The sequence below is a fragment of the Phaethon aethereus genome, assembly GCF_964289735.1.
Source record: "Phaethon aethereus genome assembly, chromosome: Z".
NCBI lineage: Eukaryota > Metazoa > Chordata > Aves > Phaethontiformes > Phaethontidae > Phaethon > Phaethon aethereus.
Genome location: NC_138577.1, coordinates 32,229,627 through 32,517,984, shown reverse-complemented (window position 1 = coordinate 32,517,984; position 288,358 = coordinate 32,229,627). Strand labels below are relative to the sequence as shown.

The window sequence follows — 288,358 nt, the reverse complement described above, 5'->3', positions numbered from 1 at the left end:
GAGAGCTGCGGGCACCTGGTCTCTTCTGCTCTACACATCTTTTCTCCAGAAAGCAAAGGAAGGAGGCACAGCAATAAGGGTATCATGGCTGTTGGACGTCCTTTGGCACTGCTGCAAAGAGCAGTTTGGCATCACCAATCTGCCTCCCTACTCATGCTACTTTCACATACTGAAACACAGGAGGTTCACTCGGAACGTGAGAAAGCACTTTTCTGCTGTGAGGATGACTGAGCTCTCAGTCACTCTATGATTCTAAGTTTATAGCCATGCTCTTGCAGACACTTGAGCAGATGCTTTTCTTCCAAGCAGTTCTGACAGAGACTTCATGGAAAATAATGATTGCACCAATGCCATCCATTTTTCTGCCAACAGAGGACACTGGAAGTGGAGCTGTGGGGAAGCAGCCCACCAACCTCTGCCATCCTGACCTGTGAATTAGCTTGTTTACAATGTTATTGTGCACCTGAACTTGTCTATTCCCACATGACATTCAAAGGCAAATGAGGAAAGCAAGATGGAAGGACAGCAGAGATGCCAAATCTTTCCCCACAAAAATACACCCACAGTGTCAGCTCTGGGGCCATGTGGAATCTGTGTAGCGAGCATCTCAGGAACTCCCTGAACCCCAGAAGTGGGAGGCTGGAAGGGCCTCATGCGTGCTCCAGTGCCCTTCCCTCATCCTGAAGCTTGCACCCCACACCTCCGTGCCTCAGCTGACAGCCGGTGAACACTCACTGAGAGAAGCTAGGCTCATCAAGAAGAGGACAGTGAAGAGCCTCTCCTTTTCCAGCATGACAATCTCTTCCCTGAAAAAGAGGAAGTCCTGGGCTTAGCAGTTCAAGGGTAGAGACCTGCACAGGTGTGATTTTCTCTGACAAATGGAGAAGCAGCAATTTTGGAGGAGCCAGTGTCTCCTTGTGGGGAGCTCCAGCAGCCTTCCCCTGCTCTTCCTGATCCACCCGCATCCCTCATCTCTGTGTCCACATCAGACACGTGTTGTACTCACAGGGTGGAGATGCGGGTGCTGAGGCATGCCTGGAGGGAGAGCACGGCCACTGTCAGGCTGTCAGCAATACTGCAGACCAACCCTGGGCAAAGGGTACTCCATAGTTACTATGGTATCCCACAAAGACATGGACAGGGTAGCAAGCCCCTTCACTGCCACATAGGAAAGGTGGTCCCAGGCCATCCTTGAGGCAGGATGACGCTGCTGGTTCTACAGGGCTGTGGGTCCTGGCTGAGCAAGGGAGGCTTGGTGCAAACATAGGGTGAAAGGCAGCGTGGAACTTACGCTCACTTTCTGCAGCACTGCAGCGTGCACGCCCTTGTCGTCTGGTGCCTTTGGCCTTCTGAGATCTTGCTAGGGTGCTGCTGCCTCCTCTCCCTGGCAGGGCAGCCCCTTGTGCTTGTGGGCGAACCTTCCTTCTCCTCATCCTGGTGAGAAATAAAGCTCTCCTGCAGGATTATGTGACCTCCTTCAGCCGTGGGAGTGTTGCCTGTCTGAGCAGATCTCTTCTGGAGACAGCCAGGAGGAAAACACCTGCCACAGGCACACAGCCACCAGCACACTGCGAGCTCCTTCCACGCCCAGAGAAGAAGGCCAAAAGTAGAAGTGGAGGGCTGTGCATGGGAGTGCATATGGGCATGGGGACCTGAGCCAGGGTCCCCCCTTTCCTGGCAGTCAGGGAGCTCAGGCCTCCTCAGGGGTACCAGGCATGGCTGCACCCCATGTGGGCCCCCATTAGACCCCATCCCCAGAGCCAAGGTGCCCCCTAAATGGAATGGGCCCGTGCTTGGGGGATCACGACCTCCAAATACTGCTAGGCACAACGGCTCCTTCCTGGGCCTAGATGGGGAGCCGGCCCTTGTGCCAAAGGATGCTGTCAAAGATCTCAGGCAAGGAAAGGATATGGGAGCGTCATCTCCTTTTGCTCGGTCAGGAAACAGCCCCATGGTGGAAAGAAACGGGGAAGCCTGAGGAAGGCCTCAGCTTGCGAAAGGCAGAAGTTGGCAGCTTTGAGAAGGCCTCTGAAACGACGTTGCTCTGCACCAGACTAACAGCCACATCCCTCTGGTCTGTTGCTCCATTTTCCTCTTTAATTCTTATCGAGGGAAGGTCTCCACATGTGTCTGGCTGACGGCATTTGTTCCTTTGATCGTCCCATGCACCTGCACTCAATAGATGCAGATAAATAAACTCAGCATTAATGATATTAAGAGTTTTATTTGTTTTACGGGTCACAGTCTGCTGTTTTACTCAACTACGCCCAATCTGTCTTGGTCAAATTCGTGGATACAAATACTATTCTGCTCCAATTTAAAGTGTGCAGGTATGCCAAAACAAAAGGAGGGAACGTGACAGAAGAGAAAAGCGCCAGTGTGAGGATGGCTTTGAAGGTACGTGTGAGAGAACTTGATGGACAGTGACCTCACCTATACAAGGGGTTTTGCTGCTAGAAGAAACCAGAGCAAACCGGCTGAATGCAGCCAAGTTGAAACAAAATCATGCAACCTCAACTAATAAATATGCACTAAGTGTGCTTGCACAGGCGCTTCACGTGTACAGATACTCAGAAGTGAATGGTAACCCATGCAGGTTCCATGGCCAAAGCCAATACGTCATGTAAATTGTAAAAAGGAGCATGTAGATAGTCTTCAGACTGCATGTAAAGAATCAAGAGTTGTAACACGGAGTCCTTCTCGAGAGGCATCTTTATTGCCAGCAATAAAAAAGAGGTTTAGCTAGAGCATACCGTGCTGCCTTTTTTTCCCCAGTACCCACACACAAACTAGAAGAAAAGAAAAATGCAAGCAAATCTCCCTCAGGAGGGATCTGCGTGTACCAAGCATCTCGGGAGCTCCCAGAGCCACAAAGCTGGCAAGTTGGAAGGGGCCAAATTACTGAAGCTCGTCGCACACACCCTGTTGGAGGGATGTGCAGGTGCTGTACCAGCAAATATTTTGGTTAGATTGGATTGGATACTGGAAAAAGATAGAGAATTAACAAATTGTGATGGAAACAGATAGCCTTGGCCAAGAGCAAAACCTAACTGGGATTCTAACAATGCAAATGACTGAGCTGGATGGGAAACAGCCCACCATAATCTGGTCCTGGCAATAAAGGCTGCAGGACAAATTAGTCTTAACTGGGAAGCTGTTCAGGAAACGAGGCAAAGGCCAGATGAACACCCAAGTGGCTTTTGGAATCACTTGTAGTAAGCATTATTGCAATATGAAGGAATTAATGAGGATGCTTTTAAGGACAAATTGGCAGTGAGTGTATTCGTTCCACTGACAGCCCCAGACATTCCTAAGTACTTTGTAAAGCATGCTCCAGGGTGGCAGGGGGAAAATCTGCAGAAGATATTGTCTCTGGTAGTGTATGTGTATGACGGCAGCTCAGAAAAGAAAAGAAGGAAAAGGAAAGAAGAAAGCAAGAGGAAGTGAATATGTTGGCGGTAGCGTTGGGAAGAACTCTCGTAAGGAGAGAAAGAGGAATGAGTATGAGAGGATGGGGCGGGGGGAAAGGGAACAGCAGGAACAATGGGCAGAGGCCAGTTAGACCCAAATTCATTACTGTAAGCAATCAGGCCACTACAAAAGAGAATGTCCAGTTTGGCCACAACCAACCAGAGGATTGGGAATCCCTGTTTGGAAACCAGCAAGCAGAGAAAATGCTGAGGAATTGGCAGAATTCTTTCAATATGACTTTCAGAAATGAGTGGAGGTGGGAGAGCCTGCAACCTTTGTGGCATGCAAACCAATGGGTAGGAGATTGTGCTCTGTGCTGGTTTTGGCTGCGATAGAGTTAATTTTCTTCATAGTAGCTAGTATGAGGCTATGTTATGGATTTGGGATAATACAGGGATGTTTTTGTTACTGCTGAGCACTGCTTACACAGAGTCAAGGCCTTTTCTACTTCTCACTCCACCCCACCCCACCAGCAAGTAGGCTGGGGGTGCACAAGAAGTTGGGAGGGGACACAGTCAGGGCAGCTGACCCCAAGTGACCAAAGGGATATTCCATACCATATATGATGTCATGCTCAGAACATAAAGCTGGGGGAAGAAGAAGGGAAGGAGGGGATGTTCCGAGTGATGGCATTAGTCTTCCCAAGTAACAATTATGTGTGATGGAGATGGCTGAACACCTGCCTGCCGATGGGAAGTGGTGAATGAATTCCTTGCTTTGCTTTGCTTGTGCGTGTGGCTTTTGCTTTACCTATTAAACTGTCTTTATCTCGACCCATGAGTTTTCTCCCTTTTATTCTTCTGATTCTCTCCCCCATCCCACTGGGAGGGGAGTGAGCGAGGAGCTGCGTGTTTAGTTGCTGGCCAGGGTTAAACCATGACATGCTTAAATCTTGATAAAAGTCAATAACCACACTTCAGATTTTCTGACAGACACAGATGTAACCCACTCGATGGTACATCAACACTAGGGTGAACGAAGTCAAGAGAAATCACAAGTACAGGGAATGGAGGGCCCCCTCATGTCATTGGGGATAACAATCTCTTTTAGCTTTATTATCTCTTTATCACAACTCCTGTTTGCCTTCACCTGAAGGGGACAGCAATATACCTAGACAAGAATGCTGCAGGGATTCACTGGTTCTCCCACATTCTTTTCACAAATATTGGAACATCACTTACAGGCAATAATGCTGTTCAAATGATACTGTAGTAATACAAAATGTAGATATTTGTTAATTGCAAGCAAAGACCATAACATTTGTTTATAAGACACTAAGACATTGCTATTCGCTTTAGCAGAAGAGGGTTATGAAGTCTCCCTTGCCAAAAATGTAGCTGTGCCAGCAACAAGTAAATTACATGGGGATGATAATTCAGCCTGGGGAAAGGATATAATCAGAAAGAATACATGTAATACAAGAGATACCTTTGTCTCAACAAAGGGACAGATCAGAGCATTTCGAGGTGTAGGTGGATTTAACAGATATTACGTACCTGTGTTTGGGGAAAATGCAAAACCCCTAAAAAAATTAACCAAAGATGAAGAGGCAGACCAAACTGTCTGTTCTCTGGAAACCCAAAAAGCATTTAAAGATCTAAAACAAGCAGTCATGGAAGCTCCCTCACTAGCCCTGCCAGACTACAACAAACCTTTTCTGTTACATTTACGTGAACAGAAAGGAATAGACAGTGGCGTGTTGGCCCAGAAAACAACCCAACGTCTGTGAGCTGTAGCATATTACTCAGACCCTGTAATTCAAGGCAGGATTTCATGCACTAGGGCTTGTTGCTGCAGCAGCTTTGATGACTGAGAAAGCAAGAAACATTGTCCTGGGACACTCCCTAATGGTAACTGTGCCCCATGCATCAAAAGCTGTGTTAACTCAGAAGGGTCACTCATTTACCCTTCAACACCCTCAGCGTTAGGAATTAATACTACTAACTGAAACAAATATTACCTTAGAACAGTGTGAAGTGTTAAATCCGGCAACCCTACTGCCAGAAATATTACAGCCAGAGCAGGGGTCTTTTCACGACTGCCTAGAAATTGAATTCAAATTTTGGCATTGAAAGAAACAGTGCTGCCAAATGAAAAGGAACAGTCCCTTAGATAGCCAAGACTTGGTGTTTTCTACTACTATGGAAAGGGATGATGAGTTATAGGATACACTGTTGCCATGCAATTTATGGTGCTGGAAGCAACAGCTCTTCTTGGACCCCTTTAGGCACAAGCTCCAGAATTAACAGCATTAGCATGAGCATGGATTTTGTCAGCAAATGAAATCCCTGATACCTACACAGAACTCCAAAGGTGCTCTAGGAGTAGGACTGCTCTGGAAAGAGATCTGGTCAGAGAACTTCACTATCAGACACACGGAGGAGCACCTTATCCAGAAAATCACGTCTCTCAACCATGGGTGGCACCTGGATTGACCCAAGCCATATTGCAGGTCACAAAAGGATGTTAGATGAGTGCAGAATATAAAGTCCAAAATAAAGGCAAAAAGAAAAGGAGGATGTCCTTGAGCCTGGATGCCATTCCAGTAACTATAAATGGACTTCATAGATATGCCTCCAAAATACAGACAAAAGCACCTACTGATTATAATTGATAAATTAACCCATTGGGTAGAGGCATTCCCTGCCCGAAAAGCCACTGCGCAAGCAGTGGTTAAAGCTTTATTGAAAGATATCATACCACTTTTTGGAGTGCCTGAAGAAATAAACTGGGATAAAGGTTCACATTTTACAGCTGAAATATTAGAAAAACTTGCAAAATGCTTTAGGAATTTGACAAAGACTCCATACACCTTACCACCCCCAATCCTCGGTACAGGTAGAGAGAATGAGCCATAATCCAAAGAGTAAACTAGCAAAAATTTGGAGAGAAACTCGATAGAAATGGACAGAAGCTTTGCCATTAGCACTATGGAAATAAAGGGGATGCCCAATCCCAGGTCATAAATTAATTCCTTTTGGGATTCTCTTCAGAAGACCAGACAGAATTCAAGAACCTTTGCTCCAGAACATGCAAGCCTTTTGGCAGTGGACAAAGCACTTCCCCAGTATGTCTTGTATCTACAAGACAGTTTTAAGGAGAAATGGTATGAAGCTGTAATTACACAAACTTTACCTTTAGAAAACTATTTACATCTGTACCAACCTGGCAATTGATCATGAAAAAGGTCTATAAAAATAAAAATGCATTACAACCTAAGTGGGAGGACCCTGCACAAGTATTGTTAAGTGCTTATTCTGCTCTTAAGTTGCAAGTAAAGGCGCTTGGATCCACCACTCTCAGTTCAGCCACACCGAACTCCCAGCCACAATCCTCCTTTTGCTGTTGTTGAACATGATCGGGGGAGTTCCATTGTAACACATAACTCCCAGTTCAAACTGGTGGCTATTATTACCAAAGGCTGCCTTGAATAATTCAGCCAGATTTTGTGTACAGTATGGTCTGGATATCGTGGAAGGTGCAATTACACATTTTGTAGGCATGAGCACACCACTGTCACTAATGTAGACTGATTAAAACTCTATGTTCGGGTTAATGCCTAGGTTATAGTGACGCTGTTTGATTTAGGCCTGATTACTTTGTATAAACTTGCATGCCTTACTAATCACCAACCTCTGGAGGAGGAACTGAAAAGAAGGACTTCAAGGACTGATAAAGGAAAACATGTTGCTACAAGGAAGATAACAAGGATAGAAGAATGTCACTGGTATGAAGTCATCAAAATCCACAGTAACTGGGGTAAAGGTGAAGGTGGTGGGGGGAGATCGCGACCACCGACTCAATTGAGGGAATATGCAAATTCCCCCCTCATACTTTCTAGGTGCATGTGTGCTGATTTAAATACATGTAACCAATAGCAAGTGACATGGTAATCACTAACCAATGAATGTAAACTTGGGTGGGTTTTCCACTGCTTTTACTAATCATGTAGTAAGATAAATACATTGTAGTTCCTTTGTGTGGTATGCTAGCTTTGTGGAATTACCACCTAGCACCCACCATCGTGCAAACATGAAATAAATAAATATCTCATCTCTGTGTGTAAGACTGGCCGGTTGCACACTGGGTACTGGACCATGCTTGTGGGACAACAGTAACAGTTAATGACTCAAGCTTGTCCAGCTTTGAGGTGTACCTAACCTTCAGCTTCCCAATATCGCAAAAGTCTCAACACCGACCACATGAACAAATCAACATGCTATGTGACTCCCAACTTCTCAGTGTTACTCTAGCCAAATCTTGCATGTATTTGCTGAATGCTACTGCATCATTAGTAAACTTGAACAACAATGATTTAATTTGTAACACAACAAAAAAGGTTTCCCATTGTTCCACTGATATCTATTTCCCAAATGTATAGTTTCTATTATCTGGAGTCCAGGTCTGTAATTATGTACCCAAAAATGTAACCAGAGGTCCATGCACACTTGCAAGACTCAGAGTTTCCCTACTAATGATAAATACCTCAATCAAACATAATACAAAAAGAATCAGAAGGAGCCTACCTGAGGCTCTACCATCAGGTTTTGATTGAAATGTAAATCTGTTAAGCAAAGGGGAAGCATTAGCCTTAGGCATACCATTAATGTACATCCCCGCACTAGCGCTACATGCCAACATCCAATTCGCAAAGGTGTCTTGTACCTTAGCAAAAACTCTGAATGACATCTCCACTTTGATTTCATTATTACATTATAACAATGTCAATTCTAAAAATGAGCATGTAAATAGTCTTCAGACTGCATGTAAAGAATCAAGAGTTGTAACACGGGGCCCTTCTCGTCTCCCAGCTGAGAGGCACCTTTACTGCCAGCAATAAAAAGGAGGTTTAGCTAGAGCATACCGTGCTGCCTTTTTTTTTCCGAGTACCCACACACAAACTAGAAGAAAAATGCAAGCAAATCTACCTCAGTAAAGGCCAGGTGGGATCTGCGTGTACCAAGCATCACGGGAGCTCCCAGAGCCACAAAGCTGGCAAGTTGGAAGGGGCCAAAGTGCTGAAGCTTGTCGCACACACCTACAGGCTACTGCTACCAGCTGGCAGTAATTCAGTGAGAGGAGCTAGTGTTGGGAAGAGCCTCTCCTTTTCCACTATGACCATCTCTTTCCTGAAAAGAGGGAGCCCTGGGCTTAAAGTGTTCAAGGGCAGATTCCTGCACAGGTCTCTGTGTCCACATCGGACACGTGTTGTACTCACATGGTGGAGATGCGGGTGCTGAAGCATGTCTGGAGGGAGAGCACGGCCATTGCCAGGCTGTCAGCAATGCTGAAGAACAACCCTGGGCAAAGAAACTGGAGAGAAGCCTGAAGATCCTTCCTGAGGACACCCATCATGGCATGTGCCCAACCCCTGCGGGGAGATGGGCTCTGGTCCTCCACACTCCCTCGCTGTGGAGCAGAGGAAGGGCCGTGGTTATGCCTTGGAGAGGCGGGCAGGTGGGCGCAGCCTGGGAGCAGGGGTCAGAGGGCTGGTCAGGATCCCCTTGAAGGCAGGGCACTGACAGCGTGCCTGGGGAGAGAGAGTGGATGAGGCTTTGGCCTCTTGGCCTCCTCCATATTGGGGTACCCTGTGGTTACTACAGTACCGCACAAAGACATGGACATGGTAGCCAGCTCCACATGGTCAGGAGCCGGGTGGTGGCCCCAGGCCTCCCTCGGGGCAGGATGACACTGCAGGGAGTTCTGCAGGGTGCGGGTCCTGCCTGAGCCAGGCAGGCTTGGTACAACCATGGGGGGGAAGGCAGCACTGAACTCAGGCTCATTTTCTCACGTGGAGCTCAGGCAGACCTCAGGCAGAGCTAAGACTCTTCTGCGCTCATGAGCGCAGGTCTCCATACCTCATGGCTTTGACTTTTGCCTACAGCCCCTGACAACTTCCCTGACGTGAACTCTCAGCTGTGCATTAGGCTTTGGGTAGGAGACTGTCTCCTATGCACCAGCTGACGTCCCCTGGAGGAACAAACCCTTGTACCTGCTCTCTAGGACCTGAGTGGGCCCAGGTGCATGTCCTGCTAGGTTGCTGCTGGCACCTCTCCTTCAGAAGGCTGTTAATTCCCCTTCTGCTCTTGGAGGAATCTTTCTCCTCTTCAACTTGGGAGAAACAACGCTCTCCTCCAAGCTTATGTCCCCCTCTCCCACTGCAGGAATGCTGACTGCCCAGAGGTGGGCACTCAGGCAAGAGCCCCACAACTATTGCCAAGGGAACACCTGCCATGACTAAACAGCCAGCAGGATGCTGTGAGCTTCTTCCAGGTGGGAGACAGTGGCTCCCAGTGCTGTGGGGCTGGGCTGGGCTTGGTGGTCACTCTGATCTGCTCCCGGCACGGCAGCTGCAGCGTGCTGGCCCTTTGCAGCTGGTGCCCTGGTCCTCCTGAGAGGGGGTGCATGTATGGGAGGAAGAAGATGGAGCCCTGTTTTGCACTGCCTCCATGACACACGAGCGAGGCCCTGGCCTGAATACAGCCTTTGGGAAGCCTCCCAGGAGACATGCCCACCGTGGTGAGACAGGGCAGAAGCAGAAGCAGCTGTGGGGCAGCACAAACGTTTCTCACCCTGACCCCTCCTTGGCCCCTAGAGCACCAACCTGCCCCTGGGCAGGCATTTCCAAGCCTGGCCGTCTGTGGCGAGAGGGGAGCAGCTGCCATTCTCCAAAGCCCCTCACCTCTTCCCAGGGCCTCTGCAGCATGATAGCCAGAGTCCTCACCAAAACATACCGCAAGGTTTCTCTTCCCTTGGCAGAGACCCACCAGGACTTGGCAGCTGCAGCAGCACAGGGCTGGGGAGGCCCAGTGAGCGGAGGCCTGAGCTCTCCTGCAGCTCTGACAGAGGCTGCTCAGTACCCTGCACAGGGGTTGCAGCAGGTGCCCAAATCCACCTTGTGCTGGAAAGCAGCAGATACTTCCAAGTCTCCTGCTGGGACCTCAAACAGCAGGATGTTGTGGTTTGGCTCAGGGGGTCAGAGGCACTTTCAGCTGAGCCTATTCCCCACACACGGCACGTTTCCCAAACCCTGGGAGTTTTGTGCTGCCCACAGCGCTTGATGGCTTCTCCATCATGTGCCCCCAGCCACCCATCAGGCTCTATGTGTCCTGCGTGCCAGCTGCTGTCCCCAGGAGAAACGAGCCATTGCCCCTCCTGTTCTCTGGGAGCTGCCTGGGCCCAGCCATTCCTGGGAGGTGTGTGCCTGCCGTGGGCACACAGCTGCCAGGACACAGCGAGCTCCTTCCAGCCCAGAGATGGCGGCTCACGGTGCCCTGGGGTGCCGAAGACCCAGCTGTGCAGCAGGATGTCTGGGGCTGCCCTGAGCCGGTCACAGCCAGTTCCAGGCAGCTTGGCAAGGGATAGAACTGAGCCCGCCCACTCTGTGCAGAACAGAACCAATCAGAGAAGGCTGTTGTGGCTCTGAACCAATCAGAGGGGGTTCCAAAAGGGCAGAGAGAGCAGACAGAGAGGAGCGGGCCTGTCAGGGTGGGAGGAGAGAAGGGAAGAAAATGGTTGCCGTGGAGCAGGTGGTGGGGAGAGGTGTCCGAAGGGAGCAGGGCTGTCTCCCCTAAGGGTTTTTGCATGCGTTTCTTTTCCTTCAATACAAGGAGCAGTAGTTAATAGGTTGCTCATGGGTGAGTCAATTAGAAGGGGAGAAATTCCCCAAATTAATAAATTGGTTTGGGTTTGTGGCAAGACACTGGTGGCCAATATGGCCAAACCCAGCAGACAAGTAACTGCAGGGCCTGTGAAACTCCACCAGGAGCCTCCATGCTGGAGTTTCAGACCCCTCAAGGGCTCCAGACATGGCTGGACCACCGTCCCCAGAGCCAAGGTGCCCCCTAAATGGAATGGGCCCATGCTTTGCGGATCACAACACCCAAACACTGCTAGGCACGACGACTTCTTCCTTGGGCGAGATGGGGGGTGGCCCTCATGCCAAAGGATTTTGTCAAGGACCTTAGGCAAGGACAGGCTACGGCAGCATCGTCTCCTTTTGTTTGGTCACAAAAGAGCCCTGTGGTGGACTGAAAGGAGGAAGCCTGAGGAAGACCTCAGCCTGCGAAAGGCAGAAGTTGGCAGCTTTGAGAGGGCCTCTGAAACGACGTTGCTCTGCACCAGACTAACAGCCACATCTCTCTGGTCTGTTGCTCCATTTTCCTCTTTAATTCTTATTGAGGGAAGGTCTCCACATGTGTCTGGCTGATGGTATTCCTTCCCACGATCTCCCCATGCACCTGCACTCGATAGATGCAGGTGTATCCTGTTTTTCCCCAGTTGCTCTGTATGCCAAGTTTCAAAATCCGAAAGGCTCTGGGGACACCAGTCTGCAAAGAAACCAAAGCATAAAGGAGCATCACTCCTGAGGTACAAAGAGTGAGAGCAGGCTCCACGTGTCTTTCTCTGCCATCCTGGCCCCTGCTCTGGCTCCCGCCCTGGCTGAGGGGGCAGCTTCTCCCTCCTTCCCTTCTCCCACCCACCTGTGCCCCTGCAGAGCAAATCCCACTCTGAGAGCAGGGTGGGCAGCTGCGGACACCCGAGGCTTGCTGGAGCCGGGGAAGCGGGGCCTGGGGAAAGTCCTGCATCCAGGGCAAGGTGCTGGGTGTCCTTCCTGCCGCTGCCTGCCCAGCAAGTGCAGCTGGGGAGCTGCAGGGACCAAGACAGACACAGGGCTGTCCTGGTCTTTGTTCTGCTTTTGCCTCTGCCAGATGCCACTGCCTCCCGATCCCACCAATGTTTCTCTCGACCATGGTCAGGCCCCCGCCCTGGCAGAGACCGTCCAGAGTCCTGCAAGCCACTTGCTGGCAAAGCGGCGTTTCTGCCCACACATGTGTGCTGTACCTGCAGAGGGAAGGTCTGGGTCGGCTCTTTCTGCATGGAGTAGGTGAATGTCCCCAGCAGAGTTTCCTCCTTGCCTTCCTCATCCAGTCCCTTGGAGATAAAGCACAGGGGAGTAGGTCAGCCTCGACCTGCCCATGAGGAAACACTCGTGCCAGATCTGGGCCCGTGATCTACACCCCAATCTTGTGGCTTCGGCATAGTCTGGAGCAGGATGCAGTAGGGCTGAGCCTCCTCCTTGTGTGGTGCTCTGGGGCCCAGAGGTGCTGGGCCAAAACACGCTGAGCAAATTTTAGGAGGAGTGACACCAGCCTGCACACCCCTTGAAATGTCCTCTCTGGAAACAGCAGTGCTTGGGAGCACACAAATCTCAGCAGATGTGCAGAGAAGAGCAAGTCCCTGTTGCAGCTTTTCCCCACAGCCAAGTCCCAGCTCCCAGTGGCTGGCAGACACTTACAGAGACAGCAAAATCTCCAGGGGCACTACTGAGAGTCCCCAGTGGAGAGGCCAGCTTTGAAGTGTGCTGTATGGTGATGGTCATCGGTCGTATTTGGGTAGGCAACCAAATGAGCACCTCGCTCCCAGACCCTTGGAAAGGCCAGCAGTATCCTGGTGAAGCATCCGGCTGAAATCAGAAGGCAAAAGCAATGAAGTCGAGGGTGTGATGGGGCACGCTGCACTCCCATGCAGCCAGGAGCACAGGCAGTGCTGTGCCTGTGGGCTGTGCTTGTGCTCAAAATGAATGGTGTGTGGGGAAGCGGACAGAAGCGCCCGGCTGTCTTCCCGGCCTGAGAAAGAGGAAAACAGCCAGCCAGTGGGAAACATCTGATACCCTGCACTGGAGTCAGACTTTCAAGAAACCCCTCTTTGTGGCCAGCAGCTCTCAGCCTCCCTCCACCCTCCACTGCCCCATCAGGAACGGGACAATCAGAGCTGTGGCAGGGAAATGGGGTCCCGAAGGAGAAGCTCCTTCACCCAGCAGTGACCAGGGGTGGTGATCAGGAAGCTCAGCTCAGCTCAGCCCCCTTCTGAGGGCAAGTGCTGTTTTCTAGGGAGCCAAACCTGTGTGAGACCTCAGGTGTCAGGCACCAGAGCAGTGCCTTCAGCACTACCACTGGCACAAGGGGAGATGCCCCAGGGCTTGCCCCCACCTTGTAAGAGGCAAGAGAAGCAGCCCTGATGGTTTCTGCTACTGTACCTGCACAAAGGTATCAGGAAGGTGTGGAGGGCACAGGAACCAAAACACCTTGCAGAGCCATGCAAAGCTGCTGGATGATTTCTGCAGGCTGATGGCAGCCCCTGAAGGGAGAAGAGAGCTGCTCATTGCAAGAGGCTCCAGGCTCAGAGGACCTGCTGGCTGCAGGCGAGTTCTAAGCACTGCGTGCCCAGGAAAAAGGGGGGATCCCCGTGCCCAGTGACGGCATTTTCCTCCCAGCTGCACAAAGAGGAGGTCTGTGGCTACTGGGAGATGGCAAGCCCCCACGGGAAGGGCTGCAGACCCAAGCTGAGGCACCGCTGTGTGGACAGCAGAGAACAACATGGCTGCTCGCTCTTGTTCCCCAGGGAAGTTCAGTGCAGTGGGAGAGGGCAGAAATGCTGTCAGGGGCATGCCAGGGGCACCAGCATGGGGTCTGCCGGCAGGGCTGGGCTGAGCACAAGGGAGAGGCTCAGCCGTAGCCATGCTCTTGGGCAATATGGTTTTGTCCTGTCTCCCTGTACTTTGGAGAGCAGAGCCTGCAGTGCAGCCTCCTTTTGGGAGCACCGAGCACAAGCCCAGTGCAATGAGAGTCCTGCCTGCCTGCATCCTCTGTACCTGTGCTTTTCAGAGCCCAGTCAGGGGTGGTTGCAGACATGGCCCCTCTCATTTGCTGAACTTCCTGGGAAAGACACAAAGGAAGAGGGGAAGCAACCATGTCAGACCTGGCCCGGAGAAGGGGCTTTACAGCAGAGGAGCTCAACCAGCAGCCCCTGGCACGGGATGGGTGTGTGGGCTGAGCAGGAAAAGCCCACCAGCTGGCCCACGAAGGGCCTTGTGTGGGATCCTGCTCATCCCATCCCTCTTTCCCAAAGTGCAGGATTACCTTCTTCGTAGTGTGGACCTCTGTAACCAGGCGTGCCACCTCATCCTTCAGCTGCTGCAGCATCTCTTGGGATTGCTCCCCACACACAGCGAGCGTGTTCCTGTAGTCACTGGGAAAGCAGATCTTGACAGAGAGCTGCCCAGCCCCTCCTGGAGCCTCCAAACTTGGGAGGAGCAGAGACATAGGTGCTCAAGTCCCCTTTTCTTTCCCCAGTTTGTGAGTGCTTCCCTTCCCCTCCAGGGTTAGCAGAAGGCCCAGGCAGGAGCGAGAGGCACGAGCCCTGGGCTCTCTGCGAGTGAGCGCAAATAGCACAGCTTCATCTGCCACTACCCCACCAAATGTGCTGTAGGTCAGGAGAGAGAGCTCTTACCGCAGGGCCCTCAGGTTGGCTGCAGGCTGTCCCAGCAGCACCTGAAAGGTAAAGGCTCTCTGTTTGAGTCCCAGAGCTGCCGGGGCTTTCCAGAGCTGGTGGCTCTAGGAAGGCACAGCAGAAGCTGCTGCTGAGTCTCTGGGTCACTGCCTGTAACCGGAGGACAGAACAATTGACCCACCCACTGCCAGCAGTGCTCCTCTGTGAGACTTTGCTGTCCCACAACAGCAGTCACTGACCTGTGGCACATCCTTTGTCCACAGCACCCACATCAGCATCAAGGTCCCACAGCAGGCACCAGCTGTAATCCACGTCACAGAGAGCGAGTTACTTGAGTAGCGATTCTAAGTATCCCTGTAGCCACGCGGTCTCCTCCCACACCAGGGTGGCAAGAGGCCAGCTGATGACATGGGGAAAGGGTGCAGAGGGAGGTTGTGGCTCCAAGCAGGGACCCTCTCCCTGGGTCTCGGGTCTCTGCACAGCCCTGGATTCTGGGCATGCTTGGCACCCCACAGCTACGCCCCATTTGCCCTCCCTGCTCTGCCTGTGGGAGAGCATCTTGGGAGCTTCCTGAGCTGCAAATGCAGCAGGTTGAATGGGCCCCACCAGCTCCTGTCCCTCACACTGAAGGTCGCACTCTGCCTCTGCTGACAGCAAGCAAATACTCACTGAGAGCACCTAGGCTCATCAAGATGAGGATCGTGAAGAGCCTCTGCTTTTTCATGGTGACAATCTCTTTCCTGAAAAAGAGGGAATCTTGGGATTAGCAGTGCTGAAGAGCAGAGCCCTGCACATGGAGGATTTTCTCCTACCAGCTGAGGAGCAGCAATTTTGGAGGAGCCAGAGTCTCCTAGTGGAGAGCACTGGCAGCCTCCCCCTGCTCTCCGTGACCCACTGGCACCTCGTCTCCATGTCCAGCCTGGACGCGTGTTGTACTCACAGGATGGAGGTGCCTGTGCCGAGGAGTCTCTGGAGGGAGACAACAGCCACTGCGATCCTGAAGACCAACCCTGGGCAAAGAAATCAGGGAAAAGTTATGAGGACACTGGTTCAGCCCATGTCAGATCCCTGCAGGGATCTGGGTACTGGTCCTGCCTCCCTGGGCCAGGGTCATGGTCATGCCCTGGAGAGGTGGGGCAGCTGGGTGCACCCTTGGAGTGGGGGACAGAGGACCAGGCAGGATCCCCTTGCAGGCAGGGCACTGATGGCGTGGCTAGGGAAGGAGGGTGGATGAGTCCTGGGGTACCCCATAGTTACTACATATCCCACAAAGACATGGACATGGTAGCCAGCTCCTTCTTCATCATGTAGGAGAGGTGGCCCCAGGCCCCTTTGGGGCAGGATGATGCTGCTGGTTCTGCAGGGTTGTGGTTCCCAGCTGAGCAAGGCAGGCTTGGTGCAAACATAGGGTGAAAGGCAGCGTGGAACTTACGCTCACTTTCTGCAGCACTGCAGCGTGCATGCCCTTGCCGTCTGGTGCCCTTGGCCTTCTGAGATCTTGCCAGGGTGCTGCTGCCTCCTCTCCCTGGCAGGGCAGCCCCTTGTGCTTGTGGGCGAACCTTCCTTCTCCTCATCCTGGTGAGAAATAAAGCTCTCCTGCAGGATTATGTGACCTCCTTCAGCCTGTCTGAGCAGATCTCTTCTGGAGATAGCCAGGAGAAAAACACCTGCCACAGGCACACAGCCACCAGCACACTGTGAGCTCCTTCCACGCCCACAGCTTATAGCCCACAGTGCCTGACCTCACAGAGGCCTGGCCCCGCACAGTGTGAGGTCATGGCTGTGACATCATGGACAGAGCTGGGGGGGCGGAGCGCAGAGAGAGACCTCACAGCCCATTTGTCGCTGTGACTAGCCCACTTTGCATTTGTGACTAGGCAGTGTTGAAAACACACCAGCATTGTAACTGGTGCTGAACAGTGCTTGCAGAGCAACAAGGTTTCGTCTGTTTCTCTCTCTGCATCCCCAAGCAAGTAGGCCGAGGCTGGGTGAGAGGCTAGGAGGGGACACAGCAGGGACAACCAACCCGAATTGACCAAAGGGGTACTCTATGCCATGTAACATCATGCTCTGCAAGAAAGCCTGGGCTTTCGGTCTTTCCAAAGCAGCTGCTGCTTGGAGACTGGTTGGACATTGGTCTGCTGGGGTCAACGCACCAAAGCTTGTTTTAGAGAAAGGAGGGTGTTGGCTGTGTGCTATGTTGTGTCCTGGAGGGTCAGGAAGGTTGCTGTGTGGGTGTGCAGGGTGCCCTGAATGCACAGGGCATCTGGCATGGCAGCATGGAGTCACCGGGGGTACTGAGCATTGGCCCCTGCCTTCCCCCTGCCTGGGCAGCAACTACTGGCTGTTGAAGATGCAGAGCCAAACAGGGCAAATCTCCCCGTGACAAAGACAGATGTTTGCGTGTACAGCATTCAGCTGGGAGCTGGCTGTGTGTTGGCGTTTCAGGGTGGGGGCACAGTGGCTCTCCTAAAGAGAAGCAGAAGGCAGAAGCGGAGGTCTGTGCCTGGGAGTGCATACGGGCGTGGGGAGCTGAGCCAGGATCCCCTCTTCCCTGACAGTCAGACTGCTCAGGACTCCTCACGCATCTCAGACATGCCTCACAGGTCCCAGACATGGCTGCAACCTGTGTGGGCCCTCACTAGACCCAGTCCCCAGAGCCAAGGTGCACCCTAAATGGAATGGGCCCATGCTTTGGGCATCACCGTGGACAATATGGCCAAACCCTGGAGCCAACGTGGCCTGGGGCTCATGAAGACCCTCTCCTTTTCCAGCATGACCATCTCTTTCCTGAAAAGAGGGAGCCCTGGGCTTAGAGTGTTCAAGGGCAGATTCCTGCACAGGTGGGATTTTCCCTTACAAGCTGAGGACCAGCAATTTTGGAAAAGCCATGGTCAGGAGCTAGGTGGTGGCCCCAGGTCTCCCTTGGGGCAGGATGACACTGCAGGGAGTTCTGCAGGGTGCGGGTCCTGCCTGAGCCAGGCAGGCTTGGTACAACCATGGGAGGGAAGGCAGCACTGAACTCAGGCTCATTTTCTCACGTGGAGCTCAGGCAGACCTCAGGCAGAGCTAAGACTCTTCTGCGCTCATGAGCGCAGGTCTCCATACCTCATGGCTTTGACTTTTGCCTACAGCCCCTGACAACTTCCCTGACGTGAACTCTCAGCTGTGCATTAGGCTTTGGGTAGGAGACTGTCTCCTATGCACCAGCTGACGTCCCCTGGAGGAACAAACCCTTGTACCTGCTCTCTAGGACCCGAGTGGGCCCAGGTGCATGTCCTGCTAGGTTGCTGCTGGCACCTCTCCTTCAGAAGGCTGTTAATTCCCCTTCTGCTCTTGGAGGAATCTTTCTCCTCTTCAACTTGGGAGAAACAACGCTCTCCTCCAAGCTTATGTCCCCCTCTCCCACTGCAGGAATGCTGACTGCCCAGAGGTGGGCACTCAGGCAAGAGCCCCACAACTATTGCCAAGGGAACACCTGCCATGACTAAACAGCCAGCAGGATGCTGTGAGCTTCTTCCAGGTGGGAGACAGTGGCTCCCAGTGCTGTGGGGCTGGGCTGGGCTTGGTGGTCACTCTGATCTGCTCCCGGCACGGCAGCTGCAGCGTGCTGGCCCTTTGCAGCTGGTGCCCTGGTCCTCCTGAGAGGGGGTGCATGTATGGGAGGAAGAAGATGGAGCCCTGTTTTGCACTGCCTCCATGACACACGAGCGAGGCCCTGGCCTGAATACAGCCTTTGGGAAGCCTCCCAGGAGACATGCCCACCGTGGTGAGACAGGGCAGAAGCAGAAGCAGCTGTGGGGCAGCACAAACGTTTCTCACCCTGACCCCTCCTTGGCCCCTAGAGCACCAACCTGCCCCTGGGCAGGCATTTCCAAGCCTGGCCGTCTGTGGCGAGAGGGGAGCAGCTGCCATTCTCCAAAGCCCCTCACCTCTTCCCAGGGCCTCTGCAGCATGATAGCCAGAGTCCTCACCAAAACATACCGCAAGGTTTCTCTTCCCTTGGCAGAGACCCACCAGGACTTGGCAGCTGCAGCAGCACAGGGCTGGGGAGGCCCAGTGAGCGGAGGCCTGAGCTCTCCTGCAGCTCTGACAGAGGCTGCTCAGTACCCTGCACAGGGGTTGCAGCAGGTGCCCAAATCCACCTTGTGCTGGAAAGCAGCAGATACTTCCAAGTCTCCTGCTGGGACCTCAAACAGCAGGATGTTGTGGTTTGGCTCAGGGGGTCAGAGGCACTTTCAGCTGAGCCTATTCCCCACACACGGCACGTTTCCCAAACCCTGGGAGTTTTGTGCTGCCCACAGCGCTTGATGGCTTCTCCATCATGTGCCCCCAGCCACCCATCAGGCTCTATGTGTCCTGCGTGCCAGCTGCTGTCCCCAGGAGAAACGAGCCATTGCCCCTCCTGTTCTCTGGGAGCTGCCTGGGCCCAGCCATTCCTGGGAGGTGTGTGCCTGCCGTGGGCACACAGCTGCCAGGACACAGCGAGCTCCTTCCAGCCCAGAGATGGCGGCTCACGGTGCCCTGGGGTGCCGAAGACCCAGCTGTGCAGCAGGATGTCTGGGGCTGCCCTGAGCCGGTCACAGCCAGTTCCAGGCAGCTTGGCAAGGGATAGAACTGAGCCCGCCCACTCTGTGCAGAACAGAACCAATCAGAGAAGGCTGTTGTGGCTCTGAACCAATCAGAGGGGGTTCCAAAAGGGCAGAGAGAGCAGACAGAGAGGAGCGGGCCTGTCAGGGTGGGAGGAGAGAAGGGAAGAAAATGGTTGCCGTGGAGCAGGTGGTGGGGAGAGGTGTCCGAAGGGAGCAGGGCTGTCTCCCCTAAGGGTTTTTGCATGCGTTTCTTTTCCTTCAATACAAGGAGCAGTAGTTAATAGGTTGCTCATGGGTGAGTCAATTAGAAGGGGAGAAATTCCCCAAATTAATAAATTGGTTTGGGTTTGTGGCAAGACACTGGTGGCCAATATGGCCAAACCCAGCAGACAAGTAACTGCAGGGCCTGTGAAACTCCACCAGGAGCCTCCATGCTGGAGTTTCAGACCCCTCAAGGGCTCCAGACATGGCTGGACCACCGTCCCCAGAGCCAAGGTGCCCCCTAAATGGAATGGGCCCATGCTTTGCGGATCACAACACCCAAACACTGCTAGGCACGACGACTTCTTCCTTGGGCGAGATGGGGGGTGGCCCTCATGCCAAAGGATTTTGTCAAGGACCTTAGGCAAGGACAGGCTACGGCAGCATCGTCTCCTTTTGTTTGGTCACAAAAGAGCCCTGTGGTGGACTGAAAGGAGGAAGCCTGAGGAAGACCTCAGCCTGCGAAAGGCAGAAGTTGGCAGCTTTGAGAGGGCCTCTGAAACGACGTTGCTCTGCACCAGACTAACAGCCACATCTCTCTGGTCTGTTGCTCCATTTTCCTCTTTAATTCTTATTGAGGGAAGGTCTCCACATGTGTCTGGCTGATGGTATTCCTTCCCACGATCTCCCCATGCACCTGCACTCGATAGATGCAGGTGTATCCTGTTTTTCCCCAGTTGCTCTGTATGCCAAGTTTCAAAATCCGAAAGGCTCTGGGGACACCAGTCTGCAAAGAAACCAAAGCATAAAGGAGCATCACTCCTGAGGTACAAAGAGTGAGAGCAGGCTCCACGTGTCTTTCTCTGCCATCCTGGCCCCTGCTCTGGCTCCCGCCCTGGCTGAGGGGGCAGCTTCTCCCTCCTTCCCTTCTCCCACCCACCTGTGCCCCTGCAGAGCAAATCCCACTCTGAGAGCAGGGTGGGCAGCTGCGGACACCCGAGGCTTGCTGGAGCCGGGGAAGCGGGGCCTGGGGAAAGTCCTGCATCCAGGGCAAGGTGCTGGGTGTCCTTCCTGCCGCTGCCTGCCCAGCGAGTGCAGCTGGGGAGCTGCAGGGACCAAGACAGACACAGGGCTGTCCTGGTCTTTGTTCTGCTTTTGCCTCTGCCAGATGCCACTGCCTCCCGATCCCACCAATGTTTCTCTCGACCATGGTCAGGCCCCCGCCCTGGCAGAGACCGTCCAGAGTCCTGCAAGCCACTTGCTGGCAAAGCGGCGTTTCTGCCCACACATGTGTGCTGTACCTGCAGAGGGAAGGTCTGGGTCGGCTCTTTCTGCATGGAGTAGGTGAATGTCCCAGCAGAGTTTCCTCCTTGCCTTCCTCATCCAGTCCCTTGGAGATAAAGCACAGGGGAGTAGGTCAGCCTCGACCTGCCCATGAGGAAACACTCGTGCCAGATCTGGGCCCGTGATCTACACCCCAATCTTGTGGCTTTCGGCATAGTCTGGAGCAGGATGCAGTAGGGCTGAGCCTCCTCCTTGTGTGGGTGCTCTGGGGCCCAGAGGTGCTGGGCCAAAACACGCTGAGCAAATTTTAGAGGAGTGACACCAGCCTGCACACCCCTTGAAATGTCCTCTCTGGAAACAGCAGTGCTTGGGAGCACACAAATCTCAGCAGATGTGCAGAGAAGAGCAAGTCCCTGTTGCAGCTTTTCCCCACAGCCAAGTCCCAGCTCCCAGTGGCTGGCAGACACTTACAGAGACAGCAAAATCTCCAGGGGCACTACTGAGAGTCCCCAGTGGAGAGGCCAGCTTTGAAGTGTGCTGTATGGTGATGGTCATCGGTCGTATTTGGGTAGGCAACCAAATGAGCACCTCGCTCCCAGACCCTTGGAAAGGCCAGCAGTATCCTGGTGAAGCATCCGGCTGAAATCAGAAGGCAAAAGCAATGAAGTCGAGGGTGTGATGGGGCACGCTGCACTCCCATGCAGCCAGGAGCATAGGCAGTGCTGTGCCTGTGGGCTGTGCTTGTGCTCAAAATGAATGGTGTGTGGGGAAGCGGACAGAAGCGCCCGGCTGTCTTCCCGGCCTGAGAAAGAGGAAAACAGCCAGCCAGTGGGAAACATCTGATACCCTGCACTGGAGTCAGACTTTCAAGAAACCCCTCTTTGTGGCCAGCAGCTCTCAGCCTCCCTCCACCCTCCACTGCCCCATCAGGAACGGGACAATCAGAGCTGTGGCAGGGAAATGGGGTCCCGAAGGAGAAGCTCCTTCACCCAGCAGTGACCAGGGGTGGTGATCAGGAAGCTCAGCTCAGCTCAGCCCCCTTCTGAGGGCAAGTGCTGTTTTCTAGGGAGCCAAACCTGTGTGAGACCTCAGGTGTCAGGCACCAGAGCAGTGCCTTCAGCACTACCACTGGCACAAGGGGAGATGCCCCAGGGCTTGCCCCCACCTTGTAAGAGGCAAGAGAAGCAGCCCTGATGGTTTCTGCTACTGTACCTGCACAAAGGTATCAGGAAGGTGTGGAGGGCACAGGAACCAAAACACCTTGCAGAGCCATGCAAAGCTGCTGGATGATTTCTGCAGGCTGATGGCAGCCCCTGAAGGGAGAAGAGAGCTGCTCATTGCAAGAGGCTCCAGGCTCAGAGGACCTGCTGGCTGCAGGCGAGTTCTAAGCACTGCGTGCCCAGGAAAAAGGGGGGATCCCCGTGCCCAGTGACGGCATTTTCCTCCCAGCTGCACAAAGAGGAGGTCTGTGGCTACTGGGAGATGGCAAGCCCCCACGGGAAGGGCTGCAGACCCAAGCTGAGGCACCGCTGTGTGGACAGCAGAGAACAACATGGCTGCTCGCTCTTGTTCCCCAGGGAAGTTCAGTGCAGTGGGAGAGGGCAGAAATGCTGTCAGGGGCATGCCAGGGGCACCAGCATGGGGTCTGCCGGCAGGGCTGGGCTGAGCACAAGGGAGAGGCTCAGCCGTAGCCATGCTCTTGGGCACTATGTTTTTTTCCCGTCTCCCTGTGCTTTGGAGAGCAGTCTGCTGTGCAGCCTCCTTTTGGGATCGCCAGGCATAAGCCCAGTGCAATGAGAACCCTGCCTGCCTGCATCCTCTGTACCTGTGCTTTTCAGAGTCCAGTCAGTGGTGTTTGGGTACTGGCTGGGCATCAGTCTGCTGATGTCAATGCACCACAGGCTGTTTAGAGATGTGAGGGTGTTTGCTGTGTGCTTTACAGTTTCTTGGAGGATCCGGAAGGTTCCTGTGTGGGGGCACAGGGTGCCCTGAGAGTACAAGGTATCTGGCGTGGCAGCACGGGGGCATGTGTTTCTGGAGGATAACCCTCTGCCTTCCCCCTGCCTGGGTAGGGCCAGCCCTGCCAGATGGGGGGGTTCTATGGCACAAGGAGGGGACGCTGGGACTGGCTGACATGACTTGGGTCTGCATGTGGCTTTGGCCCACTCAGCCCCTCTGGCTCCACATCGTCATGGAAAGCTTCAGCCACTAAAGTGGCCTCAGGCACGTGCCAAGGGGCTGCTGTGTGCCCCAATCCTCAACAAGGTGCATGAGCACCCAGGATACCACAACAGCTCCTTCTGGGATGAGACAGCCTGCAGAGCCTTACCAGGTTGCGATGAGAGTGAGCACCTATAAGGCAATAAAGATGTAGCCCTGCTGTGCACTGTCTCCATGCCATGCAAGCCAAGAGAGGGATGAGCTGCCAATGTGTAGTCCCTGGCCAGAAGACAGGCCTTGGAAAGCCTCTCAGCAGATGTCCCTGCCATGGTTCCTCCGCTGGCCACAGTCACTCGATCTAGTCTGCTTTCCGTCCTTGCCCAGGCACCTGCACCACTCCAGACACCCTCACCCAGACTATGGGTGTTCATGTCCAGGTGTTGGCAGTGGTGGGACTGGGGAGGGAGCCTCCATGAGAAGAGGACATGGCTGCCCCATGGCAGACATGGCCAGTCCCAGCCGTCTCCAACACACCCACTGCAGAGCACAGCTGAGCATATCCACACCAGACACATGTACTCACACAGTGGTGATGCCTGGGCTGAGGTACATCTGGAGGGGGACAAGGTCCATGACCAGACCATAAGCAATGCTGAAGACCAACCATGGGCAAGCCTGAGGACTCGAGTTCTCCAGTTAGCCCCATAGGGCACATGCCAGACACATGCAGGGAGTTGGGCACTGGTCCTGTGCACTCCCTCCCTCCATAGGGTGGGGGCAGGACAGTGGTTATGCCCTGGAGATGGGGGCAGCTGTGCACACCCTGGGAGTGGGGTATGGAGGGCCAGGCAGGATCCACTCACAGGCAGGGCACTGACGGTGTGGCCAGGGAGGGAAGGTGGATGGGACTTTGGCCTCTTGGCTTCTTCCATACTTGGGTACCCCATGGGTAATGCAGGGCATCAAGGCTTTCTCTGTTTCTCTGTGTGTGTCCCTGAGTGAATAGCCAAGAGGCTGGGAGGGAAGACAACTAGGACAGCCAGCCCAAATTGATCAAAAGCCTATTCCATATATTCCTATGCCATATAACATCACACTGTGCAGTAAAGCCTGGGCCTTTGGTCTTTCCAAAGCAGCCATGAGTACGTACCAAGGGGCTGCTCTGCACCCATATCCTTAATGAGACACATGAGCACTCAAGACATACATACACATGTGCCTATATAGAAATGTATGTATATAATGGAGTGTACAAAATATATAAGTATATATTTCATTTATACTTAAAGAGGCTATTTTATATATATATACACCTGTATACATATATGTGTATATATATTTATAAAGGTAAAGAACTTTTATGTGAGTAGAGCTATAAAGCATAGGAATAAAATGGATAAAACATTCTTTAATAATGGCTAATGAAATGAATAATTAAAGTTGAAAAGTGAATGGAAAGTAATTAAGGAAAAGTAAAAGGCATTTTCAGTCCTCTGAACTTTACCAGGCATCATAACAAGTCGTACATGTCTGGGGTGGGGGGACATCAAGAGAGCAGAGGGCCACAAATAGGTGGAGGCACACAAACATGTTAGAACACACTTAAGGACTACAGATCCCTTCCAGGAGGCCACTAAGGGGCCTCTGGTGCAATCCCACTATGTGCAAAGTGAGCTGTACCAAGAGGCCCCCGCATCTGGACCTAGTCAAACAGGCTGGTCATACAGAGTTACTGCAGCAGACTTGGGGCTTTGTATGGTTCTACAAGATGCAATGCTTTCTTGCAATAATGGAAAAGCAGAATAAAATACCAACTTTAGAAGAACATGCATATGGCAACAATAAGGAAAAGCAATAGGACTGTAGCATGCAGTGATCCCATAGAAATGAGGCAGCCACTGAGCTCTGACTAGCACACGACTGCCAAAATACCTCTTCCTAGAGAAGAGCCAGTCTGTGACAGTGATCGCAGTATAGGTGGATTTGCCATCCGTGCATCCACTTCAGCCCAATTCCCAGTGAACTCAGTTCCAAATGAAAACTCCAGGCTTGGGACAGGAAAAATTAGCCTCCATCCCTTGCACAAGGAGCAGATGACCCCATGCTGGAGACATGGCATAACGGCATATAGGATGAAAGACTCAAAAGACTCAAAATCCTTCATAGCCAAGAGCCCTGGTCTCTGGGTCTTGGCTTATGCAAGGCTTTGCCCCATGTCTTACTATGAAATCAGGTATCTGTATTATCTCTTCTTGCCAGTCATGGACTGTGGGATCTTCAGTTAGATGTGAAGATGGCTGGTACTGTAGGCTACTGACTTTTTTCAGATGTAAAATTTCCACTTCTTTCTTCAATGAAGCTTGTCTGGCTTTTGGCCTTTTGATCATCTTCTCTAAGTGGTTCATGTAGCTCTGAAATTAGGACAAATATCTGAAGTCTTAACCATTACATTTGAGGATCAACATAGCCATATGATGACAACTGATTATAACTTGGCATGTCACCCAAATCAGGGGGCAGGAACATCCTCTCCTTGTGGCAGAAATGTGTATGGCTGAACGTCCATTTGAGCTGCAATATTCAAGTGCCTTTTGAGAACAGTCTTCGTGGAAAGAGGTACACAGCCCCATCAAAAGTTGCTTTCAAAAGTACTTTCCAAGGACAATGTTAAGAATCAAAACTCTCCAGAGGGAGAGGTTTGAAAAGACTGAGGCTAGCTGAGATGAATGTGACTGAGTATGGTTAAAGTATGGAAGAAGAAAAGAGTTTAGACTAGATGTAGAACAGCAATATTTGCATTCCTGGCATTCTAACTCTGTTGGTTTTGTCTACTGAAGGTGCAGGTAGGATAAGAACCCTTCCTTTCAAATTATTTGATGGATCAGTGCGGGGGACAAGGTCATGTTTATATCTGTCTGCGATTTCCCCTACTTTTTTTGTGACAGCAAAGATAAATGGAGATGTCTGCCACTAAAATGACTGTGATGATGACTCTTCATATCTAACAACTCTGTAGTTGAAATAAATGGGTACAGTTTTGAGCTAAGGGTTGTTATTTAAACTTAATGCATTTATTTCATGGAATTTGCTCCCGTCTGAGAGCAATATAAGAGGAAGAAGGAAATTGTAGAGAGACTGACTACTACTCCACAACCGTATCTCTTCTTAATTTTACTAACACAACGCAGATGTAAAACATTGTCAGGTTAGATGGATAATGTGTTAAACTCTGCTGATGTAAACTACTTAAAATGCAAGATGCCAAGCAGTGTCTAGTATTTTATGCTATGTTTGGAGACACTGCTTGGCATCTTGCATTTTAAGTAGTTTAGCTAAGAAATTAATTCACTGACAAAGCACACAATGTTCAGGAAGAATATTGACTACTCAAAGAATGGTTACATCAATACTTCATCTTGAGGCCGTATTTTAAAAAGTAGTATAAAGTTAAAAGCAAAACCAAGAAACTGGTTTAGATGCAAGGAACAACCGTAAACTAAATCCTTGTTTAAACCAAGCAAAGAAAATATCATGTGTGGAAAGCAGAATTATCAAATGTTACGAATGATGTCACTGGCTCGTGTGGAAAGCAGAATTATCAACTGTTACGAATGATGTCACTGGCTCACATGAATCTTACATAACAATGAACTAGTTGGAGGGTTGTTTAGAATACATTACATAATGTTTCTCCACTCTGCAGCCTGCTTTCTATAAGCAAATCTGTGTAATTCCTAAACGATGTTTCTCTCAGAAAGGGCTTTAAAAAAAAAAAGAAACCAACCTAGGAAAGTGAACATAATGGCCATAGCAACTCAAGGTTGAACGACTTCTTCAATTCAAATTTGAGAAACCCAATAGGAAAGGAGCTGGTACTCCACCTTCTCTTATATCAGTGAAGGAAGTAATGAACTTCCTAGCAAGCATGCTATGTCACTTTGTCCATGAATTTAGGGACATATAATGACGTTATATGTCAGTCCAATAACAATGTTAGATCTTTCCTCTTGACATAACACCAGCAGGCTGGCAGTAAGAGTTGTTGAGACAATAACCATGCACATTCCAAACCCCTTTGACTTTGAACTAGTATATTAATGATGCTCAGCAAATGAGCTCACAAAGACCTCTTTGTTGGCATTCTCCCATCAAAGTAGTAGTGTTCAGCAAGTATCCTCACAGCTTTGCTAGTTGCGATCAGACCAGTCATCTAGAAATGATGAGTCAATGAATTTACAAGGTCCCATGATTTGACCTTGTTCTAGCTACCTATACTGCTGAGAAATGAACTGCTGTGGATGTCTAGATAAAGAAAAGCAGAACACCAGTTTTGATGAGATCATGCATACATCTCTTCCGTGACACAGATGAGGCAAGTTAGATAAATCCGTTGACTTCAAAATCCTGTAAATCAGCAGTAGTGACTGGTGAGCTCTTAGAACTTTAAAACCAATATCCGGTGATTCTTGGCACTGACTTGGAAATTTTGAATGGCTTCTTCCTCTGCAAGAAGGAGCAAAATCTCTCATTCTGTCCTTTATACAATCTCAACTTTTGAATAGCTGGATTTCACAGTCCTTTACCATCTCTCTTCTTCCCTCAGAAAGATCAGAGATGTCATTGCAGAATTTAATTTCAACAAATAATGGCTGGGAGCTTTCTTTTAGTCAAAACTGATAAGAAATGGCACAGTATCTGCAAGTCCTTCTTTCTTTGAGATTTGTTGTACAGTGTGTGGATGGGATTTTCTTTTTTAAAAATATATGTTAATGTTGCATCCAGTTATTGAATTTCTTGGTACCTTGGCCTCGTATTTCAGTTATTTCCTTCCAGTATTCTTTCCTCTGTGCTCTGTCTCACTGCAGATGATAACGCATTAACATTTTACCTTCTGAGGTCAGAAGCTAGGAGACACACTGAGCACAGAATGAGACTGATGTACCTCTTTTCTGATGAGTATATGCTATTGAGAAGCTGTTTACCTTATCAAATCTCCATCATGAGAATAAGAATGTTGGAACAAGCCTGTGAATTCTCACATTTAACTTCATCCTAAACAAGCAACACAGAACTTTGAATATTAGTAAATCCTGTTGACAGAATAAATTCAGAAACCAGTATAATGCAAATAAAAAGACCTCTCTTGTGTCAATACTATATGTTTATTTAAGTTTTATCTGCAGAAAAGGGAGACTATTTCTCCCTGTGTGTATTCATCCAAGCAGTATGCAGTTTGTTTTAAGAAGATTGGATCTGAGAGTTTTGCAAGTTTTGCATTCTTCTTTGTGTGTAGCACTGATGTCAGCAAAACCTCTCTTTATACTGTTGGTTGACATTCTCCAAAATTACATTATTAGTACTTCATAATGAAACTGGCAGCACTGGTGAGAGGTTTCTGCTTTGTGGTATCATATGTACAACAAGAAGATTAAGCAGGTGGGAAAGTGAGGCTAAGATGGTTTGACTACAGTAGAACACATACTGCTCCGTTGTATATCCACTTTACACTACCCAGGTATTTTGTCATTACTGCCTAGATAAACAGTGCAGAGCTGAATACTTACGCTTAGAAGTTACAACTGGGCTTTCATGTTGCTCATACTTTTACTCCACTATTCATCCAAATGCAATTAGTTCCAGTATTGCTAATATTCATGAAATACTATGGCCTTCTGTGACAATTGCAGTCGGTAAAATTGATGTCTGAATGTAGATGACAAGGAGGGAAACATATAATGCCAGATCCTATGGAAAGAATGATGTTGAAGTAATTAGGACATAAGGGAAGGACGAGAGAATTAGACTTTTCGTTGGGCTGCTACAGGGAAGCAGCAAACAGCCCAACTTGCACTCTGTGCAATTTAGCTGTAACTGGGGCATGTGGAAAAGAGATATTAAAGAAGCCAGGTCATGGGACACAAAAAAGACAAATGTCAAAGAACAGGGGCACCTTTGCAACTCTCCTTGTTCATGACACTTGTATGCCCTGCCTTGCTAGGTTGCACAAAGACCAAGGCTGCCAATTTGAGAAGCAGTATTTGGTTGCTGATGCCTGCCTAGAAAGACGAAGGGTTTGAGACATAGTGACCATGCTGAGCAAATCAGGGCTATGATAGATTTTCCACTGCCTTGCAAGACAGTACTTTCCAAATAAATTTGAGTGATACTGAATGTAGTATTTACCAGCAAACACCTCAGGAGAACAGCATTTAGTTTGTTTTGCATGAGTACTGTAACTAGTCAATGGTTACCTTAATGGGATGTGCCAAAATGCACTACTGGAAAATGTTTCAGACCTTATCCCTAAAATTTGGTTTGTCCTTACAAAATTAATTCTAGCAAAAAAAAAATGTTGTTTCACTTCACAGCATTGTCAAAGTAAATTTTCAAAGACACAAAATGCAGTTAAAAGAACATTTCTACTTAAAGTTGGATGCAGATGGGAATCTGTTTCCCCTCTTAGCTTACAAAGACCTCTCATGTGCCTGAATCTCTTGAACCTCCCTTTCCAGCATTTTTATAGTTATTCTAGTGTTACTCACAGCAACAGTATCATTGACACAATGCGCACATACCCAGCAGGAGGCATAAATAAAAAACACCATGTTTATAATCATTTTGGCCTGGTAAACTAGTAACAGTGATAGATGAGATTTTAGAAAAATTATACCTTGGTGTACCACCAGGCACTTGGATGTATTATAAAAATTCTTGTTTTAACAGGCCCAATATTTAGAACAGTGATGATTTTGACAGGATATGTGTTTTGTAAATCAGCTTTGCAAACAGAGTTTCTGAAGAATAAGCCTGTGAAGTTTTTTTATACTTTCTTATATTTGACACTGGTGACATCTTGTGGTAAGTTAACTCACGGTAAATAGCACCTGTTGCTTTTGCTGTCCTTGCTCTGCAGAGACATGCTTATTGCTGTGTGATGGAGTTCTGCAATTGATAAATGTGTAGTGTGTAACTTCACACTGGCAAGATACTACACGTTTTAACAAAATTAAACTAGACTAAAATTGGTTTAGGTCACTGGCAAGAAAAAGAACCAGCTAACTGTCTCAGTATGATTTTTTGTTACATATATCAAGTTTTAGCTCTTTCTATTGCCTGTGAATCCTCATAGCCAATTTCTGACGTCTGTATTAGCAAGCACCTACAGTCTTCTCCATGGTGTTTGTTTTTCTGTTTTTTGGGTTTTTTTTTATTATTCCAGAGTAAACAGCAGGGAAGTACCTATATTTAGTGGAAAGTGATCAAAACTGGAACCTCAGATTTGTCTCTTCCATAGTTTGGGGTTTATTCAGCCTCCAAGCTGGATTGTCTAAATATAGTATAAAAGCTGTGCAAGAGAAGAGTACTAGTGATGTGAAAACTGCTAAGTTCTTATACTTGTTATTTTCCTGGACAGAAAACCTGTCAGCATTTTGGTATAAACATATTGACATACTAACATGTGTTGGGATCACCCTGCATGGCTCGACCTTAAGGAGAAGGAGCTGTGGCGTTGAGAAGCTGGTAAACAGCTGGACATCTGCACGGCTCGGCCTTGAGGAGAAGGAGCTGTGGTAAACAACTAAGAGGAAGCAAAGGAGCGCAGGAACACCTGCAAGCAGCGAATCCTGACTGTGTGAGAGGTGCGTGGACAGCGCGTGATATTTTGTATATAGCCAATTGCAATAATGTGTGTAACAAGCTGTAACCAATCATGAGTGTGTGCGCAGTGACTAAGCGAAAATTATGATATATATTGGAGTCAGACAAGACAATAAACGGCTTCAGAATATAACTCTCATAGAGTTGTGAAGTCCATCCTTCTCCTGCAACTGGTGGCCCCGACATGATACGATCTGTGGGATCTCATCGTTGAACACCGGTCGAGCTGTGCAGATCAACGCCACAGCTCCTTCTCCTTAAGGTCGAGCCATGCAGGGTGATCCTGACAAACATGGGCCATGTGATTGCTGGTAGACTTGTGTAGATGCCTATGTTTTGGTTAGAAGATAACCAAAATATTATCTTCTTTTGGTTATCAGCTGAACAAATGGCATCACCTCAGGACCACCTTGATTCAGGTCCCATCTAAGTCAACAGGATCTGCATTTGGTTTGGAAGGCAGCTGAGTCTGGCAGCAGTCTGGCAGCTTGTGGCACTTCAATGCTTGTAGACACCTGAAGTTGCTATTGCTGTTCTGCTAGAATTCCTGTTTTTCAGATTGCTAGGAAATGCTAACAAAATAACTTCAAGGGACTGGTCACTTGATGCAGGGGTTGACAAATGAGTTTTGCATCTTTACAGAAGGCCCGGTATGCAGACTGGAACCACTTCTTTGGGAAGTCTGCTGCCTCCCTGGGGCCAAGTTAAAGACGTGATGAGAAGGCTTCCTACCCTCATACAGCCCTCAGATTATTATCCATTTTTGATTTTTCAGGTTAGGCAGCAATGAAGTTGCAACAAGAAGACCAAGGGCAATCAAAAGAGACTTCAGGGCTTTGGGACAACTGGTTAAGGGATCAGACAGCTTTGGCTAGAACTCAGGAAAAAAAGGAGAGTTGATGACCTTTGGAAAAAGGGGCAGGCAACTCAAGAAGATTACAAGGATGTCATGAGGTTATGCAGGCTGAAAATTAGAACAGCCAAAGCCCAGCTAGAATTTAATCTGGCTACTGCAGTAAAAGACAATTAAAAATGTTTCTATAAATATATTCACAACAAAAGGAGGGCTAAGGAGACTCTCCATCCTTTATTGGATGCTGAAGGAAACAGAGTGACAAAGGATGAGGAGAAAACTGAGGTACTTTAATGCCTTCTTTGCCTCAGTCTTTAACAGTAAGACCAATTGTTCTCAGGGTACCCAGCCCCCTGAGCTGGAAGACAGAGACGAGGAGCAGAATGAAGCCCCCATAATCCAAGGGGAAATGGTTTGCGACCTGCTACACCACTTAGACATGCACAAGTCTATGGGGCCATATGGGATCCATCCAAGGGTACTGAGGGAGCTGGCGGGAGTGCTCACCAAACCTCCTTCCGTCACTTATCAGAAGTCCTGGCTAACTGGAGATGCCCCAGTTGCAAATGTGACACCCATCTACAAGAAGGCCCAGAAGGAAGATCCAAGGAACTGCAGGCCTGTCACTCTGACCTCAGTGCCGGGAAAGGTTATGCAGCACATTATCCTGAGTACCATCACACGGAACATACAGGACAACCAAGGGATCAGGCCCAGCCAGCACGTGTTCATGAAAGGCAGGTGCTGCTTGACTAACCTAATCTCCTTCTATGACAAGATGACCCACTTATTGGATTGAGCAAAAGGCTGTGGATGTTGTCTACCTGGACTCTAGTAAAGTCTTTGACACTGTTTCCTAGAGCATTCGCCTGGAGAAACTGGCTGCTCATGGCTTGGATGTGCATACTCTTAGCTGGGTAAAAAAACGGCTGGATGGTTGGGCCCAAAGAGCTGTGGTGGGTGGAGTTAAATCCAGTTGGTAGCCGGTCACAAGTGGTGTTCCCCAGGGCTCAGTACTGGGGCCAGTTCTGTTTAATATCTTTATCAATGATCTGGATGAGGGGATCTAGCGCATCCTCAGTAACTTCACAGGTGACACCAAGTTGGGCAGGAGTGTTGATCTGCTGGAGGGTAGGAAGGCTCTGCAGCAGGATCTGGACAGGCTGGATCGATGGGCTGAGGCCAACTGTATAAGATTCAACGAGGCCAAGTGCCAGGTCCTGCATTTGTGTCACAGCAACCCCATAAAATGCTACAAGCTTGGGGAGGAGTGGCTGGAGAGCTGCCCGGCAGAAAAGGACCTGGGGGTGCTGGTTGACAGCTGGCTGAATATGAGCCGGCAGTGTGCCCAGGTGGCCAAGAAGGCCAGCCGTATCCTGGCTTGTATCAGAAACGGTGTGGCCAGCAGGAGTAGGGAAGTGATTGTGCCCCTGTACTTGGCACTGGTGAGGCTGCATGTTGAATACTGTGTTGAGTTTTGGGCCCCTCACTACAAGAAATACATTGAGGTGCTGGACTGTGTCCGAAGAAGGGTGAAGGGTCTAGAGCACAAGTCTTCTGAGGAGCACCTGAGGGAACTGGGGTTGTTTATCATGGAGAAAAGGAGGCTGAAGGGACACCTTATGGCACTCTACCAACTACCTGAAAGGAGGCTGTAGTGAGGTAGGTGTCAGGTCTGTTCTCCCAAGTAACAAGTGACAGGACAAGAGGAAATGATGGCTTCAAGCTGCACCAGGAGAGGTTTGGATTGGATATTAGGAAAAATGTCTTCACTGAAAGGGCTGTCAAGCACTGGAATAGGCTGCCCAGGAGAGTGGTTGAGTCACCATCCCTGGGGGTATTTAAAAGATGTGTAGATGTGGTGCTTAGGGACGTGGTTTAGCAGTGGACTTGGCAGTGCTAGGTTAACGGTTGGACTGGATGATCTTAAAGGTCTTTTCAAACCTAAATGATTTACATCCTCAGTCTAATTAATTATTAAGTAGACAGCAGTTACTGGCAAAAAGCATATTTTCTTTCCTGTTATGCTGCTAAATTTCCTTTGGCTTGTTACAGCTCTGTGTAAGTGTCAAAAGAAATCTCATACTCTAGACACAAAAAGGAAGGAGGAAAAAAAAATCAAAACAGTTATAATTGTAAATAATATGTACCAGAAAGTTCATGATTCACATCTGGAAAGCTGAACACTTCTTGATTAATTGCTGAAGAGCAATTAATCTTGCTGTTAATAAATTTATGGGATTGATGGAGAAGTATTTATGCAACTGCCAGACCAAGGGGATTGCAAATGTCACAGTCCTAAGCCTCTTCTCTTGTTTGTGATCTGGCTACAATAAAATGACTTGGACATTTTGTCTTCCCCGTAGTTGCAGTGTGAGTCCAATGTTAAACCACTACTACTAGCATTAGTACAATACAAAGAAATCAGCTGATGAAGCCTGTAAAAATCTGACAGCTTTGTTTACCCTTTTAAAACAAAATGCACTATCCTTATAATGAGGATTTATTTAAGGATTATATTCCTATAACAACGAACGAAGTGTCACTATAAGGTGAATAGGCCAAATTGTCAAGTGAAATAACTTTGTGGCTGCCTAGCATGGTCACAGTGACATGGACAGCTCTATCTGGCGCTTGCAGGAAATGTGGTTAAGGTTTTTTGTTGTTCTAGCCAGTTTTCCCTGGCATGTTTTTTTTAGAGAGAGAGGTATGTGGTAGGGCTCGGAATGGAAAGGGGTAGTAAGGTACAGCTCCCAGGGACCAGGAAACCTAACCCTGTGAGTTGCTTAATACAAGGGCAAACAATGTGTTTTTGAGAAGTGTTTTTTAGAGACCCACAGATGCATTATACTTATTAATAAGTGAACTGTAATGCTTGCAACATCAGTGTAGTCTTGGATTTAAGTTAGGCACCGAAATTTTAATAAGGAAGTCTCTGGAGAATCCCCTGCCAGGTCAGAGCCCAAGCACCCAGGGCAGAACCAAGGCAAGTGATCAGTGTTGGTGGGAATAGCAGCTTCTGCTGGTACCAGTAGCGTCGTAACATTAAAGAAAGCATCAGTGCATCTAGGGCTGAAATACTCTAGCCTTATTAGTAAGAGAACATATAATAGACAATATGATGAGCAAGCACATCACTCTATTCTGGGAGCACCAGAAGGATTAAGGTACACATTTGCACAAAAGCTTTTGCATGACCATAAGGAAAAAAATGTTAGAAAAGTCAGGGATTCTGTATTTTAGACTTCGTGCACAGAATAATAAGTGTCTGAACTGCCCATGTTTTGAACAATCTGATCTAGGTCTGATATCAGAAGTAAATTACAAAATAAGCTCTCAGAGTTGCTTATCTAAAATACTAGCCTGGTTGAAAACAATGGCAAAATCATCTGATAAGGATTGCTCACTGGCCTAATCCTGCTCCCTCATATAGCATTTTAAATCAGTTAGAAAGCTATACCCTGGTTACTACTGGTACTTCACCACTCTAGAGACAATTTCAGCAGGAGCACTAGGCTATTTATCACACGTGAGGCCTAAGTTTGAAAAAGAAACGGAAGTTATTTGCCATTTCTGTTATCAAGATACGTAACTGATTAGCCCTATGAATTACACAGAATCAGTGACTGAGGTTGGATAGGACTTCTGTAGGTCATCTGGTTCAACCCCCTGTTCATGCAGGGCTACCTAGAACTGGTTGCACAGGACCATGTCCAGATGGCTTTTGCATTATATCCAGTGTGTAAGACTCTCCAATTTCTCTGGGCAACCTGTGCAAGGGGTCAGTCACCCTCATGGTAAAAAAATGTTTCCTGATCTGCAGAGGGCACCTCCTGTGTTTCAGTCAGTGCACATTGCCTCTGGCCCTGCCACTGGGCACCACTGGAAACAGCCTGGCTCTGTCTTCATTGCACACTCTCTTTGAGTATTTATGTATACGAATGAGGTCCCCCTCTGTGCCTTCTCTTCCCTGGGCTGAACTGCCCCAGCTCTCTCAGCCTTTGCTCATAGGAGAGATGCTCCAGTCCCTTCAACGTCTTACTGGCCCTTCGTTGGGCTCTCTCCAATGTGTCCATGTCTCTTTTGTACTGGGGAGCCCAAACCGGGACATAGCACTCCAGGTGTGGCCTCACCAGTGCTGAGGACAGGGCAAGGATCACCTTGTTCAATCTGCTGGCAGCACTCCTCCTATGACAGTGCAGGATACTATTCACCGCCTTTGCCACAAGGGCACATTGCTGGCTTATGTTCAGCTTGGTGTTGAACGTGAACACGAACACCATCATGTACTAGTACATTGATTTGGACTCAGTTGCAAGCCTCATGAGGCTTCTGTCAGCCCATTTCTCCCACCTGTTGAGGTCCCTCTGAAGGGCAGCATGACCTCTGGTGCATCAGCCACTCCTCCCATTCTCTGTCATCAGCAAGCTTGCTCTGCCCAATCCTCCAGATCATTAATGAAGATGCTAGGAGCAGACCCACTGCTGATCCCTGGAGTACAGCACTAGTTACTGGCCTCCAGCTGGGTTTTGGTCCACTAATAACACCCTCTGACACCAGCCATTCAGCCAGTTTTCAATCCACCCATCCACCCTATACATCAACAGCTTCTCTATGAGGATCTTATGACAGACAGTGTTAAACGCCTTTTCTAAAGTCCAGGTAGACAATATCCGCTGCTCTCTCTTTACCTCCCAGGCCAGTCCTTACATTGTGGAAGTTTATCAAGTTGGTCAAGCATGACTTCCCTTTGGTGAAGCCATGCTGACTACTCCTGATGATTTGCTTGCTCATTCATATGCCTGGAAATGGTTTCCAGGATTAGCTGCTCCATCACCTTCCCAGGGATCAAGGTTAGGCTGAGCAGCCTTTAGTTCCCTGGGTCCTTCTTTTTGCCCTTCTTGAAGACAGGACTAACATTTGCTTTCCTCCAGTCTTTGGGCATTTCTCCCAATCTCTATGATCTATCAAAGATTATTGAGAATGGCCTCACAATGACACAATACCTGCACAGGTATGGGATTTTGTTGGTGTGCGCTGAACAGCAGTGAATTCAAAAATTCACTGTTGAGTTTCGTGGTATGATCTTGTGTAGAAGACATTTCAAAGAACCACAAGTGGCAGAAGCTCGTCAGCACCTCTGGAGATCACCCTGTTCACCCCCTATGGCCAACTACAGCAAGTTACTCACAGCCTTGTACAGAATCACAGAATCATTAATGTTGGAAAAGACCTTCAAGATCATCAAGTTCAGCCATCAACTCAACACCACCATGCCCACTGAACCATATCCTGAAGTGCCACATTCACATGTTTTTTGAATACGTCCAGTGATGGCGACTCCACCACCTCCCTGGGCAGCTTGTTCTAGTGTTTGATCACTCTCTCACACTCACTTGAGGCCATTTCCTCTTAGCCTATCACTAGTTAGTTGGGAGAAGAGACCAACACCCACTGCACCACAACCCCCTTTCGGGTAGTTGTAGAGAGCGACAAGATCTCCCCTCAGCCTTCTCTTCTCCACACTAAACAACCCCAGTTCCATCAGCTGCTCCTCAGAAGACTTGTGCTCCAGACCCCTCACCAGCTTCGTTGCCCTTCTCTGGACACGCTCCAGCACCTCAACATCCTTCTTGTAGTGAGGGGCCCAAAACTGAACACAGGATTTGAGGTGTGGCCTCACCAGTGCTGAGTACATGGGCACAATCACTTCCCTGCTCCTGCTGGCCACACTATTTCTGATACAGGCCAGGACGCTGTTGGCCTTCTTGGCCACCTGGGCTCATGACGGCTCATATTCAGCCGGCTGTCAACCAGCACCCCCAGGTCCTTTTCCGCCGGGCAGCTCTCCAGCCACTCCTCCCCAAACCTGTAGCGTTGCATGGGGTTGTTGTGGCCAAAGTGCAGGACCCGGCACTTGGTCTTATTAAACCTCATACAGTTGGCCTTGGCCCATTGATCCAGCCTGTCCAGATCCCTCTGCAGAGCCCTCCTACCCTCCAGCAGATCAACACTCCCACCCAGCTTGGTGTCGTCTGCAGACTTACTGAGGGAGCACTCGATCCCCTCATCCAGATCATCAGTAAAGATATTGAACAAGACCAGCCCCAGAACCGAGCCCTGGGGAACACCGCTTGTGACCAGCTGCCACCTGGATTTAACTCCGTTCACCACAATCTCTCTGAGCTCGGCCATCCAGCCAGTTCCTCACCCAGTGACGAGTACACCTGTCTAAGCCATCAGCCACTGGTTTCCCTAGCAGAATGCTTTGGGAAATGCTGTCCAAGGCTTTACTAAAGTTCGGGTAGACAACATCCACAGTCTTTCCCTTATCCACTAGGCAGGTCACCTGGTCATAGAAGGAGATCAAGTTGGTCAAGCAGGACCTGCCTTTCATGAACCCATGCTGGCTGGGCCTGATCCCTTGGTTGTCCTGCAGGTGCCCTGTGAGCACTCTCAAGACCAACCACTCCATAATCTTCCCCAGTACCGAGGTCAGACCGACAGGCCTGTAGTCCCTGGGATCCTCCTTCCGGCCCTTCTTGTAGATGGGTGTCACATTGGCAGCCTCCAGTCATCAGGGACCTCCTCTGTTAACCAGGACGGCTGATAAAAGATGGACAGTGGCTTGGCAAGGTCCTCTGCCAGCTCCCTCAGTACTCTTGGGTGGATCCCATCCAGCCCCATAGACTTGTGGGTGTCCAGGTGGCTTAACAGGTCCTTAACTGTTTCCTGCTGGATTATGAGGAGTTTATTGTGCTCTCCATAAGCAGACAGGCAGACAGACTCCACAACCTCTCTGTTTCAGAGTGTTTGTCTACACTCACGGTGAAAAACATTGTACTTCTTTCTAGTCTGAACTTTCCATGCTCCAGCTTGTGTCTCTTGCTTTTCATCTATTAATGTACACTTCTGAAAAGAGTTTGGCTCTGTCTTCTCTGTATCCTCTCATGAAGAACTTGAAGGTCAAAGAAAGCATATCCACTAATGAACATGACTAGCAGACTGGTAACAATGAATGAGAAGGCGGCTGAGGTACTCAAAGACTTCTTTGCCTCAGTCTTCACTGACAATCTCTCTTCCCACACCTCTCGAGAGGATGGAATGCAAGACAGAGGCTGGGGGAGCAAAGTTCCTCCCACTGTAAGAGGAGACCAGGTTCATGACCACCTGAGGAACCTGAACATACGTAAGTCTATGGGACCTGATGAGATGCATCCCAGAGTCCTGAGGGAATTGGCTGATGCAGTTGCCAAGCCACTCCCCATGATATTTGAAAAGTCATGGCAGTCAGGTGAAGACCCTGGTGACTGGAAAAGGAAACATTGCACCCATTTTTAAAAATGGTAGGAAGGAGGACCCTGGGAACTACTGACCTGTCAGCCTCACCTCTGTGCCTGGGAAGATCATGGAACAGATCCTCCTAGAAGCTACACTAAGGCACATGGAGGACAGAGAGGGGATTTGAGACAGCCAGCATGGCTGGCATCCATGCAGCATCCAAGCCAGCATCCCCTTCACCAAGGGCAAGTCCTGCCTGACCAACCTAGTGGCCTTCTTTGATGGAGTAACCACATCAGTGGACAGGGAAGAGCTACTGATGTCATCTATCCGGACTTCTGTGAGGACTTTGACATGGTCTCCCACAACATCCTTCTCTCTAAATTGGAGAGAGATGGATTTGGTGGGTGGCCTGTTGGGATGAGGAGTTGGTTGGATGGTCACATCCAGAGGGTAGTGGTCAATGGCTCAATATGCAGCTGGAGATCAGTGACAAGTGGTGTCCCTCAGGGGTCTGTACTGGGATCAGTATTGTTTAATAGCTTCATCAGTGACGGAGACAGTGGGATCAAGTGCATCCTCAGCAAGTTTGCAGACAACACCAAGCTGAGTGATGCAGTTGACATGCCTGAGGGATGGGATGTCATCTAGAGGGACCTGGATAAGCTTGAGGAACAGGCCCATGTGAACCTCATGAGGTTCAACAAGGCCAAGTGCAGGGTCCTGCACCTGGGTCAGGGCAATGCTTGGTATCAGTACAGGCTGGGGGATGAAGGATTTGAGAGCAGCCTTGCCAAGAAAGACTTGGGGGCACTGGTGGATGAAAAGCTGGACATGAGCTGGCAATGTGTGCTCACAGCCCAGGAGGCCCACCATATCCTGGGCTGCATGCAAAGAATTGTGGCCAGCAGGTTCAGGGAGGTGATTCTGCCCCACTACTCTGCTCTGGTGAGACCCCACCTGGAGTACTGTGTCCAGCTCTGGAGCCCTCGGCACAGGAAGGACATGGACCTGTTGGAGCAGGTCCAGAGGAGGGCTCCAAAAATGATCCAAGGGATGGAACACCTCTCCTATGAGGACAGGTTGAGAGAGTTGGGGTTGTTCAGCCTGGAGAAGAGAAGGCTCTGGGGAGACCTTATTGCAGACTTCCAGTGCTTAAAGGGGCCTTATAAGAAAGATGGGGACAGACTTTTTAGCAGGGCCTGTAGCAATAGGATGAGGGGTAATGGTTTTAAACTAAAAGAGTGTAGATTTATACTAGATATTTTTTAGACTAGAATAAACTTTAGGCTATTATTAGACTAGAAATTTTTCCAGTGAGGGTGGTGAAACGCTGGCACCTTTTGCCCAGAGAGGTTATAAATGCCCCATTCCTTGAAACCTTCAAGGTCAGGTTGGATGGGGCTCTGAGTAACCTGGTCTAGTTGAAGATGTCCTTGCTCACTGCAGGGCGTTTGGACTAGATGAGCTTTAAGGGTCCCTTCCAACCCAAACTATTCTATGGTTCTCTGAAGTTGAAGAAGCAACAGATGTCCCCAAATCTCCCATCCCTTTTCCAGGTTGAGAGAGGGCTGAGGGGCCTCTGATGAACTCGCTCCAGTGTATCCATGTCTTTCCTATATTGTTTGGATACAAAACTGAACCCAGCAATTCAGAGCCACTTCACAAGTGCTGAGTCAATAGCAGGGCGGGATAACTTCCCTGGATCTGCTGTCTGTGCCCTTGCGAGTACTGCCAAGAATCTGGATGGGCTTCTTGGCTGCAATGCTGTTTCCCAGATGATGGGCCCTAAGGCTTGTACTGCTGCATAGGGTAGTCCTGAAAAATAATCACTGACCGCAGCTTGTCTGGATCTGTAAGGAGCACAAATTCTGAACTAGTTAAAGAGATTTTGCCTAAGAACAGACATTGGAATTGATTTTTCTCTTTAGTTTAGCAGCTGGGACTGGGATTGGAAGTCTGTGGAGTCATAACTCAATGTTTTCACTTTTGCTTTCTCCCCACTGACTTTTACATGAAGGAACTGGTAGACACTGTTGCTCTGTTAAAAAGCTCAAGAAGCCAGAGAGCAAAATATTCTTTAACATGCACAAACTGTCCCTGTCTTGCAGCACAGTTACTGAAGAAATAGTCCCAATAGACAGACTGAATTGAATGTTAGTGGTTGTGTCTCCCTGTGATGGCTGAGCCAGAGCCTGGTTACCAGGGGATGTCTGCATGCTGTAAACCCTGAAACCTAGCAAAACAGGTGGTTTTACAGAAATTATTCTTCAGAAACCTTAGTGTAGTCACAAGTGGTACTTACATATCTAAAGGCTCCAGGGACCAGTGGGGAGGTCTCTACCACACTGCCATAGCAGAGTTGTCAGACACGCAGCGTATCATGGGGTGAAGGTCAGACGTTTCTTATCCTGGTATGGGTAGGCAGAAGATCTGCACGGTGATTAGGCTGGAGAATCTGTAGTTGTGTCCAGCATGACTGTGACTTCCCAGAAGTGAGTCTGGAGCATGAACGGACCCTGTCTCAGGTCTGTCCTACAGAGGTCACTGCAAACCCACTTCTGAGACAGCTGCAATGCTGTTTCACTATATCATCACACCAACACTGAAGGCAGGCTGCAGGCTCTTTGTCCATAAACAGTATTTATACATCATGCCTTTTTGCACAGTGACAAATAAAAATGTCATGTGTTCTTCATAGACAGATTCCGTGTAACCATGAGAGCAAGACATTAACAAACATGTTTTGACTTAACTTCTCTGAGCCAGGAGAAAAAAAAAAATTAGGACTCCAGGTCATTCTGCTTTTTAAATATGAACTCTGAACACTAAGTTAGAATAAAACTCGCAAAATCTTGAATTTCTGATTTTATCCTACCTTAAGCTCATCTGCAGTTCCAAAGATGTCTGTGACATTGTTTCTATGATTTTTGGTGAAAGATTTTTATTGTTTGGTAATACTTAAGAGTGGTGAAATAAAGTGTTTCAAATTAAAAAAACACTGAGTACCTTTGAAAAAACTGTTTCAACATTTGGATTGAACCTAAGATTGCATTTTAGCAAAATGTTCTGTCAAATGTTAGCCCTCACTTAACAGCAATGTGATATTTAATAATGGGTTTATTTTTCAGGTGAGTGTTTTAAGTGTTTATCTGCAGTGTTGGAGTGCAAGGGGTGAAGGGAGATATGGCGCTTCTTTTCCCATGATACTGTTTTAGGAATAGTGTTTCTAAACCACAGAAATAAGCTTTAGGAAAAAAGCCCAGTCCATGCTTTTGCCTACATGCTACATTGGTCTTTTTAAAATTTGTACTAAAGGAGCACATACAGGCCCAAAGCCAATTAGGGCCTCATGGTGTTTTATTTAGCACCCTCTTGATTCATGAGCTGATGAAGCCCCAGCAGCTTTGACTCTGGTGGGGCTCTGCAGTCAGTGCTTGGAGAGACTGTGTGAACTCAGTTTTCCCATGCAAAAGTCCTGGGATTAGAGATTCACCACCTCTTGGAGTTAGCCTGGTCAATCTCTCGACATGTGGTAGGATGTATTCTTGCCTTAAAGAGCCTACAGTCTAGACAGACAAACTGAGCCATAGCAATGATTTCCCTGTGGGGAGGTGGGTCACATAAATTTCAGACGCCTGTCAAGAATAGTTAGAAAATGTATAGCTGACCCCTTGCAATTCTGTCTAGATGTGACTTTTTTTGGATTCTGGCCCTCTAAAACGGCCACAGATCTCAGTCTGGGGTGAAGTTCAGGCCTTCTGTAACGTAAAATAAAATGGCATCAAGGACCTGAGTCTTGCAGTTGATCCACTTGCGGGAAGGGATGCCATCTGGAGGAACCTTGGCAGGCTTGGGGAATGGGCCCATGTAAACATCCTGAGGTTCAACAAGGCCAAGTGCAGGGTCCTGCACCAGGGTCAGGGTAATCCCCAATATCAGTACAGAATGGGGGATGAATGAATTGAGAGCAGCCCTGCCGAGAAGGACTTGAGCATAGAGGTGAGTGAAAAATTGGACATGAGCTGTCAATGTGCACTTGCAGCCCAGAGAGCCAACTGTATGCTGGGCTGCATCAAAAGAAGTGTGGCCAGCAGGTCAAGGGAGGTGATTCTACCCTTCTGCTCTGCTCTGGTGAGACCCCACCTGGAGTCCTGTGTCCAGCTCTGGAGCCCTCGGCACAGGAAGGACATGGACCTGTTGGAGCGGGTCCAGAGGAGGGCCACCAAAATGATCAGAGGGGTGGAACACCTCTCCTATGAGAGAGTTGGGGTTGTTCAGCCTGGAGAAGAGAAGGGGGGACTTTATTGTGGCCATTCAATATATGAAGGAGCCTTACAAGAAAAATGGAAAGAGACATTTTACCAAGCCCTGTAGCAACAGGACAAGGAAGCAATGGTTTTAAACTGAAAGAGGGTAGATTTAGACTGCACATAAGGAAGATACTTTTTACAATGAGGGTGGTGAGACACAGCAACTGATTACCCAGAGAAGTTGTGGGTGCCCTGTCATTGGAAGCCTCCAAGGTCAGGTTTCACAACCTGATTGAGTGGAAGATGTCCCTGCCCATGGCAGGGGAGTTGGACTACATGATCTTTAAAGGTCCCTTCCAACCAAAACCATCCTATGATTCTAACTTATAAACCCCCCTGTTGTTGCTTTGCTTTAGAGTACAGGAAAAAAATGACTATGTAGTGAAATGCAGCATCTTGAAAAAAGATACTCAAATACAGACACTTTATAGTAACAAAAGGTGATTCCAGAGTATGTCATGCTTGAATATCAGCCAGAAATAAATCCACTGATTTTAAACCTGTTATATGGGCTATCAGCATCTTTTGTCCATACAGTAAAGGGTGTATAGTAAGAAGCAGATTAATCTCAGCATGAAGCTATGTTATAACAGCTGCTCTATCTTCAGCTGAATAATCACAGAAACCTAAGAAATCACCTAATGATCTTATTATGCCTTATAACAGAAATGATCTTAGGAGTTGTGATTACAATATGACAATTGAAGACAGAGGTGGCTTTTTTTTCATGTGGTTTATATTACTAATTTATTAGTTTAAGCTGTAATATTTAAAAGATTCACCACTGACCTTTAATAATTGGTCAACTTCCAAAATACCTTATCCAAAGCAGAGAGAAAGGAAAGTAAAATTTCATTCTATTAAGCCCTGAGGTGGTGTGGTCTTTGAAGTACAGGTTTTCAGGAGCTCCAGTAAGACCTGAGTAAAAAAATGTGATGCCATGGTCTCAGTAAATAAGACCAAGTGCTTCTTTGGGTACCCTTTGCTTACTTTCTTTCCCTCCCAATAACATCAGGGCCTGTAGGACAGTCCTGACTGGGCAAATATATTCAGTGGAGTGAGCAACCCAAACCAGCACAAATATACTTGGCAAAGGAGAGAGGCTGGCTGAAGAGGCATACAGCAGTTTTCCCTCTCCCAGCCACTATAACATTGAGTCAAGAAGCACCTATGAATGTATTGATGGCACAGCAATGAAAGTTAATGACTTGACAGGTCAGGTTTTGATTGTGCCAACACACAAATGGATATGCTCTGAAAGACCATTAGCTTGAGGAAAGCCCTTCATTTCACCCATGCTTTCTAGCTAGACTGCATTTCATTTTGTGTTTTCCTTCTTTTCTAGTACCTCTACCTTGTGAAGCACAGAAGATCATGGCTGCAATCCAGCTTGTAAAACTTGCTTAATTTAAAATATTTTTAAATTTTTCTATTGAAATCCAAATCAATTCGATTACTTCTTCAGGTCTCGGAAATATTTCCCTGTAATAGTAACATGTAGTGCTGTGAAAATTCCAGAAAAAATACCATATGAGCAATGCAACGCAACAAAAAAATGTATAAGTATTGCCAGTTGTAACTGACATGCAATATTGTTTCCTTTTAATGGGTATAGGCTATAGGCTTGAATTAGACATTGATATGATTACTTTTGATTGGATTCTTGAGTGCATATATGTGTATATCTGTGTACATATATTCTCTCTAGAGATATCGTACCTCTTCTTGAAAAAAATAGCTCATCCAGATCATCAGTAAAGATATTGAACAAGACTGGCCCCAGGACCAAGCTCTGGGGAACACCGCTTGTGACCGGCCGCCACCTGGATTTAACTCCGTTCACCCCAGATCTCATTAAATATCAGAGCACTTCTCTGGAGAGCTTGGAATATTTTTCTCTGAAAGCTAAACTTCACTGGATTTGTTTCTCTAATCCTTATATTGTAGAATTTTTCTGACAATGTCATTTTTCCAGGTCAGCTCCATCTTAAATCTATGAATGCCAGAGGTTTTTGTGGAAATGCAAACCCCTTCAGTTACAGAGCACAGAAAATTAGTAACTTATGCTTTGAATGAAGAGATTTTAAAAGGGAGCTTTTGTCCTTGTAGAATAAGTTAAATATATAAAAATCAGCATATTAGGAGGATAAGAATATGTTTTTAGCAATGTGAAGAAAATGGAGAGAAATGTACCAAAATCACGTATGCTTACAAATTTGTACTGTCAGGCTCACAGAAGTTACAGAAGTGCATAGGCATATCATCAAGTAGCGTTTTGTGTAGTATAAGAAATAATAAGAAAAATGCAGCAGGAAGCATTCAGAAACTGAAGTGACTGAGATAAATTTTCAAGTTCATTGCATGAGCATTTAGTTTCACACTGTTGCCTAGAAGTCTTGGGAAGTACTTTCCACCATGGCCTCTCAGGGTTATAGCCTGAACATAAGTGTAGAAATCTGAAAATAGAAAATAAAACAGTGGGATCTAATCTGCAACATTTGCTGTAATGCAAATGTGCTGAACCACAGTCAAGCTATAAGCCTTTGGGACTGGAAAAAATACAGAATTTCGAGATAATGGATAACGTTTGTTGTACTTTGGAAATTATGAAAGAAGACACTTGTTTAATTTCAATGTTTCTACAGAAATTATGTTTCTGCAATACTGCAGCACAGAATACTAGTGCTGAATTAAAAATACACCAAATTTACTGATGTCACACTAAATAAGCCATAGCTTACTAATAAATTTAAGTGCATTTGTGGATTTTTGGCCACTTATGAAACACATCATAGAACCATAGAGTAGTTTGGGTTGGAAGCGACCTTTAAAGGTCATCTAGTCTAACCCCTCTGCAGTGAGAAGGGACATCTTCAACTGGAGCAGGTTGCTCAGAGCCCCGTCCAACCTGACCTTGAAGGTTTCCAGGGATGGGGCATCTACCACCTCTCTGGGCAACCTGTGATAGTGTTTCACCACCCTCATCGTGAAAAATGTCTTCCTTCTACCTAGTCTGAACCTACCCTCCTTTAGTTTAAAAACATTATTCCTCATCCTATTGCAACAGGCCTTGCTAAAAAGTCTGTCCCTGTCTTTCTTATAAGGCCCCTGTAAGTACTGGAAGGCTGCAGTAAGGTCTTCCTGCAGCCTTCTCTTCTCAGGCTGAACAACCCCAAATCTCTTAGCCAACCCCAACACCTCTCACAGGAGAGGTGTTCCATACCTTGGATCATTTTGGTGGCCCTCCTCTGGACCCGCTCCAACAGGTCCATGTCCTTCCTGTGCCGAGGGCTCCAGAGCTGAACGCAGGACTCCAGGTGGGGTCTCACCAGAGCGGAGTAGAGGGGCAGAATCCCCTCCCTTGACCTGCTGGCCACGCTGCTTTGGATGCAGCCCAGGATATGGTATCCCTAGCAAGAGTGGAGCATGTGACCTGGTATTACTCTTTTCTGTTTAGGGTCCTTTTAACAAGAACAAAGTACCGGGGAAGATCATGGACTGGTTCGTCTTGAGGGTGCTCACAGGGCATATGAAGAACAACCAAGGGATCAGGCCCAGGCAGCATGGGTTCATGAAAGGCAGGTCCTGCTTGACCAACCTGATCTCCTTCTATGACCAGGTGACCCACCGAGTGGATGAGGGAAAGGCTGTGGACGTTGTCTACCTGGACTTTAGTAAAGCCTTTGACAGCATCTCCCACAGCATTCTCCTGGAGAAACTGGCGGCTTGTGGCTTAGACAGGTTTACTCTTCGCTGGGTGAGGAACTGGCTGGATGGCCAAGCCCAGAGGGTTGTGGCGAATGGTGTTAAATCTGGCTGGTGGCCGGTCACAAGCAGTGTTCCCCAGGGCTCGGTCCTGGGGCTGGTCTTGTTCAATATCTTTACTGATGATCTGGATGAGGGGATCGAGTGCTCCCTCAGTAAGTCTGCAGACGACACCAAGTTGGGTGGAAGTGTTGATCTCCTGGAGGGTAGGAGGGCTCTGCAGAGGGACCTGGACAGGCTAGATCAATGGGCCAAGGCCAACTGTATGAGGTTTAATAAGGCCAAGTGCCGGGTCCTGCACTTTGGCCACAACAACGCCATGCAACGCTACAGGCTTGGGGAGGAGTGGCTGGAGAGCTGCCCGGCGGAAAAGGACCTGGGGATGATGGTTGATAGCCGGCTGAATATGAGCCGGCAGTGTGCCCAGGTGGCCAAGAAGGCCGACAGCATCCTGGCCTGCATCAGAAATAGTGTGGCCAGCAGGAGCAGGGAAGTGATTGTGCCCATGTACTCAGCACTGGTGAGGCCGCAGCTTGAATCCTGTGTTCAGTTTTGGGCCCCTCACTACAAGAAGGATGTTGAGGTGCTGGAGCGTGTCCAGAGAAGGGCAATGAATCTGGTGAGGGGTCTGGAGCACAAGTCTTATGGAGAGCGGCTGAGGGAACTGGGATTGTTTAGTGTGGAGAAGAGGTGGCTGAGGGGACACCTTATCGCTCTCTACAAAGTACCTGAAAGGGGGTTGTGGTGAGGTGGGTGTTGGTCTATTCTCCCAAGTAACCAGTGATAGGATGAGAGGAAATGGCCTCAAGTTGCGCCAGGGGAGGTTTAGGTTGGATATTAGGAAAAATTTCTTCACCAAGAGGGTGGTCATGCATTGGAACAGGCTGCCCAGTAAGGTGGTGGAGTCACCATCTCTGGAAGTGTTCAAAAAACGTGTGGATGTGGCGCTTCAGGACATGGTTTAGGGGACACGGTGGTGCTGGATTAATGGTTGGACTTGATGATCTTGAAGGTCCTTTCCAACCTTAGTGATTCTGTGATTCTGTGATTCTGTAACAGGGAATTAGCAACAGCTACATGTTTGTGCCATGCACACTATTGCAGCTTAGAATAAATGGAATTAAGTAAAGACTGTAGTACTAGATCACCATAGCTGGTTTTATATCCATTTTAGAATTGGACAAAAAGAGAGAAATTGTTAGTGTTGCTTTATATAAAATCAAGGCAAGAGTGAGTTTCTAATACACTGTATCCCCATACCTGAAGATTCTTATACTCGCAGAACTAATTAAATGTGAAGATATGTGTGTACACTTTTATGAACAGGGCTGGGAATATGAGTGTGTACTGTTGTGAGACAGTAAAGTCAGTATTTTGACACTTGTCTAACATGTAGACATCTTTCTTATTACTAACATATGTCTAAACAAACTTCTGAGAATACTGTGTGATCAGCCCTATATCTGGACCTTGACGTAACTTCAGTAAAGACTATAGGAGTCTTTATCTGACCCCAAGTAGGAAAATACTCTTTTAGGAAGTATATTCAATTGTGCAGAAGCAGAAGACACGGGAGAAACAAATTCTGACAGTGAAATACATGATCCTAGGAAAAAGCTAGAAATCTAATCTATCAGAATGAATTGCATGTAAAATTGAACAAAAAAAAAGGGTAGCAGCAAATTGTTCACATGTTATTTTTAAATTCCACATCTTCCCATGGTGGACACATGCTAAATAATGAAAATGAGGGAATCGGGGTGATTTTCTTACAGACATGGTTGAAAGTACAAAGTTAAGACAGCTTTTACTTGTTTTAACATTGATTGGACAAACCTGAGAAAGAATAATTTATTTATAATGAGGATAACCTCTCTCTGCCCCTAAGCCACCATAAATTTCAATTTTACAACTTTTAAATTTTTCAACTACCAGAGTGGATAATACAGCATCACTAATGGTAGTGACCTACATGGTGCACACATCTTCCTCTTCTATTGTATTTAAATGCAGGAAAGGTGACCAGTCAGCTCAAAATCAGTTTACTGAAGTGACAGCCCACTCTTGTTCTCCTGTCTATGGCTTAGGACAAAACCCATGCTACATGGGCACAGTCAGACTGGACACGTCTTAGTGTGAAAGGAGCAAAGGAACTTTCTCCTGCTGTCAGCAGGAAAACTTCTGAAGATTTGGGGCTACCTCCAGCAGTCAACATGTCTTTTCCCAAAGATGACATGGAATTTAGAAAAGGGTTTCGGGGAGGCATATCCATGAAGCTATTGCTGTCACATGTATAGTATTGCCATGGGAAGCCCATTACCTGGAAGGAGGCAACTGATCACTCCATGTGTGGCCATGCATGTGGGTGTTGCAGGTTTGGGGTGATTTGTTCAATGTTGGATTGATTAAGGACCTACTTTTTAATGTGTTTTCCACCAGTATTTTCTGAACTACATTAGCTCCCTGGGTGGAAATCCTAAGGTACTATAGTGATGAAAGCAAACTACATACATGTAGGTATCTATTACACAGTATGAAGTATAATTCAACATTAAAAATCAATGTTCAAGTGAGTAGGTACAGAAACAAGAGTAGGATAAAACTGCAGTGGTATGTGCATACCACAGAAGTGATTAATAAAATGCTTACTCTCCCAAACAAGAAAAGTGAGTTTCAACATTGCACTTATCAGCTGTTCAATCTTAAATTGCTGGGGCCTACAAAAGAAATCATTATTAATATCAGAAGATCTTACTGTAGGACAAACAAACAGTAGTTCCACTTTATCACAGCATTTTCTTCTAAGGTTTCTAGGTGGACTGTGGGAAATTTCCTTCTTTGCTTCTTACTTCACCCTCAATTAGTGTCTTACCTATAACGCTATTTCTAGCAGTGTCGGTCATCAGTAGATACTTGGGAATGGAATGGATGTCATGCCAGCTCTTGATACTTGAAATCTCTTATACTGTCTGAATGGAAATTAGGCATGTTTTGTTTACCATAATTTGGCTGACATCAAACTCAGTTTGACTTCAAATTCCGTTCAGGCATAAAGACTGAGGTTCACAGGCAAATGTGGTCCCTCTGTTCTTTTCACCTATTTGTTGGTGTGTGTGATGTTCACACCTCGTGACCTGAACCCCAGTGTATGAAATACCTAGTGAAAAGTATCAGTTAATTATCGATATCTGACTATGTTAGCTAAACTGCACTGCTGCTCTTAAGCCTTCTCCCTGATTAAATTTTTGTGAGAGTTTGAAATTTTATTCCACTCATCAGTCTCAGTTCAAGCTTCTCCAGATGAATTGTTGGTACATAGAACTGCTCTGCAATTAATTTCCATCTAATAATTTTAGTTTCTGACCTTAAACAGTTACATGATGTCACAGCATGCTGTTATACATAGTGACTGCATTCTTCTGAAAGAGTTCCGCACGTATGTTTGTACCATATATAACTGGTCTACGTTTTAGTTACATGACTCCTGTTTACCAGAACCAGTTTCATTTACATAAGAATACTGGAGAATCAAACTCTGTTTCTTTGAGGAGGTAAGTAGAATGCATACATTTTTAAATATTTATCCCACGGACTGCTTTCTCTTTACCTGCCAGCTTACATTTAAAAACATGAACGGAACGGTCTTTATACATCTCTTCACATCACAGTGCATGGTAAGTTGCTGGAGCGGCAATGCGAGGAACGGATTTGTTGCAAGGATCTCCTGATGCCGTTAGGAGCTTTGGAAATCTTAGCAATATGCTCTTCATAGTGTTAAGTGTATTGTGAAGGGGAGGAGAAATATGTTGCCTCGTCACCTGTGTAGCAAGTAAAACCCACTACAAATGCATTGTTTATGAAATATGGATATATAAATGGGAAATAGAATTACATAGAAAACAAAGCTCTGTGGCCCTGCTGTGTCATGATGGTGTCAGACAGCCCTCTTTGGTCTCACATGAGGAGCAAGTAAATGCAACCTGTGACTTGTGATGGGAGAGATGAAGAAAGAGGGCCTGGCCCCAGAACTCATACCCACAATACCCGATTTGTTTCTCCAGACCTCTGATCTCCAGATCCCACCTGCTCTGCTGCACCTTCATACTAAACAGAAAGAGATAACCAGGCCTGAGATGCTGGACCATGGATGATGGGAAACAGAGCACCCTTGCAGAGCTCCTTCTCACCAGGGAGTCAGTCTAAGCTGAGATGGGGGAGATGCAAGACTTGCTTTTGCAGCTAAACCAGGAAAACCCAATGCTATCCTATTAGAATATATTAGTTTCAGTACAAGATGCCTGTTATAGATTATATTATTCAAGATGCAATTCAGTGACTACTTTTTTTGTCATTTCATCTTAACTACCAAAAATATTGTTCTCAGTTACACAGTAACTATGGAAATAGATCAGATATGAAATGGAAGATCTGCAGAAAAACTAAAGAATTAGACCTAAATGGTTAGTTAGTAAGATTTTTTTTTATCAGTTGCCACAAAAACATCTTGAAAAATCTTCTGCATGTCTGTGTCTTGAGAAGTGAACGTTCAAACTTAGCTTCATTCTAATGAGTATGTCTAAGGCATGAGGAGGCAAACCCTTCGAGTTCTGTTAGTTTTCTCTAACCAAGTATCATTGTATTCTAGCTATTCTCTTGGATTCACCTTATTTTCAAACGTGATCTTGTCCTCCAGTTAAACTGACTGCCACTGTTTCCGAGGTATTTGGGTCCAAAACATTTTTTCAGTCTTGCTACAGAAATGCAACAAAACTAATTTGTCTTATAACCTGTCTACCTAGTTTTGTCTCCTAAGAACTCAGTACTGCTGCTGCTGGTATACAAGAGGGAGAGATGAGGAAAACTAAAACCAGCTGTATCCTCAGGTTGTCACACTCCTTGTTCTCTATTCCCTCTGCTACAATGGTGTTCCTCTGGCACCTGAAGGAAATAAACTGACTTTCTATAAATTGTGCTTCACTGCCCAGAGAGTCATTTCCTTACTCAAAAAGCCCTCCAGAAATACTAGTAAACAAAATAAATAATCTCCTCTTCATGCAGTTTCTCTCTCCCCATTGAATGAGCTCTTTTCAAGACGTCTTTAGCCACTCACCATCTCCTTTCAGGGTTCACCCAGAAAGAAGGTCTCTCTAAGACAAAGGAGGCAAGAATTTATATAAGCAGGTGTCTTTTCCAGAAGGCTTGGTAGTAACACTCTTTTGAACAACAAACCCAATGGCACAATGCAACCAGAATCAGGGTGGAGAGAGACTGGAGTGGAATAACACAGTCTCCAACAGTTCCAACAGCCTACCAGGGGCGAGGGGACAGACAAAAGAAGAAAGAGAGCACATCTTTTTGTCAAAGAAAATTTCTTGTCATGTCATCTTAACTACCAAAAATATTGTTCTCAGTTACACAGTGACTATGGAAACAGAACAGGTATGAAGTGGAAGATCTGAGGAAACATTTTTCTCAAAAAAAAGTTTGGAAAAATGCTTCTGTGTTTCACAGTTTGTAGACTGAAAGCTTAATTTAAAGGCTTACTGTATCCTCATATAGTATGTAACTATATATTTCCTCTAGAGGTAACAAAGATTTTACCGAACTGAGAAAATATAACTGGGACTGAAGTGAGAAAAAACTTGTAAAACAATTTTTACCTGCAGGTCTTGTCTGCGTGACAGAGTAAGTTCACAGATGTTGCTGTGGATTCTGACACAGTGAACTTTAATGTATTCTTTTCTGAAACCACTACCTCCATTAGATAAATACATACTTCTAGCTAGAGTGGAGAAACTTTGCAATAGAGAAAAACAAGTTTGATGTAATGAAGAGTAGCAGTTTTCAGAAGGACTAATGCATAGCTTTTTCATCATCAAGATGGATGCTTTATCTGTTGAATAAATACGGGCTCATACTGATGGGTATGAACATGCAATGGTGTATGACAGCTATGAACACGCAATGGTGTTACCCACTAAGAAAACTTTGGATGTACTCACTTCTAATATACTTATTAGTTTCATCTTATTTATTTTTATAAACTTCACTTGGGAGTGCTGTATCCTCAGGTTTAAGGAAAATTAAGGATGATCTTTAGGCGTGAGTTGCACTGTCTAATGTTAGCTTCGGTAATTCAGATATTCATTATCCTGTTTGCTCCCTGCTCAAGATACTTCTCAGCGGGTTTCAACCATGACAGCAAAAACTCTTATCCTGTGTGTAAAGGCTGCCTTTACCTTGTGTTTTAGACCATGCATTTCTCAAGGTGGTACATTGCTAGGATCCATTGCTTTTTTCAGCTGAAGAACTGAGACAATTTGCTTCCCATAGATAAGAATGACTCAGTAAAGAAAACAGATTTTTTTTAACGGCTGTCAGATTTGGTTTCTGACAACATCATCAGTGCTCATTTAAACATATTTATTTAAAGCAAATTCATTGTTTATTTAGTTGCTTTGGTAGATTTGAATTTCAATGTCTGTTTTGACAATTTCCTTTTTTTAATGAGTCTTTTGTTGGTTAAACCTGTATTAGTCATTTGCAATGTGAGTCTATCACTATCATTACAATAGCTACCATGTCAGTCCAGGGATAATCCTTGAAATTTTTAGTGATGTGTTCCAATTAAAATATAATTGCACAGAAAATTCTGGCATATGGTACCAATAAAGAGACAGTAAACAAAATGGATATTTTAATTTATTAGAATTGCAAGTAAATTCTGTGCTTTGACATGGTAAAGACTCCTTCTTCGACAGTAGTTTCAATACACTTTTTAAAGTTAGGCACAGCTTACAAATACTTTTGTTTTAATTATGCTATATATAGTAATTTTATTTAGAAGTGACTCACTGACTAAGCAACCATACACTTAGAAACAAAAAGACTGGAAAGCAATGTAACCTTTCAAGAACGCCTGAAGCTTCAACATCTCCACTATGTTTTCTGGGTGCGTAAAGAACATACAATGTTGTCTTCTTATCAACTTCACGGCAACATTAATTTGATATAATATGAGTGAATGGCGAAGGAGCTTTAGCTCAGAAGAGCTTATTCAGCTAAGGAGATCAAGGCTGGCCTTGAGGAGCCCAGTGATCTGGGCACAGCATGATGCGTCCCGCCTCCTCAATCCTCCACCTAAGGGCTCTTGCAGCACAAGAGGGATACAAGCTCCCCTCCTCTTTGGAAGCAGCAATCAGGACAGCCACGGTGCCACTCTCATTCTTGGAGAACTGGGATTAACATCTTTTCTAAGTGCTGGACTGTTCTTGCTTTGCATGGAGGTCCTGAGCTTGCTGCACTCTTCCAGTGCCCACACATGCTGGTGGGCTCCCCTGCTCGGACACTTCTCTGCTGACAGGATGCCCTGCCAAGAAGTCTGCATGTTCATGCCCGATAGAGTAATAGGGCAATTCGTTGCTCTCTCAGCCTGGCGTTTCAAATGCTTGTTTTCACCTCATTTACCACTCCCAACTCCACAGTTACAGCAGAAGAGGCTAAAACTGACCCAAACTGAAACAACCAAGGTGTTTCAACTGCTGGGCCATGCCCTCCATCTATAGGAGACTCCTCCTGAGCAACAGGTACTTTTTATGGAACAGTACCTCCGGTCTGCAACTGTTTCTGCAAAAGGCTGATCATCAGCCCATGGCCTAATTATCCCTGGGCCTTTCTGGGTGAGGGGATGGAGGCAGCCTACCTGCCTGAGTATTTTCCTTCCAGCTTTTCTTTATCCCATTTCTAGTCCTCTGGCATCTGCAAGCAGGATCCTCACCTTGTAATAGAGAAGAGCTCCTGCCCACACACCACATTTCTAAGATGTGCACAGGAAAGCACCATCAGGCATCAGGCCCTTTCATTGTCCTTCCCACCCCTAAGGTACTCTCTTCCTTGTTTACCTGGAAACCTTTTTTACCGAAACATTGGAACAGGCTGCCCAGTGAGGTGGTGGAGTCACCATCACTGGAAGTGTTCAAAAAATGTGTGAATGTGGCACTGCAGGATGTGGTTTAGTGGGCATGGTGGTGTTGGGTTTATGGTTGGACTTGATGTTCTTAAAGGTCTTTTCCAACCTTAATGATTCTACGATTCTACCTGGTCCTCTGCCCTACCATACAACTTCCTGTACACCCCACATACAGGTTCCATGCAGGCCCCTTACAGCCCTGTACAGTCCCCCATGCAGTCCCTACGAAGCCGGCATGCAGCCCTCCGGCTGCCCTCCAGCTAGCCTGCAGCTCCTAGAGAGCTCCGTAACAGCCCCCCGCCAGCCCCTGCGCAGCCCCGCAGCTCCCCGCCGCCCCTACACGGTCCCCCATGCAACCGCCTCCTGCCCCTGGGCCACCCCTAGACCACCCCCATTCCCTACAGTGCCCCCCCACCCCTCCCCGCAGCCAGGCGGCCCGACGGGGCACGCTGGCGGCGGGACCTCCCCGCTCCCCCCCGCCTGGTGGAGTAAGGGCCGCTCCTCGGGGAGAGGCGGCCGCGCTCCGGTGGGGAGCCCCGCGCAGCTGCGGAGGCCAGCATGCCGCCCCGGCCGGCCGCGGCAAGGGTTAACGGCGGGGCCAGCGGGCACATGACAGCCGCGGGGCACAGGCCGGCCCGGCGCGGCTCTGCGCGGAGCTGCACGCTGCCGCCGGGGGACGCGGGAGGTGAGTGCTGCGACGCTCCGCGCCCCGTCCCGGCTGCCCGTGGGGGTGGGCGTGGGATGGCTCGGCCCCGCCGCTGCTCCGCTCCGGTGAGCTGCCCCGTGCCCCCCGCCGCCGGCCCGGGCGGGGAGAGGGTGAGTCGGCAGCTGCCGGCCTCCGTGTCAGAACGGGGCGGGGGGGGGGGGGGGGAAGGAGGAGAAGAAAAAGCAAAACAAACCCTCTTGCGGTGAAGTTGCTTGGCAGTTACTCACCTCGCCGACAAGGCTGCCGCGGAGATGAGGACGCAACGCCGTCTGGAAGGACGGGACAGACACCCGCCCGGCAGATTTGTCATCCCGCCGATGAACATGCGGAGATAGGTACCCGCAGGAGTAGGCTGCGGAGCGGGGAGCCTGCCCGCCGGCCGCCTCTCCGGCGGCGGGAGCGAGGCGGGCAGCGCGGAGAGCGGGGCGGGCAGCGCGAGCAGCGCGGTGGGCAGCGCGGGCGGGGAGCACGGCGTCGGCCGCGGGTGCCGGGCAGAGCAGTGCGCGCCCCGCGGAGCTGCCCCGCGGAGCTGCCCCGCGGAGCTGCCCCGCGGAGCTGCCCCGCGGAGCTGCCCCGCGGAGCTGCCCCGCGGAGCTGCCCCGCGGAGCTGCCCCGCGGAGGCCCCGATGCCGAGTAGTGGCTTGCCGTCATGAGGCAGCGTCCCCGCGGGCAAAAACCTAGACATGTCGTGCCCCCAGAGGTGACAGCTCTGCCTCATCTGTGTTTTGCGTGTTGCAAATAACTCCTCATCTGTTATTTGCGTGTTGCAAATAACTCCAGCCTCTTAAACTTAATAGGCTTGAAATTCATGGCTTTCAGCTGTGTCCCCCTCTCCCGAGAGGCTGGTTGGCTTTTGGCCCCGGTTGACGCTGCTCATGCTTTAGCTGCGAGGTCTGTGGGACGAGCCATGGGTGTGACAAGCATGGCGGTAGGTATCTCCCAGGCCATCTGCCCGGAAGCACGTGGTGGCTGCCTGCGCTGCCCCACAAGTGATGGTCACAACAAGGGTGCCCGGCCAGGGTAGGTGCCCATGGCCCTCAGCTTCTGCATTGCTACTGGCTCGCATGGGGACACTGTTGGTGGTTTCCCATGTCCTGCTTGTGCTGAAGATCTCACCGTTGCTGACGCTGCAACGTTAGCAGTTGTGGCTGCGCTCCTGGAAAGTCCAAAGTCGTCTTAGGCAACGCTAGAAGGGCAGCAGTGTGAGTAAAAGGTGCACGAGTCAGGGTCTGCAGGAGCCTTTGGTTACTGGGTAAGCATGCCTCTGGCTGTGGTACTTGGTGCTGCCAGATTTGTATCGTGTTTTTGAAGCAGCTTGTCTGAAGTTTGTAGCTAGCCCTAATGAAAATGGTATTGCTCCTGGAAGCTCATGCTGTTCTGTTATAGCAACCACTTGCAGTAGCAGAGCTCTGACACTTAATGGTCCTAATAGAGAAAAAGCTTAAGAGATCTTAATTACCACAGTAAAAACCTGAGAAGGTTTTTCGGGCAGAATGGTAAAAATGCTTGGTCCTAACTACACTAGGATATACATCATCCTGTCCGCTGATAATGACTGCCCTTTTGATGGCAGTTGTAGCGCTATCGGTGACTGTGTTCTGCTCTGTGTTTGTACAGTCCCTCGCACAAAGGCATTCCTTTCTGTGACTAATCTTCCTAGGAATTATAGTGATGCAAGTAATAAGTAATTAGTGTATTTCATTACGCTAGCTCTGAGAAACTCAGTCGTCTTTAGGGTCTGTTGTCTCACAGTGCTGGAGAGGACCTCCTTCAGCTTTCATTTGCCTTGCTTGTTGATGTTGCATCAAGAAGGCATTCTGCCGATCTTTGAGAACTAGAAACTCTCAGGCTGTGCGACCCTTTTGTGGTTTTCCTTGGCTGACCACCTGGGCCTAAGGAAAACATGGTACTATCAGAGTATCAGAGTACAGCCGTTTGGAATGAAGCCCCCTGTGGTAGTCCAAGAGCACAATTGTCAAGAATTGGGTACAAATGACCAAAACAGTGGATGCTAGTGTGAGGTATTTATTATCCTCAGTAGTGCATGACTTCTGAGATGCTGACTGGCATGGAGGGTGGGGAAGGGATTCTCTATAAATTGAGTGGAAAGCTTCTTTTGTAGTTTAAGTTTGAAGCCACATTGTCTTCCTTTGTTGCAGCTGTGATTCTTACTGTATGTATTGTTCCAAGCCTAATTTCAAGCTCTCAGCTATTTTTTTTTCCTAGTTAAATCTCTGTGTGGCTTTCCTTCCCAAGAAGAATTCATCATCATGCTTTTGCCTGTGAGCTATAGCCAGATAACTGTACAAAAGCTGTCATACCAGCACTTCCTATGTGTGTGTGTGTGTTTTTTAGGAAATGAGTTGTTAAGTTGGTGGCTTACACCAATGTCAGGGTGTGTCCTTGTCACAAACATTTGGGAGACATGAAAACCTCAGGAGCTTCCAAGGCCCCATTTCTGTAAACACTGAGTGGTCAGTGAGGCTGAGGTGAGGCATCCCTGTAGCTTTTGGTGGCTGTCCTTTCCCCATCTCCATCCCAGTCCTTCAGTCCACCCAGACTGACTCATCAGGGGTGTGATGTCAGGGGAGGCAGTGACTTCTGAGTATTTCACCGCGGTGCCCCTGACAGGTAATGCTCCAAACGCCACGGCCACGCAAGGAGGAAAGGGCAGGCAGGGGAGAGCAGAGCTTAAAGTGGAGGTAGCCCCTTTGGGTGGCCTTGTGGTGGCTCAGCCCCATAGGAAGTAAGTCTTTTCCTGGATTTGTGCCAAGGAGATCGTGGAGGGGCATGTGGAGAGAGCCTGTCTCTGGTCGTGGTGAGGGAAGGCGCTCACGCCGTCTTGGAGCACACCGTCTGAAGGGAGGGGGTTACAGCTCACGTTTACTTTCTGGGGTGTATGGTAGCTGTTGTAGAGGCGAGCTGTCTCCAGTGGAAGAGTAGGAACGAGCGACTCTTCAGTGCATTAAGTCTTCTCCTTTGGTTTGGGATAGTGCTTGTTGCCTTGTGCACGAGGTGCCAGTGTCTGGTAACTACTTCTGTGAAAGTGTATCCCGAGAGGGATTTATTGCAATTCCTTAAACCGATCTCTGCAGTGAAGTAATTCAGCTTTTATTGAAGTTGAAATGTGTCTTACCTCTTATTTGAGCGGGTGAAGCAGTAAGCCAACTCTGATCATTTTTCAAAACTGCACTGTAAAAGTAGACTATATGGCATACCGTGCTGCAGGCACAGATTTGTGAATTCTTCTTTTGTTTTGCTTTCTGAAGGATTAGCGTTTGGATTTTCTGGGGCTTCAGCTTGAATTTAAACTTTACTACATGGCTTTCTGAAAGTGAATTTATGAATCATTGTTATGGATCTTGAGTAATTATGTTGTCATGCTGTTATTGATAGATGCAGAGTCATAGAGCTTTGAGTAATGTCAGCTTAAAAAAAAAAAGAGGCTTTAGAAGCAGTGGACATAATTGTATTTCCTTTAACATCCGTGGGAGCATGAAAAGGTCACTACAATATCTCACTAATGGACAGAAATATTTCATTAAGAAGTGGCAAGTACTTGTGTTCCTTTAGTAGAACAAAAGAATTTGTCAGCACAGCCATTCAGTCTCGGGATAGTATTCTTTTCTGCGTTTTTGTTTGTTTTGTTTTAACTTAGTACATTAAGCTTCAACCCTATTCAGGATTTCTAAGCTTATTTTTAAATAAGCTGTTGTATTTGGTTCTCTATTCCTACAATTTCTAAGATCACTTCAGTTATAAATTTATCACATCTTTTTAGTATTACAGGTAGCTGTAATCAGGAGCTATTTATGGATCTAATGCAAAATTCAGTTATACTTTTAGAATATAATTCATGTCCAGTTGGCATTTAGTTAGTTATCTATGCTTGAATGCACCTCTAGGTAATCTGTTGTTTCAGTTTGGATCACTTTGGCCACTCTGACTTTAATATGAGAAGGTCCTGACATCATGATGGAAGTTGATGCTAATTAATTAATCTAATTAATGAAAAGCCACTCATGAACAAGTAAATAATATTGAAAATACCAGAAAAGAATAATTTTTTTAAAATTGGAAAAGTTACGCTCTCCAAGGTGCTTTAATATTTTAAAGAAAGAAAACACTGATTTGCATGTTAGTGTAATATTACACATTTTCATTATAGAATCGGGAAGGAGACTAGAGGAAGAAAATGTAGAGAAATTTTTTGTTACTGCTTTCATAAAAAAAAGGTGGTTTTGTTTGTACTTTCAGATCATTTGGTTCAAAATACAATTTACTAGGATGAGGAAAGAAATTATAGGCCCAGAGGCTTTTCTTCAAGTGTAAAAAAAACCAGCAGTAGCCGATGATAAAACTGGTACAACGATAGCATAGAACACTGTTACTCATTATAGGATATAATATTACTGGAGAAGAATAGCAAAGGACACCACTAACAACACAAGTTGTATATTGACCTGGATTTTATGGGGCTGGTAGGTCTGTGTAAGCTGTGTAGAAATACTCTTCTGTTGGTTAAACTGAAGGTGCTTTTGTTGAACAAAGCCAATGCCTTTGCCATGTATAATCTTTTCTTGATTATCTTAGTAATTTTCTAATGTAGTTAGAATTGCAGACAAGAATTACAGGCAAGAATGATTATTTTATTTGTTGCCAATTTATAGTGACATGCTGTATAGCCTTACCAGCAAAACAACTGCCTTTGTTTCTATGTCCTTTTCTAAGGATCTAGTCACCTGTGTTAGGGCAAGGTACATTCTGCTTTTAAAACAAACTCTGAGAATTTAAGAACATTCAGCTCTCCCTGTCTTTGGTTGAATTGCGGAGAGTGATTTATGCTTCAGCCAGGCATGAAAATAAATAATATTGCTTTTAATTGGTGCGCTTTACAATTTTTATTCCCATAATATAAACATGTAACAATGAAAAATAGTATGTAGACTAAATCTTTTATGACCATTTAAGTGTGGCTAGGGCATATCTCTCTTATTAATGTCAGTAGGGATTTTGCTATTGAAGATAACATGCTTAGGCTTTTCATTACTAGTGAGTTTTAACTGGAGAGTGTGTGAATATCCATGCGTATATGCCTATACCCACACTTACGCGGCTTTTACTCTAATCTGAAAGCGTGCTGTGAATGCAGTTTTGTGAAATAAACAGGGATGTTTTGTTGTGGGTTTTTTTGAGAGTTCACAGGTGGAGATAATTGAGACATTGCAGAATCATAGCAAGGGAATGGTTAAGTATGAAGGTTTTACAAGAAATTCAATCATGATACACTGGTTATAATCTTACTGGCTTCAGTGCTGAAAATCTCATGTGCAAGATAATAATACTTAATTAAAACCTTAATGTATACATGAATGAAAACCATAATTGAAGCAGTACTTCAGTTTTATTTCTGCCAACTTAATTTGTTTGTCTGAACAAGTTAATTAGGCACTGACTCCATGATTGAACGAACTACTTAAACATGTGCTTAATGTTAAACATATGAACCGAGTGATGAAAGTTGGGCATGTGCTGTTTGGCTGAGTCAGGGCTGAAGTTACCCCATCTGTGCGATATCTTAGCCCAGTGATTTACACTGAGAAGTGCAGCTTTTACCTACAAATCTTTTTTTATGTCAGGAAACATTTAGATCTAGTTGATGCTGCTTTGGGGGAGGTTGTGACTGAGACGATCTCTCAAACTCCTTACCAGTCTTGTCTTCTAAGATTTAAATAACGGGAAAACATAAGTGACGAAAAGTCAGAGTTCAAAAATTATTGGTATGATTTGAACGATGTCCTGGAAAATTTGCTACTGTATGTTTAAATTTAAATTATGGTATATCTATAGGCTTACAATAAGCATCCACTTTTGAAGTGATTGCAGTTATGTTTATGAATACTTCTGTGCTGTGCTTTCTGGCAATACTTTTCTATTGTGAAGTGTCACAGCGTTTGAAGGACCACAGAGGCATTAATATGGTTTTGCTGTTCCCTCTTCATTTTGCTGTGTGTACATCCTTTAGAATGCGAACTGGTATCTCTTTTCTCTTTTCTCTTTTCTCTATACCTGCATACTGCTGGCCTACTGTTACTGCGTGTGCTTTTCAGCACCCTTTTGATTAATAGACTGAGGAGCTGGCAGAAAAAGGGGCGATATCCGTGTTCATCCTAATGACAACTCCCTATCAAAGAGTCTTTTCACTCCTGGCTGCCTTCTTGCACTTGGTCAGTATTCACATAATTTCATGGCTGGTTTAGCTAATGTGAAGGCAGCTGACCTTACTACAAACTTCAGCTTTTTAAGAGGCAGGTTTTCTCCATGTGAGAGATCTGAAGTCATTGCTCGGCTTTGTTCTTCCTCCCTGACAGACCATATAGTGCTTGTAGTTTGTTTCTTGTAACCAGTAATGTCACAAAGTTAACAGTCACATGCAGTCCTCTTTCATGTATTATTTACTACAATATCAATTATTTTTATTTATGTATTTTTTTAAACAGGCGTAATACACAATGGATTACTTACTGACTTTGGATTGATATCAGTCATAGCGGTGGGTCTGTAAAAACACGCTTTGATTACATTAACTTCTTAAAAATGAATGGGAGGTCATGCAGTATGAGCCATCGGACAACAGGTATTCCTCATGGACCTATGATGATCAGTGGACAGCAGATCCCACCTATCAGAGTTGATGCAGGAACGCCCTGCCCATCTTCAAATAGCAGCACCCCAAGCCCAGCTATTGGAAACTTGTCTGCCAGCCTACACTTAAAGATTCCCCTTGGAGGAAGGGTAGCTCTTCAGAGCAACATCATTGACAGTACTGTTCACCTTCCCGCTCTAAGTCACAGGAAACAAGTGGTTACAAATGTGAAGCCTCTATTGCAAGCCCCACAGCCCCCAGGACTGCCAGCCCCACAGTCTGTAAAGCCAAAACAGCAAGAATTTGGAAATTCTTTCTCCCCAGGCACAGGTGAAGGTAAGACTCCTTTTTCTATTGCTGTTAGTATTAGCATTTCTTCTCCAGTATCACCTACCCAGATGGTGTTGGGTTTAGTAGATGGAATCCAGTCTCTTCTTTACTGCTGTCTTACTACAAAGGAAGAGATACTGAAACAAATGTTTGCTGTTTTCCACAAAAGTAATTAATTGTTTGATTATTCACAGGGGCTTCGTATTACACAGCAGTTGCTCAGAATCCCGGAGTTGTCCCAAGATTCTTTATAAACAGTGTAGTTTGACTTTCCTTTGGTAACCTCTTGACCTAACCCAGCCTCTTGACTCAATAAATCCAGACAGTCATTTTATGTTCTGTGGCACCAGAATTTTATGAGTGCTATCAGAAACACTCCTTCTTGGATGCATGAACACAGCTTTCCACTGGTGACTAACAAGCTGCTTACTGATGAAAGCAGCAATGTAGTCATGATTTTTAGAGTGCTCAGGCTGAACAAGCTGTAAAGCACTTTGGAGCATGTCTCAACCATAGGTTTGCAAGTCATTTTTTGGAACCACAGTTCATGCTGTAGAAAATAATTATGCATAGCCATCACAGAATTTGGAGGCACTCTGTAAGTGCTCGTGCATCAGAGATTTACCTATCTGTGAGAAAGTACTTGACTGTCTGCTCTTGGGTCTGTGAAGTCAAAACAGAACTTTTACATTTTTAGTACTTCTTGACCTAAAGGAGTCATGATGGAGATGGGGATACTCTTTTGGAGGAGGTTTTGTATCATACTTTCAAAACTGAATATATGTAGACATGAGAATTTAATGTATAGAAAAGAATTAAATGGTTTAAAATACCCAGAAGAGCTTGGGTTGACATCTGAGTGAAACTGCGGAAAAGGAGGCAGAGATTTCCCATTTTGTTCCAAGTGTGTTGCTTCTCTCCGTTTTCTGTTTTTCTTCACTACTTCCCTTTGAAAACCTGGGAAGTCCATCCTTCTTCAGCAAGGCTTGCAGGCTTGAAACCAGGATAATTTCGGAACAAGTTGAAAGTTAACTGCGTGCTTGAGTGCTCTGCTGAGTCAGACCAGTGGTAATGCATATACATATTCATTAGGCGACCTCTGAGATCACCCGTCTGCTGCTCCCTTTGGTGGTGGTGGTGGTGGGTGTAAGTCGCAGCAGAAAGCTTTAAGCTTCTGCTACAGTGAATAGAGGTGGACTCCTCACATGAGCTTTGGAGGAACTTTGCTATCTCTCTTTCACTACAGGTAGAGCCTGATTCCTGCTGCCTTCAAAATTATGTGCCTAAAAACAGGGAATCCAAGAGCCCTATGTAACAGCTAATCCACCGTCAGCACAGGGTGAAGAGAGCATCATCTAGTGTAATGTCCTTGGTTTGGGCATTTTGATCTGCTGTGCCTGACCGCTCTGTTCCTAGCTGCTGTCATTTCCACCTTTTCTTCTTGGCCTGATTACCTGTCACAAATGTAGTCTGCTGTTTTGTGGCATAGTGAGTATTCAGCTGAAGGGCTGGCATTATGTATGAACAGTTCTGGTTAGACAAGATACTATGGACTTTCGCTACAGTGGACTTCAGATTCTGTGGTTTTATGGATTGGGATTAGTAATTCCTCATGCTTTAAAGTTCTTGTTACTAGCAGGACCACTTACAGAGTTGAAGATGAAGCATGCTGGCAACACACCCACTGTGGAAGAGCTAAGGCTCATTCACTTGGTTGTGTCCAGATAATTTTCTAAGATTTTGAACCTTGCTATGCTGTATAAAGCATATTATGTATGTAAGTAAATAAAGCTGTAAACCTTATAAAACTATTCATGTAGTTTATGCTTGTGCAGCTCTTTAATATTTTGTCCTTCTCTAGTGGTGGGTACCTGAAGGGAAATGAAACCTTCACCCCAAGAAGACAACAGTTTTCCTTTTACTGTTGTCTCTGTATCAGTTATGGAGGTTTGTACTATTGGAAGCTGGTTTTTGTTGGTTTTTTTTGTTTTTTTACTTTAAAACACATTGGATAGTAAAAGCAGCAAGATACACAACAAAATGACTTGTTGGTGGTTTTGCAATAGTTTCCCTGCATTCTTTCAATAATGAATAAAACAGTTTAAACAAAAACCTCAGAAGCGTCAGCCTGGGATGGAGGAAAGAACAGAATATTTTGGGGCCATCCAGTTGTGTGCCTTGGTTTATACAGAGGCTTTTTTTCTTTTGACAGGAGGTGGTGCTGAGTGCACAAAGAGAACAGTAATAAGCTGCAGTCACCGCAACACGCAGGGAGTTTTTACTTTGCATGAAGACTCTCTTTATCTTGTATAGTGTTACAAAGCTTTGAAAGGAGATGATTTTTAGGAAGGGTGCCACCTAAGTCACGTTAAGAGAAACTGTTAACGCTTGCGTGCATGATGAGAACCTGAAGCACATTGTGCTGTGTTACCATATGCAGGGAAAAAAGCAAGTCTGAACATGCACTGGTGTACATCTCTGACTTCAGTTGCTTTATCTCCTGTGTTGTACTGATGGTATACGAGCTTTCTAGTACTATGTTGTGCATATGAAAAAGAAGATAGTATAGTGGTGGATTTTTTTCAGTACAGAAAAATGTGCTGGTGTAGTGATTTTATTTTTTCGCTGGGAGTGTACACTTTTGTGTACTCATGTTAGATATTCTCACAGAGAAATTAGGTGCAAAATGCAGGTGTAACAGTACATGTATTTACCATTGGACATCTCCGGTCTCTCATTTTGTTTGATATCTGTATTTGACCACTTTTCGTGAATAACCAGTTTCACACCTTTTGGATTTACTCAGGCCTAGAAGGAGATTTTTACTGACAGTATCTGCTGAGGTGATAGTGAGCTAGAGAGACATCAGGCAGGAATGAGCAGAAAGGGGAAAAGGGAGAGAACAGTAAAGGAAGACACAAGACAATAACCTGGTCAGCACTGGCCTTCAACTTCTCTCATCAATGCACATCTTTTGACAGAAGTCATGTAATGAATAATAATATAATTTCAAAAATCCAGCTTTCTACTGAGTGTTCTAGTAAGAAGGTATTTTTTTAATTGTGTAAATTTCAAGTAGTTCAAATGAGAACTGTGATCTAAATGTAGTGATGTCCAAAAGTTATGTATTCATGGAATTGTTACCAGCATATCTGCACTTTATACACATTTGAATAGTATTTTGTTTTCTAGAAAACCTAGTAGCTGTTCTTATTGCTTGTCTTACTTATTCATCTGTGTAGACAATGGACTTGTGAGTGTGAGCTGGACTATGTGCAGGCATATCCTGAATGTTCTCTCATGCAGGAATAAAAATCCCAAATCTTTCTGAAAAGAACACATTTTCTGAAGGGACCGATATGTTCAACACCTACACTGGTTTCTCTTACTCAGTGAATGAAAACATGTTTTTGAAGTCCATCAAGAGGCATTAAAGATAAACATACCCCTGCTGGTGCAGGCAGTTGTGGAAAGTGGCTGTGGGAGTAGTTGTGGAGAACACCTTGTACTTTTCCCTCAGCATTATTTGTAAGCACCACTGGAGGAATAGTCCTGCTGGAGGAGTTGGATCCTTGATCTGAATTTCTGTGATTGTACTTAACATGCTTATCGTAGTTCATTCAAAATTTAGGAGTGGATTTGGCAGTCCTGTAAGACAATATACTGTAGTCTTAAAGCTTCTTGGATTTGGATGATGGAAAAATTTTCAATGATGTGGCTGAAGTTCTGTACTGAGGTGCTGTTGGTGGAGGTGATGCAGCTGCTGCAGCTCCAGCCACCACGCTCATAACATGATGGAGAGGTTCAACATGGACATGGGGAGGGGAGAGGAAGCCCATCAGCCTGGCTTTTGGTCTTCCTTATTGTGATTGTAGTTTGAGCTCGTATGTCTGGCAAGACTTTCTAGAAGTTGTGAGCTGCTCTCAGCCAGGAGATCCGTAGCCATCTCCTTCTGTCCCCTGTTCTCCCTGGCAGCAGGTAAAACAGCACAGGTGGGGAGTTCAAGCCTTGGACACCAATCTGGCCTTTGGTTCCGCCCTGACTGCTCTACTAAAAGCAGTGTAGGCAACATGTAGGTATGTGACTAAAGCTGTGTTACAGTTGTGAAGAGTTGACATGAAAATACTTGAGATGGAACTTGAAGAAGCAAATCTGGACATCTGTTAGTAAGAAATGCAGAAATGTGTGCAGATAGGCATGGACCCCTTTTGTTCTCCTTTTCCAGGGCCATTGAAAAGACTGCTGTTGTCTTCCATTTCTGTGGTCCCTGCAGTGTTAAGTGTTCCTTGACATGAAAAATCAGCTTGTATTTTATTCCCTATTTTCTTGCAAATCTGACTGTAAATTTTTCCTAGCAAAATAAGTAAGTTAGTTCATGTTCATGTGTACGATGAGCACGTTTCCTGTTGGAGATCATTAAGGCTTTTAATTATCCTGGAAGTAGTTGACAGGCGTTAAATCTTGGGATTGGGATTTTTTTTTTTTTTTTTTCCCCCCCTCCCCAGAGGCTCTGGAAGAAGAAGCAGCTCCAACGCTGCTAAGCTGTGTGAGAATTGCGAACTTGGTCAGGGAGGATCGTTTGTCTCCAGTTGCCAAGAGAACCTTGTTTCACTTTTGAACAATAACTGCATGGGTCTGTGAGGAGTGTTATATGCAGAAGTGTTAATCAGTAAGCAGCTTGAGCCACACTTGAAATCTCTTTAACATACTTATTTTGCTCTCCAGTACTGTTGTTTTTACGTGTCAGTTGGCGCAGTCTGAAAAAAAATGTTCATCAGTATTCTGTGCAGTTCCTTAGGCAGAAAGCTTGACTCAAGACTTATTTTCTTTTTCAGTTGTTTTCTATAATCAATTGTCAGTAGTTTTAAAGCCTGGTTATTGATGATGTTTAGGTACAGCAAAGTGATTAAGTGATAATGATCTTAGTTTTATCCAGCATGACACATTTTCCAGCTTTGCATATGCTTCGGTGGCCTTGTTATGCTTCAAAAACAACAAAGGATCCATCAAGGCAAGGAAATCATTGCTTGCAGCTCTGGCAGTTGTTGGGGAAATCTATTCTGAAGACAGTAGGGATGGGTCTTAGTAGATTCTGCTCTTTTTTGTTTGACTAGACCAGATTTGTCTGGTCTAGGACTTTCCAAAAGGGCACAGCTGAGAACATGAGATTCCCCAAGTTTAATTCTGCAAGTAGTTTTAGGAGCTGGATGTCTAGCAATTCTGGTCAGGTTTGGGAAGGTTCACTGCTGTTCTTGGTATGCTTCTCATAGAATCTACAAGAGGTTTACTTCATTTTTATGTAAAAGGTGGTGCACAGATTCCTATTGCAAGATGTTCCCTTGGAGTGCTTATTTCAGGTTAATTTTTTTTTCCCTATCTGTCATGTTTCAGGCATGGTTCAATCCTGAACATAAACGATATTCAGTCAACTCTTGAACACAGATGATGGAAGGTGGTGATTTACATTGACTCTGTACTTTCAGAGTCTTTATCTTAAGCATTCAGAATTTTGTTTAAGAATAAAACGTTTAGGAAAATAAAAATAGCTGGTGATACCAAAATGCATGTTGGACTGTGTGTTACAAAGGCCCCAGGCAACTTACAAAAAAAAAAGTCTTAGGCTTAATGCCAAAAAGGATCTACTTTACACAGGAACTGTAAAATCCCTCAAGAGTATTAGGCATATTGCCAACACTTACCCATTCTGTGTTAAGATCATCATTTAACTTCTCTTATACCCAGCCTTATACCTTTACCCTCTGCTTTGTGGGCCTGGACAGTGAGCTTTAAAATGAATTGCAGCTATCCAAAATACAGTCTAGCGAAGGGATAGGTTTAAGTAAAACTCATATTTTGTAGTTTTCTTAAACCAAATCTTATTCTTTCAGAGTGGGGCAGACCAGTTGAAGGTGATGGGGTGTATTTATCGACAGCTTTATGACACCTCTTTTCACCATGATGACAGCGTGCTGTTGTCAGTAGCATCCAAAGAGTATCTCCAGCTGGAAGGATGCAAAAACACCATGGGCAAGCTGAATGGGGGAGGCTACACCAAGCTCACGACCCCATGGGCAACCTCCGGTGGAGATCTTAGCATGCCTTTGAATGTCCGCCCCAGCAAAATACCCAAAGGATAAAATCAAGGCAGATGTACCTTCTAGAAAGAGTGACTCTTCCAGGAATTTCCATTTCCTTTTTTTCTCCATTGTCACTGATTAAAGGATGCTTATGCATCTGCACTTATGTCATCCTAAAAATGGCTAATGATTTTGTATCTTCCTTCAAGTTTGCAGAGGGGAAAATTTGATGCCTCAGGTCAAGACATCATAAATAAGGAAACCAAAACAGGCCAAACTATTGTATTTTCACTTTACTTTGTTAGAGAATCTTCAGCTTAGTGCACGATTTTTCAGGTTTGTTTTACCACCAGGAGGTGGCACTAACAAAGTCTGTTATCCTACAGAGTGATGCATGTTTCAGCCACCTTTGTATAGGGGAAATTTGGAATAAAAATCCAGTTGAAATATGAAAGTTCTGCAAGTCTTGTACCAGGAAATTCTTGAAAACTGCATTGAGGCCACCTCCCCCTCTGAGTGAAGTAAGATTTGAGATTTTTGGTGTGAATAAGGGTAAGTCACTTAAATTTGCTGTGCCTCTATTCTTTTCATTGCCAGATTTGGGATAAGTTATTTTTACATTTATACAGTGCTTAGAGATCTCTACTTGAAGTGCAATTTATTGATGTCAAACACAAAATTAATTTCAGGGCTGCATGTGCACCTACAGAGAGAGAACAGGTTGTTTGTGCGTTGCTGTGGAGGAGCAGGGGGCCAAAAATCAGCTTGGTGCACAGCTAAGCATAGAGGTGCACAAATACTGAATTTGCAGATTGATTTGGGCTTTTTTTGCATACTACCGTTGTGTTCTTCTTGAACAATATTGCTTTTCCTCGCAGTGCTATAACATGATCTTCACCATGGTAATGTTCATTTGGTCCCTGCTGCTGCAGACCTGTTTGACGATAGTGAAAGGGAAGTTTACCAACTACTTGCTTTGCTTTAGGTGCCCTCTCTTACCCCTCACCCACAGAAAGCAATGACAAGAGAAGCTGTTCTTCTGACATCTATTCTGTACATAAAGTGCAAAAATGGTCTTTCAGTTACTTTCAGGGCTCTCACACAGTGAGAACCTCTATACTTGGAATAGTCCTGCGAGGAGCAGGGAGTTGGACTCTATGATCTTTATGGGTCCCTTCCAACTTGAGATATGCTGTGATTCTATGTTTCTATAATTCCTCTGTGAATAAAAGCGGGAATTGTCTGCACCATTGAGATTTTTGTCTTTTCTATTTTACTTATGGCTAGTCTTTCTGAAGCTGAATTTGACAATTAGTTCTGTCTCCTAGTTCAAGGATGCTAGGGGAATTAGTTCAGTTGTATCTGACCTGCTTCTAACTGGGTTATAAATAGCCCGCACACTGTCCTTTGTCTGTGTTTCTGTACCACTTGTCCCTTCCAGGGTAAATTTCATCTCAGGCCAGTGAGGTGTTCAGGCATTGCATGTTACCTTATACTTGAATTAGTGGAGTGTGTCCTGCCCTGCTGGTTCTAAGAGTGTAGATCATCTTCTCAGCAGACTTGAGATGCCAGCTCAATATGTGTTGGGTGCAGCAGACGGGGCATTGGGCAGGGAATGCAGAGATGTAAGATGTGAAAACATGTCTCAGTTGATGTTCTTGTCAAAACTTGGTATTTGCATCAACGTGGCAGAATCTTACTTTGGTCTCTGCTGTGTTACTTGCTGATGTATCCTCTTGAACTATTGTGTCACATTTTAGCTCTATGTCCCCCTGTTCTCACTCTTCCCATTTGTCTCTCTTTTCAGTTTAGATTCATGATGAAGAGTTTATTTATTTTACATTTGCCCGTTGACAGACACAACCACAACTGCAGCCTCTGGGCACTACTGCAATGCAAGTCACAATGACAATGATGAAAATATAATACATATTAATGGGTGTGATATAAGTGTCTATAGTGAAAAGTAAATGGAGAGATTATTCTCTGTCAAACGAACAAAAAAATTTTAGATATGGTATTAACTGTGAGGTACCAGAACAAATATACTGCCATGAAATGCTTGCTTTAGTCTTTTAAATGGTATTAATATGAACTGCAACAGCCAAGTGTGTTTTTTATCTTTTAGCTTCCATGATTAACTTGTTGGGTAAATGGAATCATGGCAAAATAGTCATTATTGACTGCTGTGACTTTACCAAGGAAACTTGTTTGATGATAAAGTGGTACTACTTCTGTATTTCAGTAGAGAAATGTTTTCAGTTCTGGTGGGTCCATGTGGGATTTTAATCTTTTCATTTATCTTTGATAGTTGATCTTTCAAAACCAATAAACACCTTCTGTTCATTGTTTTAAGTTAAAAATCTAGATTATTCATAGAAGGGGAACATTTTTGAGACTGGGTGAACAGCTAGAGAAGTTTGTTGTCTGCATTTAACCATGATATTTATGGGACTAAGTCAAAAATTGCCATTTTTTACCAATGTTTGTGAAATTCTGCAGGTGGCAAACATGTCCTTCAGCTGTTTTGTGGCCAGTGGTTCTACTGAAATTTAGGAGGCAGAACTAGTAGTGCCTGCGTGTCACAGGGCTACATTTGCTGTGGAAGCTGATCAACTGTTGAATTGTTTTTAGAAGTTGGAAGTCAGCTCTGTAGACTTCCAACTATTGCCCCCGTCCTGCCCAGAATGGGAAGGGGATATAAGGAACACATCTCACATCATGAAAAGCAGGAGGGCCTGGGGCAGGAGCAGGGAATGAGATATTTCCTTCGCTGAGCCCTTTCCCTCAGTCTCTTGATACAAAATACAGTTGATTCGTAAGACTGTGTGAAAAAAAGAAAGAAAAAAATGTATCCAGGCAATATTCTCCAGTTGCAGCTCTAAATGGATGAAATGGAACTTTTCCCTGTGATAAAAATCTCAGTTCATTGGGGTTTTATGTGGTCTGTTCTACAGATACCATGCAGTTGTTTAAGTGGTTTTCCCTGGGCTGTATAGAAAAATATATCCCTATTTAGTCTAACCATTGGACACGTTAATAGTCTGAAACAGAACACGGTTCACTTTTGCTACTGCTGTCTTTTCACCAGAAAAACATATTTTAAAAGCCTTTATGACAAGATGATCAGAAAGAGGACTTCCTTTCTGGAGCAGTTACCCTGCTCTATGGTGGAAGTTGTTCCATTTAACTTCTATCATGAAGTTTATTGTCTGCTCAGGCAGAACCAGTATTTGGACAGTTAGGACAGTAGCAAATGCTTTGCTAATTGAGTATCTTAGACTTTTTTTTTTTTCTGTTGTGGATGCATATAATCCACATTTCAATGAATGCATTAATGATTGAGAGCACTGCAGTACATTTCTTCTGACAGGACATTTTAAATTGCATAAATTGGCAATCATTGCAGTCAGTTATCCCGCTTGCTGTATAACAAGGCTGTACATTTGTACACATGACATTTCTGGAGACTGACCTTCAGGAGAAATGAAGTTAATTAACTAAACAGTTACTAGGATGCTTCTGAAATAATGAAAAATGCTTGCATCTTTGGGTGGTCGCTCTTGCAACTGGGTTCACTGATCTAGTCCTGTGTTTTTGAACATACTGTCTTTCTGCACCTCTACCTAGAAATATCCCTAAACTGTTGCAGTGAAATTATTTGAAGTTGGGAGCTAGATTTCAGATGAAAACTATTCTTATGCAAACCTACAGCTGTTTACTTGGAAACTACATTCACATCAGATGTGTGCCAGCATGTGATTGATTAAAATTTCATATATAGGTGTAACTTCAGTTTGGCATATGTGTATTTTTAGATGCAGGTTTTGTTTCACAATACAAACACACAGTTTGTATACTTGAGCATTTGTTTGTTCTTTTTTTGGAAGCACATGTCTAGAGTTCTGTAAAATTTCACTGTGAAATTGGACGTCTTGTTTAGGCCTGTATATGGGCAACTGAAAGTAGAGGAGGGCTGGTGCATGTGAGAAACGTACCATCAGTCAGTCACTGTAGCTCTGGCTCTCTTGACAGTAGCAAACATTTGTCATGAAAAAGCATATAAGCATGTGTTTAATAATACTGGTTTAAGTGACACACTGCATCTGTCTGGTATAGACCTGCCAACTTTTATCTTCCTGCATAAGAGGTTTCAAACAATAATACGAAGAGAGTCTGTCTACAGTGGATTATTATGCTTTAATGAGCAGAGACCACCATCTCTTCAGGTTTGCCAATTTAACCATGAGTTAAAAAAAAAGACGTTTTGTCTGAGGACAGCACTGAGCTGAGAGGTCGGCAGAGGAGAGGTGCCTTCCCCAGCTTTAGTTATTACAGCAAAGTAAAAGTTCTGGAAATAATTTTGGCATGACAGGTTGCCCTGCAGGTGTTCACATGGCAGGCGGATAGTGTCTAAGGGGATATCTCTCCAGGGCATGAGTCTTCTGTTGGTGCTTGGAGTGGGTGAACCTCAGGCAGTGAGAAGAACTGGTGAGAAGAACTACTGGCTGACCCATGGTAGCTGTGTGCGATGGTGAGGAAACCTCTGTTTTCATCACTACAGTTTCCCCTTGCAAATGCATCCAAAAGCTTCGTGAATTTAGTTCCCTGAAATGACACCAAATCTTGCTCCAGCTAAATTCCTACTGAAATCAGTGGTGTACTCAGAACTTCATATTTGGGCTGTAATAAGGGATTACTTTGCACATTGATGTAACTCTTGTCTGCATAGTCTGAATTATTTTGCAGAGCCTCCCGCTTCTTTGAGGGCAGATCAATAGGGTTCATTCTGGAGGCATTCCTTTGTGTTCAGGAAAGGCTGCTTTGACTGACTTTGCCTTAGTACTATTTATTTTTTAATGAAATGAAGCCTTAAGAAAAGATATTTACTGCAGATGAATATGAAGAAGAAAAGATATTTAAACGATGGTGAGTGGATGCAGTACTTTATAAGTACAGTTTCATTTTCAACTTCCTTGCAGTGTCTGTCTCTTTTTTTTTTTAAAAAAAAGAAAAAGAGAGATGGCATTGGAGGTACTTGAGCATTGCTATCTGGTCTGTCTCTCACCTGCAGGGAAATAAGCTCCATCAGACTAAAATCTGTCTCCCACTAAAGAAGCTATATTTTGGTCTTCAGCAGGTCTTTCCCTGCAGTTTCGTGGAACTAGTATTGTTTCATTTGCGTGAGAATCCAGACTCTTCTGCTTTTATGAAAAACCTTTGAGTGATTTCTACCTTGTATTTGGTAAAAATGCTTTACAGAATCAACATTTGAAGAATTAATTACTAAAATATTCAACAGTAGATTGAAAATAGTATATTAAAAAAACCCCAGTAGATTAAAATTTGCAATATGGCTAAAAAAACCCACTGACCATTATTAAGAGCTTCCAAATTGGAAATGGCAAATGGCAACTGGAAATGGCAAGTTTTAAAGTAACTTTCCCCCCAAAATGTTCTTTGCTTTTCATATTGGTCAAAGATAATACTAAAAATGTAAGTGTTTAAAATTGTCAGCTGTGATTTCTGAGTCTGTGGTCCATAAGTGGTATAGCTCTGCTGAACAGTCCCAAGAAGGTTTCAGGAACGCCACCTCCGTGCAATGTCTGGTTTAGTTCCCCAGCTGTTAGTGGAGATAACAGCAGTTAACATCTGTGGTAGGGCATTCTGTTTGGCCTATCATAGATAGATAGATATCAATAGATACGCCAAGACTTAAGGTAAGTTTTCTAAATAAGCCATTATGAAAAATAAGATAACAGCTAGGACTGACTTCATAAAAAGAGAAATGTGAAAGTCGTAAGAGGAGAAATCAAAATGTTTATTCATAAACCCCACAGGGTCTTATATGGAGTTCTTGCTGGCAATCAGTGCAGGGGTCTGGGTGCTGTGGGAAGCCCTGCCTGGTCCTCTCCAGTCCTTTGCAAAGTCTTTGTGCCTCTCTCCCCTGAGATGTGACTGTCTGTCCACTCACTGCCATCTCCTCAGCTCCAGCCTGGCACCGTGCTGTACCCTGCTGTCTCCAGCCCTCTCTCCCTCCACTAGCCCAGCAGCTCCCAAAAGGAGGCAGGGTCTCTCATCCCCGAAGGGATGACCATGACCCCAGGGCCCTGCCCCTTCTAACAGCAAGCACAGGCAACCAGGAGCACACAGCTCAGGTCAGGCTGCCACAGCTCCATTGCATTTCCAGGAGCTGTGGGATTCAAGAAGATGTGCAAACTGCTCTAGGAGCTTCTAGAAGAAATGTTATGTCATTTCCAAAAAGGGGTTCCATTCAAACGGAGAGTGAATTTATTAGGCAGGATTATGTTTTATGAACATATAACGTATTCAGGTTTTGTTGGTTATGAACACCAAGAGTGATGATCTCATATGAGCAGCAATGAAATTGTAGAGGTTCCTCTGTTTAGGTGGTAGTTGGTATTGACTGGACTGAAGATGGAGATAGAGAGATGAAAAGGTTCTCTCTCTGCTTTTTTTTTGCCCCCTCAGTATCCTCAAATCTTCGGGTTTTGATGAAAAATGTTTCTCTTTATTTCACCTGGAAGTCTCTTTTCTTTATTTCGCCTCTTTTCTTTACTGTTATTTGAGTGAGAAGTCTAAGGCTAAACTGAGTGCTTTTAACTAGTGTTATATCCTGCCTTTTACATTAAAAAAATTAGCTTTACTTTACAGTTTAGGAATACAGTTTGTCTCAGTCTGCCTGTTTCTGAGACTTGGATGAGATTTGACCACTGAAAAGAAGAATTTTATCATGAAGGGTTTGGAAGCATCCTAAATAAGTGTTTTGAGCACAGAAGTTTGCTTTTTAAAAAAATAATCTATCTACAGTTTAATTTTTTTTTCTTAGAAAGGCAAAAAGAAATTAGATACTCATAATAAAAAGGCAATTTCAATATTTGCCTGAATTTATAATTAATGCTTTATTCACATACCAGTGTAGTATGACAGGCAGTCGTCATCATTGCTGACATTATCGACAGGAAGTTTGCTTTGGCAGCTACATATAGTTCTTAATTGCATAACATACACTTTAACATCCTTGTTCTTCCTACTGAAATGTTTTCAATTGCTTTACTTCAGAGGGTAAGTCAGGAGTTCAGCAGTAGCATATTTGATCTAGATTGAACTTGCATTTACTATATACTACTGTTTGAACATCTGTTAATAAATCTGCAGCTGGCTTTCAAGTTCCAGCTAACCGAACTATAATTGGTCTGTCAGCAGCATTCCCAAATAAATGTGCTTCTAAAAAACTACTGACCCAGCATTGGTGTCAATTAATTAGTGAAATGTATCTTCCAACAAAATCCACACTGCTTCCTGTGAATGTTTTGATGATTTTGGCAGTAAGAGAGGACTGCTTGGATATTTACTTGTTTAAACATGTAGCGAGAACGTGAGTTGGCTTTCAAATAAAAGGAAATGTTTAAAAAAATCTTTTGTAATGTAAGAGAAATGCTGTTCATTTTGGAACCCGGAGGCCTGCTGAAAGACCACTTTTGGTATCCTGTGTACCCTTCCTGACCAGCTCCTGAGCCGTGGGATGGTTAATGCTGCTGCCTGACTGTTCTTTGCCCACAGAGGTGCAAGGCTGGTGGGTTTTGCCCACTTAATCTGTGTTCAGATTCTTGCTAGCTTTCCTGCACCACCTAAAGTGATTTTCTATTTTGACTTCTTGGTGCATTGGCATCTTTCCCGCCTTGCATATACTTTCTCAACTACTTTCTTCATTGGTGTGAAATGCGGTTACACATCTTATTTCCATGTGCATTTATTTTTGAGTGCATCCTGTGTGTTCATAAGAGAACAGGGAAATGTCTGCCCTGAGCCATCAGTATTTATCTCTGCAATTACTGGGATTAACATGATGGGAATATTGTTTCTGGCATCTTGATTGGTTGCAGTGGAAGTGATTGTTATTTAACTGCACTTGCTCCTGTGTGAAGGTGGGAGAGGGAGCAGAGGAGCCATAATGGAAGATTTTTGGGTTATTGAATGCATTTTAGAAATGCATGGAGAGGGAAAAGGAATACGGAAATTAATGTTACATAGATTTGTATATTCATATCCATTCATTCATTTGTAATCACACAAAGTCTGGACAATATTCAAAACGCAGTGAAACCATCAATTTTTGGTCAATCTGTTTATTACTGTTAACTGGGATGGGGATGGGAAGCATTTGTTTTGTAAGATGGCTTTATATAGTTAATAGTTGAATTGCTAAACTCTGCCTAGAACCTTGTGTTAACACCATTAATTTTTTACATTTTTTCCTATGGCTGTTTTGAATTTCTTTCTCACAGAAGACAAATCATTTTCTTGCTAAATATGGAAGCTGCTGAAGACATTGAAACTTTTATTGACCCCATGACAAGTCCTGTGCAGAAATTAAGTAGGGTTGATATCTCACTGGGACATTTAATTTACTGGGCATTTGAAAGGTGGAACAGCTTTGAGTGTGCCCTAGGAAATAGTTGGAAAACAAATGAGACAGACCATGTGTGCAGTTAGCTACTGGAAAACTCACCCATGCCTGTTCCACATAGCCCCTGGACTGGTGGTTATCGAAGGCCACTGGTCCCCACCGGCTGGGACTGTGGGTAAGTCCTGGTGTCCCCAGTCACAATTCTGTCTCCTTTCCCTCTACGTCTACTCTGTCAGCAAGCCTTTCCAGAAACCAGCATGCTTGTGCAGGGTGTGCCTTGGAGCTTCGTCCTGTATCTCAGATAACCCTGTCTTCTCCTCCTCTTCTGTATCTCCTTGGCACTCACCTTGCGGCAGCTCAGCCTCTACCAGTCACGTCGAACAGCACTGACGGAAATGGAAAACTTGCTCATGTAAAGAGCAAGTACAGTACATTGTAATTTTGTGAGGTGAAGAAACTGTAACTTGGGGCTTGCAAGAATTCTCTATCTTTCACTTGTGGGGAAAAAAAACAAATCCCCAACTCCAGCGATGAGTCTAATATGAAAAAGAAGCCTAAATGGACCTAGATTTTAAATTTTACCCTTGACAAATGTAATTATTATCTGATATGGAAAACATTGTAGCGACAGATTCTGAACCTCTTATGCCTACTAAATACTAGGCTGTGTAAAGTTAAGGGCTAATGGGAGTAAAGGATCATAATCTGGACCACAGAAGATTAAAATGTCAGTATATGTAGGGCAACTGGGATTGAAATTTGAAAGTGTAATTCAAATACAGGTATTCTGCTATGAGCACCATTCTTGATTCAAGTTTAGCAAGTGCTTGTGCACTTGCATTGATTTTAAGTATGCATTCAGATTGGCTTCATTTCTTGTGTGGGTTCATAAATATTTTCATAGATTTGGGTCTTAACATTCTGTGGATTGAAGGACATATTTAGACTTGTATATTTTCTTATCGTTGTACACTGATGTCTATAAAGAGAAAAATAAAGATTTTTTTTTTTCTTTGGAGGTCAAGTGGCTGAAGTGTTCTCAGCCTTCAAACCTAAAACACAATGCACAAGTCTTCCTCCCAGAAGGAGGAAAATGACCTTCCTTTGTGTGTATTCTGTAGAAAACAGTCATGATCACTGGTAACTATGGTACTAGGAAAGTGCACTGAGGAGAAAACGTGGACCTTCTTGGGCTGGTGACTCTGCATAAGGCCTTCTGAGTGGGAAGATCAGCCCCAGTGCTGTCTGAGAGAGTTTTGAAAATATGAGCTGGGAAGCTCTTTATACATGTCTGTGTCCCTCGCTGGTCACAAAAGCAGGAGTTTGTACATTCTTATTACCAGAAAATATTGCATGAACATTCCCTGACTCCAATATGAGTTTCTTCTTCATTCTGGAGATTTTTTTAATTAACTTCTTCTGTTAAGAGACATGGTAGCATCTGTGCAGCTGGGAAGACACTTCTTTTAGATGGTAACAACTTCGCCCTCTCAAAGGGTGAAGTTGAAACTCAAAATTAAAGGTTGCTGGAGCAGTTTATTTTTCAGCCTTTGTGGACATGTCATAGAAGTTTTATTATAAAAATCTAGACTTTTATAGAATCTAATGGAAAACTATGTCTATAGTGGCTATTTCTGCAGAAGTGTTGAAAGTGTAGGAAAAACTTTGTTAGATTCTAGAGGTTTAGACTGATTTATTGAATTCCAATTAAATTCCATAACATGGTATTATTCGTAGGAGAGATTTGATTGAAATTAATATGGTAAAAATAGTGTTGAAAGAAAGATAATTGAGTTTGGATTACAAACTGTCAAAGATAAGTCACTTATTAAGTAGTAACAGTAGCTTTGAAAGATAAGAGAAAAAGAGCATATATGAATTTTTTCTCTCTAAGTGTCTTCTCCCTCAACTTCTCAAAGGCCCTGGATTATTTTAGAACAGGAAAAACAAACTGCTAAAGACATAATAAGGTGTAGAAGACTGGCAAAGCATCTGATTTTCCAACAGCAAACATTTTTTAAAATACTGTTGAACTATTTAAAGAGAAAACTGAGCACCAGTATTTTTGGTCGTTCATACCTAATACTTGGTTGCAAAGGATGCAATCTGAAGTTCAGATAGCGTCATTAAAATAGGAGAATTGCTGCTCCTAATGAGGTATGATGAGATTTAGGGTTTGATTCTTAGAAACTATTTTCTTCCATTTTTCTGTTTAATATTCTGTTTACAGTATTTCTGCCTATTATCCATTTATGTAGTAATACATGCACAAATCCTAAATTTATATGCTCATGTATCAATACAAATTCAAAAGACATGATGTAGACCTACTTTATTCCTATGTACAAGTGAATCAACTAGTGTAACTGTCTAAAGTGTGACCAGAAAAATAGCACCCACTGATAACTGCTGTGTGTTTGTGATAATACTCTCATCACTGAAGTGAAAAAACATACCAGCTGCTTTTTTGTATTGCAGTAGGACATTATGACAGATTCATAGAATCATAGCATCGTTTGGGTTGGAAGGGACCTTTAAAAATCACCTAGCCCCACCCCCCCTGCCGTGAGCAGGGACACCTTCAACTAGAGGAGGTTGCTCAGAGCCCCATCCAACCTGACCTTGAAGAATGTTTCCAGGGATGGGGCATCTACCACCTCTCTGGGCAACCTGTGCCAGTGTTTCACCACCCTCATTGCGAAAAACGTCTTCATTATATCTAGTCTAAATCTACACTTTTTTGGTTAAAACTGTAACCACTTGTTCTATCGCAACAAGCCCTGTTAAGAAGTCTGTCCTCATCATTCCTATAGGCCCCCTTTAAGTACTGGAAGGCTGCCATAAGGTCTCCCTGGAGCCTTCTCTTCTCCAGGCTGAACAACCCCAACTCTCTCAGCCTGTCCTCACAGGAGAGGTGTTCCAGCCCTTGGATCATTTTGGTGGCCTCCTCTGGACCCGCTCCAACAGGTCCATGTCTTTCCTGTGCTGAGGGCTCCAGAGCTGGACACAAGACTCCAGGTGGGGTCTCACCAGAGCAGACTAGAGGGGCAGAATCCCCTCCCTCGACCTGCTGGCCACGCTGCTTGGATGCAGCCCAGGATACAGTTGGCAATACTATCTTCCCTTTTATACTGAAAGATTAAAAAAACCCCCAAAACCGACACATGAAATGACATCTCTCTATTGTATTTATGTCTGTTAACTTCTGTAGGAAACTATGATTTCTTTCCCTGATCTCCAGTTTTGCTGCTTTCTCACTAGCAATTCCTCTTCTAAGTGCTCCTAGTCATTGCTAATACTGTATCTGCCAAAATCTGCTGCTGTTACTGTACAAAAAATGTACAACTGCACATTACAGAAGTGTGTTAATATCTGCACAGTGCCTGTGGCCATACCTCTCAGTTACCTGTCACATGCCTTCAGTATGTCTCTGTTTGTCTGAAATGTACCTGGTCTATGAATATTAATAAACATTTTCAGGTGCTGCTGAGTCCTATTAAAAATTTCACAGCATCTTTCTTTGCGTTAGGTCTGTAGTTTTATGTGGAGGGTGAATTCTCGGCAAGGATGAGTAGGAGCACCTCTAAAGTAGTGGCCGTGGCAGCCGCGGTGACTCGGTACACGGGTTAGTACTTGTCGTTTCCCCAGAGTGGTAGCACATGTCAGAAGCACCTTTGGGGAAGTGGTCCTTTAACAGATGCAATGAAATCAAGTGAGGTGGAGGGCAGTGGTAAGTGTAACTCCTGCTTTTCATCCCTCAGTGATTGTGTTCTTGCTTCCAGTCTATCTTCTCCCATCCTCATTGTGCTCTGGTTCTTTCCCCAGCATTGCTACCTTTTATTTCTGGACTTTTCAAAGCACTGCTCAAATCCCCCCTTGGTCTCCAGTTTCTTTATAGAGTGATGAAAAGCTACTCTGACAGCAGTCACAATAAGCAACAGTGTTCCAGTGTTAAAAATACATACTTTACATGCAGCTGCAGAAAGGCATCCGTACAGAGCAGCTATAGCTGCAGTGTGAAACAGCTGCCGTGTGAATAATTGAAGTCGTCTTCTCGCACAAGAAGGTAATGTCTTTTTTTAAATGCAGATTTCTTGTATTACTTTGCCTTTTACTTGTGATAAGACTGATACTGACTGCAATTTGCTTGGCTGTCAGAGCTGAAAGTGTGTGAAGGGATACCTGTGGGAGGAAGAGGGAGAACAAAGTGTACGTGCCCCATGTTTACTTAACCACAATACAATTCTTCCAGCTGGACAAAGGGAATATGCTGCTAATTGCCCTGCTACAAGCCAAGGGGAACACCAAGGACCCAATCTGTGTAAATGACACTCGGGTTACTTGAGAAGTTTTGCAAAGCTGTGCTTCTGAGGGAGAGACCTGGGAAGCACTGTGCCTCAAAGTTCACAGGTTTCACCAGGAAGATGCAGTTTAGGTTTACTTTGGTTTGTATACTTTATTTTCTTTACTTTTACTTTACTATTGTCTGCCTTTGTCTAGACCACATACTGTAGGATCAGTCTTATTGGACTTTTTATTGTCCTGTTGTTGGACACTGAGAAAAGCATAGCTGTCTCAGTCTGGTAGTGCTTGCTTCATCTTATCTTTGCTCCTCTGAAATACAAATTGTGATTGTCTTATGGCCTCATACATGAAAGGAGAAGACAGACCACTGAAAACAAAATTTCCAGACCCAGCTTACTGCACTCTGATCCTTCGTAGCCTTCAGAAAAAAGTTGACTATTTCTGTATGGAAGCCAAGAGTAAAGGAAAGACAATGAAACAGGCTAGATGCTCTGCATTACAAGAAAAAACGCTCGCTCAAAACCAAAAAACCTGCACTTGGTTTATTCCTTTTAAGCAGCATAAAGCACAACATACCCTACAGAAAAAAATCAGAGTATTACTACACACTAGACAATTCTTACTCTTACAGTGTATTGGGTGTTAAAGCATCTAGAAAATATTGTGTTTTCACAAAAGCCTGTCAGGAAAATGAAGTCTCAGAACACTGACTACATGATGATGTGCTTGAATTTGCTATAGCTGCTTGCACATTTCATTGGCGGGCTTTTTTTAAACCTTCGGTGATGGTCTCACTTTGACTGATCCTGAGGTTTGAGTGTAGTGGAAGAGAATTAAAAAACTTACTGGCATTTTTTGAAAATCTCGTTTTACATTTATGGAGGTAGAGGTGGACACTGAGCGCAGTGCAGGTGTGAGACAAGTGCTGTTTGGAGTGGCTGTAGGTAGGGAGCTGGACTGACCAAGTTCCCTGCTGTTGCAGACAACACGTGTCTCCAGTGGTCATGTTTAGTTGGGTTCTTGCACTGCAGAGTGCAGCTGAGATGCCCCGATCTTGGTTTTCTTATGTTGACAGCTGAAAAGATGAGCAACTCTAGGAAAAAAATAATTGTATGCATTAAAGCACTGTGCAAACATAAACTAATTATATAATTAGTTTGTATATACAAACAAAATCATCTGTTTAGCTATTGTTGGCATCGTGCAAAACTCTGTAAAGGTACTGCTCAGCCTTTTTGGTTTTTAAATATGTAAATGATCAGTTGATTGTGGCCTACCGTGGAAAGAAGGTTTTATGAATACCAGCTTTTGAGATTTTAGGTAAAGAAATTAGGAACTAACTCATCAAAACAGGGTTTACAGCTGTAGAAGTTTTTTAGCAGGTTTCAGATTTTTCCAGTGTTTTCAGATGGTTTGACATACATGCTTTCTCAGTCTAGACAATATTCTGAAGAACAGTGCTGACAGTTGCCTGCAAGAACTAGAACAAAGAAAAAAGCTCTTTTTCATTTAACTTGACTTAAGGAGCCTATTTTGTCTGCCAGTGGCTTGTCCACAGTGGGCACCTGCAGATGTGCAGTGTGCTCCAGGGCTACATGTCCCCGGTGAGTCTAGACCTGTTCACACAAGTGGCTCACCATGCCAAGACCCCTCGGAGGTTCTCCTTCTGTTTTGCCTCCTGGTGGCAGGTAGGGGAAGAGCACAAGTAGGCTGGCAAATACCACGTGGCAATTCAAAACGTATGGGACAGCATGCCTGATGTTGATGGTGAGGTCTTCTCAGTACCCTCACCAGTCCCTCTTAGCTTGACTGTGAAAAGCAAATATACATGAGTACATTTCTGTGGTTGAAAAATGTTGATAAATGTCAATTCATTAATGCCACTTGAGGCATGCAATGCCTTCTATCACTCCTGTATGTAATGAGTAACTTGGCAGAATCATCAAGAAAAAGGTATGTGTGAAAGTGTGTATGTAATTTTAGGAAAAAGATATGTTTCTTACCTAATGTTTTACTGGAGTGGACAGTATGTTGAGTGTGATCTTTAACTTTTTTTTCTCTCATGTTTATAAAAATTGACTTTTATCGAGAAGTGTTGTTTTATAAATAGATTTGGGAGGGTTTGAGAATACAAGAAAAATATATTCCCATTCCTGACTAATAAAAATGCTCTCTTAAGTGCTACAACAACATCAAATATTAGGACATGGATTCCACACCAAAAAAAAAAAAAAAAAAAAAAAAAAAAATCACTGTTCATCTTTCATTCTGCAGTTCTTTTTATTTCCAGTTTTGGGGATTCTGGTTCAAGAAACATTCTGAATTCCTCAGTCTCTGGGGAGACTTAAGAAACTCTGTAGTATGTATGTTAAACCAGAAGGAATCAATCTGTGTTCGTTGGATTAAAAAAAAAAAAAGTTCTACAAAACAAGAACAAATAGTCATGACCAGATTCTTTCCACATGGTTGCTCTTGTCTTGAATTCCTTCACTGTATACTAACCTATAAGTTCATTAATGGTCAAACCGAATGATTTGAATAGTTCTTTACCCACAGATTACTAACATGAGTATTTTAAATTAGATGCTGGAATCTTTTGCAAGGGGTTTGTTAAAACCAGACTTGAACATAATGATAATAATCTATTTTCTTCCTTTGTGACTACCTAGCATGTTATAGGTAGACTAAGATTTCTTTCATTTGAAAAATTTATGGAGAAAGAAAGAATTTCATAAGAGCTGCAAACAAGCAAACAAGAAACCAGGGGCTAAGTTACAATCCTAACAGTTGTTAAGTTTCTTTTCTGATCCTGAGGACAGTCAGGAAGAACTACCAAAATGAAGGATGCCTAGTTGGTCTATGCACCTAGTGCTTTCATGCATTTATATGGAAGTAAAGCCAGACCTAAAGACAGGATCTATGAGAAATTGCTGGAAGTTTTACATGAAATTCACTTGCTGGCTTTTATTTCCCTGTTAACATCCATATTCCTATGTGATCGTTATTATTCAGGGCTGCTCGCCTCACATCCTAGCTTTTGCCCCTCTTTGTAAATTCTATGAGATAGGCTGTCACCTTACAGCCTGCGCCTGTATCTGTGGTGCAGAGCTGGAGTCCTCCTGGAGCAAATGGAGGGGGGTCCTCCTCTTAGTGCTGGAGGAGGAGCAATTTAGTCATAGCTTTTCAGCCCACCACTGCATTTGGCCCACCGCCCTGATTCTGCGGAGAGGAGCTACTGTCCCTCTGCCAGTCTGTGTCAGAGCATCTTGGGTAAGTAACTCCTCCTACGCATGCAAGGTACATCAGCCTGAGAAGAGTAGGGGAAGGAATTGTGGTGATTTAGTCGATATAATTCCTGGGAAGGGGGTGCATGAGGAAACAGTGTCACCTGTGTGGTGCCTGGAGTACTTAGCTCAGTTTGCAATTTTGGCTGAGCTTCCAGGATTCCTCTTTGCTTGGGTTTGTCAGGCAGAAACATCCTTTTGAAAAAATGCCTGCTGAATAAAAAAGCAACAACTGTTGTGTAACGATGATTTAAAAGCAGAAATTAGCTTTCAAAGAATTATTCAGAGTGAAGAGAGTTAAAGTATTCATATTCAAAACCAATAAGATATCCCTGCTTATGAAACTAGCGACTTTCCTGAAAATGCAAACCTTGTGAAACCCTATAGCTACATTATTTGAACAGAAAACTGGATGTTTAATAGCTATCCAATGTCTAATTTTCCTTTTTCTCACATATTTTAAAATAAAATCACAACGGGAAAGCATTTCTCTTTTCAAAATGGACTCTGATAATGTTTTTAGAAGTAAATTCAAGATCAACCAAGATCAGGTTGGATGAGGCTCTGAGCAATCTGATCTAGTTGAACATGTCCCTGCTCGTTGCAGGGGCACTGGACTACATGACCTTAAATGTCCCTTCCAATGGAAACTATTCTATGAATCTATGAAATTCAAAGTCTGGAGAGATGCCTGAAGTCCAGACATTCACTGGAAATGCTTCCCCTCTCTACCCTGCTGGTCTGGTTCCCCAAACCTTTCCCTCTCCCAGAGCAGTCTTCTGACATTTCTTTGAGTTTCTTCCATATCTAGTATCATGGGTCTGTCTGTCTGGAGTCAACTTTCTCCACAGCAGCCCATATGGTGCTGTGTTTTGCATTTGTGACTTAGACAGTGTTGATAACACACTGATGATAACACACCACCTTTTTGTCTTTTGGTGAGCAGTGCTTGCACAGTATCAAGGCTTTACCTCCACCACCCCACAAAACCAGGCCAGTAGGTTGGGGGTGAGCAAGGGGTTGGGAGGGGACACAGCCCAGACAACTGACCCAACTGGTGGAATATCCAAAGGGATATTCCATATTGTATGATGTCATGCTCAGCAGTAAAAACTGAGGGAAAGGAGGAGGATGCAGGGACATTTCTGGTTATGGCGTTTGTCTTTTTGAGCAACTGCTACATGTACTGAGCATGTCCTATTGCCCAGAAGCAGCTAGACACCTGTCTACTGATGGGAAGTAGTGAATACATTCCTTATTTTGCTTTGCCTCTGCATGCAGCTTTTGCTTTTCTTACTAAACTCTCCTTATCTTGACCCAGGAGCTTTTCCATCTTATTTTCTTCCCCTATGCTATTGAGGAGAGGAGAGTAAGAGAGTGGCTGGGTGAGCATTGTCAGCCAGCCAAGGTCAACCTACCACGTCTAGGCATTGAAAACCCTTCCAAGCCTGGACTGCAAATCCACACACTTTCTTCTTTGCACTTTTTTCGTGCAAACTTGATTCCTGAAAGTTACATGAAGAAGAAGAGCTAGTCATATAGAAGGAAAAATACTATAACCATTATTCTGCTTATTGTCTTTTCTTCAATTATAAGCACTTTAACTCTTCTCTGTTTGCCTGGTTTAGTTTTCTGGAGTCTTCTGGAAGTGGAATGGGCTTTGTTTTGCATCTTTAGCATGCAGTGCACATCTGAAGTACTTCAAAAGCAGACTTTTCTTTTTAACATTAAGTTTTACGAACTGTATGATAGAGTGTGGATTTCAGTAATAATGAAATACAACCACAGCTGACTGTAAAAGATGCTGGTTTAGCTCCTATTCACATTAATTTAAGGGAACTGCAGTCCCTGGATTAGTCCCTGGATTAGTCCCTGCTAATCCCTGCAATTTAATGAAAATCACAACAGAATACTAAAGAAACACACAATAGATTGTATGGAGAAGACTATGTGAAGACCTGAAAATGACAGAAGTTTGAAAAATTACCTAAGCAGCTTATAAGGCCAGGTTCTATTTGTAAAAATGACTATGTACTTGGGAATTCAACTTCACTGAAAGCCAATAGGATGAAGTCCTCCAAAATCATGTAATCAGTTTTGAACATTAATTACTCTTACCTATATAGCACATTCTTTCTGTCAAACTAATGTAAAGATGAGTATCCCTTGATTTTCTTAAGGGTGTAGAGAAGAGATACACAGTTGGGATGACCAGCTTCTTAAAAAGGTTTCAGTCTCCATCAGGACGTTTGTGTGGGCTTCTACTCTTTAACAAAGGTGCTTCAGTTCAGCAGAGCACGCATACATTTGCCTTTTTTATGCCTTTGTCCATGAACACTTCTTTCCGCCCTTCAGACGGCCCTTGCAGACACGCACACACACCATTGCGTTGGTATGCCAGTGTGGTTTCCTGTGTCTTCGCATCAGACCTTACTCAGTAGCCAACTTTGGATGCCAAACCCTGCCAACACATCAGCCTCCTCTTCACAAAGTAATAGCTGTGGTTAAGATGTCATTCTCTGTAAATCAATTTTGGCAAGGATGACGGCTAAGGGCAGGAGCTGGAGTTGTCTTTACGGGGCCTACGCCATTCAAGCGGCCTTAATCCTCCCTCTTATTACCCTGGCTTTGTGAAAGATAGATGGAATCACTTTAAAAAGATGGAATGAGCATTTTTTTGTCTTTTTGTTCTGGTCACAACAATAAAAGACCTGGGAAATTCTGATCTATTAGCATGCCTTGGGCTAATGAAAGAATAAAACTGAAAGCAAAATGTCTAAAGCTTTGATAGGAGTGGAAGCATGTAGTCACAATACAGATGTTAAATACTTGTGGCTGTTTGTATAATTTTCTCAGGGTTTGCCTCTCATTGACTTAAGAGATAAAGAGTGGAAAGACAAGTAGAAGGTTTTGTTTGGCCCATGGTGTAATAACATTTCAGCTTTTAAGGAATCTAAACAGGCCATAGCATGAAGGATGCTGATATGTCCTCCTATAAAAGTCAGTTTAAATAATAAGAACCACTGTCATTTTATTACTGCAATGCAACTTACTGACCATATATTTCATGGAACAAGATTGCATATGAACATAGTCGTAGAAGTTTCCAGAGAAGTTGTGGTAATCATGCAGGTGGACTTTTAAGGAGTAATTTATCAGTCTGGAAAATGTTCTTCGAAACTGCTCTGAGGTAATCTTATAGCCTGAACTGAGAAAATGCATGTTGTCCATAAGTAAGTAAACCTTTATAGTAGAACAAATGATCTCTTAGCCACAGAAGTTTCTTTTTATGAATTGCACTTTGCTGTTGGCCTCAATATCTTTGCAACTATTAGTTTCTTTGATCTTTATGCTTCCTCAAGGACGTGACTTTCTGACTTTCTGAACTTCAGGACTTTTGACAAAACAAGTCACAACTACTGAATCCAAGGTATGTTTGAGCTCATTGTTGTGAAGGTGGAACAACCAGAGATCAGTGTGGGAACTTTTTCATGATGAAAATAACATGTGTCAAAAACATTTTCTTTTTCTTGACAAAGTACTTTCATTTCACGCAAAAAAAATCTTTCCATTGTGTGTGGAGTGAGATTTGCATAAGTCTTTGAGATTCTGCTACTGTCGCAATTCAGACTGATAGTGTCTGATAGACATGCTTGAAATGTATATATCAGTTAACAAGATAATCACTTGAAAAGACAATTATTTTTTTACTGAAGATTTTTTGCAGGTGGTAAAATATACTGATATTTAATGAAGCATGAAACTTTTAAATGAACCATGAAAGCAATAGTTAAACTAATTAACTGAGTATAAAGCCTCTTAGAATACATACATTATACGGGCTGTATGCTTGTTATTTCTGCCTGGTTAAACTGACAACTAGGATAAAGTTCTCATCTTTTAGGAGAAACAACATTAAACAGTATCTTGATTTTAATGCAAGGAAAAAGACAAAATTGTACTGCTCAGAAACTGAGGGACAATGCCATTTTAAAGATTACCCACGGGTATCCTTGAACAATGGACTTTATCTGGGAAACAAAACCTACTGAATGTGACTGCAAGTTAGTTACATTCCTGCTTGCATACTGCAAGAGCCAGTTTCTGCAGTTTTTTCCATGTTAACATTTGCCACCTCTTCTTTATCAGCATCACTATTCAGCAGGTAGGCATTCATTCTTCTTTTTTTTGGTCTCTTAGTGGAGGAAAGATGCTTTTCTGAGAAGCCGTAGTCAAATAATTTGCGTTATCTGTAAAGATTTAGGAAGAGAGCCTCACATGAAATCACAGTTTGACATTGAATACAGCCTTTATTGCATGCTTCTTTGCTGAACAGGTGTCTCCTGCTGGATCATGACATGCAATGCCGCCTGGCACTGATGTGTACGGCGCAAAGACTGAGACCTGGCCCGTGCTGGAGGTAGAAAGCAACCTCCTTGCTCTTCTATCCTCTGCTCAGAACCCCTGCACAGCTGGCGGCAGGTTTTCCTGGGAGGAGGTTGTCAGAGATCATTGGAGTTAAGGCACCCTAAACCTGCTGAGTCTTTCCCCTTAGTCTTGGTGCTCTGCTGGACAGAGCTACCATCCCCGTGTCTAGGTGGGTAAAGGACACAAAAGATCCTCCCTTTGCCTGAGGTCTGGAAGGAAGGAAGGTGTCGTCTTCTTTCTTCCCAACATTACTCACTGCCCATACAACCAGGCTGACAGGAGGAGAAAGTATAAGGTGTGCACAAGGCAGGCTGCCTCCGTGTTAGGTAGTAGTTTAATGAACACAGCAAGAAATCAGAAATTACAGTGTGAACAGGGGGTAAGTTGCTTTCTGCCTTGCTTCAGAACATGGAACGATAAAGTCTTTCCAGTGCTGGGTCTGCATGTGCCCGCGGTTACAGATAGCAAAGCTCCTACATGGTGTTTTCTAAAACACCAAGGATATTCAGATAACAGAAATTATCTGATCTGAGCATCTTTTAATTAAAACTGTGGAAAAAAAAAAGCTTCAGGAATTACTGGAAAAAATTCTAACCGTGTATTTCTAATGCAAAGGAAAGCAGTGGACGTTGAACAGCGCTAGAAGTTGCGGGAGATGAAGTGTTACGGAGTTCGGAGAATTGTTTTTCTAAAGTGTTTTCTTATTGCTCCGCCATAGTTGGCTGTTCTGCATTGCGATCAGGTGGTATCATCAAAGGACTATTCCAACAACACTGCTGGAATCGATACGCTTATTTTGCAGTTGAGTGCCACGCTGTTTAATGGGCAAAGCGTTTCCCTATAGATTTCATTTCAGTCCTACCTTTCATAGCGTATGAGGAAGTTTTAACAGTATTATTTTTTGGTTTGCCCCTCAAGTAATGCCACTTGCAAGTCAGTTGAAATAACAGTCTGTGCACTCACACGTACAGACGTATGCTCTGTGTTCATTTAGGTCAAAGAGTAATTTCCCAGTGGCACTGAAACTGGAAGGTATTATCTCTAATTTTGATACAGTTCTCTTTTGTTCTTTCAAATATCTGTATATTTCCATTTTGATCATGATAATTTTGTCTGTGTCTATATAGTAATGGTATTTTAAGGAGCTGGCCAATACTAAATTTAAAACATGACACTTGTTTTGTTTCACTTGATAATATTTGCCATTAAATGAATACACCAGTAGAGTAATATACTACATTACTAGTGGAGTTTCTCTTGATTCATACCAATTATTTGAGAAGAATATGAGGCTTGCACAATGTATTAGTTTTTCAGTAGTACAAACTAAATGGTCCAGCTAAGTTTTATAGACAGAAGCTTACCAGGAGCTGGCTGGTATGAGTAACTAATACTATAGAGAAGTGGTAGCATAAACCAAAGATGTAAAGCTGTATGTTTCTGCAATAGAAGGGCACATACTGTATTATCCTAACAAGGACAAAAGCAGAAGTCAGCTAATGTCACTGATAACAAATAAGGAGTTACCCATTGCAGCTAAAACATTTATATTTTAGTTCAGTTAAACATTTACTGCTCTGTGCAGTAGTTAACTGATAACTTCGTACTTTTTATGCAAAATAAGAAAACAAAGTAGCTTTCAAAATTGATTTTTAACAAGTGGGAGACCTTCCTGATATAAATAAAACTGATTCAAACTTAATATGGGATATTATAAATGTCTGCAGATCTAATTGAAAATCTTTGTTTTACGTTGTGCATTTTCTCCTGGAAGAAAACCAGGCTGTTTCATAATATATTCTTAGTTTAGTCATTACAAGACCACTGTTTTCATTTGTTTAAATTTAGTGGTTAAAGTGTTCCATAGAAGTAGGTGATCTCATTGCTGTCTGCTTTAAACCAGCTAAGTTAATCACCTGTGAGGTATTGTTTGCACCGGTCAGTTCTGGATAATTTTTTACCCTGGTTCCACTTGAAGGGAGACATTGTTTTTCATTGTGCTTTGTCAGTCTCTTTTGTCTCACAGTAGAGTTGCTGAAAGTACATGCTCAATTACTTCATACAATGAATGGCAAATAGCATTGGAAATTAGTGCAAGCTAATTTACCAAGTGCACTCTGATAGTAAAGAAACTGCCTTTCCAAGATTCAAAGCATGGAGAGATTTTACAGTGCATACATAATATTTTCTCATAATACAATGTGGTCATATAATTCTGTTTAGTGTATTTCCTCCAGATTATTTTTCTTGATTGTAAAGATTAAGTCTCTGCAAACAGTTAAGAACATGGCAATTGCCAATACTAGTCAGATTAATGGTCTGTCTAACTCGCTGTTCAGAGTGGACACTGCTAGAGGCTTTGGAAGAAATCTCTTACTAACAAGGCCCTGCTAATTGTAAGTGTTAAGAAAATTGAGCTAAGATCATAACCATCAGGTTAAAACCAGTGAGGTTTTAGGATCTCAATTTTAGAATTTTCTCTCTAACTACAAAGCCCTGATTTTTTTTAAATATATTTTTTAAGAATATAAAGGTACAAGAATCACTGTTTCACTTACTTGTAGTGTCTGTGTGGCGTAGTGCCATTGAGAAGCTACTATATTTCATAAGACTTGCAATAAAAATCATAATTTTGCAACTTTTTGAGCCATAGTTTACTAGTTTGCTTGTACCCTGAAAAGTTCCAGATTGCATGCCATTCAAAAATTTCTCATACCTGATCTAATTTTGACTGAGTTTTTGTGTAGTTCACCTACAAGCCTCAAGGTCTTCCATAAAGACTTGTGATACCAATGTGAAGAAGCCCGGATTCCCAAATAGGCAAAGATTTTGGCTGATCCTATGCTAATAGAGACAAGTGGCAGTCTTCCCCCTATTCTACCTTTTGTTTCCCCCTTTGAAGCTCCAGTTTAACCCACTTAAAGACGGTTTCAGGGGTCTGATATCCACTTGCCCTGTGGCTGGTGTCTCTGCCTGTGTAGTTAGTGCCTCTTAGCTAGCTGTAGAAACAATAGAAAAGCGCCCAGTATGTTTAAGGACAAAGGTACAACAGATACCTCTCTAGTAGTCATTAATAATGCGACTAAAATTGGTGGAGGGGAAGCCTGAGAGGTTTGGCAGCCCAAAGGAGAGAGGCATTGGGGTATTTCCCATCTGGAAATAAGTCTTCCAAGCAAACCTTTGAGTTTGTTCCATCAGCAGCTACTGCGAAGCCCCTCCAACTCAACTAGGGTGCTACCAACCCCACAGATACGGTGACACACAGCAAAGCTATACGTAGTAGCTGGGAACTGCAACATCCAGAAGAGTCACCGTGTTGTGGAAAAAGACCAAATTTGGTTTGAAAAGGCCTTAGCCACTTATATCTAATCTATGTGAAGAATACATTGACAGAGTCGTACTTATTGCTTTGGTCTCTGTCCTCTTTGTTATTTATTGTCTTACAACATGCTTTTTTGGGTGTGCTCTTTTCTCCTCATTTTGATGAATACAGAATCCACACAAACAAGACTGAAAGCCAATTACAAGGGAAACATTAAAACCGACCGTTTCCAAAGCTCTTAATTACTGTACGTCAACAGACAGAAAATCCCCTAGAGAAATTAACTTTTGCTCCTTTGTTGCAATTTCATTTCTAGCTGTTATTGTAACAGTAACAACAGGACAGATTTTCAGATAATTTTAAAGGCTTTCTTTCACACTGATTAATTCAGTTATTGCAGAATTTATTGATCTAAGAGATGATTGAGTTTCATCTGGTTTTCTGTATTTGGTATGTTGTGTGTTTCAGAACACCAAACAATTAAAACTGGTTGTGCTGTTACACGTTTTTGTTGTGTTATCATTTATACAGGAGAATCATAGTTTACAATTTCAAATGTTTGGGGAGGCAGTTTTCTTTTATAACCTGAGTTACTTGGGATAATTAACAAGTTACTACTCTTGACTTGGAAAAGTAGACAAAGAAATTGGTTGGCTTTCAATCAATATCTGATGAAAGAAAATGTGTTTATAAATGGAAATAATTTCATATTGGACTCTGCCTCCAAAAAGTATGAGAGTGATATAAATTAAGAGAGTATAATCTGAAATTCAGTGTACCTAAATTAAAGTAGTCATAGTTTCCTGTATTCTTTGAATGTTCTTCAGAAGATTGCAGTGAAATATTTTTGCATGTCAAGGATGAGTGAAGCTTAGCTATTAACCAACTACAGAGAATAAAGAGGGAAAATAGGCAAGCTAACGAATGAGGAAGTGAATAGATTAAAATATTTCCATAAAATATTTTTAATGTTTCTACTTGTTAACTATTACTGTTAGTTATTGATAAAGAGGAGTTTCGATTTATGTATAATATGTTTATTTGGAATAAATTATATGCTAATCATATATTACCTCCTGTGAGCTAGTTCAGGACTGATTCCACCTCCTCAACTATTGTTGCCTTTATTGGGCTATCTCCTTATTTATATCTTAATAGGTAAGAAAAGAAGTTGCTTCTCTTGCTCATTTAAAACATTAAGTCCATGTATTTTTCTTAGAATCTACATCCTCATTCAAAACCCACTGATGTCCTCCAAAGAGGTTCTCATTCATTTCAGCTGATGTGGATTCAAGACATTAAGGAATTCCTGGTTGTCCTTTCACTGTCCTGAAATTTTAAGGCCTTGGGTCAGTGATACAAGCAAACCTGGACTGAGGGTTCCTCTTAACACTGTGGGTATATGGTGCCAAACGCTGATGTGGGACATAGTCATTCTGCCAGTTCACATTTATTCGGTGCTTTTGAACATTTTCTGACAGCTTGTATTTTAGCAGCATGCTCAGATGTCCATGTTCCACCCATTTAACTTTATGCTAGATCAGATGTAGTCTGGACTCCTGCAGCTGGCTTAAAGTTAGCGTAAGCTTCTTATCTTGTGCTCTTGACTTAGCTCAACAGACATGTGGTTGTATGCTCACGCCTGATTCAGATCAAATTAATACTGCTCAGTGACCTGCAGGGCACAGAAGAGGTATTGATGATGGTCTTTTGGCACGTTTACACCTGTATGAAAGAGTGGATAAAATGTTATGACTTTGCTTTTCATAGCAGTAGTCTTTAACTTAGCAGTCTCTTTCAACAGTGGGAGCTGATGACATATTCTTTCTTGATAATCTCCCCCTGCACCTTCCCAGGCCTTTCAAGTGGAAGAATTGCCATTTTTCCACATAACAGCAAATGTTAATGAATGATAGAAAGAAAAAAAAAATTTCCTTCCACTTTTGCATCAGAGAAATGCCCAGGCAAATGTTTATCGGGACCAGAGTCTTGCATGACTGTTGTCTGTCATCCCAGTAATACAATCTCTCCAAAGTACTCCTTTGCTAATTTTTTCCTTTCAGTGACCAGTGAGCAGACCATCTTTGTCCTTCATTCTTATCCTTACACAATACATTCTCTTACTTGTTCTCAGCATCACTGAGGTGCTGTTTATGCACAGATAATAAGAGCAGACCCTGTAATTGAAAAGGAAACCAGGATGTATTGAGGATGCAACATTCTGTATTTAACAGTACTGGTTTGACACTACTCCCTTTTCTGGTTTTACATTTCGGGATTTTCTTTTTCTGACATGTAAATTCCAAGAAGCTCAGGTTTAATCATGTATAAATAGCATTTTCACTGTATGGTTGGAGATTGTTATTTGAACTGACATATTACCTGTCCCTAAATTAAAATCTTACAAATGCACAGCCCTTGATTTCCTGGATATGATAAAGTAGATGTTATTGTTACCATTGGAATTTGTTGAAAGTGGTTCATGAGGGAAGGGCATTATGGTGTCATCCGGGGAAGGATCAGTATATGTTTGGTACATTTTTGTGGTAGAGCTGCTCTTCTCCATGCTAAATACTTGGTTTACATCTTATTAAGTAGTCAATATATATAGGCTCTACAAGCATTACAGCTGTGTGTCAGTGTCAAAATCAGTTGGATTTCTTATGTTATTATAGCATGGTTCCCTGTCTCTTATATAGTTTGGTGCAGAAAGCCTTCCGTTCTACATACTAAAAGGCACTTTTCTAAAAAACAGCTGACTGAACATATGTAATATACACACACATATAGGCATGTTTTGTAGTGTAATATATTTTATATGATGTGAATGTGTCATGTAAATTTTTAACTTCACCTCAGCCAGCCTTTTGCTAAAAGGAGTAGCGTTCATATTGTTACCAGGGCAACTTAGCTTTTTTGCCTAATTTTTTCATGCTGATTCCATTTTATCACTCTGTAACATTATAAAAGCAACTGCTGAGTAGCACACTGGTTCAGCTTTAGTGAGTTCAAAATACAGACTACTTCACAGGAAAGAAAATAAAATGCCTTCTCTTATTGTTTTGATTTAATTGGACATCATTGGTGAGAGCAGACAGTAATCCTACAAAGCTTAAAAGTTTTTTTTTCTGGTACCCACAGTGCAGTTGAGTGCAGTACAAGGAATTCTCCTTACATGCTTGTCCTCAGAAATTTCCAGTCCTTCTAGCTAAATTTCAGGATGGGTTATTAAATGTTTTCTTCTTACCTTACACTTGAGTTTTCAGAGTCGGTTGCTATATTCTTTATTTATGTTTCGACGTAGTAGCAATGAGTAAGTTGTTTTTCTTAAAGGGCTGCCGTATTTCATCCCAAGGAGTGCATTTTGGTGGTGGATCATGCAATCAGTTTATAACATCTGTACATGAATTTACAAAGCAGTTAGGATCCCAGTGGACTTAGAATCTATGTGCTACTCATATATTTGTGCGATATTACTAATTAGGCAAAGAGAAGAAGAATAATTTGCAAAGGCGGCACAGACCTGTGACACAGGAATAAGCATATCTATTTGCTATTGTCTCTTTCTAAAAAAAAAAAAAAAAAAAAGAGAAGCTATAATTTGAAATTCCTAGGGTGAATTGCAAACTTTTAAGATAATCGTATTTGATCTGGAGCAGATTGAAGGATTTGGGTGTTCTTCCTATGACTGTGAGGGCCATAATTGCCTTAATGTACTTCTTTGTGAAGTTCACAACCCGCTTGAACATTCTTGAGAAAAACTAGTATGTGAGTATGTGAGTACAACCAAGTCAAAAGTAGATGTAATTTAGAAAACGGTTTAAATTCAAGTACTTTTCACTATTTGTCCTGATACTGCTAACCTGCTTTGGGGAGTAGCCTGAACACGGGGAAGCAGCTAGAAATGTGAATCATCTAATTATTAGTTTCCAACTGTGATGAGAATTTGCTAGATATCCAACAACTTCCAAACCTACATTTTAACTTTTTCACCTTGACGTATGTTAATGCAGGGGATCTTGTAAACCACCATCTGTGGCCTAAATCGGAACACAAAGTGCACAGCATTTTGCAGACTTGTCCCACTTGCCAGCTACCCCTGTAATCACCTCATGCTACTGTGTAATAGCCATCAGTCTGGGTCATGGCGGCAGTGATTAAGAGCAGATTGTGGCCTTTTAGAGGAAGTCCAGAATGCTTCTCTGCTTGATCCAGCTCAAAGTCCTCTCCCCAGACCTCTGAGGGGTGCTGGGTTCCAGCTGTAACCCTCTCCTGCAGGGACGCTGTGCAGCCGGTGCACGTTGCCACACCAGACCTCTTGCAGGGGTCACCATCTGCGTTGCGTGCGTGCCGTCCCTTTGCTTTCTTCAGTGGTGGGAATGACGGAAGGGCTTTCAATGGCTGCGACCTGTGGGGTTTGGTAGGATTCCAGGTATGGTGGTGGTCCTGCAGCCTCCTTGGGTCCTCTCTTCCCTCCTTCCTCAGAGAACAGCATACTTACGACTTGGCTGTCCCTCAGCTGAGGGCTGCTCTTTGACCCGGACTCTTCCAGTGATGTTTTTTCTGATGTTTATCCATGATGCCTGGTCTTTGTTTATGTACTTCAGCACATGTTTTAAACCTGCATAATTTATGAATTCCCCTTTAGAATATTGCTTTTTGTGTTTGGAGAATTCTTGTATTGGTCCCCATCCTCAGCTGGAGATACTCAGTTCCAGTCACTTTTCCGACTTTGCAAAGTGATGTGAGTTCTGTGGCCTCATCACAGGTTCATGGGAGATTAATACTAACCCGCCTTGTTTATTTTTAGGAGGTCTTGGTTATGGACTCCAGTGCAAGTCCATTGGAAAAGGCAGCTGCCACAATGTAATAGTCACCAGCAGTCCCATGACAGTTCAGCAGCTGGGACCTGTTTCACCTCCTGCTAATCAGGTTTCAACAGCATGCAACCAGATCAGCCCTAACTTACAGAGGTCTACGGATGCTACCAGCCTGAGTGCTTCTCCAACAGATACAAGGTCTTGAGTTTTTTTTTTATATTCAGTACTTTAAAAAGAGGGTATGTTAATTCTCCTATAATTTAAATGCAGCCTTTCTGATGATTAAAATGGCCTAAATGATGCTCTGTTATGCCACAGGAAATTTAAGTCAATGCAATTTAATTCACATCAGCTATGATCATGCTGTTTGGATCATTCAAATCATGGCTGAAACTTGACAACACATTTTCTATGTTTGATAGGGCTTTTTTGTTAGATAAAGATTTTTATGGTGTCTTAGCTATATTTTTGTTCTAAAACCAGGAAATGTTGTGGAGGATGAAAGCAGAAATTGTCCACATGTTACATCTTCAGTGACCTGTTTTAAGTTTACCATGTTGCTTATGAGTGTTGTTGGTGCTTGTAACACTAATGTCAGACAAAATAAACTTAAATGCCCTGCTAACGTTCCTCTCTCCTCATCAAATATCTTTGCTTTCAAATTGTTTAATTGTTTACATAATTAAGTTAATCAGATCAATTGTTCCCAGTCTGCACTGAGACAGCAGTTAACTTCATCTGTGTTAGACTCGTGTCCCTGAAAACTTGTCCATTTTCCTAGCTTTGGTGGGTAGTTTAATAAAAATTATGGCCTCTCCCTGTAAATATTGCCCTTTTATATCACCAAACCACAGATAAATATTTGTTAATTAATTTTTAAAATCCTTAAATAACTTTAGAGATTATGGCTATGAGTACTGTTGACAAACAAGAATGAAGGGAAAATAATTATTTGACAACCTCCATACAAACACGTTAATCACATCCCTGGATATTAGTTAAACATACAGTGAGAAAACATTCTGATGTGTTATTTCAGAAGCTTTGTTCCCACTTTTGTAGATGTGACTCATACAACAGTTGCCTACTGAGTTGAAATGTAACTCTTCTTATTTATGAAGGGCCACAAAGTCTTTATTCTCAAAACAGTGTACCTTTTACTATACCACTTCAATTACAACCCAAGGAACATTTATGAAATAATTAAAATTGGTATTATATAACTGGAAGAAAACCTTGCTTTACTATAAAATAGTTTGTGACATTTCTGTCACTTCAGTTGTGAAGACTGGGTCCCCTGGGACACTTTACAAAATTACGCTTTCTATGTAAACGTGTCAGGGAAAACCATTCAGTGCTAAGATGATGACAAATGACAAAAGAGGTATGCCTTTGAGACAGAACAAAACTGATGATATAAAAATATCATTAAGTAATTATTACTTACTCAGTAAGTTTTAGGTCTGCCTGTATGGTTCCAAACACTGTTATTTTTATCTGAATGTGTGGTTGGGTGTACTATGTCAGTACCAAGTTACACATTTTTGTTTTCATTTTAAAGAAACATTTACTAAGGGTGAACTGAAGTTGAAACTCTGGCAGAATCAAGGCTGTAGTGTCCCTGTCTTTTAATGATTTATCAATGAAGATGTTTTAAAATCAGTTTGTCACACAAAGAATGGCCATTTCAGCAACTTTGCCCTCAAATTGGCTATTTTATAGGGCAAAACAAGTTTAAAGTCAGATTTTATTTCACAGGTTGTTGAAAGACTTTTCTTTTTTTTTCTTTTAATTCCTTCAGCAATAAACTGCATTTGCCTAAACTGGTTGCCTAAGCTGACTCCAGAATCCTTCATGGGCTGAGTGCTATTTCTGGCCTGTATCTCTTAGGCGTCATGAATTGTGGTCTGGAAGCTCAATCCAAACCAGATTATTTGCTGAGTTGATCCAAACTGAAACAACCTGTCTTGACTTTTACTGGTGGAATAAAGAAAAAAGTTGGCAAAATGGGAGTTTTACTACAGATAACATCAGATTTTGGTATCTAGACCATGAGGGATAAAACCTTGCCCATCTTTTTTGAGAGTTTCCCAAAAACATTTTCAGAGTATTCAGTTATGCTGCTTGAAACCAGATGTAATACTGCCATTTACTTTGATGCAAGTTGAAAAGGACCTAGGAAAGAGCAAAAGGTTCTTGCCTACTAAAACAGAAGACCATGCAAAAAGATAAGAAAACATAGTTTTTACTCTTCCATGTGTATGTTTAAGATTCTGCGTTACACTTGACACTGTGGCCTCTGTACACAGAGAGAGACTAGAAAGAAATTGCAGGAATCTCTTGTAAATCATAGAATCATAGAATCTTTTGGTTGACAGGGACCTTTAAAGGCCATCTAGTCCAACCCCCCTGCAAAGAGCAGGGACATCTTCAACTACATCAGGTTGCTCAGAGCCCCATCCAACCTGACCTTGAAGAATGTTTCCAGGGATGGGGCATCTACCACCTCTCTGGGCGACCTGTGCCAGTGTTTCACCACTCTCATTGGGAAAAATGTCTTCATTATATCTAGTCTAAATCTACACTTTTTTGGTTAAAACTGTAACCACTTGTTCTATCGCAACAGGCCCTGTTAAGAAGTCTGTCCCCATCTTTCTTATCAGCCCCTTTTAAGGACTGAAAGGCTGCAATAAGGTCTCCCCAGAGCCTTCTCTTCTCCAGGCTGAACAACCACAACTCTCTCTGTACTCAGAAGGGGAGTTCCATCCCCCTGATCATTTTTACGTCCCTCCTCTGGACCCATTCCAACAGGTCCATGTCTTTCCTGTGCTGAGGGCTCCAGAGCTGGATGCAGGACTCCAGGTGGGGTCTCACCTGTTCATAATGTTCATAAAAGATCTGGTCCAGCTCAAGCTGGTTTAGATTACAATAAGCAGACATGCCAATTAATACCATCTGAGAATCTGGCACAGTGGTATAGCTGGCCCTTCATTTTCATATTAGGTATATTTATTTTCCCCCAGAAAATTACTTAGTCATAGTGTGGGCTGCATTTTAAAGAAATTTTCTGTGTTTTGGGAGCTGTTTGTTACTTTTGAATGTAGAGTGTTAAGTAAGAACTAAACTTCGTCAGATTATCTGGCTGTTACTTATTGTACACTTGAAGTTCTGCGACAACTTTTTATTTTTGTCCTGTTAGGAGACTTTTACAGTTTTTCTTCAGCTTCGCTGATGCGTATATCCCTTTGTGTTAGGCATTAGTAGCATTTTGAATGACACTGGTCCTGCTATGCATCTGATTAGAATTCTTGACATTACAAAAATAAACTTGTTATATTGACGCATGGTGGTTTTTTCCCTACTTATAAAAGAGAAAATAAAAACTGAAATAATCAAGCTGGCAAAAAAGCACCCTATTTATATTTTCTGTATATAAACATACATAGCCTAGCATGGAAAAATCAAACCTTACTTACTTTTCTTGCTCTGTTGAAGACTGTGGATCTGTATTTGTGTTCACAGCATGCTAACATGATTTAACTGCCCTATAATGAACTGTGCTTTAACAGTTCATAACAGTGATAACAGAGCCCACAGCCTGAATCACTTTTTTCCCCACAAATAACTATCCCTTTACATCTAAGTTTTATATAAGATTGACCTGATATAGCAATCCCATTTTTCTAATTTTTCTCAATGCAAATTGTAGTCAGCATGTTAATTGTGCTTTTCTTCAGCTCTCTGTTTTGAAAGTGCGATTTAAACCCTGATGGAGTAACGTAACCTCCATAACGGTACCCTATATTGACATTCAATCTGAACAGGATGTTTCTTATTCTGATACAGCAAATCAACCATCCATTGCAAAGCAAGTATGTTGAGCAAAGGCACATTTATCCATTTATCCCATAGATCACCACAGCAAGGCTGGGTGATATTTAAAGCTACATTTTGCTGTTTGTGAGCTATTTCGGTGCACAGACGTAGCACCTGCAAACTGCTTCCTCTCTCATTCAGCCTGTGCCAAGCTTCCCCTCTAGACAAAAACGGACTGAGGGGACAGGCACGGTGCCCTGAGCACCAGTTCCCCTCCTCCAGCTCTTTGGCAATGACTGGGCCGTGTTCTTGCAGAACGATCCAACCAAAGTCACTGCAGACCGACTTTTCTTTCTTCATGTTTGACTTTCACATGATGGAAAATGCTGTAATATTAAGTAGTAGGAAGAAGCCTGTCAGTCATGGAGTGCTGTTATGGTGGGCAGAATAAGATAACAAAGTGTGTTATTTTTCACCTTTAACCTTTGTGGCTAGAACTGAATGTAGTATGTTGAAAGAGTATATGAAAACACTATGTAAAGTTATTCAGGCAACAGAAATGTATATATTGTTTCAACCTTGCTGATCTAATTGAAAGATAATCCACAGGTCTCAGAGGTGAAAAGTTGATTTACCAAGCAAAACCATGGAAGTTTGGTAAATATTGCCATATTCGCTAGGACCATCTCCAGAGCCATTGTTTAGGATCTGTTCTTGCTCTCTTTGATTGACTGATGTTGTTTTAAATGGGATTCAGATCCCCAGTTTTAGCCTACCAGTAATTCTTAAGTTTAGTAGTTTCATGTATCTCCTCTGGAGCTGCCATCACGGCAGTAGGGCTGTGGTGCAGACATATAATGCAACTATGAGCCTTAAGAGATCTCTCCCATGGATCCTTGTTTCCTGAAGCAATGTCTATAAGAACATCTTGTAGAACTCAGAAGCAACTGCAATATTGCTTACCCTGAGTGGACATCAAAACTTGCTTCCCTATTAAAAAAAAAAAAGGGGGGCAAGTAAGATAGAAGTGCCTCCTCAAAGGTGCTTGCTGTAACAGTGTCTGTATTAAGGAAGAGATTATATTTGTTTTTATTAATTTTCTTTACGGTGTATACTTTCTCTTTTATAAATTTGAAGTTTATAGCAATAGAAAACCATGCAGTAAAATAATTATAAATAACTGACTATAGGAACTTACCTTTGTAAATAAGAATACATTATTCATTGCCTACATGGCTGTTCCTTTGGATTATTGCATGGAAATATTTCATATACTGTTTACTTAGAGCTTTAAGAAATATATTTCAACATCTAGTATTTAAAGTACCTATTAGCACTTACTAGCTGCCTTTTTTAAGTTAATTTGACCTCCTGAAGTCTTTGTATGATAGGAGGGGCTACTGTGTATCTCATTTTTCATGTGAGAAGCTGAGAAGCAGTGATTGACTTGTTGAACTTCAAAAATGCATTTTTAGATTTAGAAGAAACCAGATTTCTTATGTACTTGGTCTACCATTGAAATTCTATGCTTTTTCAGAAGTGTACTGTGAAAATAATAAACCCAGGAATTAACACCCAAAACATAAGATGCAGAGGCTTCTGTGAGGTCTCCAGATCTAGATACATACCTACTTCTTCCTGCTTTTAGAGCCCCTTAAAAAAAGAAATTAATATACTGGTAGCACCACAGACTGGTAGGAAATCCAAGTCTGCCAAGATGTGAACTGGAAACTTAAAGACATAAATCCACTTGGCCTCTACCTAGCATTTGCAGCAATGAATTGGGGACCCTGATGTCCTTGTATTTCCTTTTTATACCTTTCTGTGGAAAACAATGTTGTTAAGAGCTTATGAGTTCTTTTATTCAGCTACCTGTAGGACATTTACAGCATAAACAAGTTTCATAATATTTCTGTGAAAAAACAATGATAATAGTAAGATTATGCTTTCGTGAAAAAAATTCATTGCTGACTTGGAGGCAGATACATCATCAAATCAAAACTAAATAAACCCATTCAACCAGTTCTTCTACATTATTCATTTATTTTGTTTGTTTTGTGAAGTTAGATATTATCTGTATTTATAAATGGCTATTTCTGTAGAGAATACTATTTGTATGCATTACAATTGGAAAAGTTATTCAGGTTAAATATTTATTCTTTATTAATAAGTTTTCTTCCTGTTCTTTGCCGACAAAAATAATAGTCAGCTCAAATCAATGTGAGTTTCGTACAAGGCAGGAGCATAATGCTTTGGCTTTAGAAGCCCAAACCTATTTACACCACAGCTCATGAAAAAATGTGCATTGGTTTCTGCAGTGATGTATTTACAGCATTTTACACCTTTACAGCAACTTTTCTTCAAAATTTTGCAGTGTTGAAGTTGGTTTCTTCAGTGACCTTGTCACATATGTATTGCCTGTGTATGCCTGCTGGTACATTAACTGAGAGTTGAGTACCGAAAATTAGGGAGAATTTCTCTCACATGCAGCCTTTCTGTAATTTTATGCGTGTGTGAAGATGGAACCATTGCTGCATTGTCTTACAGCTTACTTACTTTATTGTGCCTCTATTCCAGGTCGCTCTTGTCATGTGAGTCTCTGGCCTCTACGACGTTAAGCTTGTCAGAAAGTCAGTCCACCTTGAGTGTTAAGGAAGGGTGGTCGCATGGGTACAGGACACTTCCTTCTCTTCCTCCTGACCAAGGTTTACAAAACGGCAGTGAGCTGGGGGACTTACTAAATTTTTCACCTGGAACATCCCTATCCAGTAGCTGTGTCTCTAACTCGTTACCGTCCTGCTTACATGGCATGGAAAATAAGCATTCCCCTTACTCTAGTCCTCACCATTCCTCAGCCCGGTCTCAATCAGCCCGCTCCAAAAAGAGAGCACTCTCTCTGTCTCCTCTGTCTGACGGCATTGGGATTGACTTCAATACAATCATCCGTACATCCCCAACCTCTCTGGTGGCCTATATTAACAGCTCCAGAACATCACCAGCAAATGTCTCCCCGCAGCCTGAGGTCTATGGACACTTTCTGGGAGTAAGAGGAAGCTGTATACCACAAAACTGCTCTATTCCAACTGCCCAGAAAGGTCTTCTCATGGCTAATGGCAGTGTCACCTTTCCAGGGTATGTTGAGAATGGGGCTGGTGAGTACCAGCGGATGCAGCAGCTGGAGCAAGCCAGCTTGCAGATGGCTACCACAAGTAACATGGTGATCCAGCAGGGCGTGCCGCTCATGGACAGCCAGGCAGTGAGCATCCTCAAAAATGAACGTCTGGATGACTTCTCGGGCCGTATGGTCAATATGCCTCCTCCACCCCTGCTGCCTCTGCCTTCTCCACAAGGGCCACCCCCACCATACCATGCTCACCAGCACCGGCATCCACACAGCCTCCCCAGCCGCATTCACGCGCTGCCTGTGCCTCCATCTGCCCCAGGCTCCCTTCTTGACGAAGATGGTGAGCTAGATGATTTCAACGGCAAACATGGCTGTCGCTGGGTTGACTGCGGTGCGCTGTATGACCAGCAAGAGGAACTTGTGCGGCACATAGAGAAGATCCATATAGACCAGAGGAAGGGAGAGGACTTCACTTGCTTCTGGGCAGGGTGCCCACGAAGGTACAAGCCATTTAATGCCCGTTATAAACTGCTGATTCACATGAGAGTCCACTCAGGAGAAAAGCCGAACAAATGCACAGTAAGTCTGAATTCTGTCTCTCTTACCAGTGGAAGCCTCTCTATTACTCATGAAAATATAGGGAAGTTGTAATTCTGCCTTTGTTTTTCCTAGTTAGTGGTGTGCTTTTTTAATTAGTCTGTGTGAATGAATGACTGCTCCATCTTTCCACCTAGAGAGAAAGGAGAGGTTTTCTTTACTTTGATGTGTACCAACAGATAGGATGAAACAAAATTTTACTTTCTAAATTTGTAAACTTTTATTGTAGACTGCAAAAGTGACATGGTAGACCTTAATAAAGCTAAACTTAACTACCATCAGTACCTGTATGAAGGACACCTGTGGGAAAAGTGCTGCAGAATAAACTGCATGATTTATCCTGAAATATTCTTGCATCGTGTTACTCCTTTTTGACTTGAGGAATTTTCAGGATCTTGCATAATGTTACCATGAGGAACTGAGAAGAGCTGGGTATTTTTTAAGGCAGTTGCTTGTTTCATTACTAACAGAAAACAGACCCACAGCCTTGTTTCCATGAGTACAGTAGGAATAAAACACGTAACAGTTTCTCTGTTCACAGATTCTAGCAGTGAGCATTCAAACCCGAAAGCCATGTTTTTCTTGCTGTTTTTCTTAGGGTCATTGCAAGTCAGTCTCACACATATGTAATCATGTGGGGTAAAAATCTAGCCAGTAAACCCGAGAATCAGTTTATGTTTAGACTCCAGGGAACCATGTATAATCTCTGTAATTCAGATTCTTGATTGGCCTTACATATAGTCTGTATTTTGGATGATGATTAGCTTACCCTTACTGAGTGCTTATTTAGTGTCAGCAGAAAGCAGCCTCACCAGTGCTGTTTCCAGTCCTCAGCATAACCTAACAAAACGCTGAACATATAATTTCTAGGAATAACTACTGATTATTATTCACTTGCAAAAAACCATATTTATTTATATGTTGTGAAATATAAATTGGTGAAATATAAATACTGCTATTTCAGTATGTGCCTAGTTGAATAATTTTCTTACCATGATGTAGATGTTTGCTTGTACAGTAAATAGAGGAAATTTTTTTTTAACCTCCATAATAATTCTCTTTTCTGCTCTCCAGATATATTGGATCAGAGTTTACCATTAATTTCAGTTCCTTCTCAGTGATTTCTTGTCAGCTGTGTGGTGAGAGAGAGAGAAGGAGAAACAAGAATTATTAGGAGTCAATAAAGCAATTTTTCAAGGGAATAGCACATGGAAAAAAGAGATGGAGACAGACATCGGCAGATGAGTGAGGACAGACAACAGTATGAAGAAAGAGGGCAGGGATCGTGAAAGAGCACTGAAAAAAGAGTAATGCAAGTACCCAGAGTCTTTCTAGTAGGAGAATTGTGACGAGGGATCCAGTAAGACTGGGGAAAACATTGTGTTAGTAGCACTCTCTACTCCCTGCCCTGCCTGTTCAGAAAGGATGCTTATAGTGACCTTGTGATTATGAGGCCTCCTTGAGGAGTCCTTAGCTTTGAAGGAATCATCATTCACTGGTGATAAATACGTTAATGTTTAAGTGGATAAGGTAGTTCATATGTTAATGTTTTTGAGATTACTAAACCCAAACTAAAGTGTGTTCCAAGGCATGCTGTATCACAAAAAAATAGGACGTGTCTGTATTAGCTTCTCAAAAGAGAGATTGCTTTCATGCATGCTAAAAAGTGTGATTCATTTTACTGAACTTTAGCAAGTATTGCTGGATAGTGCCAAGAAGTTTGCATATCAGCAGCAGCAGCCGCATGCTTATCCTGCTTTCATGTTTAGAAGTGTAATGAGATGTAGAAATATTCAGGGTGACATGATAACCCTCAAAATGTGGGTGTAAATCTGGAACACCAAGGCTGGCTTTCTTGGGACAAGCATGCTGAAATGGCATTCTTTAGCAGTGTTTGAGTGAAACAGCTTGCTGTTTTCTTCCTTTACTATTTCATAAATAGTGTGAATTTGGAAAAATGTATTTGGCTTTCTAGTGCCAAGGGGCCATGGTCTGGAAGTCTCTCAATATATTTAGGAAACTGTACTTCAGCCTGGCTTTGTACCTTTCTCACCAAGCAGTGAAATTTACAATGTTATCAATACAATTTAAGGTTTTAAACCGAGATTTTAAGTGAGGTATTAGGGAGAACAATTTGGGCAAGATGATCATGAAGTATGATGTCTGTAATTAACAAAAAATTATGCAAAAGAAATCTGAAACATTTCACCAAACGTGTATGGATTTACACATTTAAGTGATAAACCAAAACATCTGTGAACCTATCAGATTTACTACAGAGAATATAGCAGAAGTAGTAGGTCTTTGGGAGCAACTATCTTAATGTAACATATCAAGGCATTCTTATAATCAAAGGCAGACAGTTACAGTAGTCACCTTCGTGACACCACACAATAGTCACTCTGTCAGCATTGTATGTGTTGACGGTTCCTAACATTTTGCAAGAGACAATATTCTCCTTAAGCATATATTGCAATGGGTCCTAGTCAGTATATTTATCGTGCAGTACGTGTTTCTGTGCAGCTGAGTCTTGACAGTATTTAATAATAATTATACGCTGTGTTGTATATTCCAATGGATTGTTGTGACCATTCAGCAAGTTTTGCAAGGTTTTAGCAACACAAGGTCAGGTTTACTTCTAAGTTGTATTATTGTAACAATAACAGAGATAATACGGAATCAGATGCACAACTGATTATAAGCTGAACTTCATAAAATCATTTTATTCTTCTCTGTTATTGCTCTGTGATGATGAAATCATATATTTGAGAAGAGACTTGAAGAACAGCTAGGACTGCAGTACTTGATGTTCTCACAGTTAAAATCAGAGCCAAGTACAATAATCCTTCGACCTTAGCATTTGTTTTGCCACATCTGAACTAGTTTCTATTTATCTATGTAACAAAAATTTGAAGTGATAAACTATAGCTACAAGCAATACTGTAGTCATTAGTTCCTTCTTGTTCTGGATGAGCAGTTTTCTTCGATTCTGGAAGATAAAAGTGTTGTAGGGTGAGTATCAATCAGATAGGAGCACATAAAAACATGTGACAATCATGATAATCGGATCCCAACTTAAAATAAAGCATTCTTAAGGTCAGAAACTCAGAACATACTTGTCCCCCTGTACAAAGGTAACTAGGGTGGAGTGGAACATAATTGCACACTGGTCCTGATAGATTTGTTTCATATTGTTGTTCTTCTGTGAATCAGGCTCCTTTTTTCCAGCTTTAACTGAATTTTCTGCTGAAGCTGCATGTTCAGATTAGGTCTTGGCAGTTTGATCCAATACACTTTCTCTGTGTACTGAAAACTCATGGTGTATTTTTAATTCCTGAGCATTTTTGGAAGATTGGTTCTTGTTCTAAAATATGCACTTTAGTTTTAAAAAGCATGAATGTCGTGGAGTAATGCATTTTATTTTGCATGGGAAGCCAAAGTAGGTGACTGTGCTTGGACCTGCCTTCTTACATGGGAATTTGTGAAGCTGAAGAGTACCTGCAGGCAAGAGGCCTCACCTGAAGTTGACTTGTTTGGAATAGGAATTCATTAAATAGCTGTTAAAATGTATTGGACTCCTTTACTGTTCATTAAAACATATTCCAGGTTCTATTCCAACTTACTGCATCTGGAATACATTCTTCTTTTCAGTGACCAGGTTTAAAGACTAAAAAAAATTATTAATGACATGGTAATACATATTTGTATTGAGTTGAATGAAAAATTGATGTTGAAATGCAAGCAGTTAATATGCCAGTGTTTGAGATAAAATCTGTAACGTTTGCCAGCAGTTACCACACAGTAATTTCCTTTGGAATTAGAAGAAAAGAGAATTCCTGGTAGCTGTGGAAACTCCACAGTAGCAATTGGCAAATGCTGACCTTTTTCTCTTTGGCTGTACCTGCGAGCTTATTTTCTACTCAGTGTTCCTTCTTTTATAGTGAGTATTTTTGTACGTTTCAAGTTCAGCTGCAATAAGAGGTACTTAATTAGGCTTATTGTCATGCTATGCAAACAGTAAGCTTAATATATTTATTCTGGTGTAAATAGCAACAGCATGTTGTTAGAGATAAATTTCAGACTCTTTACAGTTTCATTCAGGTACAGTAGGAATGCTTCCCCTTTTGAAACTGAATTCAATCTTTTTGCCTTCTGTGAGTTCTGAAGTATGCTTCAGCACAATGCCATTAGTATTTTGAAGTATGGAATACTAATACATATACTGCACTTTTTATCACAGCTGCTTGATGTGATTTAAACCAATAAAATTGCTAGTATTCCTGTCAGGTTTGAAGCAACATTCATTTAACAACTGCTAAGTATCTGAAATTATTCCCCAACATACCACTTTACTAAGCACATAAAACAGAATGTATGGTTAAAAAAAAAGAACGTAAAGCTTGTATATGCTTTTTTGAGACACAAGTAAACATCTTTGAGTGAGCATGAGTATTTAGATAGACGTGTCTGTGTGCTATTTGAAGAACATGTGCTTGGAAGATGGTGTTCAAAATGCAATTTTGATTAAAACCAGAAATGCATTCTGTAAAAATGATTGGGAATTTGGTTCCATCTTCAGGCTTTAGCAGTGTGCCTTCATATAGTATGTTATAGATGACATGTACTATATATTTTATGTACAGCACCTGCCACTGTTTCTTGATGATAAGAAAAGACCGCATCAAATCCTGTATTGCACTGAAGTCTTGAAAGAATAGAAACTATGCAAAAATTTTGATTTTTTTTTGCTTGCATTCTGCAGAAGAATTTTTCACTATGCTAAAGTGGCAGTTGAGCACCTAGTCTTAAACAATGTTAAAAGAACAGTAGTTTAATTGTAGACTTAAGTTGCTGAAAGTTAGAGAACACCAAGTTTATAGTTGCCTGTTGCCCATTTTTTCACTAATTCAGTAAACTAACCGAAACACAAATACCACAGAAAAGGCAGAGATGTATGAGTAATTAGACTATATTGTGGTGTATATACACAGAGAAGCTGAGTTTTAATCTGCACCCATAAAGCGAAGACTTCCTAACTCTCACAAGTTTGTGCACTCTTAGTAACCTATTGGGTTTGCTTACGATATTTTAGCTGTTTAAAGGGAAAACAAATTATGAATTGTGGGTGTGCCTCCACAAACATCTCAAACTCATGTGATCACATCAGATGGCATCTAGCCCGAGCTAATAAAACTTACCTCTCAACAATGGTGCTAATGCTCTTTTAATATTATTCTTTCAGTATGAAATACATAATGCATCCATAGTTCAAAATGTAACAATGAGTGCTTTTCCTGTGGCTGCTTAAAGTGCACAACTTCCACGTGAGTTCAGTGGGCACCTGAAGGCTTATCCAAAGTACTGACCTTTAATATCAAAGCATCTCTCGATGCAGTCAAAAATGCAAAGCGAACTCCTTCCTACATGCACTTGTAGAACTGATGACAGTGGAGAATGATAGCCAGAGAACCATCTTTTATGTTACAGAATAAAATTTATGACACCCTTAATTTTATTCTTGTTCTTCTAATGAATAATTTGATTTTCCTGTTAAGGATTTGAACCAGCTTTTCTTACTTTTTGACTTAGATATTTGGAAAATTTAAGACAGGTTTTTAAATGAACTTTTTCAAACAGGCAACTTTTTAGTTTCACTGTAGTGCAGAACATGACTGTGAAGTATCCAGAAATAACAATGAACATTCCTAATTACACAAACACTAATGTTTCTGTGGAGAGGTTTCTGATTTATTACCTCTTTGTGCTTGTGAAGAGGCACAAAGATTATATTTTATTTATTTTCGTTTTTCTGTAGCATGATTTTAATGGAACATTTAGTGTTTTTTATTGCTGTACCAAACTATACATAAATGGTAAACTAAAAAAACTAAGCACTCTTAAAAATTTCATCTACTTGAAATGTGGAATCCCACGTCAAACTTTGTATCTGCCAAAATTTCAGTTGCAGAAGATTTAGAGGTGGGAGATGGGCTTGTTGTTTGTTTTGTTTTGTTTTTTAAATACTGGGGTTTTAAACCAGTGAATTATTTGAATTCAAAGCTGGGGGGCTAATGCTGAGGTTGTGGTTTTGGAGCGTGTCTGTGTGAAGTATCTGGAAATTGGATTACTCTCCAAGCCATAAAACCTTTTTAGATAACTTCTGCTCTTTTCTGACAATTTTACCTTGCATTTTCAACATCCCTGTTTGGTTGATGGCTCAACCTGTATCAAGAACAATTATGAAAATTTGAATGAAACTTTCCATTTACTGATAGAAACAGCCTAACAATATCTGATGGGAAAACAGAAAATGCAAGCTTATGATACAGCCACAACAGAAATAGACAGAAACCATTCCCAGAAAACATGATTCTGTTTTAAAGAAGTGAAGAAGAAGTAGAGGGAACTAGTTAATAGCTTATACTGTGCATTGCAATGTTACTTCTTCAAAAGGGCCTACAGTTTTAAGAAAGGGTAAACACACTGTTGGCTTCTATTCAGGTGATAGACACTGATTTCCTAAGCATTAGAGAGTTAATTAATACTTCTGTCACTCTGTGGAGAACTTCCCAGACATCAAAGTCTGATGGTTTATCTATGAACATAGGCTTTAAAAACCAATGTTGAGAATTAAGCATCATAGAACAGTCATTGGATTATTTGTACAGAGTAATTAAGAAATGGAGAAATGCCACATACCTGTTTGTGCACGTGTGATTGCACGAGTTAAATATGTTGCAAACCAAATGCAAATATATGCTGAAGCTTTGGACATGCTAAGGTATTCTTTGACGTTTTCAGCACTCAGATTTAGTTTAAGATATTTTTACTGACTTAATGTTTAGAGGAATCAAGAGAAGGGACTGTCCCTGTGAATTTGTAAAGGGTAAGTTGCACAGCAATAGGTTTTTATAAACTTCAGTGAGATTCTTCCAGGCAGAATCCTGGAGTCAGTGACACACAACTCCCTGAACATAAGAAAGACATGGGCTTGTTGGAGCAGGTCCAGAGGAGGGCCACAAAAATGATCAGGGGGATGGAACACCCTTTCTATGAGGACAGGCTGAGAGAGTTGGGGTTGTTCAGCTCTGGGAGAGACCTTACTGCAGCCTTTCAGTACTTAAAGAGGGCTTACAAGAAAGCCCGGGACAGACTTTTTAGCAGGGCCTGTAGCGGTAGGACAAGGGGTAATGGTTTTAAACTAAAAGAGGGCAGATTTTGGCTAGATACAAGGAAGAAATTTTTCCCAGTGAGGGTGATGAGACACTAGAACAGGTTGTTCAAATGGGTGGTAGATGCCCCATCCCTGGAAACCTTCAAGGTCAGGTTGGATGGGGCTGTGAGCAACCTGCTGTAGTTGAAATGTCCCTGCTCACTGCGGGGGGGTTGGACTAGATGACCATTAAAGGTCTCTTCCAACCCAAACTATTCTGTGATTCTACAAACCACATCTCTAAGCACCACATCTAAGCGTCTTCTAAATACTTCCAGGGTTGGTGACTCGACCACTTCTGTGGGTTCCAGTGCTTGACAACCCTTTCAGTGAACTAATTTTTCCTAATATCCAATCAGAACCTGCCTTGGTACAACTTGAGGCCATTTCCTCTTGTCCCATCACTTGTTACTTGGGAGAAGAGACTAACAACCTCACTACAACCTCCTTTCAGGTAGTTGTAGGGAGCGATAAGGTCTCCACTCAGCCTCAGGCACAGTAGCCCAAAAAGAAGAATGAGCTTGATTCACTCTGATCCCTGAAGCAATTCTGTTTTACTGCCATTGTACTCCATGTACATGTACTCCATGTAAATGCTGCTGATGCAGCATTTAGCAGATGCTAAAAGCTTGTGCACATTTACAGATAGGTACTTGCAGGGTATGTTTCCAAAGGAGTTGGACAGTATCAGGTTAAGCACTGTTCAGAACATGATTATAGGTGACTCTCCCGAAGAATGGCTGAAATAAGCTTCTTGCATAAGGATATTGCCAATACAGCCAGTGCAGTGGGGTTTTCTATTGCAAAATCACAATTGCTGTTGATCTTGTGTTAACAGGGCTTGAATAACTGCTGAACAAATAACTTACTGAACCAGGCTGCATGGAAACAGGAAGGTCCTCTAAGAGGTAGTCACTGTGAAGGTGCAGCCTGTGTGTATGCTGAACTACCTGAGAAAAGGCAATTCACAAAGAGGAGCTAGTGAGGGTGCCTTGACTTTTGGCTAGAACTGCTGTGGGACTCTGTTCAATGCATCTGAGTTTGCTAAACATTGGTATAGCCACATGGCGATTATTTCCTGATATCATCTTTATCTACTCAGAGTGCTTGTTTTTCCTGTCTATTAAAGACTTGTTTGTTTTAGGTTTGATACTTTCTTACTATCATTTTTAAGGATATCTAGCAACTTTATTCCATGAGTACTCAGCTCTTGAGAATTAACACACATCATTGCAAGGTTCAAGATCACAAGTGAATCATTTTAGAGGCATGTCACTGTGGTAAGAAATTCTTTTTTAAGAGCTATTTCTGCATGAAACGTTGAAATGTAATGTTCCTCATCTGTCCATGAAGCAGTGTGCTTGATACAAAGAGTTGTTATAAATAATTTCCCTCCCTCTCTTTTCTCCCTCTCTAAATGCTTTCTATTGGTCATCAGCTGGCGCAAGCTCAAGGAAAAGATGACAACGTGCCTTTATGGGTACTCTTGGTACATTTCTATAAATATTCTATAAAATTTCAAACAAAATTAAATTGTTTTGGCTCTTTAATATATTCTTTACTGTTTAACATTTGCAGAATTGCCTCCAAGGTTAATCAGAAATACACATTAAGTGATGACACTGTTGTTCCTCGAGGTCTGTTGTACTGCTGATGGATGTATTTTCCTAGCAACATTCAGATTTCTGTTATAAGAAATTACAGCTATGCAAACAAGCTTATCTGGGCTGACAATAAAAAATCATTGATTCTAATTAGGAGTCATCACATAATAGAAAAAGACAAGGCTTCTTTTGTTCCATGAAAAGCCCTCTTTGCCTGCTTGCAAAAATGCATGGATTTCTTTCCAGTGGCTTTACATAATTGATATGACATAGTATCAATCGTGTGATCTTACAGTTTCCAAGTGATTCAGACACACTTGTCGAACCTTGTTTAAGGTATTTGATGGTAATCTGTTACAGAAGTTGGTAGACAGCATGAACATGAGCTCTGCTTTGCTTGTTTAAAGGAATGTGCTAGATATAAACTGAATTAAGGAATATTTATGTTGAGACTGCTGAGATTACTGAGAGTCCGTTTTAAAAATGAGCCACTGTTGAGAAACAAGGCTGCTCAACTCTGACTAACTCACAAGGACTCTTGCCTTTTGAGTGCCGAGACAAATGTCACCTGAATCCACTGTGTAAATTAACAATGTGGGCTGCTAAGTTATGACACTGATTTTATGTCTGCACCAGTGAAGCAGGTCCGTTATTGCATAACTTGTCAAGGAAAGAGATATACAGATTGAGCAAGTACTGTAGAAATCATTATAATTGATAGCTCTGCAGGCAGAGTGATTGGAAATACACAACATATCACCAGTTAAAACTCAGACTGTTAAACTCAGTTAAATGAGTCTCTGTGAAGCCTGGGTTGGGACCATGGCATTTCAGTGAATGAATGGAGAGTTTGATTCCAAATTAAAAGCAAGCCATCTGCAAGATTGTTGATCTGCTTTAGTTGTGCTGAGGTTCTCAAAAGTCTGTCATGTGTGAGATCTGACATTTCCTCTGAAGGCGGAGGTCTGCTACTTCTACTTCTGCTTCTGGTTGTCAAGAGTTGCTGAAGGGCCACTGAAAGCAACACTAATCCCCAATACGGAGTCTGAATCCTCACACATCTTGAAAAATGGTGATGGCCTCTTTGGAAACTCATCTTCTCCCACCATCCTTCAGCCACTCACAGTGAAAAGCTTTGGAGTTAATTTTTTCACTTCTTTTACACTTACTAGTGCAAGATGCATAGTGGTCATAATGTTGCAGATAGTCTTTGCAAGGCTTAGAAGACAGCGAAAATGAACTCATCGTAGCAGGTTCTGTTTATTAACTGTAGTTCTTATACTTCTTTCATCATACTAGTATCTGGGTACTTTATTTTCTTTCATTATGTAAGAAGAGGTGGGTCACTGAGTCCATCACCATGAGCTTTTGCAGATGAACTAAGGCTAAAATGTTAGTATCTGTCTAGTTTATGCTGTATTTTGCTGGTGTGACAGACCCTCCGTTACCATCAAGCAAAAATGATATCTGGTCAGCAGGGAAACAGTGTACCTGTCTGCTCTCTGAATCTGAGGGAGACGGAGAAGACTGAAGTGAACGGAATAAGGATAATTCTTGATTGCTTATAGGAAGGAGGACCGTGTTCATCTAGCCCCTGGAGATTTCTGTGATTGTGAAGTACTGATGCAATTTTAGCTCAAAGATGTTAGGAGTTTTCTGAAGAGCAATAAAAGATGGGCATGAACTGCTTTGATAAGGTTGGATAACTATGAGAAGCTGTTGCAGTAAAAAGGCAGTCTTTGTAAAGGAAGGAGAGTGAGACAAAACTGTGCTCTATTTATATTCCCAGAAAATGAGAGAAGCTAATAGGTTATCTGTCTCTCAGGCCTTATTTTGAGATACCATTTTTTCCCTTCAATAGTATGTAGTATAACTGAGAAGCATGAGGTCTTTAATGGCTCAGAGCACGCAAAGCAGGGTTGCAGCAGGGTGAGGCAGCTGCATGTTCCCTTTTAGATGTAATGCGGGAATCATGGCTCAAGTGTGGATACAGAGAGCATGACTGGGGATGTATGGATGTAGCACATTTCTGTAACAGACTGTGCTGGTGGCATAGACTGGAAATAGATGCTGTGTTGTGTCGTCTTGGACAACCTACTGCCTGAATGGGGTGTTTCTTGCTGCTACTGTTTGTTTCTCTGGGGGATGGGGAGAAAGGACGTGGGTGTGTAGTTTGATTTTGACATACTGCCACAAGGAAGAGAAGTAGGCTAGTGGGCTTTACATTGTATATGATGAGGACAATACACCAGTTTTGGCTATTCTTGTTTTATGCATACCTGCAATTTGCATTTTTCCCCAATTTTCAACCATTACAGAAAAAGTTAAGTCAATTTTATCTTAGTTGTAAAGGTTTCTCTCCACAGTCCTTGTGAAAGTCTGTGCAGTGGAAGCAGTCCACAACACTGAGCATGGATGTGTGGTATTTGGATCTATTCTGGCATGTATCCAGCAAGCTTAGAGTTTAGGCAGAGTCAGCTCACTCCAGTCTGTATAAGACCATGTAGGTACAATCTTAGTGATCCCAAGAGCCTCCTTCAGTGGACTTGTGGCATACAAACAACAAGGTCATCTTTATTAAGTTCTGAAGAGAATCACAAACTCAGTTACTCTGTTTTGTCTGTAGAGTGACACTGGCAAAGATACCAAAAATGTTCTGGCTGTGTTTTAGAATCTGAATTATTACTATGGGTTTGGTATATATACCTTGTGGTGCTATGTATTCCATGAGTTTTTATTTTTATTGAAAGGCATTTAAAAAAAAACCCAAAAACTACTTTTCTTTTTTAATCCCATTGTATGGTAAGAGTAAGCTGAATTAAATAGCTTGAACTCTTCCCATTTTTGAACGGTATTTGGGGTTCTCTGTATTAACTCATTCAATATTTTGGTTTGCTTGATCAATAGACTTTCCAGAAACTGCATGTTTTTCCTTCTGAAGTTAAAAGTTTAGACAAATGCAATTTCTCCTAATGAACCATGGACCTAATTTATAAACAGGTAGGCTCTTCTTTTTCAGTTGGTTAAAATCTTTACAAAGAAAAATGTTTTGACTTGAGACCCAGAAAAAAAACTTGTCCATTCTATACATTCACAATAATTTAGTTTTTTCAAGGTCATGATCTGATAAAACATTGTGTCATTGTCTCAGTATGGAGAAGAGGAGGCTGAGGGGAGACCTTATCACTCTCTACGACTACCTGAAAGGGGGTTGTGGCGATGAGGGTGTCGGTAACCCAAGTAACCAGTGATAGGACGAGAGGAAATGGCCTCAAGTTGCAACAGGGAAGGTTTAGATTGGATATTAGGAAAAATGTCTTCACTGAGAGGCTGGTCAGGCATTGGAACAGGCTGCCCAGGGAGGTGGTGGAGTCGCCATCTCTGGAAGTGTTCAAAAAACGTGTGGATGTGGCGCTTCGAGACATGGTTTAGTGGGCTTGGTGGTGTTGGGTTGATGGTTGGACTTGATGATCTTAAAGGTCTTTTCCAACCTTAATGATTGTGTGATTCTGTGATTCTGTCATTGCCAAAACACCCTCCTCCCCAAACAGTCACCACTTCAGAAATAAATGCAGATGAAGAAAAAAATTTAAATGTGTTGGTCAAAGTTGCACAGGAATTTGTGAAGTATTCGACCTGTGTAGCAAAGACACATGTTTTGGGAAAGCTAAAACAGTAAATGAAACACACCTGTTCCTGGTAAGGAGCAGGCACAGTGTTGAATTTTATTTATTTTTTTATTTACTTTCAGTATTTTCATCTATATTAGCCAGCAGGATAACATAAAATGCTCTGGTCTGAGGTTGTGGCCATATCAGAGTTGCTAGCAATGTTTGGTCATCTAAGCTTCTTTGAGTTGTTGATACGAAGAGCTGATGAACAACTGCTCAAGTTAGGAAAAAATACTGTAGTTTTTTTCACTTGCTGATATAATTATATACCAGATTTTGTGGTGTCAGAAGATGAGCTCATCTGTGGATGTGAGCGTTCAATTCCAATTTATTATATTACCAGAACTTGGCATGTTACTGGCCACCTATAAATCCATGGAAGATCATAGTTTTGGAACGCTTAGTCCGATACAGCTTTTGAGGTCAGGCATGCATTTTATTTTGCGTTTGGAATAGACTGGTTATATACATATGTTAGATCCATGCCAACTAATAGGTAAAACTCAACTAATAGGTACAACTCAACTAATAGGTAGTAACTTGCAAAGTGTTAGTGTCTTGATGGTTTGCAGTTGTACCTGTTGACTGCATATGAGAAGAAACTGTCAGAATCATAAAAAACATCCTCGGCAGTTTTCAATAAGCGTGATTTTTAAAATGTTTGGGAATTTTTGTAGGTTAGCACCATTTTTTGACAGCAAAATTCTGGAGTATATTGTAATTACTAGAAAAAACTGTTAAAAATTGGAAGTATTTTTTCCTAGTTGATCATGACCCTCCAAAATGTTCTTGAATCTATTAAATTTATACATTGGTTCCCATAGCGCAAAAACTGAACCTCGCTATAAATCAGCTGTTGTTGATCATGGGTAAGAGCTCTGCAGATGACGTGAGAAATGAGATGGAAGGGTAGCAAAGCAGCAAAGAGCCTCGATCGCTGTCCTTAGAACAAAGATACCCAGCGTGTTTCTGTTGTATTTTCTGCAGGGCGTTGAGCACTTCACAGGGAAATACCTGACCATCCTTGAATGCGGCCTCCTGGGGAAAATGTCATTAGCACTTGGAACAACTTATTGGTGGTATTCAGGAGGTCAGGTGGATTTTATCATGCTGTTTCATTATTCAAGAAGAGTTAATGAGATGCATCCTGACAAGCACGCAGGTGTGTAGTACTTGTCCCATCCACCTACCTCACAGAGGATCCGCCCCAGGAAATGTGAAGTTTGGCCTTATTGGCTTTCACACAAGTGCATGTGTCAGAATCTGGAGCCATTTATGAATCACATTCTTCTTTAAAGAAGCTGTTTAAAACCCGTTTTGCTTGGTTTTGCTTCCCAAGATGTATGTAAACAGACATTTTGATTTTTGAGAACCGCAATTTCAGAAAGTTCAATTTTGTTTGTTATAAATATCTCTTCATAAAATACCTCTTGTGTAAAACACTCTGGCTCCATTTGCTGCCTGTTAGAACAGCAAACAAAATATCTCAATCTTGGCTACTCAACAAGTATATGGTCTTCATGCTTTGTGGTGATAAAAGTATGTTAGCCTTAGTGTGGATGCCCTCTGGTTTAATTGGTGATGTTTCATAATACCCACATGTTGGGGAGGACCGCAAGTTTTTCTCTCATCTGTTTGAGGAATTATACCATCTGGAATATGGATGGCAGAACATTAATTAGATTGCTAGAGGTGTATTGAAAAGTAACACAGGTTTAGGCCACTACAGATAGCTAAGTTGCAAGACACTAATTCTTTCACAGAAATAACAGATTTAGTTTGAGAAACTTGGTTGATTAAGAAACATTTGAATAGAAATCAAGTCCGAAGTATCACCATACCCTCTAAGAATAACTAAAGCTGACTGTGCTAGCACTGTAAATAAGACTCTCATCTTGCTAAACTTGCATTGGAATTCCAATTGGCGATTCGATTTGTACATTTTAAGTAGGACTAAAATAACAGAATAGCATATGCTGGCCTGTCATTTGACTTTTCCTAATGATGGCTGTTACTACTTAACAACATAGTTAGTTTTTTATACTAATCTTGGAGTATCTGCTTAACAACTCTTTGTTTTATTAAGATATTAAACACATATTTTCCTTTTTTTTAAAAATATAAAACCTGCCATCAGTGATATAAAAGCATTCTTAAACATGGAAGCTTTTTCAGTGTTGCTGTACAAACCCATCAAATGGTAACCTTGTTTTCAAATGTATTTTTCAGTTAGTTGTAAGTAGAAGAAAATAACTCTTGTGTTTCAAGGGCTGGTAACTCCTGAAATAAAGAACAAAACTGACTTCTCACTGTGGGCAGGAGACCATCAGTGGCAGTGGCAGCAGCATGGATAAGCGGCTTTTCCTCACCTGCCAGCGTACAACGGTAGCCACAAAACTCAGCTGACTCTGGAGTAGTGTTGGTTGCTGACTTTCTCAAAAAAGCATGCCTGCATTGTGTTTTGTGGGTTGAAAGAAGTGCTGTAAAGGCCTTAGTTTGCAGTCAATTAATCTCCTAGAGTAATTTGTTTTCCTGATTCTGTTGCCAGATGTACTATCCAGGTACAAGCCCCTTTTTGTGGTGCATAAAGAGACTTAGCTGATAAAGCAGTTTATTATGTTTCTCTGCTGTAAAGTACATTGATCTTGCTCACGGAAAATGTTAGTACTTTCTCCTTTGTTTGAACCGTACCTCTATTTTTCCAGTAATTGTTGTCTGTGACTTAGATCTCATTAGGATTATGCCAAGGTCACTGAATGGCATGTCAGCTTAATTACAGTGGCTTTCAAGCTGAACAGTTCTGACTCACAAATAGGAATTCTCAGTTAGGTAAATGAACAATCTGAAGTCTCTGAGCTGCATACTGTGCGATGCTTAGCTTTTGCAGTAAGATGCTGAGTGAAGACCGTGTTCCTTGGCTCCAGTGAACTGCAGCTGACGTTCAGGAGCCCTTGACTCGCAACAGGACTGAGCCACCTGAAGGGTGGGCCATAAGTTGCAGTTTTTAGCTGTCAAATTTTAAGCAGTGTAGAAATGAAGAGGCCTCTGTTATTCCAGTTGAAAAGTTGTATAAAGGTGAGAAGTGTGAGATGTCTGATACCCTAAAGGAAAGGCATCTGTTAGCAACAGAGTGACTTGTCCATTGCAAGCAGTGAAGTATTAATAGTTCTAAGCACTCCACAGGAGAGAAAAGAGGGGGGAAAAAAAAAAGATAATGTCCAGCCATCAGGTTAAAAGTCCAGTTCTTAAGGAAAGGCATAAGCAGCTTGCCCTCTTTTGCCCCAGAAATTTCCATGTGTTGAAAACAACCTAATTATAATTATGTCAGGGCATGTGTCATTGCATGTGGTGTTGATCCAAAATCTTAGATCTTTCTACAGCTGGATGATGTGACCCATACAAGAATTCTGTTTGCAGTGAGAGGCAGCTCCCATTTTTAGTAGTCTCTGTTTCTTTTTAAACCCTGTGTTTTCCCGAACTGACATCCACATATCTTATAGATCAGACTGCCATGTGCTTCTTTAATATAATTGGCTTTATTTTTCACTTCAAAAGTCTTTTGCAGTGGTGCTTATCTACACAAACATCAAGTGGATCTAATAAAAAATGTCAGAATACAGAGGAAAGCAGAATACAGCAAGAAACAGAATCTTTTTTCTTGCATTCCTGAGTAGATGCATCAACAACATTTATCATTTATACTAACAGTCTTAGTGTTTATTCAGATTTGAGCAGAATTAACTCAGGTGTTTTTGAGTACAGAGGAGACAAAAAAAAGTACATTTTTCCAGTAAAAAAAAAAACAAGTTTAACTTTCATATTGTCCCTAAAGTTAAAATAACTGAAGTGTCTGGGAAATCTCTGTTGGCAATAGACATAGTCAGTTCTAGTGGTCGGACCTAGGCAATGGTCAAGGGTACAGCTGGGTATCATGATCAGGTTAAATTATGGTCCAGATCAAAGAAGCCAAGAAATGCACTGTTTCAAAAGCCTTGTCAAGAGCATCCAGCATTCAGTGGCTGAAACCAGCAATCTGAGGAGCTTGTGCTGCAGATTTGGATGTGGGCTAGAATGAAAACCTAACCAGACTACGGGCAAATGGTTAAAAAAGCAGTAACTAGAACAGAGCAATAAGGACTGGTGATTCCTATCCAATACAGGATGAAGACTGGTGCAGGGCAAGCAGCGATTAGGACTGAGCAGGGAATGAGAATCTCCGCTGTATCCTAGGGTCGGTATCCTATGAGCTCTGTCCTGGTTGTTCCAGGCTACTCAGCCAACTTCGCAGGCTTGCTCTTCATCTCCTGGAATACTGATTTATGGAAGCCCAGCTGTGGCCAGCTGTATCTTTTTACTTTATTTAGGTTCGACTGTTCCTAATTAAAAAAGAGACATTGCCATGTGCCATTGTGTAATTAATTGCCTGGCTGGGACAGATAAAGAGAAAAAGAACTTTTTGAGAGGCTCTTAAGTTCTGTCTCAAAGCGTAGCTTTCACCTTGGCCTCAGTTTCTCAGGATGTCTGAGAACTGTGCTTTGCTGCAGTGGTTTGCAATCTCTTAAGTGCCTAGTCCAGGGAGAGAGAAGGAACTCTACATGACATGTGCCTTACCCGTTTCTCAGGACTGTTTGCACAGGTTTGTGTATTCTCAGTGTGATGTATACAGTAACATGTTTTAGGTACAAGGCTGAATATAATAAAAATACTGGAGGTATTTTTTAAAAAATACATTTTAATGGAGGGAGAAGGAGAAGATGGGTAGGTTCAGGTTTTTTTGATATTTCCTCTATTTAATTAATTCTCAGTAATGAAACTCATAGGCTGACTATGGAATGGAAAAGGAAGATCACCAAATTCTGTCCTTTAATTTAAAATGTATGTGGCTGTTAACTCAGATTTTTAAAATACAAATTTTTTTCCAGCTAGTTTCAGATGTGAGTTCTGAGCTTCTGTTATGAAACTAGCCACAAAATGAACCACTAACATGCAAGTCATTACAGCCTCTTTTATCAAGTTACTATGGCTTGATTTAATTTGCTATGGAATTATATTGATAGATGAAAAGTCTCACAATTACTTCAATACAAATTAAGTAGCTAAACTCCTAGTTAGCACATCATATATGAATTGTTATCACAGAGTATATTTTGCTATGGTTGACTTGGCAATCAACAACAGCAGTGCTTACATGTAGACTGATGATGGTCGACCCTAATCAACATGTACAGTTCATTGTGACCTGATGCTTCCTGGGACACTGATCAAAGTCCTGTGAATCTTTCTAATGCAAGGAGTTATTCATTATACTCCTCAGCACATTCTTTGAGAGGATTGTCAGAAGATTCGGGATTTCTATAATAAATCTGAAGCATGTAGAATAACCCCCAGTCAGAGGTGGTAACCCGATATTTCTGCATGATGGTTTTCAGGAGACTAGGGGCTAGTGTTCCACAGATACATGGAACATCTTCATTACTGTATATAGCAGTCTGGATTTAAAAAAGTTATTTTCAAAACTTGGTATCTCAGGAGTATCTTTCGGAGGAGTCCACTATGCAAAGGTGTTTAAAAGGCAAGGAGAAGTAGCTGACTTCACTTGCAGGATATTCATTGGTGTTTTCAGTGTTTCTGACTCAGGGTTATGAAATATTAAAACAGGAATGAACATTGCTTAAGACAAAAATCTGAGTTCTCTGAAATATTGTCATTACACCATCCAGTTGAACATGTTTTGTGGCCAGCAGGTCGAGGGAGGGGATTCTGCCCCTCTACTCCGCTCTGGTGAGACCCCACCTGGAGTCCTGCCTCCAGCTCTGGAGCCCTCAGCACAGGAAAGACATGGACCTGTTGGAGTGGGTCCAGGGGAGGGCCACAGAAATGATCAGGGGATGGAACTCCCTTTCTATGAGGACAGGCTGAGAGAGTTGAGTTTGTTCAGCCTGGAGAAGAGAAGGCTCCAGGGAGACCCTATTGCAGCCTTCCAGTACTTAAAGGGGGCTGATAAGAAAGATGAGGACAGACTTTTTAGCAGAGCCTGTTGCGATAGGACAAGGGGTAATGGTTTTAAACTAAAGAAAGGCAGATTTCGACTAGATACAAGGAAGAAATTTTTCACAATGAGGGTGGTGAAACACTGGCACAGGTTGCCCAGAGAGGTGGTAGATGCCCCATCCCTGGAAACCTTCAAGGTCAGGTTGGACGGGGCTCTGAGCAACCTGATCTAGTTGAAGATGTCCCTGCTCGTTGCAGGGCGTTGGATGAGATGACCTTTAAAGGTCCCTTCCAACTCAAACTGTTCTGTGATTCTATGTTTAGCTCTATAATTTTCCATCTGCATAAACAGAATAATTTAAGACTCATTATGCATGTGATGCAAAGAACAGGTTATATAATTTTCAGAATCTCTTCCAAATTTTTCAAGTACCAGAATGGTCTGCACACTGAATGAGAGCACCAGGTTATGCCACTTTAAGGGAAGATTTGCTGTACACCTCACATCACTGCAAAAGTTGGGTAAAATTAGGTGAGTTTCTAGCATACATCTTCTTCTCTGTCACTGTTAGAATTTTATATTCAGAGTGAAAAGAATATGGTCTCTCCTAGGAGATGGGGGAAGGAAGGTCTGTGTGTACTGAATATGGGGTTTTGTACATATGGGCAAAAGCAATGACATTACAGGTGCACTGACATACATGGTAGTTCAACCCTGCAGTCACAGCTGCTCCTTGTCAACAGACCATGCTTCTGAAGGCAGCAGTCTGCCCTGTGGAAAGGCTCAGAAAAGGGATCTGTGGTCCTCAGCAAGCTCAGGGAACTCTTGGAAGCGCAACTTCCTTGAATGGGCTGTAAACAGCATGGGGTTTGCACCCAGGAGTCATAGTCTGTTTCGTTGACACTGCTTAATTCTCTGTGAGGGACTTTTTCCCCCAGGCTGTAACAAGAGTCTACTGTCTGCAGTTACTTCCCTGTACCTCACAACCAAAACACCACAACAAAAAAATAGGTATGCTTTCTTTAAGGCTAAAAACTTGCTCACATGCTTAAAAGAAATTGAAGACTATGTTAATAGTGCCATCTGGTGACATTTTGTGTAACCCTGTGCTATTTCTGAGGCACTGCTATATTTTAACATGATTTTTTTACCTATGTATGTGAGAGTGTTATGTTAATAAACATAATTGCCATGTTAATAAAATAACTAAACGACTAGATCCTCAAACATCTTTTGCTCTTTAGTCTCATGAAGTGCTTTTGAGGCTTTTTTCTCAACTTCGAGGCAGTTCTTTAGACATGATGACAGAACGAAAGGTCTGCAACGTTGCCTTGGCTGGGGGTTCCCCACTGTAGGAGGGGTCTTGGACAGTATTGAATTGGCAGATGTTATTAAGAGGAAAAAAAAGCAAGCTGCTTCTAACTATTGGCTATAGGATTCTTCACTTCTGCCGATACCTGGTTAAGTGATGTGAGGAGGAAGCCACGGTAGAATTTACCCTAATGGGTTACATCAGTAGTGATGCATATGTAATCACACGCTCTCAAGACAACCGTACACAGCGCTGGAAAAATTGCAGTGCAAATTAAGCTGCAACATCAAATTAGAAACACAGAAACTGAGAACCTGGGTGCTTTTAGCACATTTTGGTAACGTTGCTGGATTATGTACCTACCTGCTTCTAAAGGCCTCCCTTTAAGCGGCAGCACCATTAAAATTAATGTCTGCAATTGTACATCAAAGTAGAGAGAAATCAGAAATGCCTGAACTCAGCAAAACAGAAGATGACTGTTGAATTGCATTCCTTAATGGCTAACATTTCTTTTTTTTTTTCCTTTTTTTAAAGGGGAGCAGACGGAGTTACATTTCTGGGATGCTTAATGTGTAGTATACTCCAATGGTCTAAAAAAATACTTTAGTATCTTGAAGGCATAAAAGCATAACAATCTGAAAGTGTGGAGGGGGTGGAAATTAAGCCTGATGTTTATATGTCCCCAATATTTAAAATTATTACTCTCCTCAAGTACATAAGGAAGAGTATAAATCTCTACCATGTCATGAACTGACCCATTCATGTTAATATTCGGTGAAACTTGGAAATGGTCCACAAACAAGGATTTTTGGTGAGATTAAGAGTTCATCTGATGTGTTGGATAAGTTCTGAGTCCATGATACAGTTGTGTTCACAGCGGTGAAGCAATACAGCAGACTCTGAAATGAATGGGTAAATATTTCAGGACCACTGGACAAAAGGGACGTATGTGTCTCTGAGGTGAGAGTGACTTTATTTTAAGAGAGAGTGTTAGTGGGACAGGGGTAGAGTAAAAACAGTCTGTTACATAATCTGGCCCAACCATCTACTGGGAACTTTTATATAGTTAAACTTTGAACCAATAACTTCTGGATAATTGAAATATCCCTTACAGAAAGACATTAAATCTTGAAAACCTCAGGGAGGAGGAATAACTAGTTATGTTGGTAACTTGTTTGCATGGTTAATTAAACTTACGGTTAAAAATGTGCCCTTTTTCTAATTTATACATGTATAGTGTCAGCTTTTTGACATTAGATTAAAGCTTTTCTACTAAATCAATCAAATGAAGTACTAAATTAACTGTACTTTTTAAAGCAAGTAAATATTTCCAAGAATTTAAGACCCAACTGTAAGCATTGTCTTGTGTTACTAGTCCTATATGATGTAGCTGAAGAAAAATATTTTTCAGTCTTACTCAAATAGACATATAAAACAATTTTTCGTGATGAAATTAAAATTTAAGCAGTTAAAAATCTTCAGCCAGATAAAATATATGGGCTACAGTCTGTTATTAAAAAGTGTTTCAATTGTTCAGGAGGGATAACAGTTTTCTGCAATCTGTCACTGCAGATATTCATGTCTGTTTCTCTTTAATTATAGTAGTATTCTTCTAAAAATACTGTAACACCTCTCTAAACATCTTGTTTTTAAGCATGATTTAACAATGTTTTCTCATTACCTAAAAGATGAAGTTGCAATCTGATAATTTTAAAATGCTTTGACCTCTGAAACAATGTTTAAAATAGATTTCAAATGCTCCAGAAAAAGCCAAATGATCCTGAGGTATACTTGTAAATTGTGTCAAAGATACCACAGGCTGTGTTACTAAGGGCTATTGGGGGCTTTTTTCCTTCAGTCATATAATTGACTGTTGAGCTTTTTGACAGCATGGAACCAAACTCTAAATGCTCCCAATCAACCCATTGACTTCTGTTATGGTTACACAGGTTTGAGTGGTGTATGCATATCAGACCTTTTTTGTAGGTGTGATCACTAGGTATATCTCTAACTGAAACCATAGTACATCATCGTGTATTATTCTTCTGTGCAATTTAACTGCTGCTGTTGTTGCGAAGTCCAGGCATACTGAGGAATTATAATTCACTGAAGGACGTGTTGCTTATTTGTTCTGCTTGTTGGCAGTACATGGAAAATCTTGCATTGGTTTTGTATTTGCTGGAAAAAGAGTCTTCTCATAAGAGGGTTATATGGGGTATGTAGCTTAGTGACACTTGTCACTAATTTAGGAATGAATGATTACAAAATCCTTACTTGAGAGGCTAAATGTGTTAATTCTCATGGTCACAACTCTAATATGATGTTCATTGTTCTTGTAGAAGATTGGTGCTGTACCATGAGAGGAGATGGGTTTTATCTGAAGGAAGGAAGGAAGGAAAAGAGTCCTATTCTGCTTTCCCTTAGCATCCTGTAAGTGGTGTTAGTTCAGCTTCTGTAGAGGTTTTGCCTGGGCAGGCTGCCTATAGGATCACTGGATCAGCACAGCCCCTAATTGTCCATACATAGCTCTATGGTTTCTTGAGCACGTTCCCTGTGTCGGTCCTCTTCTGTTTCTAAGGATGTGTGTTGTATGCATTGAGCACCTTCCCTGAAATGTGTTGTAGTGGTCTAGTTGTGTTCTCCTCCACTGCCATTTCACTTGCCAACTAGTTTATCTGCAGCTGCCGTGATATTTGCATCCATCAGTACCACAAATGTATTTGGCCCAGTAATGTGACTGATACTTACGCATTTCAAACTCCTCTTGTACAACTGATATCATGAAGCAGGGTGTAGGTGCGTAGTTCTGTTCCTTTTTATGTCCCTTTGATTGTGAGAGCAGAGCTCAAAGACACCTTCTCTATGTACCATCTGCAAGGCCAGTGACATTTTTCTGTGCCTACTGGCAACGATGGCAAAAGTAACACCAGCAAACCCTGCTGTGGGAAAGTGAGTTCTGACACTTTAACATCTTTGCTGTAAGTCAATATTAGGTAGCAAATAAATAACAAAAAATATACTATGAGGAATTCTACATTTTTTAAAGTAGTATTTATGCTTTTACTTCTAAAGAGAACGAATTTGGAAGTCAAAGGAGGGAAATTATTTATATGATTATTTAGATTAATTTCCCTTTTGATTTCTAACATAAATACTGATACTAGATGTATTTTGGAAACTATTTTCTACTTAAATCGTAAGATAATGGACTACATAATGTGTACTTAGAAAGTGAACATGAATTTCCAATACCCAGGAAATTACTGGTTGTGTGTGTTCAGGGTGCCAGTCTACATGCAGGTGGTGGTCCATCACGCTTTAAAAACTAGGAATTGCTCAACTGGTATTCAAGCAGTGCTGTGAACTTTTTAAACATTAGTCTGTGCTTATGTCTATTCACACATGCATGAAAGAAGTTGGTTGGGTCAGGGAATTAACATTCAAATATTTGAAAGTTTATCTCCATGAGAATTAGGAAAATATCCATATAAAATATATGAACCTCAGCCATATTTTGGATACTTTAAAATGTTTACACTGAACACCAAAGTGTTTCGTAATTGCACATCTTCAATTTGTTTCCTCATATGTGTTGGAAAGTACCGACAGCACAAGGAAATGAGAGTTTTAACATTACTGCATATTAAATTATTCAGTAAGAATAAATAGGAAGACCACTGCCTGACAACATATCAACAATCTGAGGAGCAAAATTACAAATGAATGGACAGTCAGTTTTGCAGAGCAGCTCAAGCTCCCCAACCAGTTATTTAGCCATTGACTCCACAGAGCTGAGATTTCCGCTTGGACCACTGCTCGGTATTTATACCCCGTGCAGCGAGGAGCAGGAAACTGTCACACAGCCAGCCGGTTTTGCCACATCAGTTCAGAAATACGATCATGCTAATACACCCTGGCTCTCAACTTGGAGGGGCTGTGCTGCTTTGCACCTGGGGCGCTGGCCCCGCGTTACTGTTGAACTTGCTTTGCTCTCCTTCGGCTCCGCGCTGGTCTCTGCACCAGACGTGCTGTCCACTTTGGACTGCTGCAGAGAGGCGTGCTGCTCCTGGCCACGGACGTCTTGCGGCTGCAGGTTACTTCTGGTCCTCAGAAGATGGGCGCAGGTGCCCAGAGAAAGCCAAAGACTCGGTCTGGTTGTGTGTAGCACCGCGTAACACCCACAGCTCCCTGAACTCCCAGGCACACTCCCAACATACAGAGACTGGGAAATAGACTCCCAAAGAGCTGTCCTGTTCAAGCATACTCCAAACTCGCATTCTCTTCCCAGCCAGCAAAGACCCTACTTACTATATCCCATCAATGCTCAACCTTTTTTTTTTACTTTCTCTGTTCACCTGAGTTAAGTTGTGCAGTACTGATAAGTAGCTGTTTCTACTCGGTGGACAAAGTGATGTGATTTTTTGACTTCTGAAAAAGTACACGTTCATCTTGTTTTGCAGTTATAATCAGCAGTCAATGACTGTTTGGAAAAGGATAAGGAAGCATCTGGGTTTCCTTCCCCCACATCTCTTTATGTGTTCCGCTGCATCAGATGTGGGTGGGTGTGTTTGTGTGCCTGTGTGTACGTGCATGCTACTGGCCCCCCAGTTCTTAATTTTCAAACTGGCTCCTTCTGTCTCCCAAGATGCTGAAGACACATTACGGTTACTCAGGCGTGCTTCTTCTGCAGGATGTTTAACCAGGTCTGTGTATTGGAAATGCTACCATTGTTCATTTTTCCACATAACTTAAAAAATTTTTGCCTCTGATAGATTTGTCCATCAAATTTGCTTTTACTACTGCTGTTGTTACAGGTAAACTGGGAGACGTTTTAGTTTTTTCCCATTTAGAGAACTTTCCAGACTCTCCTCAACTGAAATTACTATTTTGTTTGTGTAAAAGTATGTTGCTCCTAATAGCGTTGCCTCATTGAATGGGAAAATAATGTTAATAGAACTAATCAATATATGTCCAAGACCTGTTGACATTGCACACAGGTGAACAAATATTAAAAAAAAAAAAAAATTATTTATACTGACATTCCAAAAAAGGCTAACAAGTTTCCAAGACAGTTTGTCCCTGACCCCTGTGGGGTGTGTGCTTTTGTATGGGAAGACCATGAATACCCTGCTCTTTTTTTGTGTGCCTCATTTAAAGGGCCAGCACAGCTGTAATCCCAGAACAACACAGGCCTAGTGAATGCAGAAAGAACATTTAAAAGGATGGAGCAACAGTTGTATTCTCTTTCTGCCTAAGAACTTGGTGAGAGAACACGATGCTCTGAGAGACAGTTCTCCCTTCAAAGTTTTCCAGGCCACATCTGTCTGTTCTTCCTAACGAGAGCCAATTCCTGTTCCCATGCTGCTTCCCAGCTCCTGCTGGCTGATACAGGTGAGCTAATCCAGATACTGTGGGAGAGCAGGATTCAGCTGGAAATTAGGTGTGTTTTATCTAGGTTTGAGGACATTTTTACTTCATTTGTGCAGTTTCTGAACTATAAATGGATATAACCTGTCATTATTCTCTCAGAATGTCACTCTGCTAGAATAAGGACGCAATAATGGCTCATGCTCAAAAATAACTTTTCCTTAGAAAAGTCTTAGTTTACCAGTATTACACACAGGAGTGGTTCCCTGCAAACCATACAAATCACATCTTACCTATACACAATCATAGATATAACTGTTTCTGGGTTGGTTAGTTTCCAGACTTCCCTGACAACACCTTCGGCACTAATTAGAAACATACTTTTACTTCTGTTGTGGGACTCACTGCTTGGCCAAGTTGATGATGTTGCGTAAGTCATTGATATTCTGTTTATGCAGAATATCATATATATTCAATTATAACCTAAAATGTTATTTTCCACAGGGAACATTTGCATTCAAGAAACACACAGAAAACTTTCAGCTTCAGTTGTTTGTTTATGTTCACAACTGCAGATGTGCACTTAGGCTATTGGTAGCACAGAAATGCAGCTGTTGGTGTGAGTTAGTAGAGCAAACAGCCCATTCCTTACTCAGTTCCCCCAGGATCTCTGCTAGGACTTTGTCTACTTCATCTTTCCAAAGTTACCTTTTGTTAAAGGTTGTGCTGAATAAAAATAGGAGCTTTTTTCTTGACCTTTCTCATTTTGCAAAGTAGGAATTAAATTGACTCTTAATGATATGTGAGGTAATTCTTTGCTAAGTATGCATCTCAATCTTTTGCTAATGAGCAAATATTTGACATTTAAGACTTACTTCCTCTGTGCAGTCTGTTAGAAACCAATTCTTGAAGATAATTGAATGCTTTCTGTAAACGCTTACATGTTAGTGTATGTTTGAGAAAGTAGAACAAAAGTATGTTCGTTGCTTGAGAATGTTGGAGAGACATTCTATGAGAAGACAGACATTAAAACTTATTCCATATTTAACCATGGAACAGGAATTTAAAATAAGAAAGGACAAGGCAGCTTGTGTAATTAATCTCTTTAATATTCGATACTGCAAGCAGAGTAGATACTTGCTGGATGGTTACAGCTGACCCCTTTCCCCCACAAAAAAAAAAGGAAAAAAGAATGAAGTGGGTAATACACAAGGGATAAAACAATGTGAATATGGAGAGGGGACAGAATGGAGTTAGACTTTGAAAGAAACACTGCCACCAGCCAATTGCATTTCTCAGAAGATCTTCTTTACTTAGAAATATCAAGATGTTCTTTCTCGGCGCTGGAAATTGTTCATGTCAGGTTGGATGCGACTTTTGAGCAACCTAAACTAGTGGAAGACATCCCTGCCCATGGCAGGGAGGGGTGGACTAGATGATCTTTAAAAATCCATTCTAACCCAAACCATTCTATGATTCTGTGAAAGGACACGATCATTTCCACTGATGTGTCCTATTAGCTGAAGAACTGCAAAGGTTTTATAAAAAAAAAATGATTGTTCTTTTTAGCAGTCTGGTGAGTTGTGTCCTTGTTACTCTTTTTCAACTTCCTATGCAATTAAACATGCCAACATAGGCATATGCACCGTAGATATTCTCTTCTATTCAGATATTCTATTCCTCTGCTGTATTTCCCTTACACATCTTAGCGGGTGTCTTCTTTTTTATCAGTACCAGGGAGACAAAGGATAACCATTGCATATGGGGAGAGGCAGTAAAGGACTGAAGGAATTTCCATGGCACTCTTGGCTTTTTCTGGGCCTCCTGCAGTGAGTCAGAAAGATAGAAATAATTACATGCTTGCTCATGTGCAAATAGATAAGTATTTTTCCATGGTTCAGATTCAGGGATGCAGCCCCATTCAGGAAGGATGCTGAGGCATGTGAGTAAAGCACATGCTTAAGTGTTTGTTGCGTCAGCGTCAGTAAGATCTGAAGGAAAAGTACTTGTTTTCAAGGTATTTGTTTCCACAGCTATTTGCTATGGAATTAAAGAAATTGTTCAGGTTCAAGAAGAGCAAGCCGTTCTAGCCTATTGTCACCATGTCTGTTTAGCAGTTTGGGTCGTTTTCTCTTTACCTTTCCCTTCTACTTTGGAGGTGAGATGATATGAGATTAGCCCTATTCTGCTGAAAACGACAAGTACGGCCGTCTCCCTTGCAGCTCTGTGTGTCCATAACGCACGGTACGATTGTGTTCATCTTCAAAAAAATAGATTTAGTGCAAATAAGTTTTGTTGTAGACATCAGTATCCCTGGTAAATATTCAGCCATTCAACCACATCTTCCCTCTCCTTTCTGGTACCTTATTGCTGCTGCTGCTTGGTACTGGCCATAAATACTCAGATTGATTTGAAAACTACTGTAGGAACTGCTGACTCACATCTCCCTATCTTCAGCTAAGCCTGTGTGTGCAGAAGTACAAACACATTGTGGTGTCAGTCTTTGTTACAATAATTTCTTCTGTCATCCAGTGCCTGTTGTGCTAGCAGCTATGGAAATAAAGAATAATTCTGGCAGAGTTGTTATTATTTTGCTGTTTTAAACTTGTTTTTACCCAGTGCTCACTTCAGAAGAATTTTCTTCTAGTCTTCAGGATCTAAGAGCTCTTTAGGAGGGATGCTGTTCCTGGACTCCCAGTCTCCATTTGGGAGAGTAGGCCTGGGCGACTTTATGAAAAACATGCTGAAAAACATTACAGTCTCAAAGAGGCTTCCAGACTGCCCTCCTACAAAGTCAAATATCATGGTGTTACAGCTGCCAGTCCAAAGTGGGAGGAAGGAAGATACTTCAGTGAGGAATGGAAACTTTCAGCAAAAGCATAGATGAAAATCCTGTTGTCGTTACCAAAAGTTATCATAATCCTGGCGTGCCTTTGTCTGAAAAGATGAGAAATATACACAGTGCGGTCAGAAAGAGAAATCGCCTATGTTACAAACAGTGAATTCAGTCATACCTCTTAAGCAATGACCACAAGTTAGGCTGGGCTGGATAAGGCTACAGGTACTCCTCGTTTTCCAGACAGGCAGTTGTGAGCTCTTCAGCACCTGCGTGGGTGATGCAGTAGATACTGATAGGCATGTTTTTGGTGAGACACATTCTTTAAGAAGTTCCTGAGTGGAAGAAAATACCAACCCATTTTCTCTTGCTAAGTAAATAATAACAGCTAAAGTGGAGGTTTCAAAATGTAGTTAAAACCAAACAAGTATGTTAAAAGTCCTTATCAAACTTGATATACAGCTGTATGGGGTACAACAAATTAATGCACCAAATAAATAGGACTTGGATAGTGGAAAATAACAGGCTTTGAAGATTAACTATTTTTATTATAAACTTAAGAGGTATTCAGAAAGGGCATTCTCAAAAAATATAAAATATTAATGATTCTGAAAACTCTTTCAGTGGCATGAATGCAATAAACTCTTGGGTAGCAACATATCTGGCTGAAAACCTTTTTAGAGTAAATTAATCACCATACAATAGCATGCGGATTTATGAGTTTGACATGTTAATGTCGCTCTCATACCAAGAAACCGTAGTTTGACATTGAGTTTGATGGAGTATCCTATCTGCATCAGCCTGTCCTACCCCAACTCTCCAGCACTTTGATTTCCTGGGAGTTCTGTCTAGGAAGGATCTGGGACTGGGACACATTCTAGTTCCGAACCTAGGAACCTAGATCAGAGACCAGGATGCTACAGCATGCTGGTATGCACTTGGGCACAGCCTGTTCTTGTGTTTTGCTCTTCTGTCAGTGGTTTAGAAAGGACAAGTAATGCCTAACGTCTTGGACTGCCTTGGCTTTTCAGTACCTAACTAGAGCCTCTTTTAAGAAGCCTTTTTTATCATAGGACTGTTCATTTGCCTCCTGGAAATGGTAATAAATTGAGATTACTCAAGCTGGACACCAGAAGTCAACAGTGACTTTGGACAATATTGCATGATTCCCCGCACAGAAATGCCTTTATTCTAGCAGTACTAAGAGCGATTGCTGTTAATGTGGCATCAAGCATATTAGGTAACCTGTCTAAACTTCTGGTTTGTATGCCTCTATCTTACAGTGAAGGGTATCTCAACTGATACTCAGTTTCGCTAGTTCCCGCCTCATTCTTTGCTAGCTGAGGCTAGGTATGACCTCCAGTTGTAGCACATTACCCCTGCTCCCCAGCAGCAAAAAAACCCTAGCTGCGGGTCAGACCAGTCTGTCTTGCACAGCTGTAGATAATACATACCAGCAACGTTCAGCCCTTTAATGTGTTTTTTAATTGAGTACTTTATAACTCTTTAGAATACCTAGAAGAAATTTACTCCGTTTGCTTGCATGAAAATAAAAGCAGGAGAAACTGAAAAGGAGGAATGAATGTGATTTAATCAATAACAGGACAAGGTTTTCTGAAGGTAACTGATCTTCCCTGACTTAAAACCTCTAGGAAACCCGTGTAGTCTTTCGGTTGATCAGATGGAACAGTTTTACAATCAGGGCTGATAGAAATGAATATGCCAGAGAAGAGGTGACCCTCTTGGCCTTTCTTCCTAAATGAAGCTAGTTCAAGCATGAGGAGATAGTAAAATAAGCATGATAAAAATCATCAGTGATCAGAATATACCCAATCTTGTGCAAAATACAGTCTTGTAAAGTGTCAGTTTCTGATTTTCCATAATGGGATTTCTGCTTTCTGTAAGGATTTTTTTAGCATAGAATAAATTATTATTTGGTTCCTTGAGTGAGGAAAAAGATCCTAGTACTTCATAACATAACACCAAATAGTTGTCAGGAAATATTTCTTGAGTTATTTCTGCCATTAAAATAAAAGTTTGTTTTTGAAGCCAAATGCCATATCTGGTCTTCAAGGTGAAGACTAAAGATCTAAAAAAATAGTGGTTCAGCATAACAGTAAAAGTAACAGTCCACAGGGTAGCAAAATACAGATTTCTGTGTACAAAAGGGGGCTTGCTTTCTGATCAGAATATGCCATTCATTTTGTAAAAAATTCAAAGGATGCCTTTTTTTTTAAAACTTTTTTTTTAACGCTGTTCAGTACAATGCTATTACATTGATGGATTTACCCAAACAATTCATTTTACTAGGATCTCATGACTTTTACATTCCATCATTATTTCCTTTGTAAATAGTTGCTTCATGTAAGACATGAGTAAATGGCTGGGCATTACACTTTTCATCAGACGTTATCTCTTCCGTAACCATTTTTTCCAGTTTTCTTAACTGTTTATTCAGTTGTAAACCTCCACTGACTCATGTAATTGGACGTTTCCATGAGTATCAACAAAAGTAATCTTTCTTGCTTGGTAACGAGCTGTGTAACTCTCCTTTGAACTTCAAGAGAAACAATCACTGAAGGAATAATATTTATGGAATGTCAAAACTGGAAGATGACTGCATGTTAATCACCTCAAAAGAAAATACTCTGTCATAATTACATTATGAGAGATCCTTTTAGCTACATGCTTTATGAAGTCTCACTTTCAGATTTGGAAAGCCTAGAGCACTTCTCAACGCTTCTCCTGAGTCCCACAGTCCTATAGCTACCGTGATGCTCCAGCTGCCCTTGCTTTCAGCCGGGGATCTGAGCACCAGGAGTGACAGGCTTCCACTTGCCCAGGCTCCATAAAGCATGGTTAGTGTCACTGGGAAGCAGCCTGGATTTAGCAGGAAACCAGTTAGCTGTCAGGCTCCGTTGGGTGGTAACCAGTCTGAGTGGGTGCTGTGCTTGCCCAGACTCCTGCTACGTTAACATGGCATCTTTCCGTTTGAAGTGAAGCAGAACTTGTTCCATTCTCAAGTGCACGCAGAAATGTACCAGCCTGTCACCAGTAACTGAAACAATAAAGTTGGTAAGATCAACTACCGATACGGGTAGGGATGTAAAAGCCTGAAGGCTTGCTTTCTCTTCAGTTTTCTCAGGAGTGAGGGATATCTGCACTAGATTTAGTTTCTCAGCAGGGCCGCTCAGCTGTTATAAAAGGAAAGCTTGTCTATATACCTTTGTTCTTGCCTAAAAAGTACATTTGAAGCAATGAATAATAGAGAAAACAGGGTTACTTTTTTAAAATTTTAACCAAAGTCTAGATTATCAAAATTATATTGCATTTTAAAGAGTGAAAGGAGGGTTCAGAAGGTACTAAAGATCAGTGGACTGTAGCATTTGTTTCTCAGTGTGATTTGAAATTAATACATGGGTTCATCTATCACATTAGACTTTTCCTATTAGTTTTTTTAAGTTTTAAACACTGTTTTAAAATATATGTTTATAGTGTATCAGGCAAACGTCAAATAAACTTAAAATAATATCTCCCAAAACATGTTCTGAATAGCAGCATCATGTGCAAATAGAAACAATACTGATATTCTTCCTAATCTACAGAAGTAAATGCACTTTGGCCTTTCTCCAAAGCCAAGTAAAAAGCTATGGTGAGTGATTTTTGAACGCCCATTTGCATCACTGTTAGTAGATGAATCTTTCCTAGAAACCACCCCAGTAGGTTAGTGTGCTTTAGAACCTGTTTATCGTTTTTACGTGCCTGTGTAACTTGAACTCTGTAGTTGTTAGCAACCAGAGCTCTTGTGTGACACAGGTGCTGAAGAAAGCCGCCGTGAGGACGTGGACTGTGTCATACAGCTCTTTGCAATTGTTCTTGCCCTGTTGTAATTTCTGCGCTCTGGCGGTGGGGTTCGTCTCTCCTCAGCAAGCTGTCTAGGCTCCCCAAAGGTGGTAGAAGGAGACACTCAGGCAGACACAGACGTTTCCAAAAGGGCGATTCATCTCATCCTAAAACAGGCACTGGTTGGGACATCTTGAGCTTTCTGCAATGTCTCTGCTAACTTTTTCCAGCAAATAGGTGGGTAGAGGAGATGCTGGCTGCCATAAACCGGTAGCTTTTTGAGGTCACCTCAAAAAAGGTCACCTTTTTGCTATAGTTTTGTGTGAGCATGATGCAAAAATAACTATCCTCAGGACACTGCTCCTACATTACCCACAGGACTATTCAGGCTCTTGTGACTACTTAATCTTGCTACTGGTACCTCATTGTTTTAGCAGAGAAACTGAACAACCAAGGGGAAAAGTCCTTAACATGGGCTTTTTTTATCCTGGACCCTTTTTCTAGCAAAGTTCCCATCCAAGCTGGGATAAAAATACCCAGGCACAGATTTTCTCTGCATCGTTTCTTGTTCCTTGTTTACTGATGGTGTGATGCAGCCATTATTAATTTGCTGCTGCTGCCACCGTGTAAAACGTGCTTCATACTAATTAGAACAACAGATTTAAAGTGCTGGAAGGCTCAGGCCAGCATTTACGCTTTTCTGAGGGCTGCCGTCACTTGCAGCAAGGGCTGATCTGGCGAACGCAGCGGCATAATGTGAGTCTTTACAGCCCACCACAAAGCTCAGTCCTTTAATTCCAAATCACTCTGTAGAGGGGGTCAGAAAGGGAACATGCAACCCATACTGACCGGCTGATTTTGTTCTTCTTAGTGATAACTGAACGGGGGCTTGCCTCATTAGGAGGCACGAGCTCCTACAGAAATGCGTAAACATCCAGCTCCTCTAAGTAAGGGCCTGACACTCCTGTGTCCTTTCTAGTGCAGAAAAGGGATCAATAACGGCAATGAGTCACAAAACACTTATTTTGGCTTTGTTTTACAAGAATTTTTCTGACTTAAATTGTATTTCCTGTCTCAGAAATATGGAAAAAGAAAAATGTATCTATAAATACTCATTAAGCTAAAATATGAAATAGGAAGTGAGATTGGATGAAATACTCATTTGAAAAGGGAGATTAACCTGCAGTAATGAAGCTAAAAGTTAAAATGTTGAGATACAAATTTTAAAATAAAGAAAATTAAGTTTTTTACAGCCGAGACAGATCTTTCATAACTAAATAAATGCTGAAACCAAATGGGTCTTTTAGAACATAAATAATTTAGAAAGAAAATCTTTTTTTAATAGTTTCCAAGTGTCAAATCAGTATAAGTAATTTTCTCCTCTTGAAAAATTTCTGAGAAGTGCATTGTAAATTGACATTTTTCATGTTATCTTGTTTAATGTATGTGCCTTTTGCAAGTGTCTGTGTGTGTTTGGGAGGGATTATGGGTTCACAAAGGTTTAGTTCAGTTTTCTTCAGGAGCATTTCTGGTAAGTTAACTGCAACAGAGTTTTTAATCACTGCACTCAGTTCAGAAGTAAAAGGTTTTCTCTACATGAAAACATCAAAACCTGTGTTAAAAACTGTGTGTAAGCTATTTTGTGCAACTGCTGCTTCCCTTCTAAGTTGAGGGATATGATTATTATTTTGAACAGCTTCTGTAGTCTCCCATCTTCATGTACTTTTGGGTGTCCATCAGCATTTTTGATAGCTCAGGTGAAAGGACAGATTGGCATGGAAGGACAAACTTGGAAGAGAATTTCTTGTAGAAGTAGGAATTTTTACTTTAGGTAGAAATAGCTGAGAGTTCTGTAGTTGCTTGTAAGTGGGGAATCAGTGCAGTTATGCACTGCACTGTATCACTGTATCACTTTGTGTAAACATAATTTAGTCTTTTACTGCTTGTCCATGTAAACTAGCCAACACATGAAAATTTTGGGGGTTTCTTTATATGCCTCTCATCCTTTCTTTCTTTGTGTGGAAAATGTTTGCAGTTTTATTTTAACATGACTTCTTCAATTCTAATGCAGTGATAATTAATACCTCCTTCACAGGACTGGGTTTATCTTGTGCCTGGCACCCTGTTGTTAAGTAACTGGACAGTTAACTCCAAAGCCTGACTCCTGAGATGTCAACTTTAAGCACTGGAATGCAGGAAAAGGCAGGAAGGAAGCTGCTTCTCTTTATCCTCCTCTTTCTCAGAAAGGCTGTGTCACCCTTCAGTGCAGCTATGAAGCGTGCACTCAGTGGCACCGAGCGTTTTTAGAGGGCAAGTCTTTATCTGTTGCAAGGGAAGGTCAGACACAAGTGGCCCAGACCCAGAAAGAGAAACACTGTGCCCCTGTTGGGTATCAAGTTTACCTTGCTAAACTACTGCCTGGCTTTGGGCAGGTCCACACACATACAAATTCGTGACCTTGAAGGCCCATGGGCACCTGCAGTTCTGGTTTAGGTTGTGTGCAGATATTTGGTGTTGACAGGTGAGGGACTCAGCCCTGTTTTCATTCTTGACTCCCAGTCAAGCCCAGAAAATAGATGTTCTTCTGTCTATTCCTTGAGGACTCAACCAAACTGGAATATTTGGAGAATACCAATCGTCTCTGTGTATGAGTCTGACAGAAAATGTGATGGTAGCTGCTCTTTTGGCTTCCTTCTTTTCCCTGTGCATTGCATGCAGCACAAGAAGTCCAAAACCTAGCGTTGAAATTGTTTCCCTACTTGGATTTACTCAGTGTCCAATAATATTTTATTTGTAAGGCTGGGATTGATGAGATTTTGACTTTTGACCTGTGGTCTCAATGGTATCTCTGACTAACAGTTCAGATTCAGCTAATGACTGTTTCTGCTAAGGAAAAAAATGCTACAGAAGATCTGATTATTTCTAATGGATTAAATGCACTAGTGTATTGTATTTACAATCTTTATGGTAAATGGTCATATTATTGCAAGTAAAATATATGAAAAATAGTAATCATTCTAAGATAGTATGATTCTTTATTGTGTAGCCTAATGTATTTCTCTCGGGCAGAGAAACTGAAACACTCAAAGAAACACTGTCTGAATGGCACAGTATTTCCTGAAGAGACAGAAAAAGCTCTGGTCTGTATGCCTGTCAGCACTCAAGACTAGATAACTTGACCTCGTGTAAGATCATACCTTACCCTTGTATGACCTCATGTAAGGTCATATGTGAGCAAGCTCATGTATGCTATTTCTTCAACAATAGAAGTGTTGCCTGTTGAGAACTGTAGCTGCACATGATATATCAGAAAATTTCCGGAGCTACATTGTCCACCACAGAGACCTCAATCAATCCTTCCAGTGTTTAAGTGTTTCTGTGTGGTGATGGTATTACGTGATCATCTGCTATCTGGTGATGGGATTGTAATGGCTTTGAACAATGGTGTAGTCATCAAAAACCTCAAGAAACATGACAAATAATGAGTGGCAGTATTCCTCAGTCTTTCACTTAGGAGAGAGTGATTTAGCACAGCCTTGTGTGGGAGTTTTAAAGTATGTGCAGAACCACATAACTCGCAGGGAGGATGGTCCATGCTTAAATTGAGGGCTGAAGTATAATGCTGCAAGCCCACATTGTAATCTTCTGCCTGTATTTTGCTCTCTTTTTGCAGAATACATAAGTACTGATTTCTTTAGGAAAGCTTAATTTGGTCATCCAGCTCCCTTGTCTTTAATTCCTTGAGACAGAAAAAAAAAAAAAAGCAGCACAAGAGATCTTTATTTCATGTATTTTGTATCAAAAGGTAAAATGACAAGCTAATTAGAAAATTGTTTCCCTGACTCTCAGGGTGAATACCTACCCACAGATCTGCAAACAGAGTACCTGCTGTGAAGATTTAACCTATGAACAGCAGCACAGACATGTGCTCCTGTCTTAGTCATGTTCTGGCTTTATTGACTAGGCCAGTGTGAGAGGAGAGAGGCTGAGCTGGACAACAGGTAACAGCAGGCCAGGTGATAGCAACAGAGAAGGAGGAAGGGAGTCCTTCCTAGCAAGACACAAAGAATAAGATGCTAGAGAGATCAGCTCCTGCAGCCTCCTTCTGTGCACAGGGATGCCACAGGGTGGGCTGAGGCCAGTGCCTATTAACACAGTAGTGAGCACAGATGCTGGTACACCCCGGCTAAGCACAACTCTGCAGCTTGATTGCTGGCCACCTGCACCCATTAGGTTAAACAGGGAATTATCTTTGTTCCTTCTGAAGAATTGAGTACGGTCACAGAAATTTTCTCCCAACAGCTCCTTGGGTTTTCCTGTAAGGAAGGAGGGGGTGGCTGAAAGCAAGACCTAGATAGCACATAACTCTTGAGCTGAGGCCTGTATTCAGCTGTTTATGGGGTGGGGTTTTATTTTTGTGTTTGTTAGTTTTACAAACACATATTGTTTGACTTAATTAATGTTGTGTCCTATGTATGCTGAAATGTAAGCCTTAGCAGAAGTACAAATCAGTAATTTAGTAAATTTACATGCATGCATGGAGCTGAACATTAGCTATTTAATAACAGAAATGTTCATTAAAATAAAGATAAATTGGTGAAGACATGTTAAAATGTCTGACTTGCAGGATACTGTTGAAATTTAAATCTAAAACAAAACTTGGCTTCTCCTGCACATGTATATCTTGTGAGGACAGTGCATTAACTTTATCTCTTGCACCCTGTCTAGGATTCTGAAGAATCATAGAATCATGGAACGGTTTAGGTTAGAAGGGACTTTAAAGATCACAGAATCACAGAATCATAGAATCTTTGGGTTAGACGGGACATCTAAAGGTCATCTAGTCCAACCCCCCTGCAGTGAGCAGGGACATCTTCAGCTAGATCAGGTTGCTCAAAGCTCCATCCAACCTGACCTTGAGCACTTCAAGGTATGGGGCATTTACAACTTCACTGGGCAACTGTTCCATTGCCTCACCACCCTCATAGTGAAGAATTTCTTCTTTATATCTAATATAAATTTACCATCTTTCAGTTTAAAGCCATTACCCATTGCCCTATCACTATGTGCCTTTGTAAAAAGTCCCTCTCCAGCTTTCTTGTAGGCCCCCTTCAGGTACTGGAAAGCTGCAGGAAGATCTCCCTGGAGCCTTCTCTGCTGCAGGCTGAACAATCCAAACTCTCTCAGCCTGTTCTCATATTAGAGGTGTTACATCCCTCTGATAATTTCTGTGGCCCTCCTCTGGACCCTCTCCAACAGGCCTATGTCCTTTTTATGTTGGGGGCCCCAGAGCTGGCCGCAGGACTCCAGGTGGGGTCTCACCAGAGCGGAATAGAGGGACACAGTCACCTCCCTCGACCTGCTGGCCACGCTGCTTTGGATGCAGCCCAGGATACAGTTGCCCTTCTGGGCTACGAACACACATTGCTGGGTCATGTTGAGCTTCTCATCAACCAACACCCCCAAGACCTTCTTGTCATGGCTGCTTTCAATCCATTTTCTTGTCCAGACTGTATTTGTGCTTGGGATTGCCCTGACTCAGGTGCAGGACCTTGCACTTTGCCTTATTGAACTTCATAAGGTTCACAAGGGCTCACCTCTCTAGCCTGTCAAGGTTCCTCTGGATGGCACCGTTGCCCTCCAGCATGCTGACCGCACCACACAGCTTGCTGAGTGTGCACTCAATCTCATTGCCCATGTTGCTGACAAAGATGTTAAACAGTGCTGGTCCCAATACTGACCCCTGAGGAGTACCACTCATCAGTGGTCTCCACTTGGACATCGAGCCGTTGACCATCACTCTTTGAGTGTGACCATCCAGCCAATTTCTCATCCACCCAACAATCCATCCATCAAAAGCATGTCTCTGCATTTTGGAGATGAGGATGTCATATGGGAGAGCATCAAATGCTTTGCACAAGTCCCAGGTAGATGATGTCAGTCGCTCTAATACCTAAATAACCCTAAAATAACTCTTAACTTTGTGTTAGAACTGTAGGTTCTAGCGGTTGAGTATTTCCTTATGTCTATCAGGTGCCTAACAAGTCTTTGTGTGTCATGAGCCTGGTAAGTACATCTCTGGCCCATAAAGTAAACAGAGTAATGAAATCTGCAGGTTCAGACTTACTTGCCAGAATTGAAAAGAGCTCTGGTGTAACATGACATGCAGCAGTGCATTCCTTTTTTATGCGGAATTTGTTTCCTCATTGGGATAACACTTTCTTAAGATTTTTCTGAGAGGTTTTTGGCAGTGTTCTTTTCACGTAGGATGAAGCAGCATCATGCAAGCTTAGTGCATACTTAGTTTTTCAGCCTGTGCTTGCGATTTGTATAGGACTCATTATTTAATCTCTTCTGCAGCCCATTAAGTCATCACTATGCTGCCAAGCTAGGGGAGCCTGGCATTTGCTTTTCCATGGCGAAGTTTGCACTGGTGGAAAAAATGTTGCAGGTCTGGGCACAGCGGCGCAGCGCAACCTCTTGGGAGCACTCCTGGAAACTAGATCTGAGCGGAGAGATCTGGCTCAGGCTGTGGTTCTTACGTCCACATCTTTGCCAAATATAGCCAGTGGTTAAGCCAGTGTTTTGGTCCACACCTATGTTGGGGTAAGGGCCTGTACTTAAGCCAGGGATGGGGGCTGGTTGGCTGCTGTTTGATTTCTCCTGTTGACTTTCCAGGCCAGAACTGGCTTCTTAGTCATGCTCTGTGCCAGACATAACCTACGGCAGCACAGTAGCTATGATTAGCTTGCTCACAATTTGTGGCTGAGGTGACAGAGCTTACACAGTTTAGCCAGCATTATGTATGACCCGGAAATGTCATACATAATTAGAAGCCGAAAGTATATATCCTTTACACAAATAATTCAGTACAAAACCCGTTATGGTCTGTATCAGACCCCAGTGGATTATATGATTTTGCTGAACAGCTGCATCTAGAGCTTAGATGGAACATTTAAAATTCAGTAAATTGAAATGTTTTTAAACTTTTAAACATTTCTTCTGGTATTCCTATTTACGTGTATAATAACAGTAAATAGTTTCAGACTGAAAATGGGAAAATGCTGTATGAGGATATGGAAACAGTTGTATATAAAACTGCTAAAAAGAGTTTTCCACGTAAGCATTTAGTTGTACCTGCTTATTCTTCTGAAAAGTTTCTGTTTCAGCTAGTTGTCATTGTCTGATGTCTTTTTTCTATAATGTTCCTGACCAGCCTGGTTGAAGCATGAGGCACAGCAGCAGCAATGTTCAAAACCCTGCAGCCCAGGCTGGGGCCCAGCCACGCAAGGCTGAAAAACAAAAGAGAACACGTCCTTGCTGAAATAGCCTTTTCTACTCTGCCATCACTGGTCGTTTTAACCCAAAATGTAACTGACTGTAGTGAGTCCATATTTTAGTCTGCTACCTGAAGAGGTCATTCATCTGTCCACCCACATCGTAGAAATTTTGCCCAACCTAGACTCGAAGGCTATATTCAGGTTCCTGTCAGGAAGCGTGGTTCAGAGAAGAGGCTGAGAGAGGCAGCAGCTCCGCTGCGTCCCTGCTGCGGCTGGGGCAAGCTGTGCCGATTCCTCAAGTGCCCCCGGGGCTTTTCATCGTTTCAGAGGACTCAGGTATGCTTCTGTCCTTCACAGTCTCATTTGAGATTTCATTAAAAAAAAAAAAAAAAAAGACAAAAACACCCAAACAACAGAAATAGAAGTCAGGTATTTTGAATGTCTGATTCACTTCAGGGAAACCAGTGCTCTTCTGCGTTGCTGGCAGGGTTGCTGGAGAGGGATGGCAAGCCTGTAATCACAGGCTAAGGCAGCGCCCCAGGGACCGCAGAGCCCGGGGCCCCTCCTGCAGCGCCGCCACCACATCCCCACGCCGGGCTGGTAGCCCTGGGGATGGCTGGCCTGGCCTTCGGGCACGACCAGGCTTCCCAGAAGCTGCAGAGGGTCAGTCGCTGTGGCACATGGCACCTGCTTGAAAGCCCCCACCTTGTCGTCTACCTCTGTTGCATTTGTCTATTATGTTAAAACCTGGGGATGCTTAGGGAAAAATGTTGCAGGATTGAGTATGAGGTAACAGGTGCACTACTCTTTGCTGGGTTCACCTAATGTAAGAAACACATACATATATCAAAGTTTCTTAAAATTATCAGGACAAATCCATAGGTGAGAATGAACTACAGTGCAGATTTCAGGGAAGTAAGTAGAAAGTGGCAAACGTTTTTTTTAAGCAGTATGAAGAACTCATGGACTTTAGATAATGCAGTCAGGAAAACACTGAAGATTGCAGAAGCACAGTTAAGCAGCCTGCAGATGTGTAGTACTGTTTCTGAGATTTCAGTCCTTTCCTTGAACTGCTCTTTCCATGCTGAGAGTTTATAGACAATTGTTATGGTAAACAGTCTGTGCATTATGCTGTATCTGATACCTTTGCTAGGTGTTATTGCTCATTCAAGATTTTTAGTTATACTTTTTCCCCTTTAGGTATTCATGTTAATTGTGTTCGGTCTCCCTTCTCCCTAGTGAGGAATTACAGAATCACAGCTCAATGACTGCTTTGGTCATTCTTAAACTTTTTTTTTTTTTTAAATGAACTTCCATCTAGCCTGGTCAGTTTTCTAAACTAACTTTATTAGCATTTGCTATAAGCTCTTTCACTTGTATGCCTTCAGGCCTGGACCAGTCTGATAAGATCGTCTTGAAGATTTGCAGTTCTCTGCAATTGCTATTCCTTTATCTGAGGTCTACCAAGATTCTGATTTCTACCAGCATTTTTCTTTAACCTTTGAGAAATTGGGCTCGCTTCTTACATTGTCATTGGTCCAGAAATCTACAGCCTAACTTCTTGGTTGTCGAATCACCCTTGTAAAATATTTTAAGTGCTACTGTTTAATATATGGGGCCCTTGATCTTTACACACGTAAAGTTTATTTGAACCTCACAGGCAGATATGGATTTCCAGCTCTTATACAGGAGATGAGCTGCTTCCTGAGCTGTGTGTGCCCATGGTTGGCAGAAGATCCTGTTTGGGTCTGTTGAGTATCTGGACCCTTACTTCACTGAATCATGATGTACTGATTTCAGCTGTAAGCTGTTTGCCATAAATGATGGGTGCTGCTCAGCAGTAGTCAACTGCCAGGTTCAATATCTCTTTACTTCTCATGATGTGATTCACAATACATTGTAACTTGTGAAAAGTGCCTGGATCAAGCCTCTAATACCACAGTTTTAGCCACACTCACGAAGTAGTCAGGAATGAGAGATTACTCCATACCAGACCTGCAGTGTACAAAACGGGGATTTTGTCAGTGCTGTGCAGTGCTGGACTTCAGCTGCAGTCAGTCTTTGTATGAGGCAGGGCTTGCTGGTGGCACCTGTGCTTGACCAGTGAGCACCAAAACTAAGAAGATGAAAAACAAGTTTGTTTTTATATTTTCAGCCTATGTGCTTTTGAAGCTTTAGCTAAAATTAAAAAAAACCACACCACCAAAACCAACCAACCAACCAAAAAACCCTATACGTAAGTGAATGCAGGTTTAAAACTATACGTCATCGCATTCACTTATGCTGAAACTTGAATAGGGACATCCATTCCAGTCTCACATACCATTGTAAAGTCCTGTCAGGGACAATAGACATGGATATATTTACCATGGAAATTTTAACTGTCCAATCAAATGACATTTTGATGTCCACAGAAAGTTTTCTTTGACTAAGTGTCCTCACTGCATAGTGTTTGGTATTTCCAGTGGGTGTTAAGCATCTGAGTTTCTTTGTTTTAAAATCTTTCTTAAAAACAAAAAGAAATTTGCTGAAAATGTATGTGCTCCAAAAATAGGCTAGTAATTTGACACTGGATAGATATATCTGACTGGATAGGTATGCTTTGACACCAAGTGAAAATAGGTTTAGAGAACTTGACTCATATACTTGGTCACTCTGTATTTACTCAGGCATTAGATGTTGAGGTAGGAAAAAATCCTGGTGGCATGAATATTGTGGTAGCAGACTAGACAGACAAGGGGGCAGCAGAAGTTATCACTGCAGACATGTAAATACAGTTGAGCTGAGACTTCAGGAAAATACAGTGAGTAGCTCTGTGGATGATGCCGAGTCAGGCTGCATGATTCAAGTGACTCCTCCCTCCACAAATTCCTTTATCCGTGAGTCAGTGTGTGAAAATAAGGACCGCAGTCAGACAACTGAAGAAATAATTTGGATTCTTTCAACTGAGCAAAGACATGTCCATGACATCATCCTTGCTGTCAGATATCTGCACTATTATTAAAGGCACAGCTTCATTCTAAAGAGCAATTGTTTGTTGTGCTTGCGTTGTTTTTTTCCTAAGCCCAGTACCACTTATGAGAGGACATTTACAAGTTCATAGATGCTGTGACTGTTCTTTATGAAAGCTATGGATTCTTGTTTGTGATGCATATTATATGCATTGGAGAAATGTAATCATAGAACTGTTGAAGGGTGAATGCCAAACAGGCTGAGTAATCCTGCCAGAGGTACCCTGTCAGCAAGCCCCAATGATTTGTGTCAGAGAGAGGGATATATCTTGAGTGGGGTTTCACAATGATCTGCATGTCTAGTCAGTCGTTTGCTTAGCAGTCTGCCATGTTTATTCAGTTTGCAGATGGAGCTGGAAGACTGTGTGTATCTTGAAGGATTAGGATCAGAATACAAAGCTATCTTGATTTTTTTTTAATTGGTATTCAGTAAGAATAAATATAAGGGATTGTAATTAGGCAAGAATAATGAGCCTTCTAGGAGCCTGATAACATTTGGCCATGTAACAGATTTTCAGGGGAAAAAAAAAGAATACAATAGTGGTCCCCAAGCTTAATATCATTAAATAATGGTGTTCTGCTGCAAATGAGACTTTTAGGACAGAGGGACTTAGAGGTAGAAGTACTGTCTGTAAGATGTGGGATACCATTCTTAGCTTATTCTTGGCCCAGTGTTAATTTGTCCAGTTTAACTCCACAATTCAAGTAGACATGGATCAGTTGAAAAGCCTTGCCCCTGGATTCCAGGAAGACCAGTGTGAATGACCAGAGTTTTAGGAAACATGACCTTGGATGACCTGCAAGGGCTGCGTTAGCTTTAGCTAAGGAAGGGAGGACTGAAGAAGAGTGGAAAGTAGGTATAAAATCTTTGAGTGCATAAAATGTTACTGAAAAGGATCAATCTGTTCATCTAGTTCTGCCCCTCATGGATATAGAGAGTGGTCAAGCATTGGAACAGGCTGCCCAGAGAGTGGTGGAGTCACCGTCACTGGAGGTGTTCAAAAAACTTGTAGACATGGTAATTCAGGATATGGTTTAGTGGGCATGGTGGTGTTGGGTTGGTGGTTGGACTTTATGATCTTAAATGTCTTTTCCTATCTTAATGATTCTGTGATTCTGTGATTCTTTCTGGGAAGGGACATTATCAGGAAAACCTAGTACCAATAAGAAGAGTATTGCAGTGAACTTCTGGACTAGATTGCCAGCAGAAGCTATGCGATAGTAGATCTGGAGGCCTTTGAGAAAAATTGCTAAATGCCAACCAGCAATACTTTAAGTGGAAGCTGCAAGTTCATGTTTTCTGGTTGGGACATGAACAAAATGCTCTCTGTAGGCACCTTCCATACTTCTGCCACTCTGAAAAGGGTACACTCCTTGAAGTAGCTTTTCCAGGTTACTCATTATAATGATACAGAGCTTGTGAAATGCTGTACAGATTTCTAAAAACATGCCTTACAGTGGAGAGAATGAGGCAGAGCATGTGACTTCTTCACAATGAGAACGGAGACTGAAAGAACACAGCTGGAAAGAATATTAAAATGTTACAAGATCACATCCTGCAGTTATCCGTACAAATAAATACTTGGCATTACTCAGCTAGCAAAATTTAGCTGACGAAGTAAAAACCTCATTTAGGTAAGCTGAACCTATGGAAGCCAATCTTAAATGAGTCATTAATGTGACTGTGAGGATAAAGATGTGATGAAATATTTTACCAATGGGCATTGTAGCTTCCAAGAAATACCAAGATTTGAAACCACAGTTGAGTAGCTCCATAAAAGAAATGCCTGTTTCAGTGCATAATTGTCTGGGCTTGATACACAGGGTGAAGATCTATAAACTGCAGGTAACCAAAATGGTTTTAAGACGTCGGTAGCCTAAATATAGGGGAATGGATATATCTGATACATATACAAAGTGAAGTTTCATGAATCTGAGAGTAGATTGAACTTCTGGTCCTCACTCTCTTTTTTTTTTTTAAATTCTTTTCTTCTTCTCTTCAGTTGAAGAAAAGCTTCTCTATTGCAGTTTCCGTCCATCCAGAGAAGGACCAGGGAGGGCAGGATCTGTCCTGAAGCACATCTGAAATTCCTGTAGCTTGTGTGAAAATTGACGACTGGATACATTAGGAACCCAAATTATTACTTCTGTCAAGGGAAAGGCAGTTACAAGGCATTCATTCAGACTCTGTCCATTCAGTGCACTTTATTCCAACCTTGCTGTGCCACAGGTTGCTATTTGTCCCACCAGCGGCCAGGGGCAGGTCATAGGAGGGAGCTGGAGTTGTAGGAAGAGCTGAAGAGGTGAGGCAGGGTAGACAGGAGGGGAAGGCGTGGTGATCACAGGCACAGGAATTAATACCCGAAGTGCTGAGGGGTGATGAGGAAAAAAAAAAAAAGTGGGTGGAACATCTTGGCGAATGAGGACGCTTATTTACAAAACACTCTACTGATCTGCCTGGGCAATAAATTTTTGTGCTATGCTGTTCACTCCACATCCCATACTCCTCTGCTCAAACTGCACACTTGTTTTAACACTATAGCTATTCTAATGACTCCTGCTTAAATTATAATTCTAGGTTGAGATATGACAGCAGATATTTAGCACTAAGCTAAACTATAGAAATGTGTTCCATCATTCACTTTTTATTACAAATTATGCTCCCAGTTAAAATGCTTTTTACTTTTAAGCACAGCAGTACATATTTATAAATCTTGCAGTTAGAAAACAATTCTCTTGCCAAAGAGACTAGACCTCACACACAATTCCAATGTTAGGAATATTACCTTCAGTTTTTCTCTTTTCTATGCTGAATAAAATACTGATTTCTGCATTTATAGCATGAACAAAATGAAGCTGAAGAATGCAGTTGGTATTTTTTAATTTTATAGACGTTAAAAATAAAACACAAGGGCACCCTCAGCATAAGAGTTAGAAGGAAAAGCCATGCATTTCAGATGATGGCACCAAAGCAGTTTAGTGTTTGGTCTAAAGCATTCTTAGCTATGCTTTGGGTAGCAACTGGAGAGATTCTTGGGATGCCAATGGTATTGAGAATCCAAAGCTGATGCCTACAGTACTTCAAAATTATGCAGATCAGCAAAGTCTCTGCAGAAGAGAAATTCCTCAACTGCTTGAAGCTTTTGTATGATTTATGTTTTTACTAATTCCTGAATCAGTTTTGTACCGTGAGTATAAGGAGAGGCCTACAGAGACAACAGATTGTCTTTATTCTGTAAAGGACACTGAAAAAGAAGAATGCAATAAACCTATTAGTGTTAAAGAACATGTCAGCTTGCAAAGGTTTAAACACTTCACCTCAAGAACAAATGGCAAATTGAGATGCTCCTGGAAGTGGGCTGTAATTCACATGCTAGCCTTTTCTTCCTTTTTTATCCATTCAGATACTGTAGTAAACATTCTTATTTTGTTGTTTCTGCAGTTGTATTGAAATTCAGAGTATTCTTGCCACATGCTCTTAGAGGCAGAACAAATCACGGGAAAGAGTGCATTTTGGAATGTCATGTTCTTCTGTGTCTGTATTAGCAAGTAAATACAATACTTCTGCAACTAAACAAAGGAATTAAAGTGTGCTATTCTGTAAAGGAGTAATTAACTCACAGAGAACAATTCAGGATAACTTTAAAAAAAACCAACAAACAAAATAGTTGTATTGCAGTTGAAATAAAGATTCAGGTTTTTACATGAGCCCAGTGTCACTGATTTAGAACAGCAGGGTACTGGAACAAAACTCCTGAAATGCTTGAAAGCTGATTCTTCGTGGATTCCAAATGGAAGGCTGTTCTCACACATGGTATTTTGAGAATGACTAAATGCGAAGTCTGTTCTTGTAATCGTTCCAGGGCTGATTCTGCTAAATCACAGTGTCCAAATGTAGGATGTTTGTACCAAAGTTAGACCTGCATCACTGACTTTTTCCATCCATGAAGACAGTACTCCATTCATGTGGACTGTTTGCACCCTAAGCTGGGTTTACATTGACCCTCTTTTTCCACGAGTGTTTCATAAATATGCCAAAATTAAAAACACAGTGTTACTCTCTCACTCTGTCTCAGTTATACTCTGAATTCTGTTAAAATGAAGAAGCATCCATGATGTATGAGCTCCTTATGCTATCATACTGATGACACAGGACATTGCAAGCCTGTGAAACTTTTTTTACTGATCATGACTGCAGAAGCTAGATGTATTTAGCCTCTCAAGGAGTCTATATATCCTGACCAAAGAGTAACAAAACTCTTCGCTCTTCCTCAAAGAACTCAGTACTGACATACAATACCGACATATAACAATAACACTTATTTTTATATCAAGTTTATCCAAAACATCCCAAAAAAACAATTTTGGAGAATTTACAGTGAAAACATTACCATGAATTGATAAGATCTGCATGATAAATTGCTTTTGCTAGCAGTTGTATACTTTGGACAGCACAGTGTTAATAAACCTGTTGCTTTTATGTGCAATATGTTAGAAGAAAGAAAAACTGCAACTTAGCAGGTTGGTTTTGAATTACAAGAATCACAGTAAGGAACATGAGTGAGTGTTTCATGGCAGGAGTACCATTAAGAGCACCAGTTTTGTCTGTTCAAGAGCATGGGAGCTTTTTTTAAACAGTAATTGCAAGGGTGATACAGTATCTGCATAACAATGCTCATGAGCAGAGGATGCAAAAAAATTCATCCTGTAACTCCTCAGGTATTTATTTAGAGAAGGTGTTCAAAGTTGTATTTCCACTCCAAGGAACAAATCAGAGGCATGTTCTTTAGTTGTATCGCAAAGAAGAAAAAAGAATTTTAAGGACTAAGATCTCATTTGTTCCACTCCAAAATGACTTGAATCTAGAACTTAGAAGTGTTAAAATTGGAGCCCTGGAAAGGGCAAGGTGTACTTTCTGACTGAGAGGATTCTTGTTTGTGAATTTTAAAGTTGTGCTTATTCTCTACTCACACATATGCCCCGCTAATGGCATACAGAGTATCTAAGTAGTATGCTTTCGTAGTATAATGACATAGATGGGACTTAGCATTGATTCTTTGGAAGACCATAAATCAATTTACTAGAAACTTGAGGATAATTTATCCTTAATTGTAGTAGGGTTTGGTTGGTTGGGTTTTTAAGCTTCATAAATACGCCCAGGAATCTGACCAAGAAATTTGGAATTGGATGTTTTTCTTGTCTTAATTATCTTATCTCCTTGAATTCCTGTTTCCCTGCTGTTTTAAAGATTCACAGAGGTGCTATCAAACAGTACTGTTGAACACAAAGTCAAACCTGAAAACTGCAGGCAGCATGTCTGGTTGGGTGTACTTGTGATGATACTTTATAAAAGGCATCGGATATGAACACCTCCCAGGGTTTGGAGAAATCTGATACCAGAGGGCTCCAGGGTCTCCAGGTAAATCTTCTCTAGGTCTTCCACCTCAGTGTTGACCATTGGGAATAAACCATGTCTCAGACAGGGTTGTCTTTGCCTCAGTTTTGTCATCTAAACCCAACTCCTGCAGTGGACATATATCACCACTTTGGGGACGCAAAGTTGCATAACAGCTTTTCTACAAATCCAGTTTAGAAAACAATTTAAACAACTCTAGATCAGAAAATTCAAATACTCAACCTGATAGAAGCATCTGCTGAAACAACTAAAAGAGAGAATATTTTCACAGATAATTTTCCCCTGGTTTTCTCTGCTGTGCATAAATCATGATGTTAACATCTTTGCAACAGTGGTATTTTTCATTCCATATGCCATACCCTTTCCTTTATTCCTTGCTTTCTTTAGTGCAAGTACTTGCAGACACAATTACCTACCCTGTTTGTACAGCATGCATTATAAAGCCAACCCATCTTTTACTGGGTCAGTAAGCAGTATATACAGAAACACCATGAACTTGCTTCAGCTGAACAGTGCAGAACTTGTCTGTTGGCTGAGATAGGAGGCTGGCGAGAGTCCATGGAGTAATCACATAGTACTCACTGAAATTCACTGTCACCACTGTGGTATTTAATTAGCTGATTTGCTGGAAACCAGTTACAGGGAAGTAAGAATAAAATTCTGAAAGAAGAAAGCAAGAAATAGGAGAACAACAGAGCCAAACGGTCTGTACTGATTCGGACAGAAGATAGGGTCAACAGTACTTTTTCCATAAGCCCATTTTCAACAGACTTGATTACAGAACATGGATTGAGAAATATTCCTTCTTGAACTGACACGCAGACACACCAGTCTTTTATAGAACCCTTCTACTTTCTGATATCAGGTATTAATCATGTTATGATCACGGGTCTGTTCTATCCTGTTAAAACAATCAACACTCATTTTTCAGTGATGGCTGAGGTGAGAGTTAAACTGCTGTTGAATAAGATGTCCCTTTTAATTTCCCTAGGCTTACATGCATAATATATCCTAGAAGTCAAAAACATACTGTGCTGGAAGCTTCTTGTTGTAAACTTCAGACATTTAGCTTACAAGACTGCATGAGGGAGAAGGTTATGTTCTCTTATATAACTGAAACCTTGAACAAAACTTTGCATAGTGATGTTCTTGAGGAATAGGCTAGCCTGACTTCAATTTAGCTCCATGCATTCAAAGATTGCAGAGATTTCTCTCACATACTCATGTATCTATGAAGCTCCTAGAAGGTCCTAGCAAATGAAGGAGGGTCTCTTATCATTCACCGTTATTCCCCAGAGAATTCTGTGACATCTTATGTGTTTCCTAAATATTTCTTTTTCATTTGAATAGAAGAGTGTGCTTCTCAGCACATTTGTATGTTTTACAAATTTCTGAGATATTTCGTTGAGTGAGCTCATGTTCAGTAAAGTTTGCTCTTATTTGTATCTGATCCAAGTTATTTTGCTGGTTGTGACCTTAATTCTGAATTGTCTAGGTTTTTAGTCTATGTTTTGTCATTAACACTGTTTATCATTTTGAGCCTTCAGTTATTGACGTGTATCATTTACATTTAACTAATGATAATTATCTAGAAATTTGCATCTTCAACTCTGTGATTTAGTATGAGTAATTATTGTTCACCTACTGTGCCCAAATATCAAATTCTTCATCAGGAGAGTCATTTTGATAATTTCAAAAATAGCAACCTTTAGTTTGAATTTACCAAGATTTCTGTGTCCTTAGGTTTTAATGGGTTTGAATGAAACAAACAAGTAGGCCATAATTTCTGAGAAGGGATGGGAAATTTCTCTGAACAGTGAAACAGTGAAATAACTGAATATAGTACTCACAGCAAAGAGCAAGGGTATTAGCACCTCCGTTCTGTTTGTGTTAGACTCTCCAGACACTGAGCTGTTTACAAAAGCATCCTTTGCTGCCAGTGCATAGGCAGCAGCATCACAATGTGGAGCCAACAGGTACAGGGTTAGCCATGGGTATCCTGGTGTTGTGCGCCATTTTTCCCTGCCAAAGGTGTGGTGGTGGTGGGAAGCTGTTTCAGCTCCTGATTCCCATAGCTGCAAAAAAGGAGACTTAAGACCTACAGAAAGTTGTGGGCTTGTTTTTTCCTAGGGCTGTATGCTCAATGTATGAAGTTTTCAACAATACCAAGCTTGTACTCACTCATGCCTAAAATACAAAACATCCAGGGCATGAAGCTTTTTATTCCTAAAAAATATTGTTAATGTGGCTATGAGCCCGCTGTCTAGCCTGGGAGGAGGTTTCCTGCCTCATGGTGAACTTCTTCTGCCACAGTTAAGAAAATGGTGATGTTACCAGCCTCCTTCCATTCTGGTCTTCCTCTTTATCAGCTGATGAGTTGTTGTCCCCCTTCATTCTTGGTCATCTGCTCTTTGTCCTTTGAAGGCTCAGAGGGTTCACGTCAATTCTTTCTGTCATGAAAAAGAAGATGTTGCAGTAATTGAAAAAACAAAAATTAAATATAAAATCAAAAGTTTGTAAACTCTTTGTAAGAAGTAAGTTAAAACAATTTAAATAGGTTTTAGTAGCAGAAATACACTTTTGGATCTTTGCTTTCATCATATTCAAGGTTAATAATAACATTTGTTGTGTTTTAGCAAAATATGAAATGCATGTTCATACTTTTCTTCCAATCAGCCAAGGGAATTTTTAAAATTGAGACTAAAATTATAGGGTTTGATCCAGTCTGAACCAGTGGCTGACGTGGCCCTGCAACTAAGCATATCATGTTTGACAGTGTCTTTGTTTTGGCTTTAATTGCAGGAGAAATCTCTTTAGTGTTTGCTTTACCTTTCCCAAAAATACATCAACACTCTTCACAATTAGGCATTGTAGTAGAAATCCATCTCTGCTAGGAAAAAAAAACCTGAACCAAGTTTAACAAACCAAGTGAAATTCTTCCATAGGCTGTGCCAGCATGGAAAAAAATTAAGACAGAAGATGTTGCCTCCAAAGTAGTTTAGAAAGGTGAATAAATTCTGTGTTGATATGAGCTGTATTGACAAATACTACTGTCCACGTTTCACTGGACTTCCAAGAGGAAACTAGAAAGGAGACTTTTTCTGTGTTGTATGTTGCACTTAGTACTACTGCATTAAGTCTGAAAGGATAACAGGATGTTGGAACATCTATCCTACTCTCTGACTGGCTATACCTATCATTTTAAGTACTGACTATAAATTATTGTTCCCATTTTTTATTTCTAAATAACTTTCTGCACACAGGATATTTTGCAGCAACTAACAGGAATACTGTTTGATGTTTCTCCCAGCAATGCCATATAAATTTAATTAGAGATTTCTCAGTTCGCTTTTAAAGAAAAGTGTGCTTTTTTAGAGAGACTGTCCAGCAAAATCAGGCTGAAAATTGAGGCAGATTTTACAAAACTCAGCCATCTGTTAATGAGAAAACTGAGATTAGAGAGACAAGACTACACGTCTTCTGTCATCAGCACAAGTTTGTTGAGATATAGCCCAGTTTTGTCCACAAAGTGCTGTGTTTTTTTCTGTAGATTCATCCTTAAGATAGTGATTTTATTAGCTGAAATATACCTGATCAACAGCACATAAACCTTTCCTGTTAGTGGGAGCCCTGATTCAAGTAAATACTCCATTGTCTTCTCATTAGAGAGAGAAAACAGTGATTTGCAATCCAGCCCTATGGTCTAAATAGCCATAATTAGGAAATTCTGAGTCTTTATTCTCTCATTTCTTACACAATGTAAATGGAGGAAAACAAACTATTTGTAAGTTATTATAACCCTGTTTTTGAAAAGTTAATGTTTCTTGGTTTAGTCTTCATTTTCCAGCTGTCTTTTGACATTGAAAAGATTGGAAAAATACATACAGTATTTTGCAAGTAAAGAGACTGCAATTAATTTACCCTAGGGAAGGTGAAATTGTTTCAGTAAATTACATTCTTTTGTTATTATGTTCTCAGTTTTTTTTACATCAGATATATTAAAATCCTGTAAACTGAGATTCCAAGAACTCGTTCACCTGCTGTCTGCACTCTAGCTTTCCATATAAGAAAAAAATTCTGACTTTTTCTTTTAAGCCGTATAACAATCTTGTTCTAAATTCTCTGTGAACTTTCTGACCTCCCCACTGCTGAAAAAAAAATGTTTTTGAAAACGATGTGAATACTGCTGGTTTTGTGAGAGTAGCATGAGCCAAATTTGTCTGCTAGTCATAAAAGAAATACAATTTTTCACTAAATGCCATCAGCTGCATCAACAGTAGCTACTAAATAGGAGTTTTCACTAGAATACCATTCCTTTGAAATTCACTGTGTCAAAGGCAGCCCTTGTTAATGGTAAAACACAACCTAGCAACTTCTGTTGACTGTAACGGCAACATTTTTTGTTATTTATGTAATGAGGAGGACCGAATTCCTAAATAATGAAGATGATTAAAAAAAAAATAGTATTATTTTAGACTAAATAAGCACTAGTAATCAATTTTTCCAAATCTGTTCTTGACTTGTAGTCAAACTCATAAACTTTTATGCTTTCAAACAAACTGTAGAGAGGATTAGGACATACATTTTCAAAAGAAATACAATTCTAACAAGAGACAATCAGAATTACAACAATGAGGCTTTCAGTTTCATTTAAATTATGTAATCCTTACAGCAACTTTACTAATAAGTATTTCAAGACTGAATGTGGAAAACATCAAGGGTTTTCTTTCTAGTTTTAGAATAGAAATAAGAACTACTTCTGAAATTACAAAGTTCCTGAGAAGTCAGCAATACTTGCATCTTTTCTCTCTTCTCTACTGTTTTGTTATGAGAACACTTGTAGTTGACCATCATCTTCATTTCTAAAGAGTAAGTTGTTTGAAAAAAGTTTTATTACTGGCTTCTATGTACCTAAATATAGCAACCTGCCAAAGCTTTAAAAGATACTAGTCAGGGAGCTTAAGACCTATATTTGCTTGTTGGACCTCAGAATTTTGCATATTTGACTCCAGCATTGCCATCTGGTGTTTGTAAGTTCAACAGGCATGAATGATTTCTTACAAGGAGCCTTCTTTGGGATCTTGTTTACTTATTTATTTCTGTTCTGACCTTTAGCGTGAGAGCAATGGTTGTATTTAACCTCTTCTTGGAAGCCAAAATTGTAAATATTCTCAGGTTAACAGCATTCTCCTTGCATTTAAAGTAGAAGAAAACCAAAATTAAGTTGACTTGCTGGCTGCTAAAGAAAGCAAGAGAGGGAAGGGCTAATCATCAAACACAAAACATACAGTGAAAGGATAGAATTTCAGCAGGTAGTGACAGTCTAATAACTCTTAATCATGTGAATCACTATAATTTTTTTAATTAAAGTGGAAATTCATACAATTAAAGTGCAAAATAATAATGAGATGTGGATACTGTAAAACACAATTGGAAAACCAAGAAAAATAATATTAGTAAATTAATTTCTGTTTCTACAGGTTAAAAGTGTATTAGTCTACCACATGCACTGTTACCTTTGGGAAGTGAGAAGTACTGGAACAGCGGAGATCAGTAGACAATGTAGTTATTGGGCTGAATAGGGAGACTGAGGTTGAATCCTAATACCTACAGAAGTCACAGGCAGTGCTTCTTCATTGTGGCCTGGATAACAAACCTGACACTTCTTCCACTGCTGTGTGGAGAAATTACTTTGAGAAACTAGTATGTCCTGTAAGCAGAAATATTCAAAGAACTCCTAAATTGGAGTACATCACTATTCTAGATCTTAGGAAAAATTTCTTTACTGAGAGAGTGGTCAAGCATTGGAACAGGCTGTCCAGGGAGGTGGTGGAGTTGTCATCACTGGAAGTGTTCAAAAGACGTGGCACTTCAGGATATGGTTTAGTGGGCATGGTGGTGTTGGGTTGGTGGTTGGACTTGACGATCTTAAAAGGTCTTTTCCAATCTTCATGATTCTGCGATTCTGTGATTCTGTTTGTGCTCAACTTTCAATGCAAGAAGACCTGCTTTTCAAAACTCAGGGATGCTTGTGTAAGTATCTCTGAAAAACTGTCTGGGAGGTTTTTCAAGTTGTGTAGTCAAAAATGGTAAATAAGGTCTGATAACTATGCTATGCCATAGCTTATTTTGCTACTTGCAAAATTGGTGACAAAACTCTTGTTGTTTTACAGCTGGCAGGCACCAACTAAGCTGATTTCATACATTGTTTGTATAACTCAATATGGAATTGTTTGCTGTGATAGCAAAGCATAGCACACAACCACGCCAATAATGAGTCAAAAGTTTAACTTAACTTAGCTTTGACACAAAACATTAAGTCAACACACAAACCTAGAACCATTACTGTCTGTCCCTAGCTAGGAGGATTAGAGGAGAGGATCCTTGCAAAGGTTTCACTGCATTGGTGATGCCAAGTTCCAGCTTTGAGTGAGATGAAGTTTCTCTGCTGACTTTTTTTTTTTTAAATTCTAATTTATATTTGGAAGAGTGAAAGTTTAATAACTTGCATCGGAATCTGATGATGAATTTTACAGTTTCCCTGGAAGTGACATTTGCAGATTTCTTATCTTCTCTCCTTTTTGCTCCTTTTCTTTTTTATCATGTGTGGAAAGATACCTGTCAATTTCAGATGCCTGTGGAGGAAGAAGTTGTACATTCACACTCACCAGGAAGCTGATGAATAGCTCTTCTGACCATGTCATTTGCTTGAGACAGCTCCACTGAGGTTGTTATCAGCTGACAAATTATTGAAAAACATGTGACTACAAAATATCAAGGGGGGAATTTGTATTCCTTGGGAATACAATACAAATACTAACAAGTTGAAAAATAAATACCACTGAAAAAAATCCAGGCTGCTCAGACATAATCAGACATACTGTTTTGCAGAGAGTGGAATGGCAGAAAACAAAGCTTTCCCCAGTAGTTGCTTTTTGCTGGCACTTACTCTCCCTACGTTTTGCTGACTTTGAAAGTCATCTAATAGCATAGGTTTTCCCTAATCATGTGCATACGTGTTAAGCCGTCTTGCTTAAATATTGATGATATAAACTGACCTGCCTGACTTTGCCTGTGGATGAGAGAACACTGTAACATCACCACGTCCATCAGCAGTGTTCATGGTGCAATTAGCAAACCATTAGGCAGCACCAAGCAATTGAAGTCATCTTCGGCTGGCACCAGTACACATCAAGCAGGTCTACCTCACCGAATTCATTCCTATGTGTCAATCAAGTGGGAACATTTGAATACTGAAATCACTAGGTTAAATTAACTGGCAAAATATACTTTTGATTCAAAGCTTTAGTTTGCTGGTTTGTGCTTGTATGTTTGAATGCACAAACAGCATCTCTTTAACGACGAATTTTTCACCAAGATCTTTAACTGGTTTTCAGTGCTGGTCAGTACTAGATGATCTGATGATTCTAAAAAATGCAGATTGGGATATAGTTTTTCTTATATAGCTAGAACTAAGTATAGAATAACTTGTAAGAGAATCTGGGTTTTTTGTATTCATAGAAGAGCACATTCCTATAACACATTATAGTCTCAGATGTATTTTGTAATATGGAATATTAGGTAATAGTTCTTACATATCTTTCAGGTTTGATTCTCGGTGTTCCTGCACTTGTATAGCTATTTATATTTAATTAAAATGAATGCAAAATGCCACTTCTTTTACAGGTAGCTTTTTTCTTATTCATATTAATTTCTCCCAGGTGAAATTCGCTGCATAAAAGAGAGCAGCTGTAACTCACAACTCTTAAGTCATGTCTGTATACTGATCTTAAGCATTTTCATTAAGCCCTTTTCTCTAAATCTTGTTTATATGATTCTGACTGGGTACACAAGCTGTGTTTTATTACCTATAGTTATTTATGTTCTTGTGCAGACAGCACGAATATTTAGGGATATCCAGATAAAAGTTTGTTTTCCCTAGGTACTCATGCATGTCACTTTGAAATCAGCTTTTTGTAAATCTTTGTGCTAAAGTATGTTGACTGCCGGAATGTTCAGACTGAATAGAGATGTCATTTAAACATGACTAGAAATAAAACTTTAAAACCTAACTCCCAGTCTTCATGTGTAGCTGTACTGCGCTGTCTTTCAAAATTCTGGTTTGTCCGCTTGTGCCCCTTCTGACATTTATAAAGCATGCATTTCCTATAGTAGCCAGATCCATATACCAAGTAGGGGGATGGATTGGAATTAACCCAGATTTCTGGTTAAAATTGTGACAGTAATCTGAACAGCTCTTGATTCCTTCCTGTTGGATCCTGGAGTACTTATGTGTTCTGAGCACATTAGAGGAGTTATGAGAAGATGACTGAGGATTATTGTCATGTAGGTCGTTTATTGTGCATCTTCTGCAACATGCATCTTTTCCTCTTCTTTCTCTCTGACACCTGTTGTCAGTCCCTGACAATAAGACCAAAAAGAACTAAACTATTGATGACATAAGGTAAATTACACATAGTATGGTAAGAATTTGCATTTAGTGGGTATATTTCTTTATTTTACAGTGAATAAAAACTATACTAGTTTTTTTCTTTTTCTGTTCTTTTCTATGGGGAACCTTAAAAAACAAATCCTCTTTGCAGCTTAAGGAGATGGTTTGCTGACTTGGAACCTTTGCAAAACAGTTCATATGCACTTAGCCATTTTTTTTGCATTGAAATTTGTCTGGTTTTGGCTGCTAGTGGACAATCATAAAAAATTCAGAATTAAGCTTCACTGATGTAAGCTAGGAATATTGAGTTTGGATATTTACTGGGCCCATCCAAACACATTCATTCTGTAAAATTTTTATGTACATCACATGAGAGCAACAGTTTATCTGGCTGCCTGTGGATAACTAACCGTTAAGTAAAAAAAAAGGAAAAAAAATCTTTCCTCTTTCTCTGCGTATACCAACTTTTAATGTCAATGCTGTTCCATGAAATAAAAGCATCAAGAAATAATGCAATTTATTTTAAATTTGTGTCTCCCTCTAGAAGTGATTAGTAGTTAGGGAATATGAAGACTGTCATACCCATTTCTTTCTCTATTCTTACTTCCCCTCTCCCCTATTCTGATTGGGTCAGCCATGCCTGATTTTAACAACAAAAGATGAAAGCCAAAGAATGTGCATGTTTTTAAAAGCTTTTGTTTGTGATGCTTGGCAAGTTGCAATATTTGGCAGCTCCCCAATTATTCATACCACAATAACCATTGCCATTATTTATTTTTCTGCCAATGAATGTAATAGCCTTTTTGTAAGACCCTATCCCAAATATAAATTAAAAACAATCTCAAAATAATTATGTGGCTTTTTAAGCATATTTTTTTAGTTGTGGTTACTCTCTATGTCCAGAGGGAAGGGATAGAGAAGGCTAGGAACAACTTAAGATTCATATCCAATCTTGGCTTCAAATACAGGGCTTTGTTAATGTTGAATTTGCTTTCTTGCTGAAAGGAGGGAAAAAACCATTCTTGTCACCAGAGATTAAATACTGAATGACATCATTAGGACTCAACAAAATCCTGGGATCCTGTGCAGCACTACTTTCCATTTCTTTCTTCTTTCATCTCTTTTCCTGATCCTTCTTTAGTTTTTCTTTCTTAAATGGGAACAGTGGTGTTCAAAGTCATTACCTTGCTGATGAACTGTAAGTCACTCAGTCTTGTTTAAATAAGTGTAATTCACATAGACAAAAAAACCAACAACAGTCACTGTCTCTTAAGACTTGATCCTGTTTGCCGACATATATTGCATCTGCCTGTTTTCATTAAAGAGGTATCTTTCCAAAGGCTTAGAAAAATACTGCTTTACAAAAAGTACAGAGAAAAGATGATGGCATTTGAAGGCTTCTAGGAGGAAAACCAAAAACCTCTTGGTGTCACTGTATTTACAGAACTTTTCTTGTACTGCAGGGTAGCATAAAAGAGTGAAGAACCTGACACTGCAAAGAATTATTCATGGGATGAGCTTATGGCAGTACAAGTCATCTTAATTGAGCCAAGTAGGAGCTCTCAGAGTATTGGAGATAAAGACTTTTCCAGAATTGGTGCCTTGAATGGTTAGGGATGTGCTGAGAGAAAGTGTTTCTCTGAAACTTTTCCCGTATTTTTGCAAGTTTATTTTCCCATCAAATATCCTATGCCAGCTGAGGACATGGTGCTATTTCCAAGTTACCCCATTAAACTGAATATAATCACAACAGTGAAGAAAAGATTAAAATCAGGTTATGAATTACTTGTCACCAAAATAATTTAGTGATACGGATGATTAGAAGGGTTTCATTCCATTATAAGACTCTCATATCCTGTACTTTCAGTGAAGCAAATTCTAGGTGTATGCAGATGTTTCTGGGACAAATTTTACCCCACTGTAATAAGTGTGCACTGATACTAAGTACTTTGCGGTTAGTATTCTGTCAGATGAAGAACCTGCCACTGGCCTGATTCAGATGTCACTCAGGTGATCAAGAATACACCAAGGATTACACAGTAATGATCTACTGGACTGGGCTCAAAGTGCTCCACTGCCAGCTGCTGTGTCTGAGCAGCTTTCCAAAAATGTAGTCTGGGTCAGTTGGTAACTTCTTTCATAGAATTTTGTTTTGGACTAAGTGCCTTTCATCATCTCTTTCTAATTAAAAAGAAAACAGCCCAAAACTTTATCATCATTGCAGGTCACATACCACTTTCGAGTGTTCTTTCACTTCAGCTATTTGAGGTTTTTTTTACTTATTCTACGAAATGATTAGTAGTGTTGTTTGGTGACCCCATGTCATTTAGCTCGTACTGTTTCCACCTCTCATGGGGTCAGAAGGCCAGACTGTGGCATACGGTCAGGACGCTTGGTGGGCTCTGATCAGTCATTTACTTTCTTGTAATGCAAACGCCTGTTTAGTTTGACACTTGTGCTGCTGTCAGAGGCAATGAGGGTCAGCAGTTGTGGTGACAAATTAGTTTTGACAAGCTTAATGACCCCAACGAAGAAGTCTGCAGCCTTGATAGCAACTGCAGAATAATTGGTTAGCTCAGCCAAACAGGGAACATGTTAAAACCCAAAATCCTCTTTCGCAGGCCAATTATGCCATTCAGAAAAAGAGGTGGAAGGTTGCCATCAGCTTCTATAGTGATACAAAAGCATCAACGGGCTATAGTTTAATCAATTCAGTTTTGTTTGGTGGGACATCAGGACACTGAAGGAAACAATTGAGCCTTTCAAGCAGTGTTGGTACTATAAATTGAAGCAGAAATCAAAGAGAAATCTTCGCAAGAGCCTTTTAGACCATTATTGACAATAGTGGCTTGTCAGGTATGTATGTATAGATCTGTATGTTGCATTAGGTAAATGCACAAGACTTACTCAGGTTTTCTCCAGGTTTTCACACTGCAGGACAAAGCAACCAAAGTCAAGTAATAAACTAATGTAAGCAACAGATTAACAGCTGGCATGCGCTTAATGGCGGGTGTTTAATGTTTGATCTATACGTAACTTTTTGTAAAGAGCGTATAATCACTATGGGGTTGTAGCCTTAACATCAGGATCCTATAATGTATGTTGGTTTTGAAATTACACCATATGCTGTTAGTAAGTATCAAAAGGTCACTGCTAGCAGGGCTAGAAAAGGTGATTAGATGTGGGGCCGCCTTATGAGCAAACACGAAAGGAGGGGAAAAAAGTCTGTAGCACTGTCTTCTTACCAGCAATATCATCATTACCATCATCCTTCTTCATTGCTCAGCTCTGATTTCCCCTCTGACTAACTATGAAAATAAATAAATGAAACCCTCACTTTTTCTGCAAGTGGTCAGTTTTCTAGAGGAAATAGAAGTTGCCAGAGCAGTACACCCAGAACTTCCACTGAGCCCTCCCTGAGTCATGTCTGAGGTTTGAAACTCGGGTGATCTTCAAAGATAAACCACTCTAGTTTGAATGCTTTATTGGTCCATAGGATGCAAAGGGAAGAACAGAATACAGATGTCAGAGATGTTTTTCATGGTGCTCTTGTTGTGACTGGAGTCAGTAAGTGCTTAGTCTGGCAGGATCCATCCTGATATCACCCAGTCACTTCAGTTTCCCAGTTCTTCCAGGTCTCTGAAACTATGCCAGTTTTCCCCTCACTCATCATTCCCTCCTTCCCACACACTAACGGAAAAGTTGTTATCTGAAGATAATCAGGACTGTACAAAGCTATCAATAACAAATGCCTATCACGTTTACTAATCTGCCTGAAAATATAACACAGATACCAGATTTGCTCACTCTGCATTTGGACATCTGTCTGAGCCAGATGTTGACCTTTTCAATAGCAGTGTAAACATAAAGTTATTTTTAAACAGAAACTCCAGGTAGGTAAAGTGCAATAGAGCATCATTCTGCTGTGTTTTCAACTGATTTTGTGGTGCACATCAACATGCACTTTTAACATTACACTTGATTAGGAGGTGGGCATAAATCCAGGCTCACAGTTAAGTCTCCTGTTTCCATTAGGACATGTAAGCTTCATCTGCTGTTCATTTTCAATTAGTCTTTGTTTTGTGAACTTATCTGTATTTTTATCATCTGGCTTTGTCTTAATGGTACCATTAAAATAGAAAATAAGGATTTTATTTTTAGTTAAAAAACAAGGACGATGGTTTTGGCCAACAGTGCAAAAATGGCTTTAATATCTGTTGTAGCTTCTCTAAGATATCCTTTCACAGTGGGAAAAGATTCATTTCAAGGACTACTGAATGCTGTAATGATTCAGAGTGAATGAGGTAAATGTTAAGTTGCCAAGGGGAAGTGGACACTGAGAAGAATGCAATGTCCACCAAGGAGAGGAGAAAAAAACCCCTAGCTTCATGCAGTGGTGGTGTCTTCTAAGGATAGGTATTTACTGAGTCATCTTTTTTTTATTTTTCGCTGGCGAAATTCAAAGCTTCTTAACCTTGCCCTCAGAAAGTTGCACAGTTCATCCCCTACTTGTACCTCTGAACCTGCAGGTATTTTAAGTTTTGTTCTTTTTGGCTATACCGATGAGCAATAAAAATTAAGTACAGTCATTAGTCTATTATTATCTAAAATGTCCACTAAGTATTCCACAATCAGTTGTGGGGCCAGACATAATGCATAGATAAAAGTCTTGTAACTCATTGAACAACCATTTTACTTGAGGAGTGGGTGTACTTACCTATCTTTAGTAATATGCCACGCTTACCAATCTTCTTTTTCTTCCTGTCCCTGTTTTATGCATCTCATTCTTCTGCCTGGCCTTGCATGCTCTGGACTGGCTTCTCTCATCCTAGCCTTGGATTTATTCCCAAAGTATCCTGCTTCCGTAGTCTGTAAACCGTTCAAAGCTTCCCTTGAAAATGACATCTGTTGCATGATAGGAACAAAATTATTAGATTCATCGTGGCTTGTGATTATTCCATTAACACCCTACATTTATTACTGAATTCCTCTATTTAGTCTTTCTTGCCCTTGCTCTATAATGATCACTTAAGGTTTATCTTAGCTTAAGCCCCAGTTGCACGGTGCAAACCACTTGTGTGTGAGATGTGTAAGACACTCATCTACTTACACATTCAGGCAAAAGAAATGCATTGCTAGATGCATTGGAGGATCTGTGCTATAGAGCAGTCAGTCTGGTTTATTCCCAAATTACTTAGTAATTCTCTTTCTGCATGACTGCCATGCCACTATTCTCAGGAGCCCCAGGAAAAGAAAAGGGTTCAGGACACCTCTAAGCTATGCTTGACATGAAATAAGTATGTGCTTGCTTTATTAAGCTATATAGATATCTTTGGTATTTTAAAGGTTGGTTGTAGGATGTAAATGTTGTGTGAATGATTCAACTTTGTTAGAAAGATGGAGAATAAAAAGTAATCAACACTACAGGATTTTTACTAGCATATTCCTCAACTTTTCCTGTGTTAAATTTTTCAGAGATGATCTCACCCAAGGGAACACACCCCAAAGCGACTTTTTTTGGCTCACCCCGAGGGAACCCTTTTCCATTAATCCCTCAGGGTCCCTTCACCACAGGCCTTTTGTCACAAGGATATGTGACTTCAATGAGTGCAGCTTTTCAAGGGGATCTACATACGTTTTGCATTACCTTACTTCTGATTTTGGGAACTTGCACCTTTTCCCGCAGTCTGTGTGGCAGGAGGAATAACAACCCTGCACTGAGTCAGAAAAGACCGGCTGTAGCCATTGCCCTGAGGCAGAAGCTGTTGACTGCTGTGCTCTTTAGAAAAAAATTACTGTGCCCAACCACAGTTTTACAACCAGCAAGTATGTGCCAGCAGCTCTGCTGGGTGTGGTGCAGCTCCGTGCCTTGCCTGGTCCTCCAGATCGTGTCCTGTGTGCTCAGCCTTTTCGCCGAGCCCTTAGTCCTTTCCCTGATACCCATACCCAGTTGTTGATGGAGCTGTGGTCCTGCCTGCTTCCAAACCCAAGTCCAGCCCTAATATTTCTACTCCCAGATTCCACATTGCATTGTGATCTCTCAGGCTTTAGCCTTAACTCGCTGGTGACACCCTGTCTGCCGTGACTTCTGCTTGTCCTGGCTGCAGCCATGGCCTAACCCAGGCCCGCAGACCTCCTCTGACTGGGGCTCGCCTGAGATACAGGCCCCTCTGCCCTTGCGGTGCAGTTTCTGCTGGCAGCAAGTGTTTTCTTCTCTCCGCTGTGAGGCGTGTCTGTGAGAGGCTAGGCGTTCTTGCCTGCGTAAATGGAGGTGCAGGTGGCAGGGTATGAGCTCAGCTTGTTGGAAGCGAGAGATGAGGTCTGGTGACACTAAACGGGATGTCGGAAATCTGTAAACCCTAACCGTTACCTGAAGATCGCGCAGCTTCCTTACTATGTCTTTCCTGATGTACGAGGGAGGAGGAAGGGGAGGAACAGCTGCCTTGTTTTCTCTCCTTCTGTATCTATTTGTACACATTGGTTCTTTGCACTTGGGTCCATTGCACCAAAAGGAGGAAAATAACTTCTAGAGTTTTCTCTTGCTGCTGTTTTTACTAGCACAGGATCACAGCAAAAATCTTTCACAATTTGACATGGCACATACAGCCAAGGTATCCTAAAAAGAAGAAGGTGCCTATTTCTGCTTTTAGGATTCTCTTTTGACTTCTGTGTTGGTTTTTTTTCACCAAATTTTTTCGTTTTCATTTTAAATTCAGAGCATAATCACTAGAGTTCAGTTAATTCTGCTGCAAAGAAATAGTGAACGGTAACCAACACTTTACCCTTTCCAACCTCTGGCCTCTTCCATTGGTTTTCTCATCCCTAGCTAATGCATACCCATCAGTCAGATCTGTTGGTCATTTTGAAAATTATTTTCCTTCTGAGGCCATGCTGCACTGAAGAGCTGCATTGCCAGCACTTAAACTCTTGTCACCATCTTCTCGCAGTCGCGGCCTGCTTGCTTCACATCCGTATGGCCTTCTGTCTTGCCCTTTTGAATCTGGAGAGCTTGCTCACCAGGTGGGTTTCTGTAAGCTTTCCCAGCTCTCTTTTTAACTCACAGGCTTGTAACATGTGGGAGTATTGTCTGAGTTGTCATGAATTTTGAGATTTAGTTCCAGATAGTCAAAAGCATGTTTTCAGCTGAACAAATCAAATGAAGCAAAAAAGCTTCTTTCTGCCTTTATTCTCATTACACTTCCCAGCAGGGCAGGAGATTAAAGAATGCATACTCCAGATTCAAAAAGAATTTTTAATTTATGTTCTTTCTCCATAAGATACAGGGCTTAATCCTTTCTTTAGAGCTTTTTTTTTTTTTTTTAACTAACCAAACAGGACCTAATTGGAAAAAGCTGAGGGTGCTAAGCAGCCAAGAATAGAGAACATTTACTGAGCTGGGAAGTGCATTTTGAATGTTGCTGGAAATTTGCATACGGTTTACTTGCGGGGTAAGAAAGGAACAAGCTCTGGCTGTTTGCTATTGTGATGGACTCCCACTGATTACAATGCAAGCACTTTGCCCTTGTTTTCCACAACTGTTCTTTTCTGCAATCCATCTCTCTTAAACTGTGAGGTGAATATTCTCCTGTGCTTTGCCATGAAAGGAGAGCTGTGTAAATAGCTCTGCTCAGAAGGAGGGAAAGCTAGGATTTTAAATACTGAGTGGTATTATTGATTTTTCCTTTAACAAGGGACAAATGGGGAAGAAGCAATAAGGCAACATTGCTAAACAGCTCAAAATATATTTCACTCTCAACTTTTGGTTGTAGTTTAATTTACTTAATACAGGTTTGAGTGCAGAGGCAAGGTTCTGGTATGATTTGTAGACTAAATCAGCAGAATCCTACTATTAATGCCCTCAGAGGTGCTGCAGAACTGTTCAGCCAGCAATATTATGAGTTGAGGCACTATAACCACGGTTTGTGGCCTAAGGATTAAGAAACTAATTCTACATTCTTTGCATATCCCAAATTACCACTGACTTCAGTGGAAGTGGTGCATATTCAAGGAATGCAGAACTGGGCCTGGTTATTATGACAAAACTGTTATAGCATGAGCTGGCAGTAACACAGACGTGTTAAGTTTGTTTAAGAGTTCACATTTGCTCCGTTTTAATTTGCTTACATTATTGGTGAATAGTAACTTTTGGAGACTTTTCTGTTCCATATTTTTTCAGTAGCCATACAGATACTAATCTGAACGTTTTTTAATAAAGCATCAATTAATCTGATCTAAAACTAGTGTGCACAGATTGTGTTTCAAAAAAATTCTACCAGAAGGCAATGCAAGGAATAAAACTTTGGAATAACGCTTTTAAAAGGAGATTTATCTCAAACCCCATAATGTTTTGGTCACCACTGCACGTTTATTATAAAATATTATTGCTGGCAGAGTAAGGCTGCTCAGCTTAATTATATATATTCACTCGCACTGTATGAGCATATCAATTCCACTGTGTGTTTGGCCTCAGGTTTGTGTAGAATATTTTACATCTTTTATCACATAGGCATTGGCAGGATTCACTGAAATAATAACATTCAAAATGTAGTTTAAAGGAAAAACGCTAAGTACATTGAAAAAAGAAACTATACATTTCATTTAATTAGGCATCTGAAGTTCTTATGCTGAAGTTGGTTACATGCCATTCTTAATTTAAAAAGAGTAGTTTTGACAATACAGGTGTAATTTTTTCTGTTTTATGAGTCAGCAATCAATCTTTTTGGGGAAAAAGAAAAATGTGTGCATGAACAGATAATTTTAAAGGGAAGCTCTTTCCTCCAGCACCCTCCCTTTAACTGTGCAAAAGTACTATCTTCAGTGAAATGAAATGTTACAACTGCATAGTAATAGACTTTTCCTTAAAACAGAGTTGTGGTTCTGACATTGCAGCTAAATTCCTTTTTCCATTTCATAGTGAAACACCTGAGTTACTCAATGACAGGAATTAAATCCTCTAACAAAAGCAGAGGACTTGCATCCAATGAAAAGGATGTATGTTTTCAAGTTTCCCTCATCCTTCTGAAGAAACTAGCTGAAGAAGGTTGGGAAACCTGTTCTTTGGACTTAATGCTATGATAATATATTTCCTTTGAATACAGAAGAAAATATATTCTTCTTGTCAAAAAACAGAATCGAAAATGAAAAAAATGCTATTTTTAGCCTTAATATTTTCATAAACTTTTGGCATGATTCTAATTTTCTTATTTTTTCTTCACCAGTTACGTGAGACTGTTTGGTTCACAGATGTGCTTTTGCAAATTGTTAATAATATAGAGAAAAAATAAAAAGAAATATTATCCAAGAGATTTTTCTGTCTTTGAATATTTCTTGGTTCTCCCAGAGTGTTACAGAAACAGTCCTTTCTACATTATGAACTGAGTGGACCATGGATTGAGTGACTTGAACTTCTCATTAATTCAACAAGAGACAATCAAGAAATGTTACTTCCCTGATGGAAAAATGTCAAATAAATTCTATCTATCTCATGAAATTTGAAAAAAAAAACCCTGTCCCCTTATGAGGTAGTTGTTGCATAATGGAGAATCTAAGACTTAGGTTCTTGAAAGCAAACACTATGCTTCTGTATATCCCTATGACACAGCTTATTCAGAAGAAGGTACGCCTCACACAATTACAAGTTGGAACAGAAACATAGTTTAATTCTCTGTTATTTTAACAACAAATATTCTGTTTATATGTGTGAATTAAAATGGTGTTTATGCAAGAAGTTACATATGATTGAGCCAATTTTTCAGAAAAATAAAGAAGTATGACAGGCATGTAAATATTGTATTAAAATTAAGAGAGTTGCCGTTTCCAGTATATTGTTTGGTGCATTTTTCCAATGAACCTTGAACTTCTAAATGTGAGTCAAGGTTTGGCAAAGCATATTTCTTTTTTCCTAATGATAACTCTCTCTGTATGCATTGTGCTTTTCTGTCTCAGATACTTGAAGTTGAACAGCACTTTACAAAACAAGCAACCAATTAAATTATGCCTTATGCTTTTGCTTTAATAAAACCTCTTTTACCAGGCCCTTTAATTAACATCAATGTCAGTTTGTCAAAATTGGAGCCATTCAAACTTCTTCTCCAGGATAACTTCAGTACCTAATTTCTTTGGACACAAAGTTAGTGTTTATGGACATGTTCTGCTGTATTCTAGTTTATTTTCTCTATGCAAATGCTGTGCTCATGAAAGATCAGATGTATCTCTCTCTGCCTGTTTTGCTCTTGGCAGTGATCTATATGTTTTTTTTCAACTGAAGAAAAAAATCTGTAAGAAAAATTAATTTTGGCTCTCTATATAATAAATGGAGTTTACTAAGAGAGCCTATGCCAGATAGCAGCTGGCCATGTGCACATATGCTGGGGTTAGAAAGAAACTCATACCCAGGTCTGTGAAAAGCTGTGCTAAAAGTTTATCTGTGAGCTGTGAGCTATGTGCTATAGATCTGAAAGTTTATCAACACTCTAATCTAGAGGATAGTCTTAGTGCTTTCCTGTCTCTAATATCATTGTATCTGTGAAAAATAGAAATCAAGTTATATGTTTTCAAACAATCGTGAGAAGAAACACTTCAATTTTGTATTTGTAAAACATCTTACATGTTTGTTTGAATTTTTCAGTCCCAGTTTGCATGTTTATAGATTAGATAGGCTAGGATACCGTAGCGTAGCATAGAATAGCATAGCATAGCATAGAACAGAACGGAATATTTCTATTTCTATGTATAGATATTTCTATTCTATTTTTATTTTGAGACAATAGAATGAAACATGAATAATCTGAATTTGGACACAGAGTTTGGTAGGGAAGACCCTCTAGACTCATGTTTCTTTCCCATTTGGGCTACGGTTTCAGAGGTTCCCTGATCTTTTACTCTTTTTCTTTCCCTAGCGTAATAGAGATCAAAATGTAGTCCTTTGTGAAATTCACAAAGAGCAAAATGCTCTAAAACAAGAGAATCTTCCTAGTGAGAATGTGATTTACACTCCCTTATCTCCACGTTTGAAAGCCTGTGGTCTCAATTTATAGCGTATCTCTGGCATGAGATCCTATAGAGGACTGAACTTCAGAAATGTTTGAATTTGTATTGGAGGGGAAGATACTGTTCCTGCATGTATATTTAAAAACACCTGCAAGGAAATAACTGGCTCTTTACTTGAAAAAAGTTTTTTTAGTTCTTGCAAGTTTGCTAGAAGGAAGAAGTATTCAAATTTAGATGATTTCTCTGGGGTTTGCAATAACGGTAGCTGCTTTAACAGTGAATTTTAGAACGGTGTCACCTTTTAGTAGAGAAAGCTGCTTGAATACAGATAGTGACCTCAGTTACAAGAGGATCAAAGACAATCTTTTAGAAAAGCCAAGGAGGAGGAGAAAGGAAGGAGAAAAACCAGAGAAAATCAGGAGTATTGTCTTCCAAAAGGAAGCAATGAAATAATTCCCAAATTGTTCTTTCTTCCTATAATGGTTTCTGTACCATATGGTTTTTGAATCAGTAGCAGCCGATATGTTCAGTAATAGTTTCTTTTGAAGGGACTTGTCATAATATTTACCTTCTCTACAGCAACAGAAATAGCTTCCAAGGCTGAAATGGCCGTGCTTACTAGAACTAATGAAAACAAGAGACATTTCCATGGTGAATTAATCTCTTGACACCATTATTTTGGGGGATAAATAACACTTAATGTACTGTGCTTCATTTCAGCTGAGGTATTTGTGTCTTTAGGCATGATGTTACCTAGAAAGTAAGAGTATATGGTGTGGTGCAGATCTCTAGACTGTGAGAAGTATGAAGATTTTCAGAGTATTGAAATGAAAAGGAGAAATGAGCATGCTACATTTATCAAGAACACATAAATAAAAAGAGCCATCTGTAAAGACAGCTCTCATGATAAAAGAGTATTGTGGGTGGGAACAGTTCCTTACATGTTTTCCACCTTTGCTGTGATTTGGTGGCATCCTTAATCCACTGTTCCTGTTTGTCCTGTCAGAACCAACACCAGAGTGCTCTCTGTGAATACTGATCTCCTTGGAAAGGAGATTAAAATTAAATTTTATCAATAAACTCATGTAATCTGTCTACACATGGAAATATTCAGCCAAGTGTGTACAGTGTGACTGGTAAAGTGACATTTTCTTCAAAAAGAATGCAAGACTAGCCTCTCGTGTGTGCGTGTCTGAAAAAGTAGCCAATTTCCCATATGTTAACCAATGTATAACTTTTTGCTCTGCATTAATATCTCCTTTTCTTCCATTGATTTCTTTGCATTTTTCAGTTACAGCAGCAGTACTTAGTTCTTCTTAACTTAAAATACACCCAAAGAGATGGATATATTGGAAATCTGAAATCAGATTAGGATATAGCTTATTAATCTTGTTCTATTACACACACAAAAGAGCATATGCGCTCCTTAATCTAAAGCTCGTAAAATATGAGCCTTATAGCCATAAGCACTGACTAGTCCTGTAAGTCTTACATCTGACACATAATATGAACTTTCTTTTACATCTATTGGATATAATAAGCCTTTTAGCTCAAAGTAAGAAGTACAAAGAAGATAAGTAACAATTTACTTTAGGCTTTATCATGGTCTGTAATTATCTTTTGTTTGCATTTATATTTCTGCAATGCTGGATCATAAAATTTTAATGGAATCTGCCAGAAGTACGTAAAGTGAGGATATTGCAGTGGAGGGAACCTTATTTTTTGAAGAGGGGAAAAAGGAGAGTAACTACCTATTGACTTCTAGTAAGCTTTGGATCAAATTGTCATTGAATGGTTGGGCAAACAAGCATCTACTATAATTATATGCAACACATATATACAAAGTCTGTCATTATTTACTGGAGCAAAGAATGCCAAGACATTGTATCATTTCATAAGTTTAACTATAAAAGCAGTAAATAAATGGCAGCCTTTGCACAACTTTGAGGAAAATATAGCCTTATATAAGCACTATGCACCCACCAAAGCATGTCACAAAATATATTCTGTTCAGACAGAAATGGTTCCACTATAATGAAGTGCTGCACTGAATGCTACATTTTTCCCCATTTAAACACTTTAAGGGTTAAAAGCACAGCACGCACTTTACATGAAATGAACCTGGGCTTTTAAATATCAGCTGTGTCATGCAGCCTCCTTGTTGGTGAGCACCTGATGTCAGCAGTTTGAATGATGTCTGACACTAATTATGTGTCATTCACAAGACTGCCAGGCAGGAGAGTCTGGGGGAATAAAAAGCTATTTAAAAGGTTTTCATATGAGGTCTTACTCTCAATTTTTTGAAAGCCCTTACATGTCTTGCAAAGCAGCACCCTGCTAATGCTGTTGAAGAAGGGAAACGCTTTTTAAAAGACTATTAATTAATGCTTAAAATGCATCATTCTTGTTTGAAAGCCATATAAAGAAGCTTTTACATCTGTTCATGTGATAAATGCAAAGCTGGGGAAGGATACTTTGTCCTTGTCACACCACCTGCCTTGGTGCTGACACAGAAGAACCTACCTGGTCAGTATATCACAGCATTCAAAATTAATTGACAGTTAGACGTAAAACATTGTTAAATAATTAATTTGCCCTTTGTCTGCTAATAAATCTTTTTAAATGCTACATGACTACTGAACAATTCAAAGATTTGTTTTGGGGCCTTATGTATATGCTGCTCTGGATTTAGTTTTTCCTCTGTAACATTCCCTGCATTTGCATATATGCATTCACATATGATAGCATTCCCTAAAATTCAGAAATGGCTTTTATTTGAGTTCAGGTAATTTTCTCCAAAGTCTACAATTTAGAACTTCTCACATTTGAACCATGTGACATTTTTGAACCTTATGTGGAGGGAGATTTCTACAATTACTTGAAAGGAGGTTGTAGCAAGGTGGATGTCAGCCTCTTCTCCCAGGTAGTAAGCGATAGAAGAAGAGGAAATGGCCTCAAGTTCTGCCAGGGGAGGTTCAGATTGGATATTAGGAAAAATGTCTTCACTGAAAGGGCTGTCAAGCACTGGAACAGGCTGCCCAGGGAAGTGCTTGAGTCACCATCCCTGGAGGTATTTAAAAGATCTGTAGGTACGGTCTTTAGGGGCATGGTTTAGTGGTGGATTTGGCAGTACTCAGTTTACAGTTGGGCTCGATGGTCATAAAGGTCTTTTCCAACCTAAATAACTCTATGATTCTGTGATTCTATGATTTTAATTTTTTTGTATTAAATTCCACTAGTAGGGCACATATTAGATAAGGAGTGCTTCACTTGTTCTCAGAATAGTGGTGCTGAGTAGATAAATGTTGTACATTTAACAGGGACTAGTAGAGCTGGAAATACTTAGGATATCAAGCTGTTACAGATGATCTGATTGACTTTGCTGAAATATTGCATTATAAAAAGGTGCACTGCAAAACAGCCAAATGCAAAGCAATACAAGCAGGAATGAAGAAGTACAGTGAATACTTACAGGATGAGAAATTCTGCCTAGCAAAAAGTGAGTCTGAGTGGTAATTTAATATTACCAACTATAATGAAAACCCTCTGTAAAATGCTATGACTCGTACAAGGCTAACTCGATCCTTGAATGAGTGAAACAGACGGTTTGATTCAGAAAAGTGCTGTTACCTGAATCCCTAGCACTGGTAAGGCTACTACTGAAATATTGATCCTATATTTCATATCCCAGGTGAATGTAGGCGAGGTCAGAAGGGGCCACAGAAATTATAAATGGAAAACCAAACCGTATTGTGTGAAGAGTTTTTAGAGTACACATCTATGTGGTCATGTGCAGTCAGTCATGGATTAATGTGAGTTAGCTATGGGTTAGGTGGCAAAGGAGGAGCTAGGTCTGATCTGAACTGTACGTCTGTGAAACTGGTGGTTTTCCTACCTGTGTAGATGTAGTGGGAAAGGCCCAGCCCTACGCTGTTACGATGCCACATGTCCTTGGGCCAGAAGTAGCATCCATTGTGCTTAATGAAGAAGAGGCATGGTCAGTAGAGATGTTGATTACTTTGACACTTTTTCATTGAAAGCATGTTTGCTAGGGTGATGCTTCTTATCTTGTTAACCTTGCAGAGTCAGGGAGGAATTTCTCCCCTCTGATATGTATCTTAGTTTCTGTGTGCACTTTTTTCTTCTCTTTTTGCATCATCAAAGGTTGACCGTGGCTGAATAGGTTACTAAACCAAACGAACTGGTATTCTGCCACTCTGTAGGAACATATTTGAAGCATCTGGTTAGTACGCACTGGGCATGTAGGTAGGGTTGGGTTGATTTCCTCCAAGTCAGTTTGGTATAGATTTGGACAGTTACTCACCTTTCCATCAAGCATACGTCACAACTAACTTTCTGAGATCATTTGGATGTATCTCATACAATCATTTCCCTATATCACAGCCTTTTGGGGGCCTCTCAGTCTCTTCTGCTTCCTGCCTGAGGCATATATTCTGTTTTATTGAAGAACAACATGTATTCTGTCACTGAAGTATCTAAGTTTGTTATTCAGACTTTGTGTGGACACTGGCTAGCTCTTGATACATAGAAATCCAGCTGTTGCAATTTAGTGGTTATAGGAAAGTTGATGTTTAGCAAGTAAAATTTTAAAAGAAAAACCACTCCTCTCCCTGTAACCTTAGAGACACCAGACTGGGAATGTGTAATGAAATGTATTCATTATAATACTCCATAAATATTTCCCCCTACATGGAAACAGACTAGGGGAATGCTTATCCTTCACACTTAAAAAAATAAAAGATGATCCTCACCCAAATGCAGTGATGCTGAAAAATATTTAAGGATCACTGTGCGTAACCAATTCAAATAAAAAAAAAAAGATAGGACAAGCCTAAAAGTGTGAGTACCAGAATAGGACAGTAACATTACATTGTATATTGGATGAAACATTATTGTAAAATCAAATACTGCTCAGGTGTCAGTATTTCTACGAGTATTTAATTTTATTTGGTTTGGTCTTAGAATCAATTTCAAAGTAGGTCTGAGAAAGCATTGTTTATAGTGAGAAAGCAAATAATTTTTTATATAAATTATTTGGGAGAAAGCTAAGTGAGTTCTTAATGCGAAATACGTAGAATCAGAAGTTATCTTTTAGATTACTTATCATGTTAATATAGCAGAAAAAAACAAAAGAAAATACACTGTTTGGACGTTGAAGCAAAACAAATTCAGACAGAAAAAAGTGAAGATTTTTAATACCAGGTAACATTATAGGATAGTTGGATTAACAGCTGTCTGTCATTGGCTTTTAAAATCAAGACTAGATACTTTTCTGTGAATGGATCAGATCTCAGACAGATGTTGTTTGCCAGAGCAACATCTTCAGTCTTCGTTACACTGGTGATCAACTGAGATAATCAGAGCAGTTCCTTTTACAGTGAAAACTTACTAATTTCCTAAACACTTGGCTACTGAATATCTGCTACTAACACTAAAGTATTCACACAGGTATTACAATGCTGTTCCTACAGGGTAAGGGTCTAAATGTATTTCAAAATGAAGGTTGCTGTCTAATTCCAGACAGGGCTTGGATGTGCATGGTGCATCCAGCAGGGATTTACATGCTGCACAGATTATTTCCTATAAATCTATGTAATTATATTGTAATTTTACAGACGGTTGTGCAGTAAACTGAACACTCTCACTGTGTATACAGACATGAACAGCACACTCATGAGAACACAAATTTTTTAAAGTCATAGCACTGGTTTTGCTTTTATTGGCATACTTTACCTTTCACTGTAAATATATTGTTTCTTGCTTTTGACAATTATCTGTATAAAAAGATAAAATAAACATGGATATGGACACTCCAATTAATATTTTTTAAAAAGAACTCCCAAGTTTATGAAGTACAGAGAGGAGATTTTCTTTATGAGCTACTTAATGGTTTCATTTTCACGCAACAGTAAAAGTAAAAGCTCAGTAACTACAATTTCTGTATTGCAGTTTAGGAAAACATTACACAATTAATTCCACATAATACTTCCAAAAAGTCTGGTTTAATCACGAGTATGTTTAGGAGTGTTAAACAGCTTCAGAATACCAAATGCATGCCAGGTACTTAAGTGACTAATTGTAATAAGGGTGTTACATTCTTCTCTTCTACCACAGTTAGTAACTTAGAAACTACAAAGAGTTCCATTTCAGAATACAACTACCATCTAGCTGACTTTTTTCCCCATAGGTAATCGTGTCTTCTCTGCAATACTTTAACTGAAATCTGGATATCAAGAAGGAATGTATGTTCTGTGCTGTTGGAGAGAGTATCTTTTAATGCCTTTTATCTTAAGGATCAGAGATTCCCAAGGCTTCAAAAAGTCTCGTTTTTAGAGTTTAAATCCATTAACTGTTGTGTAAAGATGGTCTTTCTGATAATACAGGCTTGTAGTTTCTGTGTTTTGCTGGCATGACCTTTTCTGCAATATGCAACTAAATGGTTGCATATTGCAACTTGGGAATATGACACACAGGAATTTAGATCTGTGGAGGGGAGAGAGAACTTCAGACTATCTTCTCCGCTTCCAAGTTATGATCAGCAATACAGAAGTCTTCAGAAAACACGATTTTTAAACTTGTAATATAACATTCCCCAGCTCTGCTCAATTAAACGTTTTTGCCCTGTTAAATTCAATGTGAATTTTACAATCTTATAAACAATTATTTACACATGTTTAATTTTGCTTGCATACTTGAAGATTCAAAGTTTAATAACTTGTGAAATAAACAAAACAGAGGGCCTGGTTTTAGACCTTTTTCACTGGGCTGTGTTTTACCCTATGAAATTGAAGGTTGCTTGAGGTATTACAATTTATTTCATACTTATGTACCGCTTAGTTACTGTCACTAGAATGAATGATTGTTCTTTTATGAATTTAATAAAAAATAACAACTTGTCTAACAAGATGGGCTATTTTATATATAGTGTGTAATTTCTCGTATAGGTCTGTTTTCCTGGGCAACGTTCAGTATATATTTCCTTCTGTTGCTAAAACTAAACAAAAGCTGTTAGGGAATGCTGCACAGAAATTCAGCCTCCCCAGTTTGGTTGTGGAGGCTGAAACTTTTCTCCCTCCAGTTTATTCTTTGAAATTGTAACTCTCTCTTGCATTAATCCCAAAACTTGAAGTGCTTACAATTAAGTGATGAAAATTTTGTGTCCTGTTTTTTCTCTTTTTTGAGAGTCTTACAGATTTCTAAGAAAGGCATGCTAATTATGATCAGAATTATGTCAGTGTTTTCCTATCTGTGCTTTTGTAAACGTACATACACTGAATAATACATTGTAAAATTTATTTGTGTTATTCTAACATTAGTGAAAAATGGCCCATTTTTTTTCAAGTGAGTAAAATGAATAGGACGAGAAATGGTGGAAAATTTTGTGCTAGCATTAGAAATGTTAGACATCTCTCTTAATGTGTTATTATTGCAAGTATATGAGAACTGCAGTCTACCATGTTATACAGCAGATGCTTTAGATGTTGCACAGTGGAATATGCAGCAGCTGAAACTAATGAAATTAACTATCTTGACTGATAGAATTAAAAAAGCCTATACTTCTAACTAACATTCATAAATATTCACATCTAATTGAAATCACATCTACATAAAAATGCTGGTATCAAATAGAACTGATGGGTTTTACTTTCCCTTAGCATAAAGTGTACTATGGGAACATGGTAGATCAAGAACTGGGTTTCTGCTCACATAAGCATAGGTTTCTCTGCAGATGCAGTACTTGATTAGATGTAGAAATACTATGTCACATCATTATTGGTTACCTGTAGGGATTAAACCGTATTTTGATTGGCAACCATTATTTTTAGTACCTTATACATTTGCTCATGGCAGAAAGGTAAAGAAATACTTCAACAATCATTTTACTTTTTACATCACCATCAGCAAGGCAGAGCGGACTGGCAATTCCCTGCACAATTTTGTTGTTGCTGTGGTAGGTTGAGTTGGTGCTGAGAGATACCTGTGTTCAGCTCAGTTGCTAATACCTAAACAAGCCCAGAGCTGAGGTGAGGGTGGCTAGCACAGGGCTGGGGAGCCTCGCAGCGACCATTTTGCTTTCCGTGTGCTGTTGGTAGAATCCGTAGGGATTAAACCGTATTTTGATTGGCAACCATTATTTTTAGTACCTTATACATTTGCTCATGGCAGAAAGGTAAAGAAATACTTCAACAATCATTTTACTTTTTACATCACCATCAGCAAGGCAGAGCGGACTGGCAATTCCCTGCACAATTTTGTTGTTGCTGTGGTAGGTTGAGTTGGTGCTGAGAGATACCTGTGTTCAGCTCAGTTGCTAATACCTAAACAAGCCCAGAGCTGAGGTGAGGGTGGCTAGCACAGGGCTGGGGAGCCTCGCAGCGACCATTTTGCTTTCCGTGTGCTGTTGGTAGAATCAGCCGGGGCTGTGTTTCCCAGGCAGTTTGAGTGGTGCTGCGCTCCGAGCTGACCGGTCTCTTCGGGTCTTAGTGTCCCATCTGTAAAATGGGAGTAGGACATTGTTTCCTAATTCAGCCATGTGCAGGGAGGACAAATACATTCTTACGGTCTAAATGGTTCAAACCCTGCAGCAACACCCGGGCTGAGAAGCCAGGCTTTCTTTAGCTCCAGAGAGGCATCCAGCCATAGCCGGCTGGAGGTCTCTTCTAACCTTTTCACCCTTCTGCTCATTGTTTGCTGTTGCAGTTTGCTATGTGTGCTTTCCTTTCAAGTAACTTCTTTCTCTTTTCTAGTTTGAGGGTTGCAAGAAAGCCTTTTCCAGACTAGAAAATCTCAAGATTCACTTAAGGAGCCATACGGGTGAAAAGCCGTACCTTTGTCAGCACCCTGGCTGCCAGAAAGCTTTCAGCAACTCCAGCGACCGCGCCAAGCACCAGAGGACACACTTGGACACTGTAAGGAAGCAGACGTCCCATTGTAGTCCCCTCTACATTAGATTGTGTGCTCCTTTCCTTCAGCTTGGTGGCAGCAGGTAGCCCATAAGCTTAGAGATAGGATGGAGAAGTGTCTGATGAGGCTGTCTAAGCTGTTTCAGAAGTAATGTAAGCATGGAGGAAGATGGGCCAATTGGTTGATACAAAGACCACAGCTCCATGGGCTTTCCTGCAGGTAGAAATAGTAACTTTCTCCCACTGATCATTAGGGAACCTGAGACACAGAAGCCATCTGCCATAATAACTGCTCTTCTCTGACAAAAACGTATTTAAACTTAAGGCTGGTGCATGTACCAGAGTGTCAAGAGAGGAAGAATTATTTTGGAAATCTAAAAATTTTCATGCTAACAGATTGTTGCTTGAGAATCTGAGTCAGCTAAGATTTGTTGAAAAGCTTTTGTTTCATAACAAAAGATCATGTTTCAGCAGAGACAAGCAGTTTCTAAAGGGCAGAAGTCCAGAAAGAGAAGGAGAACAATGCCATTTGATTTAAATGGCTGTCACAAAACTTAAATTATCCTTTTCGAATAGTCAACAGTATGGCTGGCAAGTTAATCATTTGTACAAGGTGTTTTCGGAAATGCTTTGTGAAATGCAAATGGCTAAATTGCAAAACAACTAATTTCAGCAAACAGACCTAATGTTCATTTAATACTCTGTACTGTGGACCTACAAGTCTTGAGGGAAGACAGACAGGTTAGAACAGGCAGAAGGAAATACTTATAGAGATTTATATTTATTTGGTGAGTTAAATTTATTGGGCTTTATTTTAAGAAGACTATAAAGGTAACGTTATAAAGCTATCTTTCCAAAATGACGTGTTGTTAGAAAATGTGAGCTGAAGGAGTTTGTCTTGTACTTCACATTAAAATGTGTATTTTTGTGTGTAATATTTTTGAAACTTCAGTATTCAATGCTTGCTCTGGTTTTTGCTTGGTCTCTTTGTAATCTAGTTGACTAACACTTTTTCTTGTTCTCTTTTTCTGAAGCAGATTCTTCTGTAATCCTAAACAGTCTATCTGGGCCTTTACTGCAGTTTCTTTACCCGATTCACTAAAGAATGTAATTTCTGATTAAGTCAAAGATTGCTCTGAGGGTGGAAGAATTGTGAGTATAACTAGCAATATTCATTGTACTGATTACCAAAAAAAAAAGGTAACAATGAAAGGTGCCGTAATGAAAACTTTCCTTTGGTTCATCTTCCTTATAAACCTCACTTTCCTCCTTTCCCTTTCTAAAAGTTACTGAGCATTCTACTGGTAGTAATGTACAACATTTGTGTTCTGTAGTAACATGGTTTGCAGCATCCCAAGGCTCAAAAGGGATTCTCTTGAGTTAAAATAATCTGTGATTAACAGCTGCTTTGTCCTTTTTCTTTTTGACTTAGAAACCTTATGCGTGTCAGATTCCAGGATGTACTAAACGATACACAGATCCAAGTTCCCTGAGAAAGCATGTGAAAGCCCATTCTTCCAAAGACCAACAAGTCAGGAAAAAGGTAAATTTTCTACCGTGTTGACTGGTGTAAAGCTTACGTGGAGACATCAGTGTTCTAATATTAGATGTTTCAATGCATCTGTGCTGATGATTAGGAAAAAAGTTAATGGGAAATAATAGATATTGTTCTTACATAGATGGTAATTTCATCTTTAACTTAATGAGGCAGCCTGCTTTAATGCTTTTTATTTTCTGACGTGATGATTAATCACCAAGCATACATAATGAGGCAAATAAAAAATAATTTTCGAAAACAGAAATTTTTGTTTTTAAAATTCTGCCACTTGGTAAATATATAGTAATACAAAATCCAGTTTATATGGCCAGTCTCAGATGGAAGGATGCCCCTTAAAAAGGGCAGATGGACAGTAGGTGAGATTAAGCTCTAAATTATATTTTCATATAGACAACTCCAAATACCAAGATATTTCACAACTCCGGTTCCCTGTGGATGTCAAGTCCATAAGTCAACAGTTGTTTATATGTATAAGCACATCTTTGAAGAGCTGAGTTGCGACCTAAGGGAATGATTATTTTTATTGAGCATTTTTCATCACATCTTCTATTAATCACTGGCACTATTTCATTAGGTTGTAGCAATCATTGGGGATAAAAATCTAAGCTTTCATTTTAAAAGGAAACTGGTCCCAGTAAAAGGGGAACATGCATGAACTGATGTAGGGATAGATAAACCTTTGAGTTGTCAGCTCCGTGTGAAACAAGTTATAGTTAAGAAGTTTTAAAACAAAATGCACAGCCATTCATAGCAAGTAGCAAACAAGTTTCTTTGTGCAGCATTGGAAGCACTAAGTGGCACTCTTTGAAGCTGCGGTGTACAAACTCAAGGATTAAGTTTTGATTCAATGGTTTGTTGAAGCAGGACGTGGCAGCAGGGACCCTCATGTCAGCCTCTGAGGAACTGCCCTGGAGTATTCTTGAGGAATTTCCTTTAAATGTATGAGTGCCCACTCCTGTATGAGAGACAAAGTAACTGAGCATTCATTTGCACCTTAAAAGTAGTGCTTTGGCTCCCTTGCTCCTGCGCACGCTGCTCACAGGCAGGACGGCCGAAGGGTGTCTGAGCCCTGTCCTGCCTGTCCCAGGAGGGCAGCTCAGCCACACACACACTGTCTTTTACAAGCCTGTAAAGTAAAGGCTGATCAAGATGTTGCATTCTAAGAAATTTGTGTGTGATGCCTCAGCTAAAACTGATATAATGGACCTGAATATAGGTATTAAACTGCTCTGTAACATTTTGTCAGATGGCAGTACTATGTGGGATTTTCCTTCCTGCATTTCATTCAGTATTTAATTTTGCTCAATTTCCATTCCTTCTTTGTGCCAAACAGTTTAAACCTGGCCCTTTTTACTCCTCGCTTGACTCTCTGTGGGCACATTCTAGACTTAAAATCGCTTATTTTTTTATCTCTATCTGATAAGGATTTATTTATGCTCATTGGTCAGCTGAGATACATTGGTATATGGAAAGGGAAATAAGCCAAACCTCCACAAAAAAAAGAAAAGAAAAATTGTGGCATCTATCAAGCCAGATACTTAAAGCATGGATAAAGCTTGCAATGTATAATGTTTACAAGGTACAGCATAGTTACAGGACCTTTGAGAATTTATAATTGCTAGCTAACATCATGCTTTGGTATTTGAAATATTTCCTGGTAGTAATAATAATAAAAACTAAGAAACAATAAACCTTTTAATGCAGAATTAAGGTTATTTATGGCTTTAATTAAAAGTGAAAATTGGCTTAGTGTCAAAAAAGTCTTTACAAAAATGTGAATTCATCAAAAATAACCATAAAAATTCCAAGGTGGTAAAGGCACAGTGGAGTAATACTTCCAGCCCTAGGGATCTATTCTGTTGAAAAGAATGAAACCCTTTGCTGTCACACCCCGTTAGTCATGGATTCATTTAATATATCATGCCTGACTGCTTTTAATCCTCCTTTTAACCTCCCCCTACACACCAAGTGACATTATTGTGGTGTCTTAAGTTGCTGGCTCTCCAAGACTGTACCTGCAAATGTGTCTTTGATGTTGCATAGACTTAAAATAACAGGATGAAGTATATTCATAATAGAGGAATCAGCTACTTGCTGTGCTAAACTTCAGCCCAGATTTTCTAGATCTGTCTTGAAAGCATTGACCATTTCCTTGGCCCTCTAAGATGGGGCCAGATTATGCAATGTGATATAGATAAATTTCCATCGCTGGATTATTTTAAGCAACTTTTGTTGGTACATGCTTAAGGCTTACCATGTAAGGCAGAAATGCCTTTTCTGCAAATCTTGCAAGGCAGTCACTTTTTTTTTTTTTGTTTGCCCTTCTCCTCCCAACCCCCAGCCTCTGGCCATTCACCAAATACATTTAACTGGGAATCTCTCCAGGTAATGGGATGAAATCATATAGACCAAGAAGATCCCACCACAAATACATTTAATGTAAGCAGTTTAGTGCATAGTACAGTAACCTTTCATTTCAAAGGAAAGCAGAAAAGTAAAAAGAGCCACACTTGCTTTAATCATTTTTGTGCGATTTGTAAAGTTCTTCATAAACATGAAGGCAAACATGTACACAAATACCATGCAAACACCTGGGAACAGATGCTGAAAATGTCTAGTAAAACATTTTAGGTATAATCTCTATGCATCATAGTATTCAGTCTGTACTTTTAAAATATTTTGGTGGGATAAAAATCTGTGCTTCCTATCTTATTTTAAAAACTTGCTGACTGTGCCTAGATTTCATCTTCCCTTGGGGAAGACGGATGGAGCTCCTTCTAAGCAAGGAAATCAGTGATAGAAAACTAGACAGCACCCAAAATGAGAGCATAAAGTGGTACTAAGAGGAATGCTAATGCACAACATGCCCCTGCACTACAGTTACTTTTACAACCTGTCCTCTTCTTAGTCATCTCCTCCTTTCAACTTCGAAAGGACAACAAACTTAAAAGATTTTTTGGTAAGTTGAACAGTTACCATGTGGTGCTCATTACCACAACTTACAATGAAAGCTAAGAGCCATGTAGGATTCAAAGGAAAGTGGATATTTCTGTGGGTAATGAGACAGGGTTAAAAAATAAATGTGAGATTTACAAGGGATATCAGTGCTTCAAGATCATGCTTCAGGATAGAAGTGGGCATCAAGCTAAATAGATTAGGGGAAAGCAGAGTTATTCTGTACCACTTATTTGCTGTTTCTCACCCTTTCTCCTGAAATGCCAGCTGCTAGTAGACATAGTGTACATAACTTAAAGCAGTCTGGATGGATCTTGGGCCTGATCTGGAGGAAGCATCTGCTTCTAAATGGATACTTTAAAATAACCTTCAGGCTTCCTAGCCTTAATTTATGTATTCTCCTGCTTTTTTCATTCTCTCATTCCATTTTTATAATCCTTTTCTCATTCAGCTTCCTTTCTTATTCTGTATTCCACCTTTGTAGCTTTTGGGTCTTTAGGATATACAATCCAAACTGAATATCTGTTGGTGGCTGAGGTTCATACGCCATGGTAAGACCAGTCCCAGTACTTTCTTCCACCCCAGGTCTTTCTGTGTTCTCTCATCTTGCACCCTGTTTCTTTCCTCCATCTTTTCCATATGCAGAGTTCAACTAAATTGTCACTTTACAAAGCATATTGGTACCTACAGGCAAATGCCATTCAAACATGCTATGTGATTGCTAATCTTTATCTAGCTTGACTTCATATTACTTTAGGATCTCATGAACCATTTGCCTTTTCTTTTTGCCTCAAATCAAAAATTACCTAACAACTTTTCGGCTTTTTCAATTTTCCATGCATTTTCAAGGCAGACCAGGACCTGAAAGAGAAATTAGTGTGTTTTTTTCCTTTTGGGAATCTCTAAAATGGAGAGAAATCCACTTTTTAGCTGAGTCACTTCCTGAACTATACCTTTTATATGAAGAGGGGCTATAGTAGCCTAAACTGATTGTTTCCCAGAATGAATGGTAAACATACAGGATTTTTGAATGGAAAGGACAAGGAGGAAAAATTCATGGAATGAAATTATTATTCTATTTCTTCTTTCAAATACCCAGTACAAAAAAATTTGGTTACTTGGCTTGCTTTGTGGAAGTTCAGAGAATCAGAAGAAAAGGTTAGGTAAACAGAAGAACGAGTGAGGCAGGTATTTGCTTCAGCTAATCTTCATATTATTTATTCTTCTTACAAAACACTAACACTGTTTTCTGACTTCATAAAACCTGAAAACTGTTTATACATTGATACTTTTCATTCTGACTATAGGCTGGCTCTGAAAATTGCCAGCCTATGATATTAGGTTTAGCTGCTAATGGTAGAAATATTATCTACATGAAGTCAGGGTGAATCATTATGCCTGTTAGATCCTATAGTTCTTATTTGTAGAATCGTAGCTTTAACAAGTAAGGCTACAGTTGGGAGCTTTGCTTTGGTATCCTCAACAGAGCTGAGTAATTTTGTTCCTTGAGTCATCCCGTGGAGTCTCTGTGGAGTCAAAAAATAGGGCACTACTTGACACAAGTAAGCTTATTTTCAGTTGGTTATAATTTGTGTTTTCAGTAAACAGCAAATTTCTTTCATCTGTGAACTGATGATATTTGAAAATATGAATCCATACCTCTTTTAGTTTGTAAGTAAGTCTTTTTATTGAAGTTAGTGAAAATGAAATTATGCAACATACCATTAACAAAGTCCAGAGCCTGCACTATTACATATCTAGTGATTTGAAACCAACATAGAGGGTGAATACTACCACTATGCTCTTCATGAAGATCTGTTTGTTGTGTGAGCTAGCAGTCAGCTTTGTAGAAGTACAGGAACACTATTTTTTTCATACAAGTATACCATGAAAAACAATTTTGGTATTTCTGCAAGAGTCTTGCTGAAGAAATCTTTATTTCTAAATTTAAAGAAAATATTTAATTCACTTTGAAGTATTACAGTACAAGTCCAACTGTGAGTGGAATGGACCCTCCACTGGCTTTGTGTAGATCTTTTCAGGAACATCTGCAATGTCTAATGCCTTTTCTAAGGGCTTTCTCTTTCACAATAGTGCATTTCCAAACAGCTAAGAGATAATAAAAAAAAAGACAAAAGATTGCTTTGATTTCTTGCAGCTGTTTGACAAGGACCAGATCAGTTCAGTAACATCTACCTTATCATCTGAACAGTGCAGTGGCTATGCTTTTAGTTAGAGTTTTAATTTCATCCATCCATCCATGATTATGCCAGTAAACAACAGTTGTCATGTATAATAGATCTTTAAGCCAATGTGTCCTGCCAAAAAAAAAAAAAAAGTAAAAGATTGTTTTCATTTAATTAAAGGAAAGTGTAATAGATAAGGATACAACTGCTTATCTCCAACTTTGTGGAAAAAAAAGGAAAAGATAATTTGAGCATTTCAGATAAACAAGACGAGCTAAAGGGAATGTAAAAGTCTTAGTCTGGACCTTGAACTGAAAGACAATTTGTACCAAATAATATCATCTTTCAGCTGATCAGTCTGATTCTCTGGCAGTTTTAACAATGCCCAGACCGTGTCTTTGATCTTATTGTGTAAATTAGTTATGGATCAGATACATTATACAGACAAGCTTTGAGAAATTGAATGCTTACCTGATAATTGCCTCTGAAAGCTGTCTGTCTCCTGGAAACCTGCATCAACTTAGCTGTTCAAATGGGTCTTGAAGAAACCAGGCATAGATTTAGATGACCATAAGCCGATAGCAGATGCATAACACAGTAAGTGATACTCCTAGGTCTCTACTGGATGTTTCGATACTATGCAGAGGAGCACAGATCAGCTAAAGCACACAGTGTTTAGTCTTAACTATATTTTGCTCCTTATTTATTTATTTGGTTTGCAGATAGTCTAACACAGCAATTGGGCTTCTGTCTGTTTTCCTGGCTTTTTCCAGGACAGAATTTTTGTACTGGCTCTGCCAGAAAGCAAATATCACGGAGGCATAACTTTGTGAATGGCGGTCCAAAGGACATTTCTGAAAGTTGTCTGTTGTGGAGACTATTTTGAATTGTAGTGTATATGGTAGATCTACCAAATCAGTAAGCAATGAAGGGGCTGATGAGACCTCAGGAGATAAGGGATATGTGCACAGACTTCCAGATTGGTTCATTTCTGCCTAATAATCTTCCTTTTTGACCAGATTGGCCAGTTGTAAATTGATGGCTGAACAGTGGCTTTTGGGGAGTTGTCAAAACGTTCTCTCAGTGAAGATGGACTCTTCCAAGATTTATTCCTGTGATATCTGGTTGGAAGGAGATCTTTTCAGGTGTTATAGTGGTGAAGAGGAATAAAGGACAGGCAACCAGGGTCTCTCTAATCCTGCTGCTATTTGTGCATGATTTCTTCCATGTTGCATTTATTGCTCTTTCAAAAGCCAATCAGCTAGCAATGGCTGGAAATTTTCAGAATACTTTTCCTGATTACTATAAAGAAAAAAGGTGCTACACTGCAGTGCTGAGATGAAGCAGGTTGTATTACACCTCAGCCATACCCACTCCTACTTTTAACTGTAATAGAGGCTAGTAGAGCAAAAGAGTCCACACTAGGTGTGGAGCATGTTGGAAATAATGAAATAAGGATATGGATCATCTGGCCAAAGCAATTCCTGGAATTGCCTTACAAGTGGCCTGTGCTGACCTTGAGCAGGGTTCCCATATGAACTGAGGGGGCTTTACAGAGGTCACCTTGCACAATTAGTAATGATCCTGCAGATGTTGCTCTTTTGCCACTGTGCAGCTCCTGTATTTGCAAAAAGAGGATATAAAATCTTCACCTTGAGAGGCAGATCTGAATAACTGAATTCCTCTGAAGCCTGGTCATTTTTTATCCCTTTTCTAACAGTTCACTGTTCTCTTTTAGAGCCCTTTTATGTATAATGTATATAAACCTCGCCATCTTACAATGAAAATGTTAAAGATAAATGGGGGAAAAAAAAGTGCATAAAGACATGATATCCCCCTACTGAACAGTATTTCTCTGGCAATAAAGCATTCAAGTCTTCTCGTTACAGGTTAACATGGAGTTTTCTATAAAGTTCTTCTTACAGTACTGCACACTTCTTGATTGTTCATTGTTTACATTGCTTTACAGTAGAAGCAGGCTGGTTTTATTGTGGCTGTATGTTGACTTTACCTCACAATCGATGAAGGTACCAGATTGGTTTAAGATTTTGGGATAAACAAATTTTACACCAGCATTTAGATTTAGTGGAGAACATGAATAGAAAACAATGTCTTGTGATTTTCTTTAACTGGTATCTTTGGTTTATTTAATTTTGCAACACTTATTTCCATTTTTTCCTTTCATTTTCTTTCATTTCTCAATATTTGTACTAATCTTTCTTGTGAATCAAGAGGTACAATGCTTAATGTGTTTCTTACAGGAAAGAAATTTGCTTCTTTTTTATTTTTTCTAACACAAAATGTTTAATTGGTGGGAAAAGAGGGAGCCAAGAAGGGTTAGAGCATTACATCATTGGTATTTCAGCAGATTATTCAGGCACTAAGCTAGTTACCAGTGACATTGTCCATTATGTGACTATATTAACGTGGAGATACTGCTCTGTTTGTGAACATCTGCCTCATGGGGTACAGCCACATCCTGCAGTATTGAACCCAGTTTGCTTCTGCATCTTCCAGGTTTCACTTGTCCTTCTTCAAACTTAGTTCAGATTTCACTGTTGAAACTGCAAAAGGAAGAGAATGGATTGAAAGGGAAGCAAATCTATTTTCTTGCTTTGAGAGCAGCTGAACATAAGGATATTTTCCCTCATTTGTTCTCTATGGGGTCCATTTAAAAGATGTCACTAATGCAAAAAGAAGTGCATTCAGGGGCCAAGGGTCAGTGAGCAGTGCCCATGGCAACTAAGAAACTATTCTGCAGAAAAAACGCAGTAAAGAGTAAGTGTCTTAATCCCCAACTTTAATCCCTTTACTTCCTGTTTTCAAAATGAAATATAAATCAGGCACCATGGCATGCAGAAATTTTTCCTGAAAGGGATGTTGGCAAAAAAGGATTAGGAATGGGCAGCAGTGTTTAAGGAATTTAATCATACAATTTGTTGGAAAACTTTTGAGACTACAAATGACCAGTTCTTTTGAGCGTGGTCAGTGAGAAACAGGAAAACAGGGCCTGAAAGCAACAGAGGACTGGCTGTGGCGGACCACCCCCCCAGCTGCTGCAGTGGCAGCGATGTGCACTGTGGTGGGATGCACAGGGCATGCCTCGCAAGGAAGCTCCATCGTGGCGGATATGCTTCATCAGCAGTGCATTTAGACCTCTGCTCTCCAGGGGGGAGAGAACATTGAAACCCCCCATGCTTTTCATGGTACTCTGGCAGCTATGGCAGTTGTTGTAACAAGGAGTGTCTTGGTTCAGTGTGTTGTTAACACGTGCTGTTTCGCGTTGTGATTCCTCCTTGCACTTGGTTTCTGCCCTGAGCTTGTACTCCTCTGAGCTTTGGCAGCATGATGTGTTGAAAAGTGCACCAGAAAAAAAAAAAGATATATCACCCTTAATACATTTACATACATGCAGAAAAAATCCAGATTGTCTCAAAACTCTGTAAACAGCTGTCAGTACACTCTCATAGCATTTTGTAGCCTTCAGATACATTTTTGATAGCAAACAATTTCCTTTCCTACATTTGTGTGTCTTCACTTCCCTGCATGACATCTGCAGGATCACATGCATGAAGGTGGGCTTCAGAGAGCAGGATTCCTTCTTTCTTTAGGAACCTAGTTGACAGAGTCCCTTTGGAAGCAGTCCTGAAGGACCAAGGAGTCCAGGAAGAATGGAAAGACTTTAAGAATGTAATCTTAAAGGTGCAGGAGCAGGCCATCCCTATGTGCCAAAAGACAAGCCAGTGGGGAAGAAGACCAGCCTGGCTGAACAGAGAGCTTTGGCTGGAACTCAGGAAAAAAAAGGAGAGTTGATGACCTTTGGAAAAAGGGACAGGCAACTCAAGAAGATTACAAAGATGTCATGAGGTTATGCAGGGAGAAAATTAGAAGAGCCAAAGCCCAGATAGAAGTTAATCTGGCTACTGCAGTAAAAGACAATTAAAAGTGTTTCTATAAATACATTCACAACAAAAGGAGGGCTAAGGAGACTCTCCATCCTTTATTGGATGCTGGAGGAAACAGAGTGACAAAGGATGAGGAGAAAGCTGAGGTACTTTAATGCCTTCTTTGCCTCAGTCTTTAACAGTAAGACCAGTTGTTCTCAGGGTACCCAGCCCCCTGAGCTGGAAGACAGAGACAAGGAGCAGAGTGAAGCCCCCATAATCCAAGGGGAAATGGTTTGCAACCTGCTACACCACTTAGACATGCACAAGTCTATGGGGCCATATGGGATCCATCCAATGGTACTGAGGGAGCTGGCGGGAGTGCTCACCAAACCTCCTTCCGTCACTTATCAGAAGTCCTGGCTAACCGGGGATGCCCGAGTTGACTGGACATTACCAAATGTGACACCTATGTACAGAAGGCCCAGAAGGGAGATCCAAGGAACTGCAGGCCTGTCAGTCTGACCTCAGTGCTGGGAAAGGTTATGCAGCACATCATCCTGAGGCACATACAGCACAACCAAGGGATCAGGCCCAGTCAGCGTGGGTTTATGAAAGGCAGATCCTGCTTGACTAATCTAATCTCCTTCTATGACAAGATGACCCACTTATTGGATTGAGCAAAAGGCTGTGGATGTTGTCTACCTGGACTCTAGTAAAGTCTTTGACACTGTTTCCTAGAGCATTCACCTGGAGAAACTGGCTGCTCATGGCTTGGATGGGCATACTCTTAGCTGGGTAAAAAACGGCTGGATGGCTGGGCCCAAAGAGCTGTGGTGGGTGGAGTTAAATCCAGTTGGTAGCTGGTCACAAGGGGTATTCCCAAGGACACACCTCAAATACCATGTTTTTGGCCTCTCACTACAAGGAAGGCATTGAGGTGCTGTAGGGTGTCTGAAGAAGGGTGACAAAGCTGGTGAAGAGTCTAGGGCACAAGTCCTGTGAGTAGCAGCTGACAGAGCTGGGGTTGTTTAGCCTGGAGAACAGGAGGCTCAGGGAAGATCTTATCACCTTCTGCAACTACCTGAAAGGAGGTTGTAGCAAGGTTTGTGTTGGTCTCGTCTCTTAAGCAATAAGCAATAGGATGCAAGGAAATGGCCTCAAGTTGCACCAGGGGATGTTTAGATTGGATATTAGGAAAAATTTCTTCACCAAAAGGGCTGTCAAGCACTGGAACAGGCTGCCCAGGGAAGGGTTGAGTGACCATCCCTGGAGGTATTTAAAAGATGTGTAGATGTGGTGCTTAGGGACATGGTTTAGTGGTGGACATGGCAGTGCTAGGTTAACGGTTGGACTCAATGATCTTCAGGGTCTTTCCCACCTAAATGATTCTCTGATTCAATAGTTCTATGACTCTCGTTACCCAGTTGCATTTCAGTCTGGGCTTTAAATGTGCTATCCTGTCCATGATGCTACTTAAGCATCACCAGTATCTGAGCAAGCAAGATTGTCCTTTTAAAGGACAGCTAATAGGTGTCAGTCAACCACCCTGAGAGCAGCCCAAACACCCTTCAAGTCTTAAGACTGTCCTCACTTTCATGGCAATTTTTGATAACCTGTGACAGGGAGGAAAATATGTTTGTGGTAAAGGAAGCACCAGGTAGATGAGTATTTGTTTATTTTCCACATTTTTCCACTCATGAAGTGAAAATTTGCCTAACAGATGTATTTTCAGAAAGGGAAAGCAAATTATTCTGCAGTACAGTGGTTTCTTTGTCAGGCTGCATTTACTTGGAAAAGTTGATGTTTAGCAAGATCATATACTAGCTATATCTCCAAATCAGTCTGGCACGAGAGAGTGATTTTTTTTTCTCTGCATTTTGAATGGCACAGCTCAGCTCTTAGATAGCTGTTCACACAAAAAACAGCTACAAGCCTCTTAGAATCACAAGAAAAAGAGATGAAATAGGAAGGGTCATAGGTAAAATGTAGGTAGCGTTTTTTATAAGATAGTTGCATGTTTTCAGATTTGATACAATCTGATATGGGGCAGGGAGAAAGGTAATGTGTGTGTGTGCGTGCACGCATGCTTCTGTGTGGGTGCTTTCCAGTTCTATGACTAGCATGAGAAAGAAACAAAAGCAAAATTTATGAAAATGTGGACTTCTTCAATACAGTGGATGTCACAACAAGGAGCATCCTTAGGAACCTTCTATGTTAAAACACATGACTTCCAAGTCTATAGAGCAAAATAATAATCAGTTTTCAACAGAACTATGACTAAACAAGCTTTTTTGTTTATTTGAGAGAATGGCCACTTACAATACAGCTCACTCAAACTGTACTTCCCTTCATTAAAGTAAGATTCTCAGTCTGATTTTTTTATTTCAATGTTTCTTTTTTCAGGAATGTTTCAGATCTCTCCCAGCTGCAATTTTTCTTGTTAAAATGGTGTTCTATATCTTTTTAATGAGATAACCCAAAATATTAGAGTAATACCAATCAAAAGAAAACTCTCTGTTCTGTGTATAATATAGGTAGAATTCATTTCAATGTCATCAATCTTAATGTAACAGTGTTCTTCTCTTGTAGTATTGCTTCAAAATCAAAATTTCTTTTTGACTTGAAAGTTGCCAAAGTTAGCTGATTGTGTATGTTCCAGGTCCTTTTGATTTTTAATGCAAGAGGCTGAAAAACATTTTTGGTATGTTTTACTGATTTACGCTGGGTCACAAAGGTGGAAGCCATTTTTGTATTTGAACTCAAATGTTCATAGTAAAACCTTGAGAGGAGCAAAAGTAACTATTTCTTATATAGAACCTAACATACCTAACTGTGCAGATAGGCTAGTTTAACTTAATTTTTGTTGTGTTTTCCTGCCCGAACATTTAATTGCAACAGAATTGAAGAGCAGATGAAAATAGCACGCACACATATCTGAAAGCTGTGGCGAACAACTAGCAGAATAATGAATGCTATGCCTCTCTAGAAATCCTGCCCAGATGACTCTTTGGAAACAACGGTTATTGAGGAATCCTTTCTGTCTTCATTGCTTCTTTGCCTCAAGATGTCTGTAGCCTCCAGAGGCAAGAATTAGGACACTTAGGAAGCATAAAGTTTTATTGTCTGTTGTTGAAAAGGTTTACTACTGTGCAGGAAAGCACTGGACCTTGAACTTGATCTGAGTGAATAAAGGGATGATCTAGCAAGCAAACCTATAATATGAGTAAACATTGTCACATAGCATGGCTTCCTATTGAACTTGTAATTTTCCAGTGGTCACATCTGCGTACTGTCAATGTCATGATGCTAACAGGATATAATTTTACTCTAAGTGTACAAGCAAATACTAAATTCTGGCTACTCCTTCAGAAAAACTAGTACAATATGTAGCTTTATGAAGGTAGGTCATGCTTCCCTCTCCCAATGCCAACTTGACTTGCAGACAATAAAAATAAGTGGAAGACTACTGGATTATTCTCTACTTGACAAATAGCTCTTAGTAAACTTAATACACAGACTTTGTGAATAACAGAAATTCCTCCAGAGTTTTATAATGAAAACAAAAACCCATTTATAAAGCTATTACAGTTAGTGTAAAGCAATTCCTCTCAATGAAACACAGCAGTATTCAGGTGTTTTTTGCTGGCTTTAGACATGGCAGTCACGGATCTAATCTGCATAAAAATACTGCAGACTATAACCAATGTCTCCCTTACATATGGAAACACTCTACTAGGTGCACAGCATACATAGAGTTCATTAAGCCTGCTTTCATGAAAGCAATATTTAAAATGCTGTGATTTAATGTTGTAACTGGCAAGTTTGAATAACTGGAGGAGTCCAGACTTTGCTGAAGAATTACTAAAATTAATCTGAGTACACATATAGGCAGGTTTTGAAGTTACTGACACCCTATTTTGTGTGGTTTGGAAACAAACTAATACTGTTTGAGAAATCCTAAACTACTTCTCTTCTGACTATGTGTAATCATAAACACAAATTTCTTATGTTTTCCTTGATGGTGTCTGTTTTCTATTTAACAGGAATAATGCTGAAACTAGCCAGGTCATACAAAAACATGCAGCTCTCAGATAAAACTCACATTGTTTAAAGAAATACAAAACAAATTATCTTTTCTTTTAAGGAGACATTTTCTCTGGAATTATGTTACACATCAAATTAACAGCACATCTCTGCTCTTGGACTCAAATATAATGCAATTGAAAATTGAAGAATGTAGAATCTCACTCCCTTCTAATTAATTCTGCTTGTATCATTTAATCTTGGGTAATTATTTAATCATATCTAAAATGTACAGGAGTAGAATTTCCATCCATTGTTCTGAAAGCTGATAAACATTAGTTGATTGTCACAGGAGTAAAACGATTGTAAATCATGACTGACAGTGATTTGTTTTGTATATTAGAAAAAACTGTCACATTGTGATAATGGGAATGTCTCAGATTTCCAAATACAAAACTTCACAAGTCTACCATACAACTGAGCTATTAAAATTGAATAACTATTATTTAGAACAAATATTTCATACAGGGAAGTTATAAGTGAGCTGAGCAGTTGATTGTTGACTTGCATCTTGGTCAGCCATAAATTTAGGCGACATTACAGCACACAGAAAATGTCTGTGCTCAGCATGGCAAAATTGTCAGTTACTGACTTCATCATTCAGCAAGGTAACTCTCTAACCTTACAGTTCTCAAAAATAATTTGGGAAGTTTTCAGTCCCAGTGTGATTATACTGGTGCTCAGCTGAGTGATCATGAGGGAAGCAAGGTGATCATGAGGGAAGCAAGGTATTGCAGCCAGGATGCTGGGAGATTTGTGCTCGGATATGACTTATACATAAGTCAAAAAGAGTGTCAACTGTCTTTTACAGCTGGTTGATAAGCCTTACAGTCTAGGCTGGAAAAGAAATGTGTTCTCTTTAGAGCAAAGCAAAAAACAGACTTCAGCAGTTAGATCTGGTCAGTTATTATTTCTCCTTTATAGCTTTTTTTTTTAACAGAAGATGAAATTTTATGGATGCAATCAATGGCTGGTTTATTTGGATGTTTTTAAGATATCTGTCTTTTCATTGTCTGTTCTGTGTTTCTTCACATACTATAGAAAAATCATAACTCAGATTTTCCTGCTCTTGACAAAATGCAAAACACTGGCTTCAGTAAAAAAATTTTATTAAAAGGTTTCTATAAAATATGCAAAAGTATTTGATAGAGATAGAGCAGTTTTTTACCCTGAATGTCTTCACAGGAAAAAACAATGCCTTGACCAGCCATATTTGAACCAGGGTCTGTTTTTTGCAGTCTGTTTTGTTCCAAAAAGGCCACAGCTTATGCCATCTGTATTAATGGTACAGAGGAAAGATCTGGAAAAACATTGCACAGAGGATGAGCTTTAGATGGCAAAGGAAGGAGGACCCAGCAACCAAAGCATGGTTACTGTCTCTCTCAAGAGTAAACAGTAATTGTGGGGAATGGAGTTTTCCAGCAGCTGTGTCTAGTTTGGGAGGCAGCTGTGATTTAATGGCTGGTTCTGCTAAAGGAAGCTTGCCCATTTCTGGTCCTCCTCTGCTAAGCAGTAGAGAAGGGATGCTCTACCCCTTGCTCCCTACCTACCCTTTCCAATGGTGCAACAGTAATTGCTCTCAAAGAGCAACTCGCATACATACCCTGCAGTAAGGGAGCGTGAAGTTATTCCCAGCATCTATGATAAGGTGAGGGTTTATAGAAGGCCCATGGTAGTATTTTTAGTGGCAATTTGAGTTAGCAGTGTGTGTCTGTAGTTGCACAAATCAGTGTAATACCCACATCTTGCTCAGGATACTTCATTATATGTATGTTAAATACATGTACTGTCATTCTATTATAATATACAATACATCTATGTTCCTGTGTATGTAAGTTTATAAAATCTATATTTCTAGCCCTTGTGGCTGTAAATATGAATCAGTAATAATCAGTGCATGGATTAAGTAAGAACTATCTTCAGAAATCAGATCACAACTGTCTCCCAGTGTTTGTGTTACTGTTTTTAGTTTTCTGTTGTTGATCCCGGGTTTTATTTGTTTTTATAAGCATTGACTAGTGGGCAAGCCAGAAAATTTATGTCAGCACAGGTTGTCATTATAGATTTGTTCTCACTATCAAGGGATTTGCAAATGCAAAGGATTTCCACTCCTGAAGAGTGGCAAATAGAAAAATGTGTAAAATAGGCTGTTGTTGTTATTTAATACTTGCAACTAATGTGTAAATACTTCGCTCTCATTTCATTCTTCTGCTCACAGTTTCATCCATATGAGTGCTCTCTGATCATAGAAAATTGATCAGTTTGTTACTCACAAAAAATTGTGCAAAGAAACAGCTTTACACAGCTGACCTCTGTAAATCTGTACTCTGTGTGATAGAATCCTGATTTGTTTATAGAAGTCATATTTTTTCATATTTATTTTCATATTAGATTCCATAGAAATTTAAAGTCAGATAATACTCATTTGTAATGCAACTGATAAGAATTTGAATCTGGATGTATCTGGCATTTAATTTCACATGCACTTCATTTCATGAAAAAGCCATGTTAACTAGTGATAGCAGTAAAAAGAGTAATTGGTGGATAATAGCAAACCACCGTATGTGCTACACTGGAAGAAGCATTTGGACTTACAACAGAGTGTAAACACAGATAATAAATTAAAAGCATTTGTCAGGGTATTTCTTCCTTTCTCCCTTTCTCCCTTTTCTCCCTCTTTCACTGTCCCCTCCTTCCCTCTCTCTCTGTAGAATTCTAGAATAACAAGTTCTAGAGTAACAAATATACCTCACAAAGGTAGTGTACCTTTGGGCTTAATAACAACGCACTGAATTTTTAAAAGAAGGAATAATCTACAGCATGCACAGTCTGCGTAGGTATCGTAGGCTGCGCAATACCTGTTATTACAGTCACCCTACCTCAGGTGCTTATGATGTGCAAGACCAACTCCTCTCTTTTGCAATGGTTTTATACTAATGCATATCATCAAAAGTCATTTGAATTATTATCAGCATCCTTTCGCACAGTAATGCGTCTTTCTACAGTTGCATTCGGAATTATTCCTTCTTACTCTTTTTTTCTTCATTTCTGAGTATAGGATGGACAGAAATGTCTCCTGTGGTTGCTCTTCCTCCCCGTAGGAGTTTGTTAGAGGTGCTGGGTTATGTTCTAGTTACCGTTACCTGCTCACCTTCCAAGGCACCAAACAGAGATGAGATTTGCTTCTTGGGACTCTGATGCATGAGCGCAGCAAATCCCACTGCACTAGGTCAGGTTTCTGTCCATCATGCTGCATGAACTGTCTCTTCATCAGCATGGGTGACAGGAGGGGATATTATCTGCATCTCAGCCACGGCAGAGGCCCACATGCCTATAAGCACAGACCCTCCATTTTCATGCATTTAAATGAACACACCAGCCTGTGAGCCGAGATGGCCATAAGGAACAGGCAAATTTTTGTTCTGTGTGACAGTAACATCAGGCAAGGTTTGGGACGGGCATCAGTCCCAGCAGCCTGCAGCAGCACCAGAAACGTCAGGGTGCAGTTTTGCATTACAGCTAGGACAATCTGGTGGCAGGATGCTGCAGCAGGCTTCCTCCCTTTTCCTTATTTTGGTTTGGGGAATTTTTTTTTTTTTAATTTTATTTTTTGTGGTATTGTGTTGTAGCCTCAGGGTGAGACTGTTCATCCAGTTTCATCCAAAGCAAAACTCTTCTTATGAATTTGTGTATTAATTGTTTGCAGAGTGAATTTTCTGCTGGATCAGCCAGATAAACAGCCTTGCTGTTGATGGATCAGGTACCAGTGAAGAGGCCATGCATGCAGCTGGGATTAGTGGCAGTGGCAGAGCACTCACTTTCAGATCAGTTCAGCCATAATGTGAAACAAATGCAGTCCTAGTCACTTTAACTGTGTGGTCTTGAGACAACTTTGGTCCACTCCTGCCTCCTTGCTCCCAGTCCCTCATGTCCACGGCCACAAGCACCTCTGCTTTTCTGGTCCTTCAGTGAGACAGTTCAGGGCACTAAACCAGATGGAAAATATTTGTATTTTTTTATAGTATCCCTCTGCTGATATAAGAGATATCAGACATTCAATAAATCTCCAGGACACTCTTCTCTGTTTTGCAGTGTGTGACAAGAGAACGCACGTACGTCCATCTGTCCAAGGTGCTATCTGTACAAGAAGCTCTTGTCCTGAGAACAGTCTTCTTAAGCATCTGGAACAGTTTCCTGCCTCTGATTTGAAAAATGCCTGATATAATGGAAAGATATTAACCAGGACTTAAAGGAGAAGACTTCTGCTTGTTCTCCATTTCTTTCTCTAACCCCTCAGCATTTCTTCATTGTAATTTTTCAGTGTCTTAAGGACTTTTGTGATTTATTTCCTCTCTTTTTGTCCATGTTATAATAATTTCTCCTTTTTTATCTCTTGTGTTTCAGTTGCGATCGAGCTCAGAGCTTGGCCAGGACATCCTGAATGACTGCCTTGCGATTCAGCCCCTCCAGCCAGCCCCGTCACCGCATGATGCTGCAGATAATACCATGGGACATTCCCCAGGGCCCGCTCATGATATTTACCCAGGTATAGAAAAAGGCAGATAAACGGCCTGCTATATTATTGCTCACTTAAGATTAGGGATGATTTTGCAGAGAACGAGGTACTCTAAAATCCATATCTATCTCATGAGGACAGAATCACAAAGTAATATAACAAGATAGATTTTGAACACATTTTTACACCTTTTTTGAAGGGAGGCAGGACAAATTGTATTTTATCCACGAAAAGACCTGCTGCTCTGTAAGCATCTGACTTCTGTTAGCAATTCACTTCTACCATTCCTTGTAGACATCTTGAATTCATTAAGCTTAATTTAAAATCAAAGGAGTATTTTTCCTCTTCCTTATTCATGGATCATATATCAGTTTTCCAACAGATCTACATTAATGAACTTAAATGCTCCATTATGATCTCTCATATTATGACTCTAAACACGCCAATAAACACGTTTATGCTATAAATGTGATAATCCTATTTTACTGTTTCAGTTAAGTATCTGAGATTTTCATACTAAAATACCTAACTCTGTCATACCTGGCTAAATGTACAATTGTTGACATTTCAGCTACATTTGAAACATTTGATAAGTTATGAGTGATAATGCATCTCAAATCTCAAGACAATGATGGGAAGGATGTTAACATTTTTTAATGCAGTACTTCAGTATTTGTATAGACATCTGTTTTTAACTTGCAAGCAGAATTACAGCTTTGAGCAGTTCAACTTTTAATTGAGAAGCACATGTAGGAAGTGAAAGAATTGGCTGAATGTTATGTGCAGTGCTGAAAATTGCATTATATGAAGTGGCCACTTCAGTAAGTGGTTTTATTTTACTGAGAGGCTTGTAAACCGATCAATTCTGTGATATGTTTTTGTCAAGGCTGTTGGAAGCTACACACTAGTTAATGATGTTGTAGGTTTATATGACAAAAATAAGGGAATTTAAAGCTGTGATTGACTGTATGCAAATTCATAAAATAGTTGGTATTACTTGTATGCTATGTTAACTTCTATATGCCTTAGTCTGATTATAGGCTGAATGTGGCATCTGTTATTTGAAAGCTAAAGGACATTTCAGATTTTAAAGATCTGATTTTAGCCAAGGAACCTCTAGTGACGTGGTGTTGGTTACAGTTGCTTATTTTATATTGTACTTTAAGAGAGAGTTGGATAGTGAGAAATGTTGAGATTTAAGAAATTATGTAGTGGCACTACCCACTGTAATGTGCAAAACTGAGAGAGAATAAAAGACTCATCTTTTCCCTTAATTCCCTAAATAGGATGAAAGCTAGGTGGGGACAGTGTGTCAGATGAGCTGAGACCAGGTTTTCAGAAATTGAGGACATTCTCAATTTCTCCAATTCTCCATTCTCCAATGGAGATTTCCACTGGAATCTGTTGAGCACTCAGCTCTTTTACCAGTCCAGCTTCCAGACTTTGATTAAGTGTCAAACTCCGGCTGCTGGGTCAATCCAAACCTAGGCTGACAGCAGCTGGAACAAACTGCTGCCTCATGACGTGTCAGGATCCTAAGCCAAGTAAAGCCGTTGCCTCCAGCCAGCCCTTAGCTGGCAAGTGTCCGCAGTCATGATATACCACAGACAGCTTCTGAGACTGTGGCATTACTTTTTGTAATCCTGTTCATGCCTTGTCTTGCAATACAGCGCTAAAAACTATGAACATTCCTTGATATAATAATTTATTTTGTTTTTTTCTTACTTGGCACTGCTTCCTATTGTGCAGCAATTTTTAAAGTATTAATCAACATACTAATATCAGCATTAATCTGTCTGTAAGTTATAAACTGCTTTTCCTCACATGTGTTCACATCTATCCATAACTTGGAAAATTTCTTGTAGTTTTATGTCAGGCATAGATGAATCTATGTCACTTCATTTTGACAACCACCCAATCCAGTTGAAATGAATTGTTTCATTAACTACTCATCAGGGCTGCTGCATAATGTACAATGTGAATAAGTGAAATCACTCCAATAGGAAGGGAATTACTTTATTGAAATAGCAACATGAAAATTATTCATGCCCCAAGGAGTGAAAAGCAAAACACATGAAAGCTGAAGTGTCCTGCCTTAGAAGAGGTACCCTTCAAACTTCTCTGAAAACATTTTTTCTAAATATAACAAAAAACTTTGAGACATTTCTGAAAAATAAAATATATAACTGTTATCGGGAACTGTGAGAGAGAGCATATTAGCTGAAATGTGTCTGTGCTACTTTTCAAGTAGAAACAGGAACAGATTTCCATTTTTCCAATGCCATTAAATCGAACTTTTCTCACTTGAAGGTGACTTTTCTTATCATTTATGCACATGTAAAGCAAAGGTAGATTTTCTCCTTTCTTAAGAGATCTACAGAACAAATGTTTGAAAGCAAACTATTAGAAATATGTAAGGGATGACAAAAGTAGACATTTGCATGCTAGTCCATTTTCACTTACCAAAGTACTGCAATGCCTGTAATGGTCACCATTTCTCTGTACTGTTAAAGTAGAGAATCTGCAAACACAGATATGTTTAAATGAAATACAAGAATAATCTTTTTGATTACATAACTATTACTTAAAGTTAAGACTGCATAAATGCTTTTTCTTATCTTGTGGCCTTTGTAACTTTATAGAAGAAATCTGAACTGAGTATAATCTTATTAATACAGTGAGGTAACATGACAGATCCTTTGCTTAAAATTAAAACAAAGTATGTTTACAGTTTTAAAGTTAAGCAAGCATACATCCTCTTCCAGGGCTAAGCACAGTGATATTTTGTAAAACAGAAATTCAAAGTTTATTTCTACTGAAGTGCGAAATTTATGGTAGCATCTAAGTTTTAATTTTTTTAAATATATAGGCTTTGGGGATTATTCAATTCATAGAATGAAGATGTGAGCAATTAATTCATAATAAGAACATATGAATGATGTTCTTTCTACTGCAAAATCTTATCAACTTACTTTGTATAGCACAATCTAGAGTCCCTAAGGCTGAAAGAATCATACATAATGCAATACAAATAAATTCTATTTTTACTGTGCTGTTTGGTTAAAACTTGACCATTTCATATTTAAGAATAATCCAGAATGCATCATTCATTTATAAATAGTTTTTGAATATCACATTCTGCTCTGCTCCAGAGCAAACAAACAATATTACTAAAGCTTGTCAAGTGCATGATTTTCTTTGGAAGTTGGCAATTAAAAATTGCATGAGGAAAGTTACAGAAGGTTTTGCAATTCTAAACTGTATTTTAAATAACGTCTTATGCTCCGACACTGTGAAACTTTCATCTAACAACATTTATGCCTGTGACTTAAGATGTGCTTTTCCTAAGTAACACATTTTCTTGTGTGGGTTGTTTTGTTTTTTCTAATGAAATAGTATCACAGAATCATAGAGTTATAGAATCATTTAGGTTGGAAAAAACCCTTAAGATCATCAGGTCCAACTGTTAACGTAGCACTGCCAAGTCCACTACTAAACCGTGTCCCCAAGCACCATATCTACATGTCTTTTAAATACTTCCAGGGATAGTGACTCAACCACTTCACTGGGCAACCTGTTCCAGTGCTTGACAACCTTTTTCGTGAAGAAATTTTTCCTAATATCCATTCTAAACCTCCCCTGGTGCAACTTGAAGCCGTTTCCTCTTGTCCTATTGCTTCTTACTTGGGAGAAGAGACCAACACCCACCTCACCACAACCCCCTGTCAGGTAGTCGCAGAGAGCGATAAGGTCTCCCCTCAGCCTCCTCTTCTCCAGGCTAAACAACCCCAGTTCCCTCAGCCGCTCCTCATAAGACTTGTGCTGTAAACCCTTCGCCAGCTTCTGAGTACTAGTAGTAGAAGTATTGAGCTAGGTGCTCTACACACATGTAAGAAAGAATTCATTGCCAAAGGAGTTTATATCTAAGATAATGTTAGGGCAGTAGGTAGATAAAACAGTTAGGTAGAGGATAGAGGATTCATACAGGAAAAATTAAAGAATTTTATTAAAGCAATTGTCTTAGTGAGTGAGCTCCCTAACCATTAGACACTGTGGGTATTATGGGAGATGTCTGAGGAAAAAGCAGTCTGATTCTTAAAGCTGACAGCCTTGGGAAGTAGTTACTTCCTGGGAAAATCATGGCACAGATCCTCCTAGAATGTATGCGAAGGCGCATGGAGGATGGGTAGGGGATTCGAGACAGCCAGCATGGCTTTACCAAGGGCAAGTCCCGCCTGAACAACCTAGTGGCCTTCTATGGTGGAGTAACCACATCAGTGGACAATGGAAGAGCTACCAATGTCACCTATCTGGACTTCTGTGAGGACTTTGACACAGTCCCCTACAACATCCTTCTCTCAACACTGGAGAGACATGGAATTGATGGTTGGACTGTTGGGTAGATGAGGAACTGGTCGGATGGTCACATCCAGAGGGCAGTGGTCAATGGCTCAATATGCAGATCGAGATCAGTGATGAGTGGTGTCCCTCAGGGGTCTGTATCAGGATCAGTACATTTAATATCTTCAGCAATGACAGAGACAGTGGGATCAAGTGCACCCTCAGCAAGTTTGCAGACGACACCAAGCTGAGTGGTGCAGTTAACACACCTGAGGGATGGGATGCCATCCAGAGGGACCTGGACAAGCTCGAGGCATGGGCCCAGGTGAGCCTCCTGAGCTTCGACAAGGCCAAGTGCAGAGTCCTGCAGCTGGATTCGGGGCAACCCCTGGTATCGATACAGGCTGGAGGATGAAAGGATTGAGAGCAGTTCTGCCAAGAAGGACTTGGGGGCACTGGTGGATGAAAAGCTGGACAGGAGCCAGAAATGTGCACTCTCGGTCCAGAAGGCCAACCCTGTCCTGGGCTGCATCCAAAGCAGCATGGCCAGCAGGTCGAGGGAGGGGATTCTGCCCCTCTACTCTGCTCTGGTGAGACCCCACCTGGAGTCCTCAGCACAGGAAAGACCTGTTGGAGTGGGTCCAGAGGGGGGCCATGAAAATGGTCAGATGGTTGGAATACCTCCCCTGTGAGGACTGTCTGAGAGAGTTGGAGTTGTTCAGCCTGGAGAAGAGAAGGCTCTGGGGGACACCTTATTGCAGCCTTCCAGTTCTTAAAGGGGGCTTTAAGAAAGATGGGGACAAACTTTTTAGCAGGGCCTGTGGTGACAGGGCGCAAGGGATAATGGTTTTAAACTAAAAGAGGGCAGATTCAGACTAGACATAAGGAAGAGATTTTTCACAATCAGGGTGGTGAAACACTGGCACAGGTTGCCCAGAGAGGTGGTAGATGCCCCATCCCTGGAAACATTCTTCAAGGTCAGGTTGGACGGGGCTCTGAGCAACCTGCTCTGGTTGAAGATGTCCCTGGTCATTGCAGGAGGGTTGGACCTTTAAAGGTCCCTTCCAATCCAAACCATTCTATGATTCTTTGATTACTGGAAGAAAAAAAGAACAAGAAAGAACTGAGACATGAATAGCCATTGCAGTGAAAAATGGAGTTGTATTTGATGCATAGGGAATGCATGCAACAGAGGAGGTGATGTAAGGTAACCAACAATTAAGAGGATCTCTGTTGTCACCTTTTTGGCTGAATTTAGGTATGGCATACATATCCAGAACTCCTGCAAAATGTGATGTATTAGCAGATAGGACCATACACATATTACAGAGGGCTGAAAAGTGTTAATAGTATTTTCGTACCTATTTTAAGGAGTATAGTTTATTTCCCTTCAGACTTGTCTTTTTATTCACCAGTTTTACTTCTGAGTTTATGATTTCCACGTTTGAGACAGCTTAATGGCTCTCAAAAAAATGGTGTAATGTTTGGATTCACATTGTGAAGAAGAGAACATTTACTGATTAATTGGTATAAACATTGTAAGCAAGAGGACAACTGCACTATTTATAGTTCCTTTCTCCATGATGAGACAGAACTTCAGAAAGTGCAATCCACTGAAAGAGAAGACTGTGTCTTGAAAGGCAAGGATGCCATGGCAGGAACAAGTTTAAATCCCAAACCAGATCACACTTTGTTGTTTCAGGGATTTAATTTTTTAATCTTGGAAACTACAGGAGTTTCCAGGATGTCCACCTTTCTCAACAAATAATCAGTCCAGATTCCCATCATTGCAAGTATCCAGCAACAAGACTAGAAAATGTTTATCATGTCCAGCTCAGAGAAGAGATCAGAGAATGTTCAAAAATTAGAACCACGCACCTTTTCTTATTGATATTAAGAAGCTGCTTTGGGAATATCTTGGGTAGTAACTGGGAGGCTTTTAGCAAGCACCATTTTACCATTTTTATCAGAGACCTACAATTACCTGTAAACTAACGCTGATATTTTTATTCCGACTCAGCTGCTAATTCTTCAATGACTTTCTTAATTTTCCTCTCCTATTTTCTGAGCTGTGGAGTAGGGGAAAATTGTCTTAGTACATGGTGTGGTGTCTTAGGACGATTTTTACATGTGGAAGATCTTTACCACAAAACCACTTTATATTCTAAGCATTTAGATTTCTAAGTACTTGACATAATTGATCTCACAAGTCTTTTCAATAAATTTGAGATTCATAGAACAGGTCTCCAAATAATAGTACTAACTGGATTACTGTCCAAAGTGCTTTCCTAGACTTGTTTTCTTCTATCCAAATATCTTGAGTGGGTGGACTTTGTAAGCTCTCCAGCTTTCTAGGTTACTCCAGTACTTGGATGCCTCCAGTATCTCTGATCTGCCTGCAGAACATCTGTAGAAAGATACAGAGACCATCAATGCAGATGGTCCACGCAACAGACCCACTTGGGAGGCAGGCTTATTACCTTCATAATGTGATTTTGACTTCTGCTCTACTTTTTAATCATAGAATCATAGAATATTTTGGGTTGGAAGGGACCTTTTAAGGTCATCTAGTCCAACCGCTCTGCAATGAGCGGGGACATCTTCAACTAGAGCAGGTTGCTCAGAGCCCCGTCCAACCTGACCATCATTAATGTGCGACAGCTTCTTAGGTTCCATGCACACTGGAGTCTTCAGATTTACAGATGGGCTGGGCAGGATCAAGGCAACACAGGCAGCATGTTTTACATTTGCTGGGCTTACCACTTATGCCTCAAAACCGCACATGCCCACATATTCCTGGCCATGAAATCCTGCAGGGAAGTATGGGCTCACGAGGGGTGAGAGGGAAGAATATATGCAGGTGATGCCACCGACTGCAAAAAGCATTTCAGACTTTTCCTTCTGTGCACTAGTAAATTGCTTGTTCACAAGGACAACAAAAATATTCCTTGTAGAAATGGGAGGTTAAATATAGTAATTAAAAAAATCACTCTTGCAAACGTATATGTGTAATTTTAATTGACTGAGCTACAAAATTAAACCTCCACGCTGTCTTATTCTATATGGAAAGAGTTCTCAGGCCCATTCCAAATTCATGCTGGCAGTGGTAAGAGGAGAGGTGTTTTGGGGGCAGAAATAGATTGACAGAGTGCTGATTTGACAGTAATAAATCCAAGATAGTAAATTATACCATTGTTGGTAATTTGCAAAGGAGAAGGTGATTCTTCTGCATTTAAAAAATATACTATGAAATTACAGGGTTCTAGCTCTATTACAAAAAAATATTTATTTTTTTTTTAGTCTTGCATTCTATAATTTTTTAAATGATACTTTTCTGTCTTTTTTTTTAGAGGAACTTCATTGAGAATGAGCTTTTTCTCTTCCAGCCACCTAACTTGTTCCTATGCATTTTAAGAATGCATGTGAACTTAGCATGTCATAGAGAAGAAGCCTTTGCAGAGATATTCTCATAGAAAATTCTTATGTGTTGCTAAATTGATTTGTGATGAGATTCCAGAAAAGAAAATGCCAGAGCCAGAAATGGCTCCTCCCTCTCTGTGGCTGAAAGTTTGTGGGTGTAACCTAATCCAAGGTTCACATTTAGGACTAACAGTTTATATCCATCTTGTAAATTGTGTGTAGCTTGGGTTTTTTAAGGGACACAGAGGAATAGCATCCACAATTCTTTGTTTTGGGGTTTTTTTGGTTGGGTTTTTTTTATTGTTGTTTTCAGAATATCTGAATCTTTTAAAACTCTAAGTGTGTTAGTTTATCTGGAACTGATAGAGAGAAAAGCCTTGTTGTAGGAAGCCTTTTTGTTAATTCTGCATCCTTCTGTGTGGACCTACCTGGTGGTGGTATATTGGAGTCAGTGAGCATAGTCGTTGCCATGTACATTCGTTCAGTTTCATACCATTCAAATCAGGTGTTTAATGGCATCAGGCACTGAAAAGACATTCCTTTGTATAGATATTTCCTGCCAGCACTTTGAGCAATTAACTCACATTTAACAGCTAAACGACTACAAAAGCTTGCCACACACACAGTTCCCAAGAAAAAGCAGTCAATTTATCTAGCCATTTCTTAAATAGTGTCCAAAGTTTTCTGCCAGTCTCTTAAGGCTAGCTCTACTAGGAAAATGACCTGTCACTGACAGTGTTTGTTGACTGCCGTAAGTCTCTAGAATGCCGATGGCTGACAGTGTTTCCCTTCAACATTTACAGGATTCAGGTAGTAGCTTGGACCAATGTCATGTCTACACTAGGATCTTTTCAAAGTAGCGTTTCTGCTGGGAAGGACTGGCCAGCATTGCGATTTCACTTCACTGGGTCCCCGTGGAAGTGCTTTTGTCAACAGAGCACCTCTATGCAGCAAGAAGCTGCACTGACAAAAGATGTCTTGTGCTGCCCATGGGCATTATATAGTCTCCCACAGCATCATTTGTGGTGCTGCTCCTCAAGGCACTGTGGGAGCCCAGGTACGCTCTTCTGTCATGATGTGACATGACAGAAACATGCTGTTTAACATACCCTGTGTACAGACAGGAATATGTTTTTGCAGCTAATATGTATGCTTTTTCTTCCTTAAATATCCTACCTGCCCCTCTAGTCCCTGACATAGTTAGCTCTTACTTTACGCTGTGTACTGTCTCTTCATCTATCTGTCATCTTGTGCTGTCATCTGTGCCAGCTGAAAGATGTCCGGGACTGCTCTTTAGTGAGGCTACAGCATTATTAAACTCCTGAGCCTTTCCTTAACTCTGCTTTAGCCTGGTGAATATCTAGTGTGTTACAAGGGCTCGCTTGTGAGGATGAGTAGAGGTTTTCCAGAAATAGCTGAGGACTTGGGAGTTGAGGTGGACTTTTCACCCTTTTGATCTTGGGTAGCAGCATTCAAAACTGTGACCTGTGAAATCATTTTCTTGAATCTATGGTGGGCCTACTCCTAAAGTAGTGTCTGTTCTGCTAGGACTGCAGCATCCATGCAGGTATGTTAGCCTAGAAATATCTTTTATCAGTGACAATGACATCTGGGGAACTGGTTTAAATTCTAGGATTTTATCAATACATTTGAGTCATTAGCTCCAACATATTCACTAATATAACGTAAGTTTTATAGGCAGGGTTCTGTAAACTAGGGCTAAACAATACTTTTTTATAAAGACACTGGAAGATATGACAACCAAACAGTGAGAGATCATTTTCATGTTGTAGACAGCCTATCTAATTCATTCTCAGGGTTCATAAAATTTTTGAGGGCATGTATTTGGATGCCATTCAACATTGACATAAGCTACCTGACACCAATGTCAGTAAAAATGATTGAGTAACTGGATTTTCTGAGAATTTGGTAATCAGTGTCTTACCTTCTGACTGCCTGATTTAAAGAACTTCTGAAAATGAGGTTACAGGATCTGGGTCCACTAGTTAGGACATTTGGAGGGAGTATTCTATTGCTTTTTGTTCAATCATCCAGAACTTTTCCTTATTTGGAATGTATACAAGAGCAGCCTCATAGAAAATTATGGAACTGTTAATGCTAGTTTAAATTTTTTGTATATGTTACTGGGGAGTCTGGGGGCAATAATAGCAATATTTGAGTTTGGGTTGGCCTTTTCAAGAAATCTGGGATTTTTACAGCTGTGGTAGAAAGTATTCAACTGTTTACAAAACTGTGCTTTCTGTTCACTAGCTCTAAAAATATATGTCTTAGCAAGTATTTGCCACCTCTTCTACAACAGGAAGCTATAGAAGATTTGCAGCCTTATTCACATGAAATTCCCAAGACCAGGAGCACAGCTAAGTCATGCCTGGTTTTATGAAAGTGTCACTTGGGAGCAGCAAAGATTATTCAGTTATTTTTTATGTGGTTTTATTTCTTCCCTTTGGACAGTAAACAACACTTGAGTTAGTTGCTAAGAATTGGCACTACAGTTTTAAGGGTGGTGTTACCCATTAGTATTTGGTCAGTTACCAATGCTATTGCCTGCCTGACGAGGGTTATTTCTCTCCTTTTGCTTTCAGCATCCGTGTTCCCCAGCACACAGACAATTCGAAGTGGAACAGCAGCTGGGGCAGTGTCCTTGTCCCACCCCAGCAGCCACCCCTCCCCAGGACGTAATGTACAGGGTAGTCCTCTCCATCCTCCCCCCCAGTTACCTCTTCTCTCAGCTGCGGACTCAGAGAGGTAAGACCAGCCTCTGCTTCTCACATGCTGAGCCTGGGGCAGGACTGCCTTCAGAGCTGCCAGGATGGGTGGAAACTGAATTTTTGGTGTGCAGAAAGTAACTGGTGGCAGCCCCCGGGTAACAATTGGTCTGGATATGGGTTTACCAGGGGAAGGAGAGGTGAAAGGAACTCTTTTATCCCAGCCTGGGCCCAGAGGCTTTCCATCCATCTGCATGTCAGAGACTTCCTCCAATGCCCTCTTGATTTCCACTAGTGGCCTGAGCAAGGAGAGTCGTACTGGCTGGGACACTAAACGTCAGAGGAGCCCAGCTATACCTTACAGAATGGGGGCCCTGAGATTCATGTTTCTGTTTACTTGTGATGGGACCGTCATATTCTGTGTGCTCTCCAACACCAAATGTTTCTGCAGGAACTTGGCTTTTTTTTTCCTTGATGTTTTATTAGGACCAATAGATAATGAAAGAATTTTTAATTCACTGGTTTGAGAGCTTGATTTACAGTCAGAATTTATTTTATGCTGGCTAGGTACAAATGCCTTGACATTTGCTGTTTCCATGATTTTAGATATCTCAGTGATGTGAAAGCAGATTGCTTGGAAGTGTTTTAATCCTCATGTTTAGATATTCCCTAATTTCTTTTTCACAGTCTTTCCAATTATTCATATAGAGTATGGTACTGTAGATTTCCACTTAGTTCATTGAACCAGAAGTCTACCAGATTACAAGACAGAAGAGGCCTAAGCAAATAGCTTTTCAGTGGAAAAGTCAGGAAGATATACCATCACACAAAATACTGAATTCTTACTATATGTATATGGTATTTAAACATTATTTTATTCATTTCCCTATTTTTCAGTGCTCTAAATGAGAAATTGCTGTATTTATTAATGTATTTAAAGTGTTTCATTTCCTTGAGTGACAGAAATGCCAGTAATTTGGAGACCACAGTGTCCAATTATAAATCTGAAAAGAACATTCACTAGATTTCAATTACTGATAAATGAGCATGATTTCTCTGGAGGAAAGCAGTATTCTGCCTTGTATCAGAAAGGTGGAAGAACATGATGGCTCAGGGAACTGACAACAGGTGAAAGTACCTTTTGATTTCAGACTGCACATGTGAATTCAGCCAGTTCTGGAGCCACTGAGAGTTGCTGACCTTTTTGTACACCAGTCTGAGATGAAACTTGCTATTTCATGATCGTTGGAGCTCATGTAGTCGTTCAATCCTTCCTCTCCACTCCTGGCCACACGGTCCTGACCTTTTTCCCTTGCCCTGGATCTGGCCCTGTGTGCAAACTCTGGGGCTGCCTGTGCTCTCTTGCCTGACCCAGAGGCTTTTCCTTCCCAGTACAGTTTTCTCTCCAGTGTGTGAGCTGTCCAACATCCATATCCAACACTTGCTAGAGCACGAGGTGAAGGCAAGGACAGATCAATAGTTATTACGGGTATAAATTTCATGATGAACGACACCGATCTTCTCATTAGCCCATTTCTGAGAAAGCTGTGGGTCTAGGACCATAGCAGATGCATTTAGAGTATGACTTAACTCATTAAGTCCTTGAATGCGTTACAGACCTCAGATACTACAGTACTCTACAGAATAACAGTAATAAAAACCTAGTGTGATTGATACACTCCTTTCTCATATGTCAACTGTATACAATCTCTAAAAAGGCTTTAAGTGCTAATTGCCATACCTGGAGCTACTTTGGATTAAAACAAAAGCTGTCAGTATATTCATTTAGGTAGTGTGACAAATAGCAATTTGAATTCAGAAAAGAAAAGAAGAATTACAGCAGTGTTGGTTTGATTACAGAACATATAATACAAATTAAGGGAAATGTTTAAAAGTCAAAGTAATGCAGAATCTGCATCATGAATCTAATACAGTCCACCCGCCTAGGGGCCCTGTGAGTAGGCTGTGATTTACACCACTTCATGGGTGTGAACTGAACAAACCATCACTTCAGTACACAAAGTGCCAGAGACAGTGTCTTCGGAAGGTGTCAATCACCCTGCTTATCACCATCTCCTCATGGAGAGGACTGCAGGATTTAGAGGTGCGTGCAGGGGATTTGTTCCGCGTATGCTGCACGGTTCCTGACACACCGTGCATGCCTGGGGTCATTTCAGAGCTAGGGCTGGCTGGCGAGCGCTTGCCCCTGCGATAGCCTGCGCCGGGGGGACGGACGGCAGTCCAAGCTGGCCTGGCTGCTTCGGCAAGTCGGGGGGCCAGCCATGTGCCCCTTCCGCTTTGGACAGCAGGCTCAGGTTTTTGAGTGACAGAAGCAGAAGGAAATAAGCACTTTCCCTACATCTAGAGGTACCATGGGGTAGAGAAATAATTGGAGGACTTCTTTTGTGTCTTTCTCCACCTAGGTGGTAAAAGGGAGAGCATGGACTTGATTAAGCCTTGTTAATGTGAGAAACTGAACCAAACATGGGACACACCTTACGCTGCTTTCATTCTGTGTACAGGACTCAATGTACAGAGAGTGCAAGTCAGATAGACAGTTTAGATTCAAGAAGCAAACTTTCATTCATCAAAGGAGAGAGCGTGCATAATAAAAATGCAAATTTACATTTTGTTTGTTCCAGCTCTTTGATACTTAACTTTCAGTGCTCATCTAATATTAAATATTGCAACTGTTCAATGAAGGTACCAAATGATAATGGTACCCAAACCCACATGTATAAAAGGGAATATGTACTTGGCTTCCTTCTCACTCATTTTTTGTAATAAAAGGAGACATGGGCATTCAAGGAAGATGAAAAAATAAATTCATTAAAAACCAGATAAAAAATATTGGTTTTATATGGCATAGTTAACATGTGCAGCTCAGTGCCCAAAATTGATGGTGCCAAATGCTTGAAATTATTTGATTTTTTAAATTATTTTATTATTTATTGAATTACCCAACATATACGTTTTGCTTTTTAAAGCTTGCTTTTCTGAAAGAAGTAGCATGTTAACCAATGTGAGACCAGAACAGAATTTTTCATTCAGACTTGGTATTACAGATGATTTTTCACCTTCTTGTGGAGCAGACCTAGTGGGATGTCCCTGAAGCATGACACATGCTGGCTTGACAGGAATTTCTAGACACTGTGTAAAGCTGGAAAGAAAGACTTAGGGCTGAACTGTTCAGTTTAACATTACTGTAATACTATAATAAGTTCTGCAACAGTGCTTCTTTTTGATTATTTGAGTATGTGGTTACATTCCTTTTATGCTTTTGCTGTAAAATAGTAAGAAGCTCCAAGCCAGACATCCAGAAGCAAAAGCCTCTTAGTAGTTCTAACCAAGGAGTCAAGACATCCAATCTTCACATATTACAAAGCCCTTTGTATGTGGGGCTGCCTCGAAGAAAGTCTTTAGCTAAAGACTTTAACTGTGGTTTTGAAATCAGTACAGTAAATTCTTTCCAGGCATGGGACACTTCAGAGGACTGTCTGCTTAGACATTATCAGGTTTTTTGTTAATGAGCAAATGACACATATAAATGACAGATGCTGAAGGGTGGAGATAGTAGCAAGTCTAACCGTGAACCTGAGCCATAGAATAATAGGATCACAGAATCATTTCAGTTGGAAAGGACCTTTAAGATCACTGAGTCCAACCATTAATCCAACACTGCCAAGTCCACCACTAAACCATGTCCCTGAGCACCACATGTACATGTCTTTTAAATGCCTTCAGGGATGATGACTCAGCTACTTCCCTGGGCAGCCCATTCCAGTGCTTGACAGCCCTTTTGGTGAATACATTTTTCCTAATATCCAATCTGAACCCCGCCTGGCACAACTTGAGGCCATTTCCTCTTGTCCTCTTGCTTGTCACTTGGGAGAAGAGACCAACACCATCCTCACTACAACCTCCATTCAGAGACAGCCTAGCAAAGCTCAGCATTTTTCTCCAGTCTGTTTCCACACTTCTTTTTTCCAAAGGCACTCTTTTCCTCTTCTTTGTATTTGCAAGAACTCATTTCTCCAATACAATACAGCCACAGAAAATGTTGACAGAGATTTTAAAGTTATATATCTCTGTCTTCAGGGTATCTGTATATTGAGGTGGCTGGTTACAGCTTCCTTCCTTAAATTCCACTGTAAATTCCACTTAAATTTTCCTTTCTCCTTCTCACCAAAGAGCATGTTGTGCTGGTCAGAGGGTCTGTTCTTTCTTCCTGTTGTCCCTTCTTTGGGCATGATGGACTGCTGGTTTGATCTGAAATAGCAGTTCCTGTGTTCCTAAAGCTTGAGCACAAAAAGGATTTTTAAGCACTTGTTAATGACTGAAAAGAAGGATATAAAATTAAAGTCTACTGGCATGTGCAATCTACTCCCTCAAGACTCCATAGGGATAGAAACCTGCTGTGGGATCATTGCTGTGCAGGGTGTGAGGCAGAGCTTGACAAGTGCAAATTCAGTGGCTGAACAAAACTAGGAACAAAAATTTTTTTATGGGAGAAGATACTCTTCCTTTAAAAATAAAAATCATTTGCAACAGAAAAATCATTGGAGAGAAACATGTTGTATCAGAGGTAGGTAAAAAACTTAGGGTTTTACTATTTTGGTCAAATGGTTGTGTTCATGGCTTTTGGGGAAAACATTTGATTTTTCAAAACTGTGCTTGGCAAAAGCTATGCTTTCCTTACAAGTGTTTTTAAACTGTATTTATTTGATTGGCATTGACAGCTAGCTGCACTAACTTACAGTGCAATATGTTGGCTTCCAGAATACTGTATTACAACAGAATGTTCCCCCCACTGACAGTGGACTGAGGAGCTGCAAAGTCATTAGCACACAGCATAAAGTGTGGACCCAAACCAAAATGTGAGGTAACAGCAGAATGACAGGGGTGTTTAAAGCAGAGAATGGAGACATCACCCCAGATTTTCTGGATTTGCCAAGAAAGACAAAGGCAATCAAGAGGGAGCAAGCATAGATTGTTCCTCACTTAACATTGTCAGAAAGAACAGCACCGTACGGGACACTGTTGGAGTCAACAGCCTGCTACAGGGAGCTTATGATTCGTCCTCTGTCCAGCCAAAACTTCAACTGTAATAAGATGAAAGCCTGATCTCCTGGCTGTGTCAGCTGCATAACATTTGGATATGTTCCCAAACTGTTGCAGCCCAATAAGAAGGATTAGAACTCAGCCAGTTAACAGAGCAGCAACCCAGTAAATTGTGTTTACTAATTGTTCAAAGAAAACTATGACCTCTGAAGAAAAAAGGAAGACCAAAGTTTTCAGCTTTAATGTTCCATTTCCATTTTGGAAGCATATTGAAAGCAACTATAAGGACTGATGCTGTCTAAATGGTGGCACATGCTTTACTTTTCAGTGCAATGTTGAGAAAAAGCGGAGAATGAAGCCATAGCTACATCCACCATAGGTACATAGTTCCTATCTAAAATAATTACTGCTAGTAGCATTTTGTGCCATAGTGTAGCATGGATTAATGGTAGGTAAACTATGTGTTCTCCTCTTTCCTCATTCATACGCGGGTGCAGCTTCCTTTCTTTTCAATATATTTTTAACAAATATATAGTTGCAATGAAAATATTTTCTTTCCTATTCCCAATCAAACAAAAGAATCCCTTCACTTGCTATTACTACTACTGTAGTAAAATATGCTGTTATCATTACTTTTGTCATGCTTCTAGTCCCCTGCAGAATTTATTTGAAATTTATTAGAATAATTGGAATTAACCTTTTTTCCAAGCAAACTACTGGTTGGGAAAAGTGAAACACAGAATTTGATACAATATGAAAGAATGATCTTTTGCTTTATTAGCAAAAATTTACTTCTCTTCTAGAACTCTGAAACAGTGCAAACAGGAAGAACAGAAACATACTAACCCCCTAGAGATACGGAATTGACAGAACTGCTGTCCTGCAGCCCAAGTGGTTATTTGGTATTTGGGTTTTTAACAGAAAAATTGGTTGTGTCAGACATTTTTGGTGTAATCTGGCTTATTTACAAAAAAGGCCGTAAAAAGTTGAGCAAGATGGGAGACTTGATGAGCAAGACTGGCAGACTGGTAACAACGGATGAGAAGTCTGAGATACTCAGCGATGACTTTGTCTCAGTCTTCACTGGCAACCTCTCTTCCACACCTCTTAAGGGGATGGCCTGCAAGACAATGACTGGAGGAGCAAAGTCCCTCCCACCATAAGAGAAGATCACATTCAAGACCACCTGAGAAACCTGAACATACGTAAGTCTAAGGGACCTGACGAGATGTATCCCAGAGTCCTGAGGGAATTGGCTGATACAGTTGCCAAGCCACTCTCCATCACATTTAAAAAGTCCTGGCAGTCAGATGAAGTCCCCGGTGACTGCAAAAAGGGAAACATTGCAACCATTTTTAAAAAGGGTAACAAGGAGGACCCTGGGAACTACTGACCTGTCAGTCTCACCTCTGTGCCTGGGAAGATCAGGAACAGATCCTCCTAGAAGCTATGCTAAGGCACACTGAGGACAGGAAGGGGATTTGAGACAGCCAGCATGGCTTCAACGAGGGCAAATCCTGCCTGACCAACCTAGTGGCCTTCTATGATGGAGTGACCACATCAGTGGACAAGGGAAGACCTACTTATGTCATCTGTCTGGACTTCTGTAAGGCCTTTGACGCAGTCCCGAACAACATCCTTCTGTCTAGATTGGAGAGACATGGAATTGATGGTTGGACTGTTGGGTGGATGAGGAACTGGTTGGATGGTCACATCCAGAGGGTAGTGGTCAATGGCTCAATATGCAGATGGAGATCAGTGACGAGTGGTGTCCCTCAGGGGTCTGTACTGGGACCAGTACTCTTTAATATCTTCATCAATGACAGAGACAATGGGATTGAGTGCACCCTCAGCAAGTTTGCAGGCGACACCAAGCTGAGGCTCTGGGGACACCTTATTGCAGCCTTTCAGTGCTTAAAGGGGCCTTATAAGAAAGACAGGAACAAACTTTTTAGCAGGGTCTGTTGCAAGAGGACAAGGGATAATGGCTTCAAACTACAAGAGGGTAGATTCAGACTATATATAAGGAAGATATTTTTTATGATGAGGGTGGTGAAACACTGGCACTTGTTGCCCAGAGAGGTGGTAGATGCCCCATCCCTGGAAACATTCTTCCAGGTCAGGCTGGACGAGGCTCTGAGCAACCTGCTCTAGTTGAAGATGTCCCTGCTCATTGCCGGGCGGTTGCACTAGATGACCTTTAAAGGTACCTTCCAACCCAAACAATTCTATGATTCTATGACTCTATGAAAGTCTTAAATAATGCTTCCTGTAATACATTAGTGGCTCTCAAAGATTTGTCAAAGTTCATTCTCTTTGACAATAAAGAGGGTCAGAGTAAGCTTTTATCTTCACCTTTTTTTTTTTAAAGTAAGTCTGCCCTTACCCTTTTCTCTGCCGATTCAAGGTAATCTTTATACCCACATTTGAAATGTGCTTTCTGCCAACCTATGAATATGGCCACACAGGAAGGAGAATTGGAAAGAGAAAGGAAAGGCAGAAGTATGAGGGGGAACTCATGGTACCATTAGTGCTAAAACCAGTAGTTTAGAAATTTTATCTCAGATGCCAAATCTGGCAGCCAATTTATAGGGGTTTTTTTAATGACTTTACACACTTTTTGTCTGCATTTTGAAATTTGAACTCTTGGGGTTACTTCTTCTTTCAATCATAGGTATGCAGATGTTCATGTGTGTGCATATATAGTGATTAGATTAGCCACTTCTTCACAAAAAAAGATACGTAACTCCGCCTTTCCTTTGCTGTAGTGGTTCTTACTTCTAAATCAGTCTTACAGTTAATTATTCCCCAGTTCTGTCCCCAAAATGCCAGTCTCCCCACCTTCCCATCCTTTCTGTGCTTCTCACTTCTGCAGAGTGAGGTTTCAAGCATTGAGGGAGGACAGAAAAGCAGAAAGATTTGGGATGCTGCCTTGTGTTCTTTCTGTTGCACTTTTCCTAATCTCCTGAAAAAAAGGCAAGGAGAACTCAGCCTCCTGTGGCAGCTTGGAATTGCTATTCTCTTTCAGAAGGTGGGTAAGTGAAGCAGGCAGTGAGACAAAGGGGTTGCCTTTTAAGATGGGACTGAAATCCACAAGAGACCTGGACTTTTTCTTGTCATCAGCATGCTGGCTCCTGTCTTGCACCAAATTTTGGGCTCTTCCTTCTCCCCTTAGAAAGGGGAACTGGCTACTTAGCTACAGAGAGCTCTGTGAAGTGGATGCAGGTGACAACTCTTGGAGACATCAAGCAGTGAAGGTGGGAGAAGGCCACTGAGAGATGCCTGTGTAAGCACGATGCCCAATATCATTGGGCCAGTCATGTACTTTCATGAGCTTCCTGAGGCTGGGAGTGTGAAATCAAAGGAAAGACTGCCAGCCTAAAAGAACAGCAGACAGGGTAATTCTGAGGTGATGAATCTTTCAAATTCCCATGGAAAAAGGGGAGCACCATCAAAAAGCCATAGGTCAGGCAGAGCTTTGAGTGGTAATTCTCTTCTTGCTTTCCTTGTTTCCAATCAGCTTGAAGAGTGACTACTTGATATCACAGTTGTAATACATGTATCCTCTCTCTTGGATTGCAATGGCAGTTCTTCTTGTTGGGAAGTTTAACAAAAAAAGGTTTCTGTACCACTAAGTTATCAGTATTTTCTCCACCTACAAAAATAACCCCTTCAGCCCTTTGATGCCTAGACAATTCAGCACAGCCAGTTCTTTAATTAAGAGTCTCAAAGCACTTGAGTTTCTAGGTGAAGAAACCCCTTGTATATATCCTTGTTACAGAGACGTACAACATTGTTTCCCCACCACACCGAAGACTCATTTACAAGTGGCCAACCATGGTAAAATAAACTATATGAATAGTTATAATTACTGTATAGATACACTATTTATATTATATAAATAAAGTGTTACTATTAGCTTTCCTCTTTGCTTCCTTTTCCACACATTGCTTAGACTGTGCATGTAGTTTACATTTGGGCCAGCTCCAGTCAACAAATGCTGGAGTAAAATCTTTTTTCTGTGTAGCTGTGACCAGTAATGGTCATTAATTAAACCCCTATATATATGCCATTTTACCTAATCTCATCATAACAGGTAAACTTTGGTAACTTTGTCATCTATCTTGCTTACTACCAAATCTAGTCATTCCCCAGCACGACATTTTTTCATAGCTACTGTTGGAAAGGGAGAGGCTACTCAATGGCTCCAGAAACATTTCTGCTCTGATTTTGCATCCAGCAAGCACAGGGAAGGGCACCTTTCTGCAAATCTGGCTGGTTCCTGATTGCATCAACTCCAGGGCTTGGCCACAATTCTTGATGGCAGTTTCCAAGTGGTTACGAGCTGGTTCTGATTGTTTCTGGAACGAAATTAAATTTGCAGTTCCCCCAGTAACACACTGTGATTTGTTCAGGGACAAATCTGGACTGAGACAAGTCCAAGTTTCTCTTTTGTTAGGCAAAAGGGAAGTAAAAGTAGATAACTATAGTCACCCGTATGAGTAAGCCAGGAATTCATGAAGTGATTCATAAATCATAATAAAGACCACTAAAGTCTACTAAAAAGGAGTCCTGTCTGTCTGTACAAAGTACTGCATTATTGTTGGGAGGGTTTTTTGGATGTTAAATCAAATGTGAAATCTGTAAAACTGTGCTTTTTACTTTGAGTTTTGAAAAGGATTTTTTCCCTGTTGTTGACTGGTGGTTAAAACCATTTCTCAGAGATTAATTTTCACAAATGAATTTTGAAAACACAGAGGGTGATATCCCATGATTTTTTAAATAATAGTAGTAATAAAAGGCTGTCTATGCATTGCTCTTAATCTCTGTCAGCAAGTAATGGTCTTTCTGTGTGAGCGCTATACAAAAAAATAACTCTAGTCCTTACACAGGAGACAAATAACCAGGTAGTTGTAGCACTTTTTAAAAACCTCTGATATTTTTATGACAATATAGTTATTGATTTCTCTTTTTAAAAAAAATATTCTCTAGTATTATTGTGAAACACATGCATGCTTTATTCTCTTCCTCCCCAGTATGTATTTAAGTCCACAATGCATCAGTTATCTTGAACAATGAAATGTTTGACACATTAAAGTCTCAGTGACTCAGTAGTGGCATTTTTATTTCCTCCATCTATATAGCATATCTGAAGTAATGCATGTGTTTATAAAGTTAATATGAAATCAGCACAAAGGCCATCCAAACCCTATCTAATATGCCTAAAATGCAATTCTTAAAGAAAACTGAGTAGGCAGTAAATCATCCAAAGTTCATCTTGACACTTGCTATACTCCAGATGTGTAAACTACGGACCTATAAGAAATGTGGTAAATAGGTTTCAAATTAAGTAAAAATTACACAGGCAGATACTGATTCTGAGCTGCAGCATAAAAGATCTCGGGTGTCTTTGATTTAAATGCAGTTATAAGCTATATAGTGTCCCTGTCCAGAGGTGTTCAGTAGCGCTCCTACCACAGTCGCACCTTCTGTTGTATTCAGGGTGAGTTTACAGCTTCCTTACATTTCTGCAGGAAAAACATTCTTTATTGCTAGGTTAAAAAAAAAAGTCACCTAGTGTACTGAAGTCCAGCCTCAGGAGAACAGGGACCAGATCCACACTTGAGAATCCCGGCAGATCGCGCTAACTGCAGGCACCACTCCCTCCTAGCAGCAGCTACCGAGCACACCCACCACGGAGAAGGGGAGGTGGGTGCTCTGGCTCGGCACGGACTTGCGTCTTGCTTTAGGACTGGAGAGAGAGGCTGATCTGGGACGGGAATACCACACAACTTTTCACTCACCCTCGTGCAGAAGTATCCTGGCTCTTTCTTGTTGGCCTTCCCAGCTCTCCACTCGTGGGTGAGAAAGTGGCCCTGAGCCATTCTGGAACTCAGGCTGGCTTTTAGTTTACTAATGAGACCCCACTGCTCTAGTGGGTAGTTTGGTCATTGAGGGCATGGACCAGAGCTCTTATAACCTCAACTTTCCATCTGCAAAAATTACTGTAGCACCTATTTGTAATGTACTTTGAGGTATGCAATTTTAAGGAAATGTAGAAAAAAAGTTAAACTGACAAAGTCTGTAAAACCCTTGTGTAAAATCCTCAAAGTAGTGTGTGTCCTTGTAGTGCCAGTAGTGACAGAGCTGTGCAAAACATACTACTGAAGTGATGAACCTCTGTGGCAGCTGCACCACCAGGTTTGGTCTGAATGGTTCTTTTCCTCTGCCAGGATTGCTAAGTTTATGCTTTGAGTACAGAATAACTTTTGATGGCATCAGACTCAACTGGAAGCGATTTAACACTTGCCTTTATGAACATTATATTGACATCAGTTTCTTCATTTTCAAATGCTCTATGTAACACGCAAAGATTTCTAGAACTTGAAACCTGAACCTGAACCTCGTATCTTAACTCCTCAGTGCCCCATTACCAGAACTGACTGCTCACTTCTGCTGAGGAAGGGCAGTGACTTATTGGCAGATACAGTTGATACAAAGCCTTACAAGGAGACAGCTGGCAGTGCCTCAGAAATCAGGTCCCCCATGAGACATCTCCTCCCGTTAAGACTTAAAACTCCCCCACAGAAGTTGAAAGGTGTTTTCCATCATAAGGGTGCAATTCGAACTTCTAATTTCCCAGCTGTCAATCTAATGATATGTCACCATTCAAAAATATATTTTCTCTGTGTCTGGGCAGCACACTATTGTTTTGGAATTCTGTATCTATGCAGACTGCTAAACATAATAGTGACCTAAGTAAAGCAGAAACAATCTTTAGCTCTTATCTTTTGGGGATTTTACAGTTTTGTGTTTCTGAACTCCTAGGTTTGTTGCTCCAGCTGCTTCTCCTCACCACATCAGCCCCCAGAGAATTTCAGTTCCTCATCACATGATGCAGAGACGGACTCCACAACCTACCCACCTTCAACAACCCACAGGAATGCCTCTAAAGACATACCAGCCAGCAGCAAACCCTGCTTTTCAACCAAGTAGCCTCCACATCCAAGGTAAGAAGGAAGAATCTTCATCACTGATGTTAGCTGTTTGTCACTGCTCCTTGGCTTCAAATTAAGTGCTTTGAGGGCTGGTATTTTTAGGGCAACTTTCCTTTTGAAAGACCCTGGAAAGTAGCCTTCAGGACCCTGCCCTCAGAATTCCTTAAAATTCTTAGCTTAGCTAATTGTTATTAATCTTACTATGGAGTTACAGATTTCTCTTCAGACCAATTTTCAGAGCTGTTGTTGAAATAGAACTGCAAATAATTCTGTGATGGCCTCTGCTTTCAATTTTCTGATGTAATGCTTCTAATCCCTCCCAACTTTACATGTAAAGTGTTACTGGGTTTTCAGGAGGTGGAATATGTTTCTCCCTTGCACTTGAAGAGTGATGGCGACCTCTTCTTTTCTTAGCATACATGTCTCTTACAGTTGTTTTACCACTTGCGCTATGTAAACAGCTTCTACAAAACTTCTCTCTCCCTCTTTGTTCAATCAAGTATAAACTTCTGTAGCAAAGAAGAAAATTAACAGCAGCTGAAAACAATGTTAGGTTGTTTTGTTGGGTTTTTTTCTAGCTGGTATGGAGTCTGAATGATAATTACCTTAACATTTTAGAAATGTGTTGACAGCTGTATGCTGTTTCAACTGTTTAAATAGATGGTTTGCCATATTTACATACACAAGGTACATAGCACACTGGAACTTGGGATTCTGCTTTTTGATCAGGCTTCTTGATAATTATCACAGTAGATATCATAGAAAACATCCTGAGAAAACCAAGGCTTCTTTTATTTTCTTCCACTATTAGAAGCAGACTCTCTAGGCAAAGGGATGAGACAGGACACTGAGGCATCTCCCAGAGGTTATGAGTGTGAAGGGGAGAAAGGAAGGTGCCACTCCTGTTTTGTTCTTCTTATCATACTAGACCACATGTGAGCAGGATTTGAGCCAGGTGCTTTTCTGCCAGGAACTGGTAATCCTGTACAGCACTGATGAGTACTAGAAGAACATGAAATTTACTAATGGCTATGAATTGGCTCTCTCTATTCTCTGTTTAAAGTTTCACTAATAGTTTAGGGCCAACAGAGTACAGGATGAAATTTAGTAATATACTGTTCATTGTCATGTGACATATGCAAAGACATGCCAGAGCAGGTCCAATAAATTCCCAGCATATGGGGCATGAAGGGATCAGGTTAGCCTTCCTATTGCCACAGTACAATACATTTCAATCAGTTTCCTTTTATGCTGAGTATTTGGCAAGAACTCATCTTCCACAAAGGCATCCAGACATTAAAGTCTGTCTTCCTGCCTGGAAGAAAAATTGTCTTTGAGTGCATAGATGGCTTTACCACCCTCTTCCTCTCATGGTCATGGGAGCTTCAGTAATTGTAGAAGCCAGAATCACAACCTGCTGCTTCGAAGTTGAGCAGTTTCCAAAGAAACCTGCCTCCCAGAGACTCACAGATCATCTTGGATTAGTTGCAGCTCCACACAAGAATTGCACTGTCTGGTGCAGCTAGCTCCATATCTGCTTGGGCATCTTCTCCTTAGGGCAGGCCAGAGTGATGCTACTGTGTTCCCATCTCCCTCCCTTACAGTCCAAAGAGGATTTTGAAAGGACAAAAGGCATAGGTCATTAAAAACATTATAGGAAGACAGCCCAGTAGAGACCTTCATCTGGGCAAGTGTCACACATGGACTGAAGCCCCATTCATAGAATCATAGAGTCATAGAATCATAGAATAGTTTGGGTTGGAAGAGACCTTTAAAGGTCCTCTAGTGCAACACCCCTGCAGTAAGCAGGGACATCATCAACTAGAGCAGGTTGCTTACAGCCCCATCCAACCTGACCTTGAAGAATGTTTCCAGGGATGGGGCATCTACCACCTCTCTGGGCAACAAGTGCCAGTGTTTCACCACCCTCATCATAAAAAATATCTTCCTTATATATAGTCTGAATCTACCCTCTTGTAGTTTGAAGCCATTATCCCTTGTCCTCTTGCAACAGACCCTGCTAAAAAGTTTGTTCCTGTCTTTCTTATAAGGCCCCTTTAAGCACTGGAAAGCTGCAATAAGGTGTCCCCCAGAGCCTTCTCTTCTCCAGCCTGAACAACCTCAACTCTCTCAGACAGTCCTCACAGGTTCCATCCCTTTGACCATTTTGTTGGTCCTCCTCTGTGACCGCTCCAGCAGGTCCATGTCTTTGCTGTGCTGAGGGCTCCAGAGCTGGAGGCAGGACTCCAGGTGGGGTCTCACCAGAGCAGTGTAGAGGGGCAGAATCCCCTCCCTTGACCTGCTGGCCACGCTGCTTTGGATGCAGCCCAGGATATGGTTGGCTGCCTGGGCCGAGAGTGCACATTTCTGGCTCATGTCCAGCTTTTCATCCACCAAGTCCTTCTTGGCAGGACTGCTCTCAATCCCTTTATCCCCCAGCCTGTACTGATATGGGGAGTTGCCCCAACCCAGGTGCAGGACCCTGCACTTGGCCGTGTTGAACCTCAGGAGGTTCTCACAGGCCCACTTCTCGAGCTTGCCCAGGTGACATTGTCCACATCCAAATTTAAGATAGAGCTTAATACTATCTTTTGTGTGGATCGAAAAATGGATAACCTCAACGGCTTGGACCTTAAATCCGTACCTTTCTCTAGTCCCACGTTAGCATTAGGGCGTTTACATCCCTGTCTTAGGAAAACCTATGTTGAAAATATACATTGCTGACAGGAATTATATACACATAGATAGCAACTCAAAGTTGCAATTGTAAGGATCTCTGCACTTAAAACTGATAGAAGACAAATGTGGGCTGAACTCTAATTTTATTTTTTTTTAGTATTGAAAAATGTAATACATTGCAATATAATAGCCACATTTAGGTATTAAATGTTCTTTCATGGGTTAAGTAACCTCTTGTTGCTCTAAGATGTATTTTGTTAGAATGTACTCCCTCCAACTTAAGCACAGCTGTCTCACTCCCATGTGCTACACTGAAAGCTTTGTTTGTGCTGTGTGCCTGAAAGGCTTGCCTAAACTCTCCATCTCAAAAACAAATGTTTCAAGAGTTCATGGTCACCCTTTCCCACCAGCAATACAAAGATCACCATCTTCCTTGGTCACATCATTATAATGTAGAAAAACACCATGGAGTTATCTCACCAGCCTGGACTATTTGGTATATAAGAAGAGTCTGTGGGAAGCTCTGTTGGTTTCTAGTCTCTTGCAGTTCATAACCTGCCTTTTTACGCTTTATAGCCACTTCAGCTCAGTCTGCTACCAAAAAATGGTTACATTTTTGTCTCAATATGTAGTCTTAAACTTGTCAACTCCATTTAAATAGGCTGTGCTGAGGAAGAAAGAGGTTCATTGCCTGAGAGCTTTTTGAAGAAAACAAGTTCTAAACAGACTCCCTTACTGAAAGTCTGAGCATCTTAAAAGCTCATGGAGATCTCAGAGCACTATCCTTTAGAAAGAAATGATGTAGAAGATCCAAGACTGACAAGCCTTTTATATCTAATAGCTACTTGTGTTGTGAAACTGCTTTTTCTGGGAAGAACATTGTCTACAGTTCAGATTTCATTATTCGTTCTGAGTGATTTTCAGCATTAGATACACAGTAATGACAGAGAGGGCTTTTTATTGCCTTGGTTAATATTTTATAGTGACTAAATGTTCTCTTTCCTTCTCTTGGAAATTCACGATTTCCTTTGCTCCATGGGATGTTTGGAAGCGATGACGTTAGATGACTCACTGAGCTGCGAAAGTGAAGCTCTTCTTTTCCTTTCATCAGTTTGTAGTATCTTTATTGGATTACCATGGACAGTAAATCTGAAATTATCCTGAACCAGAGACTGGCATGACAACTTCCCAGCTTGTCACCATTGTACTATGTGTTTGTAGACAGAGTAGAAGAAAGTACAGGTCATGGAAGTCTGCAACAGTTGACCCAGATTTTCAGACAAGAACTACAGGGATCTCAGCAGAGGTACCTGAAGACACAGGCATCTGCAGCACACAGGCATCTGCAAGAATAAGGTATTGCTCTGAGACAAGTCAGAAGAGATGCATGAGGTAGGAAAGAAAAGAGCAGCAATAGAAACCCCTCCTTCACAGTGAGCAAGTTTCTTGTGCTTACAGTATAGAGTGAGGTAAAGTTCCTCTGGGTATGGACATAGCTGACGATTTTGGATGCTTCTGATACTGTGAACAGTTTTGCACTAGAAATCTGACCATCCTTTGAAATTGTGCCTGTAACTCATGTCATATGTGTTTGTGAGCTGTGAGCTAGTGACGTATGACCAATGCTGGCTGAGTAATGGAAGAAATAAAAAAGTCATGCAAAATGTTCAGTTAAAAGAAAAAGTTGCCATTTCTTTAAAAAAATTGTTAGCTGATATGAGTTAGCTACACTGGTGTATCTGTACAGGCAGCTCTACTAGTCACGGTTATCTTTTAATTACAAATAATCAGAATTAAATAAATACAAACTTTTCTAGTTTTGCACATTTGCAAGTCAGTCTGGCAGTACAATATGTGACTCTTTCTTTTCCTTTTGTTCTTCACACTCAGGTGGTACCAAATGATTACTTGAGGTTTGTTATCTTGTGGACATTGTAGAAATATACTGCAGAGGAACACTATTTTGAAGTAGTTCAAGCTAAAGATAGCTCGAATTTTTACATGCCATAGCAGCAGAGACATCATGTTGTATATTTCTTAAAAGCAGTTATAATGATTTTCTTGAGAAAATATTCTCTCTGTGTGGTGCCAGGCAGAGAGCTGACTGAGGAGGAAATAAATGTCCATCAGAAACTTCCTACCTTATGGAAATGATAACTGTGGTAGTCATTCATTACATATCTGTAATGAAATCTTTGTCTACATCTGTTCAGTGGGATCAGGACTCTGTCACAAACTCATGTGGACTATGATTTCAGCTGTGAATTTGAGACGGGCAGTGTATCTGGGATTTCCAGATGCTCAGCATCTCTCAGGATGAGACTGTATATGTGATAAAGGACAAGAGCTTCTTGCTTTTTTAAGAGATTTTTGCAGTATACAGCTATTTTATCATATTTAAAAGTATTTCACTTTCCTCAGGAAATAATGCTATCATGCCAGAAAAATAACTGTATCTTGACACCATGGATCTTGGCTATAGTGTACTGATTCAAAGAAACAGAATTGACATAACCTTGTGCGTGTGTGTGTTTTAAACAGCTTAATAAGAAAGCAACTGATAGAATCGACAGTTGCAGTCCTGAGAAGAAACTCAGTTTCTGGAACTTCATTAGCCAACCGGTTCGCCTTTTTTATTTTTCCATTGCTGCATGAAAACACAGAAAACTAATGCTACAGGTAGTTCTCTAACAGATAATCTTAAATGAGGGACCAGCTACGGTCAGGGTCTAGGGCCTGAATTACATATGGTTTCATGTTGTCCTACACTGAGCAGTAATGTAGGTTGTCTTGGGCATGGCACCATATGAATAAAGGGAAGAGGTCCTGGTACCAAGTTAGGAGATTTTACTGTATCATGGGCTGTGGTTCAAAGACCTCTATACTGTGACCTGATGCACTGCAGACGTGGATGAAGACATTTAGAATGGTGCTAAATAACTGAGGGGAAGAGAACAATGTATGCTCTGTTCTGCTCTTTCCTGTTTATGGTTCTCCATTTTAAGGGATGGATATTTATGACACTGAATCATGAAAAGAACATGTATCTAGGAAAGTTGAATTACCTTTTTGTGCTCTTTCCATCTTAAAAAATTATTTGGCGGTTTATCAGTTAGTGAAAGTGCTTTGTGCACTTTCCTGGTTCTTTTTGCAATATAGCTGTTAATGTACCAATGGGTCAAAGCTTCTAAGACTTTACTAGACAATATTCTTTTGCTTAAGTAGGGAATGAGCAAACACAGAGGCTATGACTCACAATAGCTCAACCCCAAGGTAAGCAATTCTTCTGCCAGGCTTCAGCTAGCAATAGTCAAAGTTACTGCCAGATTGTTCTGCATCGGGAACAGGATGCTATGAGAAAGGCACAAAAAGAGAATGAGCACAGAGTAATGTGAAAGGACATTTCAGCATGTGTCTTGAAGGCTCTTGCCAGCTGGCTCAGACCACTATAGCTTGAAATGGTTCTTTGTGGTAACTAGTCAGACTCAACAGTAAACTTTCACAGTGTGTCCTATTGCTCGTTGAGAGAAAAATTGATTTTAAATGCATTTTTAAAGGACAAAAAAACTGTCAATACATATGTAGCTTCTAAGTCAAGTTTTGGATGGCTATTTTTTTTTCTCTCATTTTATCTTATTTTACTACAGTTGATTCTTAAATGTCAGGATTGAACATCTAAGATTGACAGGTTATAAATTCCAAACATGCTTTGTAGTCTGGCTCAGTTGTGTTGCAGTTAAACTTAAAAAAAAAAAAATTGAAAGCATCGTCTTAGAGCTAGTGCTCTAAGTGCCTGCAGCCCTTATAAAAGACAAAGGAATCTATGAGTGTTCAGCCTCTCTAGAGTGAGCACACAGTCTGCAAATTATGCCTGCTGTGGAAGAGGAAGTGTGCTTCTACTTTTTATTTTTCCTTCCCTTCCCTTTTCTTTTTCCTTTGCTTTTCCCTTTTCTTTCCCTTCTTCTTTTAAATGAAGTCAAAATATTCTTTTTTTGTGCAGGTTTTCAGACACAACACTGACAATTGTTTCAATGTTCTTTCACATAATTATTTGTCTGATCTAAACTCTTGTTATGTATGTGTAAATTAGGCATTTATCTCATAGTGTGTACACAGAAATGTCTTGCAAGACTACTAAATAAAATGTGAAGACTATGTTTTACTGACCATTGTTACCTAGACCTCCCCATAAGGTCTCTTCTGAGTTCCTGGGTGCAGGTTCAGACTGTCTTCTCCTGTCCATAGTCCTGTCCTATTCTGATGTTTTTAAATATTGAGTTTTCTGTTTCAATTCAAGCACATCTTATGCTTGCCAACATTTGTACTTTTCCTCACAGAGACCTCAGAAATTAGACTCAAAGGAAAAATAATTAGAATCATAAAACCTCTAAATTGTGCATCCTTCCTCCCACTTGGCAGAAAATCAGTTATATCACATAAAGTGATACAGCATGTTTTCCACTGCATCCTTCTCCTTTCTCCATCCCTATTATTTATGAAATGCATGATCTGTACATAAACACTCAGTGCAGCTTTAGCAAACAACAGTCCCATGTGCACACTTCCATAGGAAAGTTAATGGAAATACACCTAGCTCCTAGCTACGATCCAGAAAAAGTTGTCCAAGTGCCTTATGTTCATAATATGTTTCTAAGTATAGACTATCCCTGTAAAGGGATTTGAGGTTGGAAGGTTCGTTTGGGCTGGGGTGTGGAACTGCACCAATATAAAATTTTTATTTTTAAAATACTTTTTATTCATAAATCAAAACTAGATGCCCCTTGTGAGGCATTTCTAATTACTAGTAATGAATGAATAGGCTAGTAGTTATGTTCAGGTGTCACGTAATACCCAAGACATTTAGACGTGTCCTTCTCAAATATCAATAGGCTTTGATTCCATCTTTCATGCTTCTCATAAAAGGATCTTCTCTGTTTATAATCTCCTATCCTCTGGGATATCTCCTTGATCCTTGAACTGTTAAATGGTACCCAAAGGCCTTTTGTCATATGCTGCTCACCCAAACATCCCATTACTTTTAGGGAGGGAGATGAGCTTTTAATCCTGTCGATTAATTTGCTTACTACTCATGGTTTGTTACTGCTCATGCACATCAGTAGATCCCAGGCATGAAAGCTGAATGTCTGGTATAAATATGCTTCCCTAACTAGACAGTATGGATGTTCTGAGACTAATTCCTGAACACGTGGAAGGATTAATTTGTACTGGTTGTCCCCGTAACTATCCAGATTAGGAGTCCTTATTCCCTCCTAGTACTAAACGCTCTTTGAAGTCAAATCTGTGAACATTTATAATCACTGAAAGTAACAAGGTTTCCTCCTTTTTTATAATATCCAAAAGACAATAAACAGATGCCTAAAGAGAGGAGAGTCTTTTAAGTTCTTGAATTGTAAGCCAGTGTCTGCAGTACAGAGTTTATATACAGAAGATGCATTTTAAAATGTTTTTCAATTCCTCTTTTCCCCTTTTTTCCCTTTTTTCTGATGTTGATGTTTTAATGGTTATGGGAAAGTTTTGTTGTTTCTTTTTATTGATCCTTCTACGCTAAAAGGAAATTCAGCTGGAAGGACTTTGTCATATGGATCTTGGTTTACTAGACTGGCTAGAGGAGACAGCCCTGCACATCAGCCTTTTCTGTTGACAGTAATGTCTCTGGAATAAACTTGAGACACAGGAAATTCCTTAAGATGCTTTCTAAGGTAGGGGTCATTTTTCTGACAGTGACTTTTTAGTATGAGTTACCACAATATAATCTTCATCAAGAGAATATCACAGGAGCCCTTAGGCAATAAGCTGTTTGCTAATACAGTCTTCAGAGACTGTGTCACTCCTGGGCCTATTTTTGGACAGTCAAGGCCTACAATTTCTGTGTAACACCTTGGAGGCAATCCACTGTCTTTTTCCTTTTTCTTTTATGCAGAGTAAGAGAGTGGTGAGAGCAAGGAGCCACAGCATCTGGCAGAGAGGAGCTTGATTCACAGTTTTTCTTAAAAGGAAAATACATACAGATTGTAATACTGAATTTATAATGGTTTCACTTCTGACATATACTCTAATAACATATTATAGAAAAAGAAATAAATGCATACCACACTTTTTTACCTATAAAAGCCATCCTTCAGACTCTGAGCAAAATCTCCAAAACTTAGACTTAGCAGCAATTTTTTAAAGAGGAGGAAGGACCTCGTTTCCATGAGAAAAATCTTCAGGCCAATCTACTGCAGAACATCTGTCCGCGCCTCTTAGATTGCATACGTGTCCCCGTTTTACCAAGAAGCATGGTTTTGGTTATATGAGTATATATTTTGGCATGGACTTCAATATGAACTTACTCAGTGCTTATATGCCTATCTCAAATATCACTCAAGGAACAAAAAACAACTTAAAGAACAAAATCCCTGGTAGGGATTTTTATGTCATGCAACACAATGGTCTTGGCTGTCTTCCATGTGGACTCATTGCTACCAATGAGTGGGTTAGACTCTCACCCTGTACATACAAACAGCAGGCCCCATGGATCATCAGCTAGCAGCCTTTCTGAGTCTCATATGCATGTCCCCACTGTCAGCCAGCTGTCCTGGCATCAGTGACAGGCCCTCAGACTTTATTCAGACCTTACTCAAGTAATCTTCTTTTATTTTGAATTAAGCATTTTCTTAGATTTTTCAGGCAGCAGCCCGGTGTGAAATCTGGAGAGTACCAGTTCAGACAGCAGACTGCAGCGTAAAGGGAGAGATTTCCTGAAAAATGTCAGCTTCTATCCACTCAGTGCCTCTCACAAGTCATGCTGGAATCAGGATGTCCATGAAGCAGATTGTGTTCGGAATTAGTAGCAACTGGAGGAAGTCTTAGGGAGTTTCACATCAAAGCTGGTTTATTGGTGCAAAATAATTGAGATCCTGGTGCTACTGCAGTCAAGGTTTTTATCATTCTCACGGCCACGGTTCCATGTGCTATCCCTTGTATCTCTGTCCAGGTCTTTTACTGACCTCTTTCTTCTCCTTGTTGTAGGTTTTTATGGGCAGCTCCAGACTTTCTGCCCTCCACATTATGCTGACACTCAGAAGAATGTACAACATGGTGTTTCTTGCAATATGGTTCCTCCTTTTGAAGACTGCATAGTTCCCACGTCAGCGGGCCAGGCAGGGCTTGGCATTTTCCATCGAACGTTTTCAGCTCCTTCTGGTATTACAGGTGAATGACAGCTGGGGACTTTGTGGGTGCTTGCTTACAGTTTGGGGTCTTTGATGGATACGCTTGAGCTGTGTATGTGACTGGGACCTGTCATGACAGACTCGACTCTTCACAAAGAGGAGATATTTTTCAGACCTTTGTGGAGTGGTTGGCATTGGGACCGTGGGTCACCATGGGTCACAGTAACATCTGGCCCGTGTGCAACTACGCACTGTTGAGAGCTTCTCGAGGTTCAAACCTCTGGGGGTCAGACAGTCACGATCTCATGTATCTGCTTTGAAATACAGCCTACTGAGCCCTGTGTGATATTTGCGCAGACACTCCATTCTGCTGTACATATTGTAGCAGCGACCTGAGATGATTCAAACCACTGATTTTGCTTTGATTTTTCTCAATCTTTAATTTAATTTATTCACATTTCCACGACAAGAACTGCCTGGGTGCACACTTCTCTCTGCGCACTTGGCTTAGTCTCTGCCCAGCTGGAAGGTACGTAAGGGGCTTGCATGCTGCTCTGGAAGGGTGAAAGTTACCCCTGTGCAGAGGATCAGCACAAGACAGTGGGCCTAATCTTAGGGCCTAAGCAAAATTGATGCCCAAGTCTTCTATTATTCTTCCACACAGAATGATTTCACTTAACGTTTGTTGTGCTTTGAAATCTCTTTTACATGTTGGTCCTTCAACAGTGCATTAAAAAGCACCTGTAGCTTCAAAGGGGCATCTCACAGTATGTAACGATGTAATCCAAAAGGTGGGATTTTGTCTGCAAACAGTTGGTCTTGCGTTTACTACTGTTGCTTCTAGAAGTTAGTAATTTCTGTGCCCGGGTCTGCTTCACAGCAAGAGTTCTATACAGCAAGAGTTCTACAATATTTTATTGCCTCTTATCATGTGTTGGATATGATGAAATTCAATAAGCAAGCATGAATTTTATTTTTAAAAGTATCATAATTTTAGCACCCATTAAATGGGCAAGTGTTAGTTGCGATGAGATCTGCTGTACTCCAGACTTGATTCTGACAGAACTGAAGTTCCTCCCTTCATAAGCAGTAAGTTATGTAATTATTAATTTCATACATATGTTGGCTTGTTTGTTTTGCTTGTATATTTGGTTTAAAGCCATTTCCAGTTCTCTGTATAAGTATTGGGGCATTCTCCATGACATAGTTACCCTAGTTAATTAATTATTTTTGTATTTTTTCCAGTTTATGACTTTCCAGCGGGGTCCACAGGTATCTTTGGTGATTCAGCTCGCAGCATGCCAGAGGACAGCAGTTTCCTACAAGTAAATGCAGTGGATCGTTGTTCTAGCCAGCTTTCTTCTGTCTACACTGAAGGCTAAAGTAATATGAATCTAGTTACAAGAACTTGATTCCATTTCATCTTGCCCTTCTGATACTTCTCTACAAAATTTTTCTCTCCCTGAAACTGACATGTATGTATGGGGATATGAGTTGATATACATACATAACGGAGAGGAAAAAAGCAATCACCAAGCATTCATCATATAATCAAGCAGTCAGCTGAGAAGGGGAATGTTTGGAGAAAGCAAGCTTTGCCAAAACCTTAGGAATTGTTTCTTTTCTTTTCATCTGTGGCACAGCAACTGTACTTTTTTTGTTCTTTCTTTTTTTTAATTTCTCAAAGGGAATTCACAGACTGAATAAGAAAACTGCTTCTTAGCTGTAATCCTTTCAAGCTGAATGGGTGGACTTACTGAAGAACACAGCTTTAGAAAATTCCTTTTTTTTAAAAAAAGAAAAAGAAGTAAAAGCAGAGCATACTACAAACATTTCAAAAGCACACAGCTTTTTGCACAACCTGTTTGCATGTGATGCTTCAAAAGCTAAACACACACCAGCATCAAAAAGGGAGAGAAATTAGACATACATCCTGGCACTACCCATTGGAGGCATTGGTGTGGCTTCTTTTTGGAGCCAAATGTTATTGGTACTGGATTTCTTACAGGTCTCAGTTTAGGTTTCTTTTCCTTTCCTCTATATTTTAAGCCATACAATATGGCCATTGCTATTTTTCCAATACTCCTTCTGACCCCGTGCTTTATGCAATGAATATGAAGGGTTAAATGCACTACATGAGAAGGTACATGGACTTTGTATTTAGCACAGCTGCTAGATAAGAATAAGTATGTTCTAACATTCTGTTGATTTTTAATTATATTGTGGAGCTTTATTGCTGCGTGTGCTGTAGTACTCTGTAGGAAGGTTTAAAATACCCTCTAGTAAAGATTCTTCCTTAAATTCCCCGGATCTTTTAAAAGCAATCTGTACTGATTCAATTAAATTTTTGTTGCCCTAACATTTTCATTTCCATAACACATTTTCAGGAAGAAGAGCTACTCTTAAGTTTGCTTTGTTCCCTCTGGTTATTTAGAGTTGTAAACCAGAACTGGTTTGGTTGTTTTGATTTTTCTACTCAATGTCAGGCTCTGCTCCTCGAATTTAGTCCAGGATGCAAGCAAATGAGGTTGCCCTTCATGAAAGCTACAAGCGTATGAGTTAAAAACAGTATTTTGCAGTGGAGATATGTCATCACTGTGATCCTGTATACCTTGGGAGCAAGTCTTACATTATATAAGGCTGAGTTTTTAGGTTATTAATCCCAGTTCATCCATTTTGTGGACTTCTTACTGTGTAGTGTGCATCTTAACATTCTCATGACCTGTCTTAATAAGAAGGACAAAAATCCAAAGTTCATTCTTACAGGCTAGACCATAACTATGCTTCTGAAATCACTTGCCTAGAAAGGTGAATTTTAAAAAATGTTTATACAAACATTTTTTTATCCTGAGAAGCTTTTGACAGTTGTTGAATGCCATTTGGGTCAAATTAATGATTTAATTTGCCATTATGTTGCATGGATGAATTTATTTTCAGATATTGATAAACACTGGCAATCTTTCGAGGTTTACATTCATGAAATATGTTCTTGTATACAGGCATATGTGCTTATATATTTAGTGGAGAGATTTTCATCCAATAAATGCAAAGAATATATGGATATGCAAAGAATATATGGATGCACATAAATTATGTACAATAAGAAGTCATACGGCTTAAATACAGATAATTCTGTACTAGATTCTTCCCCCTTTTATTCTGCTTCTCACATCACAAGTGAATGTGTCCCTCTGCTTCAGTTTGCAATAGTAGACCTAGTGGCTACTGTATGTGGTTTGCATCGGCTTAAATGACATCAGTCTTCCTTACACAGCTACACAGACAGGCAAAAAGACACTCCTTTCGCTTTCATGTATGATCTGGCCCAGTGCATTGACGGTGAGTTTCGCTTTTTAATAGAGCTTTAATTCTGTGCTACCTTAAAACCCATTCTGCGGTCACTGCACATGCATAACTTGGTTCAGCAGGAGTAAGAATTAGGCACGCTGAACATTTCAATTTCAAACGTGTAGGACTGTTTTGACTCACCGAAGTCAGTAAAAGCAAGATTAGGCCCAGTGTGTACATATTCATGTGTGTGCACGCGCATACTTTCGTATATGTAAGTCCTTCAAGGTTCTTTTAACCACATGGTTGTCCAGAATTTGTCAGTTGCTGTGTACAAAACTGAAATATTGCTGCTGACTTCAGATCTGAACCACCTTGACTTTTAAATCTTTTGAAGTGTTTTTTCTGAATGTACGAACTGTCCAGGAGAGAGGGGCCTTATACATATGAAAGGTCCCAACCAAAGGGAAAGTGGGAATACGGAATTCAAAAAGGGTATCCGTAATTTGGGGGTTCATCAGTTACATTTAAAAAAGGAAACTTTTGCAAGTTATTCATTCATTCTTTCACAGACATATATATATAAAGTATATATATTTACAGCTTTCTATGAGCCTTAATCTTCTAAGGAAGGAGCTACAGTACAGTCAAATTAAGCACATGAGAGTGGGCTACCAGTCTGTAAAAAGGTATGCCTTTGTTTACTTCTGTATCAGAGACAAAGAGAATTCTTCATGATTATTTCATTATTCTCTTTGGTGTCAGACTGACTTTGGGGGATCAGCTTATATCACTGAGGGCAATTGTATAAAAAAGAACCATTTTCCCATGTTTTTTGGATATTTAAATAGGGAATCATGTTTGTCACATATTACAATGAAAAATGGTGCTTGTGAAAATACATAGCGTAATGCCAGTTACTGCCTTATATCCAAATTCTTGTGCCTCAGTGATTTTTACATTGTTATTCTACTTGCTGGATTGTTAACTTTCTAAAGGGATTCATATCTAAGAGATGAAGTATTTTAGACAATGGACATTAAACAATATTCTAATGAAATTATTTACAATCATTCTTTTATACAATTCTCCTGTTTTCAGACTCAAATGATCTATTTATATCTGCATTAGAAATGGGTCTACACTGGAGTTTAAAATATACTTTCAAAGTGCACGTGTACATGTGTGAGTGTATGAGAGTGCATGTGAATATTTGGATCTCCCTTTCAATGTATAGATATACATGTATATATACACACATACATATAGGCATTATGGTTTACTAATACCAGATGCTGAAGTATCACAGTGCAAAGGCCACCTGTCACATTGTACTTTGTTTCCAACTTTCTTTGAAGAGGTGTGAATGAGTATAAAAATTACATGTTAAGTGTTTATTCCCTGTTTTCCCTGTGTAATTTTATAGCAGATTTTTTTAAACAGCACTTTTTTGTTGCTTGTGTGAAATTTTGGTGTTGTTTTTAAAAAAAAAAAAATTTCCTAGGAACAGATAAAGTAAAAGAAAAAGACCACAATTTAAAATTAGCTGAGTGGGGTTTTATTTAAGAAAAAAAAAATCCTTTATTCTGTTCAGAAAGCAGCAACTTGTGTAATATTTTTTACACAAAGCACTTTGGTGAGGAGAGAAAGTGGGAGTATGTTTTTCCTAAACCTTACAGAGTATTCTACATATTTATATATGCTTACATATACATGTATGAACTCCATTTGACATACTGTATATCTGGCTGATATTTGCTTTAGACGTATCTGTTGCATACTATGAAAAATAAATTTTCAGAATAATTAGTTACACTTTTTTCTCTACTAGTATGTATAATTTTGTGATTTGCTACAGTTATTTTTCATATAATCGTAAGTTATTTTTGTTCTGTTTCATAAAATTCTTTTTTATGTCAAAGGTAAAATTGAAAGGTGTATGTGCATGGTACAAATTAAAACTGGAGAATTATAACTCAATGATATGACCAGTAGAACACCTTATTGTGAGATGCCTTTAAAGAAGACTGCTCCAGCCATTGTCTGTCACCATAAAACTACTAGTATTTTTATGGATTAGTATAATTAGAAACAGAAATAGAAAAAAAATCTCAGAGATTTCTTCTAAAAAACACTTGGGTCGGAGTTTTAAGTCTGGATTTAATTATTGTTATAGTGAGGCTAGAGATTTGTAGAGATAAATGAATGCCTCAGTGTGTGTTTACACCCTGGGTGGAGACACAAATAAAAGAAGAACATTTAATTACATTTTTGTGCTGTGATAGTTTTTATTGGTTTCTTTGTTCATGTGGTTCTACAGTACAACATGTAAAGGGATTTTGCTTTTCTGTCCGGTTATTGCTTCTTACACACTCAAGCAATTATGAAGTTATTTCAGAGTATTTAATGTAAGGAAAAGAGCATCTATTTTTACTGTGCATTAGGCAAAATACTAACAAAAGATAGAGACAGAAGCTGATGCATGCTACTGTCCACATTGCCCATAACACATCCTAAGAATCCAGCAGGCTTAGGAAATACGAAGTTACCTTTTACCACACCCATAAATTAGACTAGAAATCTAAGGACAAAATACAAACCAATAAATTAATTAAGTGCAAAAAAAAAATCCTGTTATAAGTTTGCAAAGAGACCTTTGAAAATAATGGTCCAAGCTGATTTTACTATGAAATTATTAGCAAAGTTGGCTCTGAGTCAACTGTGAGCAGAACAAAAACTAGTAAGCCCAGTTCCACTGACTGGTATATATGTGAGCTTAGTAGAGCTCTACTAAAAACTAACTTTGCTCAGTGTGTTCTTATTTACACTGCATCTTAATTTTATGTAGGAAACTTGCCCTATGGTTTAGCAGATATTGTTAGTGAATCCTACAAGTTACCATGAAGAACTGAGAGTTGCTGAATTAAAGTGTTTCAGAATTCCATTTTCCTTTTTAATGGAGAGAAAGCCCTTAAAATGAGGATTATACAAGTTTTCTATGCAATGGGGAGTAACATGGCTTGAAATACTCTAAAGCCATGTGCTTTTCTATGGGTGCCTGAGATAGATCAGTTTTTCATGATGTCCTGCAAACCCTCCTATAGCAAAATAGTGTAGTAAATAAATTATGTGACAGCTATATTCCTCCAGAGAACACAATTTCCAAATGGAAGTTGACTGAACTTTTTATTTTATGAAGTGTTGGTGTTTGATTTTTACCTATTTCAGAGCAAAACCCCATTTTGAAACATCAGACTTTCTCACAAGATGGAAATTGGTGAAAGGAGGAGAGGGATGGTTATTATTTCATCACTTGTATGTCGTTATAGTTCTCATGCACCTGTGCCAAAGCCACAGTGTATCCCTGAATGTATACCAACTCTGCCCTAATGGCAAATAGTTCAGTAAAGCTATTTCCTATACAGCTATCCATCTCCTTCAATAAAAGGGAATGAATTTTGAATATTAATTGATTCATATTTTCTGCACCTAATTACAAGAGACCTTGTATTTGAAGTTAGACTGACTATCTCTGTATGAAAACGCAACTGTCCATTTTCCTAGGCCATGATCCTCAGGAAAATGTTTTTTCACATTCAGACTTGCTGTTTCCTACCTTGGGTCACTTTATCACCTCAAATAACATAAAATGCATTTTGAATTATCTGATGTTTAAACTCTGTCTGTACACCATTGTAAATAAGCGTTCTCAAGAAGCAGCTTTAAAAAGCTTCTCCCATAAGGGACAGTCTTAAAGTGGACAACTTCTGCATGACTGTATATGCTCACTCACTGCAATATATAGCTACAGGAAACAGAATGGTAAAAATAATATTACATAACAAAAAATGTTAGTTTTTTAAGGTTGCTTCCTTTAAGGTTGCTGTCCTCTCCAGAGGACAAAATGTTAGTGTTTGTCCTCTGCCTTCCTTGAAACTATAATGTTCTCATTTAAAAGCTAAGTATGAAAAATCATTCTACCACATCTTCCCATGCCATTTATAGATTTACAACCAAAGTAAATTTACCTAGCAGTCGGTATCATTAATGATTCACAAATGAGATGGGCTAGTTCAGTGAACTGTAAGAAAGAATGCCTTTCTATGTGTCTAGTTAAAAGTTCCAACATACCTTTGTTGAAAATGCAAACCTCATGCATGGTTGCAACTAGGTACACAGGATAAAACATTACAAGTACATCCAGGTAGACAGAAGAAAATACAACCATTTCCTCAATATCATGCATTTTTCCCTTTTGACAAAAACTGTACTTGAACCTGCCAATCAGTGGGCCCACTGCAGGCTTGGCTACACATGTAAATCATTTGACTTCAGCTATTCCAGGAATGGACACAGTGAGGTTGATTAAGCTCATGAAAACCAGGGTGACTTGGCCTCCTCATTCCCTAAGAATTCTCTGAAAATTCCAGCATAAATCCGTTGGAAAAACACAGAACAAAGTTGTTGCCAGAACTGTGGCTGACATATTTACAATCACAGTAAGAAGACTGACAGCATTTTGATTTCACTTGTTAACGCACCACTTTGCATACCACACAGTTGTGATTATGCTGTACCAATCTTTGGTTGGACGAAGAGGAAGGATACTTTGCTTTAATGGCATTTAAATTAGTAGTGCCTGAGTGATGGTCCCAGGCAAAAGTTAAAGTTGTAATACTGGACCAGCTTATCCATCAAGGAAATCAGAATAGTGTTAGATGTCACCGTTATTGCACTAAAACTTTATTCATGACACGTTTGACTTGTACCCAGTGAGGAGTCAAAACATTTCTGCAAAACGGATATTTTTTTACCCTGGAAGCTTTAAATCTGTGGCAGCTGCATTCTGTCATACACATTTTTTTTTCATCCTTCTTTAGAAGCCAAAGAATGCTGTGTAAAAGTTGTCTAGTCTCAATGCCATTTTCTCTTTTGTGACTTTGTTAAGACAGTCCACAAGAGTATTAAATATGGTACCAACTTTGTGATCTAGATACTCATTGAATAGAAACTGTATTAAAATTATTAAACTAATTTTAGTTTAAATGCTGAAATAGAATCTGCATTGAGTAGAATTCAGCATTAAATGCTGAAATAAAATCTACTAAATTTTAGTTTAAATGCTGAAATAGCATCTGCACAATACCGGTAATTTCTACCATAATTACTCAAACCAAAACTGAACCAACATTTACTAATCGAATTTAGGTGAGATTACATAACTAGTGGAAATGATACTGAATGGTTGAACTAGAAAGAAAAATGTGGCACTCAAATCCACTGTGGTGCTCTTACTTGTTGCTACACTTTTTCAAGAGTCCTGTTTCACTGTAGAGACTGGCAGGTACAGAATTTTTGCTGGCAATTGGGCTTTTTGGCTTGGTGGACATTCTTCATGGAAACCACATGCTACATACATTGCTGACCAAACCTACTTTGAATAAAGGTGGGGGCTGTTGTTTGTTCTTAGCTAAAAGAGACTTATGTAACAGTGGCTTCATTGCATTTACTTTATACTTTCTTCTTTGATCCTTAACCCTAACATAATGGTCAATGAGGCTATGCTCAACGGCTCGAAGGACAAAAAGTATTAAGCTTGCCAGTCCTGTTGTTCCTCTCTCTACTTTCACGTCACTGTGTGACCTCCAACAGGACATTTAACATACAGGAACAAGCTGAAGCCAAACTCAGCTTGGGGAATTATGACTAGAAGTGATCTTTATGCTGCATTGGATGAAGGAATTGCTGGTGTTGGGACTACTGGTCATGCAAACTGGAGCACTGATGGCAAAAGGTTTGCTGAAGCAACTGGAGACCAGTGTGGCCCAGGGCTGACCTCAGCCTGCACATCTCCCAAACATGCTCTCTGCACAGATCAATGGCTTTGGTGACTATGCCACCTGAGAATCCCACCACAGAAAGGATCCTCAGGAAGCTGGCCAGCTGTGTTTTACACTGGACTTGGGAGGATCATGGCTATTGAGCAAAGCCAAAGCTGCTGGATGTAATTCTGGCCACCTGTACTAGGGAAAATCTGAAGAAGCCTAGTATCTGGGTTTTGCCCAGTGAATGCAACAGATTGCATCAAATGAATTCCCACTGGAGAATGTAATACTTATTACTGCTGTTTCTTTGCATTTAATGGCTCAAGGATACTATTTTATGCTAAAATCAATACCAAGAAAGGAGAGGAAAAAAGCTTTTCATATAGTATCTTTTCTCTTCTGCTGTTCACAAAATCTTCCTGACAAAGCACACTAAATATTTTTCTCATTTTGGGGCTGCAAAAATGTGAATGACGGTAAATTTACTCATCTCTGCTTGCACAAAAAAATAAGTAGGATAACTGATGTTGCCCTAAGTTGTGAGTCCTGCTTGAGAATCATACTCAAGTCCAAATTTGAATTGAAGTTTGGGTTGAAGCTAAAGTCAAAAAGACATCTCTGACATGTTCAGGTGCTTTTTGCCAATTTGCTCAAAATATACGACAACTAAATCACCTGAAAGCAGACGTGGAATTTCTATCCAATTATTTCTTAATATTATAATTTATAATATATTAGTTTAAGCTAATTGTGGAATCAAGCTCAGAGTGCTCTTGGAAAACCCCAAACACGGTAAGTAGTGTTACACTGCTCTTCCTAAGATCCACTGGGAAACAGTGGTCCTGTGAATGGAAAATTACATCTTCTTGCTTGCTTAGTATGTGAAGTGTGGCCTGTTGTGTCATGGTGTGTCATTGCTCTGGTGAGGATGAAGTGTGTGGTAAATACATATCTCTTTAAAGAATCAAAGGGCAAAGGAGATGACATATACATAACCTGGTTCTCCACTTGAAAACAGTAACAAACATTTAGGCTGCAATGGAAGGATCTAAATACCTTGGTTTCAATTGCAAACAGAAGTACATTATAGCAAGATAGCAGTAGCAGGGAACTGATCACAGGCAGCTGAAACTAATTTTAAGTGTTGTTTCAAGAGGCTTATGAGCATTAATTTTTCAGGAAAAAAATGGTGCAGGAAAGAATAAAAACAGTCATAGTACCATATACCTATAAACTTTATATGTACAGAGACACCAGAAGGACATGCAGGAATTAATACAAGCTTTTTCCTTTCAAAGCTCTTAAACTTCTTTCCTAAAACAAAAGGAGAATACATCATTAACCTTAATTTGGAGCTGCCAGTAACATTTATAAGACTATCAATTATATAGTTTCAGTCCATGTCAAGCCATTGCAAACATCATCAAAACCAGAAATTACTATTTATTAATAGAAGGATGTAGGTTGCTTATAATCTGGAAGACCTTCCAGTGGTGGTTTGTTGCCGTGTAAATTCGTCTCACTCACCTTGATTTTATGCTCACAGCACTTGGGAGCCTTGTTCCAATTCTGTGTAAATCCTTGAACAGATTCTCAATGGCACTGTACCATATGTACCTGTTAATAGCAAGTTGCCATGGTCACAGAGTACTACCATTTTGGCACAGCACTGTTGTACATCCACTCTTCCCTGACATAATTGACTGCACAAACTATACTGCAAAGGAGAATTTTGCATTCGTTGGTTCCTATTCTTTTATTCCTCTCTATTCTTCATCTCACTTTTTTTTTGAGAGAACTGATACCAGGTATGCAGTCTTTTTTAGTATTGCCATGGCAGCTACTGAATACCCAGAGATTCCAGTCAAGCTGACTCTACACAGGAAGTAGGGAAAATCTCACCCCAAATTCAGGAAAATGTCTGTCAACCTCTCTCCCATTTTTTTTGCTGGAGTGGGGGATAAGAGAAAAGTCTATTAAAGAGTGACATAGAAATGTTAACTTTAATTCAGGCCCCATTTGCACTGCAGTGAATGAGGAGTGATTCTGCTAAAATCTAGAGAGAGACAACATGTCATGAGCATGAATACCGAATCAGGTCTAGTAAGTGCCACAGTAAAAGCTCATCTAAATTTCATATACTTGGGTTTGGGTGAAAAATAGAGAAAAGGTGAGTAATCTACTTTTTTGTTTCTCAAGGCCGCTCCCTGCCAGACTACATGCGGGTCTGTAAAATGTTGGAGTTAATCCTATAGCCTTACCTCATCCTGCAGGCATTTAACAAAGGCAGTATTCTTGAATGCTAAGTTTCAACTAATTATCAGAAGTGAGTGAGAGAAAAAGGGGACAAAGAGCACCTGACATGATGCCATGTTAATAATTTACCCAAATATCTAGGGTAACATAAGCTTTCTCTGCAACAGCATTTCATGAGCTCCTAAAATAGGCTCTTATGTCTCAGCAAAGGAGATGAAGCACTTAATGAAAAAAGACAGCTAATAAGTTTGTTAGAAGTGTGTCACCTGTTTGTACATCATTTAACCTGCGTAAGTGTGTAAAGTTCTGTCCCTGCAGCGTTGCATTTTACATGCAAGAATCAGGAGGTTCTTCACTTCACTGAGTCTCCTTACAGCCTCCAGTAATTAATCCTGGAAATTGTACCTGGGAATTCCAAACATGCATCTTTGCACAGTGACAAAATGTAATGGGCTGCAAGACCACTCCAGAAACAACAGAGTGAAAAAGGATGCCAGACCACACTTCTCCAAAAGGTCACATTCTTAATAAATTCTTTGCATAGCATAAATGTGATGGTCTCCAAAAATATATGCATGCCATAGCTTGAAAAAAAATTGAAAATCAGAATCAAGTTATGCTCCCATTTGCATTTACTAAGCCAGGATACATTGGAAAGACACATTGCCCAGATTATATTCACAGAATCACAGGATCATTAAGGTTGGAAAAGACCTTTAAGGTCATCGAGTCCAACCATCAACCTAACACAACCATGCCCACTAAATCATGTCCCAAAGTGCCATGTCTACATGTTTTTTGAATATTTCCAGTGATGGTGACTCCATCACTTCCCTGGGCAGCCTGTTCCAATGTTTGATCACTCTCAGTAAAGAAATTTTTCCTAATATCCAGTCTAAACGTCCCCTGGCACAACTTGAGGCCATTTGCTCTATTTCTGTTGCTAGTAACTTGGGAGAAGAGACCAACACCCACCTCACCACAACACCCTTTCGGGTAGCTGTAGAGAGCGATAAAGTCTCCCCTCAGCCTTCTCTCCAGACTAAACAACCCCAGTTCCCTCAGCCGCTCCTCATAAGACTTGTGCTCCAGACCCCTCACCAGCTTCGTTGCCCTTCTCCGGACATGCTCCAGCACCTCAATGTCCTTCTTGTAGTGAGGGGCCCAAAACGGAACACAGGATTCAAGGTGTAGCCTCACCAGTGCCGAGTACAGGGGCACGATCACTGCCCTACTCCTGCTGGCCACACTATTCCTGATACAGGCCAGGACGCTGTTGGCCTTCTTGGCCACCTGGGCACACTGCCAGCTCATGTTCAGCCGGCTGTCAACCAGCACCGCCAGGTCCTTCTCTGCCGGGCAGCTTAAGATACTCTGTCTTTATACAAGGTCATCACCATCAATCAGCTCTAAAAATAACAAAGCCATCTTTTGTGAGCTACTCATGTTACTACAAGGTTAGAAGCTGAGGAGGACTTAGGGATGGTGGTGAGTGTATCAACTACTCTTCAGTGAAGGCAAATCATTTCTGTTATGGAATAACACGTTGAAACAGTAAGACCTGCTGCCTGAAGTGCAGGAGTTGAGTGAAACAACCTTGAGGCTTTATCCCCTCCATCTGGCAGCAGCAAGAGGAGATCGCTGAAGAAAGTAACGGCAGGGACTGCCTAGGTTTTGCATTTGCTGAGGAGGGATCCAGGCCCCATACTGCCTGTTGCCTTGGGGTCATGGGTTTCTAGAATATTCTTGGGAATGTCAGGAAAAGTCTCTTCATGCCTTTTTGAACTCCAGGGACTCTTGCTCTTTGTTCTGTAAAACAACTTAAAAAGCATCCACAACAAAGAGACCAAAATCCTCCTCTGAGGTGATATTGGCCACTGAGTTACTTCTTGCTGAAAAAAACCCACATGAAATTAGCAACAGGCATGTTTCCAGCAGCAGATCAACTGCAAGTATTTGTTTGTTCTACCATTCAAGGGATTTTATTACTTTACATAAAAATAAGAAAAAAGATGTACACACCAACAGAACAGGGGATAAGGCCCCTATTTGTTTCAGAGCAACAGCCCTGGTAACACACGCGGTGGTTGCACAAGGCATGTAAAAATATACAAAGTCTTAAAAAAATCCAATCTTATGCCAACCCAAATAACCTTGCTGGGTTGTAGGATTCCAAGAAACCATGCCATCACTCCTGAAACTGTTGATGTGGTATGTGATCTTTCTAAATTTGCTTGTCTCAGTCCTGAGTATTGCTCGACAATGCTAATTTGTTTGCTGACTTCGTCTCTTTATGTTTGATGGTCCTGGTTTTGAGCTAAGTTACCCTAATTCTGAAGTGGTGTCACTCTAGCTGTTTCCATGGAATTAATTCTATGCTTATGCTGGCAAGACATAGACTGCTTGTGTTCAGCAGAAACATGCTGTGTGCTTTATTGATGTTTGAAAGGTTGCACTGATAAAAAGATTTGGAAAATTCATGTGGTACGTATGTATACTGACAGACTGAAAGATCATTTTCCATTTTCCCCAGAAATGAAAATAGATTGGAGCAGTACAAGGAAAAGTACAGTCAAACTTTAGGAGATATCTTAAAATGAGCTCACAGGATGATATTTTTCTTTCCTGTTAAGCTGGTACTGATCATGTATGTACTTGCTTAATGAGGACAGTTACCATCCCACAGCAGTTTCTCTGAACTCCCTGGAACTTGGTTGACATAAATCTGTATTAGCAGAGTCAGAATCAGGCATTCAGTCTCCGAAGGTGACTGTGCTGGCAAGTGCATGCAGATCCACTCCCTTAGAGTACTGACTCCAGAGACTCAAAAGAACACTTTTTCTACTGTAAAAATTTTTAGATGAATTTTGGTCTTTAAGATGGCTGGTAGCAGTTATAGTTTGCTTCTCCATGATGTTATGAATAACAAGATAGAGAGGGCATACAGAAACTTCAAACTATCTCAAGCAGATGCATAGAAATTCATCACCAGTGTTCTTTACTTTCCAAAAGCAAACCTGCCACAGGAATGCGTGGCAGCGTAAGGTGACCTAAAAGTGAATGAAGTGAGAAATTTATTGTTTAGTAGTCTTAAAAACTGAGATGAAGGGAAGATAAAATGTGCTCATTTCCACAGTGAAACTACAGCGAAGTCTGGATTGACATGATGATGTATTCCTAAATTCAGCTGAGAAAGAGAGCACATAGCAAAACTGTTAGTAATATCTTCTCAGAGACAAAGATCTCTCTTACTGGTCCTTTTTTTATTTTAAATTAGAACCTCAGATAGAGATCCCTTACCTTATATTTCTTCTCATATCTTACACCAATGGAAAACAGCCTCTGAACTAAGAACCAGAAGAAAGCTTCATGACTCATATACTTCATGGCTAATCATTAATCCCATTTTTGTGATTACTGTATGATAATAATGCTATGTCTAAGTAATTCTCTTGGAAATGCTGAGAGAAACTATTTGCACTGGACGTCTTTCATCTTTGTCTACTATCCATTAACTGGATAGTAGACATTTGAAAATGCAGATGTCAAATCTGATGAGTTCTCATTACGCCAAAATCTCTGTAAGAGAGGTTTAGAAAGAGCCATAGATGCCAATTTGAGTCATTCATCTTGGTGCAGAATTGAACACAATTATTTTTTCTAAGAGCTGTTTAGATTTAATTCCAGGCATATTGTTGTACAGTTTGTACTGTAAAGCAGTGCAAACTGGCTGTATGTATTTGCAGGATGGTTGCAACTGGAAGAGAATGCAAAGATAAAAATCTCCAATATGACAAATGATGGGAAATTATAACCTTTTTCCTGAAATTTCTGGCTGTTTTGAGTCATGGTCAGCTGTAGTAAAACTGGGTCCAGATTTCATGGTTCTTTCATTATGCATTCTGACCCCAAAAAATTCCAAGAAATGCTGGATTTTTATTTTATCTTATTATCTCAAAACAATAAAGCCTATTATTTTTCTTCTCTCTTGTAGTTTTCGAACAGTTGTAACTATTCATAAGCACATTTTTGCAAATGTTGACCAAACACACTTAATATATTTTTCTCAACTAGGAAAGATATAATTCAGATTGTAATGAAAGATCTTTATTTTTCACCGTCAAAAGCCTCACAGAAACTTCTGAGGTACTTTACTACCATTGGTCTGTAAGGGTAACTCATGCTGACTAAGCCCCAAGACTAAATCCTACCCTAAACTTGATCTAGTTTAATTGCAATGGCCTTTCCCTAATGTTGCTTTCTGTTCTGTTTCCTACACTATTTACAAATTTTTAATGTTTAGTCATTTAAACCACTTGAATGTAATTACATCAGTTCACTATACTTCTTAACCAATTTTTCTTGGTGCAAAGCCCAATTCTTAATTCCTTCCCATATTTACAGTTTCCAACAGAAGAACAAGTCTATTGAAATCACAGAGATTTTGTGTGATAATGGATCTTTGGATCAAACTTCTATGCTCTGCTTTTTCACTCTTCTCTTAAACCTTTTCACACCTGCTCTTTGTGATCTGTCCTTATTATACTAGACTGCTGAATTTCCATGTGAGAAGAGGACAACATTTTTATTCAGGAAAGAAAAGAAAGAGATTTTAAAAGCAACAAACTCCACCAGTTTTGAGGAAGCATTACAAAGAAAGAAGAAACCAAAATAAAAATAATTGATGCCTGAGATTTAAAATCCCTAATAATTTAGTACTGGAATACATCTAAATATTAAATAAAAATTCTCTCCAGTCTTTGATTTGCAGAATGTTTTACCTCATGCCAGAAGATTACAGTACATCAATGGTTACTCAAGAACCTATTTACTAGTCCACGTACTGGCATTTTTTGGTGATGGTTGATTTTACACAAAGAAGAAAGAAAAACGGGAGAAAGCAGTAAACTTCATCTTCTCATGTAAGCCTTATTTATTGATAGTTTTTTCAAAGTTTTTTTCTGGTGTGATTTTATGCCTTGCAGAGTGGCAATGCCCTGTGGTTTGATGTGCGGTTAAGATGTCAAAACACACTGGTGCAGAACACAGGTAAGCGTGTGAAGAGCTTCATAACGCATGCAAGCTGCCTTAAAGCTGTGTAGGCTGGAGGTGCTTCCACCATTTTCTTGTAAGTGGAAAATACCTAGTTTTTCCTTTAGAAATAAAACAAGCCATCAGCTCACTTGGTATAACTCACCATCATAACTACAATAGGCCCAAACAGCCTTCCAAACATGCTGCTTCCTGCTAATGTGTTCTTCCAGATGCTGTAGAGCACCTCAGAAAGTGGCCCAGGACAACTCCTTCAGAGCAGAGCCCAGGGTGGACCTACTTGCTAGAACTGAAACTTTGTGCTTGGCCCACTTGTCAGCCCCAGGATATCAAGTGACCAGTGGCAGGCAGATACCACACCTCAAGGCCTTCCCTGGACAATCCCTGACATTAACGACCCATGGCAAGTAGGTTTTGTCAGGACCCCCAAGTCAGACCAATATTCAAGCTGCATTAGTATTCAGAATTATTAATTACAATTCTGTATCCTAAAAATATGGTGTTATTAAAATATGGATAAAAGCTTTAATGGATTTGAGAAGTGCCCTGGGCTTCCGGACACTCTGAAAAGGAGGCAGTGTAGATCCAGTGCAACCAGAAACAGATGTCAAAGAAGGGACTTTTCTGGTTGTGTAAACTGGAAGCAGACAGCTGTGACAGAAAACACAAGTACAACTTCTTCTGGATGGAGAAGCAAACAATGTGGCTAGCACACTCTGATGAAGATGCCAAGACCTGTTTTTTCTCCAAATTGTAACTCATCATGCTGTGATGCTCCTTCCCCTTCCATTAAATAAAATTGGATTACAGTTTTCAGGCAAGCAAGCAGCTTCCTCCCACTGAACAACTTTACAAGCTTGACTCCTGGCTGTGAGCTTGAAGTGTTCATCTTTAATCTCATTCTCCTGAAGTTCAAGTTTATCACATTTTTCCTCCATTGTATCGAAGGGGGAAATTTCTTTTAATTTTTGCTTCATTTTAGTTTTCTCTTCAATTTGTTTGCTGAATGGAACATCTCCTAGAGGCATGTTGTGTATCAAAGACCAATGAATTGTATTCCTAGGGTGTTGAAGAGATTACTGAAATTTTTGGCTGTGAAGTTGTAAAATCTTGCTTAGCAAGTTTTTAATGGGCAAGCTTGCTCTATCTACCACAACAGGGAAGTCTGGAAAGACCTTAAACAAGAAAGAAACACATTTTTCAGTAATAGTAAATGTCCAATGTAAAAAAACCCAAAACAACAAAACAAAAAAGCAAACCACACCACCCTAACAGCCTGTGGTACTTCTGTAAAAGAATTTAAACATCAAGATTAGGAAAGCGTTGAGAGCTTTTCACAATAAGAATAACAGGAAAATCACTCATTTCTTCTGATTATAACACCAGGAAAACTATTTAAATCAGAATCAAGGAAGTAGCTGAGGGGCAGAGCAGGCTAGCTGTTTGACCCAGAACATCTTCATCCTAGCCATATTAATAACAGAGAGCACTGAATAGCAAAAATCTCTCACCATAGACATTTGGCTTTGAAGAAAGCACCTGAGAGCCTTTATCAAATTTCTGAACATATATCCCTGGAACAACTTGAAATGTTATTACATGCTAGCAAAACCAATTAACAATGTCAAGGCTTTACCTACAGGTACAGCAAGTACTTTTAAAGTAAACACAATGAGCTTCAGTTTGGGTTTGGTATCAAACTTCCAGTCTCTCACTTGTCACTTTTGCCATTGGATTTATTATGAAAAACTTAGACAGAGTTAACAGAAGCAGTGCTTGGCATAATAACAGCAAATTAGGAAAGACATTTTAAGTTTCCTAATTAACAACATTTTAAAATACAGACTCCATCAGATAGTAAGCAAATAACAAAGGAACCTGCAGTGCTGCAAACAGCAGAACTAATAATTGTTTATGAAAACAAAAGCAAATCTAATGGAAACTCCAGGAGATTCTAACTGAAGCACTACTTAAAAGCAAAGAAATACAATTGCCATACCTTAACAGTAAACTATCAGTCAAAGAGGACATTTGGGAGGGAACCACAGCACAAGTTGGAAAGGTACCAGCTGCACTGACTATCTTAAATTACAACTTAATGAATAAACTACTGATCTTCAATTCTAAATGCATTTCTGCCTTGGAAGTCAACTCAAGAAGCATATAGGTGCCTAAATGCTTTCGAAAGCAAATGCTTTGGAAAATTACTTTTAAACACATTATGAAAACCCAAGATTTGTCAGAGTTCACCACCTTATATTCAAAGTTATCTGGTAAGGAAGGTAAGGATATATGATGCATGTGAAAATGTGCTGTTTCATGTTTGCCAGGAATTAGCACTTAGATGAAGGAATTCCAGTACTGTATAGCACTTGATGAGGGAAATTATTTGTCACTTCAAATGAAAGATAGATGGCAAAATCCAGATTTACAGCACTCAGAATCTTCTCACCCTTCCTCTTTCTTTAAAACTTAAGAAGAAACTTTCAAACCAAAGTTATGGATTCTTAATGCATAAAATGAACAGTTTTCACAAGTACCTCAGAGAACCTTATATATTTTTGTACAAATAGCATAGGAAAACAAAAAACCCCAAACCTAGAGGGCTTTTCTGTAAGAGTCAGGAAAGCTTGTGAATGGGCAGTGGTACTATGACTACTCACTGTGTTGTGCTATCATACTTTCTAGTGCTATTGCTTGCTTCTGACAAGTAATTTTATCTGTTTTGTCCTCCTGTAAACTTCAGAAGGTTTGGCTTTGGTGTATTTACCTGTTCTTCATATAATGCATCCATTTACAGGGATAATAGTCTACTGAGTTAATTGCTTTTAAAAAATAAACTTGCTCTTTTGCTTAATCTGGCTTCCACATTCGTCCAAAAAAAACCCTGCAAATCTTTTTCTACTCTACTTGTTTGTATAGAATTGCAACAATTAATTTAGAGACTGCTTTTAGTCTGATTCCTTGCACGTATGGTTATGTTTTTTCCCTCAGTTAAAAAAAAATCATGTGTATGAAAGTTGGAAGTTGAACAATTTTAGGCCAGCAGTTTTCTGAAGGCAAGCAAGGAAAACAGCAGTCTTAAAATTCATATACTAATTGCTTTCTAAATGGACCTTCAGCTAAGAAAGCTGTTACATCTTTATTAAACAGAAGAAATAAATAAAAGCATCTAAGCAAGTCCTGGTCTCATAGCATTGTTCTTTCTGCAGAACAGTTTGAATTGTAGTATTGCTCTCCTGCAAGGCATGGCAAGGTATTTGCTTAATCAGGGAGAGACATTTTATCTTAGTGGGTATTATTCTGTGTTACTATCATAGTTTTCTTTCCACTTTTTTTTCCTGGGGAATGCACAGAGAATTACATACTAGTATACACATTTGTGAAAGGACGTGACTGTTATTCAACTCTTGTAACAGTCTTGCAAATAGATTGAAGAAATAAATGAATACTGAATCACTTACATTCGTTCCAAAGATGGCAAGGGATGGTAAAGCCCCAGACCGAAGCATCCTCATGCCTCAAATTGTCAACTTCAGTGTTCATTGCACTCCATATTTAACGGATAATTCACAATTTAGGACACATACTTTGCAACATATCCCATTCTTACAATGAAATAGGTAAGTAAACTGATAATACTGATAGTGAATCAGTGTGCTACTTTCAACTTTTTTACATTTTCATAAATGAAAGACAAGTAACAACAAACTGCCTGCCAGACAGGAAACAAAACAAAACAAAACAAAAAACCAAACAATAAAACAACAAAAAAAAACCCCTACCACTGCCCTCCCAACCCAAAACCCAGATTACCTTATGTTTGTAAATTAGGAATGATTCGTAAATGTCTATACACATATTAATGATATGTTGCCTTGAGTCCCTCCTAGATCAGAAATCAAATTTGTTGTTCCAAATTAGCTGTCTCAGAGATGGTTCCAAAGAGTAATATGAAGTTCTCCCTTTGCTAAAAGAAAATTCTTTCAACTAGTTGCCGTTCTTCACTGAATTTGAATATAAAAAGAGGTGAGAAGGAAATATTTTGTTCAAAATTACTGTCAAGAATATTGTGCATCTAGACTCAGAGAAAGAGGGTTTTTTGGTCATTCATTATATTTCTGATATATATATTTCTGAGCAATTTTTTTCCACAACATGTATGTGGAAAAATCCCATTTAAGCTTTGTTAGGTCCAACAGAAGAAGCCAGACAGGATAACCTGTCAAATTTGACAGACATATCTGTTAAATGACGCAATACAGTTTTGGTTTTGCTGGAGACTGACACTGTGGTAAACTTAGTGAGCTGATTCTGCAGCCTGGCATGCATGTGTATTTGTTCCTTGTCTGTAGAAGTTCTTCAGGTATAAAATGAGGCAGGCTAAGATTTGAGCTGAGCACAGATACCCCAACAGCTTGTGGCCTTCTCCCTATCCCCAACTTTTGCAACTCAAAGATGCAAAAAATTAGATTTATGAACAGTGACTTTCCATAGTTGAGTTGAGCAAGGCCTGCTTACAAAGATTAGACTAGTAGAGTCTTCAGATATCTATTTGCTGCTGTTATTCCTCAAGAGGCAAAATTGCTTCACAAGTGTATAAGTAGTATGGACACAGCTGAGCCTTAGTGTTGCCAAGTAACTATTCTGAGATCTGTGAGATAAAACTGCTGGCAAAAGATTTTTTTCCTGGGTGTGGTTTTGGAGTATTCCAGTGGTCTTCTCTCAGGGTTACTGCAGAAAACACTTACCCTTACAAAGATGCCATTGTCTGTCAACAAAAGATGATCACGAACTTTAGGCCCTGAAAAGCATTAAATGTACATTAATTAGCCTTTTTCTGTTTGGGAGCAAGAGACTATATTGCTACCTTTTCTAGATAGGTAGGTAGGTAGGTAGGTAGGTAGGTAGGTAGGTAGGTAGGTAGGTAGGTAGATAGATAGATAGATAGATAGATAGATAGATAGATAGATAGATAGATAGATAGATAGATGCATGAAGCGTGAGAGGAGAATTCCGAGCAGGTAAAGATCAGAGCAGATAGGAAAAACTGATGGAAAACTCTGAGGGTGTGCTTATACATATTCAGTATATTTCATGACAGCTACTCAGTTACAGAGACTGTATTTGCTGAACGCTTTCTTGCTTATATCTGATGACATACTTACTTCATGCTAAGAAAAATGAAATTAGAATCAGGCAAGCTCTAAATTTTTTTTTAAATTATCTTTCAGTATCTTTCCAACAAAGTGGATTACCTTTTGGAAAAGGTATTGAAATTAGTCTCAAAAGAGAGGTGTAACAGTATCAGTGCTGGTATTTCACTCACTGCTGTATTTTGCCTTGGTCCTCTTACTCTTAGTCTAGCCCATTAAATACATGCTTTTTTCTTGAAAACTACTTAATACACTGTTCAGAAACAAGGAGTTAATAATATTCATTAAACAGACCTGCAAATCCTTTATTAAGTTAGGAATGGTTAATCAGCTGGCCTAAATCAATACTGCTCCATTGATCTCAGCCAAAGTATGTAGGTTTTCTGTCTGGTTACCTTGAGCCTGTTGTGATCATCTTGGTAAATCAGGTATAAGAGTATGTCATCTTTCTGAGACTCACCATAAAGCAACTCATGCAATATATGGAACATGTGGAAACTGTGTTCAAAAGGAAGATTTTAGTTGGGTTTCTCTGTGTTTTGAGTATTCCTTTACATATGTCTCTCTTATGTTACTATTTAAATTATTTTTTTGTCCTATCAGGCTTCTCATCATAAAAGCATTTGAATATTTTAGTGATCTATGTAGACAAAAATATACATAAATAGCTAGATAAGGACAGAAGCCTGAAGTAATGGCATGCATTTGTATGGTAATTGTCATGAATGTGTTAAAAATGAGAGCACAAAAGTGCAAAAAAGGTGAGTGTAAAAATTCCCTCTCAGGCCATGGTGTAGCTGTGTTAGATGTCTCTTTCTTGAGGCATCTTTCTGGGAATAACAGCAATACTAAGTTTTACTTTTCTAACTTAGCTATCTGTAAATGTTTCTCAGTCAAGTCTCCCCTGAACATTTTAGAACGCTGTTCATCAATTTCAAACAAATATGACATACCTACCAATGACAAAAGCTCTTGCAGATGCACTTAAATAGGACAAAGAAGAGAAAACACATCAGTGCTACAAGTGACCCACTGATGGGATACAGCATGAACCCAGTTTGCCTTTAGAAACCAAGAATCTGCAAAGGAGAGAAAAACTTGTCCTTATAGGACAAGTTTTAATATGAGTTCATCTCTTTTAAGATACATGATAATGCAAGCACAAAACAGAAACCACAGGAAATAATGATTTACTGTTCGTAGAACTAGATGCTTTAAAAGTGAGGAAACTTTGAAAGTGGCTGATGTCTCAGGAGGAAGGTAGAATATACATTGAATTTAGAGGTCCTGTGAAAAGAGACTAATCCATGTGACAGAAGTGTGGTGTTTAGTCTAATGGAAGTGAGGTGATCAGTAAATACACTTATAATGGGAAGCAGTGACAAAGTTTAGAGTAGCCAGTAGGTTACCGCAGAATTTTAGCCACCACAGAGTAATGTTGGGACATTTATTACCCTTTAAACAATGGTCTGTCAGGGTCATTGAATATGCAACAGGGTTTACCTACCTAACATGCTAATAGGCATCCTTTAATTACACTACCCAACTATCTCAGCCTTTTAGAAATAATTTTCTGTACAATAGACTCTTGGGGTAGGGGGTTGCCATTATTCACTGGCAGAAACAGGAAAAGAAAAGCACCTTAGACTCAGTGGCTGAAGCTGCTGGTTTTGCTCTTGCCACCCAGCACTTTCCTCTCACTGACTCTGTTGTCTGGCTCGGATTAGGAATTAGATCCTGAAGTGCCTGGCAAAGCGAGGAGGAATGTTTTCATTTTATGTCCAAATATCTTTGAAGTTGACGGAGAGCATTCTTGACCTGATATTTCAGCATCGACAAGTTTTGTCCAGGACAATATGAACTTCTCACAGTGTTTTAGTGACCCAGACCTATAGATAACGGGAGTTATACTCACATTATACTGCATCTTTTATCCCCAGCAGTATGCATTTTACCCAATGATGAAAAAATAGTTACTAGAAGTGCTTCATTAGGAAAATTCATATTTCCTGTCTTCATTGTTACTGCCTTTGTGACAGGCTATAATGTAGGCAGGTCTGAAAAGTATGATCTCTCTGCTGCCTAAACAGTCCAGAATTCAGAGCAAAAGCAGATTTTGTACCTAATGCAAGTTTTGCAACTTTATCCCATATTTGCTTTTACAAATATTTGCAAGAAACAAATAGCTGCTATTGCTCCTGCACTTGCTAATAGTTTTGTTTAAATATCACACAAGGAAAATTTAAATTCACTACCAGAAAAATAATAGTGCACAAAAAAGTGACTCTCAGACTAAGTTGTCCACCAAAACAACCACTGTGGTCTTAAATATTAGAAATAAATCTTCAGAGTGCATTGCATAGTTATCACAGACTGAGCAATAGGGCTGTCAGAGGGTACAACGAACGTTTCCAAATGCCAAGTCCTGAAGAAAGCTGTGAAATGGCATCATTCAGTTCATCTCAGTAGACAAAGAAAATCCAGACCTTTGATGACCCCTGGTGAATAAACTAAGCACTGCATTGAAATGATAACTGAATATGTACTTGGAAGAATAGTCCAGTCAATTCTCACTATATTCAAAAAACAAAGAAAAGTTATTCCCATAAAAAGCAGAAAGAAAAAGACAAAGCTCTTTTATGGTGTGCCAAAGAAAACAGCTCTTCTGCAGCTGCACTAGCACCAGAGCTGAGAGATGTACGAGATACTAGACTTAAACAGATCTAAAGCTAATGAACTACATTCCTGCATCCTGAATAAAAAAAAAAAAGGGTCAACTTATCAGATGAAAATTATTTCACTACACAAATACCGTATTTCTTTCATGACCCACAGAACTGGAAGCTCTAAATGGTACAGCAGTCAGAGGGGACTTTGTGAATCCAGGCACTTCCAGCACTGTCAGACACTGCTTAGGGCACTGAGAAGGCTCCCGCTGTCCCTGTCCATCCCGGCACTCTCTGCGTAAGCTCTGTGCTGAGCCTGTGTTAAACTCTCCCTTTTGGAGTAGTGTGCTAGTGATGGGAAGTCCTTCACCAAACAGACACGGTAAATAAGGCATTGCTCTGCAGAATAGTTAAATGAAACGTAGAGTTATGCAACTATTTATCTCTGACTTTTTCCTTAAATGTACCAATTCCTACAACGATTAAAATAACACAGGATATAAGCTTCTCTTAAAAAGGATAGCATCATGTATGTTGTTGCCTCACAAACTACTCTGCATAGGTTGTAGTAAACAAAGGCATACCCATTTGGAATTTTTTACACCATGAATTAAAAGGTAAATTAATTTTTTAAAGAAAGAAGCTGAAATGTGAGAATTAATCAGTTTGATGTACCATACAGACCAGACATAGACATTTCTCAACTGTTCATGGTCTTTTGGCAATGAAATCTAGCACAAGTGTAGAAGACACAAGTTAACTGCTAACTTAAAGCTGAAACGAAGGACTATATTTGCATCAGAATAAAAAGCACTAAAAACACCAGAGTTTAGATATAAGACTTCTTCTATTTACTAGTTGTATAATTTATCATTAACATCCAAAGGAGTAAAGCGACTGAAGAATTTTTTAATGTGCCAATAACATCTTTGAAGGCAATTCTGAGTTTTACACATGGTTTTAAATTCCCCTCTTTCTCTTCTCCATCATCTTAGACTCCAGTCTAGCAAAGCCAGACAAGTTTCTGGCCAGGTCTTTCAGAAATCTTAAAGAAATCTAGGGAACAAGCCATGGATTAATCAATTTGTTTAGTAAGACAAGAACTGGTAAAGGTGAAGGATCACTTGCAACCCCCAGCAGATGTTGCAAAAACCATAGAACATGCTGTTACCCCCTGCCTAGCAGCTCCTTTCAGGAGAAGGTATGCAGGCGGAGCTGGGAAAGAGAGTATGGCAGGGCAAAAGCATATTTCCTTCTAGCTCTACTGCACTGAGGAAAGCAGTGTTGGGGCATGAGTTCCCCACATTTCCTGAGGAAGCTACACTTCTTCTAGGTGCACCTTTCTTCTAGGTGAGCACCAATTCGAGGGCAGCTCTAGGGAGCACAAGAATCTCCTATTTCTAACAAAACTTCATTAAAGTACAACATTTTTGTCTCTATCCTAGACACAAAGGGTTTCAGATTCAGAAAACCTTGACTCCAAAAATTAACACTGAAGTCGGTCTCAAGCATAAAAGAAACCTTTCTCCATCAGGCTGATCTCTCCAACTTTGATTAACCATCGGGTGTCCTTCAGCTGTGAGGTACAATTCCTAGACAGCCTGTGATGCTACATATACATCATTTACCACTATTTTCTTGGACTGTCACTTGACATTTTAGGTTATAGTTACATGTGATCCAACCCTATGTGTAAAAGTGTCACAAGAAAACCCTGCCAATGTTCTGAAAAACAGATCGATAACATAATATGGATGATGAAGAAACCTTTTCTGATTATATTTAAGGATCTTTTTTCAACTTAAATTGGGTACATTATGTGACTTAAAGCACTGACCTACTAGCAGTGGTACAGATATAACTAAAGGGTGAAAATAAGGACCTTGGGAAAGTACTTCTTCAGTCAAAACACTAGAACTGCATTATCATCTGGCCACTATTTAGGATACGGATGCACCACTGAGAATATGTTGTCCGCATAACAAATATATATGGATAGGTATTGGGTCACCTGACGATGACAGCAAAATCAGTGACGATACAGATCTCAGCAGTTTTCTATACCAATAGGAAAAAGGTAAAGGACTTCCAGATACATATGTATGAAAAGGCAGAGGGATCCCAACCAGATCTCATTGCTGGCCTCACCAAAATATATCAACACCTTTAAATTAGGTAAGCATTGCAGCCCAATGCCATGAAATAAGGCCCTAAAGACTGGGTAATCTTCAACAATAAAAACTTACATTTTTTTTTTATTTGTATCTGCCCACACATGAATTTTCTTTCATGCACCAAACACACTGTTATTTTATATCTATACACACTGTATGCTACTTATAAGCACCAAACACTCTTTCCAGCTACTCTGAGAAACAATTTGATGCTTCTAGCAACAGGAATTAATATTATCTGATTACTTGATATGGCAGCCATTACCCTGAATAGCTGCTATGCCTCTCTTGCAGCTAGAAAGAATTTTTCTGTTGTAATTTGACAGTAGGTTTATTGAATTAAGCACATCTAAGACACAACCTGTTTGTATTACTTCCATATGACTTAATGTAGATCAGTTTTAGTTTTTGTCTTTATAGCCCACTGTGAAAAGAACAATAGTGTTCTCTCAATTTCTTTTATAGTGTTCTCTACTTGGTGAAGAAAGTAAAATGCAGTATTTCAATCATATAGACAATTCCTCTCTCTGAAACTTCTGGAGCATCAAAAGTGGAAAAAACATTCTTCTTTGCAAATGGAAATCTACATATCTTACATATGACCATCCTTCAGGGCATCACAATTTGTGCTGATATTTGTAAGGATGTGTAGGTGTAAGAAGTTTTTTTGCCTGATCTCACAAACTGAAAAGGGACACTGTCAGACTAAAACTCGTATTTTTAAAAATCCTCTGTAAAAACTTCCATAATAAAAATACCTTTATTTGTGCCACATTTGCTGGCTCTCTCTTTTTCTTTTTCATTCAATTTTAACAATAAAAGCAGACCAGGCAGCCTCATTTTTGTGTGTATTCATGTTAACATGCTGTCTCACATGTGGTAATACAATATTGTGGCATTTGAGCTGAAATCCCCTGCAGAAATATGTTTATTTTCAACACACTCTACTGTGACAAACTGTTTTTCAATCATTTTAAAACTTTAAATACAAATTGTAATTAATCCCCAAATGTTAATGCATTTTTGTTGCAAGTATCATTGAATATCCTTTAAGCTAGCAAAGTGAAAAGGAGTCTTCTTCACTATTGCGATATATTTTATCCTACTTTATTACCTTGTTTCCCTCATTATTGATTTCAGTTTCCCCTGTTGATTGCATGGAACTTGCACTTGTACAGTATCTGCTTGTAGTATCCAAAAGTACTTCACTGTTTTTCCCTCTTGTTTTCCTCTTTTTAAAGCTAGCTCTCTCTCACGCCCTTCTTAGTGTGTCTGGAATTTTTTTACATACTACCTAAGTGACAAGAAGTTTTTGACAAGACAGACAACCAATGCAACTTAACGAATTTTGAGATACCATGATAAGGTGATGATAAAATTTTTATTTGATTGTCAGCTGCAACATTCTGCTTGCAGCTCCGAGACAAAATGAAAAGCCACCTGCAAGTCACTCCAAAGTGACTGGTACATTTGCATGTGCCAAGCAATATAGTTTCTTATTATGAGGCCATTGCTCATGCAGAAGGCACCTTAATACTCCCCCGCAACATTTTTGGAACACAGATAATAAATGGCCTTGTAGTCTCAAGAACATTGTTATTATATACCTTCAGGAAGAGATCAAGGAATATGTGTTTGCATATGATGTTTGCCAAATTTTAAGTAAGGTCTTCTATACATTATCTAAATTCTTTTCAGAAATAAACTTCAAAATTTGAAGAGGTTTTTTTTCTGATGCAAAAATGTTCAGGAGATGCAGAACACTGTTCCAGATAGATGTTTATTATTTAGAAAAAAGTCTGGGTTCAGTCATAAGCTGCATAAATCTTTCAGGTTGTTTAACAACACTTTAAAAAGGTTTGCTTTTTCCCTGTCAGTTTCTATCATTCAGGTTTGTTTTCATGAAGTTTAAACCTCAAAATATGTGGTAGACTGTAAGCCTAGTTCGAGAATTCACTACATGCCACAGACTGCAGAATGACTCAGGTATAGGTATAATCTGCCACTGTCACTGATGTACATTGTATTTAAGAGTATTAATTTGCATAAATTGCAATGGTAAAAGGATCATGCTGTGATAATACAATGAGAGGACCTTAAGATTGAAGGTAGGTGGGGCTACCTTCACCATCACATCTGATGGGTGGGGCTAAACCTATTACTTGAACTAGTGGGAAACTCTGTCCCCTGTTAAAAATATTTATTAACAAAAAATTAACATATCTTAGCCTTTAGGGAGAAAAAAAAAAGCCAAACACACACACAAAAAACCCAAAACAAACAGAAAACAACCCACCCACCCCCAAACTGCAGATTTTAGTTTTTGTTGAAAAATTTAAATTTCTCTAGCAATAAAAGATCTTTCCTTTTTCCCCCCTCTCCTCCCTTTCCCCTTCCCTCCTTTTCTCCTTCCTTCCCTCCCTTTCCCTTTCCCTTTCCCTTTCCCTTTCCCTTTCCCTTTCCCTTTCCCTTTCCCTTTCCCTTTCCCTTTCCCTTTCCCTTTCCCTTTCCCTTTCCCTTTCCCTTTCCCTTTCCCTTCCCCTTCCCCTTCCCCTTCCCCTTCCCCTTCCCCTTCCCCTTTCCTTTTCCCTTCCCCTTCCCCTTCCCCTTCCCCTCCCCCTCCCCCTCCCCCTCCCCCTCCCCCTTCCCCTCCCCCTCCCCCTCCCCCTCCCCCTCCCCCTCCCCCTCCCCCTCCCCCTTCCCCTCCCCCTCCCCCTCCCCCTCCCCCTCCCCCTCCCCCTCCCCCTCCCCCTCCCCCTTCCCCTCCCCCTCCCCCTTCCCCTCCCCTCCCCTCCCCTTCTTTTTATGAAATCTCTTTTTTCCCGTCAGTTTTTTTTCATAAAGCTTTTATGATTTTTTTAAATCATTCTGATTATTAACTGTCATCAAGCTACTGTTGTGCTGTGTGTTACCTGGAGTTCTATCATCCTTAAGGATGATCACTTTAATTTTAAGTGAGCAAAGACAAATTGCCTGCCTCAATGTAAAGTCCCGCAGGAGATGTAACACAGGCTGCCTTTACCACAGTTTAGGTAGTAGGTTAAAAATGCCTTGTCTCAAGTAGGATTTACATTTAGATTGTCAACTTGTGGTGCTTCTTTTTAACACAAAACACACCCTTTTTCTCAGTGAAGACAGTCTCACTCACTAAAGATTGTACTACTGAACTTGTATATATGTTACATATATTTATATCTAAAATGTATTAGTTTATAATTTACTGTTATGAGAGGTGACAGGCTGTATTTTGAAAGGTGAAATATTTCTGTCTCCATTCTTAACGTCTTTCCTACACACAGGCCTTCCTGTGTGCATCAGCCCTGATTTGGAGGGGGTGATCCTTACTGCAGGACACTGTAACTGTTGTCTGTGTGGACTGCTAGCTCTTAGATATAGCACCTAGAGCAAACCTGGGTTTTGTTTATTGAGAAGATTGGTACTTCTGGATTTAAAACAAACGCTACTCAAACTTGCAGGTGTTAGATTTAGGAGTAGTAGCTAGTATAACACATGCATTGCAACTGACTGAGGTTGCATCCCTGCCTGTTTTTTCTAAACCAGTGTAGAGCTCAGTGACTTTCTGTCATCCCGTAACGAAAGACCCAGTGGCATCTAGGCCATAATCAACTATTCTCCTGTTTCAGGTCAACAGAAGAAAGAAGGAGAGGTCTAAGGAAGACACACAGTGGGTCCAGTGTCTAACTTAGTGATGTCTGAGTTTTCCGAAGGCCAAATGTGAGGTGGAAGAAGCCTCTCAAAGTCAGGACTAATGTTATAGAGAGCAGTGAAATACCAGTACGGTTGCTTTCTCTGACCCTGCAGAGAATATGGCTGGATCCCAAAACCCTCCACCATTTTGCCTATGAAAAGAATGAAAAATAAATTCTATGTTCTTGTGTCTCTTTCCTCTGGTGTCCCTTCAAGGAAAAGATAGTATTTGCCCACTTTAATCTGTACCTTTTAATCTAGACTTTGCTACCATTGCCTTATCACTCACATTTTCCAAAACAACTGTTTCCTTTTAACGATTTTATTTAAATGGCTGGAGAAATGGGCCAATAAGAACCTCGTTCAGTTTAGCAAAGGGAAATGCCAAACCCCTCACGCAGGGAGGAAAAACCCCATGCACCAATACGTGGGCCAACGGGACAGGTTGGCAGAGAAGGCCCTGGGGCTTCTGGGGGATGCCGGGTTAAACATGAGCCAGCAGTGTGCCCCTGTGGCAAAGGCAGCCAACAGTGTCCTGGGCTGCATTAGGAAGAGTGCTGCTAGCAGGTTGAGGGAGGTGATCCTTACCTGCTCCTCAGCACTGGTGAGGCCACACGTGGAATGTTGTGTCAGCTCTGGGCTTCTCAGTACAAGACAGGCAATCCATCAAAGGGCCAGTAAGATGTTTAAGGGACTGGAGTATCTCTCCTATGAAGAAAGGCTGAGAGAGCTGGGACTGTTCAGCCTGAACAAGGGAAGGCTCAGGGGCAACAGCCTCTCATCATGGGACCTGGCAAGCCTGAATTTAAACTGGGCGGGTTAGGGCCACCAAAAGATGGCCATCATAGAATCATAGAATCTTTTGGTTGAAAGGGACCTTTAAAGGTCACCTAGACCAACCTCCCTGCAGTGAGCGGGGACATCATCAACTAAAGCAGGTTGCTCAGGGCCCCATCCAACCTCACCTTGAACATTTCCAGGGATGGGGCATCTACCACCTCTCTGGGCAACCTGTGCCATTGTCTTACCATCCTCAGTGTGAAAAATCTCTTCCTTATATCTAGACAAAATCTACCCTCTTTTAGTTTAAAACCATTACCCCTGCTCCTATCACTAGAGGCCCTGCTAAAAAGTCTGTTCCCATCCTTCTTACAAGCGCCCTTTAAGCACAGGACTCCAGGTGGGGTCTCGCCAGAGTGGAGTAGAAGGTCAGAATCACCTCCCTCAACCTGCTGGCCACACTTCTTTGGATGCAGCCCAGGATACGGTTGGCCTTCTGGGCTGAGAGTGTACACTTCTGGCTCATGTCCAGCTTTTTATCCACCAGTACCCCCAAGTCCTTCTTGGCAGGGCTGCTCTCGATCCCTTCATCTCCCAGCTTGTAGTGATACCTGGGGAAGAACATCCTGTGAAGGGGGGCTTTCCCCCTTTGGGGTTTTTGCTGTCTTCACTAGGTGGTGGTTGGGGTGCAGCCCCAGAGACTCCTGGGGCATTTGAGATGGCCCAAACCTCACTGCTCGTCATTAGCCGCAGGCTCTGCCCCAGCACCTTTGGCCCAGGCCTCCTGCAAGTGCACATGTACAGCACGTAACCTCCAGCAGAACTGTGAACCTCCACTTGGAGTGCTGCCTTTGTGCAGAGACTTGGCAGGCGTGGCTGCTGTGGGTTCTGCACGGGGCTGTCCCAGGGCTGCGGGCTTGAGGAAGGCACAGGGACCCTTGGCATCGCTGAAGGCTCCCAGGCAGCTCCTCTGCCTTCCCTGACCCTCTCCTGCAGGTACCCTGGGCTAGCTCAAGTCATGCTGGCTGTCTGGTGGGAGTGCAGGGGCGGAGGGCCCTGGAGGGGGAGCAGCATGCTTGGGAGGAGCTGAAGGGGGCAGGCACATGTAGAAGGCAGCCTGTGGGGCTGGCTGTGCACTTTCCAGCCTGCAAGGAGACCCTCAGGAGGCCCATACCTCCCCTCTCTCACCACTTGCTGGGGCTTTCCTTGCTGTTCCGCTCCTGGTGCCAGAAAAGCTCAGGCACTTTGCACATCTCTTGGCAGAACATGGCGTCAGGCAATGAGGAGGCTCTGCAGGACAGCGGCTCCGCCACGACGGCCAGGACGAGCCAGCTGCAGCGGGCAGGGCGGCAGGAAGCAGCCTCAGATGGCCTGTGCCCCATCTGCCTGGACAACATGGACAACGCAGCCTACGTCAACATCTGCTTCCACACCTTCTGCTTTGACTGCATCCAGTGGTGGGCTGCCTCGACAGCCGTGTGCCCGCTCTGCAGGCAGCCTTTCAACCGCATCCTGCGTGTGGTGAGGGTGGACGACAACCTCCACAAGTTCGTGGTCGGCTTGTCCGCCCACCAGCAGAGGACCGCGGCCAGGGAGCGGGTGTGCAGCAGATCCCCGCAGCGGCGCTACCACCTGCGCCCAAGGCCCAGTGGCAACGAGCCCACCGCTGGGAGATGGGGGCCTGCGGGGAGGGACCGAGCGGCACGGAGAGACACAGCTCCAAGGACCTCCAACACCTCCACCCGACAGGCTGCAGGGGAGCGCCCGGCCAGCCCTGCCGATGGACCTGTTCTCCACTATGATGTGCTGGCACTGCAAGCTCAGATGATTGGCTTCGTGGACATTGAATGAAGATCCAGAAGCTCTTCAGAGTGTGTTTCTTTCAAAATCAAAGGAGCCACTGTAGGCAATGCCTTCTAGCAGGGTCTAAACAGGAAAGCAAAAAGGGAGATGGAGCATGCCATGAACTTCTATAATGTAAATGCTGCAACAGAGTCCCTTCCACTCACACTCTCTCACTTCCAAGCACCGGAGCAAGGCTGTCCTAACCCCTTGGCCGTCAGCTGGGCCACCTGTCCTGAAGCAAAGCCAGGTGTCCTGGACAGATGCCATGATGACAACTCTGCTGGTGCCTCCACACCCAAATGGCTCCTGTCATCCTCCAATCACAACTGTCTGAGCCTTTCTCCGACACGCCTCTAAAACAGCAGCCTGACTCCTCCAGCTGCAAACACCTGTAGACAGGGCTAGGAGGCAGGAAGGGGTTGTTCTCTTGTGGGGACAGGCTGCCTGCTTCACAAAAGTCATTGCAGGGGAATGAGGCCCATCTGTTGATCTGCATGCCTTGGTTTGGTCTCTGTTGGGACAGCAAAGATCTAAACCCCAAGAATCCTGAGATTTCAGGAGCAATCCAGAAGCTGACTGCCATTGAAGTAAAGCACACTTCTGCCATGGGCTGAAACACACTGCTTCCTCTCCTGCATCTTTCTGGACCCATCCCAGTCTCCTGCTTTTAAGCCTTTCCCCAGACACACTGGCACCAGCCTTGAACATGTCCACAGGTCCCTCAACAGCATCCTCTCATAACATCTGGGCAGCCTCATACACTCTTGCCCCACACCCTGCAAGGACACACCCAGCTCTGCTGGCAGAGACCCTGTGCAGCCTGCAAGGCCCCTGTGCAGCATTTCTGCAGGTGATACATTTCAGCTTTTTAGAAAAGGACCCCGGGATCCTGAGAGACAGCAAAATGCAAAACGCACCAGCAGTGTGCCCTGGAGGCCAAAAGGCCAACAGTGTCCTGGGCTGCATTAGGAGGAGTGATGCCAGCAGGTTGAGGGACATGATCCTTGCCCTCTCCTCAGTGCTGGTGAGGCCACACATGAGAGTACTAGGGCCCAGTTCTGGCCTCCCCAGTACCAGACAGACATGGAACTACTGGATGGAGTCCAGAGAAGGGCCACACACATGATGAAGGGACTGGAGTATCTCTCCTATGAGGAAAGGTTGAGAGAGCTGGGACTGTTCAGCCTGGGGAAGAGAAGGCTCAGGGGGATTTCATCACTGTTGATCAACACCAGATGCAGTCAGTAAAGAAGAGGGAGCTGGACTCCTCTTAATGGTGCCCAGTGACAGAACAGGAGGCACACAGTGAAATGCACAAAACTCCATTTAAGCATAAGATGAAACTTTTTTACTGTGAGGGTGGTCTTAGACTGGGAAATTGTTGAATGAATTGTCTATCCATTTAATCATCATCTCTAGCCTTCAGTATCATAAAGAAAATGGCAAGCAGAAGGTAATGTCCTGCCCTCTACCATCTCACTAGGTACACAGTCGTGAAGAGTTTCCCTGTCAAAATAAGGCAGGAATCAAGTATTGGGCCCCTTACACTTCTAACAACAGCTTTGATGAAGTTATCACCGATTACAGATTACCTATTATAAAATATGAGTGAAAAATGCACTAACCCATAGAACGAAGCCAAATTACGGTTCTTGGATATCATGTTGGCTCTAAGCCAATGTTGCTGAACTAATGCATCTAATCCTGTGGGGGACTCAGCACCATTTCTTGTCTTTGCTACTCAGCTGAATCTAGAAATTCACCCCCACAAAACTACCTTCCAAACTCCACTTAATGCTCCTATGTTTTGGCAGAAAAACTGTGTATACAACTTAACACAGGAAAGTAGCTGAATTATCATTTTGTGCTTTAGGCAAGTTGAAAAATATTTTTGCCTTAAATTCAGGAACTTTTATGCAATAACATAATTAGGTACTATTTTGAAGTTTAAAATAGCCAGCGATTTTCTCTGTATGAAGAGTCAAAACTAATTTCCTTCAAGTGAATTTTATGAAGTTTCAGAAGACAAAAAAACCTTCAAAAATGCCCAGAACTTGTTTGAAGAGATATGTTTTTTTTTAAAATGGCAAATCCCCTCCCGATATAGTTAAAAGATCAGGAGAAAGCATGAAAGATTAAGCAGCAGATGAGATAATAGACAAGATAATTACAGAGCATTAAAGCCTCAGATTTATTTTTAAGACGTTCAAGCTCTATTTAGAAAAGGCCTTTGCTAACTTTTGTGAATGTAAAAAGAATTATACTCACATATTGAACAATAATGTGACTAATGGTGTTAAAGCTTCATCATTCTCTGTTCTAAACTAGTCCATACAATAACTGGCCAGAGTGTTTCTGTAGCACGAACAGGAGATAACAAGACTAGTGGGGCTGCAGTGCAGCAAAACCTCAATATGCCACAAAAAGAGATTTGTTGTGGACTGTGCTCTCTGTGTGGGAAGTGGCAAGGGAGACCTGAATTTTCTCAATGAGCTAACATGCACAAGGAAGTTTATCATACTTCCCTTCGCAGGCTGCTCACAAACTACCATTTTGCTGCTGTGGCACAAGACAGGTAATGCTAATTCAGAGCAAGAGCTGAGGATATGAAAGACAGGTAGGCAGTTCTCTGAAATGGAGTGGCACCAGTCTGATGGGGATAAGGAGAAAAGCAAGCATAAACCTGTGTTAATGGGTTTGGAGGCAAGCAAAGTGTGTGGCTTAGCAAGGTGACAGAGAATTGGTTTCTGTATTGGTTCAGTTTTGAGTCTGCAGAGCTCTCCTGTGACTCCCCTGGTTTTGTTTCACCTTTCTGAGAAAACGAATAAAGAAAAAAACGCCTATTGTCAAAGCCATCTGCCCACCTTCTGGTGCTATTACACTACTGCAGTTATCACCTCTTTCAAGAAACTTCTAGGCTCTTCTGTTTAGGAATCCTGCTTTATTCTTCTTACTTTTACAGAAAAGGATAAAAAAATTATCACCTTCCTTCTTTATTTTTCCTCCCCTTAGATAAAAAAAATTAAAGGTATATTTCAATTAGTACTTAAAAAATTAAAATAGATATACAGACATGTATTTTAGATACATACTTATATACACATCTATCAGTAGATATAATTACATGTATGTGTGTGTATGTATTCATTACACAAAGCTAGAATGCTTGTGCTTGACTAACCACAAGAGATTGCAAAGTGTGGACAGCAGCACAACACATGAGATGTTCTGATTCCCTTGTGTTATTTGATGCCTGAAATAACACCAAAATAGATATATTCACATTTAATTGCATTTTTAAAAACATGCATGACAAAGGACAATTCTACAGAGTTTTTTGAAGATATCCTTTGTTTTATCATTACATTTGCAATGGAGATTAGCCTCAGATGTTTACTGAAAGTTCTTTCCAACCATAAGGAAATATGTGAAAATGTTTATGTGTAGGTATAAAGAACAGACAACAAAGGCTACTACTATGGGCAGATTAGAGGAAGGAGCTGAATTCCTGAAGGTGAAGTAAAACATGGGGCATAAGACTGGAAGGAGCTGTAAAAATGAAAACCAATATTTTATGGTTAGTGAAAGGGAGAGAAATTTCCAGAAGATAGCAGGACATAGGTAGGTGATTAAAACCACAAGTTAGTAAAAGTGTGTTTGTATTTAGCATGACAAAGATATAATAGTGGAAACAACATTTGCTTTCCTCAGAGAGAAAAGAGTGTTGACACAATTACAGTTGAAAAAGAGGATGGCTTTGAGCCCCAAGACTTTTCTTATCTGTGTGGATAGATAAGACAGGCCTTACCTCAAATATTGTTCAGAAAGTATATACAAGAGTTAGTTGTAACAAGAATTTGGAGATCTAGACAAAAGACTCTGTTGAAGATGCTGCCACATTATAGACCTGAATAGCAGTTGGTATGATCATTTGTTCTACAGTAATTAAAATGGTTATAAAGAAGGGCTTCTCTTCTGAAAGGCTGCAAAAACAGTAAAAAGAAATCAATTAGATTTACCATGGCAACAACCAACAATCTTATGTGCAAAAAATGGAAAAAGTAAAACAGGGAAACAAAACAGAAAATCAAATGAGAATTTAAGCAATGATAGAGTACACACTTTAGAGTGTGTACACACGTCAGAGTGTGATTCTCTGTCAGCTATTTCAAATACGATTTCAGATTAAACAATTTTCATGTTGTTGGTAGTTAAAGATTCTCAAGAAACTGAGGCATGTCAAAGTAGGAGTATAAAATAAAACCATAAAGTCTTAGGTCTTTATGGGGGGTGAAAGGAGGAGACAACAGAAAAAAAAAGGGTTTTTAGCTACGCAGAAATAATTTTGACACCCTAATTTTCTTGACATGTCATACAATAACCTATAGACGGTAAACTTACTTAAGAGTTTTAGTCTTCATTTTTTCTCTGCGCCAAATTCCCACCAACTTCATGAATTGTTCAACAGCTAATGATGTAATGATGTACTTTCCTGAGCCTTTCTGAAGTTGTTGCATCAAACTTCTGTGGACAAGAGACTGCTGTCCTCATTTTCAGTACAGTCCCTAGCAATGGGTCCGCACCTTCTGCTGGAGCAGTATCATCTGGGGCTCCGTGGGCCTACCGTAACTTAAGCTATCTTACAATGTGACTTAATAATAACAGAACATAAGCCACCAGCAAAATCCAAGTTCTTAACTCTCTTACTGGGACAAAAGAGGAAATATTAACATTGCACAAGGAAGGAACAGGATAAAGTACTGGAAGAGATATGAGAGGCAGAGACTGAATGAGAATGAAATATGAGTAAATATGAAAATGACTAAATATGAGTAAATATGAAATATGCATTCATTACATCTGATTTTTCTAAAATTAGTGTGTCTTAAAAAGCATTTGTTAGTATTCATATCCTTTATTGATATAACAGGAAATTTTTAGAGATCTGCAGGAGAGTTTTCTGTTTTGAACAAAAAACTGGTAACACCGTATGGTAAGCCTTGGTGAAAAATATTAATAAAACATACAAAAATCCTATTTTGTTGAGTAGTGGTGTTAGCAGACTTTACACAGATGACTCCTCTGGGGAGGAGTAATTTTTTTGTTTTTACTTCTAGCTCCAGGGGTTTATATTATTTTGCATAATCTGCCTGTCTATCACCAAGCTCTGTCTTCCTTTCTAGGACCCGCATTTAATCTCTTGTTTCTTCACTCGGATCCCTGCTGAAATTATTCTGAACATCAGCCTTGGTTCTGTGAGACTGCTTTAAAAAATGGAAAAAAGCCAATGCTGCCTTATCCATCTGAAAATGAAGGCTTTAACTCAGTTATCAGTTGAATGCATTTATTGCACAGTGATACAACTTTGTTACAGAGGAGTTTCAATGTGGTTAATCACCTGAGAAACAGTGGACAAGTTTTTTTTGCCTTTGGGAGCTGCCATACATGTCTCCCAAAGCTTTACACCTACAGCATGTGCAATCTGTGTCCTAGAAAAGAGGTGGAACAACAGCTGCGTAACAAATTGGAACAGAGAAGTACTAAGTGCTAATTGTATGACTGTAACACTTCTGACCTTGGACCATAAAGAGTTCCTCTTGTGCTGAGTACTTGGTAGGTTGTATTCCAGCAAGGTGGTGAACCAATGCACATAAAGCTACTCAGCAAACAAACCTTCAGCCTTGGTGAATGGGAGTCCTGCATCTCTGAGGCACAGAAACAGGAGGTCTCTTCCAAACTTTGCTTTCAACAGCACATAGTTGGACCATTTGCACACTAATCTGACAACGGCTGCGATACCTCTCTGGTAAAAGTGCTGGCACGTTTGCCTTCTTGGTGTTAAAATTAGCGCTTCTTCAACTGCCACGGAAACACTCCATGTAGCCAAAGCAGGCAGTGGCAGTGGCCTGGCTCATGCAGGAGTCGTGCACAGCTAGTCACCCTGCAGTGCTAGCCTGGCCGGGCTGGGTTCCTATGACCCTGCTGCCAGGGGAGTGAGGCAGCCAGAAACAGCCCCCCAGATCCTGCCTGCTCACCCAGCATCTGCCTCGCTCTTCCACTGTTGCCCTCTTCCTCCCCTCTCCTTCTCCCACAAAGGGAGCAGGCAGGGTCTTGTCAGCCCAGCCTTGGGGTGACAAGATTCAGTCGTGCTGGTGGTGGTGCCGGTCTTGTGCCAGGTGTCAGGTGGCATTCCCTCTGTCACTGGCTCGGGTCACCAGCAGCATCTTCAGTGAAAATGAAGGAAGATGCCCTTTCTCTCTCCGGTGGTTTCGACTCAGCACAGAGTCCCCACTGGATTACTGATTCTCTGCTGTAATCTGCTCCCTCAGACAGTTTTATTTCTGTTTAGTGAGTTATTACCTCTTTCCCTGCACTCACAGTTGCTCTAAATCTGCAAAGGCTAGATCAGTTCCCTAAATGTACCCTCCCATTATTTTATTTCTCTTTATCCCTTCTTTTTCCGCAGGCTCTCCTCACCTCTGACTGGCAGCACGATTTTCTTTCTCCCACTGAAAATGCTGCAACTTCCAGTAATCGCAAACTTCAGATATCCTATCCCCAGCTAGAGATGTGCTGCTCTGTCATTTCTCAGACATTGGCTGCAGGTGCGCCTGTAGTAAGATCTCCTACTGCTAGCGAAGCTCTCAGGCACCTGCCTATAGGATCAGTTATAGGATCAGGTAGAGGATAGGATAACTGTCCATCTATAGGACAGTTTCCCATTTTGATCTTTATTTACAGATTCAGTCTGAGAACTTCGTTTCTGCATGGAACTGGGCATTATCCAAGTGGAAAACACACTCACAGCTCCAGATTATTTTTTATGGATTGTCAGGCGCTATTGTTTTTCCAGCTAATACTTACACCACCATACCTGGCACTAGGATACTCTCTTGTGTCTGCCTTTGCAGTTCTTCATTGCAACAAGCAAGGTTCTAACTCTTGCAAGTTGTGATCAATATGTCACTACTAATTGCCTCCTTTAGCTGAACACCTAAATATCTACTGGACATTTTACAAGACTGACCAGTGTAGACTTCATCACTAATGCTGGATAAACTAATTTTCACCTTTGTAAGTGTGAATCGGGCTCGGAAAAAAAGGCTGAATTAATGAAATGAGGTGCACAGGGAACAAAATTCAGCAAGGCAAGCTTGTTTTGACTTAGAGGTTAACTTTTTCAAAGTGAGTTATTTAAGCCAAACTGTTCAAAATTCTGTGAAATCTGGGGTCATAAGTGTGTCATACAAAATTTTTAAATTAACTTTTTTTTTTTAAAGGATTAGGTATATGTGTGTAATTTGATATCAATACCAGCATCCCTCTTCCCTACCCTTCCCCAGAAAAAGCAGAATAAAAGCTGCATAAGTGCATTTTCTATCCACTCAGTCAGTAGAAATCAGGTCAACCCTACTTAGGGCTACATTAGCATTCAGATCAAGCTCAGTTAACTCTCATTCCCAACCCAAACATCTTATTACAGCAGTCAGTCTAGGCTATTCACAGCACAACAGATTTTCTCATCCTTTCCACAATTGGCCACTTGAAATGTGTGCTTTCAGTTCCTCTGGCTTGCACTACCAGCAGCCAGAAGCAGGCCCTCATGAGGCCATGGACCAAGTTTTGCTCAGAAGTTGTGAGTCATGCACATCCAAATCCTGATTCCGCCCAAGCAGAGTGTTAGTTGCCTCAATGGGTTTGAGCACACATGAGATATCATCTCAAAAAAATTCCTGATAGACCAACGGCAGTAACGTTTCACTGGAAACATGTCACAAATTTTGCAGTTTCTGGAAAAATCCTTTGAAAGACACAACATGCTCTATGTTACAAAAATAAATACTTGAGCATCTGCAACATAGGAAAACATGACTTGACCAAAAGTGAACAGATAGACTTTCAGGACAGAGCTATTTCAGGACAGAGCATGGTTAAATCAAATCAATAGCTCATTTTAAATGTACTAAGGTACTGCTTTTGGTAGACCTCCTACTATCAGAAAGTCATGTTTTAAAGAAATCGTGAATCTACAGAATGACTGAGATATCCTAAAGCAGAAAATATACCCTAATGTAGATGTCTATATTCAAAGCTTGGGAATACCTTCTCAGTGATTCTGGGAACAGCGTTTTTGCTGGGAAATGAGACTAGATGCCACTTCAGAGTAATTCCTCCACCCTTTAGAGAGCAGACAGACAGAAATGTCAGTAGGTGGAGCTGCCTTTGCCGCAGCCGACAGAGAAGTTTCCCTGCAGAAGGAAGTCGCGTTTGCAGGCGCTCAGTCAGCTCTTCCCAGTCCCGGGCAGATGGTCCTTGAACAAAACATGAACATGCAAGAATGCGGATTTTACATCATGTTACCAAAGTGCACAAGGCAGGAGAAGGCAGAATGCAGAACCGACAGTGTTTGTCAGCACAAGCTGTTTGTTTCTTCTTCTTCTTTTTTCCAGTCGTGAGGAATGGTATCATTCTAAAGTGATACACTTGGCTCCAGAACACCTTGTACACAACAGTAAAGCACCCTATTATTCATGCTTGGACTGAAAGTGGTGCTAATGTAAATATGTCTGTTTTCATCATCTACATGAAGTACATCTTTGCACATGACAATCAGGCTGACAGTTTTTTCTTTCATTATTGTTCTCGTGAAATAAATATGCAGATCATCTATTTATTACTAAAGGGTACTTCAGCTTCATCTCTCAACTTGAAGTTGTACAGCATATGTAAGAGGGCTGTGATCAATCTATTGTCTTTATTTTAAAAGGGAGATTAATGAATGTGATTAATTGAAAGAAGGCATGTATTATGAAAAATTCTGAGAATCACTCAGATAAGGTGAAGAATAATCATGGCAAGAATTTATGACACATGTCTGAACAGCAGTTTATTTCATATGAAGAATTTCATGTCTGCTTTATTGCTGAGGCCTTGAATAAGTATCCCAGGGAAGCTTATCTGTCTGCCATCTTGAAGTTTAACTCTGGCTGAGTGACTACAGTTCAGTATTTTTCACATAGCAAGCCACACCCCAAAACTTTAATATCAAAATGAGTAATTTTGTCTATGAGTAAAGAGCTGATCCTGCCCTGGGAGTCACGGATACAACAGTAAAATCAGCTCCTCTGAGTGTTTACAAGGCACATAGAACACACATCATCTTCTGATTTTATAGAACTCCATATGGCCTTCTCCAGCATCCTAATTTCTAATCTTTTCTCCAATATGACTAAAATACTCATAGAGGCAGATTATCATGTATATGTCCATCTGATATGCTGTACAAAATTAGCCAGTCAAAATCTTTGAAGATTTTTTATTGTTCCACAGAAAGTGCAAAATGCAAAGAAGTATTTAACTTGTGGCTACAGTGAGAAAATATGAGAAATCACTGCTTGATTTCACTATGCTGGTTACATGTGCAGTTCCTTTGGGCTCAAGTCTTCTCATACTTTTTTCATTCTATAATTTCTAAAATAACCAAGAAAGACACCTTTAATGAGGACCTGGCATACACAGCCACGTGATAACATGTGGTGCTTGAAAGCAGCTCCGAGCAGTAAGGCACCGCAATGTTCAACAGACTGTGGAGGTACAGGGTTGATATACCTATCCTCAGAGTGCCATTCAGCCGTTCATCTGCGCGGGCTTGGGAAACATGGTAAGCCACCTTCCATTTGTTTCACTGCAATGAACATCAATGTGCAGCACTCCACAGAGGACAGGAAATAGGAGATGCCTCTGCCAGTCACTGCAGGGCAAAACTGAAAAGCACAACAGACAGTGGGAGCCCATAGGTCCAACGACGCAGTGCGTGACGGCAAGACCCTTCCATCCTCAAACTCTGGCCTTGTTAAGATCAGAAGGTGGGGACAACAACAAAAACTATGCAGCTTTGTTATTTTTTTCTATAGTCAGCTTCAGTGAAAGGAAAATCGATGCTCCCAAGCTACAGTTCCATGTACATTGTCACAGCTACTGAACACTGTTTTTTGATTGTCTTTGCTGTCTCTTTTAATCATCTCAGATTTTGGCGTCTATTATGAATGCCTCAGAGCCAGGGCACCTGTTTCTTTTAGCGAAGAACCTCTAGCCAGCACTGATTTCACTAAACAAGAAGATCAATGCTTATACAGCTGATCATTCCTTACAGCCCAGGAGATAAAACTTTAGTTTTGTTTTTGTGGATACACCAAGAGTTGCACACTTTTGAGAAGTAACTTCTGTTCCACATTTAACCTTGATCCAATTAGTAGTTACTAGAAAAGTATCAAGAGGCCAAGGTTACTGGTCAAGGCTGCTCTTCGTGGCTACTGGATTACCACCTTCAGTTTGTTTAGTTGGTTATTTCATTTACATGGATAGCCTTAAGTAATACGTCTTTTCAGTTCTAGATGTTGCTTTGCTATTGGTTAAGTGTACCCCTGTGAACGGAGTATCCTGCAGTAATGTCCTTGCGGCTATTAATCCAAACACTGACAGCAATTTAGGAGAAAAATGTAGAGGATATTTTTCTGCATCTCTCTCTGTTTCTTCTTCTGCCAGGAAGAAGCTGGACCTGGCACCACCGCTCACCAGCTGACATCAGGATCTTTGGAGGACATGGCCCATTCACCTGTTATACTGTGGTAATACAAAGGCACAAGCTTCTGTCAAATAGCACCTCTATTATTCAACATCAATCTCAAGAGAATAAAGTTTGCAGGACGGGACCAGCACTGAGGGAGATTTCAGATAAAGAAATTTTAACTTAACAATTCCACAAACATTTGTTGCAAGGACCAACATTATATAAAATAACACTTTCATTCCCATTCAGTTTTATTTTTTTTATTTTAACAATTGGAAAAGCAGATGGGGAAATGTGTGGTGCTCTCTATTCATTATTGTTCAATAGCCAAGTCTCCTTTGTAGAACTGCTGCCTTGCCAAAACTCATTTTTAAATGTGTCAATGGAATGATTCAGTTTCATCATTATAAATATCTGAAACAAGGGTGATATTCCTTAATATTATGACTGATTTACATTCCTTTTGTGAGAAGTTTAGTTATGATAGGAATGTAAGATCAAAATCAGTATACCATCATACTAGAAAACTTCAGAGAAATGTTATGTTGAGATCATGTACTTTTGAGCAGTAGGGATAGGCAGAAGGCCATAGCCCCATGAGGTTTCCATTTTAGTTGGCTAGGTTAACTGCATTAATATAGAATCCTAATTTCTTTTGTTATTGTTCTTTATTGTTACCTGTTTATATCCCACTTTATTACAAAAGCTCTACTACTACTACTTAAAATAAAGGGAACAGAGTTTCCAGTTCTACTGAATGCTTTTATTTTGAACCTATCTATTGGGGTTTCTTACCTTTTCTTTAACATTGTCATGAGTAGAGATCATGACATAAAATGAAAAAAAAAAAGAAAAAAGAGATATGGCAGATAGAAATATAATGTTTACTCTTAATAAAAAATCTTTCAGCTTGAAGTCCTAGACAGCATTGTGTATTCCAACCTTAGCCATACTTTCCTTTTTTTTTTTTTAATCCCCAGTTCATTCATCAACTTGTGTCAGGAATTTACTTCGTTCTGCTGTTCTAGTAAAAAAAAAATTACCTTCATTTTCTAAATCTTAATGTTCCATGCAAAAGATAGATACAATGTGCATTTCCTCCATTCAGTATGAGCATGATCTGTGAAAGGTTTGAATTATTTCGGTTGGTATGTGTAATACAGTAATTTTCATGAAGGCCTAAGCAGATTTCATCTAACCCTTTTGTGTAGTTAAGGAATAATTTGCACTGACAAAGCTACTAGTTAATTTCTCAAAACAGCTTTAGTTTGTAGTTTGGTATATATACATCCTCAAAAATGCTAAGGAAATTCCTTAAAGTCCTGTTACCTATGAATATGTTCTAAGATGGCTTCTTTGTTTGCTGCACAGTAGCTTTAGCAATTTAACCATTAGAAAAGTGTAAAATGTTTCAATATCCTCATCACTGCTCTTCAAAGAGGTGAAAATAAGGCATGATAAGCAGAAATAACAGAACAGATTTTACCTAAACAGCCAGATTTAACGATTCCTTGTTCTATAGACTATACTTTAGAAATTATCTCTGTCACAGTATATTAAATGCACAACAGACTATCACTTTACCTTTAGGTCTTTTGTCACAAAGCTCAGAAGTATTATCATGTCTTACAAGTGAACCTAATACACATGAATTTGGTTGGGTTTTAAATATCAGTTGTCTAGATATCTGCTGAGGATTTTTGCCCTTTATAATACTCACTATCTTACTTCAGACATGCCTGTGTCTATTGTAACGGGTAACTCTTTCCCCTGTTTAGTCGTGTTTGGGGATGGTTGCATGAAGTAGGAATAACAGCTCTAACAGTGTGCACACTTCTGATGAATATGATACTACATATTTAGAGTAGAACTAAAGATTACTATAAATACTTTGAGGATAATTCTAGAATCAACTGACAGAATCAATGTCCAGCAATGAAAGGAGTTGTACTAGCCACACTTAATGACTGAGACTAAAATACAATCTAATTTAGCTTTTTTATACAGGAGGGGTGGATCTTGCTCTGTTACAAATAAACCAGCAGTCCTAAGAGAAGGTAGGTGAAGGTGCTATCAGGCCAAACAAGAAGGTTAGTAAAGGTTAAAGGAGATGTTCCTTCACTTAAGCTGGTGAAGTTCCCAGTGACTGGAAAACAAGAAACATAAACCCCATTTTTTAAAAAGGGAAAAAAGAAAGACCTGGGGAACTACAAGGCCAGTCAGTCACCTCTGTGCCTGGCAAGAACATGGAAAAGATCCTTCTGGAAGCTATGCTAAGGCACATGGAGAAGAGTGACAGCCAACACTGCTTCACTATGGGCAAATTGTACCTAACAAATTTAGTGCCCTTCTACAACAAGGTTACAACATTGGTGGATAAGGGAAGAATGACAGATGTAATCTACCTAGACTTGTGCAAGGCATTTGATACTGTCCCACACAGCATCCTTGTCTGTAAAATGGAGATACATAGATTTGGCGGGTGGACCACTTGGTGGATAAGGAATTGGTTGGATGTTTGCACTCACAGAGTTGCAGTCAATGTCCCAGTGGAGACCAGTGATGAGTTGGGTCCCTCAGAGGTCCATAATGGGTCCAGTATTATTTAACATCTTTGGCAGGGACACAGGCAATGGGATTGGGTGCACACTCAGCAAGTTTGCAGATGACACCAAGCTGAGTGGTGCAGTTGATACTACAGAGGGAAGGGATGCCACCCAGAGGGACCTGGCTTGACAGGCTACAGAGGGGGCCCCGTGCAAACCTTCAGTTCAACAAGGAAGTTCAACACGACCAAATGTAAGGTCCTGCACCTGGGTCAGGGCAAACCCAAACATGGATACAGGCCGAGTGATGAGTGGATTGAGAGGAACCCTGCCAAGAAGGACTTGGGGGCACTGGTGGATGAAAAACTGGACATGAGCTGGCAGTGTGTGCTCACAGCCCAGAATGCCAACCACATCCTGGGCTGCATCCAAAGCAGCGTGGCCAGTAGGTCGAGGGAGGTGATTCTGCCCCTCTACTCTGTTCTGGTGAGACCTCACCTGGAGTCCTGCATCCAGCTCTGGAGCTCTCAGCACAAGAAAGACATGGACCTGTTGGAGTGGGTCTAGAAGAGAGCCCCAAAAATGGTCAGAGACTTGGAACACCTCTCCTATGAAGAAAGGCTGAGAGAGTCAGAATTCTTCAGCCTGGAGAAGAGAAGGCTCTGGGGAGACCTTATTGCAGCCTTCTGGTACTTAAAGGTGGCTTATAAGAAAGATGAGGAGGGACTCTTTATTAGGGAGTGTAGTGATAGGACGAGGGGTAACAGTTTCAAACTGAAAGATGGTAGATTTAGATTAGATGTTAGGAAGAAATTCTGTATTCTGAAGGTGGTGAGACACTGGAACAGGTTGCCCAGGGAAGCTGTGGATGCCTGGAATCCCTGGAAGTGTTCAAGGACAGTTTAGATGAGACTTTTTGAGCAATCTGGTCCAGCGGAAGGTATCCCTGTCCATGGGCTGGAATTAGATGATCTTTAAGGACCCTTTCAACCCAAACTATTCTATAATTCTATACATGTGGAAGGAATATCAAGGAATTTTTGGAACAGTCCTAACTAAATAGTTGTGTGATTCTCATTTTAAAAAAAAGGACTCAATCATAAACCTGAAAAGATTTGTAGGCTTAGTCTGCAGCTGTGATTTTATTTTATTTTATTTTATTTTATTTTATTTTATTTTATTTTATTTTATTTTATTTTATTTTATTTTATTTTATTTTATTTTATTTTATTTTATTTTATTTCTGAATTTAAACAGAACAATCATTCTACTGGGTTTCATTGAACTATTCTTGTTCTTTAAAATATGCATGTCTGAGTTTTTGCAGGATTAATGGCAGTTTTGTCATGAAGTTCTTCTGCCATGTGAGGTCACCAGGTATGATGCCAGCGAGCTCACAGGTGTCCATAGAAGACTGCAGAGGACAGGGTCCCTGGTGACAGCTAGTGCTTAATTCAACTAATTTGTCACTCTCACTTTTACTATCAAACCGTGACTTTTATTCTCAAATACTGAACTAACTATTCATTTTAATACTGTGAAGGAAATGAAATCATGTCTCTGCTAATTATTTCATTATTAATTTCACATCTGTGGCCAAACAGTTTCCTAGCACAATAAATTCAGTATTAACTGAACTAACACGGAACTAATTGGAAAAGATCAGACTCAGGCTGCTGGGACTAGCCCAGAGCACTGGGGCTTGAGGCCTCCTGTTTCACAGCCCCCATGGGAAACAGCAAGAGCAGCCCGAAGGAGGGGTTTTGGCTGCCCCTTGAAAACGTCTCATCTCCTTCTGTGCACCCAGGGCCAGTGCAGACAGATCACGAAGGCTGTGAACTACAGCTTCATCTGCCCCTTCCTCCCTGTTCTCCCAGGTCTCCGCCAGAGCCCCTTGCTAAAAAGAATGGAAAGACCCATGAAAAACCTCGTAATTTACTTAACTCTCACACACTGAGTTTTGCTGTTTGTATTAAGGTCTCTTGTACCTCTCTCTACCCTTCAGCTCTTCAGTCATTTCACATCACTATCTATCTATCTCCCCTATTGCCACAGAAGGAGAAAAATAAACATGCTTAATTTAAAATCTGAGGGAAACAAATATCTAATTAAATTTGTGTATTGGAAGGGTAATAAAATAACAGTATTCACACTGTTAATCGGTTTTGCTTTGTCTACATCTCTTCTCACCTTTTGGTCATGATTTGGCTTTTTTAGATCTTTGTGCCAAAGGGACTCTTTCAAGTGCTATGGAAGAACTGTGCTTGAGTATTACTGCAGTAACAGTAAAATCATAGTAGTAGGTTTTGTTCTAGTGATTCCAAATATTCTTGTTCATTTCTTGGGAGATAATGGCATTTAAACTAGTTAGGAGTGAACAGCGGGCTCCAAAGCAGCCTGTCAGGCCCCAAGTCAAGCTCAGCTGATCGGCCATTCCCTTCACATAATGCAGCTGGTAACAGATGACATAAATCAAGTGCTAAGGTAACCACTTAAACGTTAGTGAGCCCTAGCAGGGCTTCCTCCAGTGTAAATTTATCTTGCCTTTTAGTATGTAGAAAACATGCTTTGTAATTTTTTTGTCTTTTGAACTATTTAACTATTTCAGTGCAGTACTTAGGCCTACATAAATGCTCTCATTTGTCTCATCCCTCAATAAATTTACATAATCCTCTTTGAAGAGAAATGTTTAAATGCTGCTTAGTTCCACCTTGGCTTGAATTTAAATTTCTTTTGTTACTATTATAACACACAAGGTTTGCACCTGGACAGGCTCCAGCTTTTTCCAGGGCATCCTAGCTCTCTACGTCCATTTGTTCATTTATTTATTTTAACGCTAATGACAAACTTTTGTATGTGCATTTTGGAATGTAACAGGTAATGCTCAGCAGTCTCCTTCCCCCCCGCCCCCAAAAAATGTCCACTGACTGTCTGCTGTTTCCATTACTCTCTGCAGGGCTGAAGTCAACTGGATGGACACTTTCCCTACACATTTCTCTAAAACTGGTGCTCGTTTTCTGATTAAGTTGTGTAAGTTACTACAGAGCAGCTGAAAATTCAGACTGCAAAAAAGCATGCAGGTTACGTATACCAATGAAACTAAAAACTATCCCAAGCCCAGTTGCTGCATTACATCAGCAGCCTTTGAGCTTTGATGTCTTGGTATTGCTCTGCTAGCTTAGAACCAAAGCATTGCATGCCCGGAGCCATAGAACTTTCATATGGACATTTACGTGTGCTAAATTAGTGCAGAGTTGAATTTGCAGTGAACAGGCATTCTTAGAAGTTAAGTTGATCCTCAGATGCTTGCTACAGGTTTTTCTTTTTAATGAAATACGGACTGTAATGACCAGCACTGGCTGTCATTCTGTGCATGGGGAAGGACAGGGGGTATGAACGGAGCACTGTGAAATATTAAGCACTGTGAAATATTGCTAGGAGATAGGAAGTGTGAGGAGCAAAAGAGATATTGCAAAATATACACTGGGAGCCTAAAGTGAGAAAAGGAGGCGAGTAAATGAGATACAGAAGCACAAAGAAGAAAAGACTGCAAAGTTGTTAGAGGAAAGACCAAGTAAAATACTGCAAGAGACTAATCATGTTTAGGAGGATGGAAAGGCGGCTGCTTTGTCTTGAAAAGGCTGGGGATTAAAAGAGCTGTCCTTCAACAGCTATAGGAAATATCTTACATGTATTTAAGGCTACATTTTGGCCTTTAAAAGTTACTTCATTTTAGGGGAGCACATGGCTCAGGAAGAATGTTTGCAAAGGTAAGCTGAAGCTGCGCAAGCATAGTCTCTTTTAAAATCTTAAAGATTTCAAACCCAGTATTTTTGGGGGGTCCTGAGTAGCTATTTTCTCTTGGCTAGGTTGGAAATATTATTTTTTGAAATCAGCACCCATGAATGCCATTATAGGGACGAGCAACATGTAAAAGGTCTGAAAAAAGCATTTTCTTATCATCTCTTCCTTTCATTTCATTTTTTCTCTGCAGTTTGTGACATGCAGAGAACTGTTACTCCTACGAAAGTGGAAATATTGCCACTATATCAATGTTCTCCTATAGCAGACACTTTCTGGCTGGTTAACCTGTTATGAAAAGCATGATGATACACTGTCATGCTACTAAATATTTCTTCCTACATTAGTTTTTGAAAGGTAAAAATAGATAAAATTGTTCTAGCAGCATTAGGACTACTGAAGTTTAGTTTCCTACACAGTTTTGCTGGAAGTCTCTTAAACACTCTGCCACTAGTTATTTTCACCTCACAAGGCTGGCATACTTTTTTTTCTTTTACTCTATCTCCTATAAATGCTGCTATTAGGGGCAAACAGGGCGCTAGCAGGCTGTACAAACACTAACCCACCAGGCAGCTGGTGCCTCATGGCTGCTGGCCTTGCCAAATTGGGTAAGGACTGAGTTTCACTCGGTTTCTCCCAGCAAAGGACACAGTAGAATCTGTACATCCATTTTCGGAGGCTAAAAGAGCCACTAGCAACCTACTTGTTTTGGTTTGTTCCCTACTCTGTCATTTGATGGTGCTCATCCTGGATACTGTGGCAGTATTTTTTTGTCCAGCTGTAAAACTGGTGTTGATTACATCTCATATATGTTCCTGTTTGCTCTTTGCATGAAACTGACACCTTGGCAAAACTGCAACTGTGATAATTCAAAATGCTTCCTTGTACCCTCCCTGCATTTTCGGCACTAGCTGGTGTTCAGCACTATCATTTCCCTAATGCCTGTATAGTATTGATACTTGCTACTTACATACTTACAGGTATTTTAAGATACTAGAAGGTGAGATGCACTATTTCCTTCTTAACCTGCACAGAGAAGTTACAACATGAGTTTTCAGGGGCGAAAAAAAAGGCTTTTCAATGTTTTAGAAAGAGCAGAGGCAGAACTGGCCAAAACCACCTGTGTCCTTAAGGCCAGTTTTCCGTTATTAAAGCTTCACATTCTATGGAAGCTTCTGTGGTGCAGAAGGCTTGACAGTATTGCGCTTAGTTTGCTTTGGACTGATCTAAGAACTCCAATTTTGTCATACTTGGAAATCCACTCTCAGATCTCAGAATGATTTTGAGACAATATTAAAGTGCCCTGGGGATGCTTCCTGAAAGCTCTGAGCTGGCTTCTCTCTTCTCCCTTTACTATTCCAACAACTACCGATTAGAAAACAACTTGTGTGCCAGGTTGCAGTCACTGTCTTTATTTCTTACTGCAGTCACTGAGATTTACTCATACAAACGCACCTTACAGAAGAAGAAGATTCAGGCTACTTGCAGCATTAAGCATTCAAAATACCAGTGCATCTTTTTTATTCTCGGGCGTTGCCAGGCAGACTTGCTGGGAGAATGGAGGGGGCTAAGGGAAAGGTGCCTTCCCTAATACAGCAGCCTGCAATGGTAGCAGCATGGTGCCACCCACAATGCAGCTGCTCAGCCCCGCAGTGTCACACAGGTACTTTCCTCTTCTACTTTTAGTTACTTCTGATAGCTCTTAAATGCTACTCAGCCTCTGCCTTCCTACCGCTGTAGTCAGTCATGCTTTAGTTGCCACTGTCAAAATGTTTTCTAAGAATGCATAAACACACGCCAGTGGGGACAGAAAGCCAAGGAGCACTGGAGAAAGTCAATGCCTGGCATGCTACCTTCTGCAACGGCTAAACGCACCCAGAGCTGGCCCCAAGCCATTTGCTTCCTCTTGAAGCATAAAAACAAGCAAAGACTGCAAAAGCTCAGGCTCTCCCTTTAATCCTTTTCTCTTTCGGGGCAACAGTAGCTGGGGTCTTCTCTCGGTAAAAGGACGGGAACTGCTACAGTGCTTACATGCACCTGTGAAGGCTAGTTTTTCCTCCTCTCTTGTTTAGTTCTTCCCCCGTCAATTATACTGCTTATGAGATCTCCAGGGTACACGCTGCATCTGTGTCTTGTCTGTACACACAGAGTTCTTGTCTAATAAAAAAGGTGCCATATTATGTAGTCACTTTTCAGATAGGGTTGTACTTTAATTACTAGTATAAACTGGAATTTTATTTGGTGTACGAAGAAAAGATGATACTTTGAAATTAACTATGGTGCTAAGTAAACTAATAACGTCATAGATTTCCTAAGAATGAAGCCTAGACTTAATCAAAAGGGCCAACACCAGAGAAATTACTTTTTACATTTCGATTAAATCTATTTGAAAACCAGCAAGGAAAATGCAATATACATTGAGAGAAGAATCCAATAGAATAACATTGATTTTGCATCATATATTAAGATAAAAAAATAGACAATGTGGAAAAATGTATTTTGAGCTAAAATTGGCTGAAGAAGAATAATCCTGAGATCTCAAAGGAATTCATCCCCCACACCCTAAAAAAAAAAGAGAAGGGGAAAAATGCAAAATAATTATAAAGAAAGCATTATTGTGTGAGAACTTTTAAAAAGAAAACATTCTAGTATTGAAAATATGATACCTTACATTTATAAGAAAGTACATAATAGAATTAATCTATATTTTTACAGTAGTTACATTCTAGAATCCCATTATTAAGTATTTCCCTCAACTACTGAGAAAGTACATAAAAATATAAACTAAATTGTTCTGAAACCGTCCTCCTGGCTCTTTGGGTTTGCAGACAAACAGAGAAGTACATATGATACAATCATAGAACCATAGAATATTTTGTGCTGGAAGGAACATTTAAAGCTCAACTAGTACAACGCCCCTGCAATGAGCAGGGACATCTTCAGCTAGATCAGGTTGTTCAGAGCTCCGTACAACCTGACCTTAAAGAATGCTTCCAGGGACAGGACATCTAAAACCTCTCTAGGCAACCTGTTCCAGTGTTTCACCAGGCTCAGTGTGAAAAATTTCTTCCTTATATCTAGTCGAAAACTACCCTCCTTTAATTTAAAACCATTACTCCTTGTCCTGTTGCAACAGGCCCTGCTAAAAAGTTTGTCCTCATCTTTCTTATAAGCCCCTTTTAAGAACTGGAAAGCTGCAATAGGGTCTCCCCAGTGCCTTCTCTTCTCCAGCCTGAACAACCCCAACTCTCTCAGCCTGTTCTCACAGGACAGGTGTTCCATCCCTCTGATCATTTTTGGGTCCCTCCTCTGGACCCGCTCCAACAGGTCCCTGTCTTTCCTGTGCTGAGGGCTCCAGAACTGGAGGCAGGACTCCAGGTGGGGTCTCACCAGAGAAGAGTAGAGGGGCAGAATCCTCTCCCTTGACCTGCTGGCCACGCTGCTTTGGATGCAGCCCAGGATATGGTTGGCCTTCTGGGCTGAGAGCGCACGTTGCCAGCTCATGTCCAGCTTTTCATCCACCAATACCCTCAAGTTCTTCTCAGCAGGGCTGCTCTCAATCCCTTCATCCCACAGCCTGTACTGATACCAAGGATTGTCCCTACCCAGGTGCAGGACCCTCCACTTGGCTTTGGTGAACCTCAGGAGGTTCATACAGGCCCACTTCTTGAGCTTGTCCAGGTCCCACTGGATGGCATCCTGTCCCTCAGGCTTGTCAACTGCACCCACTCAGCTTGGTGTCACCTGCAAACTTGCACTTGATCCCACTGTCTCTGTCATTGATGAAGATATTAAACAGTACTGGTCCTAATATGGAGACCCGAGGGACACCAATCTCCATCTGCATATTGAGACATTGGCCACTGCCCTCTGGATGTCACCATCCAGCCAATTCCTCATCCACCCAACAATCCAACTATCAAATCCATATGTCTCCAAGTTAGAGAGAAGGATGTTGTCAAAGTCCTCACAGAAGTCCAGATAGATGAGATTGGTAGCTCTCCCCTTGTCCACTGATGTGGTTACTTCATCATAGAAGGCCACTAGGTTGTTCAGGCAGGACTTGCCCTTGATGAAGCCATGCTGGCTGTCTCGAATGATGTCCCTGTCCTCTATGTGCCTTAGCGTAGCTTCTAGGAGGATCTGTTCCCTGATCTTCCCAGGCACAGAGGTGAGGCTGAGAGGTCAGTAGTTCCCAGGGCTCTCCTTGCTACCTTTTTTTAAAATGGGTGCAATGTTTCCCTTTTTGCAGTCACTGAGGACTTCACCTGAGTGCCAGGACTTTTTAAATGTGAGGGGGAGTGGCTTGGCAACTACAACAGCCAGTTCCCTCAGGTGGTCTTGAACCTGATCTTCTCTTACAGTGGGAAGGACTTTGCTCCTCCAGTCCCCATCTTGCAGACGATCCCCTTGAGAGGTGTGGGAAAAGAGACTGCCAGTGAGGACTGAGGCAAAGAAGTCCTTGAGTATCTCAGCCTTCTCCTCACCCATTGTTAGCAGTCTGCCGGACTTTTTCATCGGGGACAGGGCAGGTACGCTTTTTTTGACCTTCCTTTTCTGGCTGACATACCTTTAGAAGCCCTTCTTACTATTCTTTGCATCCCTTGACAAGTTCAGCTCCAGCCACACCTTGGCCTTCCTGACCCTATCCCTATGCAATTGTATGTGTATCATTATATATTCATATGCGAGTATTCTAAAAGTCAAAGAGAGCCTAATTGTCTATGAATATACAAGACAACAGAATTATCTCTAATGCTTATTCTTCTGATGTTCCCTACAAAAAACAGGTTGAAAGGATATTACAGTTGTGAAGTTATGCTTAGAATTCCAGAAATGCCAGCATGAAACTTTAATTTTAAACTTAGAGATGCCTCAGTAACTCATCTATTATGCCAAAATTTTTACATAAAAAAGGTAGAGTTAGGGATAGATGGACACCCCCATCCCCCATGATTTATAATCACCATAATGTCTTTGCTGTTCACATCAACAGCAACATGCAATGTCACCGTCCTGCAACTAAGGGTAACACACAGCGTAACACTACCATGTACCAAAACAGGCAAAGGGTACAAGCTACAATAAATAAAAAACTTGCTGCATGTAACAAATTTTCATATTTTATTTTCTTCTTTTACTGTACTTGAATCGCACCTGCCACAAAATTGTCTGCTAAGATCCTCACCATTAAAAACCATTGAACCTGCTGCTGCTGAGACCATTTATTTCTTCTTGCCTGCTTTTAGGCTTTGTTTTAGGACATGTTCTCTCCTTTCTCCTATAGGCCTCTTCACTCTGATTTGCAGAAACTAGTATCTTCACACTGCTTTTTCTCCCCTTCCCAGGTTTTGCTCTCAAATACCCAGTAAGTAACAGTGAGCAGGTGGAATCAGTCAAGCACCTCATGGTTCTACTGGTCTATGTTGCAGTTTTATCAGGATAAAAGGCTTAGGTGCACAACACTGTGCACTGTGCATAGGCTGAGAGCTGCACGGGTTTCAGCCTTCAGGAGGGACGGTAAATCCCTCCTGTGGCAACTAAATCTTTCAGTGAGCTGCATTGACACCCACCAATATGCAAGCCAGGGCCCTAGCTTCTGCTTTTGGTGGACACTGCATACTCACTTTTGCAACATTTATGTTCCTGTCTGTATCTAACTGAAAATATCCTTCCTTCCACCATGACTCCCTTTCCATTGCCTGGACAAGAGCTATGCACAATTTCAGCCAAATTCCTTCCCTTCTGTCCACAGTGAGACTTTGAATGTATACACTTGTAAAAGTTGAGAGCTTTTGGACTGCATGCTAAAATTGCTTCTTCTCTCTCTGCAGCCACTGAACACAATTTGCAGTTGTGTTCATATGCTGTGAATGGGCATAGAGATAACAACAGTGCCTGATCCTTTATATCATGAAGCTCAGAGAGGAACTTTGCCATGAAATTTCTGCTTTTAAGTAGTGCCTTATAAATTTGGGTAATAATTATCTAGTTACAGGTGAAGTTAGTCTTACCAAGGTGCAGAATATGATGATCCAACTTACACAATCTAGATTTTACTGTTCCCACTACATCTTGCCACAAATAAACAATAAACCATGCTACAGTTACTAATTTGTGATACATCCACTTAAGCATAGTCATTTTAAAATGCATTCATCTAAAACCTTACATGAAATTCTGTATATGGCATGTCCAAATTCATAAATTTTACCCTTGTTTTCCTTAAAAGTGATGGAAAGCAAGACTGCATTCTTACCACATATACTGCATTTAGTATCTTGTGAAATGTGGTCCAAGGACTGAAGTGCGATAGGATTTCTGAGATTCACAAAGATTAAGAAAATACCTCAGTCATCATGAGAGTGCCAGCTACTTAATGCTTAAAGCACCAATATGCCAAAAATAAATATAAGGCTTGAAACAAGAATTGGCGATCAGAGAGAATGTTGGGATAGCTCACACAACTG

The 288,358-nt window shown here is 41.1% G+C and overlaps 1 protein-coding gene across 1 annotated transcript; it reads left to right on the top strand.

The window, feature by feature from the left end:
- Window positions 1-62,143: 62,143 nt before the first annotated feature.
- GLIS3 (GLIS family zinc finger 3) lies at window positions 62,144-234,167 on the top strand (the record flags this gene model as incomplete). The annotated part of the gene is made up of 10 exons (XM_082013541.1): window positions 62,144-62,528; window positions 97,180-97,387; window positions 103,583-104,708; window positions 180,481-180,642; window positions 182,069-182,179; window positions 199,710-199,851; window positions 210,186-210,348; window positions 222,198-222,379; window positions 232,079-232,261; window positions 233,467-234,167. 10 exons carry the CDS (start codon window positions 62,144-62,146, stop codon window positions 233,601-233,603), a joined length of 2,799 nt encoding a protein of 932 aa, XP_081869667.1. The 3' UTR covers window positions 233,604-234,167.
- Between the last annotated feature and the right edge of the window lie 54,191 nt (window positions 234,168-288,358).